General features: G+C 50.2%; 10 protein-coding genes and 1 pseudogene across 25 annotated transcripts; 4 read left to right on the plus strand and 7 right to left on the minus strand.

Annotated features, from left to right (window-relative positions):
* Positions 1-5,756: 5,756 nt before the first annotated feature.
* On the minus strand, positions 5,757-33,134 carry SEC14L3 (SEC14 like lipid binding 3). Of its 2 annotated transcripts, XM_054470318.2 has the most exons (13): positions 33,022-33,134; positions 32,281-32,328; positions 31,619-31,694; positions 31,324-31,367; positions 31,131-31,190; positions 29,618-29,806; positions 28,103-28,198; positions 27,456-27,516; positions 25,967-26,050; positions 23,231-23,337; positions 22,700-22,839; positions 22,455-22,624; positions 5,757-7,337 (listed from the first exon to the last, which is right to left on the minus strand). In XM_054470318.2, the coding sequence occupies exons 4-13, from the start codon at positions 31,333-31,335 to the stop codon at positions 7,183-7,185; spliced, it is 1,074 nt and encodes a 357-aa protein (XP_054326293.2). In that variant the 5' UTR covers positions 31,336-31,367; positions 31,619-31,694; positions 32,281-32,328; positions 33,022-33,134; the 3' UTR covers positions 5,757-7,182. The 2 variants fall into 2 exon arrangements, with proteins under 2 accessions (XP_054326293.2, XP_054326294.1); XM_054470319.2 differs by lacking the exons at positions 5,757-7,337; positions 32,281-32,328 and adding an exon at positions 20,411-21,321 and having other exon boundaries at positions 33,022-33,075.
* Positions 33,135-49,147: 16,013 nt separating this feature from the next.
* On the minus strand, positions 49,148-68,017 carry SEC14L4 (SEC14 like lipid binding 4). 2 transcript variants are annotated; one of them, XM_063662683.1, is made up of 13 exons: positions 67,901-68,017; positions 66,009-66,084; positions 58,252-58,295; positions 57,887-57,946; positions 57,556-57,744; positions 57,167-57,262; positions 56,454-56,514; positions 54,763-54,846; positions 54,338-54,444; positions 54,123-54,262; positions 53,862-54,031; positions 52,375-52,535; positions 49,148-52,258 (listed from the first exon to the last, which is right to left on the minus strand). In XM_063662683.1, the coding sequence occupies exons 1-12, from the start codon at positions 67,952-67,954 to the stop codon at positions 52,396-52,398; spliced, it is 1,221 nt and encodes a 406-aa protein (XP_063518753.1). In that variant the 5' UTR covers positions 67,955-68,017; the 3' UTR covers positions 49,148-52,258; positions 52,375-52,395. The 2 variants fall into 2 exon arrangements, with proteins under 2 accessions (XP_063518753.1, XP_063518754.1); XM_063662684.1 differs by lacking the exon at positions 67,901-68,017 and adding an exon at positions 58,046-58,094 and having other exon boundaries at positions 49,148-52,535; positions 66,009-66,038.
* A 17,160-nt stretch (positions 68,018-85,177) lies between these two features.
* On the minus strand, positions 85,178-107,056 carry LOC129023524 (putative SEC14-like protein 6). 4 transcript variants are annotated; one of them, XM_054470322.2, is made up of 13 exons: positions 106,944-107,013; positions 99,150-99,225; positions 95,175-95,297; positions 95,022-95,065; positions 93,824-93,883; positions 93,552-93,740; positions 92,929-93,024; positions 91,652-91,712; positions 91,450-91,533; positions 88,203-88,309; positions 87,988-88,127; positions 87,727-87,896; positions 85,184-87,486 (listed from the first exon to the last, which is right to left on the minus strand). In XM_054470322.2, exons 1-13 carry the CDS (start codon positions 107,004-107,006, stop codon positions 87,374-87,376), a joined length of 1,326 nt encoding a protein of 441 aa, XP_054326297.2. In that variant the 5' UTR covers positions 107,007-107,013; the 3' UTR covers positions 85,184-87,373. The 4 variants fall into 4 exon arrangements, with proteins under 4 accessions (XP_054326299.2, XP_054326297.2, XP_054326298.2 ...); XM_054470324.2 differs by lacking the exon at positions 95,175-95,297 and having other exon boundaries at positions 85,178-87,486; positions 106,944-107,056; XM_054470323.2 differs by lacking the exon at positions 91,450-91,533.
* Positions 102,815-104,402, plus strand: LOC129023523 (tyrosine-protein phosphatase non-receptor type substrate 1). Its single transcript, XM_054470321.2, has one exon. It carries the CDS (start codon positions 102,891-102,893, stop codon positions 104,400-104,402), a length of 1,512 nt encoding a protein of 503 aa, XP_054326296.2. The 5' UTR covers positions 102,815-102,890.
* An 8,587-nt stretch (positions 107,057-115,643) lies between the features above and the next one.
* On the minus strand, positions 115,644-135,672 carry GAL3ST1 (galactose-3-O-sulfotransferase 1). 4 transcript variants are annotated; one of them, XM_054470332.2, is made up of 3 exons: positions 135,490-135,672; positions 118,251-118,390; positions 115,644-117,097 (listed from the first exon to the last, which is right to left on the minus strand). In XM_054470332.2, the coding sequence occupies exons 2-3, from the start codon at positions 118,379-118,381 to the stop codon at positions 115,957-115,959; spliced, it is 1,272 nt and encodes a 423-aa protein (XP_054326307.2). In that variant the 5' UTR covers positions 118,382-118,390; positions 135,490-135,672; the 3' UTR covers positions 115,644-115,956. The 4 variants fall into 4 exon arrangements, with proteins under 4 accessions (XP_054326307.2, XP_054326304.2, XP_054326306.2 ...); XM_054470329.2 differs by having other exon boundaries at positions 115,644-117,100; positions 135,490-135,615; XM_054470331.2 differs by lacking the exon at positions 135,490-135,672 and adding an exon at positions 121,756-122,032.
* A 1,969-nt stretch (positions 135,673-137,641) lies between these two features.
* Positions 137,642-170,378, minus strand: PES1 (pescadillo ribosomal biogenesis factor 1). Its single transcript, XM_054470333.2, has 19 exons — positions 170,328-170,378; positions 159,154-159,241; positions 156,736-156,808; positions 155,960-156,097; positions 152,882-153,459; positions 150,264-150,343; positions 149,105-149,258; positions 148,377-148,486; positions 145,632-145,803; positions 145,451-145,540; positions 142,596-142,712; positions 142,402-142,476; positions 142,080-142,169; positions 141,639-141,769; positions 141,121-141,246; positions 140,823-141,007; positions 140,212-140,378; positions 139,912-140,073; positions 137,642-138,151 (listed from the first exon to the last, which is right to left on the minus strand). Exons 5-19 carry the CDS (start codon positions 152,903-152,905, stop codon positions 138,068-138,070), a joined length of 1,767 nt encoding a protein of 588 aa, XP_054326308.2. The 5' UTR covers positions 152,906-153,459; positions 155,960-156,097; positions 156,736-156,808; positions 159,154-159,241; positions 170,328-170,378; the 3' UTR covers positions 137,642-138,067.
* TCN2 (transcobalamin 2) lies at positions 158,932-191,257 on the plus strand. Of its 2 annotated transcripts, XM_054470335.2 has the most exons (10): positions 158,932-159,246; positions 171,459-172,183; positions 175,714-175,906; positions 177,703-177,872; positions 179,191-179,343; positions 180,152-180,324; positions 180,452-180,638; positions 182,139-182,304; positions 187,896-188,011; positions 190,672-191,257. In XM_054470335.2, exons 2-10 carry the CDS (start codon positions 172,120-172,122, stop codon positions 190,731-190,733), a joined length of 1,284 nt encoding a protein of 427 aa, XP_054326310.1. In that variant the 5' UTR covers positions 158,932-159,246; positions 171,459-172,119; the 3' UTR covers positions 190,734-191,257. The 2 variants fall into 2 exon arrangements, with proteins under 2 accessions (XP_054326310.1, XP_063519222.1); XM_063663152.1 differs by lacking the exon at positions 158,932-159,246 and having other exon boundaries at positions 171,568-171,713.
* Positions 191,258-198,378: 7,121 nt separating this feature from the next.
* Positions 198,379-228,716, plus strand: SLC35E4 (solute carrier family 35 member E4). 5 transcript variants are annotated; one of them, XM_063663157.1, is made up of 3 exons: positions 198,379-198,505; positions 198,898-200,289; positions 209,754-211,025. In XM_063663157.1, exons 2-3 carry the CDS (start codon positions 199,671-199,673, stop codon positions 210,185-210,187), a joined length of 1,053 nt encoding a protein of 350 aa, XP_063519227.1. In that variant the 5' UTR covers positions 198,379-198,505; positions 198,898-199,670; the 3' UTR covers positions 210,188-211,025. The 5 variants fall into 5 exon arrangements, 4 of the variants coding, with proteins under 4 accessions (XP_063519227.1, XP_054326323.1, XP_054326325.1 ...); XR_010125943.1 differs by lacking the exon at positions 198,379-198,505 and adding an exon at positions 212,188-213,465 and having other exon boundaries at positions 198,915-200,289; positions 209,754-210,322; XM_054470348.2 differs by lacking the exon at positions 198,379-198,505 and having other exon boundaries at positions 198,871-200,289.
* On the minus strand, positions 215,176-230,960 carry DUSP18 (dual specificity phosphatase 18). Of its 3 annotated transcripts, none has more exons than XM_054470354.2 (3): positions 230,537-230,952; positions 226,483-227,159; positions 215,176-215,423 (listed from the first exon to the last, which is right to left on the minus strand). In XM_054470354.2, exon 2 carries the CDS (start codon positions 227,080-227,082, stop codon positions 226,516-226,518), a length of 567 nt encoding a protein of 188 aa, XP_054326329.1. In that variant the 5' UTR covers positions 227,083-227,159; positions 230,537-230,952; the 3' UTR covers positions 215,176-215,423; positions 226,483-226,515. The 3 variants fall into 3 exon arrangements, with proteins under 3 accessions (XP_054326329.1, XP_054326331.1, XP_054326327.1); XM_054470356.2 differs by lacking the exon at positions 215,176-215,423 and having other exon boundaries at positions 224,485-226,807; positions 226,918-227,159; positions 230,537-230,733; XM_054470352.2 differs by lacking the exon at positions 215,176-215,423 and having other exon boundaries at positions 224,485-227,159; positions 230,537-230,960.
* On the minus strand, positions 216,970-222,623 carry LOC129023537 (large ribosomal subunit protein uL13-like; annotated as a pseudogene).
* LOC129023534 (uncharacterized) lies at positions 230,676-231,310 on the plus strand. Its single transcript, XM_054470351.1, has one exon. The coding sequence runs from the start codon at positions 230,678-230,680 to the stop codon at positions 231,308-231,310; it is 633 nt and encodes a 210-aa protein (XP_054326326.1). The 5' UTR covers positions 230,676-230,677.
* Positions 231,311-251,414: the final 20,104 nt, after the last annotated feature.

Consider the following 251,414-nt stretch of genomic DNA (forward strand, 5'->3'; position numbering starts at 1 on the left):
TCCAAAAAAAAAAAAAAGCAGATGTAGTTGGTTAGTTCAGATCTCCTTCACTGTCTCAGTTATAATTTTGCAATGGTAGTTTCAAGCATAAGCTGAGTGTGGTGGCTCACGCCTGTAATCCCAACACTTTGGGAGGCCAAGGCAGGTGGATCACCTGAGGTCAGGAGTTTGAGACCAGCCTAGCCAACATGGATAAACCCTGTCTCTATTAAAAACACACAAAAAATTAGCCAGGCACGGTGGTGTGTGCCTGTAATCCCAGCTACTCAGGAGGCTGAGGGAAGAGAATCGCTTGAACCTGGGTGGCAGAGGTTGCAGTGAGCTGAGATCACGCCACTGCACCCCAGCCTGGGCAACAGAGCGGGACTCCATCTCCAACAAACAAACAAACAAACAAAAAACATATATTAAACAATTACTCATCAGTTTTTTTGGAAAGAAGTGGGCAATTCCCGTAGCTGACGGTTCCTCCTCTTTTTAGACCATATAGGGTAACGTCCTGATGTTTCCATGGCATTTATAAACTGTTGTGGTGCTGGTGGGAGTGTCTTTTAGCATGCTAATGTACTATAATTAGCATATGATGAGCAACGAGGATGATCAGAGGTCACTTTCTTTGCCGTCTTGGTTTTGGTGGTTTTCGGCTGGCTTCTTTACCACATCCTGTTTTGTGTTATTTTGGGGTTTTTTTGGTTTTTTTTTTGAGACGGAGTCTTGCTCTGTCACCCAGGCTGGAGTGCAATGGTGTGATCTTGGCTCACTACAACCTCTGCCTCCCAGGTTCAAACGATTCTCCTGCCTCAGCCTCCCGAGTAGCTGGGATTACAGGTATGTGCCACCATGTCCTGCTAATTTTGTATTTTTAGTAGAAATGGGGTTTCGCTATGTTGGTCAGGCTGGTCTCGAACTCCTGACCTCAAGTGATCCACCTGCTTTGGCCTCTCAAAGTGCTGGGATTACTGGTGTGAGCCACCGCACTCAGCCACCACATCCTGTTTTATCAGCAAACTCTTTGTGACCTGTATCTTGTGCCAACCTTCTATCTCATCCCGTGACTAAGAATGCCTAACCTCCTGTGAATGCAGCCCAGTAGGTCTCAGCTTTATTTTACCCAGTCCCTACTCAAGATGGAGTCACTCTAGTTTGAAAGCCTCTGATGTTAGGATTGGGGAAGACACTTGACTGCTAGAATCAGAGGTTGGACACAATACATAGGGACAGGCTGACATGGGAGGCTGGAGGTGGGCACACGGCTGCTGTGGGATAGAGGGATAGAGAGGACATAAACCCAGAGTCAGTGTCCTGTTGGTTCTACCCCATTTCGGCACCTGTCACTTGGAGTGGACCCCTTGTACTTTTCTTAGCTCCTACTCTCGTATCTATCTCCCTCTTCCCTTCTCCCAGGGGACAAGCGCCAAATGGTCTCTCCCTGCCATTTTGATATCTTCTCTCCAGTCCTGCTCACTCTCTCTCTATATATATATTTTTTTTCATGAGAAGGAGTCTCGCTCTGTCACCCAGGCTGGAGTGCAGTGGTACGATCTCGGCTCACTGCAACCTCTGCCTCCTGGGTGCAAGCGATTCTTCTGCCTCGGCCTCCCCAGTAGCTGGGATTATAGGTGCCCACCACCACGCCTGGCTAATTTTTGTATTTTTAGTAGAGATGGAGTTTCACCATGTTGGCCAGGCTGGTCTCGAACTCCTGAGCTCATGATCCGCCTGCCCCAGCCTCCCAAAGTGCTGGGATTACAGGTGTGAGTCACCGCGCCCGGCCTTGCTCACTCTATTTTTAAAGTGCCAAACAAATCCCCTCCCTCTTTCTCAAAGCACAGTGATGTGCCACTGAGCACTGCCCAGCACCTCAGTGGAGGGGGCCTACTTGCTCTTTCTTTCGGTCCCAGATCCTGGGATGGGAGAGAAATGTTTGCTGGGCCAGGGTTGGGAGAGGGTTGGAGAGCTGCAGCCACCTACCACTGCTGTACCCCAGGAATACGGGACATGGACGTGGCACCCCCCTGCCCAGATGATAAACATGATCTCCCAAAACATTCTTTTAAATAAATTAGAGGAGCCCAAGGGGGAAAGGGAATTCCTATTCCCAAAGGTTATTTTCGGGGAGGGAAGGCTGTGCATAGGGCCATATTCTTTAGAATCTATTTTATTAACTGACCTGTTTTGGGACATGTTACCCAAATAAAAGTTGTTTCTAAACAAAACATGACAAAAATAACAACAAAAGGCCAATCTTAGGTTCTAAAATAATGATGTTACCTGCAGGAGTACTTGGGGAAGCTGCATATCTTCTGACCTCCAGAATAATGACTGGCTATCATTTATGTCTACACCTTAGGAGAATTCAGCCTTTTCTGTTCTCCTACCCTGGTGGTCTCTTATTAGCTTCGCAAAGGTGGTTGAGTTTTGGAGAAGGGCTATTATCATTTAAACTATAAACTGTCTCCCAAAGTCAGCTTGGCCTAAGCCCAGGAATAATTAGGGGCAGCTTGAAGGCCTGGGGCAAGATCAGGACTTGGCTAGATCATATCTCTTTCACTGCCATAATTTTCTCACTGTTACAATTTTTGCAAAAGTGGTTTCACTCTGGGCTCCCTCTAGGCCAACACTCCCTCCATTGCTGTAGTAGCTGCCTGTGGAGGTCTCTGCTTCTCCTCTGGGAGCCCACATCTATGCTGGAGGCTACACACATCATCTGTGTGGCTTTCAGATGCCGTTGGCCTCATGGTGAAGTGGGACTAGCAACAGAGACTCCTCCCACCAGCTTGGGAGGGCTGAAGTGAGACATCCCAGGTTCCTGGCACAGAATGGGTAGTTGCCCCCTCCCAGGCAGCCCAGCCCCTGCCTCTGCCCCAAACTCCCAGGCATAGTTGCTGAGTTTAGCAAATAACAGGGTGCTCAAATGTGAATTTCGGATAAACAGCAAAGGATGTTTTAGAAGTATGCCCCTAACGTTGCATGGGACATACTTACACTAAACTGGGCATCCTGTATTTTACCTGGCAACTTTACTTAAAGGGGCATCCACAGAGCTGGAATACCTCCTCCAAACACTCTATCCATGTACAAGTGGGAAGCCCTCTCTCCAGGGAAAGCTTGCCTCTTTCCTGGGCAGGAAACCAGATACAATTCTTTGTGGCTATGAGTTCTGTGCTAAGTCATTTATATGGGTGGGGAAACAGGTACGAGAGGTCAACTAGACAGGAGGTGGCAGATGGTGGTTGTGATGAAAAATCGCCATCCCCTGTGTGAGAGGATGGAGCAGACCTCAGCTGGGATGGGGCGGGGTCTTATCCTACCCCCGGGTTTTGTGGCCTTTGTCCTAGAGCATGCTGGGAATTGGGTCCCAAGTGGCCATCTTCACGCAATACTAGCAATAACCACAAGGGCAGAGGACCTCCCAACGTGCCCATGTTGGCCGACTCAAACTGATTATTGATAAACTCTTAGTGAATTGCTCATAGTGGGCACCGGGTCCTGTTCTAAGCAATTCATGCGATGTGGCTCATTTAATATTAACAACCTTCAACAGAAATGGGGTACAAAAAATAATAATAATCTTCATAACCTCATCTTGAGATGGATGTTGTTAGGTCTCTGTTTCCTAGAGTTAAAATCACTGACCCAAGCTCACGCAGTCCCCCAACTCCCGATACCTCCCCCAGCCTAGGACTGCTTTTGCCCACTGCCCTTCCAGCCTATGACCCTCTACACAGTCAGGGGATGATTCATAGGCTGTGTGACCTTGGGCAAGTTACCTAATGTTCTGAGCATTGGTTTTCTCTCTGCACAGTTCTCTGTAATGACCTGAAGCTGTTGTGAGGATTACAGACAAAATGATTCACAAAGCATCCAGGCAGAGTGGGGCTCACAGCAAGAGCTCCACAAATACTGGCCATTATTTTTGTGGCAAGAGACATCCACTTCGAGGGCAAATGATTGAATTGTTCCATCTGTGTCTAACCCAGATATAAAAAATGCCAATTATATGGTTCAAGGATTCCACTTTTAAGAATTTATTCAGAGGAACTAATTGGACAATTGTCCAGAGATGTGCATCTGAGGATTGTTGGGGTCTTATTTGTGTGAACTAAAAGCTTGGGAACTCTTTAATTGCCCAATGCATAAAGAAATATTCTGCTCTGATCGCACTGGTGGCTGAATCTCTCCAAGTCCCTCCTCTGTCCCGATACTTTTCATGGCTTATGACGGTCCCCAGGATCCAGTCTGAACACATCAGTCTGGCATTCAAAATCCCCTGGCCTCATCTCTCACCACACACATCCCTGCACCCATGCTATTGCCTCCCCTGAGTCCTCCTCATTCTCTGGATGTGCCCTGCACGTCCTGCCTCCCTGCCTTTGCTCAGGCCATGTCATCTGCCAGGAATGCCCGCCCCCCCATCCCATTTCCCTTTTTTCCCAGCCTTCAAGGTCCAGCTCTAACGGTGCCCGCTCCGTGAACCCTGCTTGGCTCCCTCCCCAAGACAGAATCATCTTGTCCTACAGTCCCCTCCATCACGCGCTCAGCCCTCCCCTTGGACACCCACAGAGAACGTGGATGGAGCTCTTTCTGTGTGCCATGCACTGAGCTAAGCACCGCATTATGTAACCTCCATCACATTATGTAGCCTCATGAGACAGGTGCCATCATTATCACCTTCCTGCCGATGAGAAAATGAAGTCCACTGTGCAGTCACCCTTCATCAGCATTAACTCTGTGAACCCAAAAGTATCTGAGACAGGTCTCAATCAATTTAGAAGGTTTATTTTGCCAAGGTTAAGGATGTGCCCATGACACAGCCTCAGGAGGTTCTGACAACATGTGCCCAAGATGGTTGGGGTACAGTTTGCTTTTGTCCAATTTGGGGGGACATAAGACATCAATCAATACATGTAAGATTTACATTGGTTTGATGTAGAAGGATGGGACAACTCCAAGCAGGGGCTTCCAGGTAATAGGTAGATTTAAAAATTTTCTGATTGGCAATTGGTTGAAAGAATTATTATCGATAGAAAGAAATTATCAATAGAAAGTCTGGGTTAGCAGGAGGTGGAGATTGCAATTAACCGAGATTGTGCCATTGCACTCCAGCCTGGGTGACAACAGCTAGACTTTGTCTCAAAAAAAAGAAAAAAGAAAGAAAGTCTGTGTTAGGATAAGGGTCGTGGAGACCAAGGGTTTTTTGGTTTTGTTTGTTTGTTTTTGGTTTTTTGAGACAGTCTCCCTCTGTCACCCAGGCTGGAGTGCAGTGGTGCGATCTTGGCTCACTTCAACCTCTGCCTCCCAGGTTCAAGCGATTCTCCTGCTTCAGCCTCCTGAGTAGCTGGGATTACAGGTGCCCGCCACCACCCCTGGCTAATTTTTGTATTTTTAGTAGAAATGGGGTTTTTGCCATGTTGGCCAGGCTGGTCTTGAACTCCTGACTTCAGATAATCCACCCTCCTCGGCCTCCCAAAATCCTGGGATTACAGGCGTGAGCCACTGCGCTGGGCCAAGACCAAGGTTTTATCATGGAGATGAAGCCTCCAGGTAGCAGGCTTCGGAGAGAACAGACTGTAAACGTTTCTTATCAGACTTAGGGTCTGTGTTGATGTTCATGTTGGTCGGCTTTTCCTGAATTCCAAAAGGGAGGAGGGTATCATGACGCATGTCTGACCCCACTCCCTTCCCATCATGGCCTGAACTACTCTTTCAGGTAAATTTGCAATGCCCCTGGCCGAGAGGAAGGGTCCATTCAGATGTTTGGTTGGGGGATCTTAGAATTTTATTTTTGGTTTACAAGTCTTACTAGTGTTAGTAAATCTATCATGAGTGAGGAGGACTTTGGAGCCTTTCTTAAAATCAGGGGGCATTGCAGTTAGGTGTGTTTGGCAGGGCTGGGGTGGGTGTCGCTGGTAGAGGACTGTAGAAGTGTTTGGCCTGGGCCCAGCTCAGCCATGCCCTAGGCTTAACTGTGGGCTCCAGGTTCCTTCCCCAGCCTCTTCTGGGCCTATTTAAGGAGGTTTTGGGGTGGTGGGCAATGTTTTGTTTTGTTTTGTTTTCATGATGGCTGCCCCCAAGGGTCTTCTGTTGGTTGCTCTAGTCTTGCTACTTGGTAAGTTCTGGGCATGGGACTCCCTTGGGAGATGGGGTGATGGAGAAAGGGCCTTCCTCCTGCCCTCTCTGCCCATGACCAAGCCTCCCTTGGCCAGCTGTGCACCTGGTAAGGCCGCTCCAGGATAAGCACCACCCCAGGCCTGGGCTGCAGGTCTTGACATCCTGAGGATACGAGCAAGAGGAGACTTCTTTCCTCATAGCCTGTGAGTTACTCTGCTGGGTGTCCTCTGACAGCCCCACCCCCCCAATCCCTCTGACCCCTGGGGTCCCTTGCTTCTTCCCCCAATGAGATCTGAGGCCACCAGGATCCCGGGTCACCCATTTCTCTCCCTTGACCGTCACAGTGCATCTGGGGAGCCTTTCAGGCTTGTCGCAGGTTGAGCAGGGGCCTCCTGGGGTCCAGGGCAGTCCTGCTTCCTGAGGCTAGGGCTCCCCAGCCAGGCCAAACTCCAAGTGCAGGGCTCACTCCTATTCTGCTCTCTTGGCCTCTTGGGCAGAGCTTGGCATGCAGTAGATGCTCAGTAAATGCTAAACAAATGACTTACATTCTCCTAAAAAAAAAAAAGCCCAGACCAGGAGAGGTGGCTCACACATGTAATCCTAGCCCTGGGAGGCCAAGGTAGGAGGATTGCTTGAGGTCAGGAATTTGAGACCAGCCTGGGCAATGTAATGATACCTCATCTCTACCAAAAAAAAAAAAAAGAAAGAAAGAAAAAAGAAAAAAAACCCAGGCATGGTGATGTGTACCTGTGGTCTCAGCTACTCAGGAGGCTGAGAGGGGAGAATCACTTGAGCCCAAGAGTTCGAGGTTGCAGTGAGCTATGATCGCACCACTGCACTCCAGCCTGGGCCACAAAGCAAAGCCCTGTCTCTAAAAAACAAGCAAACAAATCTCCAAAACTTCTTTCCCTTCCTTGGTCTGCCCTAGACCCTCTGAGTATAGATAACCCCTCTTAGAAGCAGCATGGCAAGGTGGTCAGGAGCCCAAATGGGAAAAAGAATTAACTGGGGACCATGTAGGGGGTAAGTCCCCTTACACACAGGCCAGTTACTCACACAGACAAAAATTAGTTACTGGCAGGGAGAGGGTAAAGGCCTACTTAGCTTGCATTTTCGTGTCATTTGGTATGCCATCACTTGCGAGTTTGAGTCTGAGTTCTGTAGCTCATGGCTGCATACAATTACGGACAGATGATAGCAAGACTTCCCAGACTCACTTTCCACATCTGGAAAATTGAGGTGGTTATGAGGCCCACAAAGGGTACATGGAATGGCCCCTAATGGCAGCTACAATGATACTCACAGCTGGTCAAGTTTATTTGAGAGGCATCCCTTCCACCCTTCCATTCCCATTACCTTCCCTGGGAGAACTTGCCCAGGGCTTGCCCTCCAGTCTGACTGCGTGGATGTTGGAGCCCTTTGACCTGTGGCCTCCCTTCCCCTGCAGCCCCTAACCCAGGCTGCTCCTCGGGCAAGAGGCGAATAGTCTGTTGCAGCCAGCTCTCCAAGGAGCCCTGCCCCCCACCATAGAGCCCTGCAGCTGGCCCTCTAGATACCACATAGTGAGTCCTAGGCTAGGGTGGGTGGGGATGGAGTGTGGACTCCCTGCAAGGATTGCCTGAAGCAGAGGAGGGCGGAATGAAGGTCACATGTTGGCTCCTGTTTCCCGATGAGGGTGCACCATCCTGTTTCTGGCTTGAGTCCTCCGCCCTTGCTGGGACAGCACCCATTTGTCAGATAAGACTGGGATAAGCTGGATGCAGGGGCTCACACGTGTAATCCCAGCACTTTGGGAGGCCGAAGTGGGAGGATTGCTTGAGCCCAGGAGTTTGAGACCATCCTAGGCAGCATGGCGAAATCTCATCTCTACAAAAAACCCCACAAAACCAAAACCAAAACCAAAAATTAGCCAGGCGAGGTGGCACGTGCCTGTAGTCCCAGCTGCTCTGGAAGCTTGAGCCCAGGAAGTCAAGGCTGCAGTGAGCCATGATTGTGCCACTGCCCTGCAACCTAAGTGATAGAATGAGACCCCATCTCAAAGAAAAAAAAAAGGTGAAGATAAAGGAGCCAAAGTTTAACTTCCTCTCTGAGCCTCCATCATTCGACCTCTACCGTGGTATAAAATAGGTGTAACAAACACTTTTAGGACCATTGAGGTATCAGTGGAATTATGGCCATGACCTACCGGCATGCAGTAGACGCTTGATAGAGGATGGCCCTGGCTACTTGTCAGGGACAACCCTCTTCCTCCTCCTCCCTCAGGTGCCCTCCCACCTCCTGATGTGGGAGGCTTGTGGCTGACCCTACCTAGAAACTCACATCTGGCTAGTGTCAAATTGGGCCATGAAGGTCTACATGGATGAATGTGTGAGCTCCCAGAATCAGCCCTGAACTGCCTCCAGAGGATGTACACCCTTGTCTTCAGCTGAGGGTCTGTACAGCTACCAGGGTTGGAGGGCGCAGGAGAGGGTCTGCTTACAATGAGGAGCCCAGCCCAGACTTTCCCAACTCCAGGGTCTTGCCTGGCTGGGCCACCAGGGCAGAGGTCTGCCTTGTTGCACTTGGTCACTGGTGATTGACCCTTTTTGGTGTCAGGTCTGATCTTGGTTGTGTCTGGACCTGCCCACTTGGGCTGTGTGAGTGACCAGATACCAGGTATTCTTTTTTTTTGAGACAGAGTCTCGCTCTGTTGCCCAGGCTGGAGTGCAGTGGCGCAATCTCGGCTCACTGGAACCTCTGCCTCCTAGGTTCAAGCGATTCTCCTGCCTCAGCCTCCGGAGTAGCTGGGATTACAGGTGCCCGCCACCATGCCCTGCTAATTTTTGTATTTTTAATAGAGATGGGGTTTCACCATGTTGGCCAGGCTGGTCTCAAACTCCTGACCTCAAGTGATCTGCCTGCCTCAGCCTCCGAAAGTGCTGACATTACAGGTGTGAGCCACCGTGCCTGGCTGTGACCAGGTATCCTTCTCAGCTGTGGAGTGATTGCAGTGGCCTTAGAGTCTCTTTATTCATGGCTGACTTTGTAACATCTGCTCTTTGCTCAGGCCAAACACTTCTGTCCCCAAACTCCAGTGACAGGGTGAGTGCTCCATAATAGGGCTTTGAGGAGCAAGAAGGTGCCATAGTATAAGCCTCTCATGGCTTCCCAGGAAACCTGTTCTTGCTGGTCTCCCAGCCAATGGTCAAACTGGCCTCCTTGGAAAGCCCCCAGGTGCCTCTCAGTGGGCCCCAGTTCTGGCTCTTAGTCTCGGCAGGATAATGAGACACTGCAGTTCAGCATGAAGCCCTTTGTGCACCACAATGATGGGGAAGAGGATGAGGTCAGAGGCTCTAGGGGTGCCCTAGGCCCTGTTGAAATTCTGGGGACTCTCTTCATGTCAATCTGCTTCCCTTCCCATGAGGCTTCTCTTCCCTTCCCATGAGGCTTCTCTTCCCTTCGCATTTTGGAGGCCAGCCCAGAAAAGGGGTGCTGGATTCCCTGATAATTTCTAGGTTTAGCAAATAAAAATATAGGATGCCAAGTTACATGTGAATTTCAGATAAACAACAATTTTTTTTTTTGAGACAGTCTCCCTCTTTTGCCCAGGCTGGAATGCAGTGGCGCAATCTCAGCTCACTGCAACCTCTACCTCCCAGGTTCAAGTGATTCTCATGCCTCAGCCTCCCAAGTAGCTGGGACTACAGGTGTGTGCCACCATGCCCGGCTAATGATGAACAACAACTTTTTAGCATAAATATGTCCCCAATATTGCATGGGACATACTTGTACTAAATTTCTAAAAATGTACCTGTGTGTCCCGTATTTTATCTGGCAACCCTAACTCCTGAGAATGGCAATGGGATAAATGGTCCAGAGTTGGAACTTGAAACCCACAGCCTTGGGTCTGACCTGAGTGCTGACCGAGAGGAGAGGCCTTCAGGGTCTCACATTCTCCATGTGTGGGATCAAGTCACTCTGGGATCACGCCTGGCTTGCGGCTCTCGCAGAGGCACTGAAAAGATCCACTCATCACCTTAGAGAACTCTCTGTAAGGGCTGCAGAGATCTCAATACATCTGATTATGGCTGGGGCAACCTGAGCGTCATGGGTACGGAAAGCCTGAGGTCTACTTGAAGCCTTCTTACATGAATAAGCTACCGTCATCATGGGAAATTCAGATGAATAAAAGACAACTAACATCACTTGGAGATTGTCTCAAGATGATACTAGAATTTCCTAAGTCTCTATGTCTTTTTAAGAGCCACACTCCACATTTGATTCTTTCCTTTCTTCCTTTTGAGGGCTTTTCTTAACTTGATAATTCATATATAGAATAGAAATGAAAATCGGGGCCAGGCGCGGTGGCTCACGCCAGTAATCCCAGCATTTTGGGAGGCCGAGGCGGGTGGATCACAAAGTCAGGAGTTTGAGACCAGCCTGGCCAAGATGGTGAAACCCGTCTCTACTAAAAATACAAAAATTAGCCGGCCGTGGTGGCACATGCCTGTAATCCTAGCTACTTGGGAAGCTGAGGCAAAGAACTGCTTGAACCCGGGAGGCGGAGGTTGCAGTGAGCCGAGATTGCACCATTGCACTCCAGCCTGGGTGACAGAGTGAAACTCTGTCTAAAAAAAAAAAAAGAAAAAGAAAATCAGCTGGGTGCAGTGGCTCACGCCTGTAATCCTAGCACTTTGGGAGGCTGAGGTGGGAGGATCACTTGACCCTTGGAGTTTGAAAACAGCCTGGGCAATGTGAGGAAGCCCTATCTCTACAAAAAAACTACAAAAAATTAGCCAGATATGGTAGCATTTGCCTGTAGTCCCAGCTACTTTGGAGGCTAAGGTGGAAGGATCTCCTGAGCCCAGGAGGTCAAGGCTGCAGTAAGCTGTGATCGCACCACTGCACTCCAACCTGGGTGACAGAGTGAGACCCTGTCTCAAAACAAAACAAACAAAAAGAAATGAAAATCCTGAACTCCAGAGGGTCACCAATACTAAGGCATATGCTAAGTTAGTGTTTTATAAAATAGGATTCTATGTGTCATTCTATAATAGAATGACATTATAGAAGGACTTAATCAAGTACTTTTCCATGCATAAAAGGTATTTTGTGAAAGTTCACAGCTCCACAGAACCCTACTTGTCTGGTCAAGCTGTAACTTAGCCAGTACCTGATTACAGAATCTCCCCAAGGGTTCCAGTCTGTCCGTTCTTTTTTCTTTTCTTTTCCTTTCTTTTTCTTTTTTCTTTTTTTTTTTTTTTTTTGAGATGGAGTCTCGCTCTGTCGCCCAGGCTGGAGTGCAGTGGCGCAATCTCAGCTCACTGCAACCTCCGCCTCCCAGGTTCAAGTGATTCTCCTGTCTCAACCTCCTGAGTAGCTGGGATTACAGGCGTGCACCACCACGCCCAACTAATTTTTGTATTTTTAGTAGAGATGGGGTTTCACCATGTTGGCCAGGCTTGTCTCGAACTCTTGGCCTCAGGTGATCCACCTGCCTTGGCCTCCCAAAGTGCTGGGATTACAGATGTGAGCCACCACGCCTGGCCCCAATCTGTCCCTGTTGTAAATCAGTACTATGGTGAGGAAATACTCCTGGATTAGGGAGAATCAGGAGAATTGTCTCTCCTCGGAGGGCCTGTTCTGGACTGGGTGTGATAGTCACAGGCTGGCCTGGCTTCCTGAGGTCAGTTCCTCTCTGTGGTCCCTCCCCGCTACTGCTGTCCCGGTTCATGGACACTTGTTCTTGGTTTTGTCCCACTGCCCTTTCTGGTCTCAGCCACACCCTTGCTTTCCTAGGCCCTCAGTTGATGGGAAATAAATGGGCATGATGTAATTCAACATGGGATGGCTGTGTTGGGGTGGGGGCATGGAGTCCAGGACGAACCCTCTCACCCAGCTCTTCCACGGCCTCTACTTCCGGGTTTACATCATCTGCTGGACAAGGGTCTGGAGCTGGACGAGATCCTTTGAGCCTGGCTGGAAATTTTATTTTTTTTTAATTTTCATTTCTTTTGAGACGGAATCTCTCTCTGTCCCCCAGGCTGGAGTACAGTGGCATGATCTTGGCTCACTGCAACCTCCACTTCCCAGGTTCAAACGATTCTCCTGCCTCAGCCTCCCCAGTAGCTGGGATTACAAGTGCGTGCCACCTCGCCCAACTAATTTTTGTATTTTTAGTAGAGACAGTGTTTCACCATATTGGCCAGGCTAGTCTCGAACTCCTGACCTCAAGTAATCTACTTGCCTCTGCCTTCCAAAGTGCTAGGATTACAGGCATGAGCTCCCGTGTCTGGCCGGAAATCCTATTTTTACAACATCTCCTTATACAGGTAAGATCTCTCGGTTTCAAGTTATGGGACCTTGGGCAAATTCCTTCAGCTGAAGGAATTTCATGGTCCTGAAAGGCATGCTGTGTGAGCCCTGCTGGCTCAAGGCCTGGGTTCTGGAAGCTGGGTAATAGAGGGAAATGGAAGGCCTTGGCTGACCTTGTGCCAGGATACTTCATCCACACTGTGGGGAATCCTTACCCTGAAGCTGTAGGTGGGCTCTTCCTAGCACACATAAGCCAAGGAAAGGAAGGTCCAGAGAGGCCAAGTGACCACTTGCTGCTGCCCAGAGGTGATGGTGGCCATGCTGGGATTGGGATTTGAGGCAGGCCCCTCACCAGGGCAGAATGTTGTCCCCAACCCTCCTGACTGGGCAGGTCTTTTGGCCTGGGCTGTTGGCAGCTGACAGCTTGCAGGTGATTAGTGGGAAATCTCAGTGTGTGACTGCCGTGACTTTGGCTGTTCCCACACAGAGAAATGTGGCACCAAGGTACAGTGGGGGCAGGCCAGGTCGGGGGGCTGCTGGGGGTGGCGCTGCTCTGGGGACCTTTGGCGTGTGTGGGCAGATGAACATCACTGCACCCACCATGAGAATAGGTTCTGGGCTGGAAGACGTGTGGACAAGATGAGGAGTTGGGGCAGGGGAACATGAAGAGATCATGGCTTGGGTGGGGTTAGTCGGGGAGGGGGGTGGACAGTGACCTTAAACCTCTTCTGTCTTGCAGGTGCTTTGGGGAGGATGCACAAGTGGCAGGTCCGATGACAGGTGCTCCAACACCTTGTCCCCGGCCCCCCATTACCAAACAAACATAATAAAGCAAATAGACAACTGTCCTGGTAAACCAGGCCCCAAAGAGTTAAAGAAACCAACGACTAAATTCTTGGACTTACAGAATAGCAGATAAGAAAAGAAAGAACTTGCTGAAAAGCTGAAACTAAAACTGTGCCCCCAAAGAGTAAGAAACCAGTAACAGAAATTCTTGAGTTTGCAGGATAGCAGATAAGAAAAGAAACAGCTTGCTGAAACACGGACACTCCCTGCATTACGAGATCAAGAAAAAAACTGGCTGATGGCCGGGTGCGGTGGCTCAAGCCTGTAACCCCAGCACTTTGGGAGGCCAAGGTGGGCAGATCACTTGAGGCCAGGAGTTCAAGACCAGCCTGGCCAACATGGCAAAACTCTGTCTCTACTTAAAATACAAAAATTAGCCAGGCATGGTGGGAGGTGCACCTGTAATCCCAGCTACTCGGGAGGCTGAGGCACGAGAATGGCTTGAACTCGAGAGATGGAGCTTGCAGTGAGCTGAGATCGCGCCACTGCACTCCAGCATGGGCGAGAGAGTGAGACTCCGTCTCAAAAAAAAAAAAAAAAAAGAGAAAAGGAAAGAAAAAGAAAAATCTGGCTGGAATTGGTTGGAACCAAGATGGCCAACCAGAATCTGTGCAGAATGAACTTGGTGATGTTGTAGCCTGAATTTCTACCGCGTGTTTCATACTAATGCCCCTTAAATTTTGCACATGCAACCCATGAGGAGGCATGAAGAGATAACTGCACGTGCTCAAGGACTTTTCTTTTCTTTCTTTTTTTTTTTTTGAGACAGACTCTTGCTCTGTCACCCAGGCTGGAGTGCAGTGGTGCAAACTCGGCTCACTGCAACCTCTGCCTCCAGGGTTCAATTCTCCTGCCTCAGCCTCCTGAGTAGCTGGGATTACAGGCTTTCGCCACTATGCCCGGCTAATTTTTTGTATTTTTAGTGGAGACAGGGTATCGCCATGTTGGCCAGGCTGGTCTCAAACTCCTGACCTCGTGATCCACCCGCCTCGGCCTCCCAAAGTGCTGGGATTACAGGTCAAGGACTTTTCCAGACCTCCCCTTCCCTTCCTCCCGTCACCTACTAATCTCAGATCTACCACCCGCACATTTTCTAATAAAAATACTGCCTTGAAGCCAGCACGGGGAGACAGATTTGAGCTGGACTCCTGTCTCCTTGGAGTTGACTTGCAATGAAAGCTTCTCTTTTCTTTCTTTCTTTCTTTTTTTCTTTTGTTCTTTCTTTCTTTTTCTTTCTTTCTTTCTTTCTTTTCTTTCTTTTTCTTTCTTTCTTTCTTTTTCTTTTTCTTTCTTCTCCTTTCTCTTTCTTTCTATCTTTCTCTTCTTTCTTTCTTTCTTTTCTTTCTTTCTTTCTTTTTCTTTTTCTTTCTTCTCCTTTCTCTTTCTTTCTTTCTTTCTCTTCTTTCTTTCTTTCTTCTTTCTTTCTCTTTCTTCTTTCTTTCTTTCTTTTTTTTTTTTTTGACAGGTTCTCACTCTGTCACCCAGGCTAAAGTGCAGTGGTGTGATCTTGGCTCACTGCAGCCTCAACCTTCTGTGCTCAACTGATTCTCCCACTTCAGCCTCCTGAGTAGCTGGGATAACAGGTACATGCCACCACGGCTTGCTAATTTTTTTGTTGTTTTTTGTAGAGATGGGGTTTTTACCATGTTGCTCAGGTTGGTCTCGAACTCCTATACTCAAGCAATCAGCCCACCTCGGCCTCCCAAAATGTTGGGATTACAGGTGTGAGCCACTGTGCCCAGCTGCAATGAAAGCTTTTCTATTCTCAAGAACCCAATTAGTATTGGCTTCTAGCACATTGGGCAGCTTGTGCCCTTTTGCTTGGTAACACTAGAAAATTCAGGTGCCTCAACAGGATACAGTCCTACTACCTAGATCATCGTTAACTAACATCTTAGTATAGTCATATCCAGGTGGCTTTTGCTAGACATACACATTAATATAATGTTGTTTTGTAACATTCTATAACGTGCTTCTACAGTACTCTCTAGGCAGCTCTGTAGGTTGATACCTCTTTTGCATTTGTGATGCCACAGCAGTCTAGAAATGGAAGTAGGAGAATTTAACCAGTCCCATGTTGATAGACATTTGTGTTCTTCAGTTTCTCTGCTAGGTGACACCTCACTGCCCCAGCCTCCTTTCATTTATTTATTTTTTTGAAATGGAGTCTCGCTCTGTTGCCCAGGCTGGAGTGCAATGGCACAATCTCGGCTCACTGCAACCTCCACCTCCCGAGTCCAAGTGATTGTCCTGCCTCAGCCTCCCGAGTAGGTAGGATTACAGGCATGCACCACCACACCCGGCTAATTCTTGTATTTTTAGTAGAGGCAGGGTTTCATCATGTTGGCTAGGCTGGTCTCAAACTCTCGACCTCAAATGATCCACCCACCTTGGCCTCCCAAAGTGCTGGGATTACAGGTGTGAGCCGCCGTGCCCAGCCCAGCCTGCTTTTAGCAGCTGAACACAGGCCTGCCTTGGGAAGTTAATGGCCTTGGAAGAATTTTCCTCCTTCTGAGCAGGAAAGGGAGGAGAGTTAGGGTTGACAGCTTACTCTCTTCAGAGTTTCCTGGGGAAGGGGACACCTGTATGGTGGCCCAGCCCTGCTGAAGGTCAAGATGCTATAGTGTTATGGTTTAAAGGTAGGTTCAGGGTCTAGGGGGCCTAGGCACTAAAAGAACTAATCTTTCCTCCCCCCAACTGCTGTCCAGGTTCATGGATAGTCATGCTTGGTCTTGTCTTACTGTTCTTTCTGGTCTTAGCCACACCCTTGCTTCCCCAGGCACTCCTGGCCTTTGTTTTCCTACCTCTGGACTCATCCTAGCTGTCTTGTACAACCTGCCCCACACCTCTGGGCAGTCCTGGGGTGCTCTCGGACCTCTCCTTCCCAGCCTCCTGCAAGATGCTGAAGGACTTGCTGCTGGTTGCACTGGCCTTCACTGGTGTCACTCTGTTGCTTCTCCTGTGACCCTGAGGAAGGCACTCGAGGTCTTCCAGCCATCCTGCCCTCTCTGCAGCTTAAGTGGCACTCTTCTGGTGCCCTGCCAGCCGGGAGGTCCACAAGACGGGGCTGGTGATTTGGGCAACAGAGAGACTCTCTTCTGAGGAGGAAATTGATATGGAATCTCAGTCTGTTTTAGAGGAAGACCTGGAGGCAGTGGCCCTTTAGAAGACAATGAAAAAATAACCCTTGTGGTGTATATATATTTAAGACAGAGTCTCTGTTGCCCAGGCTGGAGTGCAGTGGTGTGATCTCAGCTCACTGCAACCTCCACTTCCCAGGTTCAAGCGATTCTCCTGCCTCAGTCTCCTAGGTAGCTGGGATTACAGGCATGCACCACCACGTCCGGCTAATTTTTGTATTTTTGTAGAGATAGGGTTTCACCATGTTGGCCAGGCTGGTCTTGAACTGACCTCAAGTGGTCTGTCTGCCTGCCTTACAGGCACAAGCCACTGCACCTGGCCTGTGTTGCCTTAACCTTCTGTGGCACCTGTGCTTTTTGGTACTAGTTGTTGGGGGAAAAACCTGATGTCTTAACTGTGTGACATGCATTTGGGCTCTCTGAAGGGGCCAGTGTGGTGGTGGGTTCTTGGGGAAGGAGTAAGAGGCAGGGCTGGGGCCTCATTAGCACCAGCATAGTGTTGCCCACGGGTGTCCCTGGCCTAAGGTCTACACGGTTGGGAGCCTTGCCTTTTGGCCTCAGCAGAAATTTGACCCCTCTATGGGAAATGGTCTGTGGCCACCATCTTTAGCTTCCCAAGAACAGTGAGACTTTTCTTTCCCTGGCTCTGCCTTGGCATTTCTGGGCTGTTGGAACAGGAACTCCTAAGTTAACTTTCCTTCTCACACAGTGGGGGGCCTGCAGGCCTTGGTCTTGCTGCTCCTATGCGGCTAGCTTATCACTTCTGGAATGAGGGGGCTGTGTTAGTCCATTTTGTGTTACTATAAAGGAATATTGGGCCAGGTAAGGTGGCTCACGCTTGTAATCCCAGCACTTCGGGAGGCCAAGGTGTGTGGATCACCTGAAGCCAGGAGTTCAAGACCACGTTGACCAACATGGTGAAACTCCATCTCTACTAAAAATACAAAAATTAGCCAGGCATGGTGGCAGGCACATGTGTTCCCTGCTACTTGGGAGGTTGAGGTGGGAGAATTGCTTTAACCTGGGAGGTGGAGGTTGCAGTGAGCCAAGATCGCGCCACTGCATTCCCGCCTGGGTGACAGAGTGAGACCCTGTTTCAAAAAAACAAAAAACACCAAACACAAAAAAAGGAATATTGGAGGCTGGGTAATTTACAAAGAAAAGAGGTTTACTTGGCTCATTGTTCTGCAGGGTGTACAGAAAGCATGGCGCCGGCATCCGCTCAGCTTCTGGTGAGGGCTTCAGGAAGCGTTTACTCATAGAAGAGGAAGGGGAGCCAGCGTGCCACATGGTGAGAGGAAGAGAGCAAGAAGAGAGGAGGGGTGCCAGGCTCTTTTAAGCAACTGTAGAGTAAGAACTCACTCATTATGGCAGGGCAGGCACCAAGCCATTCATGAAGGATCTACCCCCCGACCCAAACACCTCCCACTAGGCCCCATCTCCAACATCGGGGGCCACATTTCCTCCTGAGATTTGGAGGGGACAAATATCCAAACTCTATTAGTGGCCATTGGCCAAAGCTACAAAGTGGGTCTCTTTCCTTCCCCAGTGCTTCCTCCTGGAGATTCAGGACTGGAGCTCAGCGTCTAGACCCTGAATAAGACTGGATGCTGGATGCTGGAGCTTGGGAAGCCTGCCTCTTACTGGCTGTGTGCACACAGTGGGAGCTGGCTTGCCAGGGGTGGGCATCAGCGGATGCTGATGGGCACTTTGCAGATCTCAGCTCTGGCCCTGGCCTTAGGTTCTTTGCACTGCTCCACCTCCTGGTGCAAGTCCCCTCCTCTCAGCTGCCACAGAGGAGCTCTGGCAACAGCACTGCTCATCTTAGTCCCAAGGGCACAAAGGGTCCACGCTCTCTACCTCAGACCCTGCTTCAACATCGGGGCCTTTCCTTTGGTGGTCAAGGATGAGACCACCCTGTCCCCCGACCCTGCATCACCCACACTAAGCCATCCTCTCCCAAGGATTCCATGACATCATTGGCCCAAATTTTGGGTGCTGCCACCGTCTTTCAAGAGGATGAACCCATCTCCCTCTTTCCGTCCTCCTCCCTTTCCTCTCTCTTCCCTCCATCTTCCCTCATTGGTAGGATTGTCAGATAAAATATAAGATGCATAGATCAATTTTAATTTTAGATAAAAAATGGATACATTTTAAGTATGTCCTTTTTTTTTTTTTTTTAAGATGGAGTCTCGCTCTGTTGCTCAGGCTGGAGTGCAGTGGTATGATCTCAGCTCACTGCAATCTCTGCCTCCTGGATTCAAGAGATTCTCATGCCTCAGCCTTCTGAGGAGCTGAGATTACAGGTGTGCGCTACCTCCCCAGGCTAAATTTTGTATTTTTAGTAGAGACAGGGTTTCACCACGTTGGCCAAGCTGGTCTCGAACCCCTGACGTCAAGTGATCCACCTGTCTTGGCCTCCTAAAATGTTGGGATTATAGGCATGAGCCACTGCACCTGGCCATGCTTTTTTTTTTTTTTTTTCTTTCTAAATCTGACAACCCTCATTTTCTCTTCTCTTCCTTCCTTTTTCCTTTCTCCTTCCTCCTCCCTCCTCCTTCTCTGCCAGCTCAGGAAGAAGGCAGTCTTGTCCCATTCTGACAAATTGTTATGGAAGAGTGGTGGGGGTGAAGAGGTGACGGGGTAAGGAGCAGCCATAGCTCCAGGCCTATTTCTGCCACCTGTAGGCTGAAGGTACAAAGCCAGTGCCTTTGGGAGCTCAGTTTCCCAACTATAAAGCAGATATCAGATTTTGCACCCATAAGTACATGTGGGAAAGTGCTTGCTGCTGCTGAATATTTGCTTGACTAGCCTGAGTCAGACCTCACAGCCTGCCCACGGATGAACTCATCCCTCCATTCATTTGTTTCTAAGGAGCCTCTCATGGCATCAGCCTTTGGTTCCCATTCATCCTCATTCCCTGGTGTGATCTGGCACCCCCTGGCAAGAGTTGTATCAGGGGCTGGGGCTCAAGCCAGCCTCTTCATGTCCCTGAATCACAGCAGAAAGTTGGGAAGGAAACTCTGGAGTCCTGGCCTTTCCCCTAGTCACCTAGGGTCATGGTGAGTGTCAGGGGGTTGTGTTTCACAGGTGCCATGTGAGCTGCAGACAGGATGCTGAGCTGAGGAACACAAGCCCTGCCCCACTCTGCTGTGAGTTTCTTTGGACAAGCTGCTTAAGGGTCTTTATGGCCTATCACCTCCTCTACCCACAAACAGGGACTGGAGAGGGTGAGGGTGACATGCAGGACACTTCTACTGGAAGGTCTAGAACAAATAAGTCATGCCTTCTCACTGCCTTTGTAAAAGTGGAATCTTAGGAGGTCGTATTCTTACAATGTTAAATTTTTTTTTTGGTAGAGATGTGGTCTTGCTATGTTGCCCAGGCTGGTCTAAAACTCCTGGGCTCAAGTGATCCTCCCATCTCAGCCTCCCCAAGGGCAGGGATTATAGGCAGGAGGCAGTATTACAAGGCCATTGAGAGCAATGTCATTGGAGTAAACAAAACAAAAACAGGCCAGACATGGTGGCTGAGGCCTGTTATCCCAGCACTTTGGGAGGCTGATGGGGGGTAAATCGCTTGAGGCCAGGAGCTTGAGATAACATGGGGAAACCCCATCTCTACAAAAAAATACAAAAAATTAGCCAAGTGTGGTGATGCCCACCTGTAGTCCCAGCTACTCAGGAGGCTGAGGTGGGAGAATGGCTTGAGCCCAAGAGGTCAAGACTGCAGTGAGCCATGATTGTACCACTGCACTCCAGCCTGGGTGGGTGACAGAGCGAGACCCTGTCTCAAAAAACAAACAAACAAACAAATAAACAAACAAACGAACACCCCCTTCCCCAGGTCCTGGATCTCCCACCCAAGCTGTAAGATGTTGAGTGAGTAGCTTCACCCCTCTGAGCCTCCGTTTCCTTATCCATAAAGTGCCTTGGGGATGGCATGAGAACAAAACATGCTAAACTCACAAAGCTCTTGGCACAGTTTCTGGTACACAGAGAGCACTCGCCAAATGATAGTTGTTGTTTTCTTTATTATGATTATGCCAGATGTGACTGCCTTTGCTTCCAGGAAAGTCCCTAAAACATAAGCTATGTGCAACAAGGGAAGTGGGTTAGGGTAGGAAGCTGAGCGTGCAAGTCAGACAAAGCCTGATGTAGGCAGCTCCTATCAGAGGCATGTGGCCTTTGTGGCTGGGGCCCTCAAAAGACAGCCACTGCCAGAAATCTGGAGACTGAATTGTCTGGGTCTCCAGAAGAGAGTCCAACCCCATCACACATCTGCTCCTGTCCAAGGTGCTGAATTCCACCCCACATAGGCTCCTCCTAATCATGTACAGATGTTGAGTCACCCGCACCCTACCTTCTGGTCCTCCATTCAATGCCACAAATATACACTGAGCATCTAATATATATAGAGAGTGGAAGTAAAAAGGATTTAGATATGTCTCCAACCCAAGTTGCTCACAGCCATACGGAAGGAATTCAAGCATACACACCTGCCTTAGGGTAGGTGAAGACAAAGGCTAGGGAATTCATTTTGCTATTTATTGAGTTTCGTGACACCCACTTCTTGTGTTTATCCTTGCTTTTTCCTCTTCTGCAACCTTGGTACCCTCCAAGGTTGTGCCTCTCATACCTTTCTTGATCTGACCACAGCAGATGAGTTTTCCCCAGGGCATCTCTCTCTGTACTCACTAACGTCACAGAGTCAGGAGGACTAACAATCAATTTCAGGGAGGGAGGGAGTGTAGGATATAAAGAGAGAAATCAAAGGGTTAGGAGGTCTCTGAGAAGTGAGGGAGCCACCTAGACAGGGGTGAGCTCCTTATCATATTTCTGCATGCCCTCGTCGGGGAGCAGGACCTCCACTGTGAAGCTGACCTTCTTGGCGTGGACAAAGCTATAGGTGTTGTCGAAGCGTAGGACATCTGGGGAACAGATGGAAAGATGGGCATTGGGCTTGGCTTTACACACTCTTTGTTCCACCCCTGGCCATGGAGGAGGACAGGCTTGTGTTCCCACTGGCTTTGTTTGCCAAGCTGGGCCAAGCTCCCACCACGCCTCTTCCCTTCCCCATGGCAACTGCCAACCCAAGCAGGTCCTGTAAACAGACACCAACCTCCTCTTGGCATGTGCCCAGGCATGGCTTTACTGGCATCGAGAACAATGGTCATTACATCCCATTGTCTCACACCTGGAGATGCACATGACGGGGGTGTGAAGGCACATGGTTGGGTTCATCAGAGACCTCCCAGCTCCCTTGGATGAAGTGGGGTTCAGGAGCAGGCCTGCTGGACACTGTTTGCCTCCTCACAACCACCCCAAATAGCAGGTGTTGGCCGGGCACAGTGGCTCACACCTATAATCCCAGCACTTTGGGAGGCCAAGGTGGGTGGATCACTTGAGGTCAGGAGTTCGAGAGCAGCCTGACCAACATGGAGAAACCACATCTGTACTAAAATTACAAAATTAAGTGTGGTGGCACATGCCTGTAATCCCAGCTACTCAGAAGACTGAGGCAGCAGAATCGCTTGAACCCGGGAAGGGGAGGTTGCGGTGAGCAGAGATTGCACCATTGCACTCCAGCCTGGGCAACAAGAGTGAAACTCTGTCTCAAAAAAAAAAAAAAAGAGAAAAAGTAGGCATTGTAACTCCTGGCTCACAGGTGAGCAAACCAAGGGTCCTTCCCAGATTGGTCAGACTTTTGCCCAGGACTATGTAGCTACCCTGAGGCTGGGGTGGGACCCTGCACAAGTTGATTTATTTTCAGAGCCTCGGTTTCCTCATGTGGAAAACTACACCTACCCTATCACTTGTTGTCTGTGTTCTGTGGTCCAGGTGCCCCCAATCCCTTCAGGGCCTGTGTGTCTCTGGCTCTTGGTGCACAGTAGGTGCTCATGAATAGGGACTGAGTGAGCAACTGTATGAATGAATGGTGCTAACCTAGGCTGTGTGTCCCTGAATGGGGGAGGTGTGTCACTGCCCCTCTGTTTCCTTCTCTAAAGCATGGGACAGGTGGCTCTAGCCTTTCAGAGCCAGGTCCCAGCTGGGGCAGACTTACAGACGCCGGCCTCTGAGCAGGTGAGGCTCCCATCCTCGGGCACCATGTGGGCGTTATAGCGCTGGCTGGGTAGAACCTCTGTCATCTCCCCTGCCCGCTGTCGCTCCCTCATGTTGGTCTTCAGGAAAACTCCAAAGCCAATGTCTGCACCGTCAGATGAGAACTGCCACCTGTCAGGGGGAGGGGGAGGAGACAGGTTGTTGCTCAGCCTGATGGGTCTCTAAGGGGTTAGGGCCTGCCCCTACCTGAGGACGCAGCCTGGAAATAGGATCTCGTATTCCACTTGGTGTGACGAGCTGCGGTTGATCTGCACCGAGTGCTCATACTGAGTCTTCACCTGGTCCCGCACATACATGGACTTGGGGATCTCCCCTCCATAGTTAATCTGCGGACATGGGATGAGATGGGCTTGCTCCCCTCTCCAGGCCATTGTTCATGTTTCTCCTGCCTGAGACACTTTCACCACCTCCTGGAAGTATCCTTTTCATCCTAGCCCCACTCTCCCACCTCCTCCAGCCTTCTTTGACCCTCCAAACTGGGCCAGTGCGTCTGCTGGGAGCTTCCCCTTCCAGCTCATCCCTCTGGGTTAAAATTCGCCTATTTCTTGTTTGCCTTTACAGCTGCTGAGAGCTCTGTAAGGGCGAGAGTTGTATTGACTAGCTTAACACCCAGTTCTTGGGGTCTCTCTATAGGTAATTGTGGATGAATGACTGAGTGGAAAGGGAATCCAGCTTAATTCTTGAACCTCTCTTGTCCCGGGGAAGGGCTCTTTGTACCTTGGTTAAACATTTGGGGTTCCCATCTGGGTCAGTCAGGGTGCCCCCAAACTGGGCAGGCAGTTCCTCAGGACTGATGAGTTTCAGCAAACCTTCCTTCCAGTTATCTAGGGGCAGTGGGATTCAAGGGTGGTTAGCAAGCATGGGGGGGGGACCAATTGGCCTCCCACACCCACCAGGATGACCTCAACTGGGGGAGAAGCCCTGTAGGAGGTAGGCTGCCAGGGCCAATTCCCCAGTGTCCTAGGCCTGGGGCTATAGGAAGTGTCTTTCTCAGCATTGTATTGCTGTGGAAATGTGTTTCCCACCTTGATAGATGAATCAGCACTTTTTTTTTTTTCTTTGAGACAGTGTCTCACTCTGTTGTCCAGGCTGAAGTGCAGTGGAATGATCATGGCTCACTGCAGCCTCGACCTCCTGGGCTCAAGTGATCCTCCCACCTCAGCCTCCTGAGTAGCTGGGACTGCAGGCATGTACCACCATGCCTGGCTAATTTTTATTTTGTTTTGTTTGTTTGTTTTTTTTTGTAGAGATAGGGTTTCACTATGTTGCCCAGGCTAGTCTGAAACTCCTGGGCTCAAATGATTGTCTTACCTGGGCCTCCCAAACTGTTGGGATTACAGGTGTAAGCTACCACGCCCAGCCTACAGCACATTCTTTTTTTTTTTTTTGAGACGGAGTCTTGCTCTGTCGCCCAGGCTGGAGTGCAGTGGTGTGATCTCAGCTCACTGCAACCTCCGCCTCACAGTTTCAAGCAGTTCTCTACCTCAGCTTCCTGAGTAGCTGGGATTACAGGTGTCCGCCACCATGACTGGCTAATTTTTATATTTTTAGTAGAGACGGGGTTTCACCATCTTGGCCAGGCTGGTCTTGAACTCCTGACCTCATGATCCACCTGCCTCAGCCTCCCAAAGTGCTGGGATTACAGGTGTGAGCCACCATGCCCAGCCAACAGCACATTCTTGAAGATCTTCCAGTCATGAGCAGTGAAGCTAAGAGTTATCTAATTGCCTCAAGGAGACTTTAGATCTCAATGACGTCAACGGCCTTGTTGGGATCACTCTTTAATTAAGTGGCATGCCCAAGTCAGACCTCCTAGTTGTGGATGGACAGCACTGGGCCTTTGGAGGGACCCTCCCCACCTCCCTCTGCCTAATCACCATGACCATAATGTTCTTCATGCCCTATGTAAAGCTCTAAGAGTTCTGGGTCCTGGCTGTTACCATGCCCCAGCCTTATGGCTAATCCAGGCTACCCAGTCCCCCAACCCCCTCACTTTGGCCATGGGAGATTCCTTCTCTACAGTGGGATTAAGAGGAAGACCACAATGTCCCACAAAGGGCCAAATGAGCAGAGTCGCATGGGGCAGAGGCTGTGGACTTAAGGCCTGGACTGTGCTGGTAACCCACACTGCTCTACGCTTTGGAAGGCTTAGAAGGCATGAGCCTGGACCCTTCAAACCAGGCCCTCATAATCTATCAAGTTCCCCATCCCAGTGGAATTCGGTAGAGGCAGAGGCTCGGGTACCAGGAAGAAAGAGAAAGTAAGGATTTATAAGCTCCCCCTCACCCCTGGATCCTCAGTTCTCCTAATTCTGTGATCTGACTATCCTGCTTGGGAGAAGATTTCCTCCAAGCCAGGGTCATTGGTTTGGGTTTAAGAACTATTTCCCTTCTCTCTCTTTCTCTCAGCCTGTCACTTGTAAACACAACTATTTTCCTATTTATAAAATTAATACATATTATTATACAGTTTAGAAATCATAGACAATACAGGTAATAAAATTTAAAACCACACGATTTCTCACTATCAACAAATAAATATTTTGTTGTTTTTCCTTCTAGAAATATATATTTATTGTACATATGTTTTCATAAAAATAAGATTATACTTTTAGTTTAATCTTATTTCAGTTTATGCTTATGAAGATAAGTTTATAATCTACTTTTAAAAACTTAAAGACATTTCCATGGTATAAATATTCACATATAGCATTATTTCTCATGGCTGCTCCAGAATTCATCAAATGCATGCACCATTATTTATTTATCCAGTCCTTTCTTGTTGGGCCTCCTTTCTCTGAATTGTGACTACTCTTTCTGCTCATCTGCCTCATCCTCTTCAGCCGAGGTTGCCTTTAGAAGCACTAAGCTTATGAGTGTTGAAAAGAAACCGAGGCCTATATACCAGAAATTGACTAGCAACCAAACTGAAACCAGTGAGGTGGTAGGTGTGGAGGCCTTGTCCACCAAAGGGGTATGGCAGGGAAAAGAGCAAAGGTAACAGACTCTTTAGGGTAAAATCCACTTCACTGTTGGGAAGAAGGAGCCTCTGACTAGGTGATGTGTAGAGTTCTGTTGTTTTTGAGATAGGATCTCACTCTGTTGCCCAGGCCGGAGTGGAGTGGTGTGAACACGACTCACTGCAGCTTCAAACTCCTGGGCTCAAGTGATCCTCCCACCTCAGCCTCCTAAGTAGCTGGAATTACAGGTGTGCACCACCACAACCAGATAATTTTTAAATTTTTTGTAGAGATGGGGTCTTGCTATGTTGCTGTGGCTGGTCTCAACTTCCTGATATCAAGCAATCCTCCTGCCTCACCCTCCCAAAGTGCTGGGATTACATTCATGAGCCACTGTACCCAACCTAAAGTGTGGAGTTCTAGATGGGGTAATGGGAGAACCTCACTCCAAAGGTCACATATAGAGGTCAGGAAATTGAGCTGGCACTACTTACTTCCCAACACAATAATTTTCCTGCGGGTGTCCTCACTCAGGAATGGCTTCATGAGGTTGTAGCCCACAGGGAACAGTTTGGTAGCTGGAGAGATAGAAGTAAGGATAACGGGAAGAAAAGAATTACATTGGGCAACCACTCCATAATGGTTATAGCCAATGATACAGAGGAGTCATGACTAACCCTGGTCAATTCCAGTGTCTGTCCTTCACCCAACAAACCATCCAATCAACCAGTCAATCAGCCAACAAACAGCCAACTAACCAATCATGCATCAATCATGCAATGCAACCATCAACCAGCCATTCAGCCAACAAACCAGCCAATCATTCAAACTTCTAATCAGCCACCTATTCAGTCAACCAATAAACCAGCCAACCTACCAAACAGCCAACCAACTATGCAACAAACCAGCCAACTGACAACAAATAGTCAAACAATTTATCTTCTAACCAGCCAACCTACCAAATAGTCAACCATCTAACAAATCAGCCAAACAGCAAAGCAATCAGCCAATGGAACAGCCAGATAACCACTCAACTAACTGTGTTCTCTAGCCAGCCAACCATCCAAATAACCAGCCAGCCAACCATCCAAATAACCAGTCATCCAACCATCCAAATAACCAGCCAGCCAGTCAGTCAAATAACCAGCCAGCCAACCATCCAAATAACTAGCCAGCCAACTATCCAAATAACCAGCCAGCCACCATCCAAATAACCATTTAAGATTCAGCCAAACAACAAACCAGGCAACCAACTAACCAACCTGCTAACCAGGCAACCAACTAACCAGCCATCAAAACAACCTACCAACCAAAATGCCAACCAGCCACTCAATCAGTCAACCAAGCTAAGAACTAGCCAACCAAGCAGCCAGCCAATTCTCCAACCAACCACCAGTCAGTCAACTAGCCAAGCAACCAATTGGCCAGTCAACTGAACCACCAATCAAGCAACCAACTGATCAACCAACCAGCCAATCACCAAACATCCATCCACCCTTTCATCTACCCACAACAATCACCCAAATACCTATGGAGCATCCACCATGGACCCAGGCCTGTAAGGGCTACAACAAAAGTGGAGAATCACAGCCCCTGACTTCAAGGAGCAGAAAACTCAGCCAGTAAAGCGGGATGAGCACAAATAAAACAGCTGGAGATCCCTAAAAGGCAGCAAACAGGAAAGGCTGCACCAGTTGCCAGTGCCAGAGGCAGTCTGGGGAGGGAGAGATCATCATGGGCAGGAGAAATAAGGGAGGGTCCCTGGGAGAGCTGGGACTGGAGCTGCCTTCTCTTGCAGTAAGGCCAACCCTAGAAGTTACCATTTATTGAGAACTTACCCTATGCCAGGCATTCTAAGTGATTTGCATACAGCCAAGAAACCAACCTGCCTCACAACAATCCTGGGACAAAGACAGTGTTATCACCTGCAGCGTATAGATGAGGAAACAGAGGTGTGAGTAAGTGAAGTCATTTGTCACACACCTTTCACGATGAGCATGAACTTCAGGGTCTCTGGGTAATTCTCTTCAAGGAGGCCAAAGAACTGTGGAACCAAGAGAGATCCCTTCAGAGAGCACATCGCATCTTCTCCTACCTTCATCTCCTGTGCAATCTCCTGTTGGGAGGTTTCAGATGGCTCTGGAGGGTTTCCCTTCATGCCATCACTTCCACTGGCCTCTGGAGGGAACCTTCTCACCTCAAACTATTATAACCATACTCTAATAATAATTACATAATAATCGTTTTTAGTAAATATTATAATAATGGTAGCATAATAATAATGACTACTGTTTATTAAATGTTCACTATTTGCCAAGCAGTATATATACACTTTACATAATAACTTGCTGAAGTATCCCTACATTGCTATCCCCATTTCGTAGGTCAGGAAACAAGCATGGAGAGAGTTTGGTGGAAGCTGGAACGTGTGGTCTTAGCACAGTGTTGTCCCTGAAACCCATTCTGTGGGATCTTCCAGGAAACATATTAAGGTCTTCTGGGGTTTGAGTCACAATGAGGGAGCCCAGGACATTTTTAAACTAAATCTTGGCTCTCAGTAAGCAGCTGGTCATGGCAGGCCAAGCTGGTCATCAAAGCAAGTCGGGGGTGGCCCTGGGCCTTCTCCTCACCTCCTGGTACACTTCTACCAGAGGTTTCCAGAAGTGTTTCAGTCCCAGGCCCTCACAGTCAAATATCATCACGATGGTCTCAATCTTCTTCCCTAGCTGCAAGGATGAGAGCAAGAAGTAGTTCTGGAGTTCAGGGTGTAGGCTTGGGAAGATGGTAACCCAAGTACATGACCCCTTGGGGCTTCTTCTAGCCCCCGACTCTGTCCTCAGAGGAACAAGTAGACAAACCAGTGAATGCATTTCCCCATCATCCATCCACCCATCCATCCATCCATCCACCCATCCATCCATCCATCCATCCATCCATCCATCCATCCATCCATCCACCTATCCATCCATCCACCCACCCACCCCCGTATATATCAATTTACCCATCAATTAATTGACCCATCCATCCATTCATATTGTCATTAATTTATTCATCCTCCATTTTTCCAACTGATATTTATCAAGCACTTTTTTGTGTGTGCCGGACACTAAAGTGTAATGAATAGTGCCTAATAACCCACAGTTCTTGTCCTTAAAAAGTTCACTGTCTGGCTGGGGAGATGACAAGCAACCAGGTCATTCGGATCCTATGATAAGTGCTGCAATAGGTCAGCACAAGAGCTTCAGGGATACAGAAGAGGTTATTTAACCCAGGCGGGGGACTCAGAGAAGGTAACATCTAAGTTTCAAACCTAAAGGATAGATAGGAGAAAGTCAGGGGAAGTTGTAGGAGGTAGGTGTATGTGGTGGGACCTAGGGTTGTTCAGACAGAAGGAATAGCAAGGGCAAAGAAAGGCTCAGAGGGAATAGCAATAGCTACCACTGTTGAGAAATATGTATTAGGCCCTGCGTGCTAAACTGCATACTTGCATTATTTCATTTCGCTTTTGCAACCATTATTTATTAATATCCCTGTTTTATAGGTGAAGGAGCTGAGGCTCAGACAGGTGAAATGACATATTCAAAACACTGAAGCAAAAGAAAACAAAACAAAAAAACCCATCAACCAAGAATTCTATTCCCAGCCCGGTACGGTGGCTCACGCCTGTAATCCCAGCACTTTGGGAGGCCGAGGCGGGTGGATCACAAGGTCAGGAGATTGAGACCATCCCGGCCAACATGGTGAAACCCTGTCTCTATTAAAAACACAAAAATTAGTCAGGTGTGGTGGCGGGTGCCTGTAATCCCAGCTACTCAGGAGGCCGAGGCAGGAAAATCGCTTGAACCCAGGAGGCGGAAGTTTCAGTGAGCCAAGATCACACCACTGCACTCCAGCCTGGGTGACAGACCGAGACTCTGTTTCAAGAAAAAGAAAGAGTTCTATTCCCAGCAAAAGTATCCTTCAAGAAACTGTCTTTCTGTGACTGTGACTTTTCAAGACCACACAGCTGGTAAGCAACAGAGCTGGTGTTTGACCCCAGAGCCCTCTGACTGTGGTTGTAGAGAACACAGGTGTGTTTCTGAGACCAATCCCCCCAGCAGCCTCACCTGCTCCCAGCCATCCACCCCACCTGGCCTGGGCCTTACCCTCTGTGTCTGCAGGTCACACTCATGCAGGATGCGCTCACAGTCCCTCATCTTGGTCTTGAGCAGGTCCTGCTTAGTGACTGAGAAGAGCAACCCCTTGGGGTCAAGTGGACCAATGATGTCATACCACACGGGGCAGCCATCACGGTCATAGCCACACAGGCCCCCAGGCATATACTTCTGGATCACCTGGGCATGAAAAGATGCACAGAACTTGGCTTTACACACCTCCCTTGAGATCCCAGACCAGGCTGACCTGGGTGGCCCAAGCCTACACACACCATGGTATAAAGCACTGTCCCTCCCTGGAAGGCAGTGCTATTGTCTCAGGTGAGAAAGCTGAGGTCCTGCAGGGGAGGGCCTTGCTCATAGAGGATAAATGGCAAAGCCAGGTCTCAGCAGACCCCTGGGCTTCTTAGGTCTGCCCCTGATGTCTCCCATGTCCCTTTCTGTGGAGAAGAGTTGGGTTTAGTGATGGAGAACACAGATTCTGAAGGTTAACAGAGCTGGTTCAAAAACAGACACTGCTGGGCATGGAGGCTCATGCCTGTAATCCCAGCTACTCAGGAGGTTGAGGCAGATGGGATCTCCTGAGGCCGGGAGTTTGAGACCAGCTTAGGCAACAGAGAGAGACCCTGTCCCTACAAAAATAAAATAAATTAGCCAGCCATAGTAATACACATCTGTAGACTTGGGAGGCTGAGGTGGGAGAATCACTTGAGCCCAGGAGTTCAAGGCTGCAGTGAGCCATGATCATGCCACTGCACACCAGCCTTGGCAACAGAGTGAGACCCCATCCAAAAAAAAAAAAAAAAAAAAAAAGCAGATACTGCTGCTTCTCTACTGTGTGTCCTTGAGCAAGTGACACCACCTCTCTGAGCTCCATTCCACCTCCTTTTTTTGTAAAATGGTTTGGATAATCCCTCACTCTTGGGACTGTTGGGGAAAGTCCCTGAGATAAAGTTGGCAAAGCAGAGTGCCCAGCTCAGGTACATGCCCTACAAGTGAAGATGTGACCATTACTCTACTAAGATGCCAGTGGTGGCACTGTTCTCATCGGTGCCTCGATGGGCTAAACTTCCTTCCCACCCAGACAGGATGCTTTAGGCAATGCCCTAGGGGGCAGGGGTACAGAAGCACAGGCTAACCGTGGTGGTTAAGAGCCTGGGTTTGGGGGCCCAAACAGGCCTGAGCATAAATCCCAGCCCTACCTTGGGCTATGGGACTGTGGGCAAGTTACCTAATTTTTGCTGAGCTTCAGTGTCCTCATCCACAAAATGGGGACAATAGTATCCATCATTGTGATGATTAAAGAAGCTCATGCTGCTAACATCTTAACCTAGGCCTGGACCTTGCAAGCCCCCAGGAAACATTCATTATGACTATAGGAAAGGAGACTGCAGGCCCGTGGGTTCCACAGGCCTCTCAGGCTTGCTGCCCCTCATTCATGGTCCCCAGTGACCTTGAGTGGTACGTCCATGAAAGACTGAGGTGTTTGGCAGTGTTGGCTCACCTCTGGGGGCTGCCAATCAAGGATATGGTCAATATCCATGGTCTTCCGGAACTCCATGTACTGAAAGGGAAATGAGTGGTAAAACCCCACTGGGCTCCCAGTGCCCTGAGAACGGGGATGGAAGGAGGGGCTTGAGGCATGGATTGCCCCTGACAAATCCCCTCCATAAATTTCCAGAGTGGATAGGTCTCACCTTGCGGAGCATAGCCTCCGACTTCTGCAAGTCAAAATTCCGAGCTGTGGGAAAACGGAAGGAAGGTGTGAGACAGGAAAGTTGCCTTGTCTTGCTCCTGGCCAGTGGGAGCTATGGAGGACGCTGGGGGACTGGGTGAGACCTTGCTCCCCTACCCCCTTCCCTCCTCTGACCCTGAACATGTGAAGCAAGATTGTGTGGATGGACCCTGAGAGCCATGAGACACTCTGGAGCAGTTGAGACCAGGCCCCTCTTGATGCCCTCTGATCCCAACCTCTCCCACCTCTGCCCTCACCTCGGAGCCAGCGTAGAAGGAAATAATCATCGGGGTTGGGCAGGGCGGGAAGCACATCCTGGACATTTTCTCGGAACTGGCAAGAGAGATGCTGGTTAAAGTGGCTCTCTCACATTGAGCCTTCGCCTCCAGACTCAAAGACTGTTTTCACAACCTCTCCTTTCCTCCCACATGCAAAATGGCCCACATTGATGAAAGGATGGGTTAATGGTTGAATAGAAGGGCAGATGGATCACTGGATAGGTGGATGAATGGAAGAAGGATAGATGGGTGAATAAATGGTTAGAAAGAAGAATAGATGGGTGAGTGGGTAGGTAGATGGAAAAAGGAAGAAGAAATCAATGAATGAATGGATGGATGGATGGATGGATGGGTGGAGAGTGGGTGGGTAGATAAGTCAGTGAATGGACAGAGGAGAGATGGGTGGGTGATGGAGAGAAAGAAAGATGGATAGGTGGATGCGTGGGTAGGAAGATAGATGGGTGGATGAAAGAAAGGATAAACGGGCAAGGTATGGTGGCTGATGCCTGTAATCCCAGCACTTTAGAAGGCTGAGGTTGGTGGATCACCTGAGGTCAGGAGTTTGAGACCAGCCTGGCCAACATGGTGAAAATTCATCTCTACTAAAAATACAAAAATTAGCTGGGTGTGGTGGCGCATGCCTGTAATCCCAGCTACTCAGGAGGCTGAGGCAGGAGAATTGCTTGAACCTGGGAGACGGAGGCTGCAGTGAGCAGAGATCGCTCCACAGCACTCCAGCCTGGATGACAGAGTGAGACTCCATCTCAAAAAAAAAGAAGAAGAAAGGATAAATAATTGGGTAGTTGAATAAGTGGATTGGAGTTCGGATGCATTCTTAGTTCCCTCCATGTGTTAGCCCTCAAAACATCTGCTTTTTTTCATCCCATTTTCTATTAAAACATGGTTAGTAATTATATGTCCTCTTCCTCCTTTAGCTCTTTGAATGACAGCACTTTCTGCTCTGTCTCTTGGGCTTTTACAGACTGGTCGTCTTTCAGGATCCCAAAGAGGAAGGGGTTAAAGGGCAGACCAGCAGCATCTTTCAGCTCCTACCTATGGTGCCTGGGAGGGAGGAAGGGGGGTGCCTGGCTGCCAGGTAAACCTCTCTGGTTCTGGCTCCTGGATGAGAAGAAGTCAGGCTTGACTTGGGTGGGCACCACCCACGCTATTGCCTGGAAGTGGTGCTAGTCCCTCAACCCCCACCCTGGACAGGGTTGATGTCACTGGGCACTGTGGGGCTTGACCCTTTGGGAGGTAACACCAAAGAGACAATGTCAAGGACGTGCTGAATCAACTGACTGGGGCAGGATTCCAGCCACTCCTTTCCATCCCCCAGCCCCTTTCCCCTGGTCTTCCAGAACTCCAGGGGGAGGGGCTCTCACCTTGGCCAGGGTCTCTGCCTGTTTGGGGCTCAGGTCTCCAACTCGGCCGCTCATGGTGCTGGCTGGGGCTTGAGGAGTGGTGGCCACTATAGGCAAGAGGCCAAGCCTAGTTTGTCAGCCCTGACCCAGCTGGGTCCTTTTGCCCCAACTCCTGGGCGTGGCTCCAAGCGTCTCCTCACAGGCCAACTGTTTAAATTGCACATTACATAATTGGGATTAAGTGAGGTCCCGTGCTTGGCTTGGGGACAGATCTGGGGGTGCAGGTAGGCATGGAGCGTGTACCAGAGGTCCCCTGCCAGGAGGAGGCAGCTGGGAGGAAGGGAGGCTGGCCTCCCGTGACCTTGGAGCCCAGGGTGAGTGCCTGTACAACCCGCTGACCCTCCCAGGCCTCCAGTGACCACTGCCCTGGAGAAGGGGGAGTTTCAGGAGAATGAGGACCGCTCCTTGTGGGTACCCTTTCTCCCTGAGCCCCAGTCTTCCCACACTTAGGATTCTGCAAAGATCATCCCCCTCTACCCAGCTCTGACAGGGTAGGATTCTGATGCTTGGTCAGTGTAGTAAACAGTTCATTCACTTTGTTGGGGTTGGGAGGCCCAGGTCCTTCTTTAGTGTCCACAGTCAAAAAGAGGACAGATGGCATCTTTTGAATGTCACTTGCTTCATTTATAAAATGGGGCTGTTAATGCTTGCCCTGACCTCCTTATGTGGTTGGAGGGAAGATATAATGAGACATTGGGACTGTCAAGGGTTGTGTGCATCTGAGGGATACTCTCCTTCAGCTCTCCTGGTCCCCCCTGGAGCTGTAAGCTTCAGCTCCAGGAAGGGAGAGACCCTGTTATCCATGACTCTCTCTGAAGAAACCATCAGTTTGAGGCTGCAGCATGGCCATATGGCCACATGGCCACATCTCAGCCTTGAGGGGGTCTGCATGGGCTGAAACCAACCCTGGGCTAGCCCCGGCCCCAGCAGCTGGGCTAGCCCACACCATTCTGCCTAGGACTTTTCTAGGTCCCCTACTCCTGGGGCATTCTGGGTACCCACCCCTGAGCTACAGTGGGCCTCTATTCTGGGCTAACCCAGGGTCTCTTTAGGCTAGTAGATGTTGGTCAGTATCAGACGTCTTCTCAGGGACATCTTCCTTGCTCTGGGCGCCTGACAGAGTTGAATCCATTAGGAGAAGGCAGGGCTAACGCTGGCCATTTCCCTCTGCCTGGGGAGCCCGTGGCATGTACTCAGGAACAGTTAGGTAACTCTCCACACCCCAGACCTGCCCCATTTCACATTCCGGCCTCAATTTCTGCAAAGCCCCAGCTGCTGTCTACACCCACTTCCTGCCAGGCCAGTAATGTACAGAGATTGGGTTCCTCCACTGCCCTCTCCCGAGACACTAATCCTGCCCATTTCTCACCAGTCTCCTTTCTCACCCTAATCCCTATAATGTGAGGTGTGCTAGTTACTCCTGGGGGCATCAGAGACTGTGAAGGAGAGCCAAGAGGGAGGGTTGGGGGTCTCCTCAGGAGTTGTGAGCCTTCACACTAGCTCTTTTCCCCACCCAGACCACAGATTTGTCAAGTACCTTGCTATGTTCACAAATCCTCATCAGCTACAGTGCCACTCCATAGAACTTCCTGTGATGGTAGACATTTTCTGTCTGGGGTGTCCTGTTAGACATATCTGGTAGCCACTAGTTACATGTGGAATATGGTTAGCGTGACTGAGGAACTGAAGTTTTCATTGAATCGGATTTTGATACATTTTACTTTAAATTGTTCAGTCTGGCTAGTGGCTACCATATTGGATGGTGCAGGTGGACTTTCATTTCATTTCATCATTTCATTTCATTTCATTTCATTTCATTTCATTTTTGAGACAGGGTCTCACTCTCTTGTCCAGGCTGGAGTGCAGTGGCATGATCTTGGCTCACTACAGCCTCGACCTCCCCAGGCTCAATCAATCCTCCCCACTTCAGCCCCCTAAGAAGCCTGGACTGCAGGCACATTCCACCACGCCCTGCTAATTTCTTATATTTTTTGTAGAGATGGGGTCTCATTACATGCATTACCTCATTTTGGCCTGGTGCGGTGGCTCACACGTGTAAACCCAGCACTTTGGGAGGCCGAGGCAGGCGGATCACCTGAGGTCAGGAGTTCCAGACTGGCCTAGCCAACATGGCAAAACCCTGTCTACTAAAAATACAAAAATTAGCCGGGCGTGATGGCAGGTGCCTGTAATCCCAGTTACTCAGGAGGCTGAGGCAGGAGAATAGCTTGAACCTGGGAGGCGGAGGTTGCAGTGAGCCGAGATCATGCCACTGCACTCCAGCTTGGGGGACAGAGTGAGACTCCATCTCAAAAAAGAAAAAAGCAGTGCATTACCTCATTTAAACCTCAGAACATACCTGTGGTGTTGGGTAGGTACTATTAAGCCCATTATGCAGATAAGCAAACTGAGGTATAGAGAAGTTAAGTAACTTATCCAGGGGTAAACCCATGCAATTAACCACTCTGCCGTTGTGCTGTTATGCTATCCCATAGTCTTGGCTCTAGGAGCTTCCACCTTAGTTAGGGAGAGAGCCTAAGCATGAAAGTCACCTATATGTGATGCAGTTGGTATCTGAGCCAGGCCTTGAAGAAAGGAAGGATTTTGATTTATGGAGAGCAGAATAAAGGGCATCCCAAGTGGAGGGGATGGCATGGGCAAAGGTGTGGAGGTGGGAAAGTGAGAAGCATGTGGAGGGGTGGTGGGTGGATTACAGCAAACAAGACAGATTAGGACCCAGCTTGCATAGAGCTCACAGTCTCCCATTGGTGAGCATACCCTCTGTGCTGGGAGCTTTATATCATTATCAAATCATTCAGAAGCAGGTATGGGTATTCCCATTTTACAGCTAAAGAAATAGAAGTTCAGAGAGATCAAGAAACTTTTCTGAGGTCACACAGCCAGTAAATGAGGAGCCAGAACTTGAACCCAAACCTATCTGACTCTGGATTACACAGCCCATCCTGCTTTCCCCTGGAGGGCTTAATTTTGTGCCCAGAATATAGTAAGTGCTCAATAAATGCTTTAAATCATCATTGTGTGGAAGCCTGGATCTACTTGGATTCAAGCTGGATTCAGGCTGCAGGGTGTCTTGGGGCCAGAAGGGTTAATTTTGCCTGCCTTGAAACAAAGGCCTTGGGGAAAGAGAGCCCCCCAGCCTGCCCCCTAAATCCCAGAGCACACTGTCTCCAGGTAAGGTCCCATGTGTGTTTGGCTCCTCATTTACCAAGCTCTCAGGGGACCATGGCAACAACCACAACTTAAACAAACAACCACAGGTGGGTAGATAGAACTGCTTGCACCCCACCGTGGAACCTCTCGTTCCAGCCGGTTACTAGGAAATCTGAAAGACCCGCCCCTTTCAGTCCATCCCTGGCACATTCCTGATCACCCTCCCCTCCCAGGATGGATCTTGCCAGAAGCAGTTGGGTAGGTCTAAAGGGGCCCCTCCCGGGGGTACAGGAGCCTCGACATAGGGCAGGCATCACTGGGAGGAGGTGAGTAGGGGGCATTTAGACCACACAGATGTGAAGTGGGTGGCCTGAAAAGGGGAGATGGAAGCCAGGTGCCGAGGCTCACACCTATAATCCCAGTGCTTTGGGAGGCTGATGTGGGAAGATTGCTGGAGGCCAGGAGTTTGAGATCAGCCTGGCAACATGGTGAGACCCTGTCTCTTCAAAAAATTTAAAAATTAGCTGGGCATGATGGCGTACGCCTGTAGTCTCAGTTACTTGGGAGGCTGAGGCAGGAGGATCCCTTGGGCCCAGGAGTTTGAGGCTGCAATGAGCTTTGATAGGGCCATTGCACTCCAGCCTGGGCAACAGAGTGAAACCTTATCCTTTAAAAAAATAAAAGGGTTGCGGGGAGATGGAAAGGGATTGGGGCACACGTCTCCAGACCCCAGTGGCGCTCTCAGTGGCACCTGGGACAGTCCACTTTCTATCTTTCTTTGGGCAGTTTAATCTCCTTTAATAAATAAAAAAAAATTTAAGTGTGATATAATTCATATATCACAAATTCATTGTTTTTAAAAATAGAAGGTATCAAGTTTTATTACCTTTTTATTTAAAAAAAATCAGTAACAGACAAGAGTGTGAGAGACAGCTACAGAGAGGTGCTCACTCCAACACCGCCTGAGGAAAAGGTCACCCGGGGTAGAAGAGAACCCCTCCAGTGGGGACCCTGGGTTGGGGTGGTGATGGGAGCTAATAGCCACTGGGTGCAGCAAAGGGGGGTCATTCCTGTCACCCCAGCCAGTGGGGTCAGGAGGAGGCACCGCCCACCCAGGCTGAGCCAGGCTCAGGTAATAGTAGCCTAAAACAATAGCCAAGGAAGTTAGTCAGATGTTTAGTTCCTCTATGGAAACTAAAGACAACATCTTAGCATAAATTTCCAAGTCGTTTTTCAGAAACCTGGACCCCTCCCCAAAAGGATCCGCTGAAGACTGAACTCTCTGTTGTAAATTTCTTCCTGAAGGGCTTAGAAGGAGTCACACCCACCAGCCCAACCAGGCCCCTCCTCTCTGGAGAAGGAGGGTCCCAGATAACAGGCCCCAGCTGGAACCTCATCAGCCCTTCCCAATCTCCCCTCCCCTTGTCCAGGGAGAGAAGGGTCATCCCAGCACAGCTGAGGCTGTGACTTGTGAAGCCAGTTGCATTCTCTAGAACGGTGCTGTGCAACAGATGGAAATGTGCTCTCTGTGTGGTCAGCACGGTAGCCACGAGCCATGTACGGTGATCGAGTGAGCCCTTGCAGTGTGGTTAGTGCAACTGAGTTAGATGGAGCAGGGATCTCTCTTAGGGGCCTGCTGGGCTCCCCACAAGCATGGAAATAAAGGAAAACCCTGAGTTCCTTCCAGGGAAATTCCAAGCCCCCTACCTAGCCCCGGGAAGTAAACAAGCAACTTGATAACCAAGAAGGTAATAGTAGCCTGAAACTATAACCAAGGAAGTCAGAGTCAGAAGTTTGGTCCCTCTATAGAAACTAAATACAACATCTTAGCATATGTTTCTGAGTGGTTTTTCAGAAACCTGGACCCCTCCCCAAAAGGATCCGGTGAAGACTGAACTCTTTGTTGTAAATTTCTTCCTGAAAAGTCACACCCACCAGTCCAAGCTAACCTTCTTTTCTGCTGACCCCAGATTTTTAAACAAACCTTCTTTACTTTAACCAATTGCAAATCAGAAAACGTTGACTCTACCTATGACCTGTAAGCCCCAGCTGCGTGATATCCCACTGTTTCAGGCCAAGACCAATGTGTAACCTCCATGCAACGATTTTGCCTATAACTTCTGCTCTCCTGAAATTTACCCCTGCCTTTAAAAACCCTTACCTGCAAACCATCGGGGAGGTCAGAGTTTAAGCCTTAGCTGCCTGGTCCTCTTTGCTGGGTGCCCTGCAAATAAACACTTTCCTTTCTATTGCTGCAAAAATCTCAGAATGGGTATCTGGTCTTACTGTGCCAGGTGAGCAGACTCCAGTTCAGTTCCAGCACATGAGGAATGAATTAACTTTATGTGATTTTAGTTGACTTAAATTTAAACAGCCACACGTGGTTACTGTGTTGGATAACACAGGCCTAGAGCTTAGAGAAAAACAAAGAACGCCAGCTGGGTCCCAGGCAGAAGGCAGAAAGAGGGTAGAACGGGCTACCTCAGCTATTCCAGCCCAGTGAAAAGGCACCAGGGGCCGGGTGTGGTGGCTCATGCCTGTAATCTCAGCACTTTCAGAGGCCAAGGCAGGTGGATCATTTGAGGTCAGGAGTTCAAGACCAGCCTGGCCAACATGGTGAGACCCTTCCCCCATCTCTACAAAAAATGCAAAAATTAGCTGGGTATGGTGGTGGGTGCCTGTAGTCCCAGTTACTCAGGAGGCCGAGGCACGAGAATTGCTTGAACACAGTAGGTGAGCTGAGATTACACCACTGCACTCCAGCCTGGGTGACAGAGCGAGACTCTGTCTCAAAAAAAAAAAAAAAAAAAAAAAAAAGGCACCAGGAATGGGCAAGAAAAGAGGTCAAAATGCACCCAGCCACACAAAAATTCGCTCACTCAGCCGGGTGCGGTGGTTTACCCCTGTAATCCTGTAATCCCAGCACTTTGGGAGGCTGAGGTGGGTGGATCACCTGAAGTCAGGAGTTCGAGACCATCCTGGCCAACTAAAAATACTAAACATACCGTCTCTACTAAAAATACAAAAATTAGCTGGGCGTGATGGCACACGCCTGTAATCCCAGCTACTTGGGAAGCTGAGGAGGGAGAGTCACTTGAACCTGGGAGGCAGAGGTTGCAGTGAGCCGAGATCACACCACTGCACCCTAGCCTGGGTGACAGCTGGAGATTCTGTCTCAAAAAAAAAAAAAAAAAAAGTCCGGGCGTGGTGGCTCACACCTGTAACCCCAGCACTTTGGGAGGCCAAGGTAGGTGGATCACTTGAGGCCAGGAGTTTGAGACCAGCCTGGCCAACATGGCGAAACCTCGTCTCTACTAAAAATACAAAAAATTAGCCGGGTATGGTGTCGAGCGCCTGTAATCTCAGCTACTTGGGAGGCTGAGGCAGGAGAATTGCTTGAACCCAGGAAGCAGAGGTTGCAGTGAGCTGAGATCACGCCATTGTACTCCAGCCTGGGCAACAGAGTGAGACTCTGTCTCAAAAAAAAAAAAAAAAAACAAAAAAGAAAGAAAATTTGCTCACTCAAGCACCCAGTCAACATCAAACTAGAAATAGCACTTTATTTCCTGAAAAAAATATTTATCCATTTTTCTAGAACCAAGGAATAATAATATATTACAAGAACACAGACACAAATATCCCACTGTTCTCTTCATTATATTTTGGGATCTGCTCAGCAAAAAGTACTTCTTAGAGGAGGCAGATTCAGAACAGACCAAAGTCATGAGCAGCGGAGTGTGAAATATCAAAAAAAAAAAAAAAAAAAAAAGAATGGAAGCTAAGCTATGAAAATGCAAAGGAGTAAGAGTGATAGAATGTACTTTGGGAACTGGGAGGAAAGGGTTGGAGGGGTGAGGGATAAAGACTACACACTGGGTATGGTGTACACTGCTCTGGTGACGGGTGCACCAAAATCTCAGAAATCACCATTAAAGAACTTATCCATGTAACGAAACATCATCTGTTCTCCAAAAACCTATTGAAATTAAAAAAGAAAAAAAAATAGGGAAGGGACTTAACGAAAGAGAGGAAAGGGGGAAGAATGGGAAAAGAGGCCTTGTCTGAAGCTATAAATAACTTTTTATTTTAAATTAATGAAAATCCTCTCTCTGAGCTGAGTGCAATGGCTGTAGTCCCAGAGACTCAAGAGGCTGAAGTGGGAAGATCGTTTGAGCCCATGAGTTCAAGGCTGCAGTGAGCTATGATTGTGTCACTGCACTCCAGCCTAGGTTACAGGGTGAGATCCCATCTCCAAAAAATAATAATAAATAAATAAATAACTGGCCGGGATCACCCGTGTAATCCCAGCACTTTAGGACATCGAGGTATGTGGATAGCTTAAGCCCAGGAGTTTGAGACCAGCCTGGGCGACATGGTAAAATCCCGTCTCTACAAAAAATACAAAAAATTAGCTGGTCGTAGTGATGTGTGCTTGTAGTTTCAGCTACTTGGAAGGCTGAGGTGGGAGGATTGCGTTGATGTGGACAGGAGGCAGGGAAATGCTAGGCAGAAAAGGGCAAGTTCCCTGGAGAGGCCCACACCCTCAAGCCTTGGACAACGGCACAACGTGTTCTCACTTTGTCTCTGTTTTCCAGCTTGAATGTTGCTTTCTGACCTGCCCCCAGCCCCCATCTTTTACCCATAAAAACCCCAGGCTCCATTGGCAGAGGGGTGGCACAGTGGCGGAGTGGAGCAGCAGAGAAGGAGAAAAGAGAAGCAGTAGCCAGGTGTCGGAGAGAAGCAGTTTGACTTCAGAGGGATGGCTTGACAGCGAGACTTCGGAGAAGAGTTCCACCAGGGACAGCTGAACTCCAGGAGAAGACTGCCTTCCCGCTCCATCCCTGTTCCAGCTCCCCATCCTGCTGAGAGCCACTTCCACTGCTCAATAAAATCCTCCATATTCACCACCCTTCAATTCATTTGTGTGATCTGAATCTTCCTGGATGCTGGACAAGAACTCGGGTACCAAGAGGGCAGGTGCAAAAGGCTGTCACCCTCACCATCCACTGAGCTGGTAAACATTTAAGCCATCCCTGGGTGGCAAAGCTAAAAGGGCACACTGTAACATATGTCCTCTGAGGCTCTTGAGGTCACAGGTGCCCCTGCTAGATGCTGCTATGGAGCTGCACAGAGTTCTACTTCTGGTGCCCAGAAGCATTCATCCCAGCCCTTGCACCCACTCACCTGTGTGCTCCCCCACCATGAGGGGTTGAGAGCTGCAGGCTAAGTAAACCAGCCAACCCCTTCTTGAGTCCCTCAAAGGGGTCAGGGGGACTATCTTGTTTCAGCTTGAGCCTGGGAGGTCAAGGTTGCAGTGAGCTATGATCACACCACTGCACTCCAGCCTGGGCAACAGAGTGAGACCCTGTCTCAAAAAAAGGAGTATCTCCTCTGCTTTTATCTTATTTTCAAGAAACAAACAAAGCAAAATTAAAAAAAAAAACATTAAATACAAACTTAGCAGGTGCTGTGGAAATGTACAAGAGAATGAAGAACATCTTGGATTCTCAAAGTCTTGCTCAGGCAGAGACACTGCACAAAGGAATGAACCATTCAAAAAATTCACTAAATATAGATTTATGGATGGGCGTGTTGGCTCATGCCTATAATAAAATCCTCCATATTCACAACCAAGAAGATCCAGGCAGGACAGCATTTTGGGGGGCTGAGGCAGAAGGATCGCTTGAGCTCAGGAGTTCGAGACCAGCCTGGGAAACATAATGACACCCTATCTCTAAAAAAAATACATAAAATAAAAATTAGCCAGGTGCAGTGGCATGTGCCTGTAGTCCCAGCTACTCTGGAGGTTGAGGTGAGTGGATCACTTGAGCCCTGAAGGTCGAGGCTATAGTGAGCTGTGATTGCACCACTGTACTCCAGCCTCGGCAACAGAGCGAGACCCTGTCTCAAAAAAAAAAATAAAATAAAAGTAGATTTGCAAATATTCCACAAATCCACTTCAACATGAACTTTTGGTTCTTTTTCTCACCCTCCCTCCCCAGACAAAAAGGTTGATTTCCAAAAGGCACTTGAAGGAGCCTAGAATGGGCCAAGGTATACCATATACTATGAAGACTCCCGTAGCATGATGCTAAGTACTCATTTACAGACACATCTCAAGGTGCAGATGGTTCTAACTACTTCTCCCTATTCCTGCCAGAGTGTGAGCCTGTGAGAGCAGATTATGTCGGGGGCAGAGTGATAAAAATGTTCGGCAATTAGATAGTGGTGTTGTGAGTCCCGGCTGATGGGAGCAGCACATCCTCAGCCAGGACTCCCAACACCACTTCCTCCCTGACTTCAAAGGGGCTCTGGATGAGGCATGTTCAGTATTGGTTTGAAGCTGGACCTGGATTCTAAACTGGAAGTTAAAGAAATAATCCAATTCCACGCTTGCCTTCAGAAAGGCCAAGTTTAATTCCATTTTTCTGCCAGAGCAACTGATGCCCAAGAAATCAAGAAGAGCCAGGCAAGCCAGGCACAGTGGCTCATGCCTGTAATCCTAGCACTTTGGGAGGCCGAGGCAGATGGATTACTTGAGTCCAGGAGTTCGAGACCAGCCTGGCCAACATGGTGAAACCCCATCTGTACAAAAATTAAAAAAATAAAAAATAAATAAATAAATAAATAAATATATATATATATATATATATATATTAGCTGGTGTGGTGGTGCATGCCTGTAGTCCCAGCTACTTGAGGGGCTGAGGCAGGAGGATTGCTTGATTCTTGATTCCAGGTCGAGACTGCAGTGAGCCCTTATCCTGCCACTGCACATCAGAGGGAGATTGTGTCTCAATAAAAATAAAAATAAAGAACACACAAAACAATAACAACAACAACCAAGAAGATCCAGGCAGAACAGTAGAAGACAATGTTTCTCCAGACACTTAAAGGTAACCAGAAGGCTGGGCGTGGTGGCTCACGCCTGTAATCACATTGATTTGGGAGGCCCAGGTGGGTGGATCACTTGAGGCCAGGAGTTCAAGACCAGCCTGGCCATCATGGCAAAACCCCGTCTCTACTAAAAATACAAAAATTAGCCAGGTGTGGTGGTGCACACCTGTGGCCTAGCTACTCGGGAGGTTGAGGCAGGAGAATTGCTTGAATCGGGGAGGTGGAGGTTGCAGTTAGCCAAGATTACTCCACTGCACTCCAGCCTGGGCAACAAGGCAAGACCCTGTCTTAAAAATAATAATAATAAAAAATATATATAAAGGTAACCAGAACTGGAGATACTAACAAGACACTATTAGGTTGTCCTCCCGCATCCTAATGGCCACTCTTCAAAATCCTCCAACTTCCCTATCCCCTAAAGTCCAAACCAGTGCTCATAGAAGAAGCGTAATAATTCATTGCTAGGGGCTTTTTCATAGATGGGCTTCCTGCTCAGGTCGTTTCTGCCTTCATCCTTCTTCATATGGTTCACCGGAGGCAGGATCAGGAAAACAGCAGAGAGGATGCCCACGATGCTGTCCACAATCAGGACTGCCACGACCTCCATTCTCTCAAAGATGTTGCTGCCCTGGGCATGTTGCCATCCTGGTCCCCCGCAGAGGGTGAGATCCTCCTGGGGCTGACCTCGTTCTCCTCCAGTTCCTTGATTTCAGTGGGACCAGGTTCCCAGGCCCTGCCCTCTCAGGGATGTGGTTATCTAGAAGCACCAAGGGTTGGATCACTTCAGGGATGATCTTGGGGTCCCTTGACTCATCAATATCTCCAGAGCCAGACAGCTCAGAGTCATCAGGTTCCTGCCCCACACACCCACATCCAGAGTCTTCCAGTAGGCATCTGGAGAAGTTTGGCCCCTAGGTGGTCCTGGGTTGATGAACTCAGTTTCTTGGATCGACTCAGGGGTGGTGGGGGTGCCTGCAAAAAGCAGCAGCAGCAGGAGCAGGAGGGTGGAGGCAGTGGTACCGCCATCCGGAGAGGGTGAACAGCCTGCGGTGAGTCAGAGCAATCATTCCCAAAGTGTACAATTCAGTGGTACTTAATATATTCACAAGGTTTTGCAACTATCACCACTATCTAATTGCAGAACATTTGCATCACCTCACCCTCAAATAATTCTGTACTCAGCAGCATTCATTTCCTATTTCCTGCTCTGTTCCAGCCCCTGGCAGCCAGGAATCTATTTTCTATCTCTATAGATGTCCATATTCTGGATATTTCATATGAATGGAATCATATAGTACGTGGTCTTTTGTGTCTGGCTTCTTTCGCTTAGCATAATGTCTTCAAGGTTCATCCATGCCATAGCATGGATCAGTGTTTCATTCCTTTACATGGCTGAATAATCTTCTATTCTATGAATAGACCATGTTTTGTTTATCTGTTCATCAGTTGATGGACATTTGGGTTATTTCCACTTTTTTGGCTATTATGAATAATGTTGGTATGAATATGTTTTGTATCAGTTTTTGTGGGAACATATGTTTTCACTTCTTTTCGGTATAACCTTAGGAGTGGAATTGCTGACTTGTATAGTAATTCTATATTTAACTTTTGAGGAACTGCCTTTCTGTTTTCCAATGTGGCTACGCTATTTTACATTCCCACTAGCAGTGTATGAGGGCCGCAATTTCTTCACATCCTTGTCAACATCGTTCACATCTTTTGTTATTTTCCATTTGCTTTCTTTTTTTTTTTATCATAGCCATTGTAGTGGCTGTCAAGTAGTACCTCATTGTGGTTTTGAATTGCATTTCTCCAACGACTATGCAATTGAGCATCTTTTCATGTGCTTATTGGCCGTTTGTATATTGTCTATGGAGAAATGTCTAGTCAAACTTTAAAAATGTCTACCTATTGGACCAGGTGCAGTGGCTCACACCTGTAATCCCAGCACTTTGGGAGGCCGAAGTGGGTGGATCACTTGAGGTCAGGAGTTCGAGACCAGCCTGACCAACATGGTGAAACCCTGTCTCTACTAAAAATACAAAAATAAATTAGCTGGGAGTGGTGGTGCATGGTGTCACCATGTTGCCCAGGATGGTCTCAAACTCCTGAGCTCAAGCAATCTGCCTGCCTCGGCCTCCCAAAGTGCTAGGATTACAGGCGTGAGCCACCGTGCCTGGCCGTGATATGGATTCTTTATTGCTTAGTTTCATCTCCCTTCTTCTCTCAGAAATTAAAATTAAGTATGATCATGATGACAATGTTGATGATACTGCTGCTGCTGCTGTCTGTACTATGCAATGGCCACCAAGAAGTCAAGACTCCCTGGAGAAGACTCCAGAGACCTCTGAATTGGGAACACAGCTCCTGGTCAAGTTCATAGGCATTTCCCTTTCCTCTTTCATACAACACCCTTGCTATTTATTATAGGAACGGGTTGCTATGGTTACAGGAACATGGGGGAGGATAGTGAATGATTCTATAAAGTGAAAGAGGCCTTAATTTGTATGTTGTCTAGGGTTGGAGTCGGCACATCTCTTCCCACAATGCCTGGGGTCACCCAAAGGGCATCAAGTGTCCCAAATTCTTCATGCCAAACTGGTCTCTGTTTTCACTGGCATTTATGGAAAGCCTGTAGTGCCTAAGCCTACTGGGGAGAGGAACTGGGTCTGAGGGTGATCACCAACAAAAGAGCTGAAGCAGTTGTCATTCCTCTCCCAACCCCGGGCAAATAATCTGCAAATAGTTCAGAAATGGATGCTGCTGAAACATGGGCCTGGCTATCTGGGTTTGAGTCTTAACTTCACCTCTAATGTGTTGTGTGATCTTGAGTCTCACAAGGAAATTGAGGCTGGTAACATCCCCTTCTTACAGGGTACTGAGATGGCCAGTGTAGAAGAGACCAATAAGGTACCTCACCTACTGCCTAGCACATGGTAAGTGATCAATAGTGTAGGCCTTTACCGCTATTACGAGGCTAGTCACCCAGCCTGCTTTCAGCTCCACGACTAGGACACAGCTAGGTGAGCCCATTCTTTCCTGTTCCTTCTCCCCTGTTCTGTGGCTACCCTGCCCTACCCTCTTCTTGGGTCTCCCTGAAGTACTGGGTCGTGCTGCCAGACTCTGCCCTTTGGCAGTGCTCTTGGTATGACCCAACCTGGGTGTGGACGGTCCAGGGAAGCACATGGCTCTGGTGGTAAATGGTCCAGGAAGGCACATGGAGTCTCTGGAGTCAGACATCCTGGGTTCCAATCCTGGTGCCACCACTGAGCAAATGACTCTGTTTCTGAGGCTTACTTTCCTCTCCTGTAAAACAGGAATAACTATGTTTATTTTATTATTTTATTTTATTTTAAGACAGAGTCTCACTCTGTCGCCAGGCTGGAGTGCAGTGGCGCGATCTCGGATCACTGCAACCTCCACCTCCCGGGTTCAAGCGATTCTCCTGCCTTAGCCTCCTGAGTAGCTGGGACTACAGGCATGTGCCACCACGCCAGGCTAATTTTTTGTATTCTTAGTAGAGACGGGATTTCACTGTGTTAGCTGGGATGGTCTCGATCTCCTGACCTCGTGATCTGCCCGCCTTGGCCTCCCAAAGTGCCGGGATTACAGGCGTGAGCCACCACGCTCAGTCTAACTATGTTTATTTTATAAGGCTGCCATGAAGATTAAACAAAGTGTCATAAATAGAGCCGCAAGCTTCTGCAGGTACTTAGTAAATGGTATCTGGTTTTGTTTTGTTTTTTTTTTTTTGGAATCTCTGGGAAGTGCAGCTGAGGCTCACTGCTGAGGGTGAATAGGAGACAGACAGGAGGCAGATGATGACTCTGTCATGTGACCAGTACTGGACCAGTTGCTCTGTGAGTGTGGAGAAGGGACCCTAACTGATAGGGCCTGGGTGGCGGTGTGGCCTAGGGAAGGCCTTTCAAGACAGGGTTTCAGTGCCCTTGAGCATGCATTTAACAAGGTTGGAGAGGGAGTACTAGGCTGAAGGTACAGCATGAGCAAAGGCAGAGGGGCAGGAACGAGCTTGATGAATTGGTGAATTTAAGTCATAGGATGTGTCTGGAACTGAGGTGCAGTGGCCAGGTTGCAGAGGGCCTTGCAAGCTACCACTGAGGCTGATTTTACCGAGGGGTACGTGGGGCACTAGAGAAGGGCTTATGCAGAGAATGATGTGATCAGACTTGCATTTCAGAAAGATTTTATTCTGGCTGCCCTGTGGAATCTGGACAGGAGTGGGTAGAAATGGGCACAGAGAGGGTACGGTGGCTCACGCCTGTAACCCCAGCACTCTGGGAGGCCAAAGTGGGAGGATTGCTTGAGTCCAGGAGTTCAAGACCAGCCTGGGCTTCATAACAAAACGCTATCTCTACAAAAAATAAAAAATTAGCCAAACATGGTGGTATACACCTGTAGTCCCTGCTACTCTGGAGGTGAGGTGGAAGGATCACCCAAGCCCAGGAGGTCGAGGCTACAGTGATGATTGTACCACTGCACTCCAGCCTGGGCAACAGAGTGAGACCCTGTCTCAAACAACAACAACAACAACAACAAAATGGAGCCTGCAAGTGACAGACCCAGGATCTAAAACGAGGTCAGATTGCCTTTTTCTGCCACTCCAGGAGGCCCCATGAACAGCCTGGGCCTGGTGAACTTGGCTTCAACCGGCCTGGAAAGTAACCTTCCAATGAGCCCATGCTAAGGGCCGCCCCAGTTCACGCTCCTGGTGGACAGGGGTGTGGCTGGCCCAACACTGCCCCCTGGTGGTTAAAAGCAGAAACCCCCTGAGCATCGCTCAGTTTGGGCCGGGCCTCCTCCCTACCGCACACCAAGTGTGCTGTCTGGTAGATGGACACAGGTTCACGGCTTACCTCTCCTACTTTGTGTTGTGTGATGTGATAAGTCATTTCCTGCCCTGGGCCTCACTTTCCTCATCTGTAAGCTGGGGATGGTGCTTCCTGCCTTAGCTTGGGCCTGGCACACAGTCGGTATTTGGGCGTGGAGCTGGCACCATCACTTCCCACCAAGATGCACAAATGTCTGAGCAGCTTTCTCCCAATCCTGGGCCTTCCCTCCACCCCAGGAACCCAGCACCTCACTTTGTCCCACTGTGTGGCCCCCTGCCCCACACTGGCCTTCCCTGCAGGGGCTCACACGCCATCAACCGTCGTCTCCCCCACGGCAGGGTGGGGGCACCAGCGGCGGCTGACCTGGGTACTGGTTCACTGGACACAGAGGCTTTGGCCAAGGCACTGCCCCCTGCTGAGCTTCGGTTTCCTGGCCTGTAAAATGGGGCTATAATCTCTGTCTGCTTCAGGACTTAATGTGAAGGGGCTGTGCAAACTGTGGAGTGCTGTGCCATGAAGCTCTGGTGAAGACCTACTCTGAGCACCTGCCTGGACTTTCTCACAGTGGTGTCCTCTCTGGCTTGGGCTCCTTGGGCGGTGAGGTGGGCTGGGGCAGGTGAGCCTTTCCAACAGCCATTGAAACACCCGCAACACTGGGGCCTGGGGTGGTGGCTTATGCCTGTAATTCCAACACTTTGGGAGGCCAAGGTGGGAGGACCACTTCAGGCCAGGAGTTCGAGACCAGTCTAGACCCCATTTCTAAAAAAAAAAAATTAGCCAGGTGCAGTGGTGCACACCTGTGGTCCCAGCTACTCAGGATGCTGAGGCAAAAGGATGGTTTGTGCCGGAGTTCAAGGCTGCAGTGATCTATGACTGGGCCACTGCACTCCAGCCTGAGAAACAGAGTAAGACCCTATCTAAAAAAAAAAAAAAAAAAAAAAAAAGGAAAAAATGCCCATGGGTCCTCGACCTGCTGCCCTCCTCACCTGCTTCTCCTCAAAGACGGTGGGGACTTCCAGTGAGGAGATGGGCTGGGAAGGGCAGGTCCTACCTCCAATATCTGGACAGGTGAGGCCTGGGTATTTCCAATTGCCTCATTTTGAGTGAGAGTTTTGATCTGTGGACTCCTGCCAAGATTTTGCCATTTTCTCCTGACAAACGACACGGCTGTTTTGTAACTGGCATTATAAAATGGTTTTATTAATTATTAATAACTATTTAATGTGTACACAGTTGTCCATGAAGAAACAGGAAATACCAGTGAGTTGTTACCAGCGTTGCCCCAGGCTGGGAGAGCCCTTCCAGCTTTCCTTTGGCCTCAGACACCCCTGCCCCACTGGCCGCCCACCCCCAGTTCCTGTCTGGAAGGCTCGCCTGCTGTCATCCCGCACATCCGACAGCTCTCCCTTCAGGGTCACCTCCTCCTTGCACAAAGCATACGTGACCCCTTGTCAGGTTTCTTGGCTGGGTGCTCCCCCAGAGTTTGGCTCCTGCCCCCAACCAAGCATGCATGGTGACAATGCACCCACTTGATAACTGATCACTGGTGTCACTTCCACCTCCCTCCCTCCATGAGCACAAACCTCCGGTTAACACAGTTGGGTCAGCCCAGGGTCCTCGGTGTCCCCAGAGTCTGCCATGCCTGGTGCTGGGCAGATACTTAATAAACACCCAAAAGCAGGCTGGGCTCAGTGGCTCACACCTGTGACCTCAGCACTTTGGGAAGCTGAGGCAGGGAGGATGGCTTGAGCCTAGAAGTTCCAGACCAGCCTGGGCAACATAGCAAGACCTCTGTCTCTACATTTTTTTTTTTTGAGACGGAGTCTCGCTCTGTTGCCCAGGCTGGAGTGCAGTGGCGCGATCTCGGCTCACTGCAAGCTCCGCCTCCCGGGTTCACGTCATTCTCCTGCCTCAGCCTCTAGAGTAGCTGGGACTACAGGTGCCCGCCATCACGCCCAGCTAATTTTTTGTATTTTTAGTAGAGACAGGGTTTCACTGTGTTAGCCAGGATGGTCTCGATCTCCTGACCTCGTGATCTGCCCGCCTCGGCCTCCCAAAGTGCTGGGATTACAGGCGTGAGCCACCGTGCCCGGCCTGTCTCTACTTTTAAAAAATTAAATTAAATTAAATTAATATCAGTGAATGAATAAATGAAGAAACAAACTTTGGGCAAGCCACTTCCCCTCTCTGGGTGACTTTTTTTTTTCAGTTTTGTAAAAACGTGACAGTGTTAAAAATTATACATGGAGGCCAGGCATGGTGGCTCATACCTGTAATCCCAGCACTTTGGGAGGCTCAGCCGGGCAGATCACTTGAGGTCAGGGGTTTGAGACCAGCCTGGCCAACATGGTGAAACACCATCTCTACTAAAAATACAAAAATCAGCCAGGTGTGGTGGTACATGTTTGTAGTCCTAGCTACTCGAGAGGCTGAGGTGGGAGAGTTGCTTGAACCTGGGAGGTGAAGTTTGCAGTGAGCTGAGATCACACCACTGTACTCCAGTCTAGGCAACAGAGACTCTATCTCAGAAAAGAAAAGAAAAAAAAAAAAAAGAATTGGAAATGGGGTTGCTGAGGACATGTGTCCCTGCTGAGCTCCCAGTGTGCCCCTCCGCTCCTGAATTGGTAGGAGATTCCGCTCTCACCTCTGCAGGCGACCACTGTTCACTGCAATTCAGTCACTAGTGCCTGCACCTGATCCCATTTTTGTTTGCCACCCCCCCAGCCAGCCCATATTTGTGATCACAGCCCTGTCATCAGAGTCTCAGGAAACACTTGTGCATGGGGCAGAGCAATCCTTGCTACCTGCAAGGACACCAGACAAGGCTGTGTTGATGGAAAATTGGCTGTAGGTAGTTACATGGGCAAGAATCAGAGTTCAAGTCTAGGAACCCCTGGTTTTTAGGCGTCAAGGCAGAGGATGTCAAAGCTGAAGTGAGGCATTACAATCCCCCATCATGACAACCGGTGGGCCTTGTGAAATTTAGCACAGGGTCCTCCCAGCTCCGGTTGGCCACAGCCTGCCATGGAAGCCCAAGTGCCTCTGGGCACTCCAAATGTCACTGCATCTGGGGAAGGAGCAGACAGTGTGGCCACGCAGCGCTACAGGGTAGTGGGGATGCCTGTCACATCTCCGATGCAGAGGCAGCCCCTGGACATGGGGATGTCCTGTGACTCTTGCCCGACAGCCTAGGCCATCTCCTTGGAGCCAGCACAGCCATTTTTTTTTTACTTGCCAATGTCCTCAAACACCCACTTGGAACAGGAATGCCTCGTGGCACTGGCTTTAAGAGTTTAATCTAGATGGTTTGCTGTTTCTAGCAGCAGAGCACCTGTTCAGACTCTATGTATATGCACCCATGAGTGGTGCAGCTGCCAAGAGAACCAAAGTTAAATGTTGACAAGATCACAGCAGGTGTGGAGGGGAGGGCACCGGGAATTCCCTGGAGACTCAGTCCTTACAGATTCAACTGGAAGGCTGAGCATGGCTTTTTCCTCTGATGGTTACCCATGCCAGGCCCCACCTCTCCATTTCCAATTTTCTTTTATTTATTTGTTTGTTTGTTTAGAGACGGAGTCTGGCTCTGTCACCCAGGCTGGAGTGCAGTGGCATGATCTCAGCTCAGTACAACCTCCACCTCCTGGGTACAAGTGATTCTCCTGCCTCAACCTCCTGAGAGTAGCTGGGATTACAGGCGCATGCCACTACGCCCCGCTAATTTTTGCATTTTTAGTAGAGACAGGGTTTCACCATATTGCCCAGGCTGGTCTCGAGCTCCTGACCTCAGATGATCTGCCCACCTCGGCCTCCCAAAGTGCTGGAATTATAGGCATGAGCCGCCACGCCCAGCCCATTTCCAATTTTCCATCCAGTGGTGGCAGAACTAACTTGGATGGGCCCCAGTGCTCTGCTGGAACCAGGACCCTCACCCAGCTGCCTCCAGCTGGGCCTGCCCACCCCTGCTGACCTCCTACATGCAGAGAATGGGGCTTCTCTGCTCTTCAGGCCTGAAGCTGTGATGTCCACAGGACCTGGGAGCCACGCACACCACCTGAAGCTGGAACACCAGGCATGGGTGAGTCCTGGGTGGCTGGATCTTGTCGAGATGGATGAAAGGGCAGCTTCTGCAGGCAGGACCCATCCTCAGTGGACTGGATCATCTTCAGCGTTCTCATTCTCAGTCCCTTTCTCTGGGAACAGGGAAAGAGGTTCCTGTCTGAATCTTCAGCATGGCCTATGTACTGGTGGCCCCTTCCTGCTTGGGCACTGTGCCAGGTGAGCCTACAATGAGATGAAATGCTGACGTGGGACAAGTGGCTCTCTGCAGCCACCTTCAGCACCACCCTGCCTGGGAAGGCAGGGGTCAGAGGGGTGGGTGTGAAGGGGTTGGAGCGCACAAGTAGAGGTGGCTGGGGTCTTCACTGTGTTGGGGAGGTTCTCATCGCCTTGAGACTCTGCAGCGTCTCCTCAGAGGCCTTGTCGGGAAGCAGCACCTCCACAGTGTAGCTGAGCTTCTTGGCATGCATCCGACTGTAGGTGTTGTCGAAGCGCAGGACATCTGCAGTGATGGAGAGGTGATCAGGGAGCACGAACCCCGCACATCTGCAGGAAGAGCCAGCCCTGCATGGCTGCATCCCTGGAACCCTTGGGAATGAGCTGCATCCCTGGAACGTCCTGCATCCCTGGAACCCTTGGGAATGAGCTGTCCAGGACGGTGGGTGGGGCCTGAGGGCCAGCCTGTGCCCAGCCCTAAGCCCATTGCTCACTGCCATCTCCATAGTGGCTTGCGCTACATGAAGGAATCATGATGGTCACCAGCACACAGAACAGCACACAGCCAGGGAGCAGGCGGCCTGGGAACAGGATCTCGAGCTCCACCTGCAGGGAGGAGCTGTGGCCCACGGACACAGTATGCTCGTACTGCGTCCTCACCTGGTTGCGGTTGCACAGGTAGCTCTTGGGCCTCTCCATGCACCATGGATTCCATCACACATTATAGCCCCTGAATCCTCAAAGCAGCCCCATGTGGAAGGCAATGTCATCCTCATTTTACAGATGAGAAAATTGAGGCTTAGAGAGGTGATATGATCTTTCAGCGATCACAGAGCAAGGGAGGGGAGGTACTGGGATTCCTTTATCCAGATGTCCCAACCCAGGGAGGAGCCCTGCTACCCCAGGAGGAATGGGCTGGCTACATAAGCCGCTTTTCCATCTCGCAGAAGGCATGTCCTTCAATGCCAAGGTCCAACATGAACTCAGGTGTGATGAGTCACGCAGACTTCTCTGTCTCTACTCTCCTAATGCTTCCTTTCCACAAAATGAAACAAGGTAATGTGTTGATTTAAGCATAAGCCACACCCTTCTCCTCCATAGGAAATCAACCTTGGGTTCTCCTTCTCCTAGCTCTGTTCCCAATAGACGTGGAAGGGCAGTGGTGTCCCTGAGCAATGCTACTTCTGGTAAAGCTGACTGAGCTGCATCTTGCCTGGAAAACCTGGGGGTGAATGATAAACACCTGGAGGAAGTCACCTCTTTGGGATTCCTGGAGTGGGGTGGTTCACGCAACTGGGTGGTCCCCTTGCCAAGACCCCTGACTCTAAGTCCATGGCCTCTTACTTACCTGTCTCTTAGTCCAGTGACCCCGGTATAGGGGCTTCTTAGGAGCTGAGCCCAAGGCCCTAGGTTCTGAACACCAGCTCTTCCCCCACAATGAGTCTCTGCCCTCATACCCACAGGTAGGGGCCACTTATCCGATCCATGGCCCCAAAGCCAGCTCCCCTGGAGCTTACAGAGATCCCCCCACCCTCCCGAGAGCTGGAAAGAGAGGGCAAGCAGAGGGTAGACTGGCAGGGAAAACAATTCCAGTAAACCCTGCAGCTCTTACAGACGCCAGCCTGGAGGCAGGTGAGGCTCCCATCCTCAGGCACCATGTGGGCGTTGTAGCGCTGGCTGGGCAACACCTCCGTCATCTCCCTAGCCCTCTGCTGCTCCCCCATCTTGGTCTTCAGGAAAACCCCAAAGCCGATGTCCCCACCATCCGATGCAAACTGCCACCTGCAGTGGATACAGCCCCATTGGCGACCCCCTGCCTGGGCTCCAGGCCCCTCCCAGATGTGCCCAGGTGTGGAGTGGCTGCCATCCCTACCTGAGCACACAGCCCGGGAACAGGATCTCGTTCTCCACCTGCAGGGAGGAGCCGCGGCCCACGGACACCGTGTGCTCATACTGCAGCCTCACCTGCTTGCACAGGTAGTAGCTCTTGGGCACCTCGCCCCCATAGTTGATCTGTGGGTGAAGGGGGTGTGTGGGCACTAGATCACAGCATCTCCCCTCCTTCCCCATCCTCTGGGCACCCTGTACCTTGGTCAGGCACTTGGGGTTGCCATCAGGGTCAGTCATGGTCCCCCCAAACTCCACGGGCAGCTGGTCAGGGCTGATGAATTTTGTCAGCTCCTGCTTCCAGTTGTCTGCGTGGGAGCAAGAGAGGGAATCCAAGGGGACTCAGGAGACTCAACAGAAGGCAGAGGGGGCTGAGCCTGGTGAGGGGACCTGATATGTCCTGGGTGTGCTCCCTTGGGCGCCTACTCCTAAGAGTACCCAAGACCTTTATGTGGCTCCCAGCCCGTGGTCTAGGACCCAAGGCATTGCCCGTGTGTGTGGAGGCTCACCAGGGTCAGGCCAGGGGCAGTGCCCGAGTAGAGGACGAGCCAGGGAGAAGCAGGGTCTTTAGCATCGACCTCTGCTTCCCAGGCAGATGGACACAACAAGGGCGCCAAGTCGCTCACCTCCCAGAATCACAATCTTCCTGCGTGTCTCCTCACTCATGAACGGCTTGACCAAGTTGAAGGCCACGGGGAACAGTTTGGGGGCTGAAACACATGTAAATCTCTTGAGAAGCTAGACCAGAAAGGATGTGGGGATACAGAGCCACAACCAAGAGCAGGTGCTGGACAGGATTGGACAGATATGGCTGCCACTCTCTGCTGTGTGACCTTCAGCAAGTTACCCACCCTCTCTAAGTCTTAGTGCAGTTAACTGGAAAATGAAGGTGAAATAATGTATGTATAACACCTGGCACAGTTCCTGGCTTTCAATAAATCGTTGTCTCAGGCCGGGCGCAGTGGCTCATGCCTGAAATCCCAGCACTTTGGGAGGCCGAGGCAGGCAGATCACTTGAAGCCAGGAGTTCAAGACCAGCCTGGCCAACATGGTGAAACCCTGTCTCTACTAAAAATACAAAAATTAGTTGGGCGTAGTGGTGCATGCTAGTAATCCCGGCTACTCAGGTGGCAGTGGCACAAGAACTGCTTGAACCTGGGAGGCAGAGGTTGCAGTGAGCCAAGATCACGCCACTGCACTCCAGCCTGGGTGACAGAGTGAGACTCCATCTCAAGAAAAAAAAAGAAAAAAGAAAAAGAAAAAGAAAAAAACAAATTAAAAAAATTAAAAACAAATGGCTGTCTCCCCAACCCAGTTGTAAGGGGTTGGGTACAAGCTGGCTCTAGGGTCAGAAATATTGATTCCCCAACAGTATCTCTTCTTTTCCACACTCCAGGTTGTCTGGAATCTTCTTGGGTGTGACATTTACATGAGACCTCCTGTCCTGCCCTGAACTGCTCACACTCAACTGAGCACTGTCTGTGGGCCAAGCTCTGTGCTCCATCTTCTCCACACACTGTTTCATTTAACCTCATAGTTATCTTTGGGGGGGGCTACTGTATCTCCATCTTACAGAATTGGAAAACTGAGGCTCAGTGAGGTTAAGTAGACTTGGATAAAATCATAGAGCTAGTCAGATTTGAACCAGATCCTCTGAGTCTGGAACACATGACATCACCAGGGCAGCCAGGGACCATTCCAGCTCAAAGTGTGTCCATCCACTAGTGTGGTCCATGGACTGTCTGTTCCCATCCCACACTGACATAAGTAAGTAATAGTAAACATTTAGAAACTTACAACTTGACATTGCTGCAACATACCAGTGCATGATTTTGTATATTACAAAAATATCAGTCTGTGAAGGACTGAAACTAAAAAATAAAGCCAGAGGCCAGATGCGGTGGCTCACATCTATAATCCCAGCACTGTGGGAGGCCGAGGTGGCTGGATGACTTGAGATTAGGAGTTCAAAACCAGCCTGGCCAACATGGGGAAACCCCATCTCTACTAAAAATACAAAAATTAGCCAGGCATGGTGGCGTGCACCTGTAATCCCAGCTACTAGGGAGGCTGAGGCAGGAGAATCGCTTGAACTCAGGAGGCGGAGGTTGCAGTGAGCCAAGATCATGCCACTGCACTCCGGCCTGGGTGACAGAGCGAGACTCCATCTCAATAAATAACTAACCAGAAACCAACCACACAAAACCTGGTTCTTCACAAAGGATGGTTGAAGAAGCCTTTAACTCTACGGCTTACCTACTGTACCCCCAATTCCTGCTTCTCCCTCCCCAGGAGGTCATCCCGGTCATGGGCTTACCTCGAATAACAATTAAGTTCTTCAAAGTCTCAGGATAATTTGCTTCCAGGATGCTAAAAAACTGTGGAGTCAAGATGAGTCTGGTTGGGGCTCTGTTCCATCACCTCCCGCCCATGAGTTTCTGTGGCCTCTGATGCTGCTGAGACAAGAGGCCCATCCCTGGCCCATCCTACCTTCCCCACTAGCATGTGTCTCTTCCTCTCTGTTATTCTTTTTTTGTTTGTTGATTTGTTCTCGAGACAGGGTCTCACTCTGTCTCCCAAGGTGGAGTATGGTGGCACAATCACAGGTCACTGCGACCTTGAATTCCTGGGTTCAAGAGATCCTCCTGCCTCAGCCACCCAAGTATCTAGGACTACAGGCACGTGCCACTGCACTGGGCTAATGTAAAAATTATTATTGTTGGTAGAGATGACATCTCACTGTGTTGCTCAGGCTGATCTTGAACTCCCGCTCAAGCAGTCCTCCCACCTTGGCTTCCCAAAGTGCTGGGACGACAGGCGTGAGCCACCGCACCTGGCCTCTTTGTGTTAATCTTGCTCCCCTTTCTCCGTGGAGGGTGGACTCTAGGCCAGCATCATTGGCTGGTCTGTGGAGCCCCTGCAGGGCATCCCCACCCCTCTATCTCACTGGATTCTCACATCAATTGACAGCTAAGGCTCACAGCTGGGAGCCACTGCCCACACCAGCCCCAAGCCAGCCGTCCACCTTACCTGCTGGTAGACCTCCACAGCTGGATTCCATAGGTGTTTCAGGCTCAGCCCCTCCATGTCAAACACCATCAGCGCCATCTCGATCTTCCTGCCCAGCTGCTTGGGACGGAGTCATATAGGTCAGACAACACCTCCAGCCAGGAGATCCTGGCCAGAGAGACTTGGGCACCTCTCCCCACCTTCCTGCCATCCCCCCCTCTGGCAGCCCACAGTGTTTTCCAGACAGATGGACAACACCTCACCTTTACGGGTGGGTAAGGGTGGGAGAAGCTCACATTCCACCAGAGCCCTGGGTGCTGAGGGCTGGGGAGGGGTCAGGGTGCCACCCTTCTCTGGTCCTGGTGCCACCCTGTAGACAGATGAGGCCCAGCCCCACCCCAGCTGCTCACCTTCTGAGTCTGCAGCTCACACTCACGCAAAAGCAGCTCGCAGACCTTGATGCGCTTCCGGATCATATTCTGCTTGGAAGCTGACAGCAGGAGACCCTTGGGGTCGAGGGACCCGATGATGTTGAAGTACACAGGGCAGCCTTTGTAGTCGTAGCCACAAAGACCACCCGAGTCATACAGCTGGATGACCTGGAGTGTGGATAAGGTCCTGACTCAATCCAGCTCACCAGGCTGGGTCCCTACTCCATCAGGTGGCTGGATGTGGTAGGTGGGAGATGAGGTCGGAGTTAGGGGGCCTCAGATGGCCTGGGGGATGCTGCTCGAGGCTCACCTCAGGGGGCTGCCACGTGACAATGTTGTCCAGGTCTTGTTGCTCCCGGAACTCCATGTGCTGCAGGGACACAGCAGGAGCTATAGGATTTTGCAGAAACCTGGGGACACCAGGCTAGGTCCCTCTGCCCACAGCCACCAAGATCCCGCCAGAGCACACCCAGGCTCTCAGGGCATGGGGACAGGAGGTGGGCTGGGGGGACTTGGGTCTGATGCAGAAAGAGATCGGGGGAGGCAGAACGAGATCCGGAGAGGAAGAAAGAAGGAACAGGAGAACGGGACAGGGTCAGAGTCTCTACCCTTTTGCTGCGAATCCCTGGGTCACGGTGCATGGAAGCCAGGGCAGTAGGGATCACAGATCCTTACCCTTCGGAGCATGTCCTCGGATTTCTGCAGGTCAAAGTTTCGAGCTGCAAGAAGAGGAGGTAAATAGAAGCTCAAGGCTAGATCTAGAAAGAGCCGTTCCCTAAAAACTCATAAGGAAATAGCTAAGGTGTCCCCAGCCTTTTCCTGACACACCAATAATACATTGAACATCTAGAAATGGTTGTTTGTTCGTTTGTGTGTTTATTTTTTGAGACAGAGTCTTGGTTCTGTTGCCCAGGCCAGAGTGCCGTGATGTGATCATAGCTTACTGTGGCCTCTGGCCCAGGTGATCCTCCTACCCCAGCCTCCTGAGTAGCTGAGACTACAGGGCCACACCACCATGCCTGGCTAATTTTTTTTAGATTTTTTTTTTTTTTTTTGGTAGAGATAGGGATCTTGCTATGTTGCCCAGACTGGTCTTGAACTCCTGGCCTCGAGCAGTCCTCCCACCTCAGCTTCCCAAAGTGTTGGAATTACAGGCGCGAGCCTCTGTGCCTGACCTAGAAATGTTTTTTAACAAGTTAAGGATCTTTAATCCTCTAGAAGACTGGAGAGCACTTGATTTCAGTTTCCAGTCTTCCTACAACCTTCTGGAGGCCAGTCTAGCCTGTATTTGATGTCCTTCAGGAAGCAGAGACACCCCCCGCCCCCCACCTGCACAGTGTTAGGGATAGTAGGGAGCATGGGGTTTGGATTCACACAGACTGGGGCTTAAAGTCTAGTGTTGCCCTTTTATTTCCTGTGAAACCTTGAGCAAGTCACTTACCTTCTCTGAGCCTTAGTTTTTTAAATCAGTTAAATGAGAACACTATCTGTTTCAGTTATTCAAAGAACACATGAGATAATGTATAGAAAGTGCTTGGCCCAATACCTGGCTCACAGTAGGTTCTCAATAAACAGTAGCTATCATGATTACCTATTTTGAAGAAATAGACACACTTTAATTGAAAACATGATGCTCTATTTTAGAGATGCTTTGACTGTTGCTCTCTGAGACCCCTGGCTCACTGAGGAATTTGTCCAATTGCAGAGGAGAAACGATATGCAGGGTCAGAGATTTTCAAATGGAAGGGATCTCAGATGCTATCCAGGCCTCCTCTGCTCTGATCATGAAACAGTTCCAGAAATCACTCCTGGCCAGGCATGGTGGCTCACGCCTGTAATTCCAGCACTTTGAGAGACCAAGGTGGGCAGATCACTTGAGGTCAGGAGTTCAGAACCAGCCTGGGCAACATGGTGAAACTCCGTCTTTACTAAAAATACAAAAATTAGCTGGGCATGGCGGCAGGTGCCTGTAATCCCAGCTACTCAGGAGGCTGAGGCAGGAGAATTGCTTGAACCCAGGAGGCAGAGGTTGCAGTGAGCCGAGATCGCGTCATTGCACTCCAGCCTGGGGGACAACAGCAAGACTTCATCTCAAACAACAGCAACAACAAACACAAAACTTAGCTAGGCGTGGTGGTGCACACCTGTAGTCCCAGCTACTCGGGAGGCTGAGGCATGAGAATCGCTTGAACCCAGGAGAAGGAAGCTGCAGTAAGCTAAGATCGCACCAGTCATCCAGCCTGGGTGACTGAGTGAGACCCTGTCTGGAAAAAAAAAAAAAAGAAAGAAAAAACCCCCAATGCAACAGCTCAGCCTTGATTTTCTCCCATGATGGGGAGTTCATTACCACAGCAGGCATTACCATTCCATTCCTCAGCAGCTTTGACTGAACCCAAATCTGCCCTGTGATGATTCCAGCCCCATCATCAGAGGTCAAACAAATATATGTAATCTCTTGTCAGTGTGGCAATTCTGCAAATATTTGAAGACAAGCCACCAAGTTCACCTGCCCGATCTTTGCTCTGGGCTATATATTTATTAAAATCATCTTCTGTGTCAATTCTGTCAAAGAGAACAGTCTGTGATGATGGAAATGTCCTGTACCTGAGCTGCTCATTTTGGTAGCCATTAGCTGCCTGAGGCTATGGAGCAACTGAAACGTGGAAAGTGTGATTGAGGACCTGGAGTTTTAATTTAATCTAATTGTTACAGTTATATGTGGCTACAGGTTATCAAACTGAACAGGGCAGTTCTATATACTTCAGAGATTTTAAGATTTTTGCTGTACAGGTCTTGTGTGTTCTAGGTTAAACTCCTGGGTATTTTATGGGCTTTGTTGCTGTTTTGAATGGTATCTGACTTTCCATTATCTTTTTTTTTTTTTTTTTGAGACAGAGTCTTACTCTGTCACCCAGGCTGGTGTGCAGATCTCAGCTCACTGCAACCTCCGCCTCCCAGGTTCAAGCAATTCTCATGCCTCAGCCTCCTGAGTAGCTGGGACTACAGGCAAGCACCACCATGCCTGGCTAATTTTTGTATTTTTATTGGCCAGGTTGGTCTTGAACTCCTAACTTCAAGCGATCTGCCTGCCTTGGCCTCCCAGAGTGCTGGGATTAGAGGTGTGAGCCACCATGAGCTGCCCGCTACTGATTTTTATATCTGGCAATATTGCTGAATTTTCTCTTGAGTTCTAGAGGTTTTCTGTTGATCCAGTTGGTTTTCAAGGGAGACAAGCAATTTCTCTGCAAATATTTTAACTCTTTCCTTCTAGTCTTTCTACCAATTGTTATTTTTTCTTTCCATGTAACATTGGCAAAGTCTCCAGTTGTACATTTAAACAGTAATGTTGATTGATGTTGTTATTCTTTCATTGTTCCTGATCTTAAAGAAAATGCACCTAAAATCCTCTAATAAGTGTTAACATTTGTCAGAGGATTTTTGCTACGTAACCATTACCAAGTCAAGGAAACTCCCTTCTATCCCTAGATTGGTAAGACTTTCATTTTGTCTTATAAGTAGGATTTGAACCTTTTCAAATGCTCTATCTGCATTAATTGAGATAGCCACATAATTTCTCATTTCTAGCACTCATTAATGTTTTCAATGACACCAATAGATATTCTGTTGTTGAACTATTCTTGCACACCTAAGATAAACTTCCCTTGATCACGCTGCATAATTATTATTTTATTATTTTTTTTTTTTGATGGAGTCTCGCTCTGTCGCCCAGGCTGGAGTGCAGTGGCACGATCTCGGCTCACTGCAAGCTCCGCCTCCCGGGTTCACGCCGTTCTCCTGTCTCAGCCTCCTGAGTAGCTGAGACCACAGGCAACCACCACCATGCCCAGCTAATTTTTTTTTGTATTTTTACTAGAGACGGGGTTTCACCATGTTAGCCAGGATGGTCTTGATCTCCTGACCTCATGATCTGCTCACCTCGGCCTCCCAAAGTGCTGGGATCACAGGCGTGAGCCACTGTGCCCGGCCAGTCATGCTGCATAATTTTAATGCCTTATTGGATTCTACTACATAATATTGATTTAGACTACTATTTTTTTTTTAATTGATGGGGTTTCACCATGTTGGCCAGGCTGATCTGGAACTCCTGACCTCGGGTGATCCACCTGCTTCGGCCTCCCAAAGTGCTGGGATTACAGGTGTGAGCCACCGCACCTGGCCTGATTTAGACTTCTTTATATCTACATTCATTAGTAAAACAGGCTGAGAATTTTCTTTTTTAAAAAATTGTATTAGCTGAGCGTGGTGGCTTCTACCTGCAATCCCAGCACTTTGGGAGGCCAAGGCAGGCAGATCACTTGAGGTCAGGAGTTCAAGACCGGCTTGGCCAACATGGTGAAACCCTGTCTCTACTAAAAATACAAAAAATTAGCCGAGTGTGGTGGCTCATGCCTGTAATCCCAGCTAGTCAGGAGGCTGAGGCACGAGAATCACTTGAACCTGGGAGGTGGAGGTTGCAGTGAGCTGAACTTGTACCACTGCACTCCATCCTTGGCAACGAAGCAAGATTCTGTCTCAAAAAAATGATAATAATAAAATGAAATAAAAAATTGTACTGATCTAGCTTTGAAATCAAACTTACTCAAACCTTATAAGGTAACTTTCACTCTCTCATAGGTTCTTAAACAATTTGTATGAGCTAGAAATTAACTGGTTTTTTTTTTTTGAGATGGAGTCTCTCTCTGTTTCCCAGCCTGGAGTGTGATGGTACAATCTTGGCTCACTGCAATATCTGCCTCCTGGGTTCAAGCGATTCTCCTGCCTCAGCCTCCCAGTAGCCAGGATTGCAGATGCCCGCCACCATGCCTGGCTAATTTTTGTATTTTTAGTAGAGACAGGGTTTCTCCATGTTGGTCAGGCTTTTCTCGAACTCCCGACCTCAGGTGATCCTCCCACCTCGGCCTCCCAAAGTGCTGGGATTACAGGCATGAGCCCCCGCACCTGGCCAACTGGTCTTAAAACTCTGGCGGAATTCATCTGTAGAACCACTGGAGTCTGAGTTTTGGGGGAGGGGAAGTTTTTGCTGCCATTTCAATTTCTCTAATATTTATTGGTCTGATGACATTTTCTATTTCTTCTTGCTGGATTTTGGTCTTATATATTATTTTCTAGAAATGTGTCTTTCTTCACTTGGATTTTCAAATTTATTGGTGCATATTTGTTCATAATCTTCTCTTATAGGCTTAAAAAAGAATCAGTTTATAGGTGATTTTCTATTTTGTTTCTTTCTTTGTTTTTTGAGACAAGCCATCCTCCTACCTCAGCCTCCCGAATAGCTGAGACTACAAGCATGCACCAACACGCCCAGCTTATTTTTGAATTTTTTGTAGAGATGTGGTTTCGTCATGTTGCCCAGGCTGGTCTTGAACTCCTGGGTCAAGCAGTCTTCCTGCCTCGGCCTCCCAAAGTGCCAGGATTACAGGAGTGAGCCACCGTGCCCGGCTATAGGAGATTTTTCAATTAGGAACCAGAATGTGGTTTCTTATCCTATAGACAGTGGTTTGGGCAATGCTCATGGGATATGAGGACAGATTTTTCTTTTTTTTTTTCTTTTTTATTTTTTAGTAACACCTACTATGTGCCAGGCTGAGGGGACCAGGGCAGGCACATCCCTGCCCTGATGGAACTGGCATCAGATGAAACTAATGGAACTGACAGACAGATGTGGGATGAAGTTAAGGAAAAACAGAGGGGGTCAGGCAGAGCGTCTCATGCCTGTAATCCCCGCATTTTGAGAGGCCGAGGTGGGAGGATCATTTTGGGTCCAGGGGTTCGAGACCAGCCTGGGCAATGTAGTGAGACCCTGTGACCCTGTGTCTACAAAAAATAAAAATAAAAAAAATAAAAACAAAGGAAAGAACTTCAGAAGGAGGGTTGGGAAAAGCCCCTCAGCATGAGGCCCGGGACAGGGTCCTCTGCCAAGCTCAGCCTCAGCAGTAGCCCTCCCCTTTGCCTGGGTCTTGGGTTAGTGAGGCCGGGACTAGCGGAGCTGACGCTGAAGTGGACAACGGGGCCATGCCAGCAGGTTCCATCACCCACGGCATGAGGTGGGAGGCATCAGGACACCCAGCCCCCTTCCCAATCTTGGATCCTTTTTCTTTCCTGTGACCTGGAAGCCTAGGTATCTGCAATCTCACTCCTTTATCAAGGACACACCAAGCACACCAAAAGCTGGGTTTTAAACCCAAAAAGATACTAAAGGAGGAGACAGAGCTGATGCTGTATCAAGGGGCTTCAGTAAATCAACTGTCCCAACTCCTTCTTTGGTCCAGGCCGGGGGCAATGACATATTCCCCTGTCAAAAACAAATAGAAAGTGCCACAGCCAAGGGGACTTAAGGAGGGCAAGACAACTAAATATAATGTGGGATCCTGGAAGAGAAAAATGAAGGAAATCCAAATAATATATGGACTGTAGTTAATGTATCCATATTGGTTTATTAATTCTAACAAATGTACCATCATCATCATAAGAAGAAGATATTAATAATAAGGAAAACTAGGTGCAGAGTATGTGGGAAGTTTTTGCACTATATTTGCAATTTTCTGAAAATCTAAAACTATTCTAAAAATTAAAGTTTTTATATATATATACACACACACACATGAACATATATATATATATATATATATTTTTTTTTTTTAAGACAAGAGTCTCGCTCTGTTGTGCAGTGGCATGATCTCGGCTCACTGCAACTTCCGCCTCCTGGATTCAAGTGATTCTCATGCCTCAGCCTCCTGAGTAGCTGGAACTACAGGCACGTGCCACCATACCCAGCTAATTTTTATATTTTTGTAGAGATGGGGTTTCACTGTGTTGACCAGGCTGGTCTTGAACTCCTGGCCTCAAGTGATCCACCTGCCTCGGCCTCCCAAAGTCCTGGGATTACAGGCGCGAGCCACAGGGCCTGGCCAAAATATTGAAAAAAAAAAAAAAAGACAGAACATATCAGAGGAAGAATTAGTTCCTGGTAGGGACTTCCTTTTCTCAGGCACTGTGTGCATCTGCGACCTCATTTGACTCACAGCACCCTGAAGGTAGGGACCAGTATTATGCCCATTACACAGAAGAGGAAAGTGAGGTTGAGACAATGAATGGCTTGCCACGGGCACATGCTAGCACTGGAACTCAGTCACAGCTCTGCCCAATTCCAAAGCCAGCGTTTTAAACCCTGCACTGTACGTATGCTTTCCAGGCTGACTCCTGACTTCTCACTCATCTCAAGTTCAAAATCCATTCCATGAAGTGTAATGAGTTAAGATGAATTTTTCCCTAAGCTCTGGGGCAGTGTCTGTTATTATTATTTTGAGATGGGGTTTCACTCTGTCGCCCAGGCTGGAGTGCAGTGGTGCAATCTCAGCTCACTGCATCTTCCACCTCCCGGGCTCAAGTGATCCTCTCACTTCAGCCTCCTGAGTAGCTGGGATTACAGGTGCTCGGCAGCTCACCCAGCTAATTTTTGTATTTTTTGTAGAGATGAGGTTTCGCCATGTTGCCCAGGCTGGTCTTGAACTCCTGAGCTCAAGCAATCTGCCCGCCTCAGCCTCCCAAAGCATTGGGACTATAAGCGTGAGCCATCGCATCTGGCTTGTTATTTTTTTAGACTGCTGCTGTAATTCCTAGAAGAAACTGCTTCTCTAGCATTCGCTAAATCCACTTCCTTAAGTGTTTGCTGGGCACCTGCTCAGTGCACTAGGGCACCTCGGTTCCTTTAGGGGACAACAGAGCCCTGTCCTTGGGGAACTGGAGGTAGACCCAAAGGCAAGTACTGAAAACAGTGCTCTGCAATATCTGCCGCAAGGGCTGGCCAGGCCAGAGGCCTGAGGCTGTCCTGGCTGTTAACTGTAACCTCACCTGGACTCTGTGCCCACCTGGTGCCTCATCCTTGCTTGACAGATGAAGAAACTGAGGCTCAGTGGAGTTTTGTGCTGTGCTCATACACAGGGGAGCTCAGATTCTAGTCAGAGCAGGCTGATTCCAGACCCTGTGGGTTTTTTTGTGTGTGGTTTTTTTTTTTTTAAGACGGAGCTTCACTCTTGATGCCCAGGCTGGAGTGCAATGGTGGGATCTCAGCTCACTGCAACCTCCGCCTCCCGGGTTCAAGCAATTCTCCTGCCTCAGCCTCCTGAGTAGCTGAGATTACAGGCATGTGCCACCACACCGGCTAATTTTGTATTTTTAGTAGAGACAGGGTTTCCCCATGTTGGTCAGGCTGGTCTCGAACTCCCGACTTCAGGTGATCTACCCACCTCGGCCTCCCAAAGTGCTGGGATTACAGGTGTGAGCCACCGGGCCCGGCAAGCCTGTGTTCTTTACTACTCTACAGCTCCGTTCCGTCAAAGTCTCCCACTCCTCTCCTGAGACCCTCCTTCCTTCCCTCCCTTTCTGCCTCCCCTGACCCCTGCAAGCCTCACCTCGCAGCCAGCGCAGGAGGAAGTAGTCATCAGCACTGGGCAGTATGGGCAGCAGGTCCTGGAGGTTCTCCTGGAACTGAGCGGGGGAGGATCTGATGGTCAGCGGAGCTCTCATGACCTCGGGGGCCACCAACCCCGCCCCTAACCCTTCCCACCTCATCCACCAGTCAACTCCACCAGGAGACCATGCAGGGTGCTGCCCTGAACGACTTTGCCATCTGAAAATAGGGCACCCCCCAGCCCAACATAGGAAAAAGAGTTGGGTCCTTCCCAAAATTTGGGAGTGCCCTACACACTGGACTCCCATTCTACATGTCTAAGGTGGGCCCTGGCATCCCTATTTTTAATTTTTATTTTATTATTATTTTTAGTATTTTATTATTATTATTATTATTATTATTATTATTACTGAGACAGGATCTCATTCTGTCGCCCAAGCTGGAGCGTAGTTGCATGATCTTGGCTCACTGCAACCCGCGCCTCCTGGGCTCAATAGATCCTCCCAGCTCAGACTCCCAAGTAGCTGGGACCACAGGTACACAAGACGCCCAGCTAATTTTTGTACTTTTTGTAGAGATGAGGTCTTGCCATGTTGCCCAGGCTGGTCTCAAACTCCTTGGCTCAAACAATCCACCAGCCTTGGCATCCCAAAGTGCTGGGATCACAGGCATGAGCCACCACGGCCGGCTGACAGCCTTATTTCTACAAGGATCCCTGGGAGAGTCTGATGCAGGCCAGCTAGACGGTTTTAGGAATGTTGTCCCTGATACTGCATCTTGAGGGTTTAGATTTAGAGGCAAGTTACCAAACCTCTCTAAGCCTCAGTTTCCTTATCTCTGAAATGGGGATAATAATAAACTTGTGCCAATCAAAGGAGTCTGTGCACGTAAAACACTTAGCAGGCTTGGCTCCGAGCAGGTGTCAGATATATGTGAGCACTCAGCCAGCGTGGACTACCTGATGCCCCAGACAGCGGAGGCTTTGTGGAAAAAAACGGAGGCAGAGGTCAACAGACAGGGGCTGAAAGAGAAGCCAGGAATGCCTTAACAGGGCATCTGTTGGGTCTGAGAAAGAGAGGAGATCTCACTTCCCTGGGGACTAACAGAGCTGCAGGCAAAGGCTGGGTTTGAAGGTGAATCTGTGAATCCAAATTTGGGGTTAGAAATATGAGGCCGGGCGTGGTGGCTCACACCTGTAATCCCAGCACTTTGGGAGGCCAAGGCGGATGGATCACAAGGTCAGGAGTTCGAGACCAGCCTGGCCAAGAGACCTGCCTGGCCAATATGGTGAAACCCCGTCTCTACTAAAAATACAAAAATAGTCGGGTGTGGTGGTGGGCACCTGTAGCCGCAGCTACTTGGGAGGCTGAGGCAGAAGAATCGCTTGAACCTAGGAGGTGGAGGTTGCAGTGAGCCGAGATTGCGCCATTACACTCCAGCCTGGACGACAGAGCAAGACTCCATCTCAAAAAAAAAAAAAAGATTACAGACAGAGAAGCTTGGGCCCTAAGAACAAATCACAAAGAGAAGCCAAACAAACAAATGTTGCAACCTGGACATGAAAAGCAGTCTGTCTACCCAAGGCTGCCCCAGCAGCCGGATGGCAGCGCCACTCCCTCCCCCACAACCGGGGAACAAGGACCAGGGCCGGGTGGTGGAGAGCACGCAAGGACAGAAGACTGGATTCGGCCCCAGGTCACCCAGAGATGGGCCCCTGTCCTGCGTGCTGCACGTAGCTGCCTCAACAACCACACGCCGGACCAGAAGGCAGAACAGAGGTGCTCTCTCCAGGCTCGGTGTTCCAGTCTGTACCATGGGGGCTCCAGCCGGGTTGGGCAGCGCCAGGCTGCTCAGGGCCCCTCCTCAAGCCTCCCAGCCCGCGATGCCCCTCACCCTGGCCAGCGCCTCCTGCTGCTGGGGGCTCAGGTCCCCGACTCTGCCGCTCATGGTGCCCGCGGGCGCAGAAAGGCACAGGGCGCAGGTCCGCCCGCCCGCCGCCGCCTGGCCTTGTATCCGCTGCCGCCTGGTTGTGCCTGCTGGGCCAGATGTTGGTCCCGCCCCGAAGGGAGAGGCGCTGGGCCTGCCCCGCCCTGCCCAGTTCTCTCCTCCCCTCGAGGATTTTTTGCTGCGGTCACCAAGCGCACCCTACTTGGGACAGGGAGGTGACCTGCCGGGAGAGTGGCCTGGGGCAGCTGGAGGCCGCCACCTCCAGGCCTCCTTAGTGCGGGGGCTCCCGCCTGTTCACAGGTGGCAGGAAAGGGAATACACTGAGATCCTCTTTCCAGCAAAATGGAGGAAATTTTTTTTAAATTTTTTTTTTAGGCCGGGCGCGGTGGCTCACGCCTGTAATCCCAGCACTTTGGGAGGCCGAGGCGGGCGGATCACGAGGTCAGGAGGAGATCGAGACCATCCTGGCTAATACGGTGAAAACCCGTCTCTACTAAAAATACAAAAAATTAGCCGGGGGTGGTGGCGGGCGCCTGTAGTCCCAGCTACACGGGAGGCTGAGGCAGGAGAATGGCGTGAACCCGGGAGGCGGAGCTTGTAGTGAGCCGAGATCGCGCCACTGCACTCCAGCCTGGGCGACAGAGTAAGACTCCGTCTCAAAAAAAAAAAAAAAAAAAAAAAAAAAAAAGTTTTCTTTTTCCTATTTTGAATAAAATAGAGACCGGGTTTTGCTATGCTGACCAGGCTGGTCTGGACCTCCTGGCCTCAAGCAATCCTCCCACCTCAGCCACCCAAAGTGCTGAGATTAGGGATGTGAACCACCACACCTGGCCCACATGGAGGAATTTTTAATAAACCTGGCTCAACCCTCTAGGACCCCCAGGACTTTTGTCTAATGACCCCCAAGCTCCTTCTCCTGGCCTTGAACACAGCCTGGGACCTGTCAGTGCTCACTGACTGATAGGACAGCCTTATGTGCAAAATGGTTCCTGCCCTCAAGATGGTTGGAAGGATAAGAGGACACACCCTGGGTCAGCAGAATGCCTGGCGTTGCCTGCTCAGTAAGTGCTGGCTGGTAGGAATATATTTCAGAATTGTGTTATTACCAAGGCTGTCACCAGAGCTGGGAGCCGCAGGGGTGGAGATCCTGGGATGTCCCAACTGCGGAGCTCCTGGGTGAGAGCCACACTCTGAAGGTGGAGGCATGCAAGGTGCCAGCCGAGGACCAATGGAAGCCCTGGGCAGAGTGACAGAGCGGGGGGAGAGCCACGAGGCCACTCTGGCTGACACAAGAGAGGCAGGCGGAGATCACTAGGAAAAAGCAAGAAAAAAGTTCAGCCAGGCGCGGTGGCTCATGCTTGTAATCCTGGCACCTGGCACTTTGGGAGGCTGAGGTAGGCGGATCACTTGATGTCAGGAATTTGAGACCAGCCTGGCCAACATGGTGAAACCCTGTCTCTGCTAAAAATACAAAAATTAGCTGGGCGTGGTGGTCCACACCTGTAGTTCCAGCTACTCAGGAGGCTGAGGCACAAGAATCGCTTGAACCTGGGAGGTTGAGGCTGCAATGAGCTGAGATGGTGCCACTGCATTCCAGCCTGGGCGACAGAGCCAGATTCTGTCTCAAAAAAAGAAAACAGAAGTTGGCTGGGTGTGAATTTTCAAGAGAGGAGCAGCGGGGACGTGAAGATGAAGGAGAGAGTAAAACAGGCCACAAGACCCTGTTCCCTCTGTCCTCCCATGGAATCAAACCAAGCTCTAGTCCTGAGAGGACTAACCCAGTGGCCACGAGTCACAGAGGCTTTTGAGCCCACACAACGTGGCTTGTCATAACAAGCATGGAGACGTGCTGTAATTGTAAAATACAAACCAAGTTTTGATGGCTTAGTACCACAAAAAGTAAAATGTTTCATTAACTAATTTTATTTATTTATGTATTGAGACAGCATCTCACTCTGTCACCCAGGTTGGAGTGCGGTGGTGCAGTCATGGCTCACTGCAGCCTTGACCTCACAGGCTCAAGTGATCCTCCCACCTCAGCCTCCCGAGTAGCTGGGACTACATTCTCACCCCACCATACCCAGCTCATTTATTTTTATTTTTATTTTTTTATAGACACAGGGTTTTGCCATGTTAGCCAGGCTGGTCTCAAACTCCTGAGCTCAAGCCATCCATCTGCTTCAGCCTCCCAAATTGCTGGTATTACAGGCGTGTGCCACTGCTCCTAGCCTCATTAATTCATTTTATATAAATGATTATATATTAAGTGATATTTTTGAATATAATGGGACAATAAAATATGCCATTAAAATTACTTTCACCTGTTTCTTTTGACGTTTTAATAATTTTGAGTTATTTTTAATGATATATTTTTTTAAGACAGGGTCTCAATGTGTCACCCAGGCTGGAGTGCAGTGGCAAAATCTCCACTCACTGCAAGCTCCACCACCCCCCACCCCCGAGGCTCAAGCAGTGCTCCCACCTCAGCCTCTCCAGTAGCAGGGACTGCAGATGTGCATCACCACATCTGGCTAATTTTTGTATTTTTTTGAAGAAAAATACAAAACATGGTTTTGCCATGCTGCCTAGGCTGGTCTCAAAACTCCTGAGCTCAAGCGATCCTCCCGCCTCAGCCTCCCAAAGTCCTGGGATTACAGGCGTGAGCCACTGTGCCCAGCTAAATTGTTATTTTTTAGGACAGTTTTAAGTTCACATCAAAACTGGGCAGAAAGTACAGAGTTCCCACATATCTATTGTCCCCATACACACACAACCTCTGGTTCCAGAGATATACATTTGCTGAAATTGATGAGCCTACACTGACATGCTAATATCACCCAAAGTTCCTAATCTACATTAGGGCTCACTCTTGGTGTTGGATATTCTATGGGTTTTGACAAATGTATAATGACATGTGTCCACCATTGTGGCATCACGCAGAATAGTTTCACTGCCCTAAAAATCCTCTGTGCTCCTACCTATCCTTTTTACTTAAAAAAAAAAAAAAAATGTAGCCACTGGGGCTGGGCGTGGTGGCTCACGTCTGTAATCCCAGCACTTTGGGAGGCTGAGGCGGGTGGATCACCTGAGGTCAGGAGATCGAGACCATCCTGGCCAACATGGCGAAACCCTGTCTCTACTAAAACTACAAAGATTACCTGGGCATGGTGGTGCACTTCTGTAATCCCAGCTACTCGGGAGGCTGAGGTAGGAGAATCGCTTGAACCCGGGAGGCAGAGGTTCTGGTGATCTGAGATTGCACCATCACATTCCAGCCTGGGAGACAGAGTGAGACTCCATCTCAAAAAAAAAAAAAAAAAACAAGTAGCCACTGGAAAGATTTAAAATTACATATATGGGCTGGGCATGGTGGCTCACACCTGTAATCCCAGCACTTTGAGAGGCTGAGGCGGGTGGATTGCTTGAGCCTAGCAGTTTGAGACCAGCCTGGGTAACATAGTAAAACCCCGTCTCTACTAAAAACACAAAAATTTGCCAGGCATGATGGTGTGCGCATGCAATCCCAGCTACTCAGGAGGCTGAGACAGGAGAATCACTTGAACCCAGGAGGCAGAGACGGGGGTTGCAGTGAGCTGAGATCATGCCACTGCACTCCAGCCTGGGTGACAGAGTGAGATTCGGTCTCAAAAAAATAATAATAATAAATAAAATAAAATTACATTTATGGATCACATTTGTGACTTGCATTATATTCAATTTGAACATTGTTTGCCCTATAGAGATTTAAAATATGTTTTTAGAAAAAGAAAGTAAATCATAAAAAATGCTAAAAGACAGTAAAAGTGACCCCACATCTCTGGAAGGGCATGGTCTGTGTTTAAAAGCAATGACAGAATCACAAAGGGAAAATGAATTGATTTGACTACAAAATACAAAAATCTATTAAACAAGAAACAGAATTAAGACATTTATCAGGGTTGGGCGCTGTGGCTCACGCTTGTAATCCCAACACTTTGGGAGGCCGAGGCGGGCGGATCACGAGATCAGGAGTTCGAGACCAGCCTGGCCAACACAGTGAAACCTCGTCTCTATGAAAAATACAAAAATTAGCTGGGCGTGGTGGTAGGCGCCTATAATCCTAGCTACTCGGGAGGCTGAGACAGGAGAATCACTTGAACCTGGGAGGCAGAGGTTGCAGTGAGCTGAGATCATGCCACTGCACTCCAGCCTGGACGACAGAGCTAGACTCCATCTCAAAAAAAAAAAAAAAAAAAAAAAAAAAAAGACATTTGTCAGTATTTGCTGATGGAAATTTGGGAAGAATAAAATGTACAAAAATTCAAGTTGATAAGAAAAATAGGAAGGCACTAAGAAATAAATGGGCAAAGAATTCAAAGCACCAACTCTTAGAAATGAAAATGCTCAGGGTGTATTTATCAAGTGGATGAATGCCCAGTCTCCAGAGTCATCAGTGAAATGTGTATTCAAGTAATGAAATGCATTTTTTCTCTGAAAAATCAGCAAAAACAAACAACACACACACAGAGACACACACACACACCTTTTAAGAAAAAACTACAAAATTAGCTGGGTGTGGTGGGATGAGACTGTAGTCCCAGCTACTCTGATAATAAGCCAGGCACAACGGCTAACACTTGTGATCTCAGTACTTTGGGAGGATCTCTTGAAGCCAAGAGTTCGAGACCAGTCCAGGCAACATAGTGGGACCTCGTCTCTACAAAAAATTTAAAAACTAGCCAGGCATGGTGGCATGCTTCTGTAGCCCCAGCTAGTTGGGAGGCTGAGGAGGGAGGATCACTTGAGCCTAGAAGGTGGAGGCTGCAGTGAGCTATGATTGTGACACTGCACTCCAGTCTGAGTGACAGAGGGAGACCCTGTCTCAAAAAGAAAGAAAATAATAAAGTCAGTTAGAAGTTGGTGAAATTGAGACATTAATACATTGATGGCAGGATTGTAAACTAATTCAGCTTTTCTGGAAAACCACTTGACCATACACATCAGAATCCTAAAATATTTTCCCACTTTGCCCAGTGATAATCCTAACAAAAAATATTTTAAGCTTAAAGTTGTTTGTGTTTTGTTAACAGGAAGATTGGAGACAATTTTAAAGTAAGCTATGGTGCTTAACGTAGTTGATGGAAGGGTTTATAACAACAGTTTGGGAAAGACAGGACCACATAATGCATGCTTTATGCTTCTGGAACATAAAACAAAAACTACTCAGTAAAAGAAAAACTGGATAAGAAAAGAAATTTGGGGCTGGGCCCAGTGGCTCACGCTTGTAATCCCAACACTGGGAGGCTGAGGTAGGTGGCTCGCTTGAGCCCAGGTGTTGGAAAACAGCCTGGGCAACAAAATGAGACCCCATCTCTGCAGAAAATCGAAAAATTAGCCAGGTGTGGCGGCACGCACCAGTGGTCCCATCTACACCAGACGCTGAGGCAGGAGGATTGCCTGAGCCGGGGAGATCGAGGGTAAAGTGAGCCATGTTTATGCCACTGAACTCCGGCTTTGGCAACAGAGAGGAGACCTTGTCTCAAAAAAAAAAAAAAAAAAAAAAAAAATTGTTTTAAACAAATTTGCCCCAACTTTTCCCGGTTTCTAAGGAGTGGGAGAAGTCGTATTTTGAAATACCAGAGGTAACAAATCACCTCCCAAGAGAAGCTTTTATTTAACTATCACTTACAGGTACTTTCTAATTATCAGGCTGGCTCTAAGGGTTTGTAAATATTATTATAGCTCAGGGATGTCCAATGGAAAAATAATACAAGCCACACAGATAACTTTCAATTCTCTAGAGCTGTGTAAAAACTCATTCCAAGCGCCGGATGCGGTGGCTCACGCCTGTAGTCCCAGCACTCTGGGGGGCCGAGGCAGGCGGATCGCAAGGTCAGGGGATCGATCTTGGCCAGTATGGTGAAAAATTAGCCGGGCATGGTGGCGCACGCCTGTAGTCCCAGCTACTCTGGAGGCTGAGGCAAGCGAATCACTTGAACTCGGGAGGCAGAGGTTGCAGTGAGCCGAGATCGCGCCACTGCATTCCAGCCTGGGTGACAAGAGCAAAACTGTGTCTCAAAAAAAAAAAAAAAAAAATTATTCTAAGCAGACAGCGGTGGCTTGCACTTGTAATCTCAGTTGCTTGGGAGGCTAAGGTGGGAGGATCACTTGAGGCCAGGAGTTTAAGACCAGCCTAGGCAACAAAGCAAGACCTTGTCTCTAAAAAAAATTTTTTAAAAATTAGCCAGAAAAAAATATCCCAGGCATGGTGACATGAGCCTGTGGTCCTAGCCACCTGGGAGGCTGAGGCAAGAGGATTGCTGAGCCCAAGAGTTTAAGGCTGCAGTGAGCTATGATCAGACCAAGAGGTGAAGCCAGCTGAACTTCTGGGTGGGGTAGGGACTTGGAGAACTGTTCTGTCTTACAAGAGGATTGTGAAATGCACCAATCAGCACTCTGTGGCTTGCTAGAGGTTTGTAAAATGTGCCAATCAGTGCTCTGTAAAAACGCACCAATCAGCACTCTGTGGCTAGCTAGAGGTTTGTAAAATGGACCAATCAGCACTCTGTAAAATGGACCAATCAGTGCTCTGTAAAATGGACCAATCAACACTCTGTAAGATGGACCAATTGGCACTCTGTAAAATGGACCAGTCAGCAGGATGTGTGCGGGGACAAATAAGGGAATAAACGCTGGCCACCCCGCTACCCACCACGCGCCAGCCAGCAGCGGCAACTTGCTTGGGTCTCTTTCCACAGTGCAGTATCTTTTGTTCTTTTGCTCTTCACAGTAAATCTTGCTGTTCCTCACTCTTTGGGTCCCTGCCACCTTTAAGAGCTGTAACAGTCACCCTGAAGGTCCACAGCTTCATTCTTGAAGTTAGCTAGACCACGAACCCACTGGAAGGAACAAACTCTGGACACAAGACCACTGCATGCCAGCCTCAACAACAGGGAGATCCCATCTCAAAACAAAAAAATTATTTTAATAATATATCTGGCTGGGTGCAGTGGCTCACACCTGTAATCCCAGCACTTTGGGAAGCCAAGGCAGGGGGATTACCTGAAGTCAGGAGCTCAAGACCAGCCTGGCCAACAGGGTGAAACCCAGTCTCTACAAAAATACAAAAATTAGTTGGGCATGATGGCGGGTACGTATAACCCCAGCTACTTGGGAGGCTGAGGCAGGAGAATTGCTTCAACCCGGGAAGCAGAGGTTGCAGTGAGCTGAGATCACACCATTACACTCCAGTCTGGGCAGCAGAGAGAGATTTCGTCTCAAAACAAACAAAACAAAAAATAATACATCCAAAATATCATTTTAATGTGATAAATATGATTAACAAATTAGATAAGTTAATTACCTCATTAATCATTAATAGTGAGATATGTTGCTTTTTTTTGTACTAAATCTTTAAAATCCTGTGTGTATTTAATACAGCACATTTTGATTGTAACTGGCTATATTTTGAGTGAGTGTTCAATAAGCCACGTATATCCCCTACCAAATTCATGTTGAAGTCATATTCCCTGGTACTTTAGAACGTGACCTTACTTGGAAACGGGTTATTGCAGATGTAATTAGTGGTCTAGGGGAGTAGAGTGGGCCTCTAGTCCAGTATGTCCTTATAAATGGTGCCATTTAGATGCACATGGGGAGACACGCACATAGGGAGACATCATGTGAAGATGAAAACAGATTGTGGAGTGATGCATCTATAATACAAGTCAAGGGGCGCCAAAGATTACTGGCCAACCATCAGAAGTTAGAGGAGAGGTGGTAAAAGAGTCTTCCTCACAGTCCTTAGCAGGAACCAACCCTGCTGACACCTTGATCTTGGACTTCCAGCCTCCAGAATTCAGAGAATAAAATTCTGTTGTTCAAGCTGCTCAGTGTGGGGCACTGTGTTACAGCAGTCCTAGTGCACTAATCGGATGAGCGGTTGCCATATGGGATAGTGCAGCATTAGTGCATTTAATCTTCCTGACTGTGCTGTGCAGTTGGGCTGGGAAACTAAAGCTCGAAGAGCCTCCTGAGGTCTCATATCCAGCAAGCAGCAATGCCAAGACCGGAGCCCTGGCGTTTGTCACTGTCATGTCCTTCTGCCGGCTGAGCTCCCCTGGTTTTAGGTCACCCTCATGTCCCCATCTATTCAATACAGGGCAGACATCCTTCCCTGAGCCTGAAGCACAAAGATGCTTCCTTCGTACCTCAGCTGTTGCCGGGCGTGGAGAACTTTAGTTCTAACCATCTGGGTGCCAGTGGTTTGGGGGGCAGATAACGCCTCTCTTCCGTGGTGTGCCCTTCTCTTCCAGCCTTCCGAAATGTGTCTCATGCCCACGGTCCGTCCTGACCCGTGAGCTGAGAAGCTGGACTGTGATGATGGTGCTCTCATGGTATACAACCTGCATCCCACATCTTAATGCCCTTGCACTGTGATGCCTCTCACTCCCACCTTCCAAGTGTTCCTAAAATTTCTGGCATTATTAATTGGCCCCAGGTCCCCTGCTGACAGCCCTCATTAAAGCCGGTGGCCTGCCATCTGAAGAGAACTCCCTGGGGTGAATGACATGCATTGTGGGAAGTGAAATGGGCCTTTGCCCTCCATCAAAGCTGTATCAGCCTCTCCCTGAGGATGTCTTGACCAGACAGATCCCACTGGATGCTGCTCCAACTGTGTTGGACTTGGCATGAGTGACTCTGGGGAGAGGGCTGGGAGGAAGCTGCCTGACACAGGTGCCCGGGGCAGGGCATCCTCCTCTCACCTGGGCCTGACTGGGAGGTGGAAATGAGGCTCTAGGGCCTAATCAGAAGAAGTTTTCTTAGCTCCCCTCACCAACCCAGGGTGACCTCAGTGAAAGGAGGGGCCTGGTGTGGCCATGCCCTCCCTACTTCCCCAAGGAAGGGGGATGACCACTAGGGCCTGGAAGAGAGAGGGATGGGGAAGGGGAACCTAACCAGCTGCCCTAAAGTCCTGGGACCAGGGGAAAAGGTGGATTAGGGTTCAGGGGCCCTAGGGCCACACTTGGACTTCTTTCTTTCCCTATAAAAGCCAGGAGGAGGTGGGTGCAGTGGCTCATGCCTATAATCCCAGCACTTTAGGAGGCCAAAGCAGGAGGATTGCTTAAGGCCAGAAGTTTGAGACTAGCCTGGGCAACATAGTGAGACCGCGTCTCCTCAAAAAGAAGAAAAAAAAAAATAGCCAATAGATTAGAAAGCACCTATAGTCCCAGCTACTTGGGGGTCTGAGGTGAGAGGCTTACTTGAGCCCAGGAGTTCGAGGCTGCATTGAGCTATGATTGTGCCACTGAACTCCAGCCTGGGCAATAGAACAAGACCCTGTCTCAAAAAAAAAAAAAAAAAAAAAAAAAAAGGCCAGGTGCAGTGGCTCATGCCCGTAATCCCAGCACGTTGGAATGCTGAGGTAGGTGGATCACCTGAGGTCGGGATTTTGAGACCAGCCTGGCCAACATGGCGAAACCCCGTCTCTATTAAAAATACAAAAATTTAGCCAGGCATGGTGGTGGGTGCCTGTAATCCCAGCTACTTGGGAGGCTGAGGCAGGAGAATCACTTGAACCAGGGAGGCGGAGGTTGCAGTGAACTGAGACCGAGCCATTGCACTCCAGCCTGGGCAACAAGAACAAAACTCCATCTCAAAAAAGAAAAAGAGAAAAAGCCAGGAGGTCCCTGGCATTTCCCAAGCCACAGTACACCAGGTCAGGAGTATATGGGGCCGTTTAATCGCTCCTTGCTGCTTTCTCCTACCACAAGGCCTTTGGACATGCTGTTCCCTCTGACTTGAACACTCTTCCCTCATCTCCCTGCACACCTCCTAGTTAGTGGCACCTCACATCCTCAGACCTCCTGGTTAAATGGTCAAACAGACCCTACTCCTCTTTTTCAGAGTATGATCTTCATTAGGCATTGCTTGTGGTGACTGACTCACCCCCTTAACTCTCACCATATTTGCCATGCTCATCGTGGTACCCATGATCGTACTTTACAGATGCAGAGACTGAGCTTCTGGGGCTGGTAACAGCCTGAGCCAGGATTTGAACCTTATCCATTTGTATCCAAGGCCTCTTGTCCTTAATCACCAGACTATCCTGGCTCCCTGAAGATCATGTGTTCCGGGAGAGGTCTAAGCAACAGCACTGCGCTGGGGGCTCCTGGAATGTCTCCTAAAGGAGATGGCATTTAGGCTGGGCCTCTAAGGTAGAAAGGGGAGGAGGACATTCTCGGTAGAGGTGACCACCCAAAGAAACTCACAGAGGTAAGAGAGAGGAGAAACACCACGAAGGCAGCATGCTTGAAAACATTGAGGGGAGGTCACCAAGGAACTTCAGGCCATGCTGGGGGCTTTGGGCCATCCCTTCTCAGTGGTGGGCAGCCATGGAAGGTTTCAAAGGAAGAGACCAGTGTGATTCCACCTGTGCCTGGAAGATAACCATGGGCCCGATCTGAAGAATGACCTGGGAATAGCGGACATTCAGAGCAGGGAAACTGGTCTGAAGGCTGTTGCAAAGATTCATGGTGGGTGTGAGGAGGAGCAAGCAGTGGTAGGGGAGAGGTCAGTGCCTCACCTTTGCTCCACACCAGATCTCTATCAGCAAGCTCGCTCAGGGAGTATCAAGGGCTGGGTATCGCTTAGTACCTGGTCTGTGGACATCATGTTCTACCTGTAAATTACAAATACATTACAGCTGATTGTTTTGAGCACGTCAGATAACTTGGATGCAGGGCAGGCAAGCCCTAAAGTGGGGCTTAGCCTTTGCGGGTTCTTGACTTTGCCCAGGAAAGAATTCAAGGGCAAGCTGGAGGTAGAAGAAAACAGCTTTATCGAAGAGGCAGTGTTATAGGTCTGTGACTGCCCCTGCAGAGCGGGGCTACCCCATAGGCAGGGAGTAGCAGCCCAGGACAGTTTTGCAGTCACATTTATACCCACTTTTAATAACATGCGGATCAAGGGGTGGTTTATGCAGAAATTTCTAGGGAAGGGGTAGTAACTTTTGGGTCATGGGGTCATTGCCTTGGAAAGGGGCGGTAACTCCCAAGTGTTGTTATGGCAATGGTAAACTGATATGGCACACTGATGGTCGTGTCTGATGGAACGCTGCTTCCAGTCCTGCCCTGTTTTAGCTTGTCCTCAATTTGGTCCAGTGTCCAAGTCCTGCCCCTGGCGTCAAGTCCCATCTCCTACCTCACTTTAAACAGCAAATGCAGAGATCCAGTGGTCCCCCAAATTAGTACTATGCTTATATTTAAACCTGTTCCTAAACATCCCACCTGAAATTAATCTGTGGATTGACTCTGTTCTGCTTTTATACCTTCCTACAGTGTAGTCACATGGTTACAGTGTAGGGTTACAGCTGCACGCTTTGACATCTTCCTTGAGTTTCAAAATTAGCATTTTACTATTTTGTTGGAATTGTTATCTGAATAGGCCCAACTGAAACAAAATTGGCATTAGACATTTCTTGGTGTTACAACTCCAAGTTATTAACCAATTAACTCTACATTGCAGGGGGCATGGAACCTGGGACTTCTCCCAAGGGGATTCAAACCTGAGCTGATGGTTATCAGGCTGAATTTACTAGGTATGGTTAAACTTTGTTACCTCAATCAGACTTGCCAAGTTCACACCTTTTATGCAGGGTGGGTTGATTTGTTTACAGCCTGATATGCTCCTTCTGTCCTCCGACATGGCTGTTTATGCCATCCAGTTGTTAGGAGTCATCGGTGTGATTGGCTTCTTTAGTATTTTGCCTCAGCTGGGTGCAGTGGCTCATGCCTGTAATCCTAGCACTTTGGGAGGCAGAGGCAGGCAGATCACTTGAGGTCAGGAGTTCAAAACCAGCCTGGCCAACATGGTGAAACCCTGCCTCTACTAAAAATACAAAAAAAAATAGCCAGTTGTGGTGGCGGGCACCTGTAATCCCAGCTACTCAGGAGGCTGAGGCAGGAGAATCACTTGAACCCAGGAGGCAGAAGTTGCAGTGAGCCAAGATCATGCCACTGCACTCCAGCCTGGGTGACAGAGTAAGACTGTAAGACTCTGTTTCTCTCTCTCTCTCTCCATATATGTATTATATATTATATAATATATATATAATATATATTATATATAATATATATATTATATATAATATATATAATATATAATATATTATATATATTATATATAATATATATAATATATATATAATATATACACACACATACACACGTATGTATATGTATATATATACACACACATATATGTACATGTATGTGTGTATATATATACACACACATACATGTACATATATATGTGTGTGTGTATATATATATCTTCTCATTGGTTGGACTATTTGGAGGAATCATCTCGTAAGAGATGAAGGATCAGTTTGGCTCAGGTGGCTCTCTCTTTAGAAGATTTGATGATGTCATAATGTTTTTGAGTTTTTCTTACCCAGGCTGGAGTACAATGGTGCAATAATAGCTCACTGCCGCCTGAAGCTCCAGGGCTCAAGTGATCCTCCCACCTCAGCCTCCTGAGTAGCCAGGACTACTGGCATGCACCACCATGCCTGGCTAATTGTCTTTCATTTTCCGTAGAGTTGGTGGGGGGAGGGGGAGTCTTGCTATGTTGCTCAGGTTGATCTCAAGCTCCTGGCCTCAAACAATCCCCCCCTCCTCAGCCTCCCAAAGTGCTAGGATTACAGGCATGAGCTACCATGCCTGGCCGATATCATCAGGTTATACAGAATTTTCCACAATGATAGATACATCCTATATATCCGCACTGTCCAATTTGCTAGTGTCAAAGATAAACAAAGCCAAACACTAATTAAAGGCAATGGAGACAAACTATTCAGTAATAACCATTGTAATAGGAAAGACAGCCCAACATCAGCTCAACTCAACTTCACTGAAACAAAAAACCGGAGACTTTTTTTTTTTTTTTTTTTTGAGGCAGAATCTCGCTCTGTCACCCAGGCTGATCCTCCCACCTCAGCCTCCCAAGTAGCTAGGACTACAGGCGCACATCACCATGCCCTGCTAATTTTTATTTTTTTGCAGAGTCGGGGTATTGCTGTGTTGCCCAGGCTGTTCTTGAACTCCTGGCCTCAAGAGATCCTCCCACCTAGGCCTCCCAATGTGCTGGGATTAGAGGCGTGAGCCACCATGCTTGGCCTCTCAGATCCTTTTAGAGACAGTTTTGAGTGGTGGAAAGTTTGCATCTGAAAGGGGCAGAGAGAGGATTTATAATTGCAAACCTTCAGAAGTGGGCATTTTAAAGGGGAGACTGGGGCCATCCTACCATCTTTTGAACATGTCCTCAGGAGTGGAATTTTTACTGGGTCTGTTTAACTTCTGAGGAACTGCTAAACTTTTTTCTTGAAAGCAGAAGCATGGCCGGGTGCAGAGGCTCATGCCTATAATCCCAGCACTTTGGGAGGCAGAGGTGGGTGGATCACTTGCGGTCAGGAGTTCAAGACCAGCCTGGCCAATATGGTGAAAACTCATGTCTACTAAAAAATATAAAAATTAGCTGGGTGTGATGGCGCATGCCTATAATCCCGGCTACTCGGGAGGCTGAGGCAGGAGAATTGCTTGAACCTGGGAGGTGGAGATTGCAGTGAGCCAAGATCACGCCACTGCACTCCAGCCTGGGCAACAGAGTGAGACTCCATCTCAAAAAAAAAAAGAAAGAAAGAAAAAGAAAAAGAATCTAGCACCCTGGAGTTCCTGCGTCTTCCCACCCTTGGTCACCCTGTTGGGACAATATCAGCACACAGACCCCAAGGGGCTCAGCCTGCTTTTTTTTTTTTTTTTTTTTTTTTTTTTTTTTTTTTTTTGAGATGGAGTCTCGCTCTGCCCAGGCTGGAGTGCAGCAGCGTGATCTTGGCTCACTGCAACCTCCACCTCCCACGTTCAAGCAATTCTCCTGCCTCAGCCTCCCAAGTAGCTGGGATTATAGGCACGCGCCACCACACCTGGCTAATTTTTTGTATTTTTTAGTAGAGAAGGGGTTTCATCATGTTGGCCAGGCTGGTCTCAAACTGCTGACCTCAGGTGATCCACCCACCTCAGCCTCCCAAAGTGCTGGGATTACAGGCATAAGCCACCACGCCCAGCCTGCCTGCTCCTTTTGACAGGACGCACTCAGTGACAAGGTACAGAAAGACTGGAAGGAAGAGGCCCTCAGAGGGCAAGGTTAATTTCAGGAGTGGGGTTGGGGGAGGCAGGATGAAGGGCTGGATGGAAAACGCCTGATAAGGCAGGAGCTGCAGCGTGATCCTCCCAGCCATGGGAGAGCCACACCAGTCTCCCCCTATTCTTGGAAAGGGGACTAGGAGTTCCCTGAAGCCTGAATTGTTGGAGGCTCAGCCACAAAGTCCTGCTGTGGTGGTTAGGCTGGCCCAGGAAATTGCTGCCTGCTGAGCACCAGCCATGGGACATGAGGGTCCGGCTCCCAGTGGCTGTCGTTGGCAGCCAGCCTGAGGCCAAGGCCCAAGGGGCTGTGGGTCAGACAGGGGGCCCTGGGGGGGTGTGGTGCAGAAGATGAATCCCTTAGCAGAGTGTCCCTCAATTCATCAGAGCCTCGTGCTCAGCCGAGCCAGAGGAATTTGACATTACTCATTCATTCATTCACTCATTCATTAAATCATTTGTTATGCAATAGCTACTCCATGCTGTGCACCAGCCCAGAGCTGGAGGTTGTTAGTGGAGAACTCTAGATGGTAAATGTCAGGAGGCCCTGTGGGAACCACCGAGGCTTCAGCTACCAAGAGGCTTTTCAGGCCAGCAGCCCACCTAGCTCCTAATCAAGGGCCCATCTGTTCTTCCAGAGCAGAGACCCAGGCCTCCCTCTCCCTTTGGTGGGGGCTGCTACCAAGCTGGAGTATGCACAAGGGGCTGCCTGCCCAGCTGCTAGAGTTATCATCACCATGGCCAAGGTCGTGCCCAGCCACGGAATGTGTATACTGAAAGATGAAGATGGTTTACCCAATGCCCAGGGCCCACATGGGCAGCTGCCATTTGTGTCACCTCTCCACAGTGCTTATTGAACTTTGATGGATACTAAACCATTGATTTAGTATCACACCCGTGATTCTCCCACATGCACACACCATTCAAAGGGAATAGTCTGGCTGGGTGTGGACTACTTTGGGAGACTGAGGCAGGAGGATCACTTGAGGCCAGGAGTTAGAAACCAGCCTGGGCAACTGAGTGAGACCCTGTCTCTACAAAAAATTAAAAAATTAACTGGGCATGGTGGTGTGCACCTGTAGTCCCAGCTACTTGGCAGGCTGAGGTGGGAAGATCGTTCAAGCCCAGGGGTTCAAGGCTGCAGTGAGCTATGATCATGCTCCTGCACTCCAGCCTGGGTGACAGAACGAGGCCCTGGCTCTAAAAAATAAAAATATAAAAAAGGAAGAGTCCATGGAAAGTCATATAAGTTCACAAGCTAACAGCAGTGGAAGCCAATAGGTATGGAACCAGCAGCTACACAAAGGCCACAGAGAACAGACACATGCCCTGAATCTGGACAAGGGGTTTCTACAGGGTGAGATGAGGAGCCAGTCTTACATGGCCTGGAAAGAACAGGCACCCTTGGAACTATCCGGTGAATTAAGAGAAGTCCAGAAACAGGGCAGGTGGGAAGGTTGAATTCTGGGGCAGGCATAAGGCAGTCTCTGAGGTTGACATGCAAGAGACTAGGGACAGGGCTGGCCCACACTGCAGGTGGAGCTGGCAGCCAGATGGGAGGAGATGCAGGGAGGGCATTGGGCCCAGAGTGCACCTGGAGATCAGAACTGGGGGCACCTAACAGGGGCCTGTTGGGCAGCCAGGGCAAGCACAGGAAGATGGGACCAAGATGCATGGAGGAAGCTTGTGGGACAGTGCAGCGTGGCTCCCTGGTGAGCTCTAACACTAGTTATCAGCTCCCAATAGCAGCTGCCTTCCCCTGGAGGCTTGCTGGTGCCTGCGGAATCTCCTTTATCCTATAGCAACCACTCTATGAGGCAGATGCTATCTCACCCATTTGCCAATGAGGAAATGGAGGCTCAGAGAGGTCTGATCACTGGCCAAAGCCAGGCAGTGAGTGCCAGAAACAGCACTTGAACTTGAGCCTGTCTCATCTCACACACCATGCCTGCCTTTTCTTTTCTTTCTTTCTTTCTTTTTCTTTCTTTCTTTCTTTCTCTTTCTTCTTTCCTTCCTTCCTTCTTTCCTCCTTTCTTTTCTTTTCTTTCTTTCTTTCCTTCCTTCTTTCTTTCCTTCTTTCTTCTTTCTTTTCTTTTCCTTTCTCTTTTCTTTCTTTCTCTTTCTTTCTTTCTCTCTCTCTCTCTCTCCCTCTCCTCCTCTTCCTCTGTTTCTTCCTCTTCTCCTCCTCCTCCTTCTTCTTCCTTTTCTTTCCCTTCCTTCCTTCTCTCTTCCCTTTCCTTCCTTCTTTTCTCCCTTTCCCCTTCCCCTTCCCCTTTCCTTTCCTTTCCTTTCCTTTTTCTTTCTTTTTACAGAGACAGAGAACTCCTCGGCTCAAATGGTCCTCCCACCTCAGCCTCCCGAAGAGCTGGAATTACAGGTGTGAGCCACTATGCCCAGTCGACCATGCCTTTTTCATGTTCATGAAAAGATGCTCAGCACTACTAGTCATTGAAGCGATGTAAATTAAAACCACATTGGCCGGGCATGGTGGCTCATGCCTGTAATCCCAGCACTTTGGGAGGCTGAGGTGGGTGGATCCCCTGAGGTCAGGAGTTCGAGCTCAGCCTGGCCAACATGGTGAAACCCTGTCTCTATTAAAAATACAAAAATTAGCTGGTGTGGTGGCAGGCACCTGTAATCCCAGCTACTCGGGAGGCTGAGGCAGAATTGTTCGAACCCGGGAGGTGGAGGTTACAGTGAGCCAAGATCATGCCATTGCACTCTAGCCTGGGCAACAAGAGTGAAACTCCATCTCAAAAAAATAAAATAAAATAAAATAAATAAATAAAAATAAAACCACATTACCACAGGCCTATTCGAATAGTTAATATCAGAATAACTAACAGCACCAGACAAGGATGGGAAGCAACTGGAATGCTTACATGCTGCTTTTGGGAAAATGGTGCAACTTCTGTGCAAAACAGGTTGTCCATTTCCCATGACATTAAATGTACCCTTCCCATAGGTCCCAGCAGGAATTCTCCTCCCGGGTATTTATACCCTAGAGAAGTGAAAATTTAGGATCACAAAAAAACCTGTACACGAATGCTTACAACAGCTTTATTCATAATCGCCCCCAAACTGGAAGCAACTCAACCAGCCTTTAACAAGGGAAGGGATAAACACAGCGTGCTCCATCCATACAGTGGTATATTACTCAGCAACGAAAAGCAGCTAAATATTAACACATGCAACAAAGTGAATAAATCTCAGAGGCATTATGCTGACTAAAGAAAGCCAGAATCAAAAGGCTAAATATTGCACGATTCCATTTATATGACACTCTGGAAAAAATCAAAAGTGTACGGATGAAGAATAGATCAGTGGCTGTCAGGGGAGGGGCTGAGGGAGAGCAAGGGCTACTGAATGCCCGTGTTTCCATTTTTGGACAGGATTCCTGTAAAGTAGGCAATTAGGGAAGAACTTTGTCTGTCAGTTGGGGCTGCCACATTGAGAACAAGCTGGGACAACATGTGAGTGACAGGATCTTGGGCAGAATCTCAGCTGACGGCATAGCCAGACCCAAAGAGGCCTGATCGCAGGACAGCGTTCTAGTAGGACTGTGGGCTGACACCCACCTAGTGTCCTACTGTGAGGCTCAGTCTGAATTTTTTTTTTAAAGACAGGGTCTTGCTCTGTTTCCTAGGCTGGAGTGCAGTGGTGCAATCTCAACTCACTGCAACCTCCGCCTCCTGGGTTCCAGAGATCCTCCCACCTCAGCCTCCCAAGTAGCTGGGACTGCAGTCACTTGCCGCCACCACACCCGGCTAATTTGTGTATGTTTCATAGAGACGGGGTTTCACCATGTTGTCCAGGCTGGTCTCAAACTCCTGGCCTCAAGCAATCCACATGCCTCAGCCTCCCAAAGTGCTGGGATTACAGGTGTGAGCCAGTGTGCCTGGCCAGTTTGAAATCTTAATCAGGAGATTGGATGAAGATCCAGAGCTCAAGCAGATTCTCAGATGCTATAACAGTGGGAGGGAACATGTATGTGGAAGACAGAATAAAGAGTTTAAAATTCTTTCTAGATGGGAAACTGTGAGGTTGGATTTCCATTCAGAGCAGCATTGCACAACTGCTTGCTAGGGAACTATTTGAACCACGTCTTTTATTTTCTGCATGCTTTAACATCTGAGGTTTTGCTAACCCTGGAGGGCCTGCCTCTCCTAGAGATATAGCAACTTGCCCACAAATGCACTTTCTGAATGCAAACCAACTGATATAAACCATATTCCAACTACCTCGTTTATCAGATTCTCACACTCCAGGCCACTATCCACCTGCTGTAATCACCCCAGGGCAAGATACCAGACAGCTAGTGACAGCCCCTATTCCACGGAGCCTGCTGAAATTATTCAAACTAGCAAATCTTAAGCCTGCTTACCCTGCCTCACCAGTTCCTTCCTGCAGAAATCATCATAAAAGTAAAGTTGCTTTGTCCAGAGTTTTTCTGTCTCATGTGGGTCATGTTCGGCCCTGATGCTTCCCTGGGCACCCCTCCTCTTCCCCCTATGGCGCAGTGGCCCCTCCTCTTGGGAACTGTGAGTAATAAACTATCTTTTCAGTGGTAATTATTTCCTGATCTGTCAGCTATACTATATTTCAAATTTCCTATTAATACTATTTTATTTTATTTTTTTGAGATGGAATCTCACTCTGTACCCAGACTGGAGTGCAGTGGCATGATTTCGGCTCACTGCAACCTCTGCCTCCCAAGTTCAGGCGACTCTCCTGCCTCAGCCTCCCAAGTAGCTGGAATTACAAGCAGGCACCATCACACCTGGCTAATTTTTGTATTTTTAGTTGAGATGAGGGTTTCACCATGTTGGCCAGGCTGGTCTCAAACTCCTGACCTCAAATGATCTGCCCACCTTGGCTTCCCAAAGTGCTGGGATTACAGGTATGAGCCACCATGGCTGGCCTAATACTATATTTTAGAAGAGTAACTTATTTCTTGGTATTGGTTGATAGAAAAAAGCCTGGGGTTTTTGCTGAGCTTGAGGTCACAGCAGGTCATAGTGGGGATGGAGTGTCTGTGTTGCTTTGCTGTGACCATCGGGCCACCACTAGGACACTGTCCCAGCCGTTCCTGAGGAGTGGGCCAGCTGTGATGCATAGGCTGTGACCTGCTGTTGTAGAATCCCTGTTCCTGAGAGGTTGAACAGGGTCTGGCCAGGGAAGGCTGTGAACTCATCGTGGATTCAGAGATCAAAGAGGAGGGTGTGGGGACCATGAGGTTCACCTAGAATTTCTCCATCTTCTCCATGAAAGTTTGGTCTGGGAGCAGTACCTCCACGGTGTAGCTGATGCGTTTAGAATGAACCAGGCTGTAGGTGTTGTCAAACCTCAGGACATCTGCAGTGAGGAACAGACATTCAGACAAGATGCCCCACCTGGGACTCTGACTTCCATGGTGGTAAATCTCCGCGTGGGTACCCAGACCAGGGAACCATTGCCACAGCTGAGAGTCCAGAGCCAGCCTCACACTGTGCCCACCAGAACCAAGGGCCCTCACCTGGTAGGACATGGATGCACATTGCAGCACCCTCCCACTAGCCCCCAGCTCCAGGTGGAGCCATCTCTGCCAACTCTTACAGCTGCCAGCCTTGAGGCAGGTGAGGCTCCCATCCTCAGGCACCATGTGGGCGTTGTAGCGCTGGCTGGGCAGCACCTCCGTCATCTCCCTAGCCCTCTGCCGCTCCCCCATCTTGGTCTTCAGGAAAACTCCAAAGCCGATGTCCCCACCATCTGAAGCAAACTGCCACCTGCAGTGTACAGAGCCCCATTGGCGACCCCCTGCCTGGGCTCCAGGCCCCTCCCAGATGTGCCCAGGTGTGGAGTGGCTGCCATCCCTACCTGAGCACACAGCCCGGGAACAGGATCTCGTTCTCCACCTGCAGGGAGGAACCGCGGCCCACGGACACTGTGTGCTCATACTGCAGGCTCACCTGCTTGCACAGGTAGTAGCTCTTGGGCACCTCACCCCCGTAGTTGATCTGTGGGTGAAGGGGGTGTGTGGGCACTAGATCACAGCTTCTCCTCTCCTTCCCCATCCTCTGGGCACCCTGTACCTTGGTCAGGCACTTGGGGTTGCCATCGGGGTCAGTCATGGTCCCCCCAAACTCCATGGGCAGCTGGTCGGGGCTGATGAATTTTGTCAGCTCCTGCTTCCAGTTGTCTGCGTGGGAGCAAGAGAGGGAATCCAAGGGGACTCAGGAGACTCAACAGAGGGCAGAGGGAGCTGAGCCCAGATCTGTCCTTTGGCCAGCTGCTCTCCCTCCCTGGCGCGCTTTTGCCACTCCATTGCCTAGAGCAGTCCTGTCCCGGAAGAGGGAAGCCGAGTGGCCCTAGGTCTTGTCCTGGGGCTCAGCATGTGCTGTGTTGACTAGGTCCTGTCTCAGGCCTGCCCCTCTCTTACTGCCCCTGCAGGCCCTGCCCCCACATCTGTCCAGGTGTTGGCCCATTGGCCACGTTCATAGGAACTCAGACCAGCAACTCCTGGAGCCTGGGGTTGAGGTCAGGCAGGCTATGACCTGGGCTTCATTTTCCCTTAGAGACTGAACTCAGCCTTCTGGTCAGATACTGCCCTCAGCTCCCAGGGCTCCAGCACCCTCAGAGTTGCAGGGCCAAGCTCGGGTCAGTTCCCCACAAGCTGCTCTGAGATGGCCAAGGATGTTCCACAAAGGGACATGGGCATTGCAGGAACAAAGTAGACGAAAACAGAGGTGGACACCCAGTACCCTCGGAGAGAGAAGGACCGTGTAAGCATGAAAGCGGTGGAAAAATCAAAGGAAAAGCTCCCCAATTTGGCATAAAAACATAACACTAGGCTAGGCATGGTGGTGCACTCCTGTGGTCCTAGCTACTTGGAAGGCTGAGAAGGGAGAATTGCTTGAGCCCGGGAGGCAGAGGTTGCAGTGAGCCGAGATCACGCCACTGTACTCCAGCCTGGGCAACAGAGTGAAACCCCATCTCATAAATAAATAAATAAATAACACTAAGTCAAAAATTAGATAATAGGCAAACTATGAACTGGCCAAAATGCCACAAATATGACCGGAAAGGGCCAGACATGGTGGCTCACGCCTGTAATTCCAGCACTTCAGGAGGCCCAGGCAGGAGGACTGCTTGAGGCTAAGAGTTTGAGACTAGTCTGGGTAACATAGTAAGACATGACTCTACAAAAAATAACAATAAATTTGCCACGTGTGGTAGTGTGCATCTATAGTGCCAGCTACTCAGGAGGCTGAGGCAGGAGGATCGCTAGAGCCCAGGAGGTTGAGGCTGGAGTGAGCTATGATCATGCCACTGTGCTCCAGCCTGGGCAACACAGAGAGACCTTATCTCTGAAATAAATATATATATTTCATATATATATGTATATATCTCAAATATATACATATATACACACACATATCTATATATATGGACTTAAGTGATCCTCCCATGTTGTCAGCCTCCATAGCAGGAAAGGACAAGGTGTTTAATATGCAAAGAGTATTTATAAATTAATGGCATAAAAAATACTTTCCTAGAAAATGATCATGAGACACAAGGCAATAAACAACAAATTAAAATAGTCAATTATTATAAAGAAAATGTCCAACCTCACGAGTAATAAAAGAACCAAATAACCCAATGTAAAATAATAATAAACATCATTTTCCATTATAAAAAAGGCAAGAATATTTTAAATTATTAATGTCCAACCTTGGCAAGAGTTTGGGAAAATGGGCACATTCACACACAGTTGGTGGAGTTAAACTCTGCAATCTGTGTGAGCGCTACACTGAAAAAGTTATCAAAAGTCCTAACATGTAGCCAGGTGTGGTCACGCCTATAGTCCCAACTACTTGGGAGGCTGAAGTGGGAGGATTGCTTGAGCCCTGTAGGTTGAGGCTGCAGTGAGCCAAGATCATGCCACTGTACTCCAGCCTGGGCAGCAGAGTGAGACCCTGTCTCCAAAAAAAAAAAAAAAAAGTCCTAACGTGCATTTTCCTTTGGGGGATAAAAATCTCCCATTTCTAGGATTTTATCCTATGGAAAAAATTGTGGATGTGTACAAAGGTTATCTATAAGGATCGTCACTACTCATTTGTTCCTAATAATAAAAATAATACAAACAACCTGAATTTAGGACTTTACTAAAATGGGAAAATGATTATCATATGATAAGCAGTTACAAAAGGGTATACGTATGGTATGAACCCTTTTTTTTGGAAAATATATTTATCTGAAAAAGATAGTGTTAATTGTAGTTCGCTGGGTGACAGGATATTCCCCCCTTCCTTATATATTTCTGTACTTTACAAATTTCTAAACTGTATTACTTATATAATTTGGAAAACCTAGATTTCTTTTTTTTTTTTTTTGAGATGAAGTCTAGCTCTGTCGCCCAGGCTGGAGTGCACTGGCGCGATCTCAGCTCACTGCAACCTCCGCTTCCCAGGTTCAAGCAGTTCTCTGCCTCAGCCTCCCGAGTAGCTGGGATTACAGGCTCCTGCCACCACGCCTGGCTAATTTTTTTATTTTTAGTAGAGACGGGGTTTCACCATATTGTCCAGGCTGGTCTTGAACTCCAGACCTCATGATCCACCCACCTCAGCCTCCCGAAGTGCTGGGATTACAGGTGTGAGCCACCGCGCTTGGCCTCTTTTTTTTTTTTTTTTTTTTGAGATAGGGTCTCACTCTGTCACTCAAGCTGGAGTTCAGTGGCGTGCTCTCAGCTTACTGTTGCCTCAACCTCCTGGCCTCCGGTAATCCTCCCACATCAGCTTCCAGAGTTGCTGGGACTATAGGTGTGCACCACCATGCCTGGCTAATTTATTTATTTATTGTAGAGACAGGGTCTCATTATGTTTCCCAAGCTAGTCTCCAACTCCTGAGCTCAAGCAATCTTCCTGTCTCGGCCTCCCAAAGTGCTGGGATTACAGGCATGAGCCACTGTATGCCACCAAAAACCCAGATCTAATTCCCCCCATTAAACAGATGAGGAAACCAAGACCAAGACAGAGCAGGTGAGTGACTCAATCCGCTTGCAGCCAATAACTGGCAAGGCCAACTCTCAAATCCAGCTCTCCTAACCTCAAATCGGGATCTCCACCCATGCTACCTCCAGGAATCTCTGAGACCCTTCCTGGCCCCTCCTCCTTCTGGGGGGCAGGCACAGCAGCCCACCTGGCAGCCCACCAGGCAGTGGGCCCTCAACACCAGTTGGGTGCCCAATACCTTCGGATGCAGGAACCATCAGATCTGTGAGAAGGACCACCCTCAGCTCAGGATCCGGGCTGGAAAAGAGGCTCCAGACGGCTCACTCACCTCCCAGAATCACCACCTTCCTGCGTGTCTCTTCACTCATGTAAGACTTGACCAGGTTGAAGGCTACGGCGAATAGCTTGGGGGCTGAAACCAGGCACAGAACTGCTCCCTCAGGCGGCTGGCTGGGGTCTCAGGTGCCTACCCGGTCACCCCACATCCCCTGTCCCCCCAACTCATGCATATCCTGGGCTGCTTTACTCACCTCTCACAACAATTAAACTCTTCAAGATCTCAGGGTAATTTGCCTCAAGTGCTGAGAAAAACTGTGGAACCAAGTGGCAGAAGTGATGGGCGTCTGAACACTGTCCCCTTGCGTCCCCTCTCGACCCACCCTCCAGGCCCCCAAGGGCACAGCCTTGGCCTCGAATGCCAACCATCCAAGGCTTTGATGCAAATGGCTCCTGATGCCCAGACACCAAGAACCCGCCCAGACACAGGGAAGCTGCCACTTCTGGTTTGTTGGATCCTAGTCATAGACCTTCCTTGAAGCAGCTAGTGCAGATGCTTTTTGTTTTGTTTTTTTTTATTTCTTATTTTATTTTCTAGAGATGGGGTCTTGCTATGTTGCCCAGGCTGGTCTTGAACTCCTGGGCTCAAGTGATCCTCCCACCTCAGCCTCCCAAGGTGCTGGGATTACAGGTGTGAGCCACTGCGCCTGGCCTAGTGCAGATTCTTGACAGATGAGTGGGGGGTTAACTCTATTCATGACAGGCAAGAAAAATCCCATCACGACTCTGAAGTTTCCCTCCCACGTGAGTCAGACAATAGTTCAGCTTCAGGAATGAGAGAGACTTTCTTTTAGCATAATATACAAAGTTGCAAGGAATGGCTTTTTATTTTTATTTACTTACTTTTAAATTTTTAAATAAGATAAACCAATTAAAATTCTTGGTTAGACAGTAAAACATTCTTGCCAAGAATAAGTATACACTGTATGAAAGGTTATTTGATTCCTACAAATTAGTCCCAATGGGCCCCATTACATTTGTTTATAAGAGACACTGCAAATAGGGAATGGTTTTTTTTAAAAAAACTGAGATATTGTCCGGGCGTGGTGGCTCACGCCTGTAATCCCAGCACTTTGGGAGGCCAAGGCGGGCGGATCACCTGAGGTTGGGAGTTCGAAACCAGCCCGATCAACATGGAGAAACCCCATCTCTACTAAAAATACAAAATTAGCCAGGCATGGTGGCGCATGTCTGTAATCGCAGGTACTCCGGAGGCTGAGGCAGAAGAATTGCTTGAACCCGGGAGGTGGAGGTTGTAGTGAGCCAACATCGCGCCATTGCACTCTAGCCTGGGCAACAAGAGCAAAACTCCATTTCAAAAAAAAAGTAAGAGCTGCAAACAGGGCCTGTGGGCGGGTACTCACCTGGCAGTGAGGAGAGAGGACTCCCGCCCCTGCCCCACATCAGCAAGTGGAGGGTAAAGACCCAGGCATTTGACCACCCACCCATGCCCCTGGCGGGGTCACCTCACCTCCTGGAGAAGCTCTATTCCTGGCTTCCACAGATGCCTCAGGCCCAGCCCCTCGAGATCAAAAATAGCTATGATTTTCTCCACCTTCTTCCCCAGCTGCAAGGGAATGACAGGGGGTGAGACCCTGTGAGGGTCACTGCCCCCACCCATCCAAGATGGGGCTGGGCCTAAGCCCAGGGCACTGGCCTGGCTTGTCTCAGCTCTGCATGGCACGGAGATGGGGGGAGGGAAGGGGCCATCTCACAGGATGCCAGGACCGGAGTGACCCAAGGACCGCCCTCTTTGTGTCTGTCCATGGGAGGGCAAATCGCTGTGTTGCAGTTCCCTCTTCGGTCCAGTGGGGCTGAAATCCCTGTCCCTCTCATCCAATGAGGCTGCAGAGGGCAGTGTGGCCCAGTGGATTGAGTGGGCTTTGGGGCCAATTGGGGGAGAAATGATTCCCAGTTCAGCCACATACTGTGTGGCCTTGGGTGGGTCCTTGGCCTCTCTGAACCTGCATTCACTCCACAGTACCAGGGGGAGCTGAGGAGCCCAGGAGCCCAGGAGGGCAGATTCTGGGTGTGAGGCTCAGGGGGTGAGGGTGCTATGTCCAGCTGCAGCTGCCCAGGGTGGCACCCACACACCTTCTGACTCTGCAGCTCACACACCCGCAGGAGCAGCTCGCAGCTCCGGAAGCTGTCCCTGAGCAACTCCTGTTTGGAGGCCGAGAGCAAGAGGCCTTTGGGGTCCAGGCTTCCCACGATGTGGTACCAGACAGGGCTGCCCTCACCATCGTGGCCACATATGCCGTTAGCGTTGTACAGCCTGACCACCTGGATGCATACACAGGAGACGGGGGTTCAGTGCCAAGGGCCGAGGGCCCAGGGATCAGGGCATGGGTTTGAGAGATGCTCACCTCTGGGGGCTGCCAGGCAAGGATGTTGGCCAGGTCTTGTTGCTTCCGGAACTCCATATGCTGCAGAGACACGGCAGGAGGTGGTGAAGATTCTGCCTGTCCCAAAGACCTCTGTGGATACCTGGGGACACCAGGCCAGGTCCCTCTGCCTGCAATCACTAAGGGCCTGCCAGAGCATCCCCAGGCTCCACTGACATAGAACTGGGGGATGGAAACAGGATGGGGATGGAAGGGGACATGCATCTGAGAGGCCAGGAGAGACCCAGAAAGGGACAGGGGAGGCCTGCACTCTGCAGCTGTCTCCCCCTGCATCCTTCCAGATGTTTCCCATGCCCCCTCCCGCATGGCTGCCCTGGGAGTCAGACTCTACTTCCTGACTTCCAGTTGCCCTTAAGCAAAAACCTATACCCCCTACAAGGCCTGCAGGGCCTGGCTGATGGGTTGGGGCCAGCATGCAACCTCATCACTTCCATTTCTCTCTCCAACACGACCTCCGTGTGCTCCTAGAATATACCAGCTCAGGCCGGGCACAGTGGCTCATGCCTGTAATCCCAGCATTTTGGGAGGCCAATGTGGGTGGATCACCTGAGGTCAGGAGTTCAAGACCAGCCTGGCCAACATGGTGAAACCCTGTCTCTACTAAAAATACAAAAATTAGCCGGGTGTGGTGGTGCATGCCTGTAATCCCAGCTACTTGGGAGGCTGAGGCAGGAGAATCGCTTAAACCTGGGAGGCGGAGGTTGCAGTGAGCTGAGATCACGTCATTGCACTCCAGCCTGGGCAACAGAGCAAGACTGTCTCAAAAAAAAAAAAAAGAATACACCAGCTTATTCCCACCTCAGGGCCTTTGCATGAGCTGTGCCCTCCACCCTGATCTTCACATGCTTGCTTCCTTTTGGGCATTCATGTCCCTGCTGAAATGTCCCTGACCTCTCTTCTCTCCTTCCCTGTTTTGCCGTCTTCGTTGTACTTTCCATTCTCAGGAATTGTCTTCTTTGTTCCTCTGGTTTCTTTTTTCTCTCTTCCCATCACTGCAATCTCCCCAGCGCCTAGCACCAGGCCAGGTTTACCTTCCAGTCTTAATGAATGGGTGTTCCATGAATGAATGAATGGATGGATGAATGAATGAATAAATTTGTGCCTCAGACTTGGGATAGGAAACAGGACCAGGCTAGGCAGGGGGAGGGGTCAACCTCACCTTCCTCAGCATGTCCTCTGATTTCTGTAGGTCAAAGCTCCGAGCTGCAACAAGAGACAGGGTTATGGTTGTGGAATTCTAGAGGCTCACTCCAGGCATCTGGAGAGAGAGCGGCCCTGCCCCACCCTCCAGGCCAGCTTTGTCTCCTGTTACCCAGAGGGCCTTGTTCTTGACCCGGGGAGCCACAATGGCTGAGGTATCCGGAGACCCAGGAACACTGGCACAGGCTCCTTGATTCCCTGGGCATGCCCCTTGGTGGGCCTTGGGGCCCTTTTCCTGTTGTTCCAGAAAAGTCATTGAGACATCAGACCCTCAGAATCTGTTAGAATCATAAGGCTGAGAATTGTTTGAATCAGCAGATCACAAACATTTTGGCCTCAGGAGCCCTTAATACTCTTTAATTTTTACCTAAAAAAAAATTTTTTTTTGAGAAGGAGTCTCGCTCTGTCACCCAGGCTGGAGTGCAGTGGCATGATCTTGGCTCACTGCAACCTCTGCCTCCCGGGTTCAAGTGATTCTCATGCCTCAGTCTCCTGAGTAGCTGAGATTACAGACACCCACCACCACGCCCGGCTAATTTTTGTATTTTAGTAGAGATGGGGTTTCACCATGTTGGTCAGGCTGGTCTCAAACTCTTTACCTCAAATGATCCGCCCGCCTCACCACCCAAAATGCTGGGATTACAGGTGTGAGCCACTGTGCCCAGCCCCCTTAATACTCTTTTAAAAAATCACCAAACTTATCCGGGAACTATGGCTCATGCCTATAATCCCAGAATTTTTGGAGGCCAAGGTGGGCAGATCACCTGAGGTCAGGAGTTCGAGACCAGCCTGGACAACATGGTGAAACCCTGTCTCTACTAAAAATACAAAAATTAGCTGGGCATGGTGGTGGGTGCCTGTAATCCCAGCTACTTGGGAGGCTGAGGCAGGAGAATCACTTGAACCTAGGAGGCGGAGGTTGCAGTGACATTGCTTGAGCCTAGGGGTTTGAGACCAGCCTAGGCAACATAGTGAGACTCTGTCTCTATAAAAAGAAAAAAAAAAGAAAAGAAAAATTATATATAAGGTTGCCTAATGGCCATGGTGAGATTACGGGTGATTTATAGAAATATCATTGTGTTTTTCTTTTTCTGTACCTTCCAGATTTTCCATGATAAATGGGCTCTGATTTTATAATCAGAAAAACACCCAGTGGATGTTATAAACAAATGGGAGTGAGGTCCTAGCGGCCCCAGCAGGCTGTCAATGCAGTCCTCTGCCCCGAGCCCAGCCCCAGCTGGGCTGTCACCCAGCTTTCTAGGAGTCAGCCTGGTCCATTGGCTCACTGGTTTTGCAGCAGCACTTCTACTGAGAGCCTCTGGCTGGTGAGAACCAAGTGGTTTCACCTGGTCCCCAGGGCCTTGGGGAGTAGTTCTCACATTGATTTCATCTGGGCATCATAACAACCATGAAAGCTGCTGGTGCGGCGGGGAGAGAGTCTTGTTCCCTATAAACAGATAAAGAAACTGAGGGCCCAACAGAAGGGGGCCATAGGCCCCAGGTCTCATGCTGCTAGTAAGAGGCAGAGCGGGGACTAGATGCCTGTCTTTGGAACTCCAATCGGGACTCTTTTTTGATTTGGTGACAGTTTAAAGGACATTCTAGGTAGAAGAAATGGTACTGAGCAAAGATGAGCTAGGAAACCCTGTTGGCTACTATGTCATAGCTTTTGTTTGTTTGTTTTTGAGACAAGGTTTTGCTCTGTCACCCAGGCTGGAGTGCAGTGGCACAACCATAGCTTACGGCAACCTCAACTTCCCAGGCTCAAGTGATCCTCCCACCTCAGCCTCCCCAGTAGCTGGGAACACAGGCATGCACCACCACGCCTGGCTAAGTTTTTTGTGTATTTTTTTTTTTTTTTTTTGTAGAGATGGGGTTTTGCCATGTTGTCCAGGCTAGTCTCAAACTCCTGGGCTCAAGTGATTCTCCCACAGCCTCCTGAGTGGCTGGAACCACAGGTGTGCCACCAGGTCTGGCTAAGTTTTAAAATTTTTTTGTAGAGATGAGGTCTCCCTATGTTGCCCAGGCTGGTCTCAAATTCCTGGACTCAATCAATCCTCCTTCCTCAGCCTCCAAAAGTGTTGGGATTACAGATGTGAGACCCCTAGCCCAGCCTTGTCATAAGTTACATAAAGTACACACCAGGCTCCGAGGCAAGTTGCCATCACAGGTTTTACAAAGGCTATTCATCACAGATTAAGTATTCCGGGCTCAACATTCAGGGATGTGAATTCCTGTGTACTCTGCAATAGTAGGAGCAGGTGTGATGATCAACATGGTTTCATAGTGGTTTTCTCACTGCAGCTGAAACCAACTCCAGACCTACCGCCTACCCCCTACAAACCCCCCAGGAAGGAGTCTAAGTGTAGGAGTTACAGTCACATTTTCAGGGCCACTGAGAATCCTGTCTGTGCATTCGAATTCCTGGGATTCTGACACTTATCTCAAGAGCAAACCTCTTCCCTAACCTGGTCCCCAAACTCTTTTTATGAGAAGATGTTAAGCAATTGGCCTCTAATGTCAGACTGACCTGACTTTGTCACCTGCTAGCATAGCGACCTTGGTCAAGTGGTTTAACCTTGTAAGCCACAGCTTCCTCCAATGCAAAAACAAAGCTAACAATAATACCTACCTAATTGGGTTGAACAAGGAGGAGGAGGAGGGAAGGAGAAGAAACAAAATAATAGATAAATGGCCGGGCGCGGTGGCTCACACCTGTAATCTCAGCACTTTGGGAGGCTGAGGCAGGTGGATCACTTGAGGTCAGGAGTTCGAGACCAGCCTCGCTAACATGGTGAAACCCCATCTCTACTAAAAAACAAAAATTAGCTAGTTGTGGTGGCGGGCACCTGTAAACCCAAATACTCAGGAGGCTGAGGCAGGAGAATCGCTTGAGCCCAGGAGGCGGAGGTTACAGTGAGCCAAGATTCTGCCACTGCACTCCAGCCTGGGTGACAGTGAGACTCTGATTCAAAAAAAAAAAAAAAGGAAATAATACATAAAAACTGCTGTACCCGGTGCCTGGTACAGAATAAGTGCTCAAAATATGAAAGTATTTCCACTCCTTGTACTAGCCACCTCCAAGATGACCATCAGTGATCCTCACCTAGTATTCACTCCCTGTTCTGCTAAACAAAAATTATAGGAGGCCATTGCTTTGTACTAAACTCCTGCACTAGGTCCCAATAGACAAGACCAAAAATCAAGATGGAGTCACCCATGCTCACTAAACTGAAACTGAGTTGTTATCTGACCTGGGAAATCAAGAGAGATAGCCTAGCCAGGCATGGTGGTTCATGCCTGTAATCCCAGCACTTTGGGAAGCTGAGGGAGGTGGATTACTGGAGTCCAGGAGTTCTAGACCAGCCTGAGCAACACGGCGAAACCCTGTCTCTGCAAAAAATATACACAAAAATTAGCCAGGCATGGTGGCGAGCTCTTATAGTCCCAGCTACTAAGGAGGCTGAGGTGGGAGGATCGCTTGAGCCCAGGAGGTCAAGGCTACAGTGAGCTGATGTCAGCCTGGGCTTCAGAGTGAGACCTTGTGAGAGAGAGAGAGAGAGAGAGAGAGAGAGAGAGAGAGAGAGAGAGACTCCGTCTCAACAAAAAAAAAAAAGAAAGAAAAGAAAAAAGAAATGATGGAATGTGACTCAGAAAGCTTCATTGTAAGATATCACCACTTCCTCCCTGCTCATTGGGATCACTCATGGCGGGAAGCCAACTGCCATGTTCTGAGGATGCTCGAGCAGCACCTGTGAGGAAGAACGGAAGCCTCCTGCCAGCAGCGAGCACAGACTTGCCAGCTATGTTTCACATCTTGGAAGCAGATCCTCCTGTCCCAATCAAACCTTCAGATGACTGCATTCCTGATGGGTATCTTGACTGCACCCTCATGAGAGACCCTGAGTCAGAAACACCCCACTAAGCCTTTCCATAATTCCTGGCCACAGAAATCATGAGAGATAATAAATGTTTGCAGTTGTTTTAAATGGCTATGTTTTGGAGTAATTTGATACACTCAATAGATACCTAATACACTCCTCTTTCATGCCATTGACCCTACCCCAGCCCCACGCTCTATCCTTACCTCGGAGCCAGCGCAGGAGGAAGTAGTCATCAGGATTGGGCAGGGCACACAGCACATCTTGGATGTTCTCCCGGAACTGAGGACAGACAGGGAGAGACCTGGGTCAGAGGCCAACCACCCTCAGTCCTGCAGGTCTCAACTGTCCTTGAGGAAGGGGATGTCTGAGTGAAGAGGTCCCACTCGGGCTGGGAGGATCAGGGCCTGGGTCAAGCCATAACAGTTTGTTTCCTCTGTCTTGGAAATGGGATGATATAAAGAACCAACTACAGGCCAGGCGCAGTGGCTCATGCCTGTAATCCCAGCACTTTGGGAGGCGGAGGCGGGAGGATCACCTGAGGTCAGGAGTTTGAGACCAGCCTGGCCAACATGGTGAAACCCCATCTCTACTAAAAATACAAAAATTAGCCAGGTGTGGTGGCAGATGCCTGTAATCCCAGCTACCCAGGAGGCTGAGGCAGGAGAATCCCTTAAACCCAGGAAGCAGAGGTTGCAGTGAGCCAAGATCCCACCATTGCACTCCAGCCTGGAGGACAAGAGCGAAAAAAAAAAAAAGAATCTACTACACTAAACATCAGAGAGAATTAAATGTGGATTAAACACAGAGAAGGTTTACAAGCCTGACTCAGGGATGTGGGGGCAGGGAGGGGCCCTCTTTAGGGCCCTGATCTTCATCCTTAGGAAGCCTTCAGGCCAGGTCAGGTGGGAGGATAAATTGCACAGAGTCTGAGGCTCAGAGAGGTTGAGCAACTTGCCTAGTGTCACACAGCCAGCGAGTGGCAGAGCCAGTTGCCTGATTCTAGAATTGCAATAAAGATAATTGAGATCTTTAAACTAAATTTGTCTTAATTTTGTCTTTGACTGTTCCCTCCCACACTTAAGCAGGACTGAGCTGTGTACCTGATAGGTTAGGGTTAAAATGATGGACTGTGACCTAGAAGCCTTCAATGTAAAGACATGGTTTGGAACCCATCAGCCATGCCTGAGTGAGGGGTGGCTTGACCTGGCCTGGGAGTTGGTTAGGACAGTTCAGCTGGCCCTGGGCCCACCCTGCAGTGTCTGAGAGCTGAGAGGCCACTCCTGGGTGGATGTAATTGACTGTAGGCTAAAGCCAGCCTCCAACACTGATGAATATGGTAAGGAAAAGAGCACTGGACAAAGAGTCAACAGGTCCAACTGTGGCCTTGCCTGAGTCACTCCCTCTCTCTGGGTCTTATTCTCATTGGGCCCCAAATGGATCCTCAAAGGACTTTCCTTGGACCTCCACTAAAAATGGACTGATAACCTTTGTCTAAGGAATATGAGAGAGTGTTTGGCCTTGGGCTAAGCATTAAATGAATCCTGACATGACACTGCCATTATACCAATTTGCTAAGTGAGGAAACTGAGGCTGGAAATGGTGATGCGACTTCTTAGCCAACATGAGCAATTTTTTATTCCAATTTCTGACTTCAATTGTCTTTTAAGAGGGTTATCTCAGGTCTAAGCAGAATGTCCTTTTCCTGATGCAGAACACTGCCCCTCCTTTTTGTTCTCTTTTTTCTTTTTTGAGTATTGTATTTTGAACTCATGGGCATTAAGATCAATTACTTGGCCAGGTGAGGTGGCTCACACCTGTAATCCCAGCACTTTGGCCAGCCAAGGCAGGTGGATTGCTTGAGCTCAGGAGTTTGAGACCACCCTGGGCATCAAGGTGAAACCTCATTACTACAAAAAATACAATAATTAGCCAGGTGTGGTGGCACACACCTGTAGTCCCAGCTACTTGGGAGGCTGTGATGGGAGAATCGCTTGAGCCCAGGAGGCAAAGATTGCAGTGAGCTGAGATCATGTCACTGCACTCCAGCCTGGGCAATAAATCAAGACCCTGTCTCAAAAAAAAAAAAAAAAAAAAAGATCAATTAGCTGGGTGCAGTGGCTCATACTGTAATCCCAGAACTTTGGGAGGCCAAGGCGGGCGGATCACTTGAGGCCAGGAGTTCGAGATCAGCCTTGCCAACACGGTGAAATCCTGTCTCTATTAAAAATACAAAAATTAGCTGAGTGTGGTGGCAGGCGCCTGTAATCAAAGCTACTCAGGAGGCTGAGGCACAAGAATTGCTTGAACCCAGAAAGCGGAGGCTGCAGTGAGCTGAGATTGCACCACTGCACTCCAGCCTGGGCAACAAGGCGAGACTACATCTCAAAAAAAAAAAAAATTCGATTACTTGAACTTTTTAAATTAAAACTAACAGCTTTACGGGGATATAAGCAGATACGAATTCACACTTGAACTTGTAAGACTTTTCCCCTAGCTTTATTTGTTTATACTTTGTTTTCCTTTAAAAAGATTGATACAATTCAAGAAACACAACTTTTTAAAAATTTTTGTTATTTTATTTATTTTTAAATTTTATTTTATAATCATCTTCTTGGATACCAAGAAACACAACTTCTAAATGCCACACTCATCCTTAAGCTAGATTTTAATCATACTCCCCTCCCAGCTTTATTAAGGTATGAATGGTGTTTAATTGTTTTTCATCAAAGAAAAATAAAAATTGTTCTGGCTGAGAGGAGTAGCCCATGCCTGTAATCCCAATACTTTGGGAAGCCAAGGTGGGTGGATCACTTGAGGCCAGGAGTTCGAGACTAGGCTGGCCAACATGGCAAAACCCCATCTCTACTAAAAATACAAAGATTAGCCAGGTATGGTAGCACACGCCTGTGATCCCAGCTACTCAGGAGGCTGAGGCAGAGAGTCGCTTGAACCTGGTAGGCAGAGGCTGAAGTGAGCCAAGATCACACCACTGCACTCCAGCCTGGGTGACAGAGCGAGACTCCATCTCAAAAAAGAAAAAAAAAAAAGTTAAAAATTAGCTGGGTGTGGTGTGCGTGCCCGTAGTCCCCGCTACTTAGGAGGCTGAGGTGGGAGGGTTGCTTGAGCCCAGGAGTTTGAGGCTGCAGTCAGCCATGTTCTCACCACTACACTCCAGCCTAGGTGACAGAGTGAGACCCTGTCTCTAAATAAATGAATAAATAAATTTCCTGTTCACTCTCATGGACAAAAAACAAATTTTCTGGTATTGCTATACATCAGCAACACATTCAGCCATTTTCTAAGGAAATGGGTCAAGTTACCAACACACAGCTTTACACACACTACCTCGAGGAAGAAAACCAAGAACAGGCACAGGAGAAATTGTGCCTGTTCTTGGCACCTAAGGGCAGGGCGCGAAAGTGCAGGGCGTTGGGCGGGGACGCCCGGCTCAGACCCCGTCCCCAGCCTGGATCTGGGCCCCGCCCTGCCCACACCGCGACCCTCCCCATCCGTCTCGCGACCCTACCAGAAAGTCCACTCCAGCTTTTCCTTCACCTCGGCCCGGCTCTCAAAGGATCGGGCCCCTCCGGCCCGCACCCACCCCCAAGAGGGGCCTTCAGCTTTGGGGCTCAGAGGCACGACCTCTTGGGGAGAGTTAAAAGGCAGACACCCCCCCAGCCCCGCGCCTCCACTCCCCGACTCCTTTGCCGCCTCCAGCCTCTCGCCAGTGGGAAGCGGGGAGTAGCCGCGCGGCCGGAATCCGGAGGCGAGGGGAGGTCGGCCGCAACTTCCCCAGTCCATCCTAAGAGGAGGGAGTAGCCAGCTCGCAGCGCTGACCTTGGAAAAACAAGTTTGCGCAAAGTGGAGCGGGGACCCGGCCTCTGGGCAGCCCCGGCGGCGCTTCTAGTGCCTTCCAGCCCTCGCGGGCGGCGCAGCCGCGGCCCATGGAGCCCGCGGGCCGGGCCCCCGGCCGCCTCGGGCCGCTGCTCTGCCTGCTGCTCCCCGCGTCCTGCGCCTGGTCAGGAGTGGCGGGTGAGGAGGAGCTGCCGGTGATTCAGCCTGAGAAGTCTGTATCAGTTGCAGCTGGAGAGTCGGCCACTCTGCACTGCACTGTGACCTCCCTGAACCCTGTGGGGCCCATCCAGTGGTTCAGAGGAGCTGGACCAGGCCGGAAATTAATCTACCATCAAAAAGAAGGCCACTTCCCCCGGGTAACAACTGTTTCAGACCTCACGAAGAGAACTGACATGGACTTTTCCATCCGCATCAGTAACATCACCCCAGCAGACGCCGGCACCTACTACTGTGTGAAGTTCCGGAAAGGGAGCCCTGACGTGGAGTTGAAGTCTGGAGCAGGCACTGAGCTGTCTGTGCGTGCCAAACCCTCTGCCCCCGTGGTATCGGGCCCCGCAGCGAGGGCCACAGCTGAGCACACAGTGAGCTTCACCTGCGAGTCTCATGGCTTCTCACCCAGAGACATCACCCTGAAATGGTTCAAAAATGGGAATCAGCTCTCAGACTTCCAGACCAACGTGGACCCCGCAGGAGGGAGCGTGTCCTACAGCATCCACAGCACAGCCAATGTGGTGCTGACCCGCGGGGACGTTCACTCTCGAGTCATCTGCGAGGTGGTCCATGTCACCTTGCAGGGGGACTCTCTTCGTGGGACTGCCAACTTGTCTGAGACTATCCAAGTTCCACCCACCTTGGAGGTTACTCAACAGCCCATGAGGGCAGAGAACCAGGTGAATGTCACCTGCCAGGTGACGAAATTCTACCCCCAGAGACTACACTTGACCTGGTTGGAGAACGGAAATGTGTCCCGGACAGAAACGGCCTCAACCCTTACAGAGAACAAGGATGGCACCTACAACTGGATGAGCTGGCTCCTGGTGAATGTATCTGCCCACAGGGATGATGTGAAGCTCACCTGCCAGGTGGAGCATGACGGGCAGTCAGCGGTCAGCAAAAGCCGTGACCTGAAGGTCTCAGCCCACCCGAAGGAGCAGGGCTCAAATACCGCCACTGAGAACACTGGACCTAATGAACAGAACATCTATATTGTGGTGGGCGTGGTGTGCACCTTGCTGGTGGCCCTACTGATGGCGGCTCTCTACCTCGTCCGAATCAGACAGAAGAAAACCCAGGGCTCCACTTCTTCTACAAGGTTACATGAGCCCAAGAAGAATGCCAGAAAAATAACCCAGGACACAAATGATATCACATATGCGGACCTGAACCTGCCCAAGGGGAAGAAGCCTGCTCCCCGGGCCGCGGAGCCCAACAACCACACAGAGTATGCCAGCATTCAGACCAGCCTGCAGCCCGCCTCAGAGGACACCCTCACCTATGCTGACCTGGACATGATCCACCTCAACCGGACCCCCAAGCAGCTGGCCCCCAAGCCCCAGCCGTCCTTCTCAGAGTATGCCAGCATCCAGGTCCCGAGGAAGTGAGTGGGACGGTGGTTTGCTCTAGCACCCATCTCCACGCGCTTCCTTGTCCCACAGGGAGCCGCCATGATGAGCACAGCCAACCCAGTTCCCGGAGGGCTGGGGCGGGGCAGGCTCTGGAACCCAGGGGCCAGGGTGGCTCTTCTCTCCCCACCCCTCCTTGGCTCTCCAGCAGCCACGGCCCCCTCTCCCCACATTGCCACACACCTGGAGGCTGACGTTGCCAAACCAGCCAGGGAACCAACCTGGGAAGTGGCCAGAACTGCCTGGGGTCCAAGAACTCTTGTGCCTCCATCCATCACCATGTGGGTTTTGAAGACCCTTGACTGCCTCCCCGATGCTCTGAAGCCTGATCTTCCAGGGTGGGGAGGAGAAAATCCCACCTCCCCTGACCTCCATCACCACCACCACCCCCCCCCCAACTGGGGCTTGAGTGGGGAAGATTTCCCCTTTAGATCAAACTACCCCTTCCATGGAAAAGCGGGAAAAAACTCTGGAACCCATATCCAGACCTGGTGAGGTTGCTGCCAACAGTCCTGGCCTCCCCCCATCCCTAGGCTAAAGAGCCGTGAGTCCTGGAGGAGGAGAGGATCCCTCCCAAAGGACTGGAGACAAAACCCTCCACTTCCTCGGGTCCCTCCAAGACTCCCTGGGGCCCAACTGTGTTGCTCCACCCGGACCCATCTCTCCCTTCTAGACCTGAGCTTGCCCCTCCAGCTAGCACTAAGCAACATCTCGCTGTGGGTGCCTGTAAATTACTGAGAAATGTGAAACGTGCAATCTTGAAACTGAGGTGTTAGAAAACTTGATCTGTGGTGTTTTGTTTTGTTTTTTTCTTAAAACAACAGCAATGTGAAAAAAAAAAAAGAAAGAAAGTCCACTCCAGCGCCCAGTCGCCGCCCCTCTTTGCCCCGCGAACCCCATCCCGGCACCTCCCACCCCGAATACACCACCTACCCCATGCAAAACCCTATGATGGCAGGAATCGAGACCTCCAAGGCCCCATCGTTGCCTCCATGCTCATGGAACTGTGTGAGTCTTCCTGGAGCCCAAGCTTGCCATGTGCGACCACAAAGGAAAGACCCTAAGGACCTTCGAGGGACTCCTCCCAGGCTAGAGATGAAAATGCACCCTGTTCCTGCCTCCTCCAGCTCATAGCTGAGGACGTGACCTGCCAATGCAGCCTCCCCAGTAGGCCAGCAGCCTTCACCAGCCCTGTCCAATATGGTAGCCACAGATCCTCAACTGAGGTTTGCTGTGAGTGTAAAATACACAGGATTCCAAAGACCCAGTATCCCCTCAAAACACTCATTTTTTTTTTTTTTTGAAACAGGGTCTAGCTCTGTTGCCCAGGCTGGAGTGCAGTGGCACGATGTTGGCTCACAGCAGTCTCGACCTCCTAGGCTCAATCCATCCTCCCACCTCAGCCTCCGGAGTAGCTGGGACTACAGGCATGGGCCACCACACCCAGTTATTTGTTGTTGTTGTTGTTGTTGTTTTTAGAGATGGGGTCTCTCTATGTTGCTATTTTTTTAATTTTTTGTAAAGATGTGTTCTTGCTATGTTGCCAGAACTCCTGGGCTCCAGTGATCCTCCCGCCTCAAAGTGCGGGGATTATAGGCCTGACCTACTGCACCAGACCAATCGTTTTTATATTGATTAGATTATATATTGAAGTTAATACATTATTAAAATTTATTTCAATTGTTTCTTTTTAGATTTTTTTGTTTTGTTTTGTTTTTGTTTTTGTTTTGTTTTTGAGACATAGTCTTGCTCTGTCTCCCGGGCTGGAGTGCAGTGGCAGAATCTTGGCCCACTGCAACCTCCACCTCCTGGGTTCAAACGATTCTCCTGCCACAGGGTTTCACCCTGTTGCCTAGGCTGGTCTCGAACTCCTGACCTCAAATGATCCACCCACCTCAGCCTCCCAAAGTGCTGGGATTACAGGCATGAGCCACGGCGCCCAGCCTCTTTTTAGTTCTTTAATGGAGCCACTAGAAAATTTCAAAAAGGCCGGGCATGGTGGCTCATGCCTGTAATCCCAGCACTTTGGGAGGCCGAGGTGAGTGGATCACCTGAGGTCAGGAATTCCAGACCAGCCTGACCAACGTGGTAAAACCCCGTCTCTACTAACATACAAAAATTAGCCAGGCGTGGTAGCAGGCGCCTATAATCCCAGCTACTCGGGAGGCTGAGGCAGGAGAATTGCTTGAACCCAGAAGGCAGAAGTTGCAGTGAGCCAAGATTGTGCCATTGCACTCCAACCTGGGCAATAAGAGTGAAACTCCGTCTCAAAAAAAAAAAAAAAAAAAGAATAAAAAAGGAAGAAAGAAAATTTCAAATGACCTATATGGCTTGCGTTTGTGGTGGCGTGGTATTTCTATTGGTTAGTGCTGGTGTAGCCTCTGGCTACCAAGCCCCTCAGGGTTGGGAAGAGACCCAGAGCTGGAGAGTTCAGAAGAACCCCAGGGACCTTGAGTCCTGCCCTTCCCTGTGGCAGAAGGAGAAACTGAGGGTGGTGTAGGAATCTCTCCCTTCACTCACCTGGGCCAGCGACTTCTCCTGCGATGGGCTCAGGTCACCCACACGTCCACTCATGCTGCCCATGAGTGGGTCCAGGCTTCACTCGGTGGCTCCCTCCAGGTGGCCTGCCTTTTGCCCAGCTGGTAGCCGCGCCCACATTTATCACCGCCCAGAAATCCCACTCCTTCCTGTCAGCCTCAGGGCAACAGGTGGGGCTCATTCCTTACTAGGTGTCTTAGGCATGGGGCCCTGGACTCAGCCTGCCCTGGGTTCACATCCTCACTTGCAAAATTAGGACAGCGATGTTTCCTCGGAGCGTTGATGACATGTTGAAATTGACACCACCTGATTTCACATACATGGAGGCGGCTGTTCACCCTGCCTCTCAGTCCCCTACCCTCTACCCCTGTGGTCCCATCGGATGCCTCCTTGAGCCAGGACAAGCCATCTCTCACCCCCAGCAGAGACCCGAAAGTCACTGTCATCATGCCTTCACTCTCATCCCAGGCTTTGTCTACCACCTGACATGTCCAGAGCAACTGTCCATGATTCATCCCAGATGTTAAGGCATATGGCTTCAGGGTTGAGGATGAAATTTCCCAGGCCCAGACCCAAACAGGTGGATGTGCAATTCTGAGCTGAGCCACACTTGGCCTGGGAGCCAGGATGAGAGGTGAGGAGGGACTCCTGGCTACATCTGCTCCCACCACCCACTGGACAAGCAGAAAGCCAGAGCCCAAGGTGAGGACACATGAGATCACGCAGTGTGCACGGGGCCTGGAACACAGTAGTTATTTGTAGTAGTCTGGGTTGCCCTGAGACAAGGAGTTCAGGGCAAGTTTATCAGGGAGGTGTCCTGAAAAACACAAGTAGGGAAGTGTGGAAATGAGACAGAGAACGGAAGGCAGCTGTATAGGGCTAGTTATCAAGGAAGTACAGAAGAGCTCAATCCCAGTGGGGACTTATGGGAGACAACAGGGAACCTGCCCATCAGCATTTCCTTGCCTGAGTGGGGAGGGAGCTGGGGTATTTATACAGCATCTCGGGACAGTCTTTGGTTGAGGGCTGCTCCAGGGGCTGTCAATTCTGCTGGACTTCTGGCCTGCTGTGCACACAATTCAGAAGGCTGGAGAGCATCCTTAGGCAGAGAAACACAGGTGCTACAGCTGGGGAGTAGTGAGGCTGAGGTGATACGGGCAGAGCATCACCAGCTTTAGCTCTAATCAGAAACCATTTGCTGGGCTCCATGTCAAGTTCTAGTCCAAAGGCTTCATGTGCTCCTTGAGCCCCAGACTGTTCCTCCCTACCTGACAGAGCCTGGAAGAGGGAAGCAGCATGCCTGGGGCCATGCAGCCATGGAGTAAGTGACAATCAGGACTATCTGGACCTGGTGCTTACTCAGGACATTGTATCCCACATGCCTGGCTCCTGGCAAAGGCATGCACATAGGTGGCCTTACTAAGTCCCAGGAGAGTCCCCCTTAGCCCTGGAAGAGGGTAATGAGCAGATCTGCCTCTTCTACAGGGTGGGGCCTCCCCAGTACCCCACACACCGCAGGCTGGAGCTTGAGCCATAAGGGGTAAAGTCAGGAACTCTCCCCTACTCTCGTCTCCTCCCCCTGGGTCCCTGCTCCCATCACCTCTGGCCCATCTTCTTCTTCATTTTTTTTTTTTTGTTGTTGTTGTTTTTGTTTTTTTAGACAAAGTCTTCTTGCTCTGTGGCCCAGGCTAGAGGGCAGTGGCTCACTGCAACCTCCTCCTCCCAGGTTCAAGCAATTCTCCTGTCTCAGCCTCCCGAGTAACTGGGATTACAGGTGCACACCACACACATGGCTAATTTTTGTATTTTTAGTAGAGACAGGGTTTCACCTTGTTGGCCAGGCTGGTCTTGAACTCCCGACCTCAAGAGATCTGCCCACCTCAGCCTCCCAAAGTGCTGGGATTACAGAAGTGAGCCATTGCACCCAGCCTTGGCCCATCTTCTTCAAGCTGGCTTCTGAGTAAGTCCCTCCTCTGCTCCAAAGCCTCCCTGGGCTCCTTGTTACCCTCAGTTAAAAACTGTAGATGCCTTCGCGTAGACTCAAGGCCCTTTTGGGTCCCTCCTGAGCTAATTTCCCCTTCCTTTCTCCCTTATCCCAGGTCCCTTGCCTCCTCTCTATTCTCTTTCCAGCTTTTTCTTTTGCTGTTCCCTCTCCCTGGAATGCCTTTCTTGCAACACCTTGTATTCAGCCTCTGCCTCCCACAAGGCCTACTTCAAATGCCTTCTCTTTGGCAATGTCCTTTCTGATGTGTTTTTTTTTTTTTTTTTTTTTTTGCTGGGAAGCAAATCCCCAGCCCCCTAAAATCCCACACCCCACTGTCATCTTCCATCCTTCCAGCGATTGTGATATGTCACAGGTCTCCCTCTTGGGCTCCTTGAGGGTCTGGTTCATCATGGTACACTCCCACTCCAGCACCCACTGTGGTGCATTGTACACAGTAGGTGCTCAATAAAAGCTCACCACGCCTGTAACCCCAGCACTTTGGGAGGTCAAGGTGGGCGGATCACCTGAGGTCGGGAGTTCGAGACCAGCCTGGCGAAATGGTGAAACCCCGTCTCCACCAAAAATACAAAAATTAGCCAGGCGTAGTGGCACACACCTGTAATCTAAGCTACTCAGGAGGCTGAAGGAGAAGCGCTTTAACTCAAGAGGCGGAGGTTGCAGTGAGCTGAGGTCGTGCCATTGCACTCCAGCCTGAGCAACAGAATGAGACTCTGTCTCAAAAAAAAAAAAAAAAAAAAAAAAATTCACCAAAGATAGGCTGGCAATGGAAGCTGGGATGCCCCAGAGGAAGCATCACCCAGGATCCCTGTCTCTACCTGTTACTGTCAAAACTACCTGGTCTGTGCCCCATTCCAGTGTCACACGGGTTTTCACCCAGTGAACTCATTCCAGCGCACATCTGCAATGGGTAATGTGCTGTCCTTGCCAGGGAAATGGGGCCCCTGTCAGTTACAAATAGGCTCTGGAAGGCCCTCCGCCCTCTCTCTTTCTCCCTTCCCCCCTTCACGTCCCCCCTCCTTCTTGTCTTCCTTCCTTTCTATTTTTAATCTTGTGTTCCTCTTTCAACATTTATTAAAAGCCTACTGTGTGCTAGGTACTGGCCTAGCCCTGGAGGCCAATTGTGCCAATGCGTCCTGGTCCCTGTCCCAGAGGAGCCCACTCCAGGGGGCTCGCAAATCAACAGTTGCATCCTGAGTAGGCAGAGCCCACATGGGGAATAACAGGAGGCTGTGGGAGCCCCAGGCCCTATGCTAGGCTGATGGTTGGGTGTCAGGGAAGAATGCCTGGAGGAGAAGGCAGCAGAGCTTGTTTTGAAAACATGGAACAATGTTAGGCCCGCAAGGGGAAGGGAGCCTTGCGGTAGAGGGAAGAGTATGTGCAAGACCACAGAGGCAGGCAGGAACATGGCTTCTCCCCAAGGTGGTGAGGACCATGGAGGGATTGGAGCACGTGCGAGCCTGGGGCTGCAGGTGCAGGGTGGCTGGCTTGAAAGGGTGAGCGTGGGCCAGATGTGGTGGCTCACGCCTGTAATCCTAACAATTTGGGAGGCCAAAGTGGGGGGATTGCCTGAGTTCAGGAGTTCGAGACCAACCAGGGCAACATGGCAAAACCCTGTCTCTACTAAAAATACAAAAAATTATCTGGGCATGGTGGCACGTGCCTGTAATCCCAGCTACTTGGGAGGCTGAGGCATGAGAATCGCTTGAACCTGGGAGGTGGAGGTTGCAGTGAGCCAAGGTCACACCTCTGCACTCCAGCCTGGGCAACAGAGTGAGACTCCGTCTCAAAAAAAAAAATGAAAGAAAAGAAAAGAAAGAAAGAAAAAAAGAAAAAGAAAGAAAGAGAAGAAAGAAAGAGAAGAAAGAAAAGAGAAAGAAAGAAAAGAAAAAAGAAAAGAAAGAGAGAAAGAGAGAAAAAGAAAGAAAAGAAAGGGCGAGTCTGCTGGAGACAGGCCAGGTGGGGATCCAGGCAAGGTGGAGAGGCTGGACCTAGTGCAGAGGTGGGGCGTAGAGAGTCTGTTAATTTCCTGGGGCTGCCATAACAAAATGCCACAAACTGCTGGGGTTTAAAACAACGGGAAATGTATCCTTTCACAGGTCTGGAGGCCCGATGTCTGAAATCAAGGGATTGGCGGAGCTGGGTTTCCTCTGAGACTGGGTAGAACCTTCCCTTGCCTCTTCCTAGCTTCTGGTGGTGGCCTGAATCCTTGATGCTCCTTGGCTTACAGTTGCCTTACTCCAATCCCTGCCTGTTGTGACATGGCATTCCCCTTGTGCATCTGTCTTCAAATGGCATTTCCACTTCTTTGCTGTTTTTTTTTGAGACAGAGTCTCACTCTGTCACCCAGGCTGGAGTGCAATGGCACAATCTTGGCTCACTGCAACCTCCACCTCCCAGATTCAAGTGATTCTCGTGCCTCAGCCTCCCGAGAAACTGGGATTATAGGTGTGTGCCACCACACCTGGCTAATTTTTGTATTTTTTAGTAGAGATGGGGTTTTGCCATGTTGGCCAACCTGGTCTCAAATTCCTGATCTCAAGTGATCTGCCCGCTTTAGGCTCCCAAAGTGCTGGGATTACAGATGTGAGCCACTGCGCCTGTCCCATTTCCACTTATAAAGCCACCAGCCAGATTGGATTAGGGCCCACTGAATGACATTATTTTAACTTGATTACATCTGCAAATATCTTTTTTTTTCTTTTTCTTTTTTTTTTTTTTGTTAAGAGACAAAGTCCTACTCTGTTGCCCAGGTTGGAGTGCAGTGGTGTGATCCTGGCTCACTGCAGCCTCAAACTCCTGGGCTCAAGCAACCCTCCCACCTCAGCCTCCAGAGTAGCTGGGACTACAGGTGTGTGCCACCATGCCCAGCTAGTTTTATTTTTTATTTTTTTGTAGAGAATTGTTGGGGGGTGGTCTCACTCTATTTCCCAGGCTGGTCTCAAACTCCTGGCCTCATGTGATGTATTTTCAAATAAAGTCACATTCACAGGAACAGGGTGTGAGGACTTTTTGAGGGATACAGTTCAACCCACAACAGAGGAACAGGTGGTTCCACTGACTTTCTCACAGGGGACAGCCCTGACCCCTGCTCTGGATTTCACACATCAGGTCAGCGGATACCAGGTAACTGTAGATTCCCCCAGCCCAACCCAGCCAGGAGTCAGGGCTGACGGCAAAGCCCTTTGTAGACCCCATACTTTTTCAGGGTGGACTGTCCATCAGTCCTGAGGCTGAGGTGGCCAACTCGGAATGGTGCTGCAGGTCTGGAGCCCTGGAGCCCTGGCCTTGGTGTCAGACCTGCCTGGATATGCATCCTGCCTCAGTGGCTGCCTTGCTCTCTGACCCCAGCAGAGGCTGGTTGCGCAGCTTCTTTGCATCTCAGTCACTTCCTTGGGGGAGCAAAAGGGATCGCCCATGTTTCCACATTGCACAGGGCTAGACGTAGGGCTCAGTACCCCATGATCACTTATTAAAATATAAATTATGTTGGCTGGGTGCAGTGGCTCACACCTGTAATCTCAGCACTTTGGGAGGTTGAGGCGGGTGGATCACTTGGGGCCAGGAGTTCGAGACCAGCCTGCCCAACATGGCGAAACTCCATCTCTACTAAAAATACAAAAATTAGCCTGGTGTGGTGGCTCATGCCTGCAATCCCAGCTACTCAGGAGGCTGAGGCAGGAGAATTGCTTGAACCCAGCAGGCTGAGGTTGTAGTGAGCTGAGATTGCAACACTGCACTCCAGCCTGGATGACAGAGCGAGACTCCATCTAAAAAATAAATATATAAAACAAATAAAAATAAAATATAAATTATGTTAATAAAAGAGTAACTATAATAATGCCAGTAGAACAAACCAGGTGGATTGTAAATTCCAATGCAGTAATTTATATTCCTGACACCTGCTGTCTGACAGATTAGTTCTCCTTGGATCCTTAAGGGCCTCAAAATACTGGTAACAATAATAAAAATAAATCATGCAATAGGCTGGGTGGAGTGGCTCATGCTTGTAACCCCAGCACTTTGGGAGGCCGAGACAGGAGGATTGTGTGAAGCCAGGAGTTTGAGATCAGCCTGGGCAACATAGCAAGACCCCATTTCTACAAAAAGCAAAAAATTAGCCAATTGTGGTGGCGAGTGCCTATAGTCCTAGCTACCTGGGAGGCTGAGGCAGGAGGAGCACTTGAGCCCAAGAGTTTGAGGCTGCAGTGAGCCGAGATCATACCACTGCACTCCAGTCTGAGCAACAGAGTGAGACTCTATCTCAAAATAAATAAATAAATAAATAAATAATATTATTACTGGCATTTCTAGGTCTTTAGGGGCCCAAGGAGATACGATTAGTATGGAATTCTTTAAACTCATAATATTATATTGCACACTAAGTTACATCTATCATTGATTAATAAAAGTGAGGAAGGCCAGGCATGGTGGCTCACACATGTAATCCCAACACTTTGGGAGGGTGAGGCAGAAGGAATGCTTGAGGCCAGGAGTTGGAGACCACTCATCTCTATAAAAAAAACCAAAGGTGGGAGCAATTATCTCATGAATTTGGGATCAGTAACATCTTTTCCTATGAATAGTCTTAGCTACTGTCAGTGTTTTTTTTTCCCTTATTTCTCTCCATATGAGTTAAAGGTCTCATGGGTGTGCTGCAAACAATATTACTTCTTGCCAGAAAGAACATTACGAAAGTGCAGGCAATCTAAGGGATTGGTGGGGTCAAACCTCTCTCAGGGTGATGGACTGTCCTAATTGCCTGGGACAGAGGGGTTTCCTGGAAAATAGGAGTTTCAATGCTAAAACCAGGATAGTTCCAGAAAACTGGGACAGTTGGTTACCTTAACTCCTCCTCACTCTACTCAGGCCAGAAGTTCACTCCTAGGAGGCAATAACCCAAGCCCAGTGAGAGGTTAATAGCTGACTGGTATGGGTTTGAATTCTGACTCTGGCACTAATTTGCTGTGTGACTTTGGGTAGGTCACTTAACCTCTCTGAGTTTTAGTCTAAAAGCTGGGAGGCTGAATATATTTGGATAAGGTATGCAAGCACTTGACCTGGAACCTGACACAAATAGGTCTCAAATAAAGAGTCACTTGAAGCCAGGCATAGTGGCATTCTCCTCCAGCTATTCAGGGGAGGCTGAGACAGGAGGATCGCTTGAGCCCAGGAGTTTAAGACCAGCCTGGACAACATAGTGAGATCCTGTCTCAAAAAAAAAAAATTAAAAGGAGTCATCTGACTGTGGTTTCTGCCATTCAGGCCTGGATGCCAGCTCCTAGCTGGAAGACTGAAAGTCCTGTGCCCCAGGACTTTCTCTCCCACTGGGGATGCTGAATGAGGCCAGTGGTTAGAGCTGGGTGTGTCCACATCCTAGTCAGTCACACCCAGCCTGCATTAGTTTCTTGGTGGCCATCTTCCCCGCTGGATATGAGCCCCAGGAGGGATTGGCCAACTTGTTTTTTGTTGTTGGTGGTTTTTGTTTGTTTGTTTGTTTGTTTAGACATAGGATTTCGCCATGTAGCTGAAGCGGTATAACTCCAGGGCTCACTCGATCTGCCCACCCCAACCTCCCAAAGTGCTGGGATTATAGGCAGGCACTAATAGCAAGTTGGCTAGCTTGTTGACTGCTGTATGCTCAGAGCAGCTCAGGGCTGGGGGGCACAACAGGGATTTGGTGGATACCAAATTTTTTTTGGATTAATTGAATGGAATCTCACGGTGGAGCGGGGAAGCCCAGGGCTTTTGTTGGGGCAGCGTACAGGCAGGTGTGGGAGGTGGCCTGGGATGGGGGGCAGAAGTAGGAGGGGCAGGTAGAGACAGGGTGAGGCAGGCTAGGAGCCAGGGACCAGTAGGGATGGAGGGAGAGGGTGGAGGAGGGGAGAGACAGGCACTGGAGATGGGAAGGGTTTGGGGTCCCTGGGAGATGGTTTGAGTCCCTGGTCTGATACGTCCTGCAACATGACCTCGGGCAAATCCCTTCCCCTGTCCAAATGTCCATTCCCACATCTGTAAAATGGGACGGTAATTATAACGACCTCAGTTATTGTGAGGATTAATGAAGTCTGTGCAAGAAGCCCTTAGCCTGGGCCCAGGGCCTGTTGCCAATGCCCTACTGAGTGGCCCCACCCCTGCCACCTGCCTGTCTCTTCCTCCCTCTCCCTCTCTCTCTGTCTCTATTCTGATCCGGCCACACCGTCTACCTGCCCAGCCCCCTGCTCTAGTCCTACCACTTGCTGTGTGATCTTGGTAAAGTGATTTTCCCTCTCTGAGCACCATTTGTTCTCTCTAGCATGAGACAATAACAGTCCCCAGGTCGCTGATGGGGACAAACAACCCCAGGTGAAGATGGGTTGAAATAATGCCCTTTAGCCTAGTGCCAGGCACACAGTCAGAGTGAGTAACTGTTGTACTCTGTTGTACTCCTTAGGATGATCACACACACATGCACACACGCACACACGTGCACACAAGCGCACACATACACACGCGCTTTTCCAGGCCTTGGTAGCTCATGGGAGTCCCTGAACCACATAGGACTATAGCACATAGCAAATAACACATCAAATCCCTGCCACCCCATTGGGCTCTGCCCACAGACTCACCCAGGCACCACTGTGGTCTCTTGGGTTCCCCCCACCCCAATCCCCACCCCAAGTCACCACCACTGAGGCTGATTAACAAAAACACAACAAATTCCTTTACTTCTGAGGTCTCCCCTTTAAGGGGAGGCAGAAATAGAACAATCTTTTTCGGGGAGGGAAAGGGGTTTAATAAAAACTGGTATAATTAGTTAAATACTGATCTCGGTTAGGCCCTCTCTGTGCATGGGCCCAGTCTTGGCTGGCTGCGTTCCCCCAGGGAGCCCCCCCTCACCCCGGGGTCTGAGGTGGCACCAGGAGGGGGCTGGGGGCGGCCAGCACCAGCGGCGTCCTGCTCAGCCCCTCCGCAGGGAGCGAGCAGGCAGGCAAGCCGCTGGGCGGTGGGACGTCACCACCGCAGGAAATCGCGAATGAACTTCCAGAGCTTGGTGACCCACAGGTTGGCGCCGAGGTCCATCAGGTACTGGATCTCGGGCGTGAGCATGCGCCGGCAGAGCTGCGCGTGCCGCTGCCCGATGCTCTTCTTGAGGTTGTAGCCCAGGATGGACTTGGTGCCCAGCGGCTGCCAGGGCTGCATGGCCTCGTCCTGGATGGCGGCGGCGTCCACGGCATGGCCCCCGTCGATGCAGATGGTCCGCATGCGCTCGTTGGCACGGCGCAGGGCGGCCACCTCGCGGGCCATGCGCTCCCGCCCGAAGGCCTCCACCTTGCGCCAGAAGCTGGCGTTGAAGTGGCGGTAGAGGTGGGAGTCCAGCATGTTCCAGGCGGTGGCGCGCCCGTACAGCTCCCCGGAGAGCCGCGGCACGGGCGAGTCGCGGCGGGCGTTGAGCTTGAAATAGAGCACATCCTCCAGCTCCCAGCACAGCAGGTCCTTCAGCAGCACCAGCGACTCGTCGAAGTACTCTTGAAGGAGCACCAGGTGGAAGCGACGCTCCACCTCCAGGATGTGCTCCTGCACCTGCGGGCTGCTGGGGTCCAGGCTGTTGTCATAGCCCAGGTCGAAGAAGAGCAGGTTTCGGAGGTAGTGGGCATTGAAGCCGTTGGGGTCGTAGTAGCGATCCGGGTCTTGCAGGAACTCGGCCAGCTTGTCGCCGGCCGAGAGCTTCCACGTGAGGGGCACCACCGGCCCGAAGTAGTGGAAGGAGGACTCGAACAGGCGGGCGGGGTCGCGGAGCACCGTGATGAAGATGGCGTTGGGCGGCACCAGGCCACGCACCTCGTCGTAGTGGAAGCGCATGTGGTTGCAGATGATGTTGAAGCAGGCCCCGGGCCGATAGTCCCGCACCAGGCTGCGGGCGAAGAAGGTCGGGTAGTCGAAGTCATTGCGGCCGTTAGGGAAGGCGAACTTGAGCCGGTGCTTCTGGCCGAAGCGGAACAGGATGTTGAGCAGGGTGCTGCTGGCCGTCTTGTGCGTCTTCAAGAACACGATGTTGCGCCGCGGCTGGCACTCCCCCGCCGAGCCGTTGGCCCGGATCACTGCCTCTGGCTCGAGCGCAGGTGGAGAGCAGGACGCTGCGGCCTCCGGGGTCCTGCTGGGGACAGAGAGGTGGGGAGAGCCTCAGGGGGGTGCTGGGGCCCTCAGGACTCTGGTAGCTAGAGAGGGAGATTATTGGGAACAGTGGTGGCAAAGGAGCTGGGATAGTGGGACCTGTGGGGCCTGAGTCCAGGCTGGGTGCCTGCGCGGGTGGTTTGGCCTCTCTAGCCTCATGTTCCTCTTCTGTGAAATGGGGAGGATAACAGGCCCTCTTCACGGTGTTGTGAGATGAGGCACACAGGCTCTCCTCTCATTCATGGCCACTGTGTTGCATGTACCATGAATCAGTATCAGCTTGGGCCACATGAAATTGCCATTTTATAGGACAAACATGGTCAATTTTTGCAGAAATTTGCAGTTTCCTCTGTGTCAAGTTAATATCACCAACCACTGGTATTGCACCAGCTACAGGCTGTGCTGGGTCTGTGCAGAGCAGCCCCATGAGGAAACTGGAGAGCCTGGTTCTCAGGAGCTGGGCCTGGAGTCAGACCGACGCGTTTGAATCCATGCCCATGGACAGGTCGCCCCCACCAGGGCCCCGTTGGCATCTCAGATGATGCGAATCTGAGCCCTGTACAGACAGTGTTACCTGATTCTCATGCTCTATGAGGAAGGCTCTGGTTTTTTTTTGTTTTTCTTTTTGTTTTGAGACAGTCTCACTCCGTTCGCCCAGCCTGGGGTGCAGTGGTGCCATCTCGGCTCACTGCAACTTCTGCTTTCCAGGTTCAAGCAATTCTCCTGCCTCAGACTCCCAAGTAGCTGGGATTACAGACACACACCACCACGCCCAGCTAATTTTTGTATTTTTAGTAGAGATGGGGTTTCACCATGTTGGCCAGACTGGTCTCAAACTCCTGACCTCAGACGATCTGCCCGCCTGGGCCTCCCAAAGTGCTAGGATTACAGGTGTGAATTGCCGTGCCCAGCCGAAAGGCTCTGTTTTTATCCCCACTTCACAGATGGGCACACCAAGGCTCAGAGTTACACAGCGACCTCTGCCGTCAGTGGAATTTCTGTCTGGCACAGCATGGTGCAGGGTGGCTGCCCAAGATCACTGGGGCAGGCCCTGTGGTAATTACAGGGCCCCATGGGTGGGATGCCATCCTTCCCCCACCTACACCCATCATCTGCCCAGCTGGGCCACTCACGTGGAGGCCAGGCCAGCGTGCAGCGGGGGCACGGCATAGGAGTATACCAGCAGCAGGAAACTGGTGAAGAGCGCGCCCAGCACCAGCCCCTTAGCCATGGACTCCCAGGGCTTCTTCTGTGGTGGCGGCATCTCAGACACCTGCAGGGGCAGCACAGAGTGGGGCAAGTGTCAGGAAGCTGGCCCCAGGGAGCCCCCAAGGCTGCCCAGGCCTGGCAGCTGAGCCCTGCCTTTGCCTGCTCTGTGGCCCCCCAGCAGGGTCCAGACAGGGACAGAGAGACACTGGAGAGATAGACTGACAACCACCTGGAAAGAGACAGCCCCAGGGTTGCAGACAGAGACGGTAGGTGAAGCAACTCAAAGAGAGGTTGGGGAATGGGGCAGGGAGAAGGTTAAAATTTAAAAATTAAAATGAACCAGGTAGCAGAACCAGGGCCCCAAACTTTCCACTCCTTTTAATTTTTAAGCTGGCTGATAAGAAATAAAAGGAAAAGAAACAGGAAAAAATAAGACGACTAATACTTATTACCTTATTTTTTAGTTATCTTATTTTTTCTTCTGTTTCTTTTTCTTGTATTTTTTATAAAAATATATATTTAGAACATTCTTCAATTTTACTTCAAATTCTCCCAGATCTTGAAGTTATCTTATTTTTTATACCTTTTAGGGCATCATAATGAAATTATTTCCTTTTTTATATTTTAATTTTTTAAAAATAGAGACACAGTTTCGCCACGTTGCCCAGGCTGGTCTCGAACTCCTGGGCTCAAGCAATCTGCCCACCTTGGCCTCCCAAATTGCTGGGATGACAGATGTGAACCATCGCGCCCAACCATGAAACACTTTTCTAAGGCAAAAGGAAAAAGGCTGGGCACAGTGGCTCACACCTGTCATCCCAGCACTTTGGGAGGATGAGGCAGGCGGACTGCTTGAGCCAGGAGTTCAAGACCAGCCTGGGCATATGGTGAGACCCTATCTCTACAAAACAAAATTTAAAAAAATTCACCAGGCGTGGTGGCACATGCCTGTAGTCCTAGTTACTTGGAAGGCTGAGGCGGGAGGATTGCTTGAGCCTGAGTTCCAGTGAGCCATGACTGTGCCGCTGCACTCCAGCTCTGGATGACACAGTGAGACCCTGTCTCAAATAAACAAACAAATAAATAAGAAGGAAAAGAAGACCCTCTCCCCGTGCCCTGGGCCTCCCCCCTCCCCCAGGCCTGGGCCAGGGCTGTCTACAGGGAAGGCCAAGGGCTCTCTGGGGCCCGAATCCTTCACCTTTCAGAAGGCACAGCCAGCCCTACCTGTCCCCTGTGCCACCCACCCCACAGTGGTACAGGTGAGGTGCCCAGTAAGAGGCCAGGGCTCTTCTCTCCTCACTGGCTCTTGTGCCCCTGGAGTCTGTAGGGTGGCTGATGGAGAAACTGAGGCTCACGGCTGGGAGGAAGGCGGCTCAGGTGACACATCTGGCCAGGCCTCTGCTCACACACCCACCCCCTTTCCAAAGCCAGCTGGTAGGGTTGCCCAGTTAAATTCAAATTTCAGATAAACAATGAATACAATTTTTTACAGTATAAGTATATTCCAAATATTGCATGAGACATAGTTATACTAAAAATTATTCCAAGGCTGGGTGCAGTGGCTCACGCCTGTAATCCTAGCACTTTGGGAGGCCGAGGAGGGTGGCTCACCTGAGGTCAGGAGTTTGAGACAAGCCTGACCAATGTGGTGAAATTCCATCTCTACTAAAAATACAAAAAGTATCTGGGTGTGGTGGCATGTGCCTATGCCTATAGTCCCAGTTACTCAGGAGGCTAAGGCAGAAGAATCGCTTGAACCCAGGAGGTAGAGGTTGCAGTGAGCCAAGACAGTGCCACTGCACTCCAGCCTGGATGACAGAGTAAGACTCTGTGTCAAAAAAAAAAAAATATTCAAACTTCAAACTTAACTAGATGTCCTGTAGGTTTTGTTGTTATTTCCTTATTTTATTTTTCATTTTTATATGTTTATTTTATTTTTTTGAGACGGAGTCTCGCTCTGTCGCCAGGCTGGAGTGCTGTGGTGCAATCTCGGCGCACTGCAAACTTTGACTCCCTGGTTCAAGCGATTCTCCTGCCTCAGCCTCCCGAGTAGCTGGGATTACAGGCACATGCCACCACACCCAGATAATTTTTGTATTTTTAGTAGAGATGGAGTTTCACCATGTTGGCCAGGATCGTCTTGATCTCCTGACCTCGTGATCTGCCCACCTTGGCCTCCCAAAGTGCTGGGATTACAGGCGTGAGCCACCGCGCCTGGCCTATTTTTATATATTTTTAATATTTATTTTATATTATTATTTTTGAGATGCCCAGGCTGGTACTGAACTCCTGGACTCAAGCAGTCCTCCCACCTCAGCCTCCCAAAGTGCTGGGATTATAGGCATGAGCCACTGTGCCCAGCCTGTTGTTATTTGTTTGTTTTGGGGGATGATCTAAGCGTGGCAACCCTATCAGCAGGGGACTGAGACGTGGACTGTAACGGGGGCAGTTCAGGCTGAGGAACTGGAGTCCAGGAGAGAGCTGCGGCTTGGAGGGCCTTCCCACCTCCCCTTAGCTGCAAAACCAGGTCCCCAAACTTTCTACTCTTGTCCCAAACTTTCCACTCCTGTCCTGGTTCACACTGCGCTGCGCCCTGGGCCCCTGAGGCCAGGAAAAGTCACATGTGCTAATAACTACATGCATGGCAGTATCACCACTGTCCCTGGAGTCAGCCCCCCCTGGGGGAGGGTCGCACACACTATGCCCTGGAAAAGTTATGCTGAGGTGGGAGGATTGCTTGAGCCTGGGGGGCAGAGGTTGGCAGAGGTTACCGTGAGCCAAGGTCGTGCCACTGCACTTCAGCCTGGGTGACCAGAGTGAGGCCCCATCTCAAAAAAAGGCAATAATTGTCAACACGTTAACAAATGTGTTAGTTAATTTGTTACTTAACACATTTAAGTAACAAATCAGAAAGCTTGCAAAGCGGAATAAATCCGGCAGCCATGGAGGGGCCCCAGCACCAACCTCAGGCTCTGGGACCCTCAAGCCTGTGTTTCAATCCAGCACTGTGATTTCAGACAAGCCAAGAACCCTCATGGAGTCTCAGTTTCTCATCTGTAAAATGGGAAAGCTAGAGGCGCCCCTAGCTGTTCTCTGGAGAACTTTTCTAAGCGAAGTAACCAGCACATAGTCATCACTTAGAGTGTTAGCTGTACCCCTCCTGAGGCCCGGGGGGCCTGCCTTCAACCCCAAAAGGAGTGGGGGCTGGGCCGCCCACAAAGCACAAACCTACCTCAGCCTCAAGCACCCCTGTCAGCCTCCCACTTCTCAGCCACCCAGCAGAAAACAGGGCAGAGTCGTGGACCAGATCATAGTCCAAAACTCTGGGCCTCAGTTTTTCTGACTTTAAGATGAGGAAGGGTTAGGATTCCTGTGGCTTGCCCTCTGGAAATCCCAAGGAACCACCCCGGCCCCAGCAGCCCCACTCACCAAGGTACCTTCTGGAATCAGGGAGGCTGCAACAGTGGAGGCGCTGAGGTTCAGGCCCAGCAGCAGGGGGCAGACCAGCCTCCCTGCCCGGCCAATCAGGCTCCACCTGGCCCCGCCCAGGACAGTTCCTCCACTCCCCCCAACCCCATTACTGGTTCACTCATTCACTCATTCACTCACTGGTTTCATTCTCCCATTTGCTCTTTTGTTTGTTTGTTTTTGAGACGGAGTCTCCCTATGTTGCCCAGGCTGGAGTGCAGCGGTGCGACCTCGGCTCACTACAACCTCCGCCTCCTGGGTTCAAGTGATTCTCCTGCCTCAGCCTCTCGAGTAGCTGGGACTACAGGTGCCCCCCACCACACTCAAGTAATTTTTGCATTTTAGTAGAGCCAGGGTTTCACCATGTTGGCCAGGCTGGTCTCAAACTCCTGACTTCAAGCGATCCACCCGCCTCAGCCTTCCAAAGTGCTGGGATTACAGGCGTGAGCCACTGAGCCTGGCCCCCATTTGCTATTTCTCAAAGCTTACCAGGGCCCTGCCACACGTGCTGGGTGCTGCCAGCCGCTGAACCTTGGGCCATCCCTCCTAGTGTTACTTTTGAGCCCCTGTTAGGAGCCAGGCCCAGGGCAGGGGCCTGCCTCTCCAGAGCATCTAACTGACCCTGCTCAGCAACCAGTTAGTGGATACCACTCCACCCCCCGCCCTGCTGTCACCCCCATTTGGTAGATGGGAAAGGTGAGGTTCCAGGAGGTGACAACTTGTCCAGGGTCATTCAGCAAAAGGGGGGCAGGGCTGGAATTAGAGCCTGGGTCTATGGAACTCCAATGTGCTGCTTCCTGCTTTGTCCATGGCAGCCCCTGCCCAGTGTGTCCTAATCCCTGTCCCAAGCCCAGGGAAAGGAAGGAGGGAAAGTTGCATCGCAGAAAGTGGGGGATGTGAGGTTGGACAGGAAGCTCTATCCTGGGAGCACAGCAGGGTCCGGTCTCTGTGGGCTGAGCCTGTGGCCAGGATAAGGGGAGGGGAAGCAGAGGGGGCCCTGGTGTCCGTCCCTCCTGTGCCAGCCACCTGAGGGGTCCAAGGCTGGTTGTGCCCTTCCTGCCTGGCCACTGTAAACTTAGGCATGAAGCTATGAACCTCACCCTCCCTGAGCCTCAGTCTCTTCGTGTGTGCAATGGACACACAACAGCAAGATCAAGGCACACAGAGCCCTCTGTAATTACAGGCAGAGCCCCTGGGCAGACTGAGGTTGGGAGAGGAGCTAGCTGGCAGCCAGGAGCCTGGCTTGAGGGAGAACAGTCACTAGGCTACGAGATAATTTTTTTAAAAAGACAGGATCTTGCTCCATCACCCAGGCTGAAGTGAAGTGGCAGGATCATAGCTCATTGCAGCCTTGAAATCCTGGGCTCAGTGGATCCTCTTGCCTCGGCCTCCTGAATAGCTAGGACTACAGGCGTGCACCACCATGCCTGGCTACTTTTAAAAAAAATTTTTGTAGAGATGGGGGTCTCACTCTACTGCCCAGGCTGGTCTCAAACACCTGGCCTCGAGTGAATTTCCTGCCTCGGCCTCTCAAGTGCATACCACCCATGCCCAGCTAAGTTTTTAATTTTCTGTAGAGATGGGGGCTCTCACTAAGTTGCAGGCTGATCTTGAGTTCCTGGCCTCAAGTGATCCTCCCACCTCCACCTCCCAAAGTGCTGGGCATAAGCCACCATGCCTTTCCCTAAGGCTGTGAGACTGAGATAATGCACGTACCCAGGAGGTGATCAACACATATTAATTATTATCATCACCATTGACCCTGACCCAGCCTTGGTTCACTGGCGTGCCAGAGGTGAGGTCCCTTCCGTGCCCCGCTGCAGGCAAGCCTACTGGTGACTCATCCCTGAGCTCCCCGAGCCTGGCACCTGGTGAATGTGTGATGAATGACTTCCCATGACCCTCAGGGCAGAATGTGGCCAGGGCTATAGAGCCTGTGCAGAGAATGTGGATGAGGACATGGTCCAGGCAGACAACACCTCACTGAGACACAGGAGAGATCCTGTGTAGGAGACCTACAGACGAAAGTAATACATGTGAGGCACATGCATGTAAAAGCTCCCATGGGCCGGGCGCGGTGTAATCCCAGCACTTTGGGAGGCCGAGACGGGCAGATCACGAGGTCAGGAGTTCAAGACCAGACTGGCCAACATGCTGAAATGCCGTCTCTACTAAAGATACAAAAAATTAGCCGGGTGTGGTGGCAGGTGCCTGTAGTCCCAACTACTTGGGAGGCTGAGGCAGGAGAATTGCTTGAACTCGGGAGGCAGAGGTTGCAGTGAGCTGAGATTGCACCATTGCACTCCAGCCTGGGTGACAGAGTGAGACTCTTTCTCAAAAATAAATAAATAAATGGATAAAAAAATAATAAAAATAAAAATCTGAAATCTGAAATGTCCCTAAATCCAAAACTTTTTGAATGCCTACATGACACCACAAGTGGAAAATTCCATACCTGACCTCACGTGACAGATCTCAGTCAAAGCGCAGGTGCACAACACACAGTTTATTTAGCGTCCTGAAGGGAAAAATAAAACTACCTTGAGGCTATGTGTATAAGAAACATACATGAAGGTGGGGTGTGGTGGCTCATGCCTGTAATTCCAGCACTTTGAAAGACAGAGGCAGGAGGATCACTTGAGCTCAGGAGTTTGAGGCCAGCCTGACCAACATGGCAAGACCTCATCTTTACAAAAAATACAAAAATTAGCCAGGCATGGTGGTGCATGCCTGCAGTCCCAGCTACTGGGGAGGCTGAGGTGGAAGGATCACCTGAACCCGGGAGGTTGAGGCTGCAGTGAGCCATGATCGTGCCACTAAACTCCAGCCTGGGCCACAGAGCAAGACCCTATCTCAAAAAAATTAAAATTAGGCCGGGCACGGTGGCTCACGCCTGTAATCCCAGCTCTTTGGGAGGCCGAGGTGAGTGGATCACGAGGTCAGGAGATCGAGACCATCCTGGCTAACACAGTGAAACCCCGTCTCTACTAAAAATACACAAAAAATTAGCCAGGTGTGGTGGCAGGCGCCTGTAGTCCCAGCTACTCAGGAGGCTGAGGCAGGAGAACAGCGTGAACCCAGGAGGCGGAGCTTGCAGCGAGCCGAGATCGCGCCACTGCACTCCAGCCTGGGCGACAGAGCGAGACTCCATGTCAAAAAAAAAAAAAAAGCTTAGACAATAAAATCAACAAGAAAGAAGGAAAGAAACATAAATTCTTTCTAAACATAAATGTTTAGACTTGGGTTCCATCTCCAAGATATCTCATTACATATACGCATATATTCCAAAATCTGAAAAATCTGAAATCCGAAACACTTCTGGTCCCAAGCATTTCAGATAAGAGATACTCAACCTGTACCAGCTGACCCTCCATCACAGGGTGCTGTGCAGATCCTCTGCATTCCACAGGGAAAGCACCCAGCCCGAGGCTGGTGCAGAGCAGACAGTCACTCAGCAGGGCCTGCCATCATTGTTATCATCATTACCATCATTGCGTTCCCAGGGTCCCAGCCACAGCCCCATCAAAATGTGTGCCCACTGGCCCACAATGGAGGCTTGCAGGCAGCTGAGGGTCCCAAGTCCAGGGATGATCTCAATGTAGCCAGAGCCTCCTAGCCTCAGGGCCAGAAGAAAAAGAGTCAGGGAGGCTCAGCCTCAGAGAGGGCAAGGATACCTTCGGGGTTACACAGCCCAGCAGCAGCAGAGACGGGACTAGAACCTGGGTCTCCCACCTCCTCCACCCATAGTAGTGACAACCACAGGCACTCAGGATGGACGGTCCCCCCGTCACCAGGCCACTCCATCTATTCCTGCCCTTCTAGATTATGCCCATCACACTGGGCTGCATCAGTGCAGACAGCTGGCAGCAGGCCAGGCCTAGCCATCCTCCTGTTTAGCTGAACCGATAGCCTCCAGGGAACGAAGGAGAAACAGGACTTATTACCCCACATCATGCACACAGGGAAACTCAGCCCAGGATGGTAAACCTTCTGGCTTAGAGCATCACCACCAGGCAGGTCTCAGGGTATCCTACTTTCCCTGTAACCCCTGTGGCGGAGCAAAAGAAACACTCACCTCAGGCTGTGGCTGGCTGCCCCTTTCCACCCACTGCCTGAGCCACGTCCAACTCCCAGGCTGCCTCTGCGGTCACTGGGAGACAGGAATGCTCCAATGACACCCAGCAGCAAGCTGGCTGGCTCCCTCCCACTCCAGTGGTGTGAATATTCATGAGTTCTCTTCCTGGGGATAGCAGGTGGCACACCCCAGTACCCTGCAGGTGTTGCCCTGGCCTTCTGCCTCCACTGGACAGCCCTGGCCGGTCCTCACCTCTCTCTGGACCCCAACAAGCAAGCAGCTCTTTCATCCAAGGGCACAGAAAGATTCCAGGTATCCTTGGGCCAAGGACACAGCAACCGCAGAAGACTGCAGAGAGCCTAGAACAGGCTCTAAGGCTGAGTGAGGGACAGGGAGGCGCAGGTGGGCTGGGGTGCAAGATGGTTCATTGCCCCACCTATTGCATTTCATTTAAGTCTCACAGCTGATGCATCAAGAACCTCTCTTAGTCTACCCTCCTGGTAAAGAAACCAAAGCTTAGAGAGGTAATGTCACCGCCCAAGGTCACACAGCAGCAGAGAGCAGACAAAGCTGGAGTACATATGCAGACTTGCCAAACTCCAGGGCTTAAAGATGCTGAGACACAACCAGGCACCAAGGTTTATCTAAAATCTGTGGGAACCCAGAAGAATGAACAACTAACTCAGCCTGGAAGGCTTCCAGGAGGCAGAGCATCTGACCAGGGCTCAGAAGATGAGTCTGGCAAGATTTCACTTCCTGAGCTCTAAATTGTTCATCAGAGAGGGTGTCCTGCCTCTATCCCTGGGTAAGGAATGGTGATACCCAGATATTTGACCAGCTCTGCAGGATTTGGGCTGATTGGAGATGCAGATCCTCCCCAAGGCCTTGGCAGAAAAAGGCAGTTCTAGGTGCCCTGGCCCTAAGCCCCAGGAACCCTAGGACTCAGTTCAGGCACTTGAATCTTAGGTTCATGTCAGTTGTCTCAGCTTTGCCCATGGGCAGAGGGTCTCCTTGTGCCCAGAAATGCCTCCTCCATCCTCCCTTCAGCAATGCTGCCTAGAACCCCATCATGGACCAGGCAGGTGTCACCATTTAGGGACCCAGGTGCCACCATCAATTAATAATGATCATTATTGTGACGGTCATTCATCCCACACTAAGCACTTTCATAGGCTAAGCAGCTGCCAACCCCTCCCAGGGAACAGCAGGCATCCTCACTTGCTCTGAGTCCCCCTTTCCCTCAAAGCCTCACCAGTCTGGGAGCAGCCCCCAAGCACCCACGAAACACCAGAGCTTAAACTGCCACAACGCAGACCCAGAGTCGCCTTCTCTCTAGGTGCCGGAACCAGGTTTGGGACATGGTATGGAGTTGTTTTATCCAGCCTAACATCCCATTGACCTTCGGCCTTTTGAGCTGAGCTAGAATGAAGACAGCTTTCTGAGGGTGAGTCAGGGCGGAGCGGGCATCAAACCGCAGGGGCTGTAGTTTATTAGCGTGGACTCTGAACCCAACATGGTCCACTTCTGTGCTTGGGACCTGTCATGCATCATGCAGCCTCATAGTCCTCTCTGGGGAGCTCTTGTTATCACCTCCGTTTTATAGAGGGGTGAGAACTTCATCTAGGTGAGAGTGAAGTGCAGGCTCTTGAACAAGAAGTGAGATCGTGGCTGAGGAGGTGAGCAACTAGCCAAGGGAAGCAAAGATTTCCAGAGTAGGGAGCGCTGATGGTAGACCTGTGCTTCCAGCCCTGCCAGAGGGGTCTCTTCCCAGAGTATTGATGATAACATCTTTTTTTTTTTTTCTTGAGACAGAGTCTCGCTCTGTCACCCAGGCTGGAGTGCAGTGGCGCCATCTTGGCTCACTGCAAATTCCGCCTCCCGGGTTCATGTTATTCTCCTGCCTCAGCCTTCTGAGTAGCTGGGACTACAGGCGCCTGCCACCATGCCCGGCTAATTTTTTGTATTTTTAATAGAGACAGCGTTTCACCGTGTTAGCCAGGATGGTCTCGATCTCCTGACCTCATGATCCGCCCACCTCAGCCTCCCAAAGTGCTGGGATTACAGGCGTGAGCCACCGTGCCCAGCCGATGACAGCATCTTTGGCTGGTTCTCTACCCCCACCCCCAGGAAATTTTTATTTTATTTTATTTTTTTTGAGACAGAGTCTCACTCTGTTGCCCAGGCTGGAGAGCAGTGGCAAGATCTTGGCTCATTGCAACCTCTGCCCCTTGGGTTCAAGCAATTCTCCTGCCTCAGCCACCCAAGTAGCTGGGATTACAGGCATGCACCACGGTGCCCAGCAAAAACTTTTTCAATGATAAAAGCAGTATACTGAAAAAAAAATTCAAACAATACAGAAGAGTATAAAGACGATGATTAAAAGAACCCCAGCCCCAGACATCATCACCATCACAGGATTTCTGGCCATATATTTACATAGATGATGGAATGGAAACTGTTTTTGTTTTTTTGACACAGGGTCTTGCTCTGTCACCCAGGCTGGAGTACAGTGGCATGATCATGACTCACTGCAGCCTCAAACTCCTGGGCTCAAGAGACCCTTCCACCTCAGCCTCTCGGGTAGCTGGGACTACAGGTACGCACCACCACACCCGGCTAATTTTTGTATTTTGATTTTTTGTAGAGATGGCGTCTTGCTATGTTGTCCAGGCTGGTCTTGAACTCCTGGGCTCAAGTGGCCCTCCCGCCTCAGCCTCCCCAAGTGCTGGGATTACAGGTGTGAGCCATGGAGCCCAGATGCACGTGCTTCTTTGGGGACATATTTTGTTAAGTTGCTTTTTTCCCACCTACCAATAAATTGTAGACATCTTGCAGCCATGATAGTTTTTTGTTTGGTTGTTTTTTGTTGTTGTTTGAGACAGAGTTTCACTCTTGTCACCCATGCTGGAGTGCATTGGGGCAATCTCGGCCCACTGCAACCTCCACCCTCTGGGTTCAAGCAATTCTCCTGCCTCAGCCTTCCAAGTAGCTGGGATTACAGGCACCCGCCACCACACCCGGCTAATTTTGTATTTTTAGTAGAGACAGGGTTTCACCATCTTGGGCAGGCTGGTCTCAAACTCCTGACCTCAAGTGATCCACCTGCTTCGGCCTCCCAAAGTGCCGGGATTACACACACGAGCCACCACACCCGGCCCATGATAGTTTTAAATTGATCCATCCCACAGATATTTACTGGGCACCTGCACTCCAGGACTAGAGTTCATGATAACCCAGTGCAGAGAACTCGGGGCTCACGGTCCTAACTGGGGAGACACAGGAACACATAGCTGTGAGGCGAGGGCAGTGATGGACAACGGATTGTTTGAGGCTTGCAGAAGCATGAAGAAAACACCTGATCCAGCCTTGGGGAGGGGAGAGCGGTATCGGGAAGGCTTCCTGGGGTAGGGGCGTCTGGTGGCAGAAGCTGTTGTGTGGTCTCCAATTTCCAAAGACAGTCCCCCTTTCTCCATGGCAGCACAGCTAGACTATATTTCCCATGCGCCTTGCAGTTCAGTGTCCTCACATAACTGGGTCCTGGCCAATGAGATGTGAACAGAATGCCAGCTGATGAGGTTAAGTGGGTGGACCTTTTCTGTGGTCTCCTTTCCCATTTACTGGATGAACAGGGCGGTCTTCAAGGATCTGGGCATGGGCGGAGCTGGGAGGAGCCTAGGTCTTTGCATCTCCACCCACCAGACACTGACTGGATTTCAAGAAAACGAGAACTGTATTACGCCTTTTAGAACTTCAGGTTTGTCTGTTACAGCAGCTAGCATTAACTAATATGCCTGTTACCCTAGAATGAGCCACACAGAGAGAAAAGCAAATGCGAAGGCCCAGGGCAACTGAGAAACAAACATTCCACCTGGCTGGAGTGTTTGGCGTGTGTGCGTGTCATAGGCTGGGTGGGCAGGGCAGGGACTCCAGAGACAGCCAGAAACTAGGGCAGGGTTAAGAGGGACATGCAGGGGCCAGGCGCAGTGGCTCACACCTGTAATCCCAGCACTTTGGGAGGCCGAGGCAGGCAGATCACCTGAGGTTAGGGGTCCGAGACCAGCCTGGCCAACATGGTGAAACCCCGTCTGTACTAAAAATACAGAAATTAGCCGGGCGTGATGGCAGGCACATGTAATCCCAGCTACTCGGGAGGCTGAGGCAGGAGAATCACTCGAACCTGGGAGGCAGAGTTTGCAGCAGAGATCGCGCCACTGCACTCCAGCCTGGGCAACAGAGTGAGACTCCATCTCAAAAAAAAAAAAAACAGGAAGTATGCTACTGAGTCTCGCCTAGATCCTGTGGGCTGTAGGGAGAGACCCATAGGAGGGTCTTCAGCAGAGGAGGGAGCAGATGGGATTCCCATTGGGCTAATGGGTAAGAAATGAACTGTAGGGATGCGGAAGGAGAGGGAGGAGCAGGCCGACCTCCATAGTAGTTGTTACAGCTGTGCAGGTGTGACCTGGAACAAGAAGAAGGCTGGGGAAGTACCAGAGCTGTCTGTAGACCACGCAAAGGTAGCATTCTGTTGGCGGCAGGGTGTGGAGGAGAGGGGGGAAGAGTTGCTGTTGGGTGACCGGCTGGCTGGAGGTAGAGCTAGTCCCTGAGTCTGGGAGGCTGAGAGAGGGCCAGGTTGAATGCTGGGTGAAGCAGGTGGTGTCAGGTTCTGTTTAGAACATGCTGAGTCTGAGGGATGTTTGGGATGATCATAGAATGCCTGAAGAGCAGTAGGAGCAAAGAGGGGGGTCTTGGGGAAGGGAAAGAGGTAGGTGGGGAGCTGGGCACCGAAGTGGGAATTGAGGCCATAGGGGTAAGTAGAGTCACCAAGGGAAGGGTGAGGAAGGACAGGGAGCCTGTGCTTACGGAGCAGGGTGAAGAAGAGCTCCCTAAGGAGACAAAAGAGGGCAGCTAGGGCTGTATCAGAGTCTGCAGCACCGCTATTCCCCCATAAACCATTCCCCGGCCGGGCATGGTGGCGTGCACCACCCAGCATTTTGGGGAGGCCAAGACAAGCAGATTGCTTGAGCCCAGGAGTTCGAGACCAGCCTAGACAACATAGTGAGACCCCATCTGTATAAAAAATTTAAAAATTAGCCCTGTGTGGCGGTGCACGCCTGTAGCCCCAGCTACTCAGGAGGCTGAGGCAAGAGGACCCCTTGAACCCAGGAGTTCGAGGTTACAGTGAGGTATGAACGTACCACTGCACTCCAAGCCTGGGCAACAGTGCAAGACCTCATCTTAAAAAAACAAACCTCAAGAAACAAAAGCCATTCACCGACTGAGGAACATCCATGCTGTTTGCTCATATGCACGTACAGGAACAGGGCTCTGGCAGAGAAGGTGGTGGGGTGAGGGTATCCCAGGACTGCTTTCTGTAGCTGGAGGGGAATCCCATCAGGATATGGAAGGAGCTTTTAAGAGTGGAGCAAAACAACTCTCCCTATGGTGTTCATAGTGCAGATTTGATAGCAGCTATTACAGTTCTGAGTGTGCCTGTTCTCAGACCCAGCAATCCACCTGCAGGAATATGGTTCAAAGATAATCTAACAATCAATCTGAGATGAGCATGTAAAAGTGGCCACTGCAGTATCATTTCTTCCAGTGCTCACAGAGCCTTTACCCCCATTTAGAAGTTGAGGAAACTGTGGCTCGGAGAGATTAAAAAAGAGTTACCTGACCGGGTGCAGTGGCTCACGCCTGTAATCCCAGCACTTTGGGAGGCCAAGGCGGGTGGATCACCTGAGGTCGGGAGTTTGAGACCAGCCCGACAACATGGAGAAACCCCATCTCTACTAAAAATACAAAAATTAGCTGGGCATAGTGGTGCATGCCTTTAATCCCAGGCTGAGGCAGGAGAATCACTTGAACCCGGGAGGCAGAGGTTGCAGTGAGCCAATATCGTGCCATTGCACTCCAGCCTAGGCAAAAAGAGCGAAACTCCGTCTCAAAAAAAAAAAAAAAAAGAGTTGCCTAATATTAAGCCTGGAATGCACTGTTTATGGAATAAACTTATTCATGTAGAGAAAAGTTGTACATTTGTACATGTGTATAAGGGTCTGGAAAGACACCCAGTTATAAATTGTAGCTCCCTGGGGAGTAAGCCCATTCACTTTCTGGAACATATTTTGATTCTGTGATGATACATACACACACACACACACACACACACACACACACACTCTTTACAAAACAGCTTATATTACTTTGGAAAGATAAATAAAGATATTTCCACTTTGAAAATCTGCAGCCTGGCTGGAGGAAGATGAGCTCCACCTCTCCTCACTGTGTGGCTGAGGCAAGACTCTGCCCTCTCTGAACCTCAGTGCACCAAGTGAGGAAGTGGCAACAGGGGCCTGGGACCGAGAAGGAGCTGGGAAGTGTGGGTGGCACAGCAGAATGGGCGGATAGGATAGGTTAACCCTCCATCCAGGGGTACTGGGGAAGTGACTTGCAAGCACCCAGAAGCTTCCTCAATCTGAGCCCCTCTAGAATGGGGTGCTGGAGCAGAGAGGGGGAAGACCACCCATTGGAGCATTTCAGCTGGATCCCAACTCGCTGGCTCAGAGGACCACTTCCAAAATGTCAGCCCAGACATCTGGCCCCTGCTGTGCCCTAGCCTGCAGGGGTGGATGCAGGTGGTAGCCGGCCCGGCAGTTGAGAGAGGGTAATGTTCTTTGATGATTCAGAAAGCACTTTTTGAACTTTCAGGGCCATCTCTCTCTGCTGTTTCAAAGGGCATCCACGGCTGGGCGCAGTGGCTCACGCCTGTAATCCCAGCACTTTGGGAGGCCGAGGCGGGCAGATCACGATGTCAGGAGATTGAGACCATCCTAGCTAACACGGTGAAACCCCGTCTCTACTAAAACTATAAAAAAATTAGCCAGGCTTGGTGGCAGGCACCTATAGTCCCAGCTACTCGGGAGGCTGAGGCAGGAGAATGGTGTGAACCTGGGAGGCGGAGCTTGCAGTGAGCCGAGATTGCACCATCGCACTCCGGCCTGGGCGACAGAGCAAGACTCCGTCTCAAAAACAAAAACAAAGGGCATCCATGCCTGTGACCTTGACAGACACTCCCAGTCTCCTCTGCTAGCCCCATGTGATGTGTGGGGAAACTGAGGCTCAGTTTTTTTGCCTACTCGGCAAAGCCAAAATGAGGAGCAAGGCCACAGCTCTTCCTGCTCCACTGCCTTGTCTGGGTAAATCACCCCGCTTCCTGAGCGGGGATTTGAGTAGCCTTAGAGAAGCGCTAACTGGGGCATTGCAAGTCACAGCTTCACCGAGAAGTCAGTCACTTTGTCACTAGCTCCAAAAATGCTGAGAACCCCAGAGCTGAGTATGTAGGAGTTGATAATATCAGTCTCTGTACCTTACAACATGCCTGAAATATTTTTTAAGGATTCTTATGCGCTTATTTGCCTAAAACTATGTAACAATATAAAGGTTTGTGAAAAGGTATTGACACTTGCAATGCACAATGCCGGAGATACATACACCCACCTCTCCACTCCTGGAAACTCCCCTGGTAACAAATGCTGGCTCCACCACCCCCTAAGCTGGGTGACCTTGGGCAAGTGACTTCTCCTCTCTGAGCCTTGGTTTCCTAAAAAATGGCAGGTACTATGACGCTTTCACAGGCCTGCTGTGAGGCACACAGAGCCCTTCACACACTCAGCATTAGCTCCTCTGATTGTATTGTGATCCTGCTAGATCCCACCTGGTAGGGGAAGCGGGCTCTGTCTGTCCAGACTTCTAGAAGGATACCATCCCCATCCAAGGAGCCAGAACTAGCAGGGGGGAAGGCAGGCATCCTCTGGGCCCCCACTTCCTCCCACCATCACCCCTCACCTGGAGATTCCAGCAGTCCCCAGCCTGATGACCCCCATGGGCATCTGTGCTCCATCCTGCTCTGCCCTGTTTGGAGTCGGGTGGAGCCCCTAAAAGGGTTCATCCATATTCCTCACCCAGTCAAGTGAAGCAAGGAGCCCTTCAGGAGCCTGCAGCCGGGCCCAGAATTCCATTTGTGCATCATTCTCTCAGGTTAATCATTGCCTCTTTCACTGGGTGGCACATCCAGTCCCTCAGAACACAGTGGGAGGGGCTGTGGGGGACACACTCCTCCCTTGCTGGGTGACAAGAGGGCATCGGACCCATTAAGGGAAGGGGATGCATGGGGACCAGGCATTCTCTGTCCACAAGGAGCTTCCTCCAGGAAGGGATCTGCCTGAGCAAGCAGGGAATAAAGCAGGCTGAGGTGGCAGCTGGGAACAGGGCTTCGTTGTCTCTGCTCCCGGGGTAGCAGCCTGCTCACCCGCTGAAGTGTCAGGCGGAGCTGGGAGCCAGGGAGGCGAGGGGGGGTGTCCAGAGCTGAGGGTTTGGGGCAGCCCAGGCAGACCCAAGAAGACAGGACCCCAAAGGAGCAGAGAGAGGTCATGGGTTGGGCTGGGGTCCTGAAATGGGGGCCAGGGCAAGACTCCTATGATTTGGAGTCAGCTCAGCTACCTCTGAGCCATGTGACCTTGGACAAGTCATTGAATCTCCCTGAGCCTCAGTATCCCCCTCTGGATAATGGGGATAGGTGGCAATGCCTCCTTCACAGGACAAGGAACAGTGTGTACACAGTGACTGCTCTGGCCTAGGACTGCCCTCCTGTGCCCCCTGTGTGGGCCTGGATGAGCCTCACCCTCTCTGGGCCTCAGGTCACCCCGTCAGTAAAGGAAGAGGTTGGGTTTTCCCAACTGGAATAGACAGTCCTCCACACCTCTCTGCCCTCTGGAGGATTCTCATGCACCTGTCACCGCGGCAGCCCGGGGATCAGGTGTCAGGCATGCTGCCTTCTCTCCCTTTCCTTCCCCCTGGTGTGGGTTACAGCAGCCAGACATGCCCATCACCTCTCTGGCTCTGGGCAGCTGGGAGGGGCAGTTCCCATTGGGCAGGGCTCGGTCTGTAGTGTGCTCTGTGCTGGTACCAAAATGCTGGCCTGGCACCGAAGGGGCAGACCAAGCTGGACCCCCTTCCTGGGCACTGGGCTAGGAAACAGGAACTGCAGGATTTCCTATAGGACCACTCCTGGATGCCAGGGTTTGTCCCACTCTCCCAAACCTCTCCTTGGTGGCTTTGCTTCCTCTGGGGTACAGGCCAGGGCCTTCCCCCAGCAGAGGGGATCCATCCCTTACTATGGTCTCTGGTTCCTGCTCTGACCCCCTTTCTAGGAAGGGCTGATGGAGACAGGGGAGATCTCTGCCCCTCCTCCCCTAGGGCTCTGGCCACTGTGTCCAAGATTAATCATTAACGCACTCCCAGCTCCAGCCCAGCCCCAGCAGCCTGCCTTCTGCCCCACCCATCCCACCTTCAGGGACTAGGAAGCCCTGGAAGGGGGGCTGGGGGACAGGGGAAAAAACCAAGGGCATGGAGGGCACCAACCTGCGCCCTCCCTGACCCCCACCAGGCCACCCTCTGGCAGTGGGCAGGGGTACCCAGCGCTTAGAACAGCGGTGCTGCACTCCTATTCCCCTCCTCCGGCGCGCAGTCCCAGTTTGGGGGTTAGCGTAATGTGGGCGGTATCCCCAGGGAGTAGACTGAGGCAGGGCTCAAGCTGGCAGTGGGTGCTGGAGCCCGGGACGTACCTTGTCCCCGTCCTCCTCCGCCTCAGCGTGGCTGGCTCGGCCCGGGCCGCGCCGCCCGGGCGCTCACTGGGCGGCGGGGCGCACCCGGCCGGGCCCCACGCTCCACCAGACCTGGTCCATGCCCCCGCCCCCGCCGCTGCTGCAGCGCCGCACCCGCTCCCGGCCAGGTGCGGCCGCCAGCCTGGCCCAGCCTCCGGCGCCGGGGCCAATGGACGCCCCGGACCCCAGACCCCTCCCCGCCCCGGGCCGGCCCCCTCCCCGCCCCATCCCGGCCCCTCTGCGCCCGCCCGAGACGCACAGAAGCCGCATTCAGCGCGCTGGGGCGCATCGCTGCGCCCCCGCCGCCGGCCCAACAAGGCCCGTTTGTCTCGGACGCGCCAACGGGGCCATTGTCCCGCCGCCGGCCCTCTGGCTCAACGGAGCCCCCAGCCCAGAAGACTTGAGGATGCCCAGGCTTGGTGGTGGTGGGGAGGGGAGCCAGGGCTCTGGGAAAAAGGCGGCGGCCGGACTATTGCTGAACTTTGGTTGGGGGGTCCTGGGGTCCTTAGGATCCAATGGATCATATGGCTTCTTGCTCTAGTCAGTGCCAACTGGGGACGACACATTTTTGGCACTCATGGGAGTGGAAGGAGCTCAAGCAAGAGACTGAGCTCCAACTGGTCCTGCCACTTGGAGGTCTCAGCTGTCACTCTCTAGGGTGCCAGTGAGGGCTGAGCAGGGCCATCAGAAGGCAGGTGTTCCATCCAGGCCCTGTCTCATTTTCCAGGCCTGGCCTTTCCTTCTTCACCCCAGAGGAGCAAGACCATGGATGAGGACCAATGCCTGCCAGGGACCAGGAATCCTCAGCGCCAGCTGTGGGCAGTAAGGAACCAGCTGGCCACCCAGTGGGGCCTGGGACGTGTCAGAGCCCCACTGCCCCCGCCATTACTGGGTGATTCTGGAATGGGGAAAATTCCACATCAGCATGGCTGCCAGGAATTTTTCCGTATCTGATGGGCCTGCGCTCTAGCCGTGTGGCCCTGGATGCACAGGCCCCTAGACAGGCCTGAGTTGTCTCCCAGGGCTGCAGGCTCTGGCTCCAGAGGTCCTGACCCTCTGTTCCAGCCTCTGGAGGCAACCTCCCTCCCTCCCATCGCCGTGTGCATGACAGAGTGGGAATGGCACACAGCCCTCTCCTCCCACCCACAGCCAGTCCCAGCTGAGAGGAAGAGCCCTAGGTTTTCTGCTCCCCAGGCCAGAGCCTGCCCAAGCTCTCGCCTTCCCCTGCACAGGTTGGACCTACATCCACTGCCACAAAAACATTCTCTGCCCACACAGCCAGCAAACAGTGAGAGGCAGAGGGCAAGCCCCTCAGGTGCCTGGATTCAGGGAAAGTAGAGCCATTCCAAAACCACACTTCTTCAGCCTGGGCCCAACCCTCGACAGCACTCATCCCGGGACGGGAGGTGAGTCCTGGGAGGGGCTCAGAGTGAGCACCAAGAGCCCCAGGTTGTGGTCCTGGCTCCATCATGATGCACTGGCGGTTCCAGGCAAAGGCATATCCCAATGGACGTCGGCAGGGACACTGCCAAGGTCAGCGGGGAAGCTGTCAGGCAGGCCTCACAGACCGTAAGTGCAGCTGCTGCGGAATCCTACGCTGGGAGGTACTCAGCGGTTCTGCTAACGCGCCCACAAGGCAAGCTGAGAGCAGGACCTCACTGCAGTCCCACAGATCCTTCCGGATCTGGCTTTTACCTTCTGGGCTGATTCCAGCAGGAAGTGATATAAATCAGTTGGTGTTTACCAAGTACTTACTACACACCTGACATTACCAAGTCTATAAGGTCTGAGACTATAAAGTTATCACAGAACCCTCAACACATCCCTTTCAAAGAACAGAATTTCTACCGGTAACTGACACATGAGGAAGCAGGTGCAGAGGGAAAGTGCCTGGGTTAGAATGTGAACCAAGGTCAGACAGGCTGTGAAGCCCAGGTCCAGAACCTCTGCGCCTATCTTTTGGCATCCCTGGACCTGGAGGGGTCCTTGGACATCCAGAGAGCCCTGAGTGGCGCCCAGCTCTGTCTCGGTAAATACCCAGGGCTGGCCCAGCCTGCAGCATAGAGTGCTAGGTAGGCCTCCTCCAACCCTAGGAAGGCTCATGGACACGGAATGCAATTGGCACAAAAGTCCAGTCATTTAATAACAAATGCTCCCCCCACCCTCACCCCATCACAGCACCCTGAGAATCATGGGTCCAACTGTGTGGGAGGGGGCTGTGGAAAGCCAGGATGAATGGGGGCAGTAGGTAGGGGGCTGGGTGGGCCCCTGCACCTCATGTCACTGGCTCCTGGGAGCAGAGAATCAGGCTGGGCACAGAGGCCTCTTCTCTGACCAGGCACCAGCAGGACAGCTCCATCCAAGGGAGGTGAGGGCTGCCCACTGGCCCAGCCAGAGAGCATGAGGGGTCAGGGCTGGCTGGAGAAAGGAGGAGGAGAAGAGAAGCGACTCTGGTCCATCACACTTAGGTCCTCTGGCCTGCCTCTGCCACGTCCAGCTGCTAGGGGCTGGCCTCAGCCCCGTGAGGGGCCACAGGCACTCACTCTGGCCTTGCCTTCTTGGCCTTCTTCTCAGACCTCACCGCCTCATCGTGGGCTTTCCGCTTCTCCGCCAGCTTGTTGGCCTGTGAGGGGGAAGGCGAAGGTCAGGCTGAGGTGTGTGTAGAAGGGAGGGTGCGGGGCACAGAACTCAAAGCTATATCCCTTAAAAGCAGAGCTTCCAGAAAAGGTCACAAATTCCCACAGGAAAAAGATCTACCTGACCCACTTCACGGTGAGAAAACATGCCCTAGCACTGCTTTAACAACATTATTTCATGGGCCCACAAATCTCGAGATAAGAGAATCCTAAACTCCCAGAGCTGGAAGGAGCCTTGGCAACTGCCCCATTTCCCTACACCACCTGGGAAAGCTGGACGCCACTAGAACCTTCACCAGGAGCTGGTGGAAAGGGGTACAACAGGAAGAACCTTCTTTCCGGGGTCATCTGACAATATATTTTTAATTTTTTTAAAGGGACAGGGTCTTTCTCTGTTGCTCAGCCTGGAGCACAGTGGCACGATCATAGCTCACTGCAGCCTCAAACTACTAGGCTCAAACGATCCTCCCACTTCAGCCTCTGGAGTAGCTGGGATTGACTACAGGTGTGCACCACCATGCGCAGCCCCCCTTTTTTTTTTTTTTTTTTTTTTTTTGGTAGAGACAGGGTCTCAATATGTTGCCAACGCTGGTCTTGAACTCCCAGCCTCAAGTGATCCTCCTGTCTTGGTATCCCAAAGTGCTGGGATTACAGCCCTTTGGTGAGCCACCATGCCCAGACCCATTTGACAATAACTATTTCAAAACTGCAGCAATTATGCTTCTAAGAATTTAGCCTGCAGAATCATTCAGAGGCGGGCAGGAATATGCTCAGGGATGTTTTCTGAGAATGACTGAAACTGGAGAACAATCTAATTCTATCACAGGGGAAAGGCCAGGTATTGGATGAGAAGTCCATATTATGGTTAAATGAAAATTATACCTCAGGCTGGGTACAGTGGCTCATGCCTCTAATCCCAACACTTTAGGAGGCCAAGGCAGGTGGATCACTTGAGGTCAGGAGTCCAAGACCAGCCTGGCCAAGACAGTAAAACCCCGTCTCTACTAAAAATACAGAAATTAGCCAGGTGTGGTGGCACACGCCCATAATCCCAGCTACTCGGGAGGCTGAGGCAGGAGGATTGCTTGAACCTGTGAGACACAGGTTGCAGTGAGCAGAGATCGCTCCACTGCACTCCAGCCTGGGTGACAGAGGAAGACTGTCTCAAAAAACAAATTATACCTCAAAACAACCTATAGCATGACCTCCCAAACACAGGTCCTTATGGGCACAAGAGAAACCTGGGGGCTGTTACTACAGGCTGCTCTATTCCAAGGGCAGGGCTGTGAGCCACTTCCGCATCACTCATCACAGGGTTCCGGGATGCATGAGTTTGTATTTTTAATTAGCATATATGGCCTCATGAACAAGAAAATACAAAACAGACAGAAGTTTAACAAAGCCCCCCCCCGCAACCCTCCGCCCCCAGTCCCTGAGTCCGCCGTGAAGGCTCTGTTTGCAGACCCCAGCAGACTCAGGAAGCTGGATGCGGGGTGGGACGGAAGAAACCCTAAGGAAAGCCCAGGCGGGAGATGGCAGTACCAAGATGCCTACCCTGGCCCAGGTCGGGGGCCCCAAAGGCTGGGCTGGGCCAGGCAGGCAACCTCAGGAAAAGGCTAAGAGAGCCTCAGTCTGCCTAGAGGAGAGCCTCAGTCGGCCTAGAAGACGGCCCCAGGCCACATAAGTTCACCTGTGCAGTTGGGTCTGGTGGCCACACCTGGGCCTCAAGTGGGCGGCAGGAACTCACCTCTCGGATTTTTCGCCTCTTGCCAAACATGATTTTCTGGTACAGGTACTTCTCCCGCTTCTTCATCATCATAATGGCCAGGCGCTTGGCCTCACTCTCCTCCTCCTGGGCCATCCGCTGCTTATCCTCCAGCTTCAAGGTGCCTGCCATCACCCTGGGCTTCTGGGGACACAAGGAGGGTGCTTGTGGGGGCAGGTTCCCCTGACCTCCACAGTCCTCTGGCTCCTGACCTTCTAGGCCAGGGCAGGCACCCAGCAGGGCTGCTTCCCAGGCCAAGCCCTGCATTGCAGCTCCCCCTACCTTCCCCTCCATCCTCTGCTCTTCCAGGGCTGCCAGCCGGGCCTCTTCCTCCTTTTCTGAACCAGCCTCTGCATCTTCCTCCTCCTCCTCATTTTCTCCCACTTCATCACCATCACTTTCGTTGTCGTCGTCCTCTTCCTCCTCCTCTTCTGACTCATTCAGGTTTCCTAAAGAAAGCCAATGCCCTCTGAATGCCCTGGGAATCTACTGTCTCTCTGGCAGGGTGGCAACAGGCCCAGGCCCCATCCTCTCTGACCCTGCCGTCTTTAGCCATGGGCAGTTCAGGGCTGTCCCAATTGTGGCCCTCTCTTGCATCTCCCCACAGCCCAGCTGCCATCAGAGGAAATTCCAAGACCCCCAGTCCTGAGCTCTGTCTCCAATGTAAACTCTGATGACAACGCAGCACGTTCTTCTGCTCAGTCATCCTGAACGTCAAATAACACCTGACCCCAGGAGGCAGATGTCCCTTCTCCTAAGCCTTACTCCACAGGTGACTTCAAAGGGCTTTCTGCTCCTACTGCCTGTTCCCTGGAGCTTTCCACCTTGGCAGCTAAGGGAAACAGCCAGCGTGGGCCCAGGGGTCAAGGCCAGCCCAGTCCCATCCTGCTCACCTGGGTCCTCTCCCCGCTGCAGAGCCAGCAGCTTCAGCTTCTCAGGTGGAACGTAATCTCCTTCCTTCTCGGTCACAAAGGGTGAAAGGTGTGGGGGCAGCTGCACCCCAGGGAAGTACTCTGCCACGGGGAGGAGGAGCCTGGCGTTCACCGAGTCAAACACCCACTGGGGCTGCACGTAGCACCTGGCGCAGAGTGGCAGGCAAAAACGAGTCACGGAGGGCAACTCAGTCCGCTGCATCGCAGGGCCTTTGAGACGGGACACCCAGAAATCCTGACGAGGACCCTGGGGGCCTACCTGCCAATGACTGAGGTCTGCTGCCCAGGCCGGTCGACAATCTGGTGGGTGATGCGGGAGTCTGTGACGTCATAGGTGGCCCCGATGCACAAAGATTTGTCCCAGGACACTTCCCCCCCAAAACTCCTACAGGGACAGGGAGAGCCCACGCGGGTACACAGACATGAGCTGCCTGTCCTGGGACTCAGCTCCCTGGGACCTGCTGGCCACCCAGCCCATAAACTCACCCTCTTAGGACACAATTACCCCCTCCTCACCCCAGGATCCTTCAATCCTGGCTCAGCAGAGATCTGCCCACTGCCCATCCTTCTGTGCTAAGCTAGTAATAAAATGACGGTAGTCCCGCCCTCTGCTGAGCACTTCCTATGTGCTCAGTGCGGTGCCGAGCACTTTCCACACGCTGTTTCATAAGAAGTGGAAACTGACACCATCCCAATGTTACCGATGGGCACCAGGGCAGGACCCAGACCAGAACATGGCTGAACCAATGCTGTCAGCGGGCCCTTGAGCCTCCCTACCTGATGATGAAGGCCAGGGCCTCACGGGGCACCTCTCGGTTCAGGAAGAACTTCAGGCCCTCAAAAAGCTTCTTGTGATTCTCCTGCGCCTCCAGCTCCTTCCTGCGGTCTTCCTCCTGCGCTGACATCTCCTGTTGAGAAAGGGGCCAGGCCTCGCACCACCAGGGCTGCCCACCCCCAGCGGAGGGCCAGGGCTGGAGATAACGCCCACTCCAGCTTCCTTCTAGATCCTGGATCCTGCCTTCAAGGGAAACTCCAAGGCCCCACCCCTGAGCTCTGTTGCCTCCCATGTAAACTCTGATGACAATTCAGCCCATTCTTCTGCTCAGTTGCTTTGACCGTCAAATAACACCTAATTATAGGATGCAAATGTCCCTAAGCTGGGAAACCCCCCACACGACCCCTCCCAGCCCTCCTGCCAGAAGGCAGTGCAGTGCTCACCCCATCGGTGGGAAACTCATCCACCTCGGCCTCCTCCTCTGTGGCAGGCACCACCACGCGGGCCAGGCTGGCACTGAGGGCCGCCAGTTTCTACAGGAGAGAAGGGGGCTGCTTGCAGTGGGGGACCTCATGTGGGCATGTGGCCAGGGTGGGGAGGGGCAGCAGTGACAGTCCTGGGCATCAGCAGGTGTGGGTTCCAAGGGAAGGCTGAGACCACCCACCTAGCCATAACCACTCCCACCCTGAACCAGACCCCCAGAGGTATTGGGGACAGAGACCACTCCCTTGGGAGATGTGGCGTGATGCTCCTGGAGCCTCTCACCTCCATAGAGCTCTCGGAGTCCAATGCGTAGATGCCCTCACTGGCCTTTGCCTCTGCTTGGGCCTGACCCTCGAGCTAGTAGGCAAGAGGAAGGTCAGGAGGCAGAGGACAGCCACAGCCCCTCGCCTCTGTGTGGACAGAGAAGGGCTGTGGCCCCTGCACCACGAGCAGAAGGCACTGGGCTGGGGTCCTACCTTCGGGGGGTAATGGAGGTTGAGCAACTGGTAAAGGCGGAAGTTGACAAAGCCCAGCAGCGTGGTGTAGAACTCGGTGAAGGTGGCCATGACCCTGTAGTCCACGTCTGTCGGGTGCTGGGGAACAAAAGAGATGCATGAGCAATGTGGGTGCAGGGATGAGAGCAAAGGAGGGATAGACAACCCACAGAGTGGAGGGCATCTGACCTACCCGAGGACCCCAAGCTCCTCAAGAAGGCCCTGCCCTTAAGGCGCTGCCCTAGGGAAGGGGTGGCATGGATCTTCCCATCGGGGGCGTTCCGGCCACAAGTGTTCCCAGCCACAAGTGAGGCTCTGGATAGGGGTCCCAAGGGTTAGACGCATCCTGAAGTCAGTGCCAGACCCCCATAAAAGAGTGAGAAAAGGGACCCTGGTCCCCGCTGCTCCCAAGACTGGCTGGCCCTCCCCTCCCTGCGCCGGCTCTCCCACTTCCTTCAGGTCTAGCTCAGACTCGGAGAGACCACTTTCCGACCTGGTCGGAGCTCCTGCCTTCTGCATCATCTAGCCTACAATCTTTGCTGCATGTCTGCTGCTGGGCTAGCGTGTGAGCACCAGAGGGCGGTGCTCCCAGAGCTGTCCCTAGCCCAGGGGGGCTGGCAAAACCTTGGCTGACCAAGGTTCCTTGGGAAGGCCAGGCCCAGCGGGGGCAGGGGACGCATGGGGCTCAGGCTGCCCATTGAGTCCCACCTCTGAACCTCCGGATGGACACTCAGAATTGAGTGACCCCCTCCTTGGGCCCAAGCCAGGTCCAGAGGCATGACCCGAGGGGCCAGGTTAGGCTGGCAGCTGGCCTGGCTCAGCCCCCAGGGAGCTCTTGGGAAATGGCCAGCAGACAAACTACTTACTGCTCAGGGCAAAGGCACAGAGCTGTCATCCCAGCAGCAGCGGACACAGAAGGCTCATCTTTGCCCTGGAGCAGTTAATAGGGTAAAACAGGGCAAAGAACTGAGGCCCAGACAGAATCACCACAACTCTTGAGCGGTTCTGCCCCCTAAAACCATGGAGGCCGAGCCAGCCCAACTGGCCCCCAGGATGCGGCAGGATGTTCCAAGCAACGTGAAAATCACTAGTGATCACCATGGGTGCCGGGTGTGCCCATGACTCTCAGCTGTTCTGCTATTCTGCTGCCAGACAGTGACCTGTGCTGTGAGAGCACACAGGGCCAAGAGAAGCCCTGCCTGTCCCCCGACTCACATCTCCATCCTTCCATGAGAATCTGTGAGGGCCCCTGACAGGCACATCTGGGGACCAACCCCATTTCCCACAGCCCAGCACTGAGCAGGGAGACCCCGCCCCTACAACCAGCCTGAGTTCCACAGCTATGAACCCAACCCTGGCTGCTCACAGGAAGGGCACAACTGGGCTCTGCTACAACCTAGTGCCAGTCCTCCCCATCTGCTGAGAGGAAGCAACGGCAGTGAACTGGCCGGGGAGGAAAGGGGGAATGGGTGGCTGGCTCCCTTCCCCCAGGGCCAGCTGTGTGGAGGCCGGCCCGCCACAGGGCCCTATTCACCACCAGGGAGGACACACAAAGACCAGTCTGAGCAGCATGGGGGCAGGACATCAGAGAGAAGGAAGGACCAAGAGGAAGGCAGGAAGGAAGGAGGAGGAGAGGAGGGCTGGGGAGGGGAAGAAGGAAGGGCCACCCACACGTGCCCCAGGGGGAGTGGGAACAGGGACTGCTGAGGGCCAAGCCCGCCTCTCACTCGCAAACAGGCCACAGCCTCACCACCAGACAGCCAGTCAGGGTAGGTTCCAGCCCTTGCAACCCCACCCACAAGGGATCATAAGTAACAGCCCAGGGCACCTAGAACCCCAGCTCCCCCTGGAGCCCCTGATAATCTGGGCAGCAGAGCCACTGTGCTAACTGGACCGGCAGTGGCTGCTCTCCACTGAAGGCGCCAGTTCCCACTCAATGATCAACCAAGGTGGGCTAAATGCAGGCCACCAGCACAGGGAGGCAGGAGAGCCTGGCCCACCTGGGGGGCACTAGAAGCTCCATGAGGGGGCAAAACCAGGGTTTCTCTCAGTGGATCCCTGCCAACAATTCCCAGGATTTCAAAGAGATAAAGAAAAAGGCTGGGCTCTGTGGCTCACGCCTATAATCCTAGCACTTTGGGAGGCTGAGATTGGAGGACTGCTTGAGCTCAGGAGTTCCAGACCAGTCTGGGTAATAGAGTGAGACCCTATCTCTATTTTAAAAGAAAAAGAAAACAATATATATAGGAAACAGTGCCGCATGCTAAGTGCTTCTCCTGTGCTCACCGTTCCCCTTCTCTCCCCGTCCTCGAGTCCTGTGGGGCAGACAGGCAGGAAGGGGGAAGCAGAGAAGGGAGGCAAGGCCACTTGGCCAAGGTCTGGCAGCTATCGGCAGCAAAGCAGGGACGAGGAGCCCAGTAGGTTCAAGGGCAGGGCTCTGCCACTGTCCCCGTGGTGGCACCACATGGTGCTGGGCATGCAGGCTGGGTATGGCCCCGATAGCTGTTCTCACTGTTCATTCGGCCCTAAAAGGCCAGAACCAGAGCCAGGCACTGTTAAGGGTGTAGAAACGTTAACTGAGGCACAGAGAGGTGAAAGGAACACGTCCAAGGGCACGCAGCTGGCAGGTGCTGCCACAGGGCTAGCTTAGGCTCCCGCTCTTGATGAGGATGCCGTGTGGCACATTCTCCGCCTTATTCTGCCCCGCCTCACCCCTCGTCAACAGTTGGGAACCCAGCACTTGCTAGACTCCATGGACAGCAAAGTCCCCCTTCCTCCACATCTGTATCTGTCTAGGAGGCAGCACAAGCCCGTCCCCTCCCGACAGGCACACTCACGTCATGGGAGAAGGCATAGGGAGTGATCCAGACGATGGGCTGCCCCAGTACCTCGGCCTGGTAGTAAACGCCTTTGATGGACAGGAAGACCTGGGGGAGAGGAGGAGACATCTAGGTGAAGACTATGGGGTGGCAGGGGAGGGGGCAGGGTGGGGTGCCCGTCGGGCGGTCCCAGGCTCACCTTGCGCAGGGCACGGGCAGCGATAATGTAGTGCATGAACTCCACAGTGAGCCGGCGGCACAGCTGAATGGTCTGCACATGGCACTTGCCAGTCCGTGGGAAGGTGGAAAAGAGGAAGCACATAGAGAGGGCATCGTCTAGGTCCCGCAGGGCATCGATGAACGTGGGGTACCTGCGTGGCCAGTGAGGCAGCACATGGGGCCTGTTCAGCCTGGGTGCCAAGGGGGACCCTGATCTCCTTATCCCACCCCAGATGCCCCGTTCCTCAAGCCAGGCCTCACCACTGCCACCTCCTGACCTGGCAGGACCAGCTTCCCCACAGCTGACCACAGCCGCTAGGAGGAACCACTTAACCAGGATGCACCCACTAGGCTCTGAGGACCAGAGAAGTCCCGATGGGGGTCCTCAAGACACCCACTGCTCACCAAAGACCCAACCCTGACCCACGTACGGATTTTGTGGTGCATGAAGGTAGATGGAGTCATGGGCTCTATGACTCTCTTTGAAGGTGGAAGCTTTAGTGCACAGACACTCTATAGGGAGGTCCAAAATGGAAAATGGGAAACCGAAGCTGCCCTGGTAGAGCAGGGAGCGGGATAGGGGCTGCTTCCCCTCAGCAGCACTTATGTCTGGGCCTGGCTACAGGTCGCCAGCGTAGGTTATGTCTTCCATGCCTCTCATCCCTTGGACATGTCTAGTTGCCAGATCCAATGAGACCCAGGGAATTGGGTCCAGGAAGAGCCAGAGCAGAATGTGTTTCGGGGAATCCTCTGGTAAATGACGAAGCCAACAAGGATGAGCCACCCTGGGCACTGTGTGGCTGCCCTGTTGAGGGACAGAGGCGTGGGTCACAGAGAAGACACGGTACCACAAGTAACGACACCTGGATTCCAGCCCCGGTCTCAGCTGTCACCCAGACTCTTCATTTACAACTGGGCTCTTGCAGCTCCCTAGAAACGCCTTGAGCCCAAGAGGACAGACAGAGCTTCAACCCTCTCTCCCGCAGCCAGAGCAGCTGCCAGAGACGCTGGCATCCAAACTGCCTTCCAGGAAGCTACCTTTTCAAAAATGATTTTTGTTACTTTTTCTATTTTCTTTTTTCCAAATGCCCAGTCTTCAAGGAGAAGCAGCTTCTTTTTGAAGAATGGGTTCTGGTCAGGGGTTGGGGGGGAGTGGGGGCAAGGGGTTTAAAAAAAAAAAAAAGAAGAAAGAATGGGTTCTGCTATTTCAAAAAAGACTCCAAAATCCACGAGACCAGACATGGCCAAGGTCCTTCCAGCCCCAGATGGCATCACTCACTGCTACAAGTCAGAAGTCTGCCAGGTCTTCAAACCCATGCCGAGATGGAAGAAAGGCCTGCAGAGGCCTCTGATGAGGCAGCAGGACAACTGTCTGGTTTCTTGGTGCAGAGGTGGCAGCCTCAATTGGCCCCCTCTGGTGCCTTGTAGTTTCCTGACTCTCCACCTCACAGACAAAACCAAGAACCCAGGCTTTCTGTAGAAACAGCACCAGCATTTCTGGGCCAACTGCTTTTCTTTCTTAAGCTCTGGCTCTAGCTAAGGAGCTGGGGATGGTGTAGTATGAGATCACCACAACCACATCACCACACTTGGTGTGTGTATGAATCCAGGCACTTGCTTTTCGTGTGTGGCTTTTTTTCATTTATTTCACCTAACACTGTGTGCCACAGGCAGGACAGGAACTACCATCATCTCTTATGGAGATGGGGACCTGCTCGGGGTAGGAAATACCCTCTGGCCACCCAGCTCACATGCCACACAGCTGGGATGCGAACACCAGCTGTCTAGCTCCTAGGCCAGGGCACTTCCTGTGACAGCCCACAGCCAGGTTGGATGAAGCCAACCCAAGCCGTCCTAGAGCTGTGTTCCTGGGCCATCAGCCTCCAAAGATGACAGACATTTACCAGCCCAGGGCTTCTGAACTTTACCACTACTGACATTCTGGGTCAGACTATTCTATGTTGTGGGGGACTACTATGGCGTATTTAGCAGCATCACTGGCCTCTCTCCACTCGACACCAATAGCACGTCCATCCAAGTCATGAGAACCAAGAGTCTCCAGACATTGCCAAATGTCCACTGGAAAAGCAAGATAACCCCTGATTAAGAACTGCTGATTTAGGCTGAGTGCGGTGACTCACACCTGTAATCCCAGCACTTTGAGAGACCAAGGTGGGTAGATCATGTGAGGTCAGCCTGGCCAACATGGTGAAACCCAATCTCTACTAAAAATACAAAAATTAGCCAGGCGTGGTGGTGGTGCCTGTAATCGCAATTACTCAGGAGGCTGAGGCAGGAGAATTGTTTGAACCTGGGAGGTGGAGGTTGCAGTGAACTGAGTCTGAGAAGGCTGGGTAAGGAACAGTTCAGACCAGAGGTGTCTAGCCATGCTTCCCAGGTCTCACCAGGTACCCGCCGTGACTCCACGGAGCCCTGGGGCTCTCCCACCACAGGGCCTTTGCACTTGCCACAGCCTCTGCTTGGATTGTGCTTCCACGGGCTGGCTCAAACGTCTCCCTTCAGAGACCCCTCTGACAAGCCTGTAACTACAAACCTCGTAATCATTATAGTAATTTGCTAGCTTGGTTTTTGGTCTGTGTCCTTGAAAAAGTTGCAAGCTCTTTGAGCAGGGTCTTGGTCTTGTTCCCTACTGTATCCCTGGTGCTAGGGCAGAGACCAGCAGTAAATAAAGAAACAGCAGTGTCCTAAGGAAAGCCCGGCTCACCGTTCCTTGATGATGTGGTCAAGTTTGTAGTTGGGCTTATTGTCCTTTAAACGCTCTACAGTGTTCCATTCACTCTTCCCATAAGCCTTCCGGAGCTTCCGGACAAACACCTGGAAGAAAGAAAATACCTCAATGCTGAGGCTCAGGGCTCCTGGACAACTTCTTCCATGGAAGATGGAAACACAGGGCAGAAGGACTCTCATGCCTCCTGAAGCTGGCCACGGCTATGTGCCTGTGTCACTGACCTCTCTGCCCAGGATGTGCAAAAGAGCCAACTCCAAGGAGCACCAAGCCTGGTGTGTTAACCAGCAGAGCTAGACCAGGCATCCTTTTTGACAATGCAGATGTCCCAACTCCACATGTTTACATGGGAGGATGGCACAGCAAAGCAGCTCCATTTTTCAACTGAGAACAGAAGCCAAGTGACCTGCCACTGACAGGATGAAAAAGGCTGGCCTCCGTTCCCAACACCAGACTATATCGGCATGAAACAAGCTGTGGGTCTATGTGTGACACTGAGACACCCAGAAAAATGCAACGGAGGCCTGTTTTGGGGCCAGGTCCTCCAAACTAACAGACCTCTTCCCTCCAAGTACTTCTGTTGAGGCTCACCCTGCCTCTGTAGAGGCTTACTCGGAGAGGGAAGGCAATCTGCCCAAGGTCACAGTTAGTTAGTGGGTCACAGAGCTGCGATGAGAACCTGACAGACCCTAGAGCCCAGACCTCACCTTGTATTCCCGGAACTTGTTGACGATGGGTTCGTGGAGGAGAAACCTGATGTCTTTGATAAGGTAAAACGTTCGGGCTGCTGTAGAACCCTTGTTAACCTTCTTCTTGTGTTTGGGTTCATGGGGATAAATGCCCTTCAGAATGCACAGCCGCCTGAAAGACAGAGGCCATCTGTTATGTCAGTTATGTGGGTAAAGGTGGGGAGCACTGGCCACAGCTGGGCCTGGAAAACAACAGTAAATGGGGAACATGGGGTCCCTGCCCTTAGAGACCTCACATCCTAGTACATGAGTCTGACAATCACAATCATAAAACAAAAACGCAGACTTAAGGGTCTCTAGGGGAGTTGAGAAAGGCCTTGTTGAGATAGCAACATTTCAGCCACAAAAAGGAGAGAAGCATCCTAACAAGAGAGACAAAGTCCAGAAGGCTGGAAAGGGCTGGTGTGTTTGAAGGAATAAAAGTGGACCAGGTGGCCAGGCGTGATGGCTCACATCTGTAATCCCAGCACTTTGGAAGGCTGAGGCAGGCGGATCACCTGAGGTCATGAATTGGAGACCAGCCTGGCCAACATGGTAAAAGCCGGTCTCTACTAAAAAAAAATACAAACATTAGCCAGGCATGGTCACCAGCGCCTGTAATCCTAGCTACTCGGGAGGCTGAGGCAGGAGAATCACTTGAACCTGGGAGGTGGAGGTTGCAGTGAGCTGAGATCACGCCAGTGCACTCCAGCCTGGCCAACAGAGTGAGACTCTGCCTCCGTGAAAAAAAAAAAAAAAGTGGGCCAGGTGAGCCACAGAGGCCAGGGACCGCCAGAGGGCAGGGCCCACAGGCCACAGTGAAGTCTGATTTTGACTCTGTGAGGAATGAGAACCCCTAGTTGCAGGATCAGGGGTCTCTTCTACCAGATGGGAGGGGATGGATGGCAGGGACCCAGCCCAGTCCAGCTAGCCCATCCTGACGATCCAGTTCAGTTCTCCTCCATTTTCCCTTGGACCACACCTAGCAAACACAACTCACTAAAGCAAGGGCAGGTGAGAAAGAGAAGGAATACCAGAATCCCAGAATGGGTATGGCAACTCAGGTAAGACAGGGAGGCAGCTGAGTTTTCAATGTGCAATTCACTGCCCAGGCTTCCCACGGTCCCTCTATATTCACCTAAAGTCAGCCAAGCTCAGCTGGAGCTTCTTCCGGGCTTTGTTCCGGGTGATGTAGTTGGTGGCTGAGCCTCGTTCATACTGGGAGAGGAAAAAAACAATTCTCCATTAGCAATGATTGTAGTGACTGACATCAAACTCTGGGCATGCCTAGTTCCAGAGGCAACTATCACTCTGGATAAGAGGCTGAGATGAATCTAGGAGAGGAAACACTGTAGGGAAGGAGCCGACCTGCCTGGATGAGCTCTCCTGTACCGTCCTGGTGGCTATCAGCATAGGGAACACATACATCTGCATGATGCTGAGGGCTGCGAGGCTGCTACGGATAGGGTGCTGTGCCAAGTGCTTAGCACTAGCTCTAAATGTTGGCCATTACAATTAGTGATTTTCACACATTTCATTTAATTCCCATAACCCTGTGATGTAGGTGCTGTCAGAACCTCCATTTCACAAAGGAGAAAACGGGCTCGTAAAATAACCCGTGCAACTCTTAAAAAGCACACAGCTTTTTAAGAGTTGGGGCTGGGATTCAAAACTCAGGTCTGAGTCCAGTACCTGAATGCCTAATAGCTAAGCCAGTGTTCCTAATCTTTTCTCCTTCTTTTCTTCCTCATTATAACCTCTTCACCACTACCAGGAGACTTATTAGACACCCCCTTCCTCCCTCACCCATCACCCTTCCTTCCCTACGCCCCATAAAATGTTAATACCAGAGATATACTGCAGGTCTGTTTATGTAATGTGGTCCTTGGGGAGCCACAACCATTCTAATAGCTAAGATACTGCCCCTCGACCAATTTTGTTCCCTTGAGGGTGGTATTACCCTGGCTGAAAAAGCATGCTCTAAGCCACACAGCTTCTCCCCTTCCTCATTCATTCAACAGACAATAACAGGTCCTCTATTATGGTCAAAGCACTAAGCTAGATGCTATGAAGGCAATAAAGACAAAAAGCCTGGTCTCTACCTGCCCCTAAGAAGCGTACTGTCTTGTGTAACCATCTGGATGCCTGTGGTGCTAAGATGCTGCCTCACACCCACATTTCTGTATCCCTCACACTTCTGTATCCCTCGATAGAGACAATCAGTGTACTGTAACAAATACCCTGCAAGCTAACAAGCATGTCCTTTCCAAACAAGATCTTCCTCCGGACTAAGACAGCAGGGGCCTCTTTGGCTAGGTTCAGCTCTAAAGAGACAAACCTGTTAGTCTCCCACAGGTACGTTTACTAATAACATCACAGTCATGAAACATACCCTTCATTCATTCTTTGCTTTAGACATTAATTGTCTATTGGGTATTAGGCCCATGCTAAGTCCTGGAGGTATAAAGATGAGTTTCAGACTGCCTTAAGAAGTTGAGTTTTCATTTATAGCGTTTTCCATTACCTTATGCCACACTTATCTCTGTCACCATGCTTATCCTTATAAATGTTAAGGGAATAAATAGTTCTCAATGGGGTACTCCCTGGGTATGTGCTGGGGGGAGGAGAGTTCAGCAATGTTTGGAGACATTTTTGGTTGCTGGGTGCTACTGGCATCCAGTAGGTAAAGGATCAGGGATGTTGCCAAATATCCTACTACACAGAAGACAATCCTTCCCACAACAAACAATCATCTTTGTTGATTCTGGCTCTGAAACCCAGCTCTTAAAAACTGTAACGATTTTGTTACATATCTACATCTGCAACTCAAGGGCAGGTTTTCCATCTTGTATCTTTGCAGTTCCGATGGCTAGCACTGGATACTCAATGCAGTGTGTTGGGTTAAAAGCACTGGCAATAGAAACTTTCACTCTGAAAGAAACACTTAAGCCAACTATATATTCCTCATTCCCATTCCCTTCCCAGTCTTTTCATGTCACTGGGCCGATTCTCCATACAGCCACAAGAACTTCCTGAAAAACTCTAATCGTGTTACTCCTCCTTTGATTCCTACTGCATGTAGAATAAAATCCAAGCTCTACACTATTCCTACTGCACTTAGAATAAAATCCAAGCTTACAGGCCTTGCACGATACAGTACGTGTCCGACCCTAATCTTATCAGATGCCATTCTTTTCTTGGTTTACATCCGAGTCATCCTGATGTCCTTCCAACTCCTCACACACAGCAAGCCTTCTCTGCCTACTGATCTTGGCACTTGGTTTCCCTTGTCAGGCCTGCTCGCTAAGCACTCCCATGCCCCAGAACCCATCCAAGACGTTCTGATCTTTCCCATTTCAGCCGAAATGTTATGCCTCGAAAAGAACTTCCAAGACAACACTAACCAACTAATGTAACGGTGCAGTAACGGTGAACTCTACGTAATGTTTATCACTCTTTCGGTAAATAGTGGTCCCACGGCTCGGCCTGCTTTTGGAATGAAGCTACGCTTGGTAAGTTCAACTCTCTTTCACAGCCCTCTCCACAGAAAGAACTCTGGAGTTCGTTCTCGGATTTCACTAAACGAGTACTGCCATCCTTGTCCATTCTCGGACCCCTTCTCGCAGCTGACTACGGTCGCGTTGATCCCGTCTTTCCAGTCTCCACGAGAGACGGAGCACGGGAAAAGAGTCGACCCCATGCTCTGCCGCCCCCGCACCCCACCTCTCGGGAATCCCCACCGTCTTTCCCAATCACCTTCTTCTTCTCAAGGCCTCCCATCGCTGCACGTTGAGGAGCCGACTATGGCCGCGCGTACAGACAGCTCCACTTCCTGCCGCACGTGCCCTGCCAAGGACCCCGAGGACCCTCCCCACCCCACGCTGTCGGTTTGAGCGGGCTGCCCAATGAGATGCCTGTACAAGTCCAGGGAAAGATGGGGATTTCCTCCTCGAGATTTAAAACTACAGTCTGAAAAAAATCACTGAGACCACTCTTTCCAGATCTTTCCCGTTCACAATGGTTACAAACACTTTAAGTGTTAAAACAAACGTGGATATACAGGCTTTTCTGTAATCACCCTGATGACGATTCATTGACTGTGAGCCTCGTTGCATGTTGGGACGCAGAGGGGCGGAAGGCTTAGAGACAGCGCGGTGCCTTCTGGGATGCAGAGGGGCGCCACACTCCGTGGTGCGTGATAGGATTGCGTTGTCAAGGTAACAGTTGCTGAGCGTCGTCAGAATTTGGCTGCCGCTGCTGAAAAGCGGTTCCCGAGGGGCAGGGTGAGACTGCGCTGAGTTCCCACCGCTTTCGGGTTCTCTTTGGTTCATTCGCTGTTATGCGGATAAAATAGAAGAAAGGAAGACATTTTTCCTCGCGGAGGTATAGAGACGCGAGAGGCCACTTTTATTTTCTGAGCCTTAGTGGTGGACTCGTGGTATATTTAAAATGTACATTCAAGGCTGGGAGCGGTGGCGCACGCCTGTAATCCCAGCACTTTGGGAGGCCAAGACAGGCGGATCATCTGGGGTCAGGAGTTCGAGACCAGCGTGACCAACATGGTGAAACCCCGTCTCTACTAAAAATAGAAAAATTAGCTGGCCATGGTGGCACACGCCTGTAATCCCAGCTACTCGGGAGGCTGAGGCAGGAGAATCGCTTGAACCCGGGAGGCAGAGGTTGCAGTGAGCCGAGATCTTGCCACTGCACTCCAGCCTGGGCGACAGAACGAGACTCCATCTCAAAAATAAATAAATTAATTAAATAAAATGTACATTCAACAAATTCGAGCTTTTAATTTGTACACATACATTCTATAAGTGTTCCTCAAATAATAATTCCAAGATTTATACAAATAGTCACATCACCTTGAGATGGTGCAGTCTGGAAGTAGTTGCAATTTTAAGAGTTTTTTTTTTTTTTAACGTTTCTCCCTTTTTCCAAATTCCAAATTTCATTTGGAGATGATCTCAAAAGTTTTAAATTTGAGCTCTTGTGAATGTGACCTGGCCCAAGGACATGGTCTTAGAACTCACACAGAGACAGACGTTAAGCACTGATGAATACTTGTTTTGAACTATGTGACTTGCACTATCTAATTTGAAGCTAAAATTTAAAACACAGCAATTCCACAGTTAAAAATGAAATGAAGCCAGGCACGGTCGCTCACGCCTGTAATCCCAGCACTTTGAGAGGCTGAGGCAGGCGGATCACCTGAGATCAGGAGTTTGAGACCAGCCTGGCCAACATGGCGAAACCCCATCTCTACCAAAAATACAAAAATTAGCCGGGTGTGGTGGGAGGCACCTGTAACCCCAGCTAGTTGCGAGGCTGACGCAGGAGAATCTCTTGAACCCAGGAGGTAGAGGTTGCAGTGAGCCAAGACTGCGCCACTCCACTCTGCACTCAAGCCTAGATGACAGAGCGAGACTCCATCTCAAAAAAAAAAAAAGAAGGAAAGGGATGGACTGGAGAGGGTCGCAGTGGCTGGCTCATGAGGGCAACACAGGAACAGGGCTGGTGTCGTGAGCATGTGGCCTGGGCAGTCATCTCACCCTGTCTCTCACAAATCACCTAGCTCGTCCTGCACAGATAGAACCAGATGTTTGCAGAAAGTTGAGCCCTGTTTTGCTCACATTAATGTTGAGGGGTCACTGGAAGACACAGGTGGGGATGTTCAGGGAAGCAATTGTAATTTCAGCTCAAAATAGCGGTCATATAGGTACCACATTTCACAAAGGGGGAAACTAAGGCTCAGGAAAGTAAGTGATCGCCCAAGATCACTCAGCTGCTAAGCTGTGCAGAATAGATTCTCACCAAGCAGTCTGGTTTCAGAGTCCTCTGCTAAACTCACATTCCACTACCTAACATATGGTAGAAAGAATGTTATGTGACTCCAGGATAATGCCAGGTAGATTTTTGTTCCATAAAGGGAAGAGGTTTTTAACCATTAGAGCTGCCCACACACAGAATGCTTTGTGCAATACCAAGCCTCCATCAGCATTATGGTGAAAAGCCCAGTCTCTGCAGGGAGACACACCTGGTTTACCTCTAAGCCTTGGACAAGCCACTTTACCTCAGGGTACCTCTCTTCCTCATTTGTAAGATGGGGTCAACACTAACTGCATAAAGTAGTTGTTGCTTTAAGTATGTTTACATTGTTTCATTTAAAACAAAAATTGGCTGGGCATGGTGACACATGCCTGTAATCCCAGCACTTTGGGAGGCCAAGATGGGTGGATCACCTGAGGTCAGGAGTTCGAGACCAGCCTGGCAAATATGGTGAAACCCCATCTCTACTAAAAATACAAAAATTATCTGGGCGTGGTGATGCACGCTTGTAATCCCAGCTACTAGGGAGGCCGAGGCAGGATAATCACCTGAACCTGGGAGGCAGAGGTTGCAATGAGCCAAAATTGCGCCATTGCACTGCAGCCTGTGCAACAAAGAGAGACTCTGTTTCAGAAAAAAAAAAAAAAAAAAAAAATTAGCTTGGCGCAGTGCCTCACACCTGTAATCCCAGCCTTTTGGGAGGTAAAGGTGGGAGGATTGCTTGAGTTCAGGAGTTCTAGACCAGCCTGGGCAACATAGTGATACCTTGTCTCTGCTAAACTGTGCCCCGCCTAAAAAAATAAAAATAAAAATAAATAAATAAAAACACACAGCCAGGCATAGGGGCATAGGGCCAGGTTCCTGTAGTCCCAGCTACTCGGAAGCTGAATGGGGAGGATCACTTGAGCCCAGGAGTTTGAGAGCAGCCTGGACAACACAGTGAGACCCTCATCTCTACAAAAGGAAAAATTATTTTTAATTAGCTGGTGTGGTAGTGTGCACCTGTGGTCCCAGCTATTCGTGGTCCCAGCGACTCAGGAGGCTGAGGCAGGAGGATCGCTTGAGCGCAGGAGGTTGAGGCTGCAGTGAGCTGTGTTCACGCCGCTGCACTTCGGCCTGGGTGATAGAAAGACTGGTTCTCTACATAAACAAACGAAAAAACAAATAAATGAAAAGTCTCCTATCCAAATTTATAGATTCTCATGATTTTTCAGTTAACATATCTGGTAATGAGAGTGAGATTCTAAAGTCACCCCAGATTTCTTTCCTCCTGTTGCCCTGGACAATGCCTGTCGCCAACGAGGACTCTTTAACAAAGTCCCCTTGCTCCCGATCACTCTGGGAAAGGGTCTGGGTAAGCCCTATCAGAATCCAAGATCTCCTGCTTGAGGTTAAAGAACTCGGAGACTGGCTGGGCGCGACAGCTCATGCCTGTAATCCCAGCACTTTGGGAGGCCAAGGCAGGCAGATCACGAGGTCAGGAGTTCGAGGCCAGCCTGGCCAATATTGTGAAACCCCGTCTCTACTAAAAATACAAAAATTAGCCGGGCAAGGTGGTGCTCACCTGTAGCCCCAGCTACTCAGGAGGCTGAGGCAGAAGAATGGCTTGAATCCAGGAGGTGGAGGTTGCAGTGAGCCAAGATTGCGCCACTGCACTCCAGCCTGGGCTACAAGAGTGAGACTCGGTCTCAAAAAAAAAAAAAAAAAAAAGATCTTGGAGACTTTATTTCTTCCCAGCTGGGTTCCCATCATTGGTGGACCCTGGAGGGGACCTTCACCTGTCAGCCTTGCATTGGCAGGGGCCTTCCCAGTCCTTCCCAGTGCCTGGTCCCAGTTCCCTGCATCCAGACCCTGCAAGGAATGTCTTTGTCAACCCTGGGTTTAAAGGCGGCCTTCCTGATTCCCTTAATTCAGACCACGGAGGGAACATTTTGTGGACCCTGGGCTCACCGGCGGGGATGGAGGTGTAATCAGGTCAAACTCAGCTGGTTCGTAGATTTTGTGAGGGTGCTTATGCTAAGAGTACTCTCAAAGGGTCACCTGGGTAAGGGAAGTGCAATTAAGGGGGGTGCTTAGTACTAATGGGACAGTCTCTAGCCAACCACCTTCAGGAACCCTTTGGCTTACATGTTTAAAAACTACATGGAAAGTTCAAAGGCATGCTAGCTTTTTTGGGACGCTAGCTGGCTACATATTATAGCCCGTTTTTGTGCACATTTTTAAACTGGTGGGCAAATTACATCAAGGAAAATTCAGAGCTCAAATGTCAACCTGCAGTTATAGAGTTAACATGTAAAGGCTTCTACGTTCTCTATTTTATTTTTCTACCTGCTTTAAGTCTGTTGACTTTTCTACTGGTGTTGAGATAAAACTCTTTACAGTGTTACTAATTCAAGGCTACCTGGAGATTTTATTTTTCTATATAGTTCAGCCAGGTTCTAGCTAAAATATAATAAACATTTAACCCTAAACTCATTGTTTTTTCAAGTGTGTGTGTGTGTTGTGTGTGTGTATATGGATATGGGGTCTTGCTATGTTGCCCAGGCTGGTTTCGAACGTCTGGGCTCAAGCAGTCCTCCTGCCTCAGCCTCCCAAAGTGCTGTGATTACAGGCATGAGCCACCATGCCCGGCCCCATTTAAAGCTTAAAAAAAAAAAAATGGGTTTTAAAAATCAAACTGCCATGGAAACTACCCAAAATTTTGGTTTACAGCCTCCATTAGATTACCTATTACGACAAATAAAGTTTAGCCATGTAAACAAGTTCCAGTTTTGTCAAAAATAATTTGGACCCAACCATCTTTTATAAACCGGTGACTGTAGTACTGAGAGGTGACGGTGCTGGCAGCCCTTGCAGCCCTGGCTCGCTCTCCGTGCCTCCTCGGCCTCATCGCCCATTCTGGCCACACTTGAGGAGCCCTTCAGCCCGCCGCTGCACCGTGGGAGCCCTTCTCTGGGCTGGCCGAGGCCGGAGCTGGCTCCCTCGGGCTTGCGGGGAGGTGTGGAGGGAGAGGCACGGGCGGGAACCAGGGCTGCACGTGGCGCTTACGGGCCAGCTAGAGTTCCGGATGGGCGTGGGCTTGGCGGGCCCCACACTCGGAGCGGCCGGCCGGCCCCGCGGGCCCCAGGCAGTGAGGGCCTTAGCACCGAGCCAGCAGCTGCGGAGGGTGCGCCGTGTCCCCCAGCAGTGCCCACCGACCGGCGCTGCGCTCCGGACCTTAGCTGCCTCCCCGCGGGGCAGGGCTCCGGACCTGCAGCCCGCCATGCCTGAGTCTCCTCCCTGCTGCTGTGGGCTCCACTGCAGCCTGAGCCTCCCTGAGGAGTTCCACCCGCTGCTCCACAGCGCCCCGTCCGATCAACCGCCCAAGGACTGAGGAGTGCGGGTGCATGACTGCAGGACTGGCAGGCAGCTCCACCTGCCTTGCCAGTATGAGATCCACTGGGTGAAGCTAGCTGGGCTCCTGAGTTTAGTGGGGATTTGGAGAACCTTTATATCTAGCTAAGGGATTGTAAATACACCAATCAGCACTCTGTATGTAGCTCAAGGTTTGTAAACATACCAATCAGCACCCTGTGTCTAGCTCAGGGTTTGTGGATGCACCAATCGGCACTCTCTATCTGGCTAATCTGGTAGGAACTTGGAGAATCTTTAGGTCTAGCTAAGGGATTGTGAATACACCAATCAGCACTCTGTATCTAGCTCAAGGTTTGTAAATGCACCAATCAGCACCCTGTGTCTAGCTCAGGGTTTGTAAATACACCAATCAGCACTCTGTATCTAGCTAATCTAGTGGGGTCCTGGAGAACTTTTGTGTCTAGCGCAGGGATTGTAAACACACCAATCGGCACCCTGTCAAAACGGACCAATCAGCACTCTGTAAAAGAGACCAATCGGCTGTCTGTAAAATGGACCAATCAGCAGAATGTGGGTGGGGCCAGATAAGAGAATAAAAGCAGGCTGCCGGAGCCAGCAGTGGTAACTCGCTAGGATCTTCTTTTAGGTTGTGGAAGTATTGTTGTTTCACTGTTTGAACTAAACCTTAACTGCTGCTGGATTTTTGGGTTTACACTGCGTTTATGAGTTGTAACACTCACTGCGAAGGTTTGCGGCTTCGCTGCTGGAGACAGGGAGACCACAAACCTACCAGAAGGAAAAAAAACTCCGGATATTCCGTCTTTAAGAACTGTAATACTCACCTTGAGGGTCCGCGGCTTCATTCTTGAAGTCAGTGAGACCGAGAACCCAGCAATTCCAGACACACAGTACTATCCCAGGATTAGAGCTCTAAGGTAAAACCGATAATTTTTTTTTTTCATTCTGTTTAGTAGGCTGGAGTGCAGTGGTACAATCTCTGCTCACTGCAACTGCAACTGCAACTCCCCCCCCCCCCCCGGTTCAGGTGATTCTCGTGCCTTAGCTTCCTGAGTAGCTGGGATTAAAAATGTTTGCTACCACGCCTGGCTCATTTTTGTATTTTTAGTAGAAGTGGGGTTTTGCCATGTTAGCCAGGCTGGCATTGAACTCCTGACCTCAAGTGACCCACCCCCCCCCCCCCCACCTTGGCCTCCCCAAGTGTTAGGATTACAGGCATGAACCACCACAACTGGCCTAAAGCTGTAAGATTATTTGTGTATGCGGTTAGATGTGTCTACATATGTTCTGTGTTGTGTCTACATGGTACCAAGTTGACTTAAAAACAAATACTCACAAATTAAGAAAGCCCAAATATATTTTTCAAGTTTACGTGACTTAAGTAAAAATTTTTTTTTTTTTTTTCTTGAGACGGAGTCTTGTTCTGTCATCCATGCTGGAGTGCAGTGGTGCGATCTTGGCTCACTGCAACCTCCGTTTTCTGGGTTCGAAACGATTCTTCTATCTCAGCCTCTTGAGTAGCTGGGGTTACAGGCATGTGCCACCATGACCGGCTACTTTCTGTATTTTTAGTTAGAGATGGGATTTTACTGTGTTGGCCAGGCTGGGCTCAAACTCCTGACAAGTGATCCACTTGCCTCAGCGTCCCAAAGTGCTGGGATTACAGGCATGAGTCACAGGGTCTGGCCTGACTCAAGTAAATGTTTAATAAATAAACTGGTTTTAAAAATTATTGGTAAAATAAAAATGTTTTTAAAATTGTCAACATACATTTTTGCCTTGGTTTACTGGTCAAAGTTTTACATGTGCCTGTGCTAGATATTTTAAGGGTGTCGGGGGTTTGGCGTAAAGATTGTAAAACTATAAACCCAGCCAAAACCAAAATGACCTTTGTGTGTGATTTTTTGATAAATATAACTAATTTAATATAACTAGTTTAATAGAAAACAACTAAATCTTCCAAGTTATCAACAAAATACGTATTTAAGATTCTTAGGTGAATAATCTGATAGTCACAGCCTGTAAAAATAGCAAAAAATTTAAATGATTACCTTTGTCTAATATCTCAGTTCTCATAACTAGTCTAAGTCAATGGTAAAAATAAATATAGGCTGGGCGCGATGGCTCACGCCTGTAATCCCTGCACTTTGGGAAGCCGAGGTGGGCGGATCACCTGAGGTTGGGAGATCAAGACCAGCCTGACCAACATAGAGAAACCCCGTCTCTACTAAAAATACAAAAATTAGTCAGGCATGGTGGTACATGCCTCTGTAATCCCAGCTACTCGGGAGGCTGAGGCAGGGGAATCGCTTGAACCCAGGAGGCGGGAGGTTGCGGTGAGCTGAGATTGCGCCATTGCCCTCCAGCCTGGGCAATAAGAGTGAAATTCCGTCTCAAAACAAAGCAAAACAGAAACAAAAATAAATGAATATATAAAATAAATGCTTATAAATACAATTGTCATGTAATTTAAAATGTTAAAATTATGTTAAATTAAATAAATGCTCATTAAATACCTGGGTCATTTTCAATTTAAAAAACATATTACAGGGCCGGGCTAGGTGGCTCACGCCTGTAATCCCAGCACTTTGGGAGGCAGAGGCAGGCAGATAGCCTGATCTCAGGAGTTTGAGACCACCCTGGGCAAAATGGTGAAACCCCATCTCTACTAAAATATTAAAAAAAATTAGCCAGGTGTGGTAGCGCAAGCCTGTACTGGGGAGGATGAGGTGCGAGAATTGCTTGAGCCAGGGAGGTGGAGGTTGCAGTGAGCCAAGATCACGCCACTGCACTCCAGCGAGCTTGGGCTACAGAGTGAAACTCCGTCTCAAAAAAAAGTTACAAAAACACGTTTATAGTTATACAGTGGTTCTCATCTATAAAATGGTAATATGTCACAAACAATTCAAGATTTCTTTGCATACTCACTTGAGAATATGAGAAATATGTATTTTTTAATTTTTAAAATGGATTTTTTTCCTAGGCTTAAGGTTACCAAACTTTAAGGTTACTAAAAATAAAGTCGTATTAATATATAATTCTATAATATGCCAAAATGTTTTTAATCTAAAATATTATTAAAAAAAGACAAAGTTATGGTGTGTTTTTGTTTGAGACAGTCTCGCTCTGTCGCCTAGGCTAGAGTGCAGAGGTGCAATCATAGGTCACTGGTTTCATGTTTTTTATTTTAAAATGATTTTGTTGGCCGAGTGCGGTGGCTCACGCCTGTAATCCCAGCACTTTGGGAGGCCGAGGTGGGCAGATCACGAGGTCAGGAGATCCAGACCATCCTGGGTAACATGGTGAAACCCCATCGCTACTAAAAATACAAAAGAACTTAGCCGGGCGTGGTGGCGGGCGCATGTAGTCCCAGCTACTCAGGAGGCTGAGGCAGGAGAATGGCGTGAACCCGGGAGGCGGAGCTTGCAGTGAGCCAAGATCACGCCACTGCACTCCAGCCTGGGTGACAGAGTGAGACTCTGTGTCAAAAAAAAAAAAAAAAGGCTGACTTTGGACAAGGTCTTAGCGAAATGGATAAAATCGTACCCAAATAAAAAAAATTCCTGTAGTGTTTTTTAGGCACCTAGCACAGTGCTGGGCACAAAGTAAGAACTCAAGAAATAGTGTTGGAGTAGATACTGAGTGGAAAAGTTCTTTTAAGAGGGAGTATGTATAGAACCATTGTTTCTTGGGTTCTTAGTGAATTGCAAATCAAAAGATATTGCTGTTCATATAATCAAATTGCACTGTGGAATCAAGCGCAGGGGTGGGAAGGCCAAGACAGAGGGTAGGATCTGAGCTTCAAGGGATATGAGAACGGAAATGTTATTCTTCCTGGAATGTACTCTTCTTACTAGGAAGCAGAAAGCTTTGACCACTCCCAATATTCCAAGAGAGGTTTCTGTGAGCGGGGAAGGAAGGGTGCATCAGAGGTGAATGTGCGAACGTTTACTTGGATGAGTTTAGAGAAATATAACATGATGTGCTTAGGCTGTTCAATGCAGTGAGGTGACCAGGAGCTGGGCAGGCAGGTGCATGGCCTTGCAGCTGTGAAGCTTTGAACCAAGTCCCTTCACTTTTCTGAGCTTCCATTTCCCCGTATTATAAGAATCACGAGACAGAAGTGGAGTAAAATACTTTGGAAACCATAAAGTACTGGAAAAATCAAGGTGTCCGGATTGTTACTAGGGTTTTAATAATGAAGAATGCAGCCTGTAGACCTGCATAATCCAATAGGGTCACCACCAGCCACTTGTGACTATTTATTTATTTATTTTATTTATTTATTTTGAGGCAGTGTCTCCTTCTGTCGCCCAGGCTGGAGTGCAGTGGTGCAATCTCGGCTCACTGCAACTTCCACCTCCCGGGTTCAAGCAATCTTCCCGCCTCAGCCTCCCAAGTAGCTGAGATTACCAGCATGCGTCTCCAAGCCCGGCTAATTTTTGTGTTTTTAGTAGAGATGGGATTTCACCATGTTGGCCAGGCTGGTCCCAAACTCCTGACCTCAAATGATCTGCCACCTCGGCTTCCCAAAGTGCTGGGATTACAGACATGAGCCACCATGCCCAGCCAATTTGTGATTTTTTTTTTTAACTTTTAAGTTCTGGGATACATGTGCAGAACGTGCAAGTTTGTTACATAGGTATACATGTGCCACGGTGGCTTGCTGCACCTATCAACCCATCATCTAGGTTTTAAGCCCTGCATGCATTAGGTATTTGTCCTAATGCTCTCCCTCTTCTTGCCCTCGACCCCCCACGACAGGCCCCGTGTGATGTTCCCCTTCTTGTGTCTGTGTTCTCATTGTTCAACTCCCACTTACGAGTGAGAACGTGTGGTGTTTGGTTTTCTGTTCCTGTGTTAGTTTGCTGAGAATGATGGCTTCTAGCTTCGTCCATGTTCCTGCAAAGAACACGAACTCATTCTTTTTTATGGCTGCAGACTATTTAAAATAATGTCAAGTCAGGAGCAGTGGCTCGCGCCTGTAATGTTAGCACTTTGGGAGGCCAAGGTGAAAGGATTGCTTGAGCTCAGGGGTTTGAAACCAGCCTGGGCAACGTGGTGAGACCTCATCTCTATTTTTTTTCCATCAATTTCAGATAAAAATTAAATTCCTCAGTCACAGAAGCCACATTTCAGTGGAAGAGTGAGGTAATTCACGTAAAGCACCTGGTACCTAGTGAATACTCAAGATTCCTTGGGTGCAGGGTTCTACTGACTTCCAGAAGTCCATGCTTGTTAATTGTTTATTCAAATAATTTTTATCCTTACTGATGAGGGACCAGCTCCCTCAACTGCTTCGCAAGTGGAGAGGGTGCCAGCCTAATTGATAAGTGGGGCAGAGTCTGTCCACAGGATGGCAGCACAACTGCTAAAGAGTTCACCAATGGCAGGGCTGCGTGCGGTGGCTCACTCCTGTAATCCCAGCACTTTGGGAGGCTGAAGTGGGAGGGTTGCCTGAGTCCAGAAGTTGGAGATCAGCCTGGGCAATATAATGAGACCTTCACCTCTACAAAAATTTTTAAATTAGCAACTAAAAAAATTAGCTGGGGCTGGGCGCAGTGGCTCAACGCCTGTAATCCCAACACTTTGGGAGGCCAAGGCGGGCGGATCATAAGGTTAGGAATTCGAAACTTAGCCTGGCCAATATGGTGAAACCCTGTCTCTATTACAAATACAAGAATTAGCCGGGCGTGGTGGCAGGCACCTGTAGTCCCAGCTACTCGGGAGGCTGAGACAGGAGAATCGCTTGAAGCCAGGAGGCAGAGGTTGCAGTGAGCCGAGATCGTGCCACTGCACTCCATCCTGAGCAACAGAGTGAGACTGCCTCAAAAAAAAAAAAAAAGTAGCCGGGTATGGTGGGAAACGCTTGTAGTCCCATCTCTTCAAGGAGCTAAAATGGGAAGATGGCTTGAGCCTGGGAGGTAGAGGCTGCAGTTAGCTGTGATCACACCACTAGACTCCAGCCTGGGTAATAGAGTGAGACGCTGTCTAAAAAAAAATAATTCACCAGTGATGACCAAGGAAGACATCTCAGTGGAGGGAAGTGCCGTGCCAGGTGCGCTAACTGAGGTATTTGGAATATTTGGGGCAGAGAGTGAACAATGTTTACAAAAACAAGAGGGTTGGTTATTGCCAAGTTGTATGAATGCCTTACAGAGGGATAATGAGAGACCAGGGATTGTTAGCAAGCAATTAATGGCTAATTGTGAAAGCCGGAGGGGGCTTCTATGTTATCTTACAAAGTAGACTTTTATCTCCTGCAATCGAAGAGCAGACATAGCTGAGCAGCAGACTGAAGGTTAACTATTAGAAGAGCAGAGATCCTGAGGTTGGGAGTTCGAGACCAGCCTGACCAACATGGTGAAACCCCATCTCTACTAAAAATACAAAATTACCCGGGCATGGTGGCACATGCTTGTAATCCCAGCTACTCGGGAGGCTGAGGCAGGAGAATCACTTGAACCCGGGAGGTGGAGGTTGTGGTGAGTTGAGATTGCACTCCAGCCTGGGCAACAAGAGTGAAATGTCTCAACAAACAAACAAAAAGGCGGAGATCCAATGATCTTTCAATGCTCAGCCGAGGCGAGTCTGTTACGCAGAGGTCAAACTACCCACAGCATAGATAACCCCTAATCAGGTGAGATGTGAGGCATTGACCAACTACTCATGTTTACCAAAAATAACTTGCTATACATACTTTCTGTAGGGCAGGTGCAGAGATCCACCACCCCATGGCTGTCTGAGAAATATCTTCTGTTTGTGAGTCCCTATTAAATGTTGCCTTCTGAGAACCTAGATTTGTCAGCTTTTTTTTTTTTCAGCCTCTCGGCTCCTTCAGCCTTCAGGGGTAGGTTTGCATGTAGCTGCTCACTGCAGAACAGTCTTATATAACAGATAAAGAACTCTTGGCCAGGCGTGGTGGTTCACGCCTGTAATCCCAACACTGGGAAGCTGAGGTGTGAGCTTGAACTCAGGAGTTTGAGACCAGCCTAGGCAAAAAAGCAAGGTCCTGTCTCTATTAAATGTAAAAAATAAGGCCAGGTGTGGTGGCTCATGCCTGTAATCCCAGCACTTTGAGAGGCTGAGGTGGGTGGATCCATGAGGTCAGGAGATCGAGACCATCCTGGCTAACACGGTGAAACCTCATCTCTATTAAAGCTACGAAAAATTAGCCAGGAGTGGTGGTGGGCGCCTGGAGTCCCAGCTACTTGGGAGGCTGAGGCAGGAGAATGGTGTGAACCCAGGAGGCGGAGCTTGCAGTGAGCTGAGATCGCGCCACTGCACTCCAGCCTGGGCGACAGAGCAAGACTCCATCTCAAAAAAATAATAATAAAAATTAAAAAAAATAAAAAAAAATTCAGGATGGGCTCAGCTAAATGGTTCTGTCTTGACATCTTTTATGCCATAAAAGCTGGAATAGGAGGGGTGTGGAAAAGCTGGGAGCTAGCTGGATCTCTCTCTCTCCAGGTAATCTCAGGGTTTATCCATGTGGATTACCTTTGTGGATCAGTTTGGTGTTCCTCACAGTGTACCCGCCTCAAGGCAGTTGTACTGCTTACATGACAGCTCGGTACTCCAGCTCAAGTGTTCAAGTGAGCAAGGTAGAAGTTGCAGTTTCTTTTCTGACCTCGAGTTAACTTCTGCATTCTGCTACTGACAAGGATGTCACAAACCTGCCTAGATTCAAAGGGAGGGGAATTAGACTCATCTCTTCATGGATGAATGACAAAATTATAGAAAACCATGTGGAACGGCTGGTATTGTTACAGACAGCTTTGAAAACACAATCTGACACATCCTCTTTATCTCTCTTAATGCTTTTTGTCAACGATTACTTGATCTAATTTTTTTTTTTTTTTTAAGATAGAGTTTCAGTCTGTTGCCCAGGCTGGAGTGCAGTGGCACGATCTCAGCTCACAGCAGCGTTTGCCTCCTGGGTTCCAGCGATTCTCCTGCCTCAGCCCCCTGAGTAGCTGAGATTACAGGTGTGAGCCACCATGCCTGGCTCATTTTTTTTTTTTTTTGTATTTTTAATACAGACAGGGTTTCACCATGTTGGCCAGGCTGGTCTCAAACTCTTTCCCTCAAGTGATCTGGTTGCCTCACCCTCCCAAAGTGCTGGGATTACAGGCATAAGCCACTGCGCCCCAGTCTCATTCATGTCTTTTTATGGCTTAATGGCTCACTTTATTTTATCACTGTTTTTATATATGCAATATTGCATTGTATAGATGTACTGCAATTTGTTTATGCATTCATTGAAGGATACCTTGACTGCTTCCGGTTTTTAGCAGTAATGAATAAAGTTACGAACTTTTTTTTTTTTTCTTCCAGACACAGTCTCACTCCGTTGTCCAGGCTGGAGTGCAGTGGCACAATCTCAGCTCACTACAACCTCTGCTTCCCGGGTTCAAGTGATTCTCGTGCCTCAGCCTCCCGAGTAGCTGGGATTACAGGCACGTGCCACCACACCCAGCTAATTTTTGTATTTTTAGTAGAGACGTGGTTTCACCATGTTGGTCAGGTTGGTCTTGATCTCCTGACCTTGTGATCCACCCGCCTCAGCCTCCCAAAGTCCTGGGATTACAGGTGTGAACCACCACACCTGGCCCTTTTTTTTCCTGATATGGTTTGGCTCTGTGTCCCCACCCAAATCTCATCTTGAATTGTAATTTCCACTTGTTGAGGGAGACACCTGGTGGGAGGTGACTGGATCATGGAGGTGGTTTCCCCATGCTCTTCTCGTGATAGGGAGTTCTCACAAGAGCTGATGGTTTTAAGTGTGGCACTTCCTCAATCTTTCTCCTGACACCTTGTGAAAAAGGTGCTTGCTTCCCCTTTGCCTTCTGCCATGATTGCAAGTTTTCTGAGGCCTCCTCAGCCATGCACAACTGTGAGTCAATTAAACCTCTTTCCTTTATAAATTACTGAATTGCAGGTATTTCTTTATAGCAGTGTGAAAACTAATACACTTTTTTTCTTTTTTTGAGACGGAGTTCCACCTGCCTTGGCCTCCCAAATTGCTGGGATTACAGGTGTGAACCACTATGTCCGGCCTCTCTTCTCTTTTCATACAGATAGGGGCTCACTATGTTGCCCAGGCTCGTCTCAAATTCCTGGTCTCAAGTGATCCTCCCACTTTGGCCTCCCAAAGTGCTGGAGGTTACTGCACCCAGTCACTGCACCCAGACAATTATTTCTTTCATGGACCATGCCTTAGGTGTTGTATCTAAAAAGGCATCACCTCTTCTTGAAGTTTTATAGTTTTGTGTTTCATAGTTAGGTCTGTTTCAAGTTAATTTTTTGTGAAAGGTATGTGTGTAGGTCGATTTGTTTGTTTCGCGTGTAGACATCCAATTGTTCCTGCACCATTTGATGAAATGTCTATTACACTAATAGTGTCTTGCTATTTATCTTAACTTGAAAGTAATGCGTATGCGTGTGTGTGTGTGTGTGTGTGTGAAGGAGTCTCGCTCTGTTGTCCAGGCTGGAATGCAGTGGTGTAATCTTGGCTCACTGCAACCTCCACCTCCTGGGTTCAAGCAATTCTCCAGCCTCAGCCTCCCAAGCAGCTGGGACTACAGGAGCCCACCACCAAGCCCAGCTGATTTTTGTATTTTTAGTAGAACTGGGTTTCACCATGTTGGCCAGGCTGGTCTCCAACTCCAGACCTCAGGTGATCCACCCACCTCAGCCTCCCAAAGTGCTGGGATTACAGGCATGAGCCTATGTGCCCAGCCACTTGAAAGTAATTTTAAACTCACGGGCCCTCTAAAAGGGTCTTGGAGACTACCAGTCATCCAGTGACCACAGTTGGGAAGCAATGCTCTAGTTGATGGGATTTTCTTTATCTTTGCTATCTCTTTCTTCTCCTCTTCCTCCTTTTCTTTCTTTCTGTTTTTGTTTTTTGTTTCTCCGAGACGGGGTCTTGCTGTCACCCAGGCTGGAGTGCAATGGCATGATCTTGGCTCACTGCAACCTCCGGCCCCCAGGTTCAAGCAATTCTCCCGCCTCAGCCTCCCAAGTAGCTGGGATCACAGGCACGTGCCACCACGCCCGGCTAATTTTTGTATTTTTAGTAGAGACGGGATTTCACCGTTGGTCAGGCTGGTCTCAAACTCCTGACCTCAGGTGATCTACCCGCCTCGTCCTCCCAAAGTGCTGGGATTGCAGGTGTGAGCCACTGTACCCGGCCTTAAAATATGATTTTAATATATGTACACTTTTAATCACTAAAATATACATTTCATACAGGACCAGAGTTGTGTATTTGTTATATCCATTCTTCTCACGCCATCTTCATGCATACAATTTTATTTTTCTCTTTTGGGTTAATTGTTAGGCTAGTCCTTGCCAAGTCAGCCTGAAACCACCAGAAACAAACCCAGTTGTTGACTTATTCCACTGCGCGAAACCACCCAGCAGAGGAACTGCAGTGCTCTGCCTGAACAAAGGGAAAGGTTATTAAAGAATTGAGGGGAAGGGTGGAGTTAGGTGAAGTGTAAAGCAAGCAGTGTTTTGAGGCAAGCAGGCTCAAAGTATCACAGGGCTGTGTATGAAGGGTCAGCTTCAGGTCTGGACGGCAAAGTGGACCCAGAGTCTTGTTTCCTTGGAAACTACAAAGTTAAGAGAAATGTGGAATGCTGAGTCCAGAAACACCTTATCTAAGACTGCTCCTCTGTGTCAAAATGACATAGCTCTTCTAGGCAACAGTGGGATATTCTGTTCTTACTAATAGGATATCAAACAGCAAATTTCTGATTGCTTGTGATTTTAGGGACAAAAATATAAATATCAGTAAAAAAAGTTGTAGTCACCCAAAGAAACATGGGTATTAGGACACTTTATAGCTGTAGCATGCATGGCTTTGATAGAAATGTTTCCTGTTGGCCAGGTGCACTGGCTCATGCCTGTAATCCCAATACTTTGGGAGGCTAAGGCAGGCAGATCACTTGAGGTCAGGAGTCCGAGACCAGCCTGGCCAACAGGGTGAAACCCCGTCTCTACTAAAAATACAAAAATTAGCTGGGGGTGGTGGTGCATGCCTGTGATCTCAGCTACTCAAGAGGTTGAGGCAGAAGAATCACTTGAACCCAGGAGGCGGAAGTTGCAGTGAGCCGAGATCATGCCATTGCACTCTAGCCTGGGCAACAAGAGTGAAACCCTGTCTGAGGAGGGAGACCCTGTCTTAAAAAAAAAAAAAAAGAAAGAAATGTTTCCTGTTGATGTTGCAGCTGGCTTTAGAGGTCCCTGTTATCCCAGTCTAGTGGGAGCACAGGCAGACTTTTACTTTCTCATTCCAAGCTAGTTTTCACCACAAATAGAAATCTTGATCTGGCCAGGTGCAGTGGTTCATGCCTGTAATCCCAGCTTTTTGGGAGGCTGAGACAGGAGGATCGCTTGAGCCCAGGAGTTCAAAAATAAAAAAAATAGAAATCCTGATCTAAATGATGTAATCATTTTGTTTTTCACATTCCCTGACCACATGACCTAAAATAGCACTACCCCTGACCAGTCACTCTATTTCTTTTTTAAATTTTACTTTATTTTTAGGACAGGGTCTCCTTCTGTCGCCAAGACTGGAGTACAGTGGTCTGATCTCAGCTCACTGCAACCTCAGCCTCCTGGGCTCAAGTGATCCTCCCACCTGTAGCCTCCCGAGTAGCTGAGACTTACAGGCACACACCACCATCCCTGGCGTTTGTTTTTTTTTTTTGTTTTTTAGAATCAGGGTCTCACCATCTTGCCCAGACTGGTCTCAAACTTGGGGGCTCAAGCAATCCTGCCTTGGCTTCCCAAAGTGCTGGGATTACAGGCATGAGCCACCAGTATTTCTAATACGTATGGGAAATGTGCTGTCCTCCTGTTCCTACTCCCCCACTCTCTAGCACTGAGTCCAGGTAGGTAGGCAGGTGGGTGTGTCTCTCCTTTACTTCGACACCCTCACAACCTTGGGGATCAGAAGACTCTCTGGAAGGATGCTGCTGCTTCTCACCAGAGGCTGACGATACGAAGGCTATCCTCCATGGCCACCTCCTCCAGGCTGCCCTCCTGGAAATAGCAGGAATCATAATCGTTGTTACTGGAAACAGGCAGAGGGTTGGGGGAGCCAAGGCAGTCTCACCCAGGACTAAGGTGGCTCCATTGCACACACTTTGCCATGGCTCCCCTGAAGGTCCAAACGTGCGGTTCTGTGGAGGTTGGGCTCCCCACTGGCCTCCCTCCTTCCTCAGAACCTCCAGGGGTGCTCCTCCTAGTGGCCACATCCAGCCTTTCTGACTGGACAACCTATCATTTAAAATTTTCAAGTACTTCCGTAAACAGACACACATTGCTGTATTTGTTTATGTCAAGAGCTTGGTTTGTGATAAGTCAGGCTCAAAAACAGATTGTCTTAAAAGAGTGAACCTTGGCAATTTACCATAAAATAATTGCAATACAGATTGTGCGTGAAAGTGATTGGAGATATTTTAAGGTCATAGTGTCTTCACAAATTGACCTGAAAGGGAACTGTTAGAATGACCTTGCCTAACCCTCTCATCTCACACAGGAAGAACTGTTTTAAACTCAGAGAGGTTAAGTGACCTGGCCAAAGTCACACAGCCACCACTAGTTAACTCATATACATTGATTTTCCTGTGGGGCTGGGCAGATGAGGAATCTTTTGTTCTCTTTCCTGTTTGCAGAGATTTTTTTTGAGGTTACTTTCCGAGTTCTGGCAAGTACCCCTGCTTCCGGTAGTTTTGTGTCTCAATTGATTCAATCTCATTGTTTTTATTTTATTTTTGAGACAGGGTCTCACTTTGTCACCCAAGCTGGAGTGCAGTGGTGTAATCTTGGTTCACTGTAGCCTCCACCTGCTGGATTCAAGCGATTCTCCTGCCTCGGCCCCCCAAATAGCTGGGATTACAGGCGTCTGCCACCACGCCAGGCTAATTTTTGTTTGTGTGTTTTTTGTTTTTTTGTAGAGACAGTGCTTCCCCATGTTGCCCAGGCTGGTCTCCAACTCCTGGGCTCAAGTGATCTGCCCGCCTCAGCCTTTCAAAGTGTGCTAGGATTACAGGTGTGAGCCACTGTGCCCGGACTTAATCCCATTCTTTAACTTGTTTTGTTTTGTCCTCTCCAGGAGGCTCCCAGCTCTTTCGGATTGGTTGAGAAAACTGGCCTGGCTGGTCTGGGGCAAGCGGCACCCACACCCCCGCAACTGCCCAACTCCCCCACCCCCGCAATACCCTCCCCGCACAACCGAGGGAGGCGGTGCTGAAAAACAGCTGACTCCAGCATTGCTGCTCACGTGACCACTGCAGCTGCAGCTCCCGTTCCACTCCTTGTCCTGGGCTAGGTGGGCACTACCAGGGGCTCCTTCGGTAAGGAGTACCAGGTAGGCACCCGGTCCTGCCAATCCACCACTGGAACAGCTAGGGGGACAGCAGACAGGCACGGTCGGACAGACTTGGCAGATCAGACGTCAGGCCCTCTGCGCTGGTCCCGGGCTCTTTAAGCAGGAACGTGGATGGCCTCAAGATGTCTCACATGGTCCCACTCCTCCTCCTCCTCCCTTTGTTCCCTACCTCCAGGAGGGCTGCTCTGCCCTTCCTTCCTCTGTTCTTTGGCCTTATGTTCCCCGCCACCACAGACCTTCCCCCGCCCCACCCCGGAGGATTAATCAGTGACAGGAAGCTGCCTCTCTCAGAGCCGTGACCGGCTGTGGTCAGGAGAGCTTCAACAGGGCCAGCCCCAGGAGTCTTTCCCGATTCTTGCTCACTGCTCACCCACCTGCTGCTGCCATGAGGCACCTTGGGGCCTTGCTCTTCCTTCTGGGGGTCTTGGGGGCCCTCGCTGAGATCTGTGGTGAGTAACTCGCCTCCATCCTGTGCCTCTTTCCTCCTGGGTCCTTAGGAGGGTGGCTAGGGCATTGGATAAGGGAACTTACCTGCCCTTCTGAGCTCCCATAGCAGTTTGGGCTTAGCTGGACCTTAGCATTTAACATATCCTATTGCGATTGATTATATGTCTGACTCCTCACAAGACAAGATCTCTTCTGTTAATTCAGTCATTTGTTCACACATTCATTTAGCACATAGTTACTGAGACTTTTCTGTGTCAGGCCTTTGGGGAACGTGCAAAGCATGAGACAAGTCTAATTCCTGCCATCCTAGAGCTTATGTTCTAGGGAAGGGGGACGGACAAAAGAAATCAATGGTTAGGTGTTCCCACCTGAAATCACAGCATTTTGGAAGGCTGAGGCGGGAGGATCGCTTGAGCTCAACACTTCGAGATGAGTCTGGGCAACATAGACCCCATCTCTACAAAAAAAAAAAAAAAATTAAAAATAGCTGGGCATGGGGAAGAATTTCTGAAGACCAAGAGGACACATGGGAGCTGAGGCTTGAAGGAAGAAAAGGAGCTGGCAGGAAAGGAGTGGGGGACACGCATTCTATGCAGCAGGAAGTGAGCCTTCGGAGGTCCTGCCTGCTCTAGTTCTGTGCCCCAAGGGGTCTCTTGGAGCACACTGTCTCCTGGGACCTGTCTATGAGTCTGAGCTTAGAGGCTCAGGGCTGCTGCTTCAGACAGGAGGCAGAAGGCGGGCTTTGGGACTTTGGGCTGTCCATGCTGCTTTTCCCCTCCTCTGCACCTAGGATTACGCTCAGCAATACATTTTCACCACCATGGTCTCTTGTGACCCTGTGGAAACCCTGACAGGTGGGTGCAGTCATGTCCAGGTGTCAAGTGAAGAAGTCGAGGGTTGGAGGGGCTGAGTGACCCACTCAGGGTGCTTCAGCTTTACCAGAGCTTTGCTGAACTTAGTTTTTAGAACTTGAAGTCTCATTTTCTTTTTTCGTTTTGTTTTTTGTTGAGAGAGATTCTCACTCTGTTGCCCAGGCTGGAGTGCAGTGGCACGATCTTGGCTCACTGCAACCTCTGCCTCGTGGGTTCAAGTGATCCCCCCACCTCAGCCTCCCAAGTAGCTGGGGACTACATGTGCATACCACCATGCTCGGCTAATTTTTGTATTTTTTTGTAGAGACAGGGTTTCACCATGTTGCCTGGCTGGTCTCAAACTCCTGGGCTCAAGTGAAACTCTTGCCTCGGCCTCCCAAATTGCTGGGATTACAGGCGTGAGCCACCGCACCCGGCCAGAACTCCAAGCCTCTCATCTGTGTTTCATAAATGCAATCAGACACCTCAGGTCTGGGCCCAGGAACCCAGCTCTTTGTTCATGTCTGGACAGTCCCCAGGGGAGTTCTGGGTTCAGCTAGCCAGAGCTTTCCCTCCTGGCTGATCTGGTCCTCAGCCTTGGACAGTTAGTCCATTAGCCTGACGCCACAGGAGCCCAATCCCTTGGGGTCTGGGGAATCTTGAACTGAGGTTTGGGGTGCAAATATCTGCGCTGAGTCATTTAATTGCACCCAGCCTCATTCCTTCATCTGTAAAATGGGCTAAGAATGCTCCCCTGCCTTCCTCCTTGGTGTAGTACAAGGAAGGATCCCATGACACCTGCTCTCCCAGTTTAAAGCTCTACATGTATGTTGTGAAATTGACAGGGATCGCTGCACAAACGCTAATGCAAAGTGGGCTCCTGTGCTTCCTTTTTCCTTTCTTTCTTTTTTTTTTTTTTTTAATTTTTTTCTCGAGATGAGGTCTCACTATATTGCCCAGGGTTGGTTTCAAACTCCTAGGGTCATGTGATCCTCCCACCTGGGCCTCCCAAAGTGCTGGTATTACAGGCGTGAGCCACTCTGCCTGGCTCCTGTGCTTGTGAATGTCAACAGCAATCAGCCCTTAGCTGGCAGGGCTGGGTTGGTAGGGCGAGAGCTCACCCAAGGCTGCTTTTATTACCCTGGGTAAATCTGCCTGGCCTCTTCCTTCTAAGGAGGTTCCTGTGTGGTTGTCAGTCTCTCCCTTTACAGCTGGATCCTGATCTCTGAGTTTCTAACCCTGTGCTGACTCATCGTGCTGGCGGTGAGAGCCCAGGGTGAGGTCAGGGAACTCCCTTGCGTATTTCAAGAAAAGGGAAAAAGAGAGGTGAGGAGGGGCAGATGACCAGAGAGACACAGGCCGGGAGAGACTGAGACAGACCCAGAGAGCCTCAGAGACATTGAGGGAGAGAGATGGAGAAATGGAGATAGACACCAAAAAATGGTTCTGAGTGACAGAAAGGGAAAAAAGCAATCCCCTAGTCTCTCTCCATTAACATTTGGTGAGAAACCAGCCATGTGCTCTGGTCTGGGCCTGCACAGCCAAGGATTATGTATGGTATCATGCTGGTGGATGGTCACCTTATAGCAACAGGTATCTGGGGCTGTCGGGAAAACAGACACGAGGTTGTGGGACCCAAACCCACAGAGATGGAGCTGTGTTCTAGGAGCTCTGGTCCTCGCACCAGGAGGCCCAGGAGGCGGCTGAGGCGTCTTGCGGCAGCTCCTTTTCTTAGTCCCCTGGGATATGGCACAGTGGAGGCCACCATCAGGCAGCTGGAGCCCAGCAGCAACTGGGAGGCACTAAACAGGGACCGAAAGTGCAAGGTGCCTCCGAGGCAAACTACTCTAAGCTACCCTGTGCTGAGCTCAAGTCCCTTGGAACCATCCCTATGGCTTCTGCTTCCAGGGTGTTTCAGTATTTTCGTTGCACAGCTTCGAATAAATGCCACAGCAACAGGTAAATGGCTGCAAACTGTGACTGTTTTCTAAGAGCTCATCTCACAATCTCAGGTCCTTTTCATTTAAACAGATGGCAGGAAAAGCGTTATTTTGAGATCTGCATGGAGAAAGTTCACCAGGCAGCCTCAATTCACCAGCTGGAAGTCTGCGTTGTTTGAAAATTTGATGTGTAACACGTTCTGCATGTGGGCTGATGTTTTTGTAAATGGGTAGCACACATTCAGCAGGGCACCAAAGAGCGGGGGCTTTGCAGTTAGGTCCATCCTTGGCTCTGCAGCCTTTGGGGTAAGACATGACACGACTTTGAACTTCTGTTTCCTCTTTTGTGCAAAGCAATGATGACAGTATCTACATCACAGGACTGGCATGAGGACCAAGTGACATTGGGCAAGGTGTCTGGGCACACCCTACAGCTTGGCATCCAGTCTCACTGTCACCGCTGATGGGCAGAGTGGTTGCCTGCCAGTAGCATCCTCTACCTTCAGCCCACCACCTCTCTCGCTGGCTCACTCCAACGGCTCTTTTGGGATATATGCTTCCCCCCTTTTCCCCTCCCACTGCCTTTCAGTATGGCTGCATTTCCCTCTGCAAGTTGGTGTGTGCTGGGTGGAGGTGGGGGTGAGGACATGTATTCCCTGGAGAAGGCCCTGGTAATGTCAAAGCACTTCTTTGCTGGTGGCCTGGCCCTGTGACCTCACTTGCACCATTTTCTTTCCTAAGAAATACCAGAGGTGGACAGCCATCTGGTAGAGAAGTTGGGCCAGCACCTCTTACCTTGGATGGACCGGCTTTCCCTGGAGCACCTGAACCCCAGCATCTATGTGGGCCTGCGCCTCTCCAGCCTGCAGGCTGGGACCAAGGAAGAACTCTACCTGCACAGCCTCAAGCTTGGTTACCAGCAGTGCCTCCTAGGGTATTGCCACACTCTTCTTTTTCCATGTTTTGCTCCACATACTAAGAGACGGGAAACTTGGGTACTAGTTTGAGCCTGTCACCGTTTTGTGGGCAGACCTTAGGGAAATTTTCCCCATCTATAGAATGGAGGGCCTTTCTCCATCTATAGAATGAAGGGGTTGGTTGGATTAGATCAGAGATGCTAAATGCAGGGCTCCTCCTGCTACTACTGCCTGTCCTGTGCCGGAGGCAGACATCACTAATCCATGACTATACTCTTTCATGATGAGCCCAGAAGCAGCATCTGCCTCTATGCTCATTTACTGTGCCTGAGGCAGACATCACTAATCGATGACTACAGTCTTCTACATTGAGCCTAGAAGCAGCATCTGACTCTGTGTGCTCCCCTCCCATGCAGGAGGCAGACATCACTAATCCATGACCACACTCTTTCATACTGAGCCCAGAAGCAGCGTCTTTTTTTTTTTTTTCTTTGCTGTTGCCCAGGCTAGAGTGCAGTGGCACAATCTTGGCTCACCCCAACCTCCACCTCCTGGGTTCAAGTGATTCTTGTGCCTCAGCCACCTAAGTAGCTGGGATTACAGGCATGTGCCACCATGCCCAGCTAATTTTTGTATTTTTGGTAGAGAGAGGGTTTCACCTTGTTGGCCAGGCTGGTCTTGAACTCCTGACCTCAGCTGATCCGCCTGTCTGGCTTCCCAAAGTGTTGGGATTATAGGCATGAGCCACTGCACCAATCCAAAAGCAGCATCTTTCTGTGTGCTCCCTTTTCAAGAGGCATTACAGAGAGACCTGTTTTGGTGTTTGAATGAGAAGTGAAGAATCGGGCAGCCATGGAGCGCCTCTTCCTCAGACTCCCTCTTGAGAAGTGGATGCAGGGGTGGAGAGAAGAAAAGGCTAGGCATAGTGGCTCATACCTGTAATCCCAACATTTTGGGAGGCTGAGGCAGGAAGATTGCTTGAGCTCAGGAGTTCAAGACCGGCATAGGCAACATATTGAGACCACATCTCTGGGGGGGAAAAAAAAAAGGAAACAAAAAAATTAGCCAGGTGTAGTGACTCATGCCTGTGGTCCCCGCTTCTCTGGAGGCTAAGGTGGGAGGATCTTTTGAAGCTGAGAAATCAAGGCTACAGTGAGCCATGATGGCACCACTGCACTCCATCCTGGGAGACAAAGTGAGACCCTATCTGAGTAAAAAAAAATAAAAATATGGCCAGGTGAGGTGGCTCACACCTGTAATCCCAGCACTTTGGGAGGCCAAGGTGGGTAGATCACCTGAGGTGAGGAGTTCGAAAGCAGTCTGGCCAACATGGTGAAACCCTGTCTGTACTAAAAATACAAAAAAATTAGCCAAAGGTGGTGGGCAACTGTAATCCCAGCTACTCGGGAGGCTGAGGCAGGAGAATCGCTTGAATTTGGGAGGCGGAGGTTGCAGTGAGCCGAGAACGTGCCACTGCACTCCAGCCTGGGCAACAAGAGCGAAACTCCGTCTCAAAGAAAATAAATAAATAAAGGAGGGGGCATGTGGGTGAAGTATGGACAAAACAGTGGGGCAGGCACAGATGATCTGGACACAGGAGCCCTTGGAGTTTATCCTTGAATCTAGTTCATCTTTATTAAATATTTGTGGCATACACCTCACAACAACATAGCCAACACACCTACTTTTGGAGCTTTTATCAAAGTTTCCCACTGTTAAGGTTTTTTCCACTTTGTGATGCTGGTGGGGTGGGTGCTCCAGGCAGGCTTATGGGGTGGCACTTTCTCACAGGCATTAACTGGCTTTGTCCTAGGTCTGCCTTCAGCGAGGATGATGGTGACTGCCAGGGCAAGCCTTCCATGGGCCAGCTGGCCCTCTACCTGCTCGCTCTCAGAGCCAACTGCGAGTTTGTCAGGGGCCACAAGGGGGACAAGCTGGTCTCACAGCTCAAGCGGTTCCTGGAGGATGAGAAGAGAGCCATCGGTGAGCAGACACCATCCGCTGGGGTTGGGGAGCAGCTGGGAGGACTCATCAGGTGATATTCTCTAGTGAGAATCAGAACTTCGGGTTTTCTCCCCAGGCGTCTTTCCCACCATCCATTCTGCTCATCTCACTGCCTATGTAGAGGCTGGAACCTGTCCCCATAGCCATCCTTGATCCAGCCTTTCCCACGCTGCACACACTCTATTGACAAGTGTGTTCTGTGTTTTTTTTGTTTTTGTTTTTTTGAGATGGAGTTTTGCTGTTGTGGCCCAGGCTGGAGTACAGTGGCGCAATCTCAGCTCACTGCAATCTCTGCCTCGTGGGTTCAAGCAATTCTCCTGCCTCAGCCACCTGAGTAGTTGGGATTACAGGCATGCGCCACCACACCCAGCTGATTTTGTATTTTTAGTAGACGTGGGGTTTCTCCATGTTGGTCAGGCTGGTCTCGAACTCCTGACCTCAGGTGATCCGCCTGCCTCAGCCTCCCAAAGTGCTGGGATTACAGGCATGAGCCACTGCGCCCGGCCCATTGACAAGTCTTACATTGGCAAGCCACCAAGATTGACTTGATTATCCGCCTTCGGGACAACTGGACAGCCTGCTTATGATTTACGCCGTAGTCTGTCTCTGCTAGCTCTCCTGCCCTGACTTGACCTAGCATACAACAGCCAGAGCCAGCTTTTTCAATATAAACCTGATTTTGCTGGCACTGCTTAAACCCTGCAGGGGCCTCTCACTGCTACATGGCCCGGCTAGCCTGTCTACCCTTACCTTCTCCCCAGGCTCTGCTCATCCGTTCTCTGCCTCCCACACACACCTGCCCTCTGTGGGCTCTAGCCATACTGGCTGTCTCTCATCTCTCAACTCATAAGCCAGTTTCTTCATACAGGCTCCCTCCATCTGGACTGGCTTCCTTATGTGCATCACTCCTGCTCTACCTTTGGCTCTACCTCTACCCATCCCCAGCCCTCTCCAGCATTACCTCCTTGCAGAATCCTGCCTTGACTTCCCAGCCACCCAAATATCACTACTTGGTCTGCATTCCCATTACCATTGCAGTCTCATGAGCAATTGCTATGGTTGAGGCCCGAACTGCGCAGCGCCCATCTGCCATGGATCTCCTGCCTCCTCTAAGCACAGTGCCAGACACACAGTGAGACCTCAGCACGTATGGGCTGAGGCAATGAAGGAATGAAGGATCCTATGACCCAAAGGAGTGTGTTGGAAAGTGCAGGCCAGGGGTCCCATGTGCTGGTGGGGCTGGCTGCTGGGTGGGGGCAGGGAGGCAACCCCTCGGTTTTTTTTTCCCCCCTCCCAGGGCATGATCACAAGGGCCACCCCCACACTAGCTACTACCAGTATGGCCTGGGTATTCTGGCCCTGTGTCTCCACCAGAAGCGGGTCCATGACAGCGTGGTGGACAAACTCCTGTATGCTTTGGAACCTTTCCACCAGGGCCACCACTCTGTGGGTGAGTAGGTCAGACCCTGCCAAGGCCAGGCTGGCACTTCCTCAGTCCCCAGGCCTGCACTGATGACCTCCATACCCTGGCCCCACACTCACCTTTCCTTGGGACCCCTCCGTATCAAGTCCTTTAGGGATGAATTGGTGAGGGCTCATGGGTGATGCTCCAGCTGTGAGCCAGCTTTGGAGCTGGTAGGTGGATCTTTTGAGGCCAGGAGTTCAAGACCAGCCCGGACAACATGGTGAAACCCCATCTCTACTAAAAATACAAAAATTAGCCAGGCATGGTGGCACATGCCTGTCGTCCCAGCTACTCGGGAGGCTGAGGCAGGAGAATCACTTGAACTTGGGAGGTGGAGGCTGCAGTGAGTGGAGATCGCATCACTGCCCTCCAGCCTGGGCAACAGAGTGAGTGAGACTCTGTCTCAAAAAATAAAAAATAAAATAAAACTCCCCTAGTGATTCCAATGTGCAGCCAAGTTTGGAAATAGGTGGTATGGGGTCAAGTCCTCTTGGGCCTCCCTCCTCCAGTTCTCCTCCTTAATATCTAGCCCTCAAGTTGCAGAGTGATCAGCCAAACCGATTTGCCCAGAAATGAGCAGTTTCCTGGGACATAGGATTTTTCAGAGTCCAGACAAGGAAAGTCTTGGGCAGACCAGGTTGAGTTGGTGCCCCTAGCTGATCTGACCACGTTGCCCTTCTTCTCCAAGCCCTCCTGTGGTTGCCCATAGCTACAAGGGCCTGACCCTCAAGCCCCTGCCTGTCCTGGCCCCTTGGCTCTCCAGCTCATTGCATGTTCTGTTCCCCGCTTCAAGACACAGCAGCCATGGCAGGCTTGGCATTCACCTGTCTGAAGCGCTCAAACTTCAACCCTGGTCGGAGACAACGGATCACCATGGCCGTCAGGACAGTGCGAGAGAAGATCTTGAAGGCCCAGACCCCCGAGGGCCACTTTGGGAATGTCTATAGCACCCCATTGGCACTACAGGTGGGAAAGAGACCCTGGAGCCATGGCCACCCTGGGGAACAGTCAGGGGTGGAGTGGTCAGGGGCTGGAACACCCAGCCCCTCCCCGCTGGCTGACCACCTCTCTCTCTTCCCCACTCTATCGCCAGTTCCTCATGACTTCCCCCATGCCTGGGGCAGAGCTGGGAACAGCATGTCTCAAGGCCAGGGTTGCTTTGTTCGCCAGTCTGCAGGATGGAGCCTTCCAGAATGCTCTCATGATTTCCCAGCTGCTGCCCGTTCTGAACCACAAGACCTACATTGATCTGATCTTCCCAGACTGCCTGGCACCACGAGGTAGCCCAACCTTTTGTGGAAGCACAGCCCTTTACAATCTGCTGCGCACCTGTTGACGTCCTAGTGAGGGGAGGTTGCTTCATCCTGATTAGCTGAGTCAGCACAAGTTTGTGGGTGTGCATGGGACACAGCAGCCAAAATGTGGTCACAGCTTCTAGAAGCTCACAGTGTGGGGAGGAAGACACTAAATGGAGAACCCTGGGCATACCGCTTGTGTGATACCGAGTACAGAAATGTTTGAGTGGATGGATGGAGGGAGGGATGGAGGGAATTTTGGTTCACTCTAATACAACATGATAAGCCCCAGTAGCAGCATGATCCAGGCTTCCTCTGAGAGAGGGGCTGAGGAGGTGATTGGGATTTGCCAATTAAGGATGGAGAAGGCGGCCATGTGCAGTGGCTCATGCCTGTAATCCCAACACTTTAGGAGGCTGAGGCGAGTGGCTCACCTGAGGTCAGGAGTTCGAGACCAGCCTGGCTAACATGGCAAAACTCTGTCTATCAAAAATACAAAGAAGTAGCTGGGTGTGGTGGCGGGTGCCTGTAATCCCAGCTACTCAGGAGGCTGAGGCAAGAGAATCACTCGAACCTCAGAGGTGGAGGTTGCAGTGAGCTGAGATTGCACCACTGCACTCTAGTCTGGGTGACAGAGTGAGACTATGTCTCAAAAAAAAAAAAAAAGAAAAAAAAAGAAAAAAAAAGTTGGAGAGGAAGGAAGCTGGACATGGTGGCTTGTGCTTGTAATCCTAGCACTCTGGGAAGCTGGGGCGGGTGGATTGCCTGAGCCCGGGAGTTTGAGACCAGCCTGGGCAACATGGTGAAACCCTGTCTCTACTAAAATACAAAAGATTAGCCAGGCATGGTGGTAGACGCCTATAATCCCAGCTACTAGGGAGGCTAAGGCACAAGAATCACTTGAACCTGGGAGACAGAGGTTGCAGTGAGCCGAGATTGCGCCATTGCACTCCAGCCTGGGCAACAGTGTGAGACTCTGTCTCCAAAAAAAACAAGAATGGATAGAGTGGAGCCAAGAAGAGGCAGCAAGAACAAAGACACAGAGGAGCACAGAGTGTGGGGGAATTGGGAGGAATTCCCAATTCTTGCAAAAGAGTGGGATCTGGGAGAATGAGTGGCAGTGGAAGGCAGATGAATGAAGAGGAGGTTGAGCCCATCAGGGGAACAGAGACACGTTGTGAACAAATGCATGTTCTAGGAACAGCCCTCTGGAGTGCTAGGTGCCGGAGAGGTGGGAGGAAGGATACTGGAAGCAGAGAAACCAGTGAGGGGCCTGATCTTGGGTGGTGGGGTGATGTGGGGAATGAGGGACAGGGGAGGCTGGGATGGAAGCCAGGTTTCAGCTGAGCCAGGTGGTGGTGGCATTGATGGAGATGAGGACATGGGGAAGGACAAAGTCCAGGCGTCTTTGAGGGAAGACAAGAAGACAAACATCCAGGCTCTCTGTCCTCACACCAGCTGCCCCTTCCATTCTCCCCGGCACAGTCATGTTGGAACCAGCTGCTGAGACCATTCCTCAGGCCCAAGAGATCATCAGTGTCACACTGCAGGTGCTTAGCCTCTTGCCGCCGTACAGACAGTCCATCTCTGTTCTTGCCGGGTCCACCGTGGAAGATGTCCTGAAGAAGGCCCATGAGTTAGGAGGATTCACGTGAGATTCCCACCTCCCAGTCCTCACCCCACCCAACCTCACATGCCTGATACAGGGTCACAGAAGAGACGGGGGACAGAGGAGAGGGTTCTCTTGGGAGAGACACTGGCCCTGCTTCTGCTTCTACCTGCTCCGCTCCTTTCTTGCCCACGGTCTTATGGAAACGGAGCCATAAGCCAGCATTGTCATAGAGCAGGCTTTGGAAGCAGAGTCCCTCAGTTGGAATCCCAGCTCTAACCAGCTAGGTTCCACGTAGGCACCCACAATTCACCGAGGAGAACGGTTGTGCCCCCTCCCTGCAGGGCCAGTGTGAAGAGTCCAGGAGTTAGTACACATAGAGAGAGTGGCATGTGCTTTTTATACGTGCGAGGTCCAGCACATAGCAAGCACTCAACACAGCGTTGCTTTCATCAGAGTAAGAACTGTTTTTTGTTTGTTTGTTTTTAAGAGACAGGGTCTCAATCTATCACCCAGGCTGGAGTGTAATGGTGCAATCACGTCTCACTGCAGCCTCGAACTCTGGGGATGAAGCAACCCTACTGTCCTGCCTCAGCCTCCCAAATAGCTGAGACTAGAGGCACGTGCCACCCATCCCTGGCTAATTTTTTTTTTTTTTTTTTTTTTTTGAGATAGGGTCTCTCTCTGTTGCCCAGGCAGGTCTCAAATTCCTGGCCTCAAACCATCCTCACACCTCAGGCTCAAAATATTGGGATTATAGGTGTGAGGCATCATGATCAGCCAAAATAATAACTTTTTTTTTTTTTTTGAGACAGAGTCTCACTCTGTTACGCAGGCTCTGGAGGCCCAACTCGTGTTTGTGTATTTGTTTATTTTTATTTATTTATTTATTTCGAGACAGAGCCTCTCTCTGTCACCCAGGCTGGAGTGCAGTCGCGCAGTCTCGGCTCACTGCAACCTCCGTCTCCTGGGTTCAAGTGATTCTCCTGCCTCAGCCTCCTGAGTAGCTGGGACTAGTGTGCCACCATGCCCAGCTAATTTTTGTATTTTTAGTAGAGACGGGGTTTTACTATGTTGGCCAGGCTGGTTTCTAACTCCTGAACTCAGGTGATCTGCCTGCCTCAGCCTCCCAAAATGCTTGGGATTATAGGCATGGGCCACCACGCCCGGCCATGTATTTATTTAGGCAAGGTCTCCCTCTGTTACCCAGGCTGAAGTGCAGTGGCACAGTCATAGCTCACCACAGCCTCAAATTATCCAAGTAGCAGGGACTACAGGTATGCACCACCACACCCATCTACTTTTTTTTGAGATAGAGACTCCCTCTGTCATCCAGACTGGGTTGCAGTGGCACAATCTCAGCTCACTGCAGCATCTACCTCCCAGGTTCAAGCAATTCTCCTTCCTCAGCCTCCCGAGTAGCTGGTACTATGGGCATGCACCACCATACCTGGCTAATTTTTATATTTTGAGTAGAGATGGAATTTTCGCCATTTTGGCTAGGCTGGTCTTGAACTCTTGACCTCAAGTGATCTGTCTGCCTCAGCCTCCCAAAGTGTCGAGATTACAGGCATGAGCCACCGTGCCTGGCCCAGAATAAGAACTTTTATTTTATTTTATTTTATTTGAGACAGGGTCTTACTCTGTCACCCAGGCTAGAGTGCAGTGGCACAATCACAGCTCACTGCAGCCTCAACCTTCCGGGCTCAGATGATCCTCCCATCTTAGCCTCCCAGGTAGCTGGGAACTACGGGCATGCGCCACCACGCCTGGCAAATTTTTTATTTTTGGTAGAGATGGGATTCTCCATGTTGCCCAGACTGGTCTCAAACTCCTGGACCCAAGCGATCTACCCACCTTGGCCTCCGAAAGTGCTGAGATAACAGGCGTGAGCCACCGTGGCTGGCTAGAATAAGAACTTTTATTATGAAATAACTTTGGCTCAATCTGTTGTTAATTACCTCAAAGAGGTTGGACAATGTCCTTACACTTGCTTCTCACCCTGAGCTTAGAAATAAGTTTGGCCCAATCTGTTATTAATTACCTCAAAGAGGTTGGACAATGTCCTTACACTTGCTTCTCACCCTGAGCTTAGAGCAGTCTGAGAATGAGCATGTCTGGACTGCTGTTTGACAGGTCCTGTCCATGATGAAATAAGATGAATGTAATTCTCATGTTATCAGTGGGGAGTCCAGCCCAGAGAAGTTGAATGCCTTCCACCAGGTCACGCACACCACAGACTTCACCCCTAGAATCATGGGCCTATTTCTGTCCCCAGTGGGCCCCAATTTCTGTCCCCAGTGGGATTTCCTGGAAAACAGCATCCTGCATCCAGGGAGGGCCCACAGTTTGCTCCTTCGGGTCCTCTACGCCAGAGAATCTCAGACCAGAGATATGCAAAGACTCCTCTGAAGTACAAACATTCTCCCAGACCCCAGGTTAAGTTATTTCTTCTATAATATGACTTAGATGTGTACTGAAAGTTTACTAAATACAAAGTCTTTGACCAGAGCTGGTGGCTCCCTTTTGTAATTCCAGTGATTTGGGAGGCTGAGGCAGGAGGATCACTTGAGCCCAGGAGTTCGAGACCAGCCTGGGCAACATAATGAGACTGCCATCTCTACAAAAAAATTTTTTAATTAGCTGGGCATGATGGTGTACACCTGTAATCCTAGCTACCCGGAAGGCTGAGGTGGGAGGACTGCTTGAGCCCAGGAGTTGAAGGCTGCAGTGAGCTATGATGACGTTACTGTCCTGTAGCCTGGATGACAAGAAGACTCTGAATTAAAAAAAAAATAAAAAATAAAGGGCTGAGTGTGATGGCTAACACCTGTAATCCTAGCACTTTGGGAGGCCAAGGTGGGCAGATTACTTGAGGCCAGGAGTTCAAAACCAGCCGGGCCAACATGGCGAAAGCCCGTCTCTACCACACACAAAAAAAGTCCTTTCTCTTTCTAGCTCTAGACAGCTATAAATCCCCAACAACTTTGTAAATTAAATAGAAAAGTATAAAAACCAGTACCATTCAAATAAGGATGCTCTGCGGAGGTGCTGGCCTGCGCCTTAGCACCTCCCTGTATTCGAGCTGCAGTGAAGCCTGGGCACTCCTGGCCTGGCTCAGCCACTTCATTCACTGTGAGGGCCACCGCCACCTCCATTCCCTTCCTGTGGCCTATGGCACATAGCGCAATGCTGCTGGGCACCAGCGCAGTCACTGATGGCCACGCATAGGCTGAGTGCCCTTAGGGGAGGGCTCAGACCCACAGACTGAGATTACCAAGAACCAGCTGGTATTCGTGTTTGAATATTGTCATCAAAATGAAAGACAATTAGAATTCAACATTTTTATTCAGAGCTCGGGGATTTCTGGGAAGACACTGTGGACTCCAGTCTGAGAAATGGTTCTCTTGTTAGTGTGCATGGATGCCTCAACTGGGTTCAGGCATGAAGACTATGTTTGAGGCCCCTGAATGCACAGCAGAGAAAGCTTAACTGCAGACACAGACAGACAGACAGACAGATGTGGAGAGAGGTAGCCCTGTGCAGCCACATGGCCCTGTAGAGTTAAGGAATGGGAAAAGGGCTACTCTGACATTCCTTAGAACAGTAGTTTCCCTTCGCTGAAGTCACCCCAAATAGGTTTTTTTTTTTTTTTTTTTTTTTTGGAGACGGAGTTGCATTCTGTCGCCCAGGCTGGAGTGCAGTGGCACGATCTCCGCTCACTGCAACCTCCACCTCCTGGGTTCAAGCAATTCTCCTGCCTCAGCCTCCCGAGCAGCTGGGATTACAGGGGCCCACCATCACGCCTGGCTAGTTTTTGTATTTTTAGTAGAAATAGGGTTTCACCATGTGAGCCAGGCTGGTCTCAAGCTCCCGACCTCAGGTGATCCACCCACCTCCGCCTCCCAAAGTACTGGGATTACAGATGTGACCCACCGTGCCCAGCCTGTGTTTCTTAAAACCAAAAAAAAATCCCTCTCTCTCTCTGACTGCAACCATCAATAACTTAGGGCTGTATTACCCCAGAGGGCACTTTCTAGAAGATGCATCTGTTCACATCACTCGCCTGTTACCTCGATGGTCTCACCTCCTTTTCAGTCATTTGCATTCTCCCAGAACCCACTCATTTGTTGTTGTTTGTTTGTTTGTTTGCTTTTGTTATTGAGAAGCAGTCTTGCTCTGTCACCCAGGCTGGAGTGCAGTGGTGTGATCTCAGGTCACTGCAACCTCCGCCTACTAGGTTTAAGTGATTCTCCTGCCTCAGCCTCCTGAATAGCTGGGATTACAGGCATGCACCACCATGCCCAGCCTAATTTTCATATTATTAGTAGAGATGGGGTTTCACCATGTTGTCCAGGCTGGTCACAAACTCCTGACCTCAAGTGATCCACCCGCCTTGGCCTCCCAAAGTGCTGGGATTACAGGCATGAGCCACTGTGCCTGGCCTGAGCCCGTTCTTTTGAAAGACTGTTCCCCCAAATTCTGTGCACTTGTGTACGTTTCTTCTCTCTGCCTCCTCTCGGGTCTGCCTCGCTCTCCTCCCTTCTTCTCTGGCAAATCCCACTCATCTCTTCAAGCCCTTCTTCCAGGGGAAGCCTTGATCATGCTGCTTCCTCCTGTGGGAGGGATGAAGGACCTGGCCCGCAGAGTTTATTTTGTTTTGTTTTGAGATGGAGTTTTTGCTCTTGTTGCCCAGGCTGGGGTACAATGGTGCGATCTCAGCTCACCGCAACCTCTACCTCCTGGGTTCAAGTGATTCTCCTGCCTCAGCCTCCCCAGTAGCTGGGATTACTGGCATGAACCACCAAACCTGGCTAATTTTGTATTTTTAGTAGAGATGGGGTTTCTTCATGCTGGTCAGGCTGGTTTCAAACTCCCAACCTCAGATGACCTGCCTGCCTCGGCCTCCCAAAATGCTGGGATTACAGGCTTGAGCCACTGTGCCTGGCCCAGGACCACAGAGTTTTAAGAGGCTTCCTGTGGCAGTGGCATCCAGACGGAGTGGAGAAACTCAAAAGTTGGAGGCCAGAAGCTCAGGAAAGGGGGAGTGTGAGTGAGGAGTCTCTTGGCTGCCAGGGCCAGAAATGGAACTCCAAGCCTCTCCACAACAGCGGGTGTAGAGCATGTAGAATCAGAGAGGAGGCTGAGCCATGCAGCCCCAAGAAGAGGGGAATGCCACTGAGCCACGGAGACCCAGTGCCACTGCCAGGTGTCTCTGCCTCCACTTCCCATCACCCTGCCTCTCTCTGCATGCAGGCTTCACCCTCTCTCATTGTACAGTGTACACATTCTAGGTGACACCAGCAGCTTCTGATTCTCATCCCCGATAACATCAGCCCCCCAGAGAGGGGGGACAACTGCTGAGCTGATGACATAATAGATGCCCCTTTCCTGGAAGCCATGGCCATGGTCAGCGTGGAGAGGAGGAAGCCCGAGCAGGCAGGATCGGGGGTCTGGAGGGGAAGGAGGTGGAAGTTGAGATCACAGACCTGTGGCCAGGTGGCCCAGGAAGGGTTTGACTAGTGTCAGCCCAAAGAGCTTGGAAGGGATTTTGTTGCTGTGGGTGAGCTCTGCCTCTCCCCTTAGGGACAACAGCCACCTCTTCTCTCCCCCTTTGCCTTTCCCTTTTGTAGATATGAAACACAGGCCTCTTTATCAGGCCCCTACTTGATCTCCGTGATGGGGAAAGCGGCCGGAGAAAGGGAGTTCTGGCAGCTCCTCCGAGACCCCAACACCCCCCTGTTGCAAGGTGAGTCATGGCCTGACACCCTGGATGTGTCCCCTACCCCAAGCTTACCCAGCCAAGAGGCTTCATCAACTCACCCCAGCTTTCCCTAGCACCCTCCTGGGCCACAGCTTTACAAAATCACTGATGCTCCAAGTTGGATATAATATATTGAACTGAAGTCTTAGAGTTTTTATGCAAGTTATTATGGAAATTCTAGGAAACCAGATAGATTACCCCCCCCAAAAAAAAAACTAGAAGAAAATTAAAATCACCTAGAATATACTACCTAGGAATAATGTCTTTTTTTTTATTTTGAGACGGAGTTTCGCTCTTGTTGCCCAGGCTGGAGTGCAGTGGTGCAATCTCAGCTCGCTGCAACCTCCGCCTCCTAGGTTCATGTGATTCTTCCACCTCAGCCTCCCTAGTAGCTGGGATTACAGGCACCTGCCACCATGCCCAGCTAATTTTTTTGTACTATTAGTAGAGACGGGGTTTCACCATGTTGGCCAGGCTGTTCTTGAACTCCTGACCTCAGGTGATCCCCACCAGCCTCGGCCTCCCAAAGTGCTGGGATTACAGGCGTGAGCCACCACGCCTGGCCTGCAAACAGACCCTTAAAGGTCATCTGTCCCTACTCTTGCTACTTGAGTTGCTTTTATACTCCACCCCTAAAGAACTTTTATGGGGCACTTACCATGTGTCAAGCATTGTGGCGAGTGCTTTAGAGAAGGTGGGACTTTCTAAGGGAGCCCACAAAAAAAATTCTTTTTTCTTGCCCTCATTCTGAATAAATTGAGGAATAAAAAATAGGAGCTACAGATGGAGACCCCAAGTCTGGCCAGTTCTATTACTGATAAAGACAGGAAGGTGAGAGCTAGGTGGACCCAGCCAGGAAGCAGACCTGGGCAGTTGTAGCCTCTATCTCCTACCCCCTCTGCCCTTGAGTCTAGCAGGAAGCCCGCTCCCAGGAGAAAAATAAGAGCCCAGGCTACACATGCCTAGTTTATTCTTCCCAAATCAAGCAGTTGCATAAATCACTCCTCTATCTTCTTGGGGTGGAAAGTGGATGGGAGTTATAATTTGAGTTCCCTTTTGTCTTAGTCCATTGAAGCTGCTATTACAAAATACCATCAACTGGGTGGCTTATAAACAGTAGAAATGAGGCCGGGTGTAGTGGCTCATGCCTATAATTCCAGCACTTTGGGAGGCCAAGGCAGGTGGATCACCTGAGATCAGGAGTTCCAAGACCAGCCTGACCAACATGGTGAAACCCTGTCTCTACTAAAAATACAAAAATTAGCTGGGGGTGGTGGCGGGCGCCTGTAATCCCGGCTACTCAGGAGGCTGAGGCAGGAGAATTGCTTGAACCCAGGAGGTGGAGGTTGCAGTGAGCTGAGATCACGCCATTGCATTTCAGCCTGGGCAACAAGAGTGAAACTCCATCTCAAAATAAAATAACAGAAATGTATTTCTTACAGTTCTGGAGGTTGGGAAGTCCAAGCTCAGGACACTGACAGATTCAGTGTCTGATGAGGGCCCACTTTCTGGTGGTACCTGCTGGCTGTGTTCTCACATGGTGGAAGGGACAAGGCATCTCTGGGGCCTCGTTTTTTAATTTTTTAAAAAAATATTTTCCTGGCCCTTGCCTGCTGAAGGAACCTCTTTTATAATGGTACTTAAAAAAAAATTTTTTTTTGAGATGGGGGTCTCTGTCACCCAGGCTGAGTGCAGTATCACGATCTCAGCTCACTGCAACCTCTGCCTCCCAGGCTTAAGCGATCCTCCCACCTCAGCCTCCTGAGTAGGTGTGACCATAGGCCCATGCCAGAAAGCCCAGCTAATTTTTTGTATTTTTGGTAGAAATGTGGTTTCACCATGTTGCTTAGGCTGGTCTCGAACTCCTGAGCTCTAGTGATCTGCCTGCCTTGGCCTCCCAAAGTGCTGGGATTCTCGGTATGAGCCACCCTGCTCGGCCTATAATGGCACTTTCCTATCCCATTCATGAGGCTCTACCCTCATGACCTAATCATCTCCCAAAGGCCCTAAGGCCTCCTGATACCATCACCTTTGGGGTTAGGTTTTAACATATAAACTTTGCGGGGAGGGGGACACAGACATTTTGGACCATAGCACCTCCATTGAAAGGAAACATTTCTGACACCTGGCTCTCTCAAAGGGCCATTTCAGTTCCCCTGCAGGCTGCATTCCCACATCACCAACAAGAGCACCGACACTCACTCACTCAGAGATTAAATAACTCGTCCAGTCACAGCAGTAATGAATGACAGAGCTGGGGCTTGAATCCAGGCATCCTCCTAGAGCCTGGATTCTCTGTAGTGAGTGAAGGGTGACTCCTGGGAGACTTCATGCATGGTCTTGGTTCTCTCCCCAGACTGCACTGTGCAAGTTTCTCTTCCTGATGGCCCCTAGGGTATTACAAAGACAGTGGCCCTGCCTGTCAGGTGTTTTTATTACCAGATGAGCTCATGGCCTCAGGAACCCTGTAGGAAGCTGAGTTCAGAGTCTTTGAGCAGGCTTTAGGGAGGTTCCAGCTTCCCAGCACCAAGCCCCAGGTGGATTCTTACAGACCCTAGCCTCAGGGTGGGGGGGTCTGGAAGATGAGGTTGTGGGGTGCGATATTCTGCCCAGTTCACCCCGCCTTGTTCAATCTGTTTCTGCAGGTATTGCTGACTACAGACCCAAGGATGGAGAAACCATTGAGCTGAGGCTGGTTAGCTGGTAGTCCCTGAGCTCCCTCATCCCAGCAGCCTCGCACACTCCCTAAGGCTTCTAACCCTCCCTCCTGATGTTCCTGGAACAGGAACTCACCTGACCGTGCTGCCACCTCCTGTGCACTTGGAGTAATGCCCCCTGGGATCACCCCAGCCACAACCCCTTCGAGGGCCCTATACCATGGTCCACCCTGGAGCAGAGAGCCAAGCATGCTCCCTGGGAAGTCTTTCTGGCCAGGTCTGGCCAGCCTGGCCCTGCAGGTCTCCCATGAAGGCCACCCCATGGTCTGATGGGCATGAAGCATCTCGGACTCCTTGGCAAAAGGAAAAGGAGGCCGCAGGTGTTGTGAGGACCACTTGTTCTGTGGTTGGAGTCCTGCCAGAAGGCCGCCTCAGCCCAGAGGCTATGGCCCTGACCCCAGCTCTCCACTCCGCTGTGGCAGCTCTGAGCTGGTTGTGGCACAGTAGCTGGGGAGACCTCAGCAGGGCTGCTCAGTGCCTGCCTCTGACAAAATTAAAGCATTGATGGCCTGTGGACCTGCTGCAGTGGCCTGGTGCCTCATACTCCTCAGGTGCAGGGGCAGGGACAAGCAAAGGGGGAAGTAACCCCATTGGGGAGGAGTGGAGGGTGCCTGAGCTGCCATTTGGGCATTGGGGGAGTGATAGGAATGCCAGCAGTGATGACATTGACTACTGACTGAGCACCCACTACTATTGACTGAGCACTCGCTTGCTAGATACTATCTTGAACAACTCTGTGAGGTGGTTGATATTTTCATTTTTATTTGTGCTTTACAAACCAGGAAACTGGGAGGCCGGGCGTGGTGGCTCACACCTGTAATCCCAGCACTTCAGGAGGCCGAGGCAGGTGGATCACAAGGTCAGGAGTTTGAGATCAGCCTGGCCAACATGGTGAAACCCCATCTTTACTAAAAATACAAAAAATTAGCCAGGCATGGTGTTGCATGCATGTAATCCCAGCTACTGGAGAAGCTGAGGCAGGAGAATTGCTTGAACCCTGGAGGCGGAGGTTGCAGTGAGCCGAGATCATGCCTCATTGCACTCCAGCTTGGGCAAGAAGAGTGAAATTCTTGTCTCAAAAAAAAAAAAAAAAAAAAAATCAGGGAACTGGTGCTCAGAAAGGAAAAGTGACTCACCAAGGTCACAAACTAGGCAGTGATGCTGTGGGAACCTGGCTCAGGGGACACACAGACCTGGCCTGGGGCAGCCTTGCAGCTCCTCCACTAAAATACTGAAAAAGGGGCTTCGATGATCATTACAATCATATGGCAGAGCCCCAACTCAACTAGAGCCCTGGGACCCTGAAGTTAGGGTCTCCCTGCTTTTCCCCAAGGCACCATTAGGACATCACCCCAGGCCTCGGCAGCCACAACGTGGGGATCCTGCCTCATTGGTCGGGGGCTTAGGGGCTGTGGGCTGCCCTCTCGAAGGTAGGGTTCAGCCCAGGCAGGCACCCCCTATGCTGCACCCCACCAAGGTTAGGAAGAGGTCCTGTCCTCAGTGGGGCCCTCTGATGAACAGCCCATCAGGTCTGCGTCCACGTGCCTTGGAAGAGATGGTGACATACTTAAAAGTCCTTGAAGCCGCATATCAAACCACCTAGAGCACCATCTTCAAATATTTAGGGTCTGGGAAGATACAAGAAGTAGGCAATTTAAAACATTTCTTTATATTGGGCCAGGCGCAGTGGCTCACGTCTGTAATCCCAGCACTTTGGGAGGACGAGGACCACCTGAGGGGCAGGAGTTCAAGATCAGCCTGGCCAACATGGTGAAACCCCATCTCTACTAAAAATAAAATTAGCTCAGATGTGGTGTGCACCTGTAATCCCAGCTATTCAGGAGGCTGAGGCACAAGAACTGCTTGAGTCAATATTGCGCCACTGCACTCCAGCCTGGGCAACAGAGTGAGACTCCATCTCAAAAAACAACAAAAAACTCATTCTTTTATATTGAAATAAACTTAGGTCTACCAGGAAGCCAAATGCAAAATCCGTCCCATTTTTAAGGTGAAATGTCTATGGCCAGAACCCCAAACCTCTGCTTGTTCACTTGCCTGTCCTTAATCATGGTGAGGGAGGATTCAGGACTTGTCCAATGACTGACTCCCCCTTAACAGCCCTGAAACAGGCGCAGAGATTCAGAGGCCAGCAGCTTGCCTTAGGTCGCACAGCCTGTGGGTGGCAGAGCTGAGATTCCCCCACCTTGGACCCCAGTGCCGACACTTGCCGTTGTACCATGCCACCTCCTTGCCCCCTGAGACTGGGCCTGAGAAAGCCACAGGCCCCTCCCATTTTGGGGAGACTGGTTGTGGCAGGTCTCAGGCCAGGCTAGAGAGAAAGTGAAGGGGAACTACAGGGGATCCCTCTGCACTGGGCTTTGAGGGGCCCATTAGCTGGGTTTGATCCTCCCTCCAGGAGGGACTGTTGGGGTGTGTTTGGCCCTGAGGAGCAGGAAGCTGCTGAATCCTGCTCAAATGAAAGGATATTTGCTAAGCCAGGCACAGTGGCTCACGCCTGTAATCCCAACACTTTGGGAGGCAGAGGCGGGCGGATCACTTGAGGTCAGGAGTTCGAGATCAGCCTGCGCAACATGGTGAAACCCTGTCTCCACTAAAAATACAAAAATTGGGTGTGGTGGCAGGTGCTTGTAATCCCAGCTACTGAGGAGTCTGAGGCAGGAGGATCACTTGAACCCAGGAGGTGGAGGTTGCCATGAGCCGAGATTGCACCACTGCACTCCAGCCTGGGCAACACAGCGAGACTCTGTCTCAAAAAAAAAAAAAAAAAGATACTTGCTGAAGAGACCCAGCCTGCCAAACTCAGGGGCAGCCAAGGGAGGTAGTGAAATGGAAGTTGGAGCTCAGAGCTCCCTCACTCCACTGCCCTCAGATCTTCTCTGCCTCTTCCCCATCAGTCAGCTGCTTCTGGGCATGGTCTTGGCAGAGACTTGGCCCCCTTCCAGTTCAAGCTCCCTCTTACTTTCTCAGATTGTGTCCCACGCCACTGAGTCTCTGGGACATTGGGTCAGATGTCTAGTCTGGCACAATTGGCAGGAATCCTCAGAAACAGTGTGGGTGAGGGGACAGTCATGTTGGATGCATGGCCTGGTAACGGTAAGAGTCTAACCAACAGAGGCCCTCCATCTGGGACTGGGAGGCAGGTCTACGTCACGCCTGCATTTAGATCTCTAATGGCTCCAGACAAGCCCCTTCCGCTCACTAAGCCTGTTTCTTAACACAGCCGTGGGATGGTGCTTTGGTTTACATAGCACGCGATCCCATCATAGATCACGCATGGGGAAACTGAGGCCCCAGGAGTGATCTGCTGGCACATGCAGCCACAAGAGGAGAGGCGCGTCCCACAGCCTTGCAGCACGGTTGCCAGAAATCGATTCTCTGCCCCCATCCCACCCCCACCCCCCCATCCCACAAAGCCTCTCTGCATCACCTTCCCACAGCAGCAGCCTGGGCCTCCAAAGGGCACATTCAGATTTGAGGGATTTGGGGAGTTTGTGGGCAAGGGCAGACTACTATGGGCTTTTGGGTGGACCCCAAGGGAATGCAAAGAAGCCCCCTGCCACTCTCCATGAATGGAGGTGAATGCCCTAGCCCCCCATTCTTCCACGTGGGAATATCCTCTTGAGAGTCCTGCTGGCTGTTGGTCAAGGCAGGTTAAAAGGTGAGGCTTAAAGTAGCCAGGAGTAGTGGCTCCCGCCTGTAATTCTAGCAACTTGGGAGGCTGAGGCAAGAGGATCAATTGAGCTCAAGAACTGGAGGCTGCAATGAGCTATGATCACACCACTGCACTGTACTCCAGCCTTGGGGAAAGAGCAAGACCCTGTCTCAAAAAAAAATAAAAAAAGCTTTGGGAGGCCGAGGCAGGTGAATCACAAGGTCAGGAGTTCAAGACTAGCCTGGCCAAGATGGTGAGCCCCTGTCTGTACTAAACTACAAAAATTAGCTGGGCGTGGTGGTAGGCCCCTGTAATCCCAGATACTCAGGAGGCTGAGGGAGGAGAATTGCTTGAACCCAGGCGGCAGAGATTGCAGTGAGCCTAGATTGTGCCACTGCACTCCAGCCTGGGTGACAGAGTGAGACTCCATCTTAAAAAAAAAAAAAAAAAAAAAAGTTGAGGCCCTAGAGCCACACGGAGACCAGGTCCAAACCTCCTGCCACCATTCAAGCTGCGTGTCCCTGGCTCCTTGCTTTCTGCAGCTGACCAAACCCTCTCATCTGCAACTGGGATAATACAGCGCCTGCCTCCAGGAGGAACAGTAAGGAGTGGATGGGATGAAGCCCTCCACCCTGGCCACAGGTGGTGTCTGTGGGTGGCAGAGCTGAGATTCCCCCACCTTGGACCCCAGTGCCGACACTTGCCATTGTACCATGCCACCTCCCTGTCCCCTGAGACTGGGCCTGAGGAAGCCACAGGCCCCTCCCATGTGCCTTGGCCCTTCTGGGCTCCCATGGAGGATGGTGCTGCTGGGTCACCTGCTTTGGGCTCTGTCCTTAGATTCCCTTCACCCCAAGGTGTGCCGTCCTCTCCATTCCACCAAGGCCTGTGCAGGCCTTGCTTGCTTAATCCATAGTCCTCAGAGCCACCCGTCACCAGGCAGGGCAGGTGGGAGCCGCTTCATGGTGGTCTTGGAGACAGATTTTCACCACCAACCACTCCCCATCAGCTCAGGTCTGAGAAGGTACAAGGTGTTTTTGTTTTGTAAAATTATTATTGTTGACCAGGTGTGGTGGTTCATGCCTGTAATCTGAGCACTTTGGGAGGCTGAGGCAGGGGATCACTTGAGGTCAGGAGTTTGAGACTAGCCAGGCCAACATGGCAAAACCCCATCTCTACTACAAATACAAAAATTAGCTGTAAATGGTGGTGGGCACCTGTAGTTCCAGCTACTTGGGAAGCTGAGACAGAAGAATTGATTGAACCTGGGAGTTGGAGGTTGCAGTGAGCCAAGATTGTGACATTGCATTCCAGCTTGGGTGACAGAGTGACTCTATCTTAAAAAAAAAATTTAAAAAATATATGTATATATATAAATTATTACTGTTGCCGAGCGAGGTGGCTCATGCCTGTAATCCCAGCACTTTGGGAGGCCGAGCTGGGTGGATCACCTGAGGTCAGGAGTTCAAGACCAGCCTGGCCAACATGGTGAAACCCCGTCTCTAGTAAAAATACAAAAATTAGCCAGGCATGATGGCAGGTACTTGGGAGGCTGAGGCAGGAGAATCACTTGAACCCAGGGTGGGGAGGGGGACAGAGGTTGCAATGAGCTGAGACTGTGCCATTGCACTCCAGCCTGGGTGACAAGAGTGAAACTCCATCTCAAAAAAATTATTACCGTTGTTGGTTTTTTCTTATTATTTTTTAATTAAATTAAAAAAATTTTTGGTCGGGTGCGGTGGCTCACGCCTGTAATGCCAGCACTTTGGGAGGCCAAGGCAGGTGGATCATAAGGTCAGGAGATCAAGACCATCCTGGCTAACACGGTGAAACCTCGTCTCTACTAAAAATACAAAAAATTAGCCGGGCGTGGTGGCGTGCGCCTGTAGTCCCAGCTACTCAGGATGAGGCAGGAGGATAGCGTGAACCCGGGAGGCAGAGCTTGTAGTGAGCTGAGATCGTGCCACTGCACTCACTCCAGCCTGGGCGACAGAGCGATACTCTGTCTAAAAAAAAAAAAAAATTTTTTGAGGCAGGGTCTTTGTCACCCAGGCTGGAGTGAAGTGGTACAATCTCAGCTCACTGCAGCCTCCATCTCCTGGGCTCAAGGGATCCTCCCTCCCAATCCCCTGAGTAGCTGGGACTACAGGCAGACACCACCATGCCAAGCTCATGTTTGTTTGTTGTTTGTTTTTGAGATGCAGTCTTGCTCTTTCGTCCAGGCTGGAGTGCAGTGGTGCAATTTCCTCCAGGCTGGAGTGCAGTGGTGTGATTTTGGCTCACTGCAACCTCTGCCTCCCGGGTTCAAGCGATTCCCCTGCCTCAGCCACCTGAGTAGCTGGGACTACAGGTGCCCACCACCACACGCAGCTAATTTTTGTAGTTTTAGTAGAGACGGGGTTTCACCATGTTGGCCAGGCTGTCTCCAACTCCTGACCTTAAGTGATCCGCCGGCCTCAGCCTCCTAAAGTGCTGGGATTACAGGCGTGAGCCTCTTCGGCCAGCCTCCCGGCTCATTTTTGTATTTTCTATAGACACGAGGTTTTGCCGTGTTGCCCAAGCTGGTCTCCAACTCCTGAGCTCAAGTGATCCTCATGCCTCAGCCTCCCAACGTGCTGGGACTACAGGCACTGTACCCAGCCTATTGTTTTTTACTAAAGGAAACTTACTAGAAAACTGACAAAATCCAGGCTGGGCGTGGTGGTTTACGCCTGTAATCCCAGAACTTCGGGAGGCCAGGGTGGGTGGGTCACCTGAGGTCAGGAGTTTGAGACCAACCTGACCAACATGGTGTCTCTACTAAAAATACAAAAATTAGCCGGGTTTGGTGGTGCACGCCTGTAATCCCAGCTACTCAGGAGGCTGAGGTAGGAGAATCACCTGAACCCAGGAGGCGGAGGTTGCAGTGAGCTGAGATTGTGCCATTGCACTCCAGCCTGGGCAACAAGAGCGAAACTCGGTCTTGGAAAACAAAAAAACCTGACAAAATCTCAAAGATAATTATAACCCTTAGGGGTCCCAGATTTCTCTTCCTCAGGAAATGGCAAGGGGGTGCGAGAGAGGGGCCGCCCGCTTTGGCTAGCTTAGTTTCCTTTCCACAACCCTTTCCGGAGAAACCCTACATGCCACCATTTTTTGGTCCTTGGCCTGGAAATTTCCCTATCTGCACCCCCTGCCCTGTAGCTTAGGCTATTCAGCAGAGATCTGCAGGCTCCAGCAGGCGTCGGACTTACAGAGGCAAATGTGACCATGTAAATTCCCAGGCCCACCCGTGGCAGAGAGCCTCTGATTCAGCAGGCCTCCTTTGAGGCTGGGAATTTTAAACCCGCGTCCCGTGATTGGGATGGGGATTGAGGGCTATATTCCGCACCTGGCCACCAGAGGGCGCAGCGGGCTGGGTTCAGCGGTCCCCCTTTGAGATCTTGTGTCTCAAGACAGGTTGCTGTCATCAAGGATTTGCTGGTTAGACAACAGGCAAGGGGTGAGCTGGGTCCTCTTGGGCAGGAGCCTAGTAGGAAGACCGACAACAGGAAAGAGGCTCACATCTGATACTGGGCACATGGCTGGGCCTTGGTCCTCGTGCTCCTGGACTTCAGAGCTCAGAGGGGCCAGGGCCTGGCCTAGCCTGGAATCTGGATGGACCTCTTCTGCCTTGGGGCGCGCCATTTACCCAATCCTGAGCTCAGAGAGCGTCTGTCGTTCTGGTGGGAAAACCGAGACCCAGACATTAACAAGGGCTCAGTGGCAACCGCTCTGCCTCCCAGCCCAGGGCTCTGTCTTGCCGGGGCTGGGGCACAGGGTGGACCCCAGGAAGTTCTGCTATGAGTCAGCTTCGAGTGCTCAGGGGACGGGACAGAGGCTGCTGGCCGGGGAAGGATGCCGGCCGGCGGTACCTACTTCCGCAGCAGTGGGTATCCCTGCCTCGTGATTCAGCTTCCCTCTGAGGGTCCCCAGGGGGCGCCGCCCTGGACTGGGAGGCTGGGGAGGATGCTGGGGCTACGGAGGGGCGATGGAGGTGCCTTAAGGGACCCTGTAATCCAGCTCTGCTGGATGCTGAGGTCCCACGAGATAATTGTGGCCAGAGATCAGGTGGGCGTAAGACTGGTCCTAGGATGGGGCTGTGGGCCCCTCCTCACTACCCTGCTTCTTGAAGATAGCCTGGGCGGCTGTGCGGGACACCCCAGTGTCTCCAGCAATGCGCGTTCATCTACATGGGGGGGCTCGCCTTGGCGCTGGGTGGGGAGAGACCTGGTCCCCCCGGCGGCGAAGAGAGGCTGACCACGCCAGCTCGGGGGGGCTCTACTGGGCAGATGCGCAGGCCCCGGGTGGAGGAGGGCTGATGGGGGAAATGCCCGGCCGATGGGGGAGGGGCCGTGAGCGGGAGGCGTTGGGGCGGGGCGAGACCTCCCTCCTGGGCCCGGGGGCGGGGCCTGGCCTGGGGCGGGGCCTGGCGGGGGTGCTCAGCCCAATTTTCCGTGTAGGGAGAGGGCGGCGGCGGTGCAGGGAGAGGCGGAGGCGGAGCCAAGAGCGCACCGCCGCGCCCGCAGTGCCGGGCCTGAGCTGGAGCCGGGCGTGAGTCGCAGCAGGAGCCGCAGCCGGAGTCACAGCCGCAGCCAGAGCCTCAGCCAGAGCCACAGCCAAAGCCTCAGAGAGCAGGAGTTGGAGCGCAGGCCCTGCTGGAACCGCGCCTAGCTCGCCGCCAGGCACCGGCCGGAGCACGGGCCGTGGTGTCAGCTCACTGCCCAGGCGCTGTGGGAGGCAGCGAACCCGCGACCCCCCGGGCCGGGCACCACCAGGCGCGGAGCCCAGATCGCCCCCCTGCCAGGCCTGGTCACGGCCAGAGCACGCAGGAGTTCCCAGGGTCTGGATCTGCGCGCACCCTAATGACCTGGGGACTGAAGAGAAAAAAGGAACGAGGATTTCATCTAAAAGCATAACGTGGATACTAGGCGAGGAAGAGAGTGGAGACCACCTGGCACGGGGCAGAGGTGCCTGGAGCCCACGCTTGAGCATCGGAGACCCTGGCATCCTAGCAGCCGCGACCTTGGCTCTGCACTGTCTGAGCTGGAAACACAGCTTAGCTTCTAGACATCGCTGGCACAGGCCTGGCACAAGTAAGCAGTGTTCTCACCTGTCTGAAACGGGACACGGGGTCGGAGGAACCAGGATCTAGCCTGGCCCCAAGCGGAACTCTCTGGTGGCTCAGAGGTCGTCACTGGGGAGCCCGCCTCCTGCCCTAGCCTCACTGGTGCGGATGTGCCGCTGCCCGCCGGAGCACCATGATGGCAGGATGACCTCAGCCGAAGTAGCAGCAGCAGCTGGTGGTGCTCAGGCGGCTGGGCCCCCCGAGTGGCCCCCTGGCAGCCCTCAGGCCCTCCGGCAGCCTGGCCGGGCCCGGGTGGCCATGGCAGCACTGGTGTGGCTGCTGGCGGGAGCCAGCATGTCAAGCCTCAACAAGTGGATCTTCACAGTGCACGGCTTTGGGCGGCCCCTGCTGCTGTCGGCCCTGCACATGCTGGTGGCAGCCCTGGCATGCCACCGGGGGGCACGGCGCCCCATGCCAGGCGGCACTCGCTGCCGAGTCCTACTGCTCAGTCTCACCTTTGGCACTTCTATGGCCTGCGGCAACGTGGGCCTAAGGGCTGTACCCCTGGACCTAGCACAACTGGTCACTACCACCACACCTCTGTTCACCCTGGCCCTGTCGGCACTGCTACTGGGCCGCCGCCACCACCCGCTTCAGTTGGCCGCCATGGGCCCGCTCTGCCTGGGGGCCGCTTGCAGCCTGGCTGGAGAGTTCCGGACACCCCCCACCGGCTGTGGCTTCCTGCTCGCAGCCACCTGCCTCCGCGGACTCAAGTCGGTTCAGCAAAGTAAGTGCCTGGGTGGCCAACTGAGAAGGTGGGGGTCCGGGTGGGTGCATGGCCTGGATGGCCCTGTGAGGGGTATGGCTGTTGTCCCATTTTACAAATGAGGAAACTGAGGTTCATGGCTGTGGAGGAAGCAGAACTGAGGCTCAGAGAGGGCCCACAGTTCAGTGAGTTCCAGGCCCCAAACTCAGGCTCTGGAGGCCCAACTCGTGTTTATTTGTTTATTTACTTATTTAGACAGGGTCTGGCTCTGTCGCCCAGGCTGGAGTGGTGAGATCTCAGCTCACTACAGCCTCCGCATCCTGGGTTCAAGCGATTCTTCTGCCTCAGCCTCCCAAGTTAGTGGGACTACAGGTGCGCACCACCACGCTAAGCTAATTTTTGTATTTTTAGTAGAGACGGCATTTTACCATGTTGGCCAGGCTGGTCTTGAACTCCTGACCTCCCAAGGTGCTAGGATTTCAAGCATGAGCCACCCCACCTGGCCAGCTAATTTTTTTTTTTTTTTTTTGGTATAGATACAGGGTCTTGCTATGTTGCCCAGGTGGGTCTTGAACTCCTGGCCTCAGCGATCTTCCCACCTCAGCTTCCTGAAGTTCTGGAATTACAAACCAGTATTTAGTGATAGCCAGTGATCTATTCCTTGACTAGCCATTTATCTCACTGTATTGTTCCCATCTGATAGATGAAGAGGCTTGCGCTGGGCCCTGTGGCCAGTGAGCAGCAGAGGCAAGATCTAAACCCAGATAGTCGGACTCCATGCTTCCAAGAGATGTGGCCTAAGGCTTTGGACACAGGAAAGCCAGAAAGCATGGGCCAGGGAGAGAAAAGGAGGGTAAAGCCTTGAGCAGGGATTTGGAAGGTCAGGGGTCAGGCCTAAGTCTGGGGACGGCTGATGTTTACTGGGAGCTACAGTGTGACAGGCTTGGTGCTGAGTGTTGACCTTGAGTTGTCATGGCAACCACCAACTTTATCCCCATTTTACAGATGATGGGACTAAGACCCAGAGAAGTTCACGATTTGACAGGCCGGGCACGGTGTCTCATGCCTGTAATCCCAGCACTTTGGGAGGCTGAGGCGGGAGGACTCTTGAGGCCAGGAGTTCAAGACCACCGTGGCAAACATGGTGAAACCTGTATCTATTAAAAATACAAAAACTGGGGCCGGGCACGGTGCCTCATGCCTGTAATTCCAGCACTTTGGGAGGCTGAGGCGGATGGATCACGAGGTCAAGAGTTCAAGAACAGACTAACCAAGATGGTGAAACCCCATCTCTACTAAAAATACAAAAAAATTAACCGGGCACCATGGCAGGTGTCTGTAATCCCAGCTACTCAGGAGTCTGAGGCAGGAGAATAGCTTGAACCCGGGCGGCAGAGGTTGCAGTGAGCTGAGATCGCCCCACTGTACTCCAGCCTAGGCGACAGAGTGAGACTCCATCTCAAAAAAAAAAAAATTGGGCCCGGCGCGGTAGCTCACAGCTGTAATCCCAGCACTTTGGGAGGCCAAGGCAGGTGGATCACCTGAGGTCAGGAGTTCAAGACCAGCCTGGCCAACATGGGGAAACTCTGTCTCTACTGAAAATACAGAAATTAGCTGAGCGTGATGGTGGGTGCCTGTAATCCCAGCTACTCAGGAGGCTGAGGTGAGAGAATCGCTTGAACCCGGGAGGCAGAGGTTGCAGTGAGCTGAGATCGCGCTATTGCACTCCAGCCTGGGTAACAAGAGCGAAACTCTGTCTCAAAAAAAAAAAAAAAAAATTAGCCAGGCCTGGTGGCATGCACCTGTAATCCCAGCTACTGGGGAGGCTGAGGCATAAGAATTGCTTGAACCCGGGAGAGGGAGGTTGCAGTGAGCTGAGATCACACCACTGCACTCCAGCCTGGGCGACAGAATGAGACTCTGTCTCAAAAAAAAGAAAGAAGTTTGGCCCAGCACGGTGGCTCACACCTGTAATCCCAGCACTTTGGGAGGCTGAGTTGTATTGGGGGAAATTCAGCCAAATATCGGGCAAAATTCACCCCCGATATTTCACGTAGATTCTTTTCTATATTACCTAAGTGTCAGCCGGTCTGAGAAATAAAGGGACAGAGTACAAAGGAGAGAAATTTTAAAGCTGGGTGTCCAGGGGAGACATCACATGTCGGCAGATTCCGTGATGCCCCCTGAGCCATAAAACCAGCAAGTTTTGATTAGTGATTTTCAAAAGGGGAGGGAGTGTACGAATAGGGTGTGGGTCACAGAGGTCACGTGCTTCACAAGGTAATAGAATATCATAAGGCAAATGGAGGCAGGGCCAGATCACAGGAATTAAAATTGCTAATGAAGTTTCGGGCATGCATTGTCATTGATAACATCTTATCAAGAGACAGGGTTTGAGAGCAGACAACCGGTCTGACCAAAATTTATTAGGTGGGAATTTACTCGTCCTAATAAGCCTGGGAGCGCTACGGAAGACTGGGGCTTATTTCATCCCTACAGCTTTGACCATAAAAGATGGCCGCCCCCCGAAGCGGCCATTTTAGAGGCCTACCCTCAGGGATGCATTCTCTTTCTCAGGGATGTACCTTGCTGAGAAAAAGAATTCAGCGATATTTCTCCCATTTGCTTTTGAAAGAAGAGAAATATGGCTCTGTTCCGCCTGGCTCACCAGCAGTCAGAGTTTAAGGTTATCTCTCTTGTTCCCTGAACATTGCTGTTATCCTGTTCTTTTTTAAAGGTGTCCAGATTTCATATTGTTCAAACACACATGCTCTACAATTTGTGCAGTTAATGCAATCATCACAGGGTCCTGAGGCGACATACAGCCTCAGTTTACGAAGATGATGGGATTAAGAGATTAAAGTAAAGACAGGCAGAGGAAATCACAAGGGTATTGATTGGAGAAGTGATAAGTGTCCATGAAATCTTCACAATTTATGTTCAGAGATTGCAGTAAAGACAGGCGTAAGAAATTATAAAAGTATTAATTTGGGGAACTAATAAATGTCAACGAAATCTTCACAATCCATGTTCTTCTGCCATGGCTTCAGCCAGTCCCTCCGTTTAGGGTCCCTGACTTCCCGAAACAGAGGTGGGAGGATCACAAGGTCAGGAGATCAAGACCATCCTGGCCAACGTGGTGAAACCTTGTCTACTAAAAATACAAAAATTAGCTGGGCGTGGTGGCGTGTGCCTGTAATCTCCCCTACTCGGGAAGCTGAGGCAGGAGAATCACTTGAACCCAGGAGGCAGAGGTTGCAGTGAGCCAAGATCACGCCACTGCACTCCAGCCTAGGGACAGAGCTAGACTCCATCTCAAAAAGAAAAAGAACAAAGAAAGAAAGAAGTTCATGATTTGCCCAGAGGTCACAGGGTCCCTAATGACGTGAAGCATGGTCTATGTGACTCCAGATGCTGGCTCTGATGAAAGAGGGCAGCAGGGCTCTGGGCAGTTTAGGGCCGAGGCTCCAGGCCCAGACCCACTAGATCATTCTGCCTCAGGGCGAAGGCTGGCTTCCTGCCTTTCCTACTGAGGGGCATCTGAGTCACAGCCTCTACCCTCTCTCTGCCTCAACCCAAGGAGACATAGGGGAGGCCAGGGTGCCCACTCAGGGTGGGGAGGCCTGGGTTCCAGCCATACCTTTGCTCATATTTGCTGGGCAACCTTGGGCATATCAGGATTTTATCTGGGCCTCAGTTTCCTCATCTCAGTGGAGGAGAGTTGGAGTTGATGGAGTCCAAGGGGCCTCTTGCTCTCCCTTCGCCCTGAGATCCTGTGACCCAGGCCTGGGAGAAGGAAGTGGGCACACCAAGAGTGCTGGGCTGGGATTGATGACAGCCCATAGCCAGGGAAGATTGAAGTCAGAGTTCAGCCCTACCCTGGCATATTCAGAGCTGGGACACAGAGGCCCTGTCTCTATCCTCCCTGGCCCCAAGGGCAGGGCCAAAACCCAATTCTATTTTTTGCCCTCAGGTTACATGAGAGCTAGAGGCTGAGCACAGGCATGAGCTCTGGGCGTGAGTCTGCACTGGGAAACCTGACCTGTGGGCACCCCCGTGTAGGCCACAGGGCTGTGAAGGTCCTAACCTCAAGGCCCATGCTGCCCCTGCTGAGAAACAGTCAGTGCTTCTCACACTGGGACCCAGGCAGCCCCAGCCTGCAGGAGGGGCAATGGCCAGCCAGGCCTCAGGCACTTGGGCATGGAGTGGCATGTGCCTGGCATCGGGCTGCATCTTGACTCCTGCCAGCTCCCTCCTTCCCTCCCTCCCCAGTCTTAACTCCTGACCCCTGGGGAGGTTGAGTCCTTGCTCTGGGCTCCTGTGGCACCCTCTGCTCCCCTATCATGGTTCCAAATGCCATGGTATGATCACCACCTGGTTACCTGTCTGCTGCCTGCCAGACAGATTTGGGGCAACTCTGTGTTCCTGGAACCTAGCCCCAGGGCCTGACAGAGGGTACATACTTTGTAAATTATAATTTTTAAATTTTATTTTATTATTATTTTTTTTTTGAGACAATCTCTCTGCTGGAATGCAGCAGTGCAATCTTGGCTCATTGCAACCTCTGCCTCCTAGGTTCAAGCAATTCTTGTGCCTCAGCCTCCTGAGTAGCTGGGACTATAGGCTCACGCCACCGTCCTGGCTGATTTTTAATTTTTTTTTTTTTTTTTTTTTGTAGAAACAGGGGCTCACTATGTTGCCCAGGCTGGTCTCGAACCCCTGGCCTCAAGTGATCTTCCCTCCGGGCCTCCCAAAGTGCTGGAATTACAGGTGTGAGCCAACATGCCAATAGGTTTATTGATGGCTCTGACAGGCGAGCCAATCTCATAGACTGGTTGGGCTGCCTGGTTCAGGAGGGAGTTTGGGGGCTAGAGGCCCCACTAACAGAGATGGGAGCCCTGCAGAGACGGGGAGGAACAGACTTGAGCCAGGGCCTGAGATAGGTTTTTTTTGCTTGTTTGTTTGTTTGTTTATGAGAGGGTCTTGCTCTGTCATCCAGGCTGGAGTGCAGTGGCTCACCGTAGCCTTAATTTCCCAGGCTCGGGCAATCCTCCCACCTCAGCCTCCCCAGTAGCTAGGACTATAGGCGCTCCTCCATGCCCAGCTAACTTTTGTATTTTTTGTAGACATGGGGTTTCATCATGTTGCCCAGGCTGGTCTCCAACTCCTAGACTCAAGTGACTTACCCACCTCGGCCTAAAGTGCTGGGATTATGGGCATGAGCCACCACACCCAGCCTGAGATAGGTTTTGAACAAAAGGAGGTTTCTACTGCAAGAGGCGCCAGGAGAGGCACCAGGGCCAGATTCAGACTCAAGTGTACGTGGCTGATGCCAGCTTCATTCCTGAGAGCAGAGTTTGTGGGAGCAGAGGGCAAGTATCCAGAAAGAAGGCTGGGCACGGTGGCTCACGCCTGTAATCCCAGCACTTTGGGAAGCCAAGGCAGGCAGATCACTTGAGGTCAGGAGTTCCAGACCAGCCTGGCCAGCATGGTGAATCCCCGTCTCTACTAAAAATACAAAAAAATTAGCTGGGCATGCTGGTGCATGCCTGTAATCTCAGCTACTCGGGAGGCTGAGGTAGGAGAATCTCTTGAACCGGGGAGGCGGAGGTTGCAGTGAGCCGAGATATCACACCATTGCACCCTAGCCTGGGCGACAGAGTAAGACTCCATCTCAAAAAAAAAAAAGGGCCGGGTGCGGTGGCTCACACCGATAATCCCAGCACTTTGGGAGGCCAAGGCGGGCGGATCACGAGTTCAGGAGATCGAGACCATCCTGGCTAACATGGTGAAACCCCGTCTCTACTAAAAAATACAACAAATTAGCCGGGCGTGGTGGCAGGCACCTGTAGTCCCAGCTACTTGGGAGGCTGAGGCAGGAGAATGGCGTGAACCCGGGAGGCGGAGCTTGCAGTGAGCCCAGATAGCGCTACTGCACTCCAGCCTGGGCGACAGAGTGAGACTCCGTCTCAAAAAAAAAAAAAAAAAAAGTATCCAGAAAGAGGAGAGCCCAGGCAGCTGTTGGCAGGGCCAGCGACTTCTCTCCTTCCTGGGCCAGTTGTAGGCCCAGGGGGCCTGCACAAGGAAAGGGGTTATGCCATCCTCCTACCCACAGAAAGGGTGGGAAGTGGGGTGCCAGCCTGCTGAGCTTGCTCTCAGCTGGACACCCTCTGCATCACAGAGCAGGCGGACTCAACCCCTCTGAGCTCTCAGGCTGATGGGGGAGATGCACTCAGATATAGAGATCACGATGGCAAAAAAGAAGTTCTAGAGGTCAAAGTGGTCACAGGTGTTGGGGAGCGGTTGCTTCTTCCTGGGGAGCGCTGAGAAGGCTATCTAGGGGAAGAGACATGCAATGATGATGACAATAATGTAACCATGAGAGCAAACATTTGTTGGGGCCTCTCTAGGTGCCCACACCATGCCCAGCTCTTCATACTGAAGGAGGAGGAAAGGGTGATCTGGGAATGGGAAACAGGCCGTGCCAGGGCACAGGGTGTCAGCCAGCAGGAGCAGGGTGTGGGGATCATGCCAGCTGCCGGGGTGAGCCGGCATCAAGGGCATCACACAGGGCATCAGGCCCTGTGTTCAGCACCTCACATGTGAAGGGGCTGTTGCTACCCGAGTCACAGGACTCACAAGGAGACTGAGGCGTGGAGAGAGGGAGACAGTATCACACAGCCCGTGAAAGAGCAAAAGGGACAAGCCAATAGCAAGCAGACAGGGTTTAGAGAAGGGTCAGCTGTTGTCTGCATGTGGCAGAAACTTGGGCATGTTCCAATAGAAGGAGAGGTGGCAATGAGGCAGGACAAACAGGCTGACATTTTGGGGTCCCCAGGTAGAAGCCAGTCGCCGCCTCTGACAGCGAATCGCTGCCCTTTCCCTGGGCTGCAGGGAGGGGAGGTGGAGGATTGGGTGGGATGTACAATGGGTGTGAGGAGATGGGTGGGAAGGTTAGGACCTTCCTGCCTGGCTGCCTTGCAGAGAGTGAAATTTACCAAAGGTGAAGTTCACCTGAAAACCCAACCGCCTTCTTGTGATGGGACCTTTAACGTGCAAGCCACAGGTAGCTCATAACAGTGTTAACTTTCGAGCCTGCAAGCAGGAGGCATTCCGATTATCTGTTCATTTCTAGAAACGCTTGAGCCAGAGGGACTGTTTGTTGCCTAGAGAACAAAGCTAAAACATCAGAATGAAATTGAGAGAGAAATAAAATTTCCTATTCTAAGCATAGCCTATGAGTAAGCATCTCTGTGGTTTTTTGGAAAGTGTGTGTCAGAAAATGCATAGAGGCTCACAGAGGCCTGGGAGGGGACCTGTGTCGACTACTCATCTCTCTCCACTAGCTTGGCGAAGGCCCCATGCCATCATTGCCCTCATGCAAATAATGTTATTTCAGCCAGGCGCAATGGCTCACACCTGTAATCCCAGCACTTTGGGAGGCCAAAGTAAGCAGATTGCTTGAGTCTAGGAGTTTGAGACCAGCCTGGGTGAACCAGATGACGAAACCCCATCTCTACAAAAAATACAAAAATTTTCAGGGGTGATAGTGCATGCCTGTAGCCCCAGCTACTTGGGAGGCTGAGAAGGGAGGATCGCTTGAGCTCGGAAGACAGAGGTTACAGTAAGCTGACATCGTACCACTACACTCCAGCCTGGATAACAGAACCAGACCCTGTCTCAAATAATAATAATAATGTCATTTCACCTGGGCACCCCTTTGTGAATTGGCTGGTGGTGGCATGTGTACACGCAGGTACACACAGATACACAGTCACACATAGGCAAAGCAGCAAGATCCCCTCTTCCCTTGCAAAGTGAAAAGGTTTCCTCTTAGTCCTGGATTCGTCTTGACAAGCCACAGTATTAGCAGGAAAAAAAAGATGCTGATTATCAGTTATAAACAGTGAGTGAGAGCCAAGATCCCACAATGACCTTTTGTTCCCTTGTCACTCCAGTGGTCATAAGTGAATGAGGCAATGAATGGGTCACACTTTTGACCGAATTTATTATTTTCTTTTATAAATTCTTTTTTAATGCAAAGGCCCCCATGTAGCTAGTAAGTGGCAGAGCCGGGACCCTCTGCTGGCCTGCCGTTTCATGGTGGCTGGAACTGCAGTGTGGGAGTAATTAAGGGCTGCGGCGGGAAAGGTGGTTGGGGCCACTTGATGCAGAGTCTTCGAAGCTGGGTGAAGAACCTTGGGCTGGATGCACTGGCTCACGCCTGTAATCCCAGCACTTTGGGAGGCCGAGGTGGGAGGATCACCTGAGGTCAGGAGTTCGAGACCAGCCTGGCCAACATGGCGAAACCCCGTCTCTACTAAAAATACAAAAATTAGCCAGTTGTGCTGGTGCATGCCTGTGATCCCAGCTACTTGGGAGACTGAGGCAGGAGAATCACTTGAACCTGGGAGGCAGAAGTTGCAGCAAGCCGAGATCATTCCACTGCACTCCAGCCTGGGCAACAGAGCAAGACTCTGTCTCCAAAACGAAAAAGAAAAAAAAAAGAACCTAGGACCTTCAGGGCCAGGGCAGCCCCTGAAGATTTATTTTTATTTTTTAGAGACAGGGTCTTGCTCTGGTCATTGAGGTGGAGTGCAGTAGCATCATCATAGCTCACTGTAGCCTTCCTCTGGGCTCAAGTGATCCTCCTGCCTCAGCCTCTCAAAGTGCTGGGATTACAGGCATAAGCCACCGCACCTGACCGATTTTTTGTTTTTTTTTTAAGACAGGGTCTCGCTGTGTTGCCTAGGCTGGAGTGCAGTGGTGCAATCTTGACTCGCTGTAACCTCCACCTCCTGAGCTCAAGATCCTCCTGCCTCAGGCTCCTGAGTAGCTGGGACTACAGGCACGTGCCACCACTCCCAGCTAATATTTGTATTGTGTAGAGACAGGGTTTTATCACATTGCCCAGGCAGGTCTCAAACTCCTGGGCTCAAGCGATCCACCCTCCCAAAGTGCTGGGATTACAGGCATGAGCCACCACACCCAGCCTTTGTAATGTTTTTTGAGCCACTTAGTCTTCATGCTTATTGATCATTTAGATAGATATCCCAAGCAGATCATTGTTTCAGCTCCTGGGAGGCAATTTGAAGTAGCTGATAACAGACTTATTTATTTTAGTTTAGTTTTTTATATTTACTGAGCATTTCCCATTTAAGGGCTTTATGTATGCCGTCTTTTAAAATGTTTACAACAACCCATGATTAGGTTTTATTACCCAACTCTCCGGGTGAGGAAACTCAGGCTTACAGAGGTCAAGTGCCTCTCATGAGCCCAGGTCACAGCTACTCAGGGGTGGGCACAGGTCACAAACCCAGGTGGTCTGACTCCAACTGTTGACTGTCATGTTTCAGATGAGGAGCCACTATCCCTGCCCGAGGGGCCCGGGTAGGCTTCTTGGAGGATGGGCCATAGGGGTCATACTGGGGTGGCTGGAGGGGGTTGTGTCCTTCTGGGTGCTCATGGCGGTTGTCCTGTTGCAGGTGCCCTGCTGCAGGAGGAGAGGCTGGACGCGGTGACCCTGCTCTATGCCACCTCGCTGCCCAGCTTCTGCCTGCTGGCGGGTGCAGCCCTGGTGCTGGAGGCTGGCGTCGCCCCACCGCCCACTGCTGGTGACTCTCGCCTCTGGGCCTGCATCCTGCTCAGCTGCCTCCTGTCGGTTCTCTATAACCTGGCCAGCTTCTCCCTGCTGGCCCTCACCTCTGCCCTCACCGTCCACGTCCTGGGCAACCTCACCGTGGTGGGCAACCTCATCCTGTCCCGGCTGTTGTTTGGCAGCCGCCTCAGTGCCCTCAGCTACGTGGGCATCACACTGACTCTTTCAGGAATGTTCCTTTACCACAACTGCGAGTTCGTGGCCTCCTGGGCTGCCCGTCGGGGGCTGTGGCGGAGGGACCAGCCCAGCAAGGGTCTTTGAGACCTGGGGGATCTCAGGAGCCACCTGGGATGGCCCTGGCCTGAATCCAGCCTCTGCCGTGGCCATAGAAGGAATGGAGAACAGGGCTGGGCATGGTGGCTCACGCCTATAATCCCAGCACTTCCAGAGTCCAAGGTGGGTGGATCACCTGAGGCCAGGAGTTCGAGACCAGCCTGGCTAACATGGCAAAACCTCATCTCTACTAAAAATAGAAAAATTAGCTGGGCATGGTGGCGTGTGACTATAGTCCCAGCTACATGGGAGGCTGAGGTGGAAGGATCACTTGAGCCCTGGAGATCGAGGCTGCAATGAGCCAAGATCGCATGCTACTGCACTCCAGCCTGGGAGACGGAGCGAGACCCTGTCTCAAAAAAAAAAAAAGGAGAACTGGCAGTGACCTCTACTGGGGCCCATGGTAGGGAGGGGAGCCTTCTGGAAGGGCTGCCTTGGAGATTGGAATGGGGACTCCCAGGGAGACCTGCCTTCCATCCCTGCCACAGACTCTGCTCACCACTGGATGGTGGGTCCAAGCCTGGCACAGTCCCTGTGCTTGTCAGAGTCATTATTATGATTAATATCAATTACGATGCCAAAAATTGCTAGGCAAACTTTGAAGACCTCAACTTGTTACGATGATGATGATGATGATTCTTGGCGGTTACACAATCCTTCCTCCTGGCGGGGAGGCAGCTAGGAGGCCCAGCACGGGGGCTTCTATGCTGCTGGGCTCCCCTAGGGAGTTGGGGTAGTCTATGCCAACTCCAGGCAGCTGCTGTGGCCTCACCCCTGGGCCCCCCAGTTTTTGGTCATCCATCCTCAAATACACTATTTTTGCTTGTATGCCTGTGTCATTTGTTGGGGGTACAGAAGGGATATAGGGAGAGTTGTAGGCTTCCCACACAGAAACTAGGACATCCTCCCTTACCTTGTTCATTGCAGTCTGTCTGGCCCCCCACCCCGAGCCCAGTGCCATTCCCTCAAATCCCTCCACTGGCCGGGCCACCATTGCCCATCTTCCGGACAGTGGCAGTGGCCTCCCCCTTGCTCTGCCTGGCCCCTCTACTCCATCTTACACACAGACCCCTTCACCCAGAGGGATCTCACTAAAACATGCACATTCTGATGTTCCTCACTGCTCTTGGGACAAAGTCAGAATTTCCTACCCCAGACCCCAACTCCCTTAGGACCTGGCACCTGCAGCCTCACCCAGCTTGTCTCCCTTCCCCTGGGCTCTGCCTTCCAGCCTCACCGACTTCTTTCAGTTCCCCGTGATACCAGGCCTGCTCACTGAAACCTTTGTACATGCTGTTCCCTCTGTCCAGTCCCCGCTTCCTACAACAACGTCCTCCCTTCCCACAGCTTAAACCCCTGCCTGGAGGAGAAAACCCAAACATGCAACTCTTTTTAAAAAGAGAAATCCAGGCCGGGCGCGGTGGCTCACACCTGTAATCCCAGTACTTTGTGAGGCCAAGGCGGGCAGATCACCTGATGTCAGGGGTTCGAGACCAGCCTGGCCAACATGCTGAAACCCCGTCTCTACTAAAAATACAAAAAAATTAGCTGGGCCTGCTGGCGTGCATCTGAGGCAGGAGAATCGCTGGAACCCAGGAGGCAGAGGTTGCAGTGAGCCGAGATTGTGCCACTGCACTCCAGCTTGGCCAACAAGACCGAAACTCCGTCTCAAAAAAGAAAAGAAAGATCCAATCGCTTGAGGCCAGGAGTTGGAGGCTGCAGTGCACTATGATCATGCCACTGCACTCCAGCCTGGGTGACAGAGCAAGACCCTATCTCTTTGGGGAAAAAAAGGGCTGATGAGGGTCTTGACAAGGGACTGTGCTCAGGAGGCTTGCAAGGGTGTAGGGGAGCAGGGCTCCCATGTAGGGAACCTAAGACAGGAGTCCCAACCCCCAGAGCTCCCTGACTCGCCAGCCAGCATCAGCTTTGTTATTTACCTCTGAGCCTTTCCTTGGCGCTTGTAACACTTAACTCTCCCCACCCAGCTACCTCTCCTGGAGACCACCTGTTAAAGATGATAAGGACCCAGGTTGGAGTGAGAACACCTGGAACCTAATCCTGCTCTGCCCACCTGACTGGGAGCCTCCCCTCCCTAGGCCTCAGCTTCCAGATCTGCAAAATGGAACTGATGATCCCTATGGACAGGGTTCGAATGAGGAGCACTGGGCAGGGCCAGGAGTGAGGAAGGAGGTAATGGCACCAACTGGCTCTGCTTTTATCTTGGGGTATTCACCCAACCTTTCTGGAAACCATCTGCAAAATGTCTCACATTTGTGTGAGGACCAGGAGCTAGACCAGGCTGGGGCTGTGGTCTAGGGAGACTGAGATTCAGGGAGGAATCATTCAGATTCAGTAACCAGAATTCGTAAGAGACCACAGTGCCAGCCAGTGCTAGGCAGGGCTGAGTAAAGGGCCAGCCCACGGCGGGGTGGGAGTGGGTAGGGAAGGCCTAGGAGGACCGGTATGGGGTTTCCTGGCCCCAGCCTCCGCCCAGGCTGCCTTACAGAAGGGGAAGTCGGCCTGGGCTGAGTCACCTGTCACCCGCCCTCTCTATGACTCAGAGATGCCGCTGGCCCAGCCCAGTCCCTGAGCAGCTTGGGTACCTCTGGCCTCCACTCTCAGGCTTTGCCAGGCAGGATGGAGGGATGGATGGCTGTGGTCAAATCCTCCTCGGTGACTCAGGACCCTTTCCCATCCAATGGGCCCCCACTGCCATAGCAGGGACCTCCCTGTAACACCCTCATTTCTAGGCCTTGTGGGATACTTGGCTAATGAGTGAGCCTCACATCAGATTAAAGCCTGCCCCTGGTGGTTGTGGGGACAGGTAATTGGGGTTGTGTGTGACCTGGGAGCTGGTTTGTCACCAGATTCAGGACCATTAGACATTGAGGTGATTCCCCCAAGGCCACGGCCAAAGCCATCCCTATCACCCCTCCCAGCAGTGGGCACAGAGAGTGCTGGATTGGGAGTCAAAAAGCCTGGGTTTGGCAGGATGTGGTGGCTCACGCCTGTAATCCCAGTACTTTGGGAGGCCAAGGGGGGCGGATCACCTGAAGTCAGGAGTTCAAGACCAGCCTGGCCAGCATGGTGAAACCCCATCTCTACTAAAAATACAAAAATTAGCTGGGCATGGTGGCAGGCGCCTGTAATCCCAGCTACTTGGGAGGCTGAGGCAGGAGAATCGCTTGAACCTGGGAGGCGGAGGTTGCAGTGAGCCGAGATCGTGCCATTGCACTCTAGCCTGGGGGACAAGAGCAAGACATCGTCTCAAAAAAAAAAAAAAAAAATTAGACGGACATGGTGATGGGGACCTGTAATCCCAGCTACTCGGAAGGCTGAGGCAGGAGAATCGCTTGAGCCCAGGAGGCAGAGGTTGCTGTGAGCCAAGATTACACCACTGCACTCCAGCTTGTGTGACAGAATGAGACTCCATCTCAAAAAATAAATAAAAATAAAAAAGAACAGGGGCTCTGGAGTTAGACTTGTGCTTGAATCCTGGCTTTGGTACATCTGAGCTGTGTGAACTTGCACAAGGTCCTCCCCACCTGTGCCTCTGTGCATTGAGTGGGGGCAGCAGTGGAACCTAATCCCCCACCAGCTTCTGGAGCTGTAATGGACAAAGGCCTAGGAAGGCCTTAGTCTTATCACAGATGCTTCCACTTCCTCCTCAAGGCTTCTCTTGTTATCTGCCCCACCCCTCCTCAGCCTGCCAGAGCACATTGAGAGTCCCCCAGGCATGCTCCCGCCCGAGCATAGCAGCGTGGATGCCAAGCCTCCAGCCCCCTTGTCCTGCTTTGGAGGAAGCCTGGGAAGCTGGGTCTGTGCTGGGCATCCTGCCATTGTGGACTTCGAAACAAAGACCTGTCTCAGGCCCAGCTGCCTGGTGCCCCTTCTACCTTCCCCTGGTGGCCCTTGGATTGGCATTCCAGGATCATGAGTCCTTGTTTGTCCTCGCTCCCTGGAAGGAGTAGCTCCTTCATGCTACTCTGCCCTCAAATTAGCTGAGGGATGTCAAATCCTCCACCACTGCACTAAATAACTTCCTGGAAGTAGCACAAAATACTTAACTGAGGGCCACGAGAGGTTGTGAGCCATGATCTTTTATTTCTTTTCTTTTTTTGAGACAGTTTCGCTTTGTTGCCCAGGCTAGAATGCAGTGGTGCAATCTTGGCTCACTGCAACCTCTGCCTCCCGGGTTCAAGTGATTCTTGTGCCTCAGCCTCCTGAGTAGCTGGGATTACAGGCATATGCCACCACACCTGGCTAATTTTTGTGTGCATATATATATATATATAGAGAGAGAGAGAGAGAGAGAGAGAGAGAGAGAGAGAGAGAGAGTGTGTGTGTGTGTGTGTGTGTGTGTGTGTGTGTGTGTGTGTGTGTGTGTAGAGATGGGGTTTCACCATGTTGCCCAGGCTGGTCTTGAACTCCCGACCTCAAGAAATCTGCCCGCCTTGGCCTCCCAAAGTGCTGGGATTACAGGCGTGAGCCACTGCGCTTGGTCAAAATAAACATTTCTTGATAAGCAGACCTTCAATTTAGTCTGGACCCTATGTAGAGAAAAAATTGGAGGGGCTTGAGACACGAGGCAGGAAGACTAGGGAAGACTTCTTGTTGTGGTCTAGGTAACTCCATGACAGTGGGAAGTGCTGGGGCAGAGTGGGTATCAGTTGTATTGATTTAGAATAACACTTTATCTCAAAACCTTATGGCTTAGAGTAACAAACATGTAGTATCTCACAGTTTCAGTGGATCAGGAATTCGGGATTGGCTTAGTGGGTTGGTTCTGGTTGAGTTTCTCATGAAGTTGTAGTCAAGATGTGGGTCTGAGCTTCAGTCATCTGAAAGTTTGGCTGGGGCTGGAGGATTTGTGGCCCCCCAGTGGGTTCACTTTGCCCACTGCCTAGACAAAGCCGATTTATCAAGACAGGGGAACTGCAATAGAGAAAGAGTAATTCACACAGAGCCTGCTGTGCAGGAGACCAGAGTTTTACTATTACTGAAATCAGTCTCCCCGACCATTCAGGGAGCAGAGTTTTTAAGGACAACTTGGTGGGTTGGGGGAAGCCAGTCAGACAGGAGTGCTGATTGGTCAGGGATGAAATCACAGGATGTTGAAGCTGTCTTCTAGTGCCCAGTCAGTTCCTGGGTGGGGGCCACAAGATCAGACGAGCCAGTTTATCGATCTGGGTAGTGCCAGCTGATCCATCAAGGGCAGGGTCTGCAAAATATTGCAAGCACTGATCTTAGGAGCAGTTTAGGGAAGGTCAGAATCTTGCAGCCTCCAGCTGCATGACTCCTAAACCATAATTTCCAATCTTGTGGCTAATGTTAGTCTTATATAGGCAATCTAGTCCCTAGGCAAGAAAGAGGTCTGCTTTGGGAAAGGGCCGTTATCATCTTCATTTTAATCTATAAACTATAAACTAAGTTTCTCCAAATGTTAGTTCAGCCTATGCCCAGGAATGAACAAAGACAACTTGGAGATTAGAAGCAAGATGGAGTCAATTAAGTTAGATCTCTTTCACTGTATCAGTCAGAATTTTGCAAAGGCAGCTCCAGATTTACGTTCAAAATGGGGCATTCACGTGGCTGTTGGCAGGAGGCCTCAGTTCCTTGCCATGTGGGCTTCTCCATAGGGCCCCTTGAGTGTCCTCAACACATAGTAGTTGGTGTCCACCAGAGTGGGTGATTCAAGAGAGCAAGAAACCACAAAGTCCTTTTAAATCTAACCTCAAAGTCTGTCATTTCTCCAGTATCTTATTGGTTAGAAGTCTATTTAGTGTGAGCCCTTCCCACATTGACTACACAAAGGCAGGATTACCAGGAAGATGGGATTACTGAGGACATCTCTGAGGCTAGCTACCATATCAGTGAATATCTATTGAATGAGTGATTGAGGACTTAAGAACATAGCCTGGAGCCCTATGAGGAATTAGCCTGGGAGCATTCTGTTCTGGGTGGGGTCTTGTCAGCCACACCTCTGCATCCTCCCTAACCGAGTATTGCACAGTCCTGGCCCACAGCATGCACTTAGTAAATGTTTGCTCAGTGAGGGCTGGTGGCTGCCTTCTGTGCTCTCCGCCACTGGCAGGACAAGGCCTGGGCTCCCTGGCCTGGTATTTGAAGCCATGGATGTTCTCATGTTTCCAAGCCTACCCTGAACCCTTCGGCTATTGGGGGCCACCCTGTTCTCTATGCCTGCTGAAGTTTTTCAGTATCTAGGTCTCCTGCTGCCCTATTCCGACTGCCACAACCCTCATGTGCCCCCTTCCTCCTTCTCTTTTTTTTTTTTTAAACAGAGCCTGTCGCCCAGGCTGGAGTGCAGTGGTGCGATCTCCGCTCACTGCAACCTCCGCCTCCTGGGTTCAAGTGATTCTCCTGCCTCAGCCTCCTGAGTAGGTGGAACTACAGGCGCACAACACCATGCCCGGCTAATTTTTTTGTATTTTAGTAGAGACTGGGTTTCACCATGTTGACCAGGCTGGTCTCGAACTCCTGACCTCAAGTGACCCACCCACCCTGGCCTCCCAAAGTGCTTGGGATACAGTCCTGAGCCACCATGCCTGGCCGCCTCCCTTCTCTAAGCACTGCCAGCATCCCAGCTGCACCTGCTGCCTAGGCTGGGAATTTCTGTTTGTATGTTTAGACTCTCTTTGGAGGAGAACCCTTGTTACGCTGGAGCCCAAAATCAATCAAGCCAAAGCAGAGTTCCCTGTTTTTATTTATTTACATATTTATTGAGGAGTAAACAGTCTTTATTGGGCTCAGAGCAGGAGTCCATGGGTCTTGAGGACATCCGAGTATTTGTCAGTTTCCTTCTCCACGTTCTTTTCGGCCTGTTTCTGTAGCCTCATTAGCTGTTTTTTTTGGGGGGTGGGGGGATGGAGTCACGCTCTGTCGCCCAGGCTGGGGTGCAGTGGCGCGATCTCCGCTCACTGCAAGCTCCGCCCCACGGGTTCACACCATTCTCCTGCCTCAGCCTCCCGAGTAGCTGGGACTACGGGTGCCTGCCATCACGCCCGGCTATTTTTATTTTTTATTTTTTTAGTAGAGACGGGGTTTCACCATGTTAGCCAGGATGGTCTTGATCTCCTGACCTCGTGATCCGCCCGCCTCCGCCTCCCAAAGTGCTGGGATTACAGTCCGGCCATCCCATGAGCTGTTTCTTATTCGGGTAGTGGATCTTGGCCTTCTCCTCCCTCTTCTCCTCCAGGGTGGCTGTCACTGTCTGGTACTTCCAGCCAACTTTGAGCCAGGTGCCCCAGGTAGGCAAACTTTCTTGTAGGCTTCAGACACACGACCTGGAGGGCAGCAGGAACCACCAGCCGCTTTTTCGTCATAGGGCGGTGGGATGCCGTTAAACACCTTGAGGCGGTCGCGGGCAGCCTGGCCTCCTTGGTCTCCCGAGGCAGCATGCCTGGGGGTCCGCCAGAAGATGCGGCTGGGGACCTGGAAGTGGTGGGGGCCCAGAAGTGGTAGGTGCCTCGGGAAGGGTTGCTGTTCATCCGCTTGTGGAGGAAGGCCAGGTACTTCAACTTCTTTCTGTAGACATTGCCATAAATACTGATGCCCCCGCAGTGTACGACCACCACCTTCCGGCCTGCTTAGCCACCATGGCCCTCAGGAAGCCCAGGAGATAGCTTCGACCATTGAGCACCAGGACCTGCCCCTCTGCCATCTTCGGCAGCCGCCTGGGAAAGGAGTTCCCTATTTTTAGATGAAACAGGGAAGGGCATGGGGCCCCCTCACCCCTGAGGTACCTCTGCCAGATTTCCCTGGAACCCTGTTTGAAAACCACAGATCTAGTTCAATCCTTGTTGTCCATATGAGGAAACTGAAGCCCAAAGAATAGAAAGAACCAAGACGACCTTGTGCAGAGGAAGCAGTAGGATTAGGACTTCACCCTCCTAATTCCTGGGGTTCTGCTATTCTCTGCTCCCTACTCTGCTATGAAGAACAGAGCCACGGTGTGAAGTTACCAGGGCTGTGCAGGGTCTGGCCCAGGGTTGTAGGGACAGTTTGCCACAAGAAGCCAGCAGCCAGGTATGGTGGCTCACACCTGTAATCCTAGCACTTTGGGAGGCTGAGGAAGGTGGATGGCTTGAGCCCAGGAGTTCCAGACCCATCTGGACAACATAGCAAAACCCTGTCTCTACGGGAAAAAAAAAAAAAAAAAGCCAAGTATGGTGGCACACGCCTGTAGTCCCAGCTACTTGGGAGGCTGAGGTGGGAGGCTGCAGTGGGCTGTGATTACACCACTGCACTCCACTCTGGGTAACAGAGTGAGATCCTATCTGGAAAAAAAAAAAAAAAAAAAAAGAAAAGAAAAAGAAAAAAAGAAGTCACTAGCCTGGCATTGCCCAGCTCAGTCAACAAAATATCTTTTTTTTTTTCTTCCAGGAAAAGTAATTACAAATATTTTGCCAAGGGCACATCTAGCATGTCTCTCAGAAATGGGCCTGCCTTAGTATCCCTTCCATACCCAGGAAATAGCTAGAAGGAGCCTGAAGGAAATCTGGTTTCAGCATAAACATGATGATGGATTTCAGTGTCACAGTTGGGAGCCCATAGTCAATTCTGCTTTCTGTAAATAGAGGTCTGTGGGGTGCCTTCTTATGCACGGATGGCATTGTGATTCCCATTTAACAGAGTAAGCAAAATTTCAGAAAAATTCCAGGGTCTGCCTGAAGACAAAGCCAAGAGGTGGAAGAGTCAGGATGAGAATCCACAGCTCTCAACATTCCGCCCAAGCTCCTTCTTAGGTGATATTGGGCCGCGATCCAGAGGTGGAAAGTAATGGATTCTTAGGACCTTTTTTTTCTTATTTTCATTCATTTATTGAGGCACCACTGCACTGCATCCTGGGCAAAAGGGTCTCACTCTGTTGCCGAGGATGCAGTGGAGTGGTGCCATCATAGTTGACTGCAGCCTCAACCTCCTTGGGCTCAAGCGATCCTCCCACCTCAGTCTCCCAAGTAGCTGGGACTACAGGTGTGCACCACCATGCTGGGCTTTTTTAAAAAACTTTTTGTAGAGAAGGAGTCTCACTATGTTGCCCAGGCTGACTGCAAATTCGCAGGCTCAAGTGATCCTCTTGCCTCAGCCACCCGAAGGGCTGGGGTTACAGGCATGAGCCACTGCACTTGGCCTCTAAGGGCATTTGGATTTAACATCCCAGGATAGGAAAGCAGGGCTATGTGCTTCAAGGTCAAGAGCTACCTGCCCCTGGGATTTGTAATTAGATCACCATCTCAACAGAGGTCATTCCGAGAAATCCTCAGGGCCAACAGCATGTCCCTGTTTATCTGACAGGGCATTATAAACTTCACAGAAACTTCTCAAACCAAATTTAATTGACTTTGGAAAGAAAGTGATTCCTCACTTTTTGAAGTGAGAAAGTTAAAGCTTCATGTAATCAAACAGGGCTAGAATCCCTGTTCTAAGCCAGGCTGTTAGGCTATGGGACCATTTTTTTCTCCCCTACTATAGGACTGCATTCAAACCCTAACATGGCCTTCTTCCGAGGTTGTCTGAGTAAAAGGCTGCTCTACTCTCAGTCCAAAAGAACAGCGCGAACTGTTTGGGGAAAGGATGTGAACCCTCTCAAAAGCCCTCAACCTTAACCTCTCCCACTTAGGATACGAACTCCTGGTCTCATCATGTCCAATTCTGAATACTTAAAAAGAGAGTTAAAAAGGAGGAATGGCTTGGCCCAGTGGCTCATGCCTGTAATCGCAGCACTTTCGGAGGCTGAGGAGGAAGGATCACTTGAGCCCAGGAGTTCGAGACCAGCCTGGTCAACATAGTGAAACCCCATCTCTATTTTGTATAAAAATATAAAGTAATTAAAATTTAAAAAAGGAGGAATGAAAATTATGTTTACTCAACTATGAAAAAAATGCTCAGGAGGAAGGAACTAGATCACAATACTAAGATGTTGACTTGGTTACAAGGATGGGGATATTGTGGCTGGACCATATTTGTTTTCCTTTTTCTACGAATGAGCATGTAAGATAAATTTCTGGGCTGGGTGCAGTGGCTCACACCTGTAATCCCAGCACTTTGGGAGGCCGAGGCGGGTGGATCACCTGAGGTCAGGAGTTTGAGACCAGCCTGGCCAACACGGTGAAACCCTGTCTCTACTAAAAAAAAAAAAAAAAAAAAAAATGGCCGGGCGTGGGGGCGGGCACCTGCAATCCCAGCTACTTGGGAGGCTGAGGCAGGAGAATTGCTTGAACCCGGGAGGCGGAGGTTGCGGTGAGCCGAGATCACGGCATTGCACTTTAGCCTGGGTGACACAGCAAGACTCTGTCTCAAAAAAAAAAAATTCTGGCCGGGTGTAGTGGGTCGCACCTATAATCCCAGCACTTTGGGAAGCCAAGACAGGTAGATCACTTGAACCCAGGAATTTGAGACCAGCCTGGGCAACATGGTGAGACTCTGTCTCTAAAAAAATTTTTAAAAGATTTAAAAAATAGGCCAGGCACGGTGGCTTATGCCTGTAATCCCAGTACTTTGGGAGGCCAAGGCAGGCGGATCACGAGGTCAGGAGATCGAGACCATCCTGGCTAACACAGTGAAACCCCGTCTCTACTAAAAGTACAAAAAATCAGCCAGGTGTGGTGGCGGACACCTGTAGTCCCAGCTACTCGGGAGGCTGAGGCAGGAGAATGGCGTGAACCCAGGAGGCGGAGCTTGCAGTGAGCCAAGATCGCACCACTGCACTCCAGCCTGGGCAACAGTGCAAGACTCCGTCTCAAAAATAATAATAATAATAATAATAATAATGATTAGCTGGGTATGGTGTTGAGTACCTCTAAGTTCCAGTTACTCATGAGGCTAAGGTAAGAGGATCATTGGAGGCTGGGAGTTTGAGGCTGCAGTGGGCGGTGATCACACCACAGTATCTAGCCTGGGCAACAGAATGAGACCATCTCAAAATAAAAATTTTTTTTTAGTGAAAAAAAACTAAATCTCTCGGGGTTCCATTTCTAAGTAAGATAGAGTAAGCATAGTCTGTCTCTCCCACTGGCTGCAACTGAAAGCCCTGGAAATAATGCATCTGAGGACTCTGAAAAAGAAATATTAACAAGGCTGGGTGCAGTTGCTCATGCCTGTAATCTTAGAACTTTGGGAGGCTGAGGCAGGAGGATCACTTGAGGCCAGGAGTTTGAGACCAGCCTGGGCAACACAATGAGACTCTGTCTCTAGAAAAAAAATTTTTTTTTTTTTTTTGGGTAGCAGCAGTCACAGTGGTGGCCAGAAAAGCACCTAAAACTCTGACAAAGCAGAATCCTTTCATCTGTCCAAAGCATCTGCAATCTGAAAGGTAGAAGAGGGGAATCTCCATTGCCTTTTTTCTCTCTTCATCCTGTCACCTGGCCCAAGAGTACACCCGCCATGGAGGGTACGTAACAGAGCAGGGAGACTCAAGGTCCCAATTTCTAGCTAAAGGGCCAGGAAAATGAGGGGTCTTGAAAGCTGGAGAATGTGGACAGGAGAGAGCTTGTGAAATAGATCTCATAAAGTTGCACATGAATTTGTAGGCTCACATGCATGGATCTGACCCTAAGTAGTATTCCAGTGAATGAGAACTGAACTATTAGGCAGAACACCCAGGTTTCAGACTGGTCACTGGGTGGCATAAGCTTAGGACTGTTCTGATTTACATGGCAAAGGCTTTGAAACTGAACTGATCGGCCGGGCGTGGTAGCTCATGCCTGTAATCCCAGCACTTCGGGAGGCCGAGGCGGGTGGATCACGAGGTCAGGAGATCGAGACCATCCTGGCTAACACAGTGAAACCCCGTCTCTACTAAAAATACAAAAAATTAGCCAGGCGTGGTGGTGGGTGCCTGTAGTCCCAGCTATTCGGGAGGCTGAGGCAGGAGAATGGCTAGAACCTGGGAGGTGGAGCTTGCAGTGAGCTGGATTGCACCATTGCACTCCAGCCTGGGCGACACAGCGAGACTCCATCTCAAAAAAAAAAAAAAAGAAAAGAAAAAAAAGAAACTGAACTGATATTGGAACTACAATAGCCCACAGGAGACAGATGAGAATCGAACCGAAGAGGGTCAACTGCCTCCTAAAACAAAAACCTGACATTTTCCGTGGGATTTAAACAAGACCTATTCAAAACGCCTGGGATACAATCCAAATTACACACAAAGAACAAGGAAAGTCTGGACCCTGAGATGACCCAGATGTTGGAATTATCAGAAAAAGACTTTTTTTCTCTCTTTTTTTTTGAGATGGAGTTTCACTCTTGTTGCCCAGGCTCGAGTTCAATAGCATGATCTCGGCTCACTGCAACCTCTGCCTCCTGGGTTCAAGCGATTCTTCCACCTCAGCCTCCCAGGTAGCTGTGATTACAGGCACCCGCCACCACATCCAGCTAATTTTTTGTATTTTTAGAGACAGGGTTTCAACATGTTGGCCAGGCTGATCTCGAACTCCTGACCTCAGGTGATCCACCAGCCTCAGCCTCCCAAAGTGCAGGGATTACAGGCTAAATAAGAATTTTAGAACTAAGAAAATACAAGAATCAAGATTTGGAAATGATGTTTCTGACCTATTCCCTGGAAAATGTGAATGTTACTTTATATGACAAAGGAGACTGCAGATGTAACTTATGCAGATGTAACTGATTTTATTTTTATGTTAGTGGGCTCATTCTAATCACGTGAGTCTTTTAAAGCAGAGTGATTCTCTCTGGCTGGACTTAGATGTAACAGAAGGAAAAGTTAGAAGTATTTAAAGTGTGAGAAGAATTCAACCTATTTCTGGAGGGGGACACATAGAAAGCACCAGAATGTGGGCAGCTTCTACGGAGAAAAGGCCAGCCCCCAGCTGACAGCTAAGAAAACAGGGTCCTCTACCCTGCAACTGCAATGCACTAAATTCAGCCAAGAACCCAAATGAATGTGGAAGCAGATTCTTCCTCAGAGCCTCCAGGGAAAAACACATTTGGTTTTGGCCTTATGAAACGTGATTTTGACCTTGTGAGACTCTAAGCAGAGGACCTAGTCAAGTCCAATCAAGCTTCTGACCTATAGAAATTGTGAGAAAATATATGGATGTTGTTTTAAGCCACTAAGTTTGTGGTAATTTGTTACAGCACCAAGAATAAACTAATACATTATCCAAAATGAGCAGCAGAGAGAAAAAAAAATTTTTTTTTTTGAAACACAGTCTCACTTTGTCACTCAGGCTGGAGTGCAGTGGCACGATCTTGGCTCACTGCAGCCTTGACCTCCTGGGCTCAAGTGATCTCTCACTTCAGCCCCAACAAATAGCTGGGACTACAGGTGCATGCCCCCACACCCACCTAGAGAAAATTTTTTAAAAACTGAATAGTCTCAGGAATTCACGGACAATGTCAAAAGGTCTAATGTTCATGTTATCAATGACACAAGTACAGGACAGTATGGTACAGAAAACAATATTTGAAGAAATCATAGCTGAGAACTTCTAGATTTTTGAAACACGAAATCAAGTGGCTCTGTGACCTCTGATAAGGATAACCGAGAGAAATCCATGTCCATATACATCATAATCAAACTGATGAGAACCAAAGACAAGGAGAAAATCTTAAAAAGCAGCTGGGGAAAAATAAAGCATTACCTGTTGGGAAACAATAGTTAGAATGCCTCTGGATTTTCTGAGAAAAAACTATGGGGGCCAGAAGGCATAGAACAATTTTTTTTTTTTTTTTTTTTTTTTGAGATGGAGTCTTGCTCTGTTGCCCAGGCTGGAGTGCAATGTTGTGATCTTGGCTTACTGCAACCTCTGCCTCCCGGGTTCAAGTAATTCTCCTGTTTCAGCCTCTAATCTCAGTAGCTGGGATTACAGGCACTTGCCACCATGCCCTGCTTTTGTATTTTTAGCAGAGACGAGGCTTTTGCCATGTTGGCCAGGCTGGTCTCGAACACTTGACCTCAAGTGATCTGGCCACCTCGGCCTCCCAAAGTGCTGGGATTACAGGTATGAGCTGCCACACCCGGCCTCAATTGCATTTCTATATAATAATAATGAGCAATTGGAAAAAAAATTTACAATAGCCCCCTCAAGTGAAATATAGTTTGAGACCCATTCATGGATCTCAAATCCAAAAATCTGAAATGCTCAAAATCTAAAACTTTTTGAGAGCTGAAATGACTATCAAAGGAAATACTCATTTAAGCATTTTGGATTTTGGAGTTGGCATGCTCAACTAATATTTGCTTCAGGTAAAGCAAATATTAACCTGAAAATAATCCAAAATATTTCTGGTCCCAGGCATTTCTTTTTTTCCTTTCTTTTCCTTTTTTTTTTTTTTTTTTTTTTGAGATGGAGTCTCACTCTTGTTGCCCAGGCTGGAGTGCAATGGTACAATCTCGGCTCACTGCAACCTCCGCCTCCTGGGTTCAAGCGATTCTCCTGCCTCAGCCTCCCAGCCTCCCAGCCTGGGATTACAGGCGCCCAGCTATAAAAGAAAAAGCACTTGGCTTCCACTGGAATCTGGAGCCACAGTTCAGTGTCAAACAGAGCAGCTGTGCTTTTGTTTCAAATGCTGTTTGCTGAAAACCTCTGGATCAGAAGAGCTGGTCTTGAGCCGGGTCCTTGGCACCAAGGGGATGTGAACAATCCTGAATTCCAGGGCCTACTGATGGAGTCCACTCGTTAGTCCCTTTGACACTGCCCCCTTATGGATCCCAGTAGTCAGCCGGGGTGCAGGTTTTCATAGTGATTCTAAACAAGGCTGCAATCACTGTTTAGAAGTGATTGGGGGAAGCTGGAATTGTGCTCCTTGTTTCAGGACCCCTAGATTGCACCCAGATTAAACAAGACGGAAGCTCTCAAAAGGCTCTAAGTCTAGGCCTCCTCCGAGGTAGGGTCTGAAAGGACTTAAACCATTTTTTTTTTTTTTTTTTACACACAGGGTAACTTTTTGGAAGAGTACTTTGTAACAATGAAGGGCTGTGCACAGAAAGGAGAAATGCCATTATGAGGATGTGTGTGCCAACCTGGGACCAGAAGGGTGAAAGAGTCTATCATTCATGATGAGAGCTGCCATTTGAGCTAAGCACACACCATGTGCCAGGCACTATGCCAAGAAATTGTTGAATCTTCAGAATAACTCTGTGAGAAAAGGGCTGTCATTGGACAGATGAGGACACTGATGCTCCCAGGGGTCCAGGTCACATGAAGAGGAGGTGACAGGGCTGGGCCTTGGTCCGAAGCTCCAGCCTTCCAAGCCAAGGCCTGTGAGAGGAACCCCTGAGGCCTGATGTCAGGCTTGTTTTTCTCATGTGCCCTGGAGAAGGGGACCAACACCATCTTTTGTCAAAGTTTGGTGAGGGATGGCCAAGAGCTCTTTGAAACTTTGCCATGTACAATAGCACTCACAATTTTTAAAAAATTTTTTATATAGTGGTATCGGGGTACAGTGGCTCACCAACACTTTGGGAGGCTGAGGTGTGAGGATTGCTTGAGGCCAGGAGTTTGAGACCAGTCTGGGTGACATAGTAAAACCTCATCTCTATAAAAAAAGAAAAAAAAAGATGCGGGCATGGTGGCACACATCTGTAGTCCCAGCCACTCAGGAGGCTAAGGTAAGAGGATCACCTGAGCCTGAAAGGTTGTGGCTACAGTGAGCCATGATCACACTACTGCACTCTGGCATGGGTGACAGAGCAGGACGGTCTCAAAAAAAGACAAAAAAAAATTTACACAGTGGAATGCTTTAAAAACTACCTTATGCAAAAGTACAATCTAGAAAACCAGAACTGGGCCACTTGTAGTGAAGGTGGAAGCAGAGGTGGCCTGGGACCCCCCCCAGGATTCCTGGAGCACTGCCTGAAGGCCATTTATCTAGTAGACTGGCACTCACTGTGAGAAGCACAAGAGGTACCATGATGCTTAAGGCTCTGGCTCTGGGTGTGAAAGAACGAGGTGGAATTGTAGCAGATTCAATCGGTTTTGGGGAGGGCTGCAGGATTCCAGGCCTGCCATGTGCAATGGGTGCTGGCCTCTTTCTTTTAGGCACCATCTGCCTCAACCTATCCCCTGGCCAGCAGAGGCCTGTCACTCACAGGGCAGAAAATTTATCTTCACCATCTCACAATTAGTGAGTTTAATCTTAAAAAAAAATGGATTATAAAGTTAAAAGCTACAGCAACTCTTTTTTCTTGTGCTCATAAAAGGCATCATCATTTTTGTTTAATCATTTTTTCTGTATCAACAAAAGTAGAATGTTCAAGTTTGGATCTTGGTGTAGGATCAACAATAGATCTGTACCTCTGACTCCAATGCAGGGGCTGGTGGGATGGCTCACAGTGGAATCATCAAACGGACTTCCTTCTCATAGATGTCAGGGATCATTCCCACTGGAGAACTGACCATGTGCACAGTGTTCTTGCCAAACAACTGAAACTCATAGTGGATGAGCTGCTCCCAAAAGCCGCTGTTGGGTCGGATGATGGGCCGGCATGACTTGGTCCATGTGTGGGCATCCAGCAGGGACATGGCGTGGTACTTCATGAGGTAGGCGAGGCACAGGGCAGCTGAGCGGCTCACACCAGCAGCGCAGTGCAGCAAAGTACGGCCCTGCTTCATCTCCACGCTGTGGATATGGTCAGCAATAGGGTCAAAGAAGTCACAGAGACGTGAGTTAGGGGCGTCAGCCACAGGTACCTGCAGGTACTGGATATCCTCATACAAGGTGTTCACTACCTCCACTGAGACATTGATGACCATGGTGATCTGGTTGCTAGACAGCATGAGCTTGTTGTTGGCGGCCACACCATTGCTGATATACAGGCTTTTGGTTATCTGTGAGAGGCCGCTGACTGAGGGCTGCCGGAACTGAACTGGGAAGGCACACGAGGGTGTTGTCATCAAGGCGGTGGGTCAGCAGTCAGCAGTCAGCGAAGCATGAAGGCTGCGTCTTTCTGCTAGGCTGTGTCCATGGAAAACTGCAGAGAGGGAGAGGATGTTTAGAGGGCAGGTGCCCAGAGGGCCAACTCTAGGGGATCCCTGGGAAATGGATGGATAGGCCTATAGCATTCCCCAAGGCAGTCCTCTGACCATCACAGCAGAATTACCCAGCAAACTCATTTAAAGTACAGATACCCAGGTCCCTCTCCAAACCCACAGAGTCAGACTCTCGGGGTGAAGAGCATGAATCTGCATTTTCAGCATGCTTCTCAGGTGGTCTAATGTGCACTGCCCTATAGGACAAAGGGCAAGTCCCCAAGTCTGGCACTTGAGGCCTCCCTTGAGGGGCCCCACAGCTCTAGTTGGGCAGATGACTTGTGTCCCTCGGCCTGTGCCTTGGCCTGATTCTCCATTTAAGCTCACAGAACCCTTTTCTTGCTCCTCTTCCAAATTCTCTCCTTCCTTCCAGCCTCTCTGAGTGGTAACCACTTGTACAGTCTTCCTCGTCAGTCTTCTGACTTTATGCCCAAATCATAAGGCCCTGAGCCAATGGCATGGAACCAGAGCCCACTGTGCTGGCAGTCACTGAGGAGGTTGGTATAAGAGTAGGGAGGGTTCCCATTTTCCCCCTCTAAGAACCATCTCTTTAAAGAGATAGGATATGCCCATGCGAAGCTGATGTCAAATACAAAGTCCTAAATTGTTAGACATGCTCCCGTACCTTGCCTCTGAAGAGGGCCTGGGAAAGGGAGTGGCTGAAAGCTTCCTGGAAGCCAGCATGATGGGCACCACAGCAACCCCAGGGGCAAGCACAGAGACAGCAGGGCCTTAGGAAGACCTGCCATACCTGCATCATGCTGCCTGCAGCAGAGCTGTGAAACGCACCCCAGGGAGAGGCAGACCCCCTGCCTTCACCCGCTCGATAGGTTCAGTCGCCGCTAAGTAATTGGCGTAGGGGTTCAGCCGCAAATCTGCTTCCTGTGCCGCTGACCGTGCAGTCCTTAGTGCTCCTCAGGTGCGGCCCGGGTGCCCAGAGCATTCGTTAGACTCTCGGACCTTCACTTTCTCAGACTTAAACAAAGCTGCAAAACCCAGGACATCTTTATATGTCCCACTGAAATAGGGGTATTTGGATTTAGATCACACCTTTCAAGGCCAAGTGGCAGTCTTCACCAGGCACGAGAAATGAGGAGCCAAAGTTTTGTTTCCCTGCTTAATATATATTTCAGTGGGGCTGTGAGGATAAGATGGAGCCACTTAGTTTGGCTGTCAAGGCCATTTGTGACCTGGCTCCTGCCTGTCTCTCCAGCCTCTTATTAGGCTTCCCCATGCTCTGAAGGGCCTCAGGTGAACTGAGCCACTTACAGTTCCTTAGGGACAGCCTGTCCTCTCCAGCCAGTGGCCTTTGCCCCTGCTGATCTCTCAGTCTCTTTCCTTATGAACCCATCAGATCCTGATCTGTTCCATTCAGCAGAGGACTGCAGAAGTCTGAGGAGCCTTAAGATATCAACTCAAAGGTAACTGTTTTAAGGGAAATCTCCTTAGATCACACCCCTCCCTCACCTTTGACCAACTCTGCTCCAGGCTTTCTTAGCCCTATGTTCTCTCCTTCCTAACACTTATTGAAGATGTGGTTTTGCTCCGATCTGATTATTTGATTAATGTCTGTCTCCCCAAGAGACTGTGAGCCCTTCAGAGATATGACGGTGTCTGTCTTCACTCCCACTCTATCACCAACTAGTGCCAAGCGCTGTGTCCCAACAAGTAGGTGCTTGATAAATATTTGTTGAATGAAGAAATTACTCCCAACAGCTAAGACTCTGCCTTCTGAGAGGTTTTCTGGAAAGAATGAGTTCTCTGGCCGTGTGTCTCTAGAATTCCAGGGAGGGTCTGGGTGGGGATGGGGGTGGGTCTGAGGCTACCAAAGAGAAAGACCAAAGGTTGTATAGGCAAATCCTACCTGCCAATGCCCCAGACTCAAATGCATCAGGCTCATCCCCGGAAGGACAGAGAGGGCTGGCTTGTTACAGAGGTGATATGAAGGGCAAAGAAAAAGCCTCCTGAACCCAGATGGAAGTCTAAATGCTAAGGAATGTTCTGGATCCTCATCATCAGAAAATCCAGAGAGAAGTGAACTGATGTCCCCCCAAACCAGTGCCCAGTGGGTAACGGGAATAGAGGAATGTGCTGTTCATTATAGCCACTAAAAGTCTGCAGAAGTGACAATGCTCTTGCGGGTGAGGGTAGTGATGGGAGGAGTCATTTTCATGCTAGTTAAGAAATATCTATCAGGGCTGGGCACGGTGGCTTAAGCCTATAATCCCAGAACTTTGGAAGGCCGAGGCGGGCAGATCACCTGAGGTCAGGAGTGCAAGACCAGCCTGACCAACATGGTGAAACCCCCGTCTCTACTAAAAATACAAAAATTAGCCAGGCGTGGTGGCATGGGCCTGTAGTCCCAGCCACTCAGGAGGCTGAGACGGGAGAATTGCTTGAACCCGGGAGGCGGAGGTTGCAGTGAGCCAAGATCGCGCCACTGCACTCCAGCCTGGGCGACAGTGTGAGACTCCATCTCAAAAAAAAAAAAAAAAAAAAGAAATCTCTATCAGGCCCTATATTAGGTGTTGCAGATACTGAAATGTACAAGACAGGCATGGCCCCTTTTCTCAGGGAGCTCAAAGACTAGTGGGAGAAACAGACAGTAAACAGGCAATTACAGGCAGACAGAGCTTGAAAATAGGATAACAGTACCTACCTTAAAAGGATGTTTGTGAAATTAAAAGAGATAATCCACGTAAAGAGTTTTCTCAGGGCTTGGCATAGAGTAAGCCCTCTCAAAATAACTTATTTTTTCTTGCTTCTGATAGGGAAGTTAAAATGCAGGGCTCTGTGAAGGGGAAGTGTAAACAAGATTTCTTCCAGGTCGGAGCCTAGGGAGTCACAAAGGACCGCCTGAAGAAATCACAAGAGATCTAAAGAACGTTTAGCTTGAGGGAGAGGGAGGAGGAGAAAAAAACAGCAACTCGGTAACAGTTCAGCTTCACCACTTTACAGCCTATGAAGTCTTTGGCTTCCCTCATCTGGTTCGATCTTCAAAGCAACCTAATCAGACCGGCGTCTAGAGTTAATATTTCCATTTTACAAAAGAGGAAAGTGAGACACAGCGCGGAAAAGGACTTGTTCAGAACGAGTCATAAAGCAAGGAAGCCGATCTTTATGGTCCATTATGTGTGGGAAAAAAGAACAAACACCGCGGGGCGTTCGTGAAATACTAAGTTATAAACGTGGAACAAAGTCCAAGAGTTAACGAGAGCGAAGCACCACTTCTAGGGGTGGGCCAAGTAGGTTTCCTCGGGGAGCTGGCATTGGAATAGGCTTCTTCGCCTGCTTGGTGTCAAGACCCCCAAGGTCTTACCTGTCTCCCTCAGGCGGGTGGGCGGGTTCGTTCAGGAAGTAGCCGCTTCGGGAAGCCTTAGGCAAGGTTCTTCGGGAGAGAGACCAGTCATGATCCCGCAGCCTCAATCGCCGCTGGCCTAACGCTTTGGTTTCCACAGCAATGGGCTCGTCGCAGAAAGGAATAGCCTGTGCCGGGTCTTCAGAGAAATCCTGGCCTCGGCTCCATGCCCCTGAGCAGCCCCACCCTGGCTCAACCGGTTACCCGCCCTGCCGGCAAGCCGGGGTCACTGCAGTCCCCGTGGCGAAGCAGGGTCAGCTCAGCTCACCGCACCCCACTCCATCCAGCCCTGCCCATCTCTACGGCAACGGGCCGGGTCGACCAGGGCTGCAGCCCAGAGACAATCTCACCGCTTCCGTAGCCCCCCCGGGCTCTGTGCGCATGTGTGACACTCCCTCCCCGGCCCCGCCCCCGTATGCGTCTCCCAGGCAACGCGCCGCGCGGGGCTCCAGGTTCCGCCCAGGGACTAACTCCAGGTCTGCGCGCGTCCAACGCGCATGGCCCGCAACCGTTCTCCGCGCGTCCAACGACCATGGCTTCCAACCGGCCTCCGTGCGCTCAACGACCATGGCTCCCAACCGGCCTCCAGTTTCCAACTGTTTCTCGAACAGGGAAGCCGCCATGACACAACTGACTACGCCCTCGTTCACAGGGGACCCGAGATCCTCCACGATTTACGGGACCGGCGCCACCTCGGGCTCGAACCACCCTCTCTATAGGGCCGCCGCTAAGTAATCGGCGTAGGGGTTCAGCCGCACATCTCCTTCCCGCGCCGCGGAGCGCGCAGTCGTTGGTGCTCTTCAGGTGCGGCCTGGGTGCCCAGAGCCTTCGTTAGACTCTCGGACCCGCAAGGGAGCCCGAACTCTTTCAGACTCGCTCTCCCTCAGCCAGACCTCGGCCCTTTTTCACACCCCAGGGGAGTCTGGATTTCTCATAGTCGTGGGCACCAGCCCCTTCCCAGTAGCTGTTGGGACTCCCTGAAGCCGGAACTCCCTCGCCTGGACTCCCGGGAGAACCTGGAATCCCCATCTCCAGTCCACGTTTTCTCAGAATCGGTCCTAGCCCTTCAGTCTCCCAGGCATGACATCGTGTGGTCCCAGCGCCCTAGGTGGTGAGCTCTGACTCTCCTTAGAGCCTGGCGAGGCCGAGGTCCTCCCCAGCTCGAACCCATCCCACACTCCCCTTCTCAGCCTCTGTGTTCCCCAGTGGTCCTGGAAGAGCCCCCAGTTCCCTCTGCCTGGCCCCAATCCTCACAAACCCAATTACCCACGCTCCTTTCCATTCCATAACCCCCATCACTGCATCCTCCAGGCTCCCATCCATGGAGGACTTGAGGTGGAAAGCAATTTGGTTCAAAATGACCATTATTTATTACTTGAAAGGGAATATTTCCAGTTGTTGCCAGCCTCCTCCCCTTCTAGTATTGGTAAATTTTTTGCACCACTAAGTGGGTGAAGAGTTTTATGTGTCTTTAAGTGTTTTAAGGATTTTTTTAAAAAAACAAAAAACTCTCAGGATTTGGGGGACTTTTGTGTTTGAGCATCTTGATCTCTAAACCAGCTTTTTCCATCACCTCATACCTAGGCTATGCATAGAGGTCAGAAAAATGTAAATGAGAGATTGAGAAGTTGGATTTTCATACTAGTTTGTAAATATAAAAATATTCACAACACTCCAGTTCCAAATAGGCTGAAAATGCATTAGAAAAACTAGTCCTTCAATATTTTTTATCCTTCTACAGTTGTCTTTTTTGACCTAATTATAAAAGTAGTGTACACTTATAGAAAAATGAGAACAGGCATGGTGGCTCACGCCTGTATTCCCACCACTTCACTTTGAAAGGCTGAGGCAGTTGGATCACCTGAGCTCAGGAGTTCGAGACCAGCCTGGGCAACAGGGCGAAACCCCATCTCTACCAAAAATACAAAAAATTAGCCGGGCTTGGTGGCTCACCTGTGGTCCCAGTTACTCAGGAGGCTGAGGTGGGAGGATCGCTTGAGCCTGGGATGTGGAGGTTGCAGTGAGGTGAGATTGTGCCACTACTCTCCAACCTGGGCGACAGAGTGAGACCCCGTCTCAAAGAAATAAAAAGAAGACAAGACAGGCCAGCAGCATAAGTGGCTAGGGACAATCACTGTTAACATTTTGGTGTATTTTGATCAGAATCCATTCACATATATATATATGTTACAACATGCTTATGCTTAAAAAAGGATACATCACAAAAGTTCACTTTTTAGTAACCTGCTTTTTTCTCACATCTGATATACCACCCGTCTATGTTTCATACACAATTACATGTATTTTATTTTATGACATACCAAAATTTATTCAATTGCTTCCATATTGTACATTTTGTTTCTGCATTTTAGAAAGAAAATATGAACAATTTTTTTTTTTTTGAGACAGAGTCTAGCTCTGTCGCCTAGGTTGGAGTGCAGTGGCACAGTCTTGGCTCACTGCAACCTCTGCCTCCTGGGTTCCAGTGATTCTCCTGCCTTAGCCTCCTGATTAGCTGGGATTACAGGCGCTCACCACTACACCCGGCTAATTTTTGTATTTTTAGTAGAGATGGGGTTTCACCATGTTGGCCAGGCTGGTCTCAAACTCCTGACCTCAAGTGGTCTGCCCACCTTGGCCTCCCAAAGTGCTGGGATTATAGGCCTCAGCCACTGTGCCTGATCCTGAAGAATTATTTTTAAATGGGCAAAACCATTTAAAGGTATTTATTTGTAAGACTACTTCATGGTGTAACCAAATTATCAAAAAGTGAAAACGCAGTGCCTAGAAGTATATCCACTCTTCACCATTTCCTCATTTTGACCAGATTGTTATATTTTCACCTGGAGTACCTGGCTCCATTCTACCCCACCCCACCCCATCTTTCACCTCTCACCTTTCAGAGTCTCCTAAAACCCCTGTCCACCCCACACCTCCCTCACTTTTCTAAATTTTCCCCAAACCTTCTTCTGGAATTCCCCTATTAACCAGCCTAACATCTGTCCAAACTCTTCACTTTTATTTCTCCCTGCTTTGATCTATACTCCCCCAAGCCCCCGCCTCCCAGATCCCCTTTAGGCACAGGGTCTAGAGCAAGTGCCTCCCAAGCTAAACACCTCTCAAATTCATCCTTCGAACCCTATTCTACAACTTTTACTCCTCCCCTCTAAGACCCCTCTCTCCCATTTCCTTAAGAAAGATCCTTAAGAAGGATAATCAAGATGACTGCTTTTGGCTGGGTGGGCATGGTGGCTCTCACACATGTAATCCCACCACTTTGGGAGGCCAAGGCAGGCATATCTCTTGAGGTCAGGAGTTCAAGACTAGCCTGGCCAACATGGTGAAACCCCGTCTCTACTAAAAATACAAAAATTAGCCAGGTGTGGTGGCGCACGCCTGTAATCCTAGCTACTTGGGAGGCTGAGGCAGGAGAATCGCTTGAACCCGGGAGGTGGAGGTTGCAGTGAGCCGAGATTGTGCCACTGCATTCCAGCCTGGGAGACAGAATGAAACTCCATCTCAAAAAAAACAAAAGACTTCTTTGGAAGATGGTTCTGAGTTCCTGATAACCCTTGTGGACTGCACTGGGCACTTTTACAAACACAGAATTGCTTTTCTTCTGGGTGTCCATGAAACACCCCTTTAGCATATCTTTCCATAAGAAGAAACTGGTTACTCCGTTGCTTCTCTGAAAATTGTGACAGAGCTGCACTTGTCCTAAGATACCTGGGGAAGCCTCAGCCACTCCCCCAGGACCCTGTCAAATCTGCTCTGGCCCTGGCCTCAGCCATCTGTAACCTGTAACCTGTAACCTGTATCACCTTTCCCTCCCTGCTCCAGCTTAATGATTCCAGTGAAGCAGCAGTGAAAAATGTTTTACTCATATAAAAAGAGCAGTTTATCTTGGGTGGTTTTTCATGACAAGCTCATAGCACAACGACTCCATGAGGTGGAGGTAAAGTAGCCACAAGCTTTTGCATTAGAGGGTGTTAGTGGCTTGACCCATGTTCATTTCATTCTCTCTATATTCTGGGGTATCATAGAGGTGATAGGAAGTCCCCAAGGTGCTCCAAGGCACGCCCCATTTTACAGAGGAGGCAATTGACACTCAGGGTTACTGACTTGCCCAAGGTGTCACACCTGTTCCTAGGCTAAGGAAGCTAGAAAGACTCCATGTCTCTTGGTTTTTTTTTGTTGTTGTTGTTGTTGTTTTTCCCTGAAAGCACATTATCTCTCTAGGGAACCCATGGATGGATTCTTATTTTCTCCCATACAAAGTCTTGGGTTCTAGGCTGGGTGCGGTGGCTCATGCCTGTAATCCCAGCACTTTGGGAGGCAGGACAGTCACTTGAGGTCAGGAGTTCGAGATCAGCGTAGCCAACGTGGCGAAGCCCCGTCTCCACTAAAAATGCAAAACTGATCTGGGTGTGGTGGCGGGTGCCTGTAATACCAGCTACATGAGAGGTTGAGACATGAGCATTGCTTGATCCGGGTGGTGGAGGTTGCAGTGAGCTGTGATTATACTCCAGCCTGGGCAAAAGAGCAAGACTTCGTCTCAAAAAAAAAAAAAAAAAAACAAGCAAAAATAAATAAAACCCCCAAAAAACTAAGGTCTTGGGTCCTAGAGTTTGAATCAGCGTTAACACCATCTTGTCAGTTATTTCCTTCGGGGATTATCCCCATTTTCCAGATGAGAACTTAGGCTCTTCTCCCACTTTTTGCTTATGGACAGGTAAGAGTTTGACTCAGGCTTATTGAAAAGCCTGAGTGCTGTCACCCTACTGTTCCATAGACCCTGATTGATGAACTCATTAAACCTGTCCTTAGGGCCTGCTTGGGACAGCTACTGTGTTGGGTGCTAAGAAGAGACAAATGAAAAAGATGGACACCAACAACATACTCATTTTTTCAAACAGAGCAGGAAGCCCAGGGTTGAGCTGCTGCCCCTTCTTGACTCTGTTGACTTCTCTCCATGTTCCAGGGTCAAATCTGGATGGGCCCACAGGATTCTAACATCGAAAACAGTTGGAGATCCTTAAGAGATGGTGCCAGATCCTCTTGAAGATCACAAAAACCAAAAGAAGAGCAGAGACCTGGGCATTTCTGCCTCTGCTAAACTTCCAGTGGTGTGATGTAGTGGAACTAGATGGGCAGGCCAGCTTTGTGTGACCTTGGGTGAATCACACTTCCTCCAGACTGTGCTTTCTCATTTGTAAAAATAGGATCTATTAAGATCCTCTCAGTGGCAGGTAATATAAACTGAACTTGAACTAGTTCAAGCAAAATAGAGAAGTTGGGTTTACATAATCAAGGACGGACAGGGCACAGTCGCCAGTGTTTTAGGGGAGAGAAGCCAGGGGCTATACTGCCACCAGGTATGTCTTCCATTCTCTCTTCATTGTCTTTATATTGTATCTCATCTCGTCCCGTGCCATCCCGTCTCGTCTGTTTGAGACACGGTCTCACTCTGTTGCCCAGGCTGGAGGCCAGTAGCATGAGGCTCACTATAGCTTCAACCTCCTGGGTTCAAGCAATCCTCCCACCTCAGCCTCCCAGGTAGCTGGGATTACAGGCATGTGCCACCATGCCCGGCTAATTTTTTGAATTTTTAGTAGAGATGAGCTTTCACCATATTGCCCAGGCTGGTCTCAAACTCCTGGGCTCAAGTGATCTGCCCTCCTCTGCTTCCCAAAGTGCTGGGATTACAGGCATATGCCACCGTGCCCAGCCCTTTGTGGCTTTCTGAACACCGGTATCATTATCAGGCTGGCTGAACCTGGGGAGCAGAGTCACAGGAAACCCTGGCCTGTAGACCACAAGGAGTACTTCCACTGCTGCTCCAGTTAGACAAATCCTGAAGAAGGACTCCAGTTGGCCCCAGTTGGTTCATGGGCCCATCCCTGTTTTAATCACTGTGGCCAGGTGGTGTGGGGTGTTCTGAGTGGCCCATGATAGGTTGGGGGCCAACTCGGTGGGGAATGTTGTACACCTTAGGTGGGGCAAGGAACTGTGAACTACTCAACTGGAAGCTCCTGAGTTGGCTTTATGTATACCTGAGGGCTGTGCCAGCTTTCAGCTGTCCAGAAGCTTCATTTTACTTTTTTTTTTTTTTTTTTTTTGAGACAAAGTCTCCCTGTCACCCGGGTTGGAGTGCAGCGGTGCGATCTCAACTCACTGCAGCCTCCGCCTCCTGGGTTCAAGTGATTCTCCTGCCTCAGCCTCCCGAGTAGCTGGGACTACAGGCGTGCACTACCACGCCTGGCTAATTTTTGTATTTTTAGTAGAGACGGTGTTTCACCATGTTGGCCAGGCTGGTCTCAAACTCCTGACCTCAAGTGATCTGCCCTCCTTGGCCTCCCAAAGTGTTGAGATTACGAGTGTGAGCCACTGCGCTGGGCCTTGGAGTTACCTAGCTTAATGCCCACTTTTTACAAATAAATAGGCTCCCTGTGAGTCAAAGTATTTATGGAATGAATATAGTGTTGAGAGAGCTTTAGAGAAGAGCAATAAGGAGATCAGCCACTAGTGAAGATCAGGCCACCTGATAAAAACTTTATGACAGACCAGCTCAGAAAGCTGGGGTGCCGGAGATGGGAATCCATGAACATCTGCCAGTACTTGGATAACCTTTGAGTGTACCAGGAATAGTTGAAACTCCAGTCTCCCAAGAAAGACCAGCCACTCTAGTACTGGCAAAGGGATCTGCCCCAGGGCCACGATGACACTAGTGTGACCAGAGGAGAACTAGAAAATAGCCAGCCTACATGACTGTAAAACAATAGACGGAGACCAGCAGACAGCGGGGCATAACAAGTCCTCAGCAATCCTCATATTCCTTCCCCATGCGTCCCCTCTGTTCTGGTGAAAGGAGGTCCTGATAGTCCCATGGATTCTCACCTCAAAAAGGCAGGATCAAGCTAGCTTCCATGGTTAAGGTGAAGATTGACCTCTCGGTGCCCACTTGTCTGAGGTGACATGCCAGGTGAGGTGTGCTGGGACAGTGGTACCTTAGATGGGAAGGCCTCAGTAATGCTAGTGCCAGTGGTAAGGAGGTGTAGGGGAGGCATCAGAAGGACCTGGTTTAGGTGCCGTATCTACCACCAGTCAGCCGTGTGGCCTTGTCACCTCCTTGAGCCTCTGTTTCCTTATCTGAAAGAATGCCACAGTAGTAAGGGAACCTACCTCCAAGGTCTGGCATGAGGAGATAAAGTGCTCAGCCTAGGGCTCATCATTTCCAGTGACTGTCATCATGCTGGCTCCAGTGGCCTTCTAGTGGTCCCCACTCCCTGTTCTGCCTGCTATCCAGACTACATCCTGATAGTCCCCACATTGTACCTTTATTTGTGAAGACTGTTCATCCGGAATGCCTCTTTAGCTCACTCTTCATCCTTCAACATTTGTCTCAATGCCATTTCCTACACAGCATTTTCTTTTTTTGTTCTTTGGTTTTTTTTGAGACAGAGTCTCACTCTCTCCCAGGCTGGAGTGCAGTGGTGCAGTCTTGGTTCACTGTAACCTCCACCTCCTAGGTTCAAGTGATTCTCCTGACTCAGCCTCCTTAGTAGCTGGGATTACAGGCATGTGCCACCACACCCGGCTAATTTTTATATTTTTAATAGAGACAGGATTTTACCATGTTGGCAAGGCTGGTCTCGAACACCTGACCTCAAGTGATCCACCTGTCTGGGCCTCCCAAAGTGATGGGAATACAGGCGTGAGCCACCACACCCGGCCTGCTACACAGCATTTTCTGACCTCCTCCTGTCTCCTGTCCACCTCTGCCCATAACCCACCTAAGTCATATGGGAACGTTTCCTCTCCCCTCTGAACTTGGATTACTTGTGGTTTCATTCTGCCTTGCAGAGTAGCTGTTTGAGCATCTATCCTGGCTCCTGATTAGATTGTACATTCTTTTGTTGGGGTGATCAGACCCAACACCAGGTCCTGGGGGCGACAAAGTCTGGCGGAGTCAAAGGAATGAGAAAAAAGTTTGAAAGAGAAAGTGGGACCAGGGGGTCATGGCGAGTGTGGAGGCTGCGAAGGCCCCGAGCTCCGGGAGCTCCCGCTATTTATTGGCGCTCAAACAAACAGGTGGTGAGGATGTGGGGGTTGAAACAGTGTATCAAGTGAATGAGAAACATATGGCTGCTTGAGATAATAGGAGTGCTAGAAGCAAGGGGCCGGCAAGTCTAGCAGACATGCAAGTCCTGCCTCACCTGCTCTCCCAACACTCAGTGTTTCTTCCAACATGCCTCCCCCTTCTCTTTTATGTAAAAACCGCCACAACTATCATTATTACTAGCATAAGGTGACCTCTTTTTAAAATTGATTGAGCAAGGCAATTGCAGGCTGTGTAGCGCTTAATTGCCGGTTGGTGATCCAGCTTCGTTTTTCTTAGCCCTTATTCAAAATGGAGTCGCTCTGGTTTGAATGCTTCCTACGTATCTCCCCTTTCCCTTTTACAAGAGGACCCTTAATCCTAGGGGTTGCAGAAGGATGAAGGTCCGTCTTCTGTAACTTCTTCATGCTGAATAGGGGCAATGATACTCCTGCCTACCTATTAGGGTCTCTTGTATTCAGGGTAGAGAGGATTTCAGTCAGAAAGCATTGGTCCATTAAGCATCCACAGGTAAAACCTTGGCGCTCTAGCAGTTTCTCAGCATGGCTCTTACTGGGGGAACCCGGTCCATGGTTGTACACATCTTGAGGGCACCTACACGGTTTGTTCATCTCCTGCAAAAACACAAGCATACCCTCACCCCCATGTTAGTAAATCTACTGAAACAGAAGCAAAAACTTTTGTGGCTGTAGCCTCGAGGCATGCCATTGCTGAAGCATTTGTAACTCAGCTTCTGCCTCTTTGGTTAATTATCACGGGGTGAAACTTACCATAGATAAGGAGAAGCAGGCACCTTATAACAGAGGGCACAGACGAAGCAAATCCAGATTTAAAAGCAATCCTTAAACCTTCAATTTGCGCTGTACAGGTGGGTCCACTAGATGCTGTGGTTCATGATCTTCAGATGTTTGGTGGGCACCCACACAGGCACTGATTGTCACCTGGAGAGACACAAGCAAATTCTCTTCCCATAAAATTCTTTCCTTTTTCCCAGCTCTTTGTATGTGCATCCCTCCACCACATATCTTGTCCAACCTTTTTATTTTCCTTTTGTCTTGTCAGGTGTTGTTCAGCTGCAGTCATAGGTTGAATCACAGCAATAACAGCCCTTAGATCTGTTAACATTCTCCATTTCCCTGATTTTTTCTTAATGACAAATACAGGCTAATTCCAAGGGGAGAAAGTAGGCTCTATATGTCCCTTTTGCAATTGTTCCTGCACCAGTTCTTTTAAAGCATCCAGTTTTTCATGTTTCAGCAGCCATTGCTCCACCCAAACCAGTTTGGCCATTAGCCAAACAAGAGGAGTGGGAGCTGGAGGCTCAACAATGGCTGCTCCTAGAAATGACACCCCAATCCAGTCTGATCTGTTTGCCTTTTTAATTCTAAAGGTTCTGATTGGCCATTTTTATGTTTTCCTAGTCCTTTTCCTGGGCGATATCCCATATTTCTCATCATTTGTCTACTATTATTACTATATTGATCCATAGGAATAGCTATTTCAGCATCCCATTTTTGCAATAAGTCTCTACCCCATAAATTGACAGGAATAGGTATAAATGATAGGCTGAAATATCCTTTTCTGAACATCTGGCCCTTGACATGGTAAAATCAAAGAACTTTGAAAAACTTCTGAGGCAGCTCCTACTCCAACAATACCAATGGATGCCTTTTGCTTAGGCCAGTGCCAGGGCCATTGATTTATAACAATAATAGAGACATCAGCTCCAGTTATCTACTAGTCCTTCAAAATCTTTTCCCTGAATAGTTACTGTGCAAATAGGTCTTTTGTCAGACACTTGATTAACCCAATACACAGACTTTCCTGCTGGATTAGTATTACCAAAGCCTCCTGTTCTTTTCACTGTACTCTTCCTAGTTTTATGTAAGGTAACAGCAACAATTGAGCAATCATTTTTCCTGGGGAGGCAGACCACGGAGTCGAGGAACTAATAACTAATTGAATTTCTCCAGTATAATCAGAGTCGATTATTCCCATACGTACAGTAACACCTTTTAAATTCAGACTAGACCTTCCAAATAATAGACCGACTGTTCCTGAGGGTAAGGGTCCCCTAACTCCCGTGGGGACCTTTGGTGGCTCCCCAGGAAGTAAGGAGATGGGAATTGTGCAGTAGACATCTACGGCAGTACTGCCTGCTGAGGCGGGGGACAACTGTTGTATGTTTGTAAGGGTACTGGCTGTGCCAGGTATGCCTTGGTTTGTTGAGGGGCTCGAGGCGGGCCCCTCTTCCCATTTCCCGAAAGAGGTTGTCCATCTTTGCTAAATTTATAATGACACTGACTTTCCCAGTGAGTGCCTTTCTTACAGCGGGGACATACACCAGGACTTTTCTGTTGATTATGGTAGTTTTTGCCTTTTGATTTCCTTTTCTACATTCCTTTCTTGTGTGTCCAAATTGCCCACAATTAAAGCAAGAGCCTGAGAAACGGGGCATATTCTTTCCTACTCTTAAACCAGCCATAGTCTGATCTAAAAGACTAGCCTTATGTAAGTTACCTCCAATGCCATCGCAAGCCTTAATATATTCAGCTAAATAAGCCTTCCCTTTCAGGGGTCTAATAGCAGTTTGACACTATGCATTAGCATTATCATATGTACGAAGCTGTGTTAGAACATCCTGTGCTGTTTTATCAGTTATGGCTTTATACACAGCCTCTTGGAGCCAAGCAATAATATCAATATATGGTTCTTTGGGTCCTTGCCAGACAGAACTGAAAGAGGGATATTTTTCCCTTGTAACATTTATCCTTTCCCATGCCTGTAAGCACACAAAGTGCAGCTGAACAATGGCAACATCCTCCATTACTACTTGATTTTCTAATCGACTCTACTTAGGGCCAACTCCCATTAACTGTTCAAAGGAAGCAGGCACAGGTGGCTGCACTTGTGTTTTCCCTTGCCTGAGTTTGAGCTTCATCAGTCCACCAAGTTTTAAACTGTAAATACTGAGACGGAGTGAGAACAGTTTTTGTCAAAGTATCCCAATCATATGGTATTAATTTATTATCAGAGCCATATTTTTAAATAAAGTTTGCACAAAAGGAGAGTTCGGTCCGTATTGACTAATGGCTTGCTTAAATTCCTTTAGTAACTTAAAAGGAAAAGTGGCCCAATTAGCTATATTAGCCCTGCCTCCCTACTGGATTATAGTAATGGGAAATTGCCATCCTTCAAGGTCTCCCTCAGCTCTAGCTTTTTGAATAGAATTTTGTATAGCACCACCAATTGCTCCAGGTTTTAATGTTCCAACTACAGGAGCAGTAAGTTTTTCAGCTAATTTATTTTCTTGCCAATTAAAGGGAGACAGAGGAGGTGGCCATTCACTTAATTCAGCAGGTGGAGCCGACAGGCTAGTAAAACGTTTTTCAGTTTTCCTTTCTTTCCTTTAATTTCCTCCGGTAGCTGTTCCTCACACTCAGAATCTGAAGTTAGTTTTTTACACTCATCCTCCTCTTCTTCATCTGAATCTGCCTCATGATCTGTTTGAAATGGCTCAAGAGCTGCCTTTATTGGCACCCACATTGACCAAACAGAAACTAGAATTTCTGCTCCCTCTTTATACGCCTTCTTAAAGTCTCTCCAAATTCTCTCCCATTCATTCAACTCCATAGTCCCTTGTTCAGGAAACCATGGGCAAAACTGCTTTACTGTACTGAAGAGTGATAACAAATTGTGAGTACTAACTTTCACGCCCCCCTCTTTGTAATAAATGTCTTAAGAAATCTAAATAAGCAGAATGTCTGCTTTCACTTTGTCCCATTGTCACCCTGGTTCTTCCCAGCGCTCAGCTTTCCCACTGAGCTTCTTTTAGACGTTTTTGGGTGTCCTTTGACAATGTGTCCTCCACTTTCACACGCTCTAGTGTTCCTTCACTGGGGTCTTTGTCGCCCCCACGTTGGGCAGCCAGGAATGTTGGGGTGATCAGACCCAACACCAGGTTGTGGGGACGACGAAGTCCAGCAGAGTCAAAGGAATGAGAAAGACAGTTTGAGAGAGAAAGTGGGACCAGGGGGGTCATCTCGAGTGTGGATGCTGCGAAGGCCCCGGAGCTCTGGAAGCCCACGCTATTTATTGATGCTCAAAGAAACAGTTGGTTGAGGACGTGGGGGTTGAAAGGAAACTGTATCAAGTGAATGAGAAACATATGGCTGCTTGAGATAATGGGAGTGCTAGAAGCAAGGAGCCAGCAAGTCTAGCAGACATGCAAGCCCTGCCTCAGCTTCTCTCCCAACACTCAGCTTTTCTCCCAACACTGTTTGAAGGCAAGGACCAAGGATCCTCCAAGATTCAGTTCAGGCCTCTTTTCTTCTTTGATGCCGACAGCTGGCCCCAGTAGAAAAGGCCATTCTTTCCTGTGCTGCTGAGTCCCCACACCCCTGTCTCCACACAGAGTGCTTAGTGCACAACATCATTTGTTTGCACACTGTCGCTCCAATCAGGTTGTAAATGTCTTTTTTTTTTTTTTTTTTTTTTGACCGAGTCTTGCTCTGTCGCCAGGCTGGAGTGCAGTGGTGCTCACTGCAACCTCCACCTCCCAGGTTCAAGCGATTCTCTTGCCTCAGCCTCCCGAACAGCTGGGACTACAGACACGTGCCACCACACCCAGTTAATTTTTGTATTTTTAGTAGAGACAGGGTTTCACTATATTGGCCAGGATGGTCTCAATCTCTTGACCTCGTGATCTGCCCACCTTGGCCTCCCAAACTGCTGGGATTACAGGTGTGAGCCACCGCACCCAGCCAAGATGAGGTTTTATTATGTTGGCCAGGCTGGTCTTGAACTCCTGACCTCAGGTGCTCCGCCCACCTTGGCCTCTTGAATTGCTGGGATTACAGGCGTGAGCCGCTGTGCCACCTGGTCTGGTTATAAATGTCTTTATGGCAGCAATGCTGACTTACTCATCCCTGCAATCACAATGCCTAGTAAATGGGGCAGTCACTCAGTGTTTTTTTTTTTTCCTTTTTGAGACAGGAGTCTTGCTCTGTTGCCCGGGCTGGAGTGCGGTGGTGCGATCTCAGCTCACTGCAACCCCTGCCTCCCGGGTTCAAATAATTTTCATGCCTCAGCTTCCTGAGTAGCTAGGATTACAGGCATGCGCCACCACACCTCACTAATTTTTATATTTTTAGTAGAGATGGGGTTTCGCCACGTTGGCCAGACTGGTCTCAAAATCCTGACCTCAGATGATCCTCCCACCTTGACGTCCGGAACTGCTGGGATTACAGGCGTGAGCCACCGTGCCTGGCCAGCAAAGTCATTTAATTCCTGCGGACCCCTAGCAGGAACAAGAAACAGGAACACTTTCCAGCCCAGCCCTTTGTTAAATTAGGAAGTGTTACTCTGGCTATTAGAATTCTGGGCCTGGTCCAGCAGCTGACTTTGAAAGTTTGCAGGCCTATGAGGGACAGAGCCAGGGGCAGGCCTTGGACTGGGACCTCCTGTCTCCCCCAGTAATGTCTCTCTGGGCTTCAGCTCTCCCACTTGCTCTTCAGGGACAGTGGGGCTGGTGGGTGGTTTCTGCACTTCCTTCCATTTCTCAGATCCTGAGATGTGGCAACAGAGCTTTGCACACACAATGCTTCACAAACATCTGCTGAGTGGAAAGGAACAAATCCTGCTCTGAGCAAAGCCAGAAAATCCAGGCTTATCAAAAATGATCACTCAGGGAGAGTTTTACTTAACTAATGTGTTTATCACTTTACAAAGTGACTCCCAGTGGTATTCCTTATCCAGTCTGCTCATCCAGCAGCATTTTCAAAGCTTCTGCCCCAAGCCATTGTCATTCAAATGCACCTCCCCACTGAGTCAGGTTGGGTCTCCCAGCTAATGGAAGTTCCCCTGTACAGGAGCTTGGCCAGGCACAGTGTTTCATGCCAGTAATTCCAGCACTTTGGGAGGTCCAGGCAGGAGGGTTACTTGAGGCCAGTAGTTTGGGACTAGCCTGGGCAACATAGCGAGACCTTGTCTCTACAAAAAATAAAATGAAAAATCAGCCTGATGTGGTGGCGTGTGCCTTTACTCCCTGCTACTTGGGAAGCTGAGGTGGGAGGATCACTTGAGCCCAGGAGGTCAAGGCTGCAGTGAGCCAAGATTGAACCACTGCACTTCAACCTGGTGAGAGCAAAACCCTATCTCAAAATAAAATAAAATAAATCTCCCTATGGTTAAAAAACACTCATCTTCCACTTTATCCAGTATGTGTTTATTTATTAATAGCTCCTCATATGTACCAGGCACTCTTGTAGGTGCTAGAAATCATCAGTGAACAAAACTGACTCAAATCCTTTGCTTCCATGGAGCTTGTATTTGAATAGTCTCGGGGGTGGCGGAGTAGGAAGAAAAGCAATCAGGTGAAACCGCTGGCTGCTGGAGTCTGATGCCTCTGGCTGAATGCAGGATGCCTCCTTTGGGCTTTATGGGGAGAACCTGGTTTACACAGTCTTTTCTCTGTGCAATCCTTTGGCCTCTGGAAATGCTGTCCACAGGACTGGAAGGCCATGTGTGTCCCTCCCTGCTGCAGTGAGGCTTCCTTTATCTGATGTGCATGGCCTCTGAAGTCAGATGGCTCTGTTTGGAATCTCAGCTCTGCCTTGCACAAGAAAGTCATTTTGCCCCTCGGAGCTTCACCTTCCTTATCTGGAAACTGGGAATAATTGTAGTACCTACTTCATAGGCTTGCTCTGAGAACCCAGTGAGCTTGACAAGAACCTAGCCCAAGGCCTGGCGTCTCACGGGTGAATGGGAAGGGGGTTGTGTTGGCAACTGTCATTGTGCTGTACTTGGAGTTGACACATACAAGTCAAGAGGCAGCCTGGTGCTGGGGAGTGGGCCTTGGAATAATAATCTAGAGGTGGGAGTTCGGCTTCTATGACTCCTCAGTTTGCTCTGAGACCCTGGGTAACATACATCCCCCACCTTTTTTTTTTTAGATGAAGTTTCACTCTTGTTGCCCAGGCTGGGGTGCAATGGCACGATCTTGGCTTACTGCAACCTCCCACTTCCAGGTTCAAGCGATTCTCCTGCCTCAGCCTCCTGGGTAGCTGGGATTACAGGCACCCACCACCACACCTGGCTAATTTTTTTTTTTTTTTTTTGTATTTTTAGTAGAGATGAGGTTTCACCATGTTGGCAGGCTGGTCTTGAACTCCTGACCTCAGGTGATCCACCTGCCTCGGCCTCCCAAAGTGCTGGGATTATAGGTATGAGCCACCGCACTTGGCCCTTAAATGCCTTTTCTGAGGATTGGTGATCTGCTCTCTTCCCTCATATTCAGTTAATCCCTTAGGAGAAAGAAATTGGGTTGAGACAGATCCATATCCTCCAGGGGGCCTTGGAGCACCCCAAGCCAGCATGTGCCTGTTGGGAACCTGGTCGGGAGCAATGGTTGGTCACTGGGGCTCCAACCAAGCCCTCCCCAGGTACTTCTCGGGGGCTGAGTGCACTTGCTCCACAAGAATGAAATGGTCACCAGGAAGAATTGTTCCTTAGCTTTGTCATATTCGAGGGCTGGGAGGGCCTGATCCCCTGGAACCTGCCTTTCCTACCTGATTTCCCATACTTCTTCCCATGAGCCAAATCCCATGATTTCTCTCATTTCTCCAAACAGGCCCCTTGATTTTCCACCTTGGAACTAACTTTCTTCCTCCCTTCCTCCCTTCCTTCCTTTCTTGCTTTTGTTCTTCCTTTCTTCCATTCTTTCTTCTCTCCTTCCTTTAACCCCATCCCTCCCTCATCCCCTCCAATCCCCTCCCCTTCCTTCCATCACCCAGGCCGGAGTACACGGGCGTGATCATAGCTTACCACAGTCTGGAACTCCTGGCCTCAAGTGACCCTCCCACCTCAGCCTCCCAAGTAGCTAGGACTATAGGTATATGCCACAAAGCCCCACTAATTTTTTTACTTCTTGTAGAGACGGGGGGTCTCGTTGTGTTGCCCAGGCTGGTCTTGAGCTCCTGGCCTCAAGCAATCCTCTTGCCTGGGCCTCCCAAAATGCTGGGAATACAGGTGTGTGCCACTATGCCCGGCCCACCTCAGAACTTTTGATTCTACTGTTCACCCTGCAAGGAATATAGACTTACCCTCATTTCTACCTGAGGAAGGTCAGCTCAGACTCTTCGGGGCCTGCCCTGACATGAGCTCTGCCTTCCTAGACTAGACTCTGCGTGTCTCCCATCAGACAGGGAGCTTCCACCAGGCAGGGGCTGGACACGTTAGGAAAAGAGAGGCTTGGGTGGATAACCTTTTCTTTGTAAAAATTGCATTATGCGGAACCAACCATATTCTCTGGAGCTCTCAGGTAATTTCTATGGCAGTCCCCCTGATTCCACATTGCTTTAGAGATTCTGTATACTTCACTAAGGAATCACTGACTCCTCTGAAAGGTTTTCACATAAAACCTGTCACTATCACTGTAAGCAGAGGTCACTAATTACTAGTCCTCCTGGGGCCAATAGTGGGGCGTTGATTCGATCAAACACTATGCTTCTCATAGTGATGAATTTAAGTACTTTGGATGTGGTATACAAGCTGCAGTTAGCTGAAGATCCCACCACTGCCATCTTCCTAAATCCAAGTGCATTTAATCTCCCTGGTCCCTGAAGGCATGTGAGTTTGTGATTACTCCAAAGTGTTAGAACAGGGTCAGATGTGGTGGCTCACGCCTATAATAGTGCTGGCTCGGCCAGCACTTTGAGAGGCCGAGGCGGGCGGATCACGAGGTCAGGAGATCGAGACCATCCTGGCTAACGCGGTGAAACCCCATCTCTACTAAAAATACAAAAAATTAGCCGGGTGTAGTGGCACGTAACTGTAGTCCCAGCTACTCAGGAGGCTGAGGCAGGAGAATCTCTTGAACCTGGGAGGCGGAGGTTGCAGTGAGCCTAGATCATGCCACTGCACTCCAGCCTGGGTGACAGAGTGAGACTTCGTCTTAAATAAATAAACAAATAAATAAATAAAGTTAAATTAGGCTGGGTGTGGTGGCTCATGCCTGTAATCCTAGCACTTTTGGAGGCCGAGGCAGGCAGATCACGAAGTCAAGAGATCAAGACCATCCTGGCCAACATGGTGAAACCCCGTCTCTACTAAAAATACAAAAAAATTAGCTGGGTATGGTGGCGGGCGCCTGTAGTCCCAGCTACTCGGGAGGCTGAGGCAGGAGGATTGCCTGAACCTGGCAGGCGGAGGTTGCAGTGAGCTGAGATCATGCCACTGCACTCCAGCCTGGTAACAGAGCAAGACTCCGTCTCAAAAAGAAAAAAAAAAAAAAAATTAAAGGATTTTTTCCAGCCTATATCCAGAAAGTGGCAGACCTGGGATTTGAAACTTCCAGACTTGTGCCTTTAGCTGCATGCTGCCCTCACTCCCACTTAGGGCCAGTTCTGAAGCAGGGTATGGTTCAAGCCACTCCAGACCTTTCCTGAATAAAATGAGACACACACCAGCATCTAGTTTTGTATCTGCGGTCACAAGCTCATAAGAGAACCTGTCTGGATTTTGGAATGAAGACCAGATGGCAGCTGGGAGACCTGGGTTTTTATCCAGTCAGTGATGTGACCTCGGACTCCGGCAGAGGGGGACAGTGATATTTGCCATCTCACAAGGCTAACCTCAGGTGGAAGTGATGGCTTGTGAGCAGTTCTGCAAAACAAGGATGACCAGCTACTCCAGAGCCTTCCAGCCCAAGGGGACTTTGCTCCTTGCCATCTTTTAGTTTTTCCTTCTCCTGAGCCTCTCAGGGACAGTCTGGCAGGGTTTGTTTTGGGTGGGCAGGCACCTTGGGGTTGGAAGCTCAGGTCTATATTCTTTTACTGCACAGGCAGGTTTTTGGACTAGAGAACCTTCTGTTTGAATATTGGCTCCCCATTTGCGCGCGCGCGTGTGTGTCTGTGTGTGTCTGGGCAGGCCTCTTTAGCTTTGTGAGCCTTGATTTCTTCTTGCATAAACATGGGGGTTATGAAACCAATCTTACAGGGTTGTTTTAAGTGTGGGAAGTGATGTATACAAAAGGCCTAACATTTGTAAAACAGAAGCATTTTATAGTAATTTTCTTTTCTTCTATTCTTTTTTCTTTTCTTTTTTTTGAGATGGAGTTTCGCTCTTGTTGCCCAGGCTGGAATGCAGTGGCACGATCTTGGCTCACTGCAACCTCCACCTCCTGGGTTCAAGTGATTCTCCTGCCTCAGCCTCCCGAGTAGCTGGGATTACAGGCGTGTGCCACCACGCTTGGCTAATTTTTGTATTTTTAGTGGAGACAAGGTTTTGCTATGTTGACCAGGCTGGTCTCGAACTCCTGACCTCAGGTGATCCACCTGCCTCGGCCTCCCAAAGTGCTGGGATTACAGGCGTAAGCCACCATGCCCAGCAGTATTTTTTTAATGGTTTGTTTGAATCAGGATTAAAATAAAGTTCACACACACTGTATCTGGTTGATATGTCTTTTTAAACTTTATAACATTTTCCAATTCACCTCCTATTCCTAGGCCATGCATTTATTGAATAAAACTTGTCGTTAGGATGTAGATTTTTCTGTTTTTGGATTTGACTGTCTGACTCCTTGGGCCATTTAGCATGTTCCTCTGTCTCCTGCATTTTAAAAGTACTGTTCAAACTAAAAACTAAACAGGTTTAGTTTTTTTGAATGGAGGGAGGTGGTATAAAAATAATCATAGGTGGTGCTGTTTTTCCTATGTGGTCCCATGGGGAGGCACATAATATCCTGTTGCACTTTTTGTGATGCTAAGATCAACAGGTAGAATCAGCTGATGTCAGCCTGATCCTTTAAGACGTTCCCCATCAACCCCATCACTTAGTAACTATTGGTGATTATTTGATCCCTTACAGTATTTCATTAGGAGTTGGCAAATATCATTTTTTTCTAATTCTATAATTCCTTCTGCATTTATTATTTTTATTATTATTTTTTTGAGACAGGGCCTTGATCTGTCACCCAGGCTGGAGTGCAATGGCATGATCTTGGCTCACTGCAACCTCTACCTTCCAGGCTCATGTGATCCTTCCACTTCAGCCTCCTGAGTAGCTGGGACTACAGGCACATACCACCATGCCCAGTTAATTTTTGTATTTTTTGTAGAGACGGGGTTTCACTATGTTGTTCAGGCTGGTCTCAAAACTCCTGGACTCAAACAATTCACCTGCCTTGGCCTCCCAAAGTGGCGGGATTACAGGTATGAGCCACTGTGCTCGGCCTCCTTCTGCATTTATTCGCTAATTATTCATTTATTTTTTCCTTCATAGAGATGGGTTGTCAGTATGTTGCCCAGGCTGGTTTCAAACTCTTGGGCCCAAGGGATCCAGCTGCCTTGGCCTCCCAGTGTTGAGATTACAGGCGTGAGCCACTGCACCTGGTCTAGCTAATTCTTCTATACACATTTTTCCTTCATGAACTTTGTTACTATGAGATAGTTTGTACAACAAGGATAGGATACAGACTTAATTATTTCCCTTTATCAATTTTCACAATAATGAATTGGTACTGTGGTAACCTCCACATAGGACCAATAAGGTGGGTTTTTGTTTTAGTGGGTTTTTGTGTGTGTGTGTAACTTTAGGAACTTATGCATTTAATTTATGGATTTTTATATAGTTGATGTTTCAGCCCATTGCAATCATTATTCTTTTTTGCTCATATTCTTCCACCTCTGGCCACTGCGAGCCCCTTTAAGTTGGCCCCTGAGTGCTTTTGACACAACAGTGGTCTTGAATAGCCTCTTCACTTTCTGGCATGACAAAATGTCCAGGCAGGCTCATCTTGCATATTTCCTGCCCCAGACTTGTAGTTAGTAAAAAATCTCCTTTGGGCCGGGTGCAGTGGCTCAAGCCTATAATCCTAGCACTTTAGGAGGTCGAGGCAGGCGGATTACCTGAGGTCAGGAGTTCAAGACCAGCCTGGCCAACATGGTGAAACCCCGTCTCTACTAAAAATACAAAAAATTAGCCAGGTGCAGTGGCGCGTGCCTGTAATCCCAGCTACTCGGGAGGCTGAGGCAGGATAACTGCTTGAACCTGTGAGGCAGAGGTTGCAGTGAGCCGAGATCATGCCACTGCACTCCAGTCTGGGCGACACAGCAAATAAATAAATAAATAAATAAATATATAAATAAAAAAAATCTCCTTTGTCCCCAGGAATCCTTCTTTCTGTAGGCTAAAGAGCATTCCTCACAGTGTGGTGTCCACCCAGCTCTGTTCCATCTCCTGTCTTACTCTTCCAGATATGATGAGCTATTTATTACTTCCCAGACAAGCTGTTCTTTCCCAACATAGGACTTAGAGTATGCTGGTTCCTTCACCTTGAATGCCCTTTCACTCCTTATCCCTTGGACTCAGTGCAAATGTTGTCCCTTCTGTGACTCCTTCTTCACTCACTCTGGCAGAACTAATGAAGATGGCAGGCCCTGTCATCTTTGAGAGCTTGGCAATTTATTGCAGCAGTCAAAACATATCCTTAAGTACTTGTTTACTAGACAGCTTCCTTCCTTAAGGGTTGCAAATGCATCTGATGCATACATAGCAGGCACTGAGCTTTGCCCATTGTGGTTATTTCCCAAGCTTGTCAACCTTGATCTCATCTCCTTCTGCTCTGGCCTCTGTTTAGTTCATTTCACCAAATATTTCTCAGAGAACCCTCTAGTAAATGACTAGAGAATATTTACTAAGCACTTACTATGTCAAATATGG

This window comes from Pongo pygmaeus, chromosome 23 (genome assembly GCF_028885625.2).
Source record: "Pongo pygmaeus isolate AG05252 chromosome 23, NHGRI_mPonPyg2-v2.0_pri, whole genome shotgun sequence".
Lineage (NCBI taxonomy): Eukaryota > Metazoa > Chordata > Mammalia > Primates > Hominidae > Pongo > Pongo pygmaeus.

Bases quoted from the DNA above. Each gene is read 5' to 3' on its own strand.
- SEC14L3 (XM_054470319.2), bottom strand. From the start codon at position 33,075: ATGAGCGGCCGAGTTGGAGACCTGAGCCCCAAACAGGCAGAGACCCTG. The intron at 22,625-22,699 runs GTAGGGGCAGGC...TCCCCCTGACAG, and splicing joins TTTCCAGGCTGCGTCCTCAG to GTGGCAGTTCTCATCTGACG. The intron at 21,322-22,454 runs GTAAGTCTGCCC...TCTGTTCCCCAG, and splicing joins CTGCTCAGAGGCCGGCGTCT to ATGTCCTACGCTTCGACAAC.
- SEC14L4 (XM_063662683.1), bottom strand. From the start codon at position 67,954: ATGAGCGGCAGAGTCGGGGACCTGAGCCCCCAGCAGCAGGAGGCGCTG. The intron at 58,296-66,008 runs GTGAGGCTTGCA...CTCTTCTTGCAG, and splicing joins CCTCCTGCGCTGGCTGCGAG to CTCGAAACTTTGACCTGCAG. The intron at 54,445-54,762 runs GTGAGCGACTTG...GCTCCCACGCAG, and splicing joins GAAGATTGTGATTCTGGGAG to ACAACTGGAAGCAGGAGCTG.
- LOC129023523 (XM_054470321.2), top strand. From the start codon at position 102,891: ATGGAGCCCGCGGGCCGGGCCCCCGGCCGCCTCGGGCCGCTGCTCTGC.
- LOC129023524 (XM_054470322.2), bottom strand. From the start codon at position 107,006: ATGGGCAGCATGAGTGGACGTGTGGGTGACCTGAGCCCATCGCAGGAG. The intron at 99,226-106,943 runs GTGAGTGAAGGG...GTCTGTCCTCAG, and splicing joins AGGAGAAGTCGCTGGCCCAG to TTCCGGGAGAACATCCAAGA. The intron at 91,534-91,651 runs GTGAGTAAAGCA...GCCTGGTTTCAG, and splicing joins GAGTTTAATTGTTGTGAGAG to CCCCCAAGCTATTCGCCGTA.
- GAL3ST1 (XM_054470329.2), bottom strand. From the start codon at position 118,381: ATGCCGCCACCACAGAAGAAGCCCTGGGAGTCCATGGCTAAGGGGCTG. The intron at 117,101-118,250 runs GTGAGTGGCCCA...CTCTGTCCCCAG, and splicing joins CACGCTGGCCTGGCCTCCAC to CAGGACCCCGGAGGCCGCAG.
- PES1 (XM_054470333.2), bottom strand. From the start codon at position 152,905: ATGGGAGGCCTTGAGAAGAAGAAG. The intron at 150,344-152,881 runs GTGATTGGGAAA...TTCCTCTCCCAG, and splicing joins GAGGCCTTGAGAAGAAGAAG to TATGAACGAGGCTCAGCCAC. The intron at 138,152-139,911 runs GTGAGTTCCTGC...TCCCCCTCACAG, and splicing joins AGAGGCGAAAAATCCGAGAG to GCCAACAAGCTGGCGGAGAA.
- TCN2 (XM_054470335.2), top strand. From the start codon at position 172,120: ATGAGGCACCTTGGGGCCTTGCTCTTCCTTCTGGGGGTCTTGGGGGCC. The intron at 179,344-180,151 runs GTGAGTAGGTCA...CCCCGCTTCAAG, and splicing joins CCAGGGCCACCACTCTGTGG to ACACAGCAGCCATGGCAGGC. The intron at 188,012-190,671 runs GTGAGTCATGGC...CTGTTTCTGCAG, and splicing joins CAACACCCCCCTGTTGCAAG to GTATTGCTGACTACAGACCC.
- SLC35E4 (XM_063663157.1), top strand. From the start codon at position 199,671: ATGTGCCGCTGCCCGCCGGAGCACCATGATGGCAGGATGACCTCAGCC. The intron at 200,290-209,753 runs GTAAGTGCCTGG...GTCCTGTTGCAG, and splicing joins ACTCAAGTCGGTTCAGCAAA to GTGCCCTGCTGCAGGAGGAG.
- DUSP18 (XM_054470354.2), bottom strand. From the start codon at position 227,082: ATGACAACACCCTCGTGTGCCTTCCCAGTTCAGTTCCGGCAGCCCTCA.
- LOC129023534 (XM_054470351.1), top strand. From the start codon at position 230,678: ATGGGCTCGTCGCAGAAAGGAATAGCCTGTGCCGGGTCTTCAGAGAAA.